The sequence below is a fragment of the Aotus nancymaae genome, unplaced genomic scaffold (genome assembly GCF_030222135.1).
Source record: "Aotus nancymaae isolate 86718 unplaced genomic scaffold, 86718_ANA_hifiasm-v0.15.2.pri h1tg000028l, whole genome shotgun sequence".
In the NCBI taxonomy this organism is placed as follows: domain Eukaryota; kingdom Metazoa; phylum Chordata; class Mammalia; order Primates; family Aotidae; genus Aotus; species Aotus nancymaae.
Genome location: NW_026988441.1, coordinates 20970061 through 21258418, shown reverse-complemented (window position 1 = coordinate 21258418; position 288358 = coordinate 20970061). Strand labels below are relative to the sequence as shown.

Here is a 288358-nt window from a genome sequence, read left to right as displayed (position 1 = left end):
AAGTTGCACAGGAAAAGCCCCACGTCCTAATGTGTACACGCCCATGTGTTTAAGGTTTAAGAAGCTTTGTTCTGTTCTTTTGGAGAAAAAATCAGGATGAATGAGCTTCCTACTCTGGGCCACAGCTCCCCAAAGCCTGGCTTAGGCTGGCTACTGAGGTGCAGCATCGAGGAGGCCATTTATGACTTTGATTACTGCTCATCGCAAGTGTTCACATCCAGACTTCTTTTTGCACTTAGGCAGTAGACAAAACAATCATGCACATCTTTGGAGGAGGGCACTGAGGCTCTGGAAACAAGTGCTTGTTTGCACTTCCCAGTGCTTTGCTTGGCTGAAGTTTGAGATAAAGGAGCGGGAAATCCCACCCACAGACTGTCAGGGTTGTCATTTCAATGCCATTCTCAGGTACAGAACTGAGCTAGTACATCCACCTTTGGAAGAAATTGCCCCCTGATTTTAAGGAGAAGTCTGCACATTGCAGGGGCTGATGGAGGGGAGCAGTGCTGGGAAAGACTGGAAAGGCTCAGCTTCTAGCTTCTTGCCAGGAATTTCCATTGGAACATGCCTCGTGCAGACTCTGGAAAGATAAACTGGTTCTTAAAATATATTCAGGTCTGGATGGCTAGGCTCGCCAACCCTTCCCTCCACGTGGCAGCTCCTTCTTGACTAGCATGCTCTCTGTGGTTCTTAGATCATTAACAGAGAAAACCAGCTGCCACTGGGGATGGTAGGAGGTGGATAAAGAATTGCAGTATTCCATTGTCATAGAGCTTTAATGGGATTCTGGAAATGACAGCTCAGGCTAACTCTCTCATTGTATAGGTCAGCAGGCTGCAGCCTAGAGAAGAGGAAGGGGCTCTTACCCATATAGACCTCTTCAAAACTCTCCTACCCCCAAATTGTTCATGCTCTGATGGCTGTGAGGGATTGAAGCCTGGTTTCCAACCCAGTGCCCTGTGGTTTGGACTGGGGCATGCACTTACCTCAGTGGGACTTCCACAGTCTTTCTCCTGAGACTGTAAATCTGGATTCAACAACTGATTGACTGGTGGCAGCCCGGGAGCTTTGAGATCATATAGAGGGTGGTGCAACCCTCTTCCATCCCATGGATGTTAAAGGAGGCAAAACCCATTGACAAAGAGAATGGATGGAAGCCAACAAACAAACAAACCAAAAACCAACCCAGTCGGTTGTAGAGAGGCCGTGAGTGAGGGTCCTCCTAGTACCTTCTGCTTCTAAGGATCTCATTCCACCCAGTGATTTCGCCTGTGGGTCATCCTCAGGCTGCAGTGGGCACAGGTTGTACAGCACCACCTGGGGACCTTTGGGTTCCGGCAGCCTCATCTGGCAGCCCCTCCGATTCTGTTTCATATTCCTCTAACACAGATGCAGAATGTTCATCCTTTCTTCAATTTCCACAATTAGAACATTCTGTGTACTGACCTCCCTAAAATGGGTTTGGAGAGTTAATAGGAATGATGAATGTCCTCATGTCATCACCCTTTGTTTAAAAAAAAAAAAACCAGAAACAAGCAAAAATAAAAACTGGGGAAAAATGATTGGGGTTAAAAAGCAGGAATTTGCAAATTAGAAAACCCATTCCATGCTCAATAACCATGAGTAAGGAAATAAATGCTCTATGACACAGCATTCGATTTTAATACCCTTGTCCCTAAAAGAGATGAGGCCGCCTCCCTAAGTACACCGTCCCCACCGTCTTCTTGCCGAGCTGTGTCTCTCCTGCCACCTCCAAGGGTCTGAGGGAGAGGGTGGTGGTTGAGGTAACTTCCATGGCTGTCCCCTCTCTCAACTCCTCTGCTCCTCAATCTTACCCTCCACACTGAGTTTTATGCAAGAACTTTGAATCCAATGGCAGTGGTCATTGGAGGGGGATCTATTAGGCAAGGGAGGCTCAAGCTGTTCTGACCTGAAGTTCAGGCATCAGGCAGACTTGACACCTGGCAGTATCAAGTAGGTTGGAATTTTACTCATTTAAGTGTATAGTTTTCTGAGCTTTTGTACTTGTATAGTCATGCAATTGCCACACAATGAAGACATATAAAACTTCCATCATTCCCAAAATTCCCTTGGGTAGTTCTGCAGTTAAGACGACCCTCACCCCTAGCCCTGGAGAACCACCGATCTATTTTCTGTTGCTATAGAATTGTACATAAATGAAATCTGACAGTATGTAATGTTTTCTGTTGTGTTTCTTTCACTTACCTTAATGCTTTTGCAGGTTCATTCATGTCGTAACATGTATTGGTGCTTTTTCCTTTTTTATTTATTGCTATATATTATTCCATAAGATAGTTATACCACAATTTATCCACTCAAGAGTTGATAGACAGCCAGGTTGTTTTCGGGGTCTGGCTATTATAAAGAAAGCTGGAAAAGAAATGTGTGTACAGGTCTTTGCACAAGCATACGTTTTCATTTCTCTCAGGTAAATAAATATCTAGGAGTAGAATTGCTGACCACAAGGAACATGCATGTGCAATCTTACAAGAAACTTGCCAAACTGTCTTCCAAGTGATTATGCCATTTTGCTTTCTTTTCTTCAACATGTGAGGGTAGCAGTTTTCCCACATCTTCATCAACACTTAGTATTGTCAGTCTTTGTAATGTTAGCTGTTTTAGTGAATGTATCGTGGTATTTCCTTATGCTTTATTTAATGAGAACTATATATAGTTTATTGCACCTGCTGGTTTGCAATATACTACAAAGATGCATAACATATAATAGGTTCTGACAATTGTCTAAGTTTCTTCTTACAAAAACTAATGATTTTATCTGATCTTTTCAATTTTGACACAAAATAATTGTACATATTATGGGGTACAATGTGATGTTTCAATACAAGTATACCTCATGCCATGATCAAATCATGGAAATTAGCATATCTATCACTTCAAACATTCATCATTTATTTGTAGTGAGAACACTCAAAATCCTCTCTTCTAACTATTTTGAAATATTCTATATATCATGGTTAACTGCAGTCACGGTCCTGTGCAATAGAACACTTATTCTTCTTATCTAATCGTGACTTTCACCTATTGGCTAATCTCTCCCCATTCTCCTTCCCCACATCCTCCTCAGTCCCTGGTAACCGCTGTCCTAGTCTCTACTTCTCTGAGGTCATCTTTTTAAGTTCCACGTATGGGTGAGATCACGTCCTATTTGTCTTTTGGTGTCTAGTTTATTTCACTTAACATACATCTTCCAGGTTCATCCATGTTGTCCTAAATGACAGGATGTCATTCTTTTTTATGGCTGAATAGTATTCCATTTGTAAATACACCACATTTTCTTTAATCCTTTGTTCACTGATAGACATTTACTTTGCTCTTAATTAATTAATTACTTTTTATTTCAATGGGTTTTTGGGAACATGTGGTGTTTGGCTACATGAACACATTCTTCAGTGGGGATTTCTGAGATTTTGGTGCACTCATCACCTGAGCATTGTACACCATATTCAACGTGTAGTCTTTTATTCCTCATCTCCCTTCCTCCCTTTCATGATATCTCTCTTACATCTTTGCATCCTGATAGCTTAGTTCCCACTTATGTTTGGTTTTCCATTTCTGAATTACTTCACTTAGAATAAGCATCTTCAATTCCATCCAGGTTGCTATGAATGCCATTATTTTGTTCGTTTTTATGGCTCAGTACTATTCCATATACCAGTGTTATTCCATATTCCATATACCGGTAGTATTCCATATACCAGCATTCCATATTCCATATACCATGGAATACTACTCAGCCATAAATATCACATTTTCTTTAGCTACTAATTGATAGATGGGCATTTGGGCAGGTTCCATATTTTTGCAATTGCAAATTGATTGATGAGCTCTTAATTTGATTGCATATTTTGGCTCTTATGAATAGTGCTGCAATAAACACGGGAGTACAGGTACCTCCTCAACATACTGATTTTATTTCCTTTGGATATATACCCAGTACCGGGATTTCTAAATCATATGGTAGTTTTGTTTTTAATTTTTCTAAGAAAACTCCCATTGTGGTTTTGATTTGCATTTCCCTAAAGGTTAGTTATGTTGAGCATTTTTTCATATACCTGTTGGCCATTCTCATGTCTTCTTTTGAGAAGTATGTATTAAGGTCTTTGCCCATTTTAAATGAGATTATTTGATTTTGTTTGCTTTTTGCTCTTTAGTTGTTTGAGTTCCTTACATATCTGAATATTAACCTCTTGTCAGATGCACCGTTTGAAAATATTTTCTCTCACTCTGTGTAGGCTGTCTCACTGCTCTGTTGATTGTTTCTTTTTTGTAGAAAATTTTTTGTTGGATGTAATCTCATCTGTTTATTTTTCCTTTTGTTGTCTGTGCTTTTGGAGTCATATTCAAAATATCCTTACCCAGTCTGATGTCACAAAGTCTTTCCTACCTGTGTTCTTCTAGTAGCTTCATCGTTTTGGGACTTACATTTAAGTTATTAATCCATTTTGAGTCGATTTTCTATTCGATGAAAGATAAGGGTCCAATTTACTTCTTCTGCATGTGAATATCCAATTTTCCTAGTGCCATTTATTGAAGGAATTGTCCTTTATCCATTGTATGTTCTAGACATCTTTATGGAAAATCAGTTGACCATAAATGCGTTTTTTTTTTTTTTTCCCTAGGGTCTTTATTCCGTTCCATTGGTCTATGTGTCTGTTTTTATGCTGGGACTGTCTTGTTTTGATTACTATAGGTTTATAGTACATTTTAAAGTCAGATATTGTAATGCTTCCAGATTTTTTTTTTGCTCCATTGTTTTAGCTATTTTTAATCTTTCATCTTTTATTTGTATTTTATTATGTTTTTTCAAGTTTTTATTCACATATTTTTAAATTTTACATTTATTTATTTAAATTATTATTTTATTAAATTTTTATTTGTTATTTTATATTTATTTTTATCTTTTGTGGTTCTATATACATTTCAGGATTTTTTTTTTCTGTTTACATAAAAAATGTCCTTGGAATTTTGCTAGGAATTGCATTGAATTTGTAGATCACTTCCGGAAATATGGATATTTTAACGATATTAATTTTTCTAATTCATAAATACGAGATAGCTTTCCATTTATTTGTTTGTGTCTTTTTGAATTTTTTCTCATCAACGTTTTATGGATTTCAGTGTACAGGTCTTTCATCTCAGTTTCAAGACACAAAATCAGCATACAAAAGTCAGTAACATTTCTAAATGCTACTAGTGAACTATTTGGAAAAAATCAAGAAAACAATATTATTTACAATAGCTACCAAGAAAGTAAGATACTTAGAAATAAATTTAATCAAAAAAGTGAAAGATCTCAACACTGGAAGCTGCAAAACATTTATTACAAAAAAAATCATTTAAAAAAGCTGAAGAAGACACAAATAAATGGAAAGATATTATATGTTTATAGATTGAAGACTTAATAGTGTTAAAATGCCCATGCTATCAAAAGGTGATCTATAGATTCAGTGCAATCTCTATCAAAATATTAACAATATTCTTCACAGAAATAGAAAAGTCACCTTAAAATTTATACAGAACCACAAAGACCCCCCAATAGTCAAAGCAATCTTGAGTAAAAATAAATAAAGCTGGGGGCATCACACTATTTGACTTCAAAATATACTACAAAGCTATAGTAACCAAAACAGCAAGATACTGGCATAACAACAGACACATAGACCAGGGGAACAGAATAAAGAGCTAAGGACAAAATCCACATGGTTATGGTCAATTGATTTTCCACAAAGGTGCCAAAAACATGCATTGGGAAAATAACAGCCTCTGCATTGTGATTTTAGCTTGCACTTCCTGAAGGGTTAACAATATTGAACCTCTTTCCATATGCTTATTTGCCTTTCTTATCTTGGTTGAAGTATATGTTGAAATTTTGTCTATCTTTTGGTGAGTTTTTTTTATTAATAGGTTGTGTGAGTTCTTTATTCTTGCCTTTTGATTTTCTCAATGATCTTTTAATTAGAAAAAGCTTTAAATTTTGGTGAAGCCTGTTTTATTTTGTTTTCTTTCTTTTATGGTTTATGCCTTTTGTGTGCTAAGAAGTCTAGCTCAAGGTCACACAAAGTTCCTCCTATTTTTTTTTCTAGAAGCTTTATGGTTTTAGCTCTTATATTTAGGTCTATGATTCATTTTGAATTGCTTTTTGTGTATGTTATGAGGAAAAGGTGAAGGTGCTTTTTTCCCCAATCTCTATCTAGTTATTCCAGCATCATTTATTGAAAAGACTCTCATTTCCCCCATTGAATTACCCTGGCACCTTTGCCCTGGTATCTAACCTTTACTTGAAAGTTGGTTGAAGCAATCACAAGAGACTGCTTTATTCAAGGTAGAAGGACAGTTGAAGAGGAGAAACGGGACTTTCCTTCTGAAGTAGAGGCAGTGTCTAAGACTTGGGCCTCCGTTCATAAACTGTCAGGAAATGTTTTTGCTAAGAATGCGGCTTTTCTTAGCTTGACATCAACCTTTTATATAGTACAAATGCTTTTGCCTTTCACCCTCCTTCTGGGGAGCCCTCGATGTCATAGTTAGAAGTTGAAATAACTCACAGGAAACCAGGGAGGAGAACTTAGAATCTTCATGTATCAAAGCTAGAAGGAATCAATAACCTAATGAAGCACACACTCCTCATTTGCAAAAACCAGGAAAGAGGCCCAGAGAGGTTAAGCAACTTTCCCAGCATCACACAGCAATGCAATGGCAGAGATAAGAGCAGGTCCCGGGTATCCCAATCACTCCCTGGTGTCTGATGCTGATCTTTCCCACCATAGCCTCTCTTCTAGTGATTTCTCCAAAGATGAGTGGTTCACCATATATTAGAACTTCACAAAATCATCTGCAGGAGGAGTGGCCTCAAGTGGAGTTTGACGTAGCCCTGGCTGTGGAAGGCAAGGAGGCAGGAGGTTTTAGTTAGTGGCACCAACTCCTTGCCGTAGTGATCATTTGAAACGGCTCAGTTGCCTTCTAATTGCTCCCAAACTGTTACATACGCCAGGCTTTAGGGTCTTCTCATCATCCAGGCTTCCCCAGCCTTGGATCCCTTCTCATTCATACATGGCTTCTCCAGGGCCGCCATCCCTTGCAGACAGAGTGTGCAGCAGGCATGCGTGCATCATAGCAGCAGCAGGCATGTGTTCCATCCCCATCACGTGTCTTCAGAGTCTGCAGAGCAAGTGCAAGGCCAGGCTGGAGGAGCCACCCAGGATGGTGGCCACCCACTAAGGGGGTGCATTGTCTGAGATCTCAGCATTGGAAATATCAGCCCTGACAGTGACATCACAGATCTTTATGTTCAGTTCCTTTCTTTGCAGATGGGAAAACTGAGTCCTAGAGAAGATAGGACGTGTTCCCAATGTCACACGGCAGAGTTGCATAGCACGCACTTTGACAGACAGAAATTCAACTCCGTACACCACTGATTCTTTGCTTTTGTTTGATGAGACTTAAAATGAAAATTATATTTTGTATTTGCACTCCTTATTATATACTTCACAATTGCATTGGCATTTATGCATCCAAATTACTGGATGGTGTTATCTACATAAATCCATGTATACTGTGCTTTATGAATGTTTTATAGTACATGCAGCCAAAATAACCCTTGAAATGTGATTTTCGTCTTACCCAGTGTCTTAGAACCTCGTTCCCGCTGAAAGATGTGGCTTTAATGTGGAGCTATTTAATTGGGTGGGGAAGGGGGGATCCTGACTCCTAGTTAAGCATTCTTTCCCCGACACTAAGCTGCCTTGATCTTCCAGTGAAATGTCCAATTTTTATCGGAGTTTGCCCCTCCCCAAGACGAAATAGAGGAGTGCAGGATGGTGGTTTGGCCAGGAAGTTAGCAGATGAGGGAAAATGCGAGTAGCAAATGTCCATGAAATGGAGTTTCTCAGGAACTCAACAATAAGGATTTCATTTGCAAAGTGCCCCCCACCCCCACTCTTTCCAGCCAGCTGCAGCAGGGCTTCCTGGGGCTGAGAGCAGCCGGAGCCCTGTCTCTTTAATGTGGGGTCCTGCTCTGGGCTCTTCCTCTCTCTGGGAAGTGACTGTGCACAGGGAGAGTGTAATTGTCAGGCTGTGACACTCCTGTCTGCAAGTGTCTCTCTAAGTGGAGAGCATTTCAGCTTTATCTGGTGATGTCTGCTACCTGAGAAAGGCCCTGGGCCATCTCAAAGGGCTTGTAGCAGCTAATTGTGCCTGTTAGGACCAGCAATTAGCCAGGGATCTCTGGACTTCCAAGCTCCAACACCCACCAGCTCTCCGTTCCTTTCTCCCCCTTTCACTTAACTAGCCCAGCCTAATAGAGGCGGTGAAGGACAGACAGGTGAGGGGCAGACACGGCAAGGAAGGTGGAGGCTTGCGCGGCTTCATCCTACACCCCTCTGAGTCCTGCACTCCACCCCCGCCCAAGAGAACCTGCGAAAAGAAACAGGCACCAGCTCTGGTATCATGCTGTAAATACATCCTTTTTATTACAGGACCGGGGCTGGAGGCTTATTAATCGGTATTGGGAGTCATGCTGCCCCTGTTTGTACAGTTTAAGCGGGAGTTGGAAGATGACAATAAAAAGCTAATTAGGCTCAGGTCATAAAGGAGATCACACATGCATGGTGTCTGCTGGTTACTATGGGCACACGACGCTTTCGGTGGAAACATGAGGCAGAACATCTGAAAATTAAGACAATAAATCAGTTTCATTGAATAAAAGTCGTGCATTTACCCATTAATTAAGGATAATGGTATCCTATAAGCTTTTTGTGTACCACAGGTAATTTGTTGTACTTTACTGTAATAATATACGTTGAAGATTAGAAATTCAGTATACCTTACGAGGAATGGATGCACACGGCTCTTCCTCTATTCTCAGAAAGAGCTAAAGGTTCATGCATTAGCACAATCCCATATTCAGGCTCACCCGATCTGCCTTTGTCCAGTGACTCAGGCTAATTATTAGGCATGTTCTTCCCCTGGTGGCGTGCCGTGAGAGCGGAGTCACCCTCCGTCCCACTGTGTCTGTTAATGTACCATTTGGGTTTTATTTTTCAACAGCTTGTCTTTCATTTGCTTTCTTCACAAAACTGTACCCTTATATTTTTGGGGGGATTTCCCCTCAGGTTTACAGTCTTGAGGGGCTGTCAATCAAGGTGCCCAAGGCAATATGTAATCAGAGTTCAGCCAATCATGCTCTGCGTCCCAGGACTCAGACCCAAGCCGAGTAATGCAAGGGCAGAGAAAAACAGGGTCCCGTGAGCTCCATCTGGACAGGATGATCAACTAGATTCTGCCTAGGAGATCTTTAAGACTCCCCACAGTCACTCTTCAGGGTAGGCAGAACCCGTGAAAGTGAAGATGGTACCTGACATGGAAAAAGCAACTTCACAGTTGTGACTACATGTGCTGACTCTGAGATGGGTAGAAAATACAGGGTTATGTAGGAGGAGCTCATGTAATCACATGAGTTGTTAAAAGTGGGGAACTTTGACCAGACATGGTGGCTCACACCTATAATCCCAGCACTCTGGGAAGCTGAGGCAGGACAACGGCTTGAGGCCAGGAGATCAAGACCAGCCTGGGCAACCTAGTGAGAAACTGTCCCTCTAAAAAAAATATATATATATTAGCTGGGTAGCTGGGTGTGGTAGCACATGCCTGTAATCTCAATTACTTGGAAGGCTAAGGTGGGAGGATGGTTTGGGCCCAGGAGGTCAAGGTTGTAATTGCACCACTGCACTCCAGCCTGGGCAACAGACTGAGACCCTGTCTCTGAAAGAAAAAAAGGAAAGAAAGAAAGAAAGAGAGAGAGAGAGAAAGAGATAAAGAAAGAAAGAGGAAGGGAGGGAGGGAGGGGAAAGAAAGAAAAAATAAAGAAAAAAGAAAGAGAAAAAAAGAGAGAAAGAGCGAGATAGAGAAAGAGAAAGGAGGGAGTGAAGGACCATTTTTGAAGGTGGAGGAAGGTGACCACAGCCACGGGATGTGGGCAGCCACCAGGAGCTGGAAAAGGCAATGAGATTAATTATCCACTGGAGCCTACAGGGAGGAGTGCAGGGCTGCTGACACCATGATTGTAGCCCAATGACACCTGTGGCAGACTTCTGATCTACAAAACTGTAAGATAATGGATTTCTATTGTTTGAGCCATTGACTTTGGAGAATGTGTTACCGCAGCAAGAGAAAGTTCATACTGCTGAGTCCTCAGACTTAGCCAGAGTGCACGTCTGCTACTTGTAACCAGCGCTACCTGTCGAAACTGGAGAAAGCAACGTTGCCTTTTGTTGCTTCAAGTAAATATGAACGGGCCACTGGTATAATTCACAGCTCAGGTGAGGCTGGCTGACCTGGCAATGAAACAGAGCTGGAAATGAAAGGTGCTGCTGATTCTGTCCTCCCATGTTGCCAGCGCCACACCACACCCCAGAACATCCATGGACACACTGATGTCAGAAAAACCTCCTGTTCTCCCCTTCCCTCTCTCCTTCCTTTATCTTCCTCTCCCTTCCTCTCCCTCTTCCCTCTTCTTTTTTGCCCTCTTCATTTTTAAAACATGAATGCCTGGATTTCCCAACCCTTGCCACCCTAAAACTCCATTCACTGGCTCTGGGAAGGCACACAGATTCATGATTTTTATAAAATAAGCTCACATGAGATTCAGGTGCCTGGGAAGGGCCAATGGCCTAATTTAAAGCCAACGTTTCCTGACAACATAATGAGGACTTCGAGGATGTAAGTGTCCTGTCCGAGGTCACACGGCTGGCCAGGTGCAGAGAACTCCAGGTTCAGTGCTTTTTCCATGACCAGGAGCTGCTGCCAACTAGAAGGCATTCGAGAATTCAGTGGGCCCTCTGACATCTCTCAGTTTAGAGACCATTCTCTTAATTAGAGCACTTCATCCATTTACATTTTAATGTAGTTATGTTATATTGGGGCTTAAATCTACCATCCTCCTAGGTGCATTTGATTAGTCTTCTTACCCACTCAGTGCATCTTTTAGTTTTGGGGGATTGGTTATTTCATTAGCTCTTCCAGTGTTTCTTCTGTACTTCAGAAGATACACACTTACTTACTATTCTTTCTGCTTACCTCAGTGCCATGGTTGTCCACTGTGGCAATTTCAGTCGATGTTTGACGATGTCTACAGACAATTTTGGATGTCACCATGGCAGTGGGTGGAGGGGAGGGTGTTGCTAGTGGTGATGAGTAGAGGCCAGAAATGTGGTTAAACTCTTTACAGTACACAGGAAAGTCCCTCCCAATAAGGAGTGTATGGCCCCAAATCTCAACAGCACTGAGCCTGTGAAACTCTGTCCTAGAGATGACAACTTTTATTTTTGACTCATGAAAATTTAATGTCAATTTGGTAACTTTACAAGTTTCCCAGAAAGTGCAATAGAATACTGCACCTCCTTTGCCCAATTTCAACTCATGTGCTATCAGTATTGGGTGTTCTCCATACATCTGAAACCCTACAAGATATCATTGTTAATTTTGATATAGTCAGTTCTTCATTTAGACTTTCCCAGAGCCCTGCATTTCTCCTGGATCTCTGACCTTCCATCTGGAATCCTTTTCCTTCTGCCTAAAGAACTGCCTTTGCTATCTCCTAGAGTGTGGATCTGTCTGCCAGTAGGAGGTTCTTTCAGTTTTTGTTTCTCTGAAAATGTCTTCATTGCACTTGTTTTTTGTTTGTTTATTGATGCCTACGTGTAGAAAACACCGCTGCCTTCACAATGAACGTGTTCTGCACAACCGCAATACTGTTATCACACTTAAAAGAATTAAAATGGATTAAATAACATCTAAAATAGAGTTAATATTCAAATTTCCACAGTTTTCCCCAATACATTATTATAGCTAGATCCTCTTATAAGGATTCACCTGATTGTTAGGTCTTTTGTCTTTTTCAAAAGTCTAGAATATACAATTTACTTATTTTTTAAATTATTGTTATTCTATTTGCATATTTTTGGAAGAACCGAGCTAGTTGTTCAGTAAAACGTCTCACATGCTGTATTTTTCTGGTGATTTCTCCATGATTTGATTTAGGTGTAGTATTTCTGGCAAGAATGCCACATAGGGAATGTGTGTACTTCTTGTTGTCACATGTCGGGAGGCACATAATGTCAGGTTGTTCTACTAGTGAGGGTCACTTGGTTAAGGTGGTTACTGCCAGGTCTCTTCCGTGCAAATACTTTCCTTTGGTGGTTAGTATGCTAATAAGCAAATATATTTTGTGATCAGTAAAATGCCTTACACTTTGAGACCGTGACATATCACCATCTCCGACAATCTTTCACGCAGAGTTTTTAGCACCTACCTATTCGTGATTCTTGCCTGAATCAATTATCGGACTGGGGATTGCAAAGTGGTGGTTTTCTCATTTTATAAGCCCTTCTATATTGATTAGTGGTTAATGCTCTTCGGAAGAGTTTTGAGGTTCTCTGCACCTGGCCAGCTGTGTGACCTCGGACAGGACACGGACATCCTCAAAATCTCCACTATGTTATCAGGAAATGTTGGCTTTAAATCAGGCCCTTGGCCCTTCCCAGGCACCTGAATCTCGTGTGCATCAGAATTCTCAGGTGAGCTATCTTGCTTTTTGGAAGAACAATATATCTCAAGCTTATTTTGTATTTCCCGTGTTCCAGATCTGCAATCTGTCACTCTTCAAAGGAGCCTTGGAGTTCTTTAACGGGAAATGGTATTTAGAAGACAAGATCTGAGCTGTAGGTGTGCTCCTCATCAACCACCTGTTATTGTCTCTAGCCCATGTTAAGGAATCAGGAAATACAACTTTTTCCCTTAAAATTCTGAATTCATATTGATAACCTCCAATTCAATGGGAAATTGACTCATATTTGCATTTTCCTTTTACCACACTGAGAAGCCTACTTTGCAGCAACATGTTTACACATTTTGTGTAAAATCCTGAATTTATACTGATAATCTACAATTCAATAGGAAACTGATTCGTATTTGCATTTCTCTTTTACCACACTGAGAAAACTACTTTGTGGCAACATGTTTATACATTTTCCCTATTCGATAATGCACAGAGGACTTTCAGAACTGCACACGAAGACAACTACCATTAACAAACCTCCCAAGCAAAGGTTAAGATTCCTTTGCAGAATTAAAAATATATATATTTTTAACTTCAGAATATAGGCTTCCTGTAGAAATCTGTGATTAGAGTACTGTGTTCAAAAGTAACTTGAGTTAATTTTTTATCTCTGTGGTTATCGATTTGAAGTACCATTTTATTAATTAGCATCTGTGTGTGTATCTTCACATTTGCTTTTTATACTTTTGATATAATTTTATTTTTGCATACATAAAACATTTACAGGTTTAAAATTCAAAACTATATAAAAGGATAATTATTTTGTAAAATATCCCTCCCTTTGGTGAATGCTTCCCAGTGATTTGATTTAGTTGATATGTTTGGGACTGAAAACATATATAAAAAATAAACTCAGAGGAGTCTCACACATAAATTTCACCCAATCCTACTCCTACCCATCACCAGAGGAAAATTTTTCTATTATTTTCTGGTGTATTTTTTCTGTGTTTCTTTGTGCCAAATAAGTAAGGATGTATACATTTAAGTATACAGAATATATATGTATACATGTGCATGTGTGTGTGTATACATATATTTCCCAATTTTTTTTGTTATAAAAGTGTGGTATACTTTACATAGCTTCCTTTTTGGCATGATAAAATATTCAGGAAATTACTTCATTATTCCATTATGCTTTATACAGATATTTCTCATTCTTTGTTTGAATATTATTTTGTTGTATGGATACAACAAAGTGTATTCAAACACTTTTCTATGAATGAACACTTGGGTTGATATTGCTTTGTATTACTTCAGGGTAAATTCTTTAATGGGCTTGCATTGCCTTTTTTTTTTTTTTTCCTTTAAGGTTTTGTGGGTTTATTTTGTTTTCCTATTTTCATCTGAATATTAAAATCCTTGTCCAGATGCAGGAAAAAGTTGTTGGCATGCTCAGTGTGATTACTACAAATTTATATAAGTTGGCCAGATGATAGCTTTCAGATATTTTCTTTTGCTTTTTTGTCCAAGAACAAGGAACGCATTTCCACTTCTTTGGATCTAATTTCAGGTCTTTCAATGTGTTTTTAGGTTTTCCTCATCTAGGTTTTGCACATTTCTTATTACATTCATTCATAAAAATCTATCATTTTGTTGTTATTTTAAGCAGGGTTTTCTCTTTTCTTACATCTACTAAATAATTACTATTTGCATATTTAAGGTTATTGGCTTTTATACTAATTTTACATCATTCTACCTTATTGAATTCTCTATATTTGTATGTATCTGTGTTTGTGTATTGGTTTAACTTCAATTTATGAGCATTTCCATGAACATTGTCATATCATATACAGAGAACAAGATTTACTTCTTTTCCGATCCTCATGCCTCTTCTAATTCTGAAAGTATTAGCCAATCAAAGCAGACAAGAGAAAAATGTACATACACATTTTATCATTAGGAAAGTATTTATAAATTCTGATTCTATCGAATATTTTCCTGATGACAACAGCAAACAAAGTATTCATTTAAATATTTCATTAAAGCATTTATAAACATTTAAAACTTTCCAAACATTTTTAATACAATGAAGTTTCTTTACACAGACTCACTGGTTGTTGTTAACAGTTTGCTACATTTGCTAGGGCGTATTTTCTAAAGAAAAGGACATTTTGTGACATAACCACAGCACAACTAAAAAGTCAGAAAATTTAACATTGACATAATACATTATTGAATCTGTAGTCTAAATTCCAGCTTTACCAAATGTTTCCATAATGTCCTCTGTAGGAGTTTCTACTCAGTTCCGTATTCAACTCAGGACAATTACCTAAAATTTAGTTGTGTTATCTCTTTTATTTTCTTTAATTTGGAACATTTACTTGTTCCTTAATTGTGTTTTATGTCATTTACACTTTTGAAGTGTAAAAGTACAATTATTTTGTAAAAATATCTCTCCCTTTGGTGAATGCTTCCCAGTGATTGGATCTAGGTGATAAGTTTTGGACTGAACAACTAAAGAAGTTATTCTAGTTCATTTTGGTGCATTGCTTTAAGAAGCATGTGGTGTCAGTTTGTTGCATTATTGGGTAACTTTGTTCACCAGCCTTCTCCATTGTAAAATTACTATTTTTCCTTTTATAATTACTAAACACTTTTCTGGGATAAATTTTGGCTGAATTATTTTGTACTATGTAAATATCCTATTCCCATAAAATCTTTTACCCATGGTTTCAACTTCCATTGATTTTATCAATTATCCTTACCTAATCAATTGAGTGTTTTTTAAATCGTGCTTTTCTAATTCTATCATTTGTTCAGTGTTTAATAGCTGGCATTCTCCACTGTAGAAGAATGTTACTCTGCATTTTAAATTTATTTTTAATGTATTGAGTTATAATCCATCTCCTTAACTACTGTCTATGCTAAATTTTTCCTATATGCAGACCTTGGACGCCCCGGCAAGCTACATTTTCTTGTTGTAGTTTTGACAAATCCTCATCCTTCTTTGAATACTTTCATCCTTTTTATTATTTTCATGTTGTGTAATTTTTCCATTCTTTTGCTTTCATTTACTATGACTATTTTGTATATTTAAAATGTATCTGTTGTATCATTTGATCTTGCCTTTATTAATCCTTTCTGATAATCTCTGCCTTTTAATTGAGTTGTTTAGTTCTTTATACTTAATGTGATTATTCAAGCTAATTTAGATTAATGGTAAAATTTAGATCTTCCATTATACTATTTGTTGTTGGTTTTTGTGTTTTTTTTTTTGGATTTTTTTCATTTTGATCTTTTCTACTTTTGGTTTTTGATCTTCTTTTCCTGCTATCTTTTGGCTTAGTTGAATATATTTTATGGTTTTATTCTAATTTATTGGTTAGTTTTTAGCAAAACTTTGTTGGTTTATTTTTATTGGGTGTTAAAGGCTTTAATATATGCAGCTTTAATTTTTCACAGTCTACTTAAAGTTAGGCCCATTTATCCCCCTCTGTCCCCAATCTGTTACGTTATAGTTATATATACACATGCATATTACAGTTAAATAATTTTAAAATCTCCAAATATAATGTCATATATTTTGCTTCAAATAGCCTTATAGGTTGTTTTGAAAAAATAAATAGTAAAAAGTCTTTCATATTTTCTACATATTTACCAGTTATGGGACTCTTCATTCATTCCTAGATATCTAGGTTCATCTAGTATTATTTATCTTTGACCTGGAGAATTTCCTTGAGCATCTTTTATGCTATCATCTATTAGCAATAAATTATCTTAGTTTTAATATATCTGAAAATGTCTTTATTTCACCTTCATGCTTGAAGAATATTTTCACTGTATAAAGAATTCCATATTGAAAGCTTTTCTTTCAACATAGTCATGTGTTGCTTAATAACAGGGATATGTCTGAGTAATGTGTTGGTAGGTGACTTTATCATTGTGTGAATATCATAGTGTGTATTTAAACAAACCCAGATGGCATAGCCTGCTATACACCTAGGCTGTATGGTATAGCCTATTGCTCCTAGGCTATAAGCCTGTACAGCATGCTGCTTTGCTGAGTACTGTAAGCAATTGTCTTTCATTGACCAAGACATCATTATGCATTGCATGACTACATTTTAAAGATATCATTCCACTGTCTTCTGACTTCCAGCACTTCTGACCAGAAGTCATCAGTTATTTACATAGTTGTTTTCTTTAATATAATGACTGTTTTTCTCTGATTTTAATATTTTCTCTTTTTAAAGCTTTTTATAATTGACACATAATATTTGTGTGTATTTATAAGGTACACGTGGTATTTTGATACATCAAGTCAGAGTATTTAGGATATCCAACTCCTCAAACATTTATCCTTGATTTGCACTGGGAACATTTCAAATCTTTTTTAGATATTTTGAAATACACAATACATATAGTTGTTAACTGTAGTGACCCTACCCTGCTATCAAATGTTAGAACTCATTCCTTCTATGTAACTGTATGGTTGCGTTCATAAACCTACCTCTCTTCATCACACCCCTCAAACACACACACAACCTTTCCAGCCTCTGATCATTCTACTTCCTATCACCATTGCAACAACTAATTTTTCCTTTGTGTTAGATTTTTATTAGTGTGAACAGATATGCCTAAATGGAATAATTTTTTCTCTCTTTCTCTCTTCTTCTTTCCTTCCTGCCTGCCTGCCTTTTATCTGTCCTCTCTCACTCCCTTTTTCCCCTCCTCCCTTTCTCCCTCCCTCCCTCCCTCCGTTCCTCCCTCCCTCCCTCCCTCTTTTGCCCAAGCTGGAGTGAAGTGGTGTGGTGTGATTGCAGCTCACTGCAACCTCCACCTCCTGGTCTCAAGTGATCCCCCACCTCAGCCTCTTGAATAGCTGAGACCACAGGCATGCACACCACTATGTCAGCCTAATTTTTGTATTTTTCATAGAGATAGGGTTTCACCATGTTACCCAGACTGGTCTTGAACTCCTGAGATCAATCAATCTGCCCCTGCCTTAGCCTCCCAAAATGCTGGGATTACAGGAGTAGCCCCCATGCCCAGATGAAATTTTCTTTGCATGACTTTTCTTGGCATTTGCTGAGCTTCTAGAATCTATAAATCTGTGTCTTTCACCAAATTTGGATAAATTTGAGATGTCATTCGTTTCTTCAAGTATATTTTTCTGTTCCACTTTCCCTTTCTTTTCATTCTGGGATTCCAATGACATGTATGGTAGAAATGTTGGTATCGTCTCATTGTCCTTGTCCTTTAAACAATTACTATTGCTCTATCTTCAAGTTCAGCAACTCATTTATATGTCATCGCTAACATACTGTTAATCACAGCTTGTGACTTTTTAAAAAAATTTATCCAGACTATGGGTCCATCTACGAGAAAACTGGTGGAAAGGAACTGCTTTACCATTACTGAAAGCAGAACTCTACTGAAAAAAAAAAATGATACTAATGCCTTGCTTCTAATTTTCACTTTCATTTTCTAAGGATATTTTAAGGGGTATAGACATCTTCTTTGGCAGTTATTTTCTCTTAGCGCACATACACACAAAACAAATATTTGTTTTCTGGCTTACTTTTTTTTTCTTAATTCAGAAGGTATTTGTCAGTTTTATTGCTGCTACTCTGAAGGTAACCTTGTTTTACTTGGCTCTTAAAGGATTTCGTTTGTTGGTTTACTGTTTGGTTTTATTTTTATATGCATAAATATGAGTCCATTTTTTATTTATCTTCTTTAGCATTTCTTAGGCTTTTTAGATCTGTACTTGATGGCTTTTGTCAATTCTAGAGAATTTTCAGTCTCACCTACTTAAATGCCTCTGCTGCATTTTCTCCTCTTGTTTTGTAACTATAATTAAATGTATATTAGGCTTCTGACTGTAATATCTATGTCTCCTACCCACTGCATTTCTTTCTTTTCTATTTTTTCTATCACTTCCTATTATTTTTTCTCCATCCTGTACATTTCTTTTGATATGGCCTCTTTTTACTAACTTTCTCTTCAGCTACATGCTATCTGCTGTAAAACTCATCTACTGATTTTTTAATTTCAGCTACATTTATTGTTCCAGAATGTCATCTTAAATCTGTCATTCTGGAAATTTCTGTTTTCCGTAAAAAATTTAAATATTGTCTTTTTTGTTTGTTTGTTTGAACACAGAAAGGATAATTATTCAGCACAATTATTTTAAAGGCTGTGTCTTACATTGTCCCTGTGAGCCCCTGTGAGTCTGTTTCTAATGTCTTTTTTCTGCTAGTTTCCTTTGATTTTGTTTTGCCAAGCAATAAAACATGATCTCTTATCTCTTTTCTATGTAAGGCATCATATGGAGCAATATTTGTGATCCTATTTGACTCTCTCATCAGCTGTATTATTATACCCCTTCTGAAAATGAGAAACCTGATGCTTAAAGATGTTGAGTAACTTCTCAAAGCCACATGGATATAAGGAGGTCCCTGGAATTCAGAACCTGCTCTATTTGCATGTAAAGCTAAAGGCTGAGCTTTTAACCCTTGGCTACCTGGAAGAAGTTGGGCTGATGAGATCCCATTTTTCCCAATTAGCAGAGTCAAAACGAAACCAAACCATTGCTATGGATGGATATGGCAATCAATGCCAGTGCTACCTCCTTTTTCAAATTCTCTTTGCAGACTGATTTTGCAGCAGTCACTGGCTGTGAGCTGCTTTTGGTGATCTGGGGCTGGACAGCTGGCTCCGTGAGTGATGAACTTGAAGTAAGGAAAAGAACAATTTTATGATCATTTTAAGGAGGCTTCTCTGAGATTTGGGGTTGGGTAGTGATAAGTCACCTAACACTTTCTGCTAAGGCCAAAAACAGCCAGTAACAGCAGCACAACTGACCCCAGGGCTTGCTTTCTTGTCACACACTCCAAACCTCTCTGTATAGGCTATTATCAAAACAACAGCAGCAACCACAGCAAAAAAAACCAGATAACATTTATTGACCACATGTCTGCTTATCACTGTTCTAGAACTTTATATTTATTGATGCATAGACATCCCTGTAACAATGCTATGAAGTACATTGTATTAATATTCAGATTTTGCAGATGAAGAAATCAACGCACAGAGAGCTTATGTAACTTGCCTAAAGTCATGAAATGGCACAGCTATTTAGAGTGAGACACAGAGCTCACATTCAGGGCCCATCCCAGAGCCCACACTCTTAACTAGCGGTCAATTACGTTGTTAATCCATTCCCTTTTGTGTTGATGGTCCCATGGTGAGGGAGAAACTGTGTAACTCTCCTAGAAATAAAATACAGGATGTGAATGGGAGTCTGAAATAAGTCAAGTCCTGGATCAATGGAGAGCCAAGAGCCAGGAGCTCAGGAAGGGCCAGTGGTGAGTAGAAAGCTCCAGATTGCCTAGCGTGTTGGTGCAATGGCTCACGCCTATAGTCCCAGTACTTTGAGACCACCCCAGGAAACATAGTGAGACCCTCTTCGCCACAAAAAAATCAAAAATTGGCTGGGCCTGTGATCCCAGCTACTTAGGAGGCTGAGGTGAGAAGATCCTTTGAGCTCAGGGCCTTGAGACCAGCTTGGGAAACACAGAAAGACCCTGTCTCTACAAAAAATTAGAAATCAGCTGGGCATAGTGGTGTGCACCTATAGTTTTAGCTACTCGAGAGACTGAGCTGGGAGGATCACCTGAGCCTGTCAGGGACGACTGAGCCTGGGAGGTAGAGGCTGCTGTGAGCTGTGATTGCATCAACTCACTCCAGCCTGAGTGACAGAGCAAGACCCTGTCTCAAAAAACAAAACAAAAACAATTGTTAAAACTATATGGTCCTAGGTGGTGGGGTATGGAGGTGAATGTCGCACCACAGAAGATTGCAGGAAGACATGGAAATGACTATCAGCCATGGTCAAGCCTGGAAAGCTGTAGATCTGACTCTCTTATTTTCTTGCTTTTTTGTTTTTCTTTTTTCAAGACGAAGTCTCATTCTGATGTCCAGGCTGGAGTGCAATGGCATGATCAAGGCTCACTGCAACCTGAACCCCCCTGGAGTCTTAATTTCTACTTAGCTACTCCGAATAAAAATATGTGTGTCTTTTGAAAGCTGCCTTTTATGACAGATTCTAAACCAATTTTTTTTAATAAAAAATTAAGGCTTTCACTCAAAATCACTCAGAATGCAACAATTCTTCCATATGTAGATAGATGTGTCAGAACTGACTCAAGTGTTTTATTGGTGAAGAATCTCAGAATCTGGGCAATTTTCACCTTTATAAAGAATGCTACTTTATTATTTATTTACGGCTTTTCTCCGAATTTCCCACTTGCTTTCCTTCTTTGTCTGCTTGGTGGGGGGCCTACCCACTGCTACTGGCTCCTTTCAGCTGATAATTGTCCATCAGTTTTTACTTACATTGGGTGGTGGTTCTGGAATCAAGAGGCCCACCTTCGTTCCTAGGTAATAGCAAAAATGTCCTGTGGGTAGACTGTGGAGTTTCATGCCCTGAGCTGGGCATCCCCACCTAGACGTTAAGGCTGAGCCAATAGTCTAGTGGGTATGGAGCCTGAAAATAGTGCCTTTGCTCAGAGCCAACAGATGGCTGGATCTCTCAGGAAATGCCTCTCTACTTGGGGCTACCTGCCTCCTTGGCTGTGTGGGGCTGGCTCTGCTTTCTTGATGGGACCTGGGAAATTCCAGCTTTCCCAGGCTCAAAACTCCCTGCCCCTGCTAGCTCTAGAAGACAGAAATTCACATAAAAGCTAGATTTAGTCTCAGCCAAAGCTCTCCAGCCTCTCAGTCTGCTGACACTCCTGACGTCAGGTGAGGCCATGTGGGGTCATCGTCATCTAGGCTTGTTCAAGGCCCCTTACCAGGCTCCATATAAAGCAGACCCTTGTGTGGATGTGGCCTGGGCACACATGTTGCGAGTAGTGAGTGGGGAGGAGCACTGGGCTGGGGATGGGAAAGTTCAAGCTTGGCTTGCCTCTGCATTAACTCCGCAACTCCACAGGTGCTGAACTACTAGAGCCAAGGACTTCCTCATATCTGGCCACATGAGAGAGCAGCAAGGTGCAGGAAAGCAGGCACAGACATGAGAGTCCTACAGACCGGGGCCCTCGACCAAGCGTGACCTCAACTCGCTGGTGGTTTCGGCCAAATCACTTCAGTGTCTTCATATATAAAACAGAGCTGAGGATACCTGACCTGCTCCTCAGGTGCCCGACCAGGAGACCCTAAGACAACATTTCTCTAAGTTCCAAGCAAGATCTCGACACAGACATGGACTGTCATGCATCACTGGGACATGATGACCACATCCAGGGAGCAAGGGTGTGGACTGAGTGTCAGTTGTAGATCTCATTCACACTTCATGACCACAGTGTGTGGCAGGTTTGACGATGTCTGGCAGGTTTCAGATGGGAACCCTGAGAGCATAGTAAGCTATGAATGCCATCAGAACTGGAAGGATTATTTTCAAGTTCCATTTCTAGCACACCTGTAGGGTCTCAATGCGTGTTTGTTGATTGCAAGAAGGAACTTCCTCACTCCACTCATCCTATATTCTTCTGGGTCAACTATTCAGCCTTGGAGGGCAAAGAGCGGGGCAACTCCTTGGCCTTTGTTCTGTAGGCACTTTTCATGGGGAGAGTGCCCCCCTTCTGACCTCCTGAGATTCCAGTCACTGGCATGAAAATCCATCCTTGGCTGCCTCACTCCCTGACAGGTGGGGAGTGATGCCTTTTACCATTTATGAAAAAAAAATGTAAATGGTGACAAAAGCTATTTTTATAATGTTTTTATCTATTCCATGGCTGACATCAATAACACATAACAGTTTCATTGACATTGTATCATATCCAATGGGCTCAGTGACCTGATTCAATGTCAGTAGGAAAGCCTCGTACATCATCACTGTGGCTGAATTGCAACAGATCCATTACCAATGCTTCAACCCCAGAAGCGTCCCGGAACTGATGCCAAGTCCATTTCAAGTCCTCCTTCCCGATCTTCCTTTTTCTGTAACGGTCTTAGCTCTCTTACCATGAATTCAGTCGCCCTTTGGCTCACCCCCTTAAATTGTTCCATCCCTGAACTTACCGAGTTTTGAGGGTCAGGATGGGTCTGTTCATTGGTACTCAATGTGTCACTTAGTAGGAGCTCAGTTTATGAATAAATGAGGGGAAATGGCGAGAAGCAGGAAAGAATGGAATGTGGGTCTACACCTCAGCTACAGTGTGAGTGCTTGTGCACGGTGGCAGCACTAGGACTAGGCTAAGAACACCCATAGTAACTTAGTCAGGGTTCTCGGAGGTGTACAAGTTATTCTCATCTCAGCAGCTGGTGCTGGTGGTACTAAATCTAGGCAGGAAAGAGAAAGGCTTTAGAACGTATTTGTAAAATGAAAACCTACTGTGGGAGGGAACTCCCTGCCCCAGATTCAGCTCCAGGACCTGGAAGCCGGCCAGCACCTGAGGAAGAAGAGGCTGCCCAGCCAGGCGCCTGTGCTGGACTCCCAGGGAGAAGCCTCCCAGCCAGATTCACCCTGGGTTCTCTTCATCTTCTCAGCTGCACAAATGGGAACGAACATCGACTCTGCGATCTTATTACATGGGTTTAAGAGAGCTCTCACTAATATTGCAATATATGTGTCATTTGTCTCACTAGTAAGGCTGTTTGGTAGTCAAAACTGTAGAAAATTGAATATACACTTACTGTATAAAAATGATATGCTTGGTTAGTGATAGTTTAAAAGAAATAAGTACATCTATCATAGAAGAGCAGGCTGTCAGCTCTTTATATGTAAGAAAAATATTGAACAAAAATGTGATAAATGTTGGGCACTATTTTACAAAAGTTGTCCAACAAAGTTAGTTTACAGTAAGTTCTCGCAAGCAAAGAGGAAGGTAAACGGAAAAGCGAAGGACAATGGATCAAAGTAAACAAGAGAAAGGGGGTGGGGAACAAGGAGAGAGACCGAGGGAAGGAAGAGCTCCAGAGTGATGAGAGAAAAGGCCCCGGGCGCCGGTCTCGTCTGGCATCGCAGTAGCCCTTGCCTGCTCCTGCATCCCGCTACTTGGGATAAGTTTCCTCCCCAATGGGAGCTCAGATGGAGAGGGATCAGTCCACTACATGAGTCCACGTCATGGAAAATGGCTGGTGAACACTGGTCCGTTGCATCCTCAAACCACTGGAAAAGGCAGACAGAATGGATCTTGCTATGGCCCAGAAGGGAGAGTCGGGTAGACTAAGACGAGAAACTTGACCCCGTGATCAAGTACTTGGGGAGTGGCTCCATAAATGAGGAAGTTCCAGGTGGGAAGGGAATTCTAAAATCATGTGAGGAGCTCCCGGTGGGGTGTAGGGGTGCTAAGGGGGCTGGACATGTGACCTCTAAGCTGGGCCCTGGGATGGAGGTGGGTCCCTCTCCGGGGAGAGAGCAGTGAGGAGGTCAACAAGTCCATTGGGGTCAGCTCCAAGGAGCCCGGGGACAGGGAGTGTGGTAGAAGAGGACGAAAAGGACAGAGGAGGCTGGAGGCTCATTCCTAGAGGACATGGGACTTGACTGAGCCTTGAGCCTGAGTGGGTAGAGAGTTTTCCAGTTGGAAGAGAGTTTGAGGAAGAGGGTGTCCATCTCCATTTGACTGGGGCAGAGAGAGGGTGCATTTGAGGGCAGGGGCCACAGAGATAAGACCAGCAAAAGCTAGCTGGGAGCGTCTATTTTGGCATGAGAGTAGGGCTTGAAATCAAATTCAAACGGCCTCCTCTGAGATCCAGTAGACAGAGGGCAGTCGCAGAAGGTGTCCAAGCCAGGCAGAGTGAGGGTGGGAGTGTGACAGAGCAGGGGAACTCAGGACAGGCCGGGAGGGTGCCTTTCCCTGCCCAGGGCTTAGATCGCCAGAGATCAAAGTGTCTGCACCAGCATGCTCTCCTCTCCCACATGCGCCCTGCTACCCCGCTGCACTGTCTGGGCTCCCCATACGGGCAGAGCTTCAAAGTGGGGCACAGGGGCTGAGGGGAGAGTGATAAGTGCTCAGGAGAGGAAGGTGCAAGGATGAGCCTGTGGGAGCTCAGGAAGGTGAATATCTGCTCTGTCCAGACTCTGTTCAAGCTTAGGCGAAATTAGGAAGTGAGCTGAGAGTTCTGTGCCTCGCTTTACCTCTTCCCTATTTTCCTAGTCTTTCCTTCCTTCCTTCCTTCCTTCTTTTTCTCTTCCTTCCTTTCTTCCTTCCTTTCATCTTTTTCAATTTGAACCAACACTGGCTTAGTACTCACTACTTGATAAGAATTGTTAGAAATAACTTGTGGATACCCATAGCTTAGCTCCCACTTATAAGTGAGAAGATGCCATCTTTGCTTTTCTGTTCCTGAGTTACTTCACTTAGGATAATGGCCCCCAGCTCCATTAAAGTTGCTGCAAAAGACATTATTTCATTCTTTTTTCATGGCTGAGTAGTATTCCATGGTGTATCTATATCACGTTTTCTTTGTTCACTAACCAGCTGGTGGACATTTAGATCGATTCCATACTTTTAATTGTGAATTGCACTTCAGTAAACATAGGGGTGCAGGAGTCTTTTCGATGTAATGAATTCTTTTCCTTTGGGTATCCAGTAGTGGGATTGCTGGATGGAATGACAGACCTACTCAGAGTTCTTTGAGAAATGTCCATACTGTGTTCCCTAGTGGTTGTGCTAATTTACATCCCCACCAGCAGTGGATTAGCTTTCGGATGTGTTTTTTAAAGAAGGGAGGACAGCCTCATTACTGATGTATGGTAAGTCCTAGCGTGGGTAGAGCCCTGGCCCAGGCCTGGAGGAGGAAAGGGAGGAAAGAAGAGGGGTGTCTCGGTTTCAAATGAGTACCTACTCAGGCAGCCCAGATGCTCTAAAAGCCTGAGGGTTCTCATCAGAGCTAGGAAATCTGATAAAGTCCTTAAGTTGACTTCCATCTTTTCAGTTGGGGAGACAGAGACATGTGACAGGTTGGTCATTGGCAGGGCCAATTTGGCTCAGCAGTATCAGGGCATTCCTACTGACATGTAGGAACTTCTGATCCACACTCAGCTCATTCCTCAATGAGGCTTCTCCTCCACAGGAAGGCTCCCTGCATCCCTCCTGGCCAAGCCCTCTCTGCCCTCATCTCCAGTGCTGAGGGGAGGAGGGAGGAGGAGAGGAAAAGGGGTAGTTGCCAAAACCCTGGAGCACACCCAAACCAAATGGAGGAGATTCTGTCCTCCCTTCGCACAAGGGATGGAAGAAGCTGAAAGAAGGGCCCAGGGTCGGGTAGGCAGTTGCTTAGGCAGAGTCTCCATGCAGAGTGCTCACATCACTCTTGGGACAGCCCGGACAGCAAACCTGACCTCAGTGCACCAGCGACCTTCTCCTGGGCCCTGCAACCAGCACATCCTTGCTGGAACTCTGGCTTGCTTGCACAATAGTAGTGCCTCCTGAGACGTCCTCTCAGCCCACTACCCCGTCCATCACTGCCCGCACCTCCTCCACACAGGGAAATTGATGTGTGGGGTGGGACTTATGAAATGGGATCCTTGGCCTTTTCCTGGGAGAAGGTCCTGCCCACCACTGGTCCTGCTACACATGTCCCTTCTCTGGTCTGTCTTGGGCCACACAGATCCCAGACCACTGCCCTGAGGTCCCTTCTCTTCTGTGTGGCTGACTTTCCATCTGGGATCATTCTTACCTCCATCCTCCCACCCCACAGGTGTTCCAGAACTGTCCTCTTCCTCCTCCTCTCTTATCCTTTCTTATTTGTCTGAGTTCTTCATATATTCCAGTTAATAACCCTCTGTCAGTTTGATGTCTATTTGCCACATAGTCTACTATTTTAATTTTGCCTATAATTTTTCTGTGGTTCAGGGTTTTACAATTGTGTTTCACTTATTCATTCAACAAATATTTGTTGAATGCCTATTGATGTCAAATTAGCAGCTTTTTCTTTGTCTTTTATTCTTTTTGTTTGGAAAGATCTTTCTTATCTTCTTCTCTGATTTTATAGTAGTTTTTTGTGTTTAGATTCTGTAATGCCTACATTTATTTTTTTTCAAATGGTATGAGATAGGAATTTCAATATATATTTTTAAATGTATACTCTATTTCATAGGCCCTCCTGTCTCTAGTCTTTACTAAGTTCTCATATGGACACAGATCTATTTCTGAATTCACTTTTCTGTTCTACTACTCCGTCTATTCTAGTGCTGATACAACTTGCTTTTTATCAAAATGGGATTAAGACATATTTTGGACAAACCCTCCTTCTCTTTTATCTTTAAATTTTTTACAGTTTCTTGGCTCTTCTTGCACAGAAAGTCTTCTATTTAAATATCAGAATCAGATTGTCAATTTCCATGAAGGATTTTGTTTGTCTTTTGATAAATTCTAGGTTGAATTCATGAATTTATTTTGGGAAAATGGGTAGATTTTCCAAGCTGAGGCCCCCCTTTCATGAGCACAGCTTCTGTCTTTGTAACTCCAGTTTTTGACCTACCTCCTCAGGGTCTTCTTGGGCAGGACCGCTTTCCTCAGATGTCTATATTTCTAAATCTTTGTCTTCCTATTAGCTATACTGTCTCATCTCCCGCTATTGTTATTCCCAGGCAATGAGGAGAATGCAAGCACCCAGAGAAATTTAATGGCCCATTTAGAAATCCAAGACCAGAACTCAGGTCCCTTGACATTCACCCACCTCACGGCCAGGCCCCAGCCACTGAACTATCACATCCCTGTGGCCACTACCTCCTCCAGTGCCTCATCTCCATCTCTCACACCTCCCTGCTACCCAGCCCTACAAAATACAGCACTGTAATCTACTTTATATGCAGATGGCTGCCCATGAGGTCAGGACATTTATTTGAATGCTTACTTAGCGCTCACTGACACACAAGTCCAATGTTATATGCTGGATAAACCAAAATGAATAAGACAAGACCCCTGGCCTAAGGGTGTTCACAGGGAATCGGACGTGTGCACTTAAGTTACAGGTGTCACTAGTGTGAGAGGACGTCATAGTCTGCACTTTTATAAAGCCATCTCATAAATGTGTATCTTATAAACCACAGAAATTTAATTCTCACAGTTCTGAAATCTGGGAAATATAAGATACTGGAAGATTTGGTGTCTGGTGAGGGCCCACATTCTGATTCATATGTAGCACCTTCTTGCTGCGTCCTACATGGTGGAAGGGGCAAGGCAGATCTCTGGGCACAAATCTTATTCATGAGAACTCTGCCCTCATAGTCTGATTACTTCACAAAGGCCCTACCTCCAAATACCATTACATTATCAACTAGGTTTCTACATATTGATTTGGGACATTCTGATTATAGCAGAGGATGTGTCTGGGTATGTCTGATGAGCTGGTGAGTGAACAGCTATGCAGTGATTTGCAATGTGGGTTTTTCTGGGGGTGGGGCTGTTTACAAGTATATGCTGAATCAGGATATACTCCCAGCTACAGGCTGGGCTTTACCCACTGTTTCTTGTGGCCTTATAGTTTAGCCCTATGGAGAGAGGCAGAGCCAAAGGGAAGGCTCTTCTGCAGCCTTGGAGACACATAGGACCCAGGAAACCCTGCTTGACCATCAGTGCCAAGCACAAACCAGAGTAGGTGAACTCAGAAGATCTTTGGGCAGTGAAGAGCCCAGGGAACACAGCCACCGTGTGACCTAGCAGCCATGCCCAGGCTGAGACTGGTACACCACCAACACCTATTTTCTCCTGGAGGCTCTGAGCAACTGCAGCAGAAGGGAGACATCACTCCAGGGGACGTCAATGTCTTTAGAGGCAAACAGACTCAGATTTGAGTCCCAGATCCAACAATGAAAGCTTGCAGTCTTCATGACAGTACTCACTGCTAGAGTAGACAAACTGAAGGCAACTCTCCTTGATTCCTGTGAGATGGGGATTCAAACAGTAACTCAGTGGACATCTGACTCCGAAACCCTCATGCCTGCCTGGTGTGAGGTTTTCAGTGACCTTAATGACAGATTACTTGCTTTTCTGAAAAACAGGTCACTTTTCTTGTGACCTGGTTCCCACAGAGAGTACTGCCCGGGGGTGGCTGTGTTGTTCTACTTGGAATAACTGGTTTAAACCAAACTTCAGGCAAACGTGACTTTTGCCATATCTCTCTACCACTGGTACTTTGCATTTACTGACATTTAATTTATGGTTAGAGGAAACTAGTGGATGAGATAAAATAAAGGCAAAGGTAAAGGGTAAAATAGATATATGACCTCAACCACAAAGTTGGAGGACAGGGACAGGCAGGACCTGGTTGGCCAGAAAGGGTCCCAGAGAAGAGGCTGAGATAGTAGAGGGGGAAGGAGAGAGGTGTCCAGGACTGGAAAGCAGCAGGGAATGTGGAGTCAGCCTTGGAGCATAATGGGGTGCAACCTGGGAGTGAGAACTGGGAGCTGAGGCCGATGCAGAAGAGCAGAGGGAGGTGTGAGGGGTAGTGGGTGGCTGATGGGGCACAGGATGGACCCTGAGATGAAGGGGATGGAGGTTAGTGTTGAAACCCATAGGAAAGCTCCAGCAGGGTTACAGGAAGGAAGACTAAGGGTGATTGTGGGTTAATGAGGGACATCAAAAGAGATCAGTAGGTCGAGCAAAGTGGGTCCAGGCCTGCGTCAGCAGACAGACCTTTCTGGAGAAAAACTAGTCCGGCTGGAAGCTCCCAGTTGTGGTCTGGAGACCCATCTAGTCAAACTTTGATCAAGGCAGAGACCTCACAGACTCAGACAGAGAGAATGAGAGCTCCTGCAAGGAGTAAAAGCCAGCCATGACTTTTCATTCAATTTACATGTACCTGCACAGTAGGGCATTCATGAAAAATGATTGGGAGCAAACTGACAAAGATGAAAGGACAGAGTTCTTTCTGCAAAGTGCAATCGCCGTGCAGGATTCCTTTCTACACTCAGGCTCTGAGAGGCTGGAAGTCCAAGATCAAAGTACTTGCAGGGATGGTTTCTTCTTAGGCCTTTCACCTTGGTTTTCAGATGGCTACATTCTTCCTGTGTCCTCACATGGTCGTCTTTCTGTCTGTGTTATCTATGTCCTATTCTTTCTTTTATAGGGACACTGATACTATTAGATTAAGGTCCACTCAGATGGCTCCATTTTAACTTAATTGCCCCTTTAAAAACCCTATCTCCAAATACGATCATATTTTTGAGGTACTAAGGATTAAGGATTCAACATAGAAATTTGGGGGTACACAATTCATCACATAACAAGGACCAGGTGGGATTTATTCCAGGTTTGCAAATTTGGCATGCTATGTAGAAATCAGTTCACATAATCCACCATACTAACAGGCTAAAGAAGAAAAAATGTATGATTGTATCAATTGTTGCACAAAAAGCATTTGACAAGCTTGCACAGACATTAATAATAAAAATTTTCCAAAAACTAGGGCTAGAGAAAAACTTTCTTTTCTTGAGACAGAGTCTCACTGTCGCTCAGGCTGGAGTGCAGGTGCAGTGGCATAATTGTGGCCCACTGCAGCCTCAACTTCCTGTATTCAAGTGATCCTCCCACTTAAATAGCTGAGACTAAAGGCACACACCACTGCAACTGGCTGATTTTTTTGGTTTTTCTTTTGTAGAGACAGGGGTTTTGGTATGTCCCCCAGACTGGTCTCCAACTCCTTGCTTCAAGTGATCCTCCGACCTCAGCTTTCCAAAGTGCTGGGATTACAGGAGTGAGCCGCTACACCTGGCCAAAAACTTCCTAAAGAACACACACACACACACACCCCACACCCTACAGTTAATATCAAGGCAAGAGTACCCACTTACATGATGCCTATTCAACATTGTACTAGAAGTTCTAGCAGTGTGGTGATTCCTCAAGGACCTAGAAATAGAAATTCCATTTGACCCAGCAATCCCATTACTGGGTATATAGCCAAAGGATTATACATCTTTCTATTATAAAGACACATGCACATGTATGTTCATTGCAGCACTGTTTATAATAGCAAAGACCTGGAATCAATCCAAATGTCCATCGATGATAGACTGGACAGGGAAAATGTGGCACATGTACACCATGGAATACTATGCAGCCATAAAAACGATGAGTTCGTGTCCTTTGTAGGGACATGGATGGATCTGGAAAACATCATTCTCAGCAAACTGATGCAAGAACAGAAAATCAAACACCGCATGTTCTCACTCATAGGTGGGTGTTGAACAATGAGAATACATGGACACAGGGAGGGGAACATCACACACCAGGGTCTATTGGAGGGAACTAAGGGAGGGATAGTGGGGTGTAGGGCATTGGGGAGGGATAACATGGGGAGAAACGCCTGATATAGGTGATGGGGTGGAGGCAGGAAACCACATTGCCATGTATGTACCTATGCAACAATCCTGCATGTTCTTCACATGTACCCCAGAACCTAAAGTGCAATAAAATATAAAATAGATAAATAAATAAATAAAAATTAAAAAATAAAAATAACATGATTTTCTATATAGGAAATCTCAAAAACAGCCCTCCATTAAAAAAGAAACAAAAATTATGCTCCCGGTGCTAACATGTCTGTCATGTTCAGAAGATTAACTAATACACAAAAATAAATTATATTTCCATATACCAGCCATGAACGATTAGAAACCAAAATATTAAATAAAATCATTTACAATTGTTAAATAATACTTAGGTTTAAATCTAACAAATTATTTTTAGAATTGTTTATTGAAAATTATAAAATGTGATTAAATAAATTTAAAAAGACCTAATTAAATGGAGGGATATGCCATGTTTATGGATTGGAAAATTAAACTAGTAAAGATGGCAATTCTCTTTAAACTGGTCTCTAAATTTAATATAATTTTGATCAAAATCCTGGCAAGGTTTATTGCAGACAAAGGCAATCTTATTCTAAAATTTATATGGAAAGAAAAGGGATCTGGACAAATGATCTAAAACAACTTTGAAAAAAGTATAAAATAGGAAGAACTAGTCTAACCAATGTTAAGCCTTACTATATAGCTACAGTAATCAAAATAGTCTGGTTTTGGCATGGGGATAGATGCATGGAGCAATGGAACAGAATATGTAACGCAGAAATAGTTTAAAATATGGCCAAATGATTTTCAACCAGGTGTAAAAGCAATTTAGTGAACTAAAAATAGCATTTTCAACAAATGATGATGGATATCCATAGGTAAGAAAATAAGCCTTAATCTAAATCTCACACCTTATACAAATTCAGAACAAAATGGATCACAGACTTAAGTGCAAAGCTAAATCTATTTTAGAATAGGAGGAAATCTTTAGGACCTAGGAAAAGGCAAAAGTTTTTAGACTTCACACACACGCATACACACACACACTTTATGAAAGGAAAAATTGATATATTAAACCTAATCTAAGTTAAAAGAACTTTTGCTACTAAAAAAATTATAAAGATGAACAAACTGAGAGAAATCAATTAGCAAATCACATATCCAAAAAAGGTCTCATATTGAGAATGTATAAGGAAGTCTTAAAAGTCAATAGTTAAGAAAGTGAACAATCCAATTTGAACATGGGCAAAAAAACATGAACAGACATTTCACTGAAGCGGACATACAGATGGCAAAAAGAAAAGAACATGAAAGGATATTCAACATAATTAGCTATGGAAGTAATTCAAGTTAAAACCGTAATGAAGAAAACACACATAACATGCACAAGAGAAGGCTGTGTAAAGGCAGAGGCAGAGATTGGAGTGATGTATCTCTAAGACAAGAAATGCCAAGGACAGCCATCTGGCAACCACCAGAGGCCAGGCAAGAGGCATGAAGGATTCCCTCACCCTGAGCTTTCAGAGATAACATGGCGCTGCTGACATAAATTTGAGACTTCTAGCCTTCTGAACTACTGTGGACAATACATCTCTGTTGTGTTACAAAATTACAGAAACACAGTGATATCTCACTACTCACCTATCAGAATGGCTAAATAAAGAATCCTGATTTCAACATAGGATGGTCAGGATGCAGACAGCCCGGACCATTCATCTATTGCTGGTAGGAATGTAAAATGATACAATCACTCTGGTAAACAGTGGAGCGTGTCTATGAAACTAAGCATGCACTTACCATACAGCCCAGCAATTATACTCTTGGACATCCCGGAGAAATGAAAAATCTATGTTTACATAAAAACTTTTATGTGAATGTTTATAGCAGCTTTATTTATTATAGGCAAAAACTAAAAACAACCTACACACCCTTCACAGGTGAATGGTTAAACAAACTGGTTTAACCATACAAATCGGTTTACATCCATACCACACAACAGTGCACAATAAAAGTGAATGAACTATTGATACATATATCAAAATGGATGGTGCATAGAAGAATTGAGTGAAAAAAATTATCTCAAAAAAGATACATTATATATATGTGTTTATATATGCATATTCATACAGACATACATGTACACATATATACTATATTTATATATCAAATATATATATTTGAAATAACAAAAGTACAGAGCTCAAGGATAGATTACTAGGGTTAGTGATAAGACAGGAGTGGATGTAGCTATAAAGTTCTAGCACAAGAAAACCTGTGGTAATGAAATAATTCTTCATCTACATTATGGTGGTTACAGGATTCCACATATCTGATAAAATTGCACAGTACTACACACACACACAAGTAAATAAATGAGCACATGCAAAACTGGTAAAACCCAAATAATCTCAGTGGATTCCATCAATGTTCATTGACTGATTTGTTACTGTGTTGTATTTATGCAAGATGTTACCATTGAGGGAAACTGGGTGAAGGGCACATGGCACTTTTCCCGTAAGTTTTTCTTCAACTTCCTGTGAATCTATAATTAATTCAAAATAAAAAGTTTTTTTAAAAATTCAAGAGGAGACTTAGGGAAGAACTTTGTTCTTCTCTAACAAATACTGGAGAGTCACCAGTATTTGTTTAAACCGAAGATTTGGGTAAAATCACTCCAAGGGTCTGAAGACAGTTTCCACCTCAGCATTTGAACATCTGGTGGGGGAGGCCCTGTGGGGTGGAGAGAAATGTTAGGGAAATTCCACACGAGGGAGAGTCCTGGCTGTGAGAGAAGAAAGTATCTCAATTAGGAAAGAGTGCGGGCTGAGTGGATGCAAGCAAGGAGTTCAGTAAGTTGGAGTGAAGTGTCTGTGGTGTTTAATGATCTTGACAAACTGTGTCAGGGTTGTGAAATGATGGAAGCCTCGCTGGCACAATTGAGAAAAAAAATGGGAGTGGTGAGCACAGGTGTGGAAAAAAAAATTGAGTATCTCTAGAAACTGGTCCTTTGCCAAGCCTTGGGGTTGAGGGAGGGGGACAGCTGGACTGTTTATTAGCTTGTTTACTCTATTACTAGAATAAAACTAGCAATATTCTAGGTTTGAGGACCTAAGTGATCCTGGGAAAGAAGCTTCCTAAAGAAAATATTTAGGCATCTCAAGCTTTAATGATCTATTACTCAGCACTGGAATTGGAGTCATGTGATATGTGTGTGATTCAATACCTAGTTCTGCCACTATCTTGCTGTGTGATCTTGAGCAAGTTACTTGCCTTGTCTGGGCCTAAAGAGTATGTGTGTTGTTCCTTGTTTTTCCATCCTTTCAGCACCCCTTTCCCCTAACAGCGCAGTTCCACCTCCAGACGAGAGAGAAGACTCCCATCCTTGCTTTGGTGCCCCTGTAGCTGTACGCCTCCCAGGACAAGAGAGTGTGTCTGGATAAAGCCAATACCTTCTGCTCTAGACCACACCAGCTAGGTGGGCCCTCCACCCAAATTGTCCTAAGCCCACTTCTAGTACTTCATTGACCTCTTTCTTGGATCTTACCTCCCAAGTGCAGACCACACACTGGGCTACAGTTGTAATCAAGGGTCTGCTGTTTGCAAGTGTGGACAGAGCTGGAACTTGTGATGTCTACACATAAGGATTGGAGGCTCTTTAGGAGGCAGGAGAAAGCAGAGGGGAAAGGGAGTAGTTAGTAAGCTGCAGTGGGAGAGTTGGGTGCATTCTCCATGTATAGCTAAAATTCCAAGGTGTTTAGAAATTCTGAACTCAAGCCTGACCTTTCAGGTTGTTATGAAGCTTGGAGTCAAGGTGGGAGGATATCACATTTAAAAAAATAGTTTAGATTTGTAACATTTGGAAATGTTTGTGCTCTCATGCTGGGCTCTGTAAGTGTTCAGATGGGGCCTGTGGCAGTCCCTTGGAGGAATGTCCCCTCCCTGATTATGAGCAGTTTGGGGAGACAGGGACTTCATTGCATGGCCTTCCCTCTACGGAAGCAGCAGAAGACCCTTGGGCCTGCCTCCTTCAGAGTTTTCTTCCTTTGTCAGTGATGATTGGCATTTCTGTTAGTGGTCAGGTATGTGACTTCGGCTCAGACAATCATATTCTTTCTTCCTGGACTTGAGACTTGGGTGGAATGACTTTGAATAAAATAAATTTCAGGTGACGTTCATTCTAGCAGGAGTGGATGCCTGGGGTTGGGCGTGCTGGTTCTGACTCAGGTCTTGCAGCTGCGCCCCGCCTCCTACTCCAGACTCTCTTTCTCATAGCCTCTGGAACTTCCTCAATATCCTTCTCATTCGTGCTTCATCCAGCTGATAGGTTTCTCTAGGTTATCATCAGCTAATTCTGTGGCTGTGTTTTTAGGCTTCAGATTTCTGTTTTGTCCGTAACTTCACAGGATCTTCTCAGCTCTGATGCCCAGTGGCTCATATTGCAGAAGTTTCAGAAGCTACTCAGCTTTTCCCAAATGGCAAGTTCATACTTGTAAATGGAAGGTTTCTCAGCTACTGATAACCCCCAAACAACATGAGCTGGGTAGAGCTGGGGGGCAGGAGAATGAGTGGGTAGGGCATTAAAGTTGTGGGGGTTGAGGGGCAGTAGCAAGAAGCTGATATGTCCATGGCCTTGAAGTGGACTGCTATTGCAGAATTTCTGGGTTTGGGCTTTGTATCAAAGGTAACTGCATGACCAACATTGTTTAATGGATTCAAGGTGACCCTAAGTTATTCTACCTGCAGGCCAGAAGAATCCAACTCCAGCTATGTGCTTTTCATTGAATGATCCAATTTAGCCCCATCGGATTAGCTCACATTGATGCCAGTTGAAAGCCCTAACGGTCACTGGATTCTTCAAGGTGGCATGAGTTAGTATCTGCCCCAGGGAGCTCATAGGATACACACTGGTTTGACAGGCTTTCCCAACGCATCTCTCCCTTCTTCTTGCTTTTACTCCTCCTGATCAAGAGAAAATTTGCACCAACCTCTGGAGTCTAAGAGATGCAACATATACATTTTAAGAATAAAAAAGAAGATACCTGATTTTTTAGCATCCATATAGCCAAAAGCGCTAGACCTTTCTACCCATCCCCGGCCCCATTCCAACCACAAATATGGAAAGAGGGTGATTCAGTATAATTCCGTTTGGCCAGGGCCGGAGTGGTGTCTGGAACACTCCTTTGGATTGATGGTAGACAAAACCTCTGTGCTATCCAGACTCCAGGCTGCGTGACTGGATTGCAAAGTGGTGGTAGTGTCCTCCTTAAGGCAGGGAGGCTCTGGCAGTGAGTGCGGATGGGGAAGTTTGTAGGCTTGATGAGTTTGTTCTTTAATACACAGCTCATTCTGTTCCTAGCCCCCTCTGCAGATGACAGGAGGTGCTAGACAGTGGAAAGTAAGATGTGTAGTGCTATAGGCAGAAATTTGATATGGTGTAATTACTGTACATTAAAATAGATGGAATTTGGATTTGAAAGCAGAGCAGACCATATCTTACGTGATGATGAGAAGGGACACATCACCCCACGCTGCGTCGCATGTGCCTGAAAGAGCGTTCCAGCCTCTGAAAATGGCACATGGACCAAAACGTTCAAATAAACACCTCATTGCTGAGTGTGGGAAGGGGAGGAGGCTCTCACCGAGGCAGATGAGAGTAGACGTGAATCAGAAACTACAATCGCATGAACCATCTTTTGGTTCAAACTTTTACTTGGATATGAGGCATTTCAATTCTCTTTTCAGAACCAATCTGGAGCCATGTTAATTCTTTTCTGCAGGGAGGATAGATCAAAGTAATTGAATCTCCCAAGACTTTACTGAACCACTGGTGCCAGGCTAGGTCAAGGAGAGATAGGAGGAAGATACCATGTGTTCTAGGAGTTTGAAAGTTTATTTGGCAATCTAAGGACCAGTGAAAATAATTTTTCAAACACAGTCCACAATTGAATATTATTTCACGTAATGCAAGTAGGGATGTCAAAAACGAGAGGATGTATTGGGAAGGTTCAACTTGAGTGGATTCAAGTTGACAAAGGGGAAGAACATGTGCTATCTGATTGGAGTTGGGGGAACAGCTTGAGAAACAGTGCAGAGGCGAATGCCGAGATGCTAGATGCATGCAGACATGGGAGGAAAAGAGAGAGAACACTTTGGTGGCATAAGACAAAGATAATTGAAATGCCATGTGGGGACCTGACTAGAGAGTCTAGTGGTTCCTTTTCTCCCATATCAACCCTCAGAGCCTCTGATCATGAAATGCCAGGTTAAATACTGGGTCAAGCTTCAGAGGGTGGGAAAGGACCGTGGGAAGTGGCGCATGATGACATTTTATTAGGAAGAGTGCCATCCTAGTAGTACTGATGCTCAGGTTTTGACTGGGTTTTGGATTTTCTTTTTGTTCATCTATTGACCTTACTGCAGCCAATGAAAAGAGAGCATAAAGTAGCCTTAATTCCTCTGCAAAGCATTATTGAATTTTCAGGAAAGAAGATGCCACACTGGGTGTCCTGGCCACCAGAAGACTGGCTTTCTCTGGGTCTAACACTGAATTTCCTGACCTCTCTCCCACATGGCAGAGCTCACAGATGCCACCACTGAGATGCACCTGTTAGGGCGATTTTCTAAAACTGCTCTTAAAAGGCATTTTAAATATACAAACGTCACACCTGGAGGTAAGGCCATTTTGAATGCAAAGTGATCATCACATCTCTTGCAATCTATTTTTATACTTCTTTCCTGGAGCCAGAAGAATATGGGCCAACTAGTTAAGAGGGAACTGAAAATAAAGCTTGGACTGCAGATGCCATCACCAGCACTCACGAGCTGAGATAATATAATGGACCATGTGTTTGCACTTGCGCTTTACCTCCCAGGGGAGCTGTCCCTTTTCCTCACCCCCTCTCCTTGAGACCTCTGCCTAGATTGACACCTGGGAAATGAAGGGTGGAGAGTCAGCAGCCCTGCAGAAGTCCTCTTGGTGAGCTTGCTGTTCAAATTGACATCTGGCTAGGAGATCATGATTAACTCCACCCTCCACCCCCATCTCACACACAAACACACAGGTATGCACACACAATTCTGCCCAAGTACCAATGAGGACAAATGGGGAGAAGAGGAAGTCCCATCATCACCCAAAACAGGGGCTAACAGGCCAGCAGGTGAAAGCAATTGACCCTAGTAGTAATGTCTTTGGAAATACAAAGAGGAATGGGAAAACACAGTTATAATGACATTCTTTTACTTGCTTTTATTTGCCTTTAACAGATCTGGTAGAAAAACACGAGAAAACCTGAAAAATATGAGTTTTACCTTATGCAGAATATATCTTTGTTTCTAATACACATATAGGACCTTATATTAGTCGACAAAAACTCAGTAAACTTAAAAAATTTTTAAACATGTTTTACACATAATGTGTTTACTTATTAAGTGTAGCTAAAGTAATAATGATGACTATTTTTAAAGCAATAACAATTATTAAGAAAGTAAGCAATACTCTGTGAAATACCTTTTTGTCAAATAAAATTTCAAAATTGTAATTGCATATTTCTACTTATAGAAAATAAACAATGCAAAAGCTCCATATCAAATCTCAGAAACAGTTTCTCTTTTAGAAAACTTTTAAATATTATATACATTCATTATTTAATAAAATGTTCAATGACTTAAACATTAACTCAAGGACTTAGAAATATTACAATAAAAACTTCACAGAAAATACAGAACCAAATCGATAGAATCAGGATTTAGATAAATTAGAAAAAGTAAGTAAAATAAATTGTATAAATACTTATTCTGTGCATATACATACATACACAAACACACACAATATTTTAAAATTTTTTGTTTTTGGAAATTCTAGGGATTGCAAAAAAGAGGAAAAACACATGACCGGTGTAAATATTGGAGAAAAGAAAACAAAATTATCATGATTTGCAGTTAACCACATTGTCTTTTTCTAAATGTTAAGACAACTGAAGAATTAGTCAAAGTAATATGATACGTGATTAAAATAAATATCGATTCTTTTTGAAATTCAATTAAAATGATTTAAAAATATATGAAGAAATCAGTATGTAAATTAGCCAAGAAAAATTTATATCCAGTAATGCAGAAAGTCTTGTCTATATACATTATAAAGCTACAATAACAAAATCAGTATGGTTTGGCCTTTTTTTGACAAGCAATAGGACCAGAAAAAAAATTCAGAGGCATCCCTAGGTTTATGTCAAATGGTATTTAAATCTGTAAAGGTTATATGGCTCAATCAATGTGTTGATACAATGACCAACCACTTGCAAAAAGAAATTTGATGACTAATTTATGTGAATAAAATATTTAAATGTAAATTGTAAAATAAAAAAGTTAGAAGCAAATGTGGGTGTGTATGTCATTGACAGATAAAAGAATAGAGGTGGAGGTTGAGAAAAGTTTAATTCTAAAATGTATAACATTTTCCCCAGTTTGCTCTTTCTACTTTAATTAAAGTAAATTTTAATCCTAATTGTAAATTAGCTCATTTATGGTATGTTTGTTGTCTTGCTTGGAAAATCCTGTGAGTGTGTGTGTATGTCTGTGTGTGTCTGTGTGTATGTGTGTGCTTGCATGTACATATTAAAAACACCCCCTGAAAATCAGAGTAACATAACATTTAAGAGTATGGATTCTGACAATGTGGCAGACTTAATTTCCAACTCTGCTTGACCTTAGGCAATTTAATTAATCTTTTTATGCTCAATTTCCTTATCTGTAAAATGGAAATAACATTTCCTAACTTACTGGGATGTCCTGATAATTAAATTACTTGGAATACGTAAAGCACTTACAACAGTAGATGGCAAATTTAAGAATTATATTTGTGCTATAGTTATTAAAATACTACTAATGAACGTGAGAAGGTGTGTAGAATTGAAATCATACATGTGACAATACACAGTAACATGACTAAAATTATTTTACCTTTATTTTGTTCAAAGAAATGCAATTTAAACATTAATGAATATTTATTTTTAACCATAAAAATGACAAAACCAAAAAAATTCACCTGTCAGCAAGTTTTCAGAGAAATAAGCACTCTGTTAATTGGTTTAAAACTTATTTTATTTTTTTTATTCTTAATTAAAACTTAATTTCAAACTTAGCAGTGCAACTTGGCAATACCTAATAAAATGTTAAAAACGCATATACTTTTAATCCAACAATTCTCTACCAGCAATATATCCTATGGAAACTCTATATGGACGAATGTTTAGCTGCAAAAATGATCTTTCTAGTGTTTAGAAAATTGGCACAATTTCTTTTTTTAATGTCTGATAGAATTCACAGTTAAAACCATCTAAGCCCAGTGCTTTATTTTCTAAAAGGTTATTAATTATTTATTCAATTACTTTAACAAATATGGGCCTATTCAGATTATCAATTTCTCTCCTTGTGTGAGTTTCGGCAGACAGTCTTTCAAGAAATTGGACCATTTCATCTAAGTTATCAAACTTGTGGGCATAGAGTTAATTCTAATATTTGTTTATTATCAGGGATTGATAGTGATGACTCCTCTTTCATTTCTACTAATTCTATTGGTAATTTGTGTCTCCTCTCTCTCTCTCTCTCTCTCTCTCTCTCATCTGTCTTTTGGTTGCCCTAGCTACAGTTTTATTACTTTTAAAAATATGATCAAAATGTAACTTTTGAGTCTGATTCTCTCTATTGGTTTTTATTTTCAATGTTATTTATTTCTACAATAATTTTTATTATTTGTTTTTTTTCCTGCTTAATTTGGCTTTGATTTTGTCTTCTTTTTCTAGTTTCCTATGGTGGAAATTTAGATAACTCTAAATCCTTCTTCTATTCTAATAGACACATTTGATGCTCTAAATTTCCCTGTAATACTTCTGCTGTATTCCACAAATGTTGGTAAGTTGTAGTTTCATTTTGTTCAAAATATGTCTTAATTCCTCTTAGTGTTTCTTTTATTCATGCTATTTAGAAATGTTCTGTTTATTCTCTATATATTTTGAGATTTTTCAGTTTCTTTCTGTTGATTTCTAGTTTAACTTTGTTATGATCTGAGACCAGACACCATATTATTTCTGTACTTTTAACTCTGTTAAGATGAATTTTATGACTGAGAATGTATTATATCTCAGTCATTGTCCCAAAGGAACTTGAGGAGAATGTGTACTCTGCTGTTGTTGGATGAACTATTCTATAAATATCAGTTACAGCCAGTTGATCGATGGTTCTGTTCAGTTTGACTATATTCTAACTGATGTTTCTGCCTTATGAAACTAAATTACTGATAGAGGGGTGGTGAAGTCTCCAACTATAATAGCAAATTTATCTATCAGCTTTTGCCTCATGTATTTTGGCCCTCTGTTATTAGACACATACACATGAAGATTGGAGAATTAACATTCTCATTATAAAATGCCTCTTTTTATCCTTGATAATTTTCCTTGTTGTGAAGTCTGTGTTGTCTGAAATTAATTTCGTGTTTTATTAACATTCTCTGTCTTTTAACTGGTATATTTAAACCATTCAGATTTAAAGTGATTATTGATACAGTTGGAGTAATAGCTACTATATTCTAACTATTTTCTATTTGTTGCCCTTGTTCTCTGTTTCTTTTCTTTCCTTACACGCTTTTTCTGGTTTGAATTGAGTAAGTTACATGATTCCATTTTCTCTTCTCTCTTAGAATATCAAGTATACTTCTTTTCATAGTTTTAAGTGACTGCACTAGAATTCACAACATATACTTACAATTAATCTAGGTCTACTTTCAAATAACATGATACCCTTCAAGTTTAGTACAGTACTGCATAACACAGTATTCTCATCCCTACCGCTTGTCCCTTACAACAATACTGTCATTCATTTTCCTTATATACAAGCTATAGGCACTCAATATATTGTTGGTATTATTATCTTGAACAAGTAGTCATCTCTTTTATCAAGTAAGAATAAGGGAAATACAATATTTTACCTTCACTTATACCTTTTCTAAAGCTCTTCCATTTCGTATGTAGACCCATGTTCCTGACCAATGCTCTTTTCTCTAACTTGATGTTGTTTACAAGAGTAAATATTGGGAAACAGAATAAATATTCATCAGTAGGATAAAACCATGGTAAATTCATATAATGGAAAATGATTAAGCTGTTGAAAATAATTGCAAGCTTCCACACTTCACCTGTTCTCCACCTTCCCACTGGTAAATGAATCAGAGGTGAGGAAAGTTCACCAGGAAAAAAATTTCAGGCATCCTATGAGCATATTTCATAGAGAATTAACCATCTCTGCTTCCTCTTGTGCTTCTGAGAGCGTTTTCCACTGTTGGTGAGGTGAGAGAGACTGTGAGGAAGGAGAACAGAGTGCCCAACAGCACACAGCAAGACACAGAATGTAGACCCCTGGGATTGAGTTGTGGGGGTGCTCAGAGCAGGGGCCCCCATTAAGGTGTGCAAAGTGCAGCTCTCACACCATGGGGTCAGGTGGCTGGGGAAGGGCTATTCCTCTGCCTTGGTAATTACATGAGTTATTACGAGAGGAGTTGGAATATGACTGATTTCCCCCACCGAGCATTAACTTTGCCTTCTCCTCATTCAGAAAACTAGGCTTCGTTGTTCTCCTGGCTTCAAGAAAGGGAGAAGACTTTCCCAGAGGAAAAGGCGCGGGGGGAAAGTATCTTTTTTTCTTCATAATTTCAACACAACCTAGACCCTTGGAAGAACTCCAGAATTCTAGGTATAGGCAACATTTCAAAGAGAACTTCAGGACTCGAAGTTTTCTCCAGAGTACAGGGAGAGAAGCAGAGAGACCAGTATTCTCTGCAGGGGTTCCTGCAGCCTGTACCCTAAGCTGGACCTTAATAGGAGCAAAGCAACCCAGAAAAGTTTCTAGGACCCTAAAGCAGTAGTACCTGGCACAGATTCCTTAACAAACGCCAGGAAAGGCAAGAAAGTCAATGAAGGCAGGCAAGGCTTTGAGCAAGCTGGTAAAATTTCTAGACAATGGTAAAGCCCAGGAGAAGCATACATCTCAATCCCCATGTGCTTGAGGGAAGTGTGAATCTTAGGGATGGACCCGCATAAGCAGGGAAATGGACCAGTGACTCAGACTAGACAAGGGGATAGGCACATTGGTGAATGTCAGATGGTAATGAGGATCAGACAGCGGCCTTCACTCTGTGAACCCGGGCTCTATATAGTCCTAGAAACAACCTGTGTTAAGTAAGTGAGAGAAATCCCTAGTTTTACTTAACTTAAATTTCTATAATTCTTATAAAATGACTGCTCAAAATGCATGTTGAGTTATAGAAAATAAAGTTACATTTATTAAATTCTCATGGTTCTAAACTAAGATTCCAATCTGATCATTTTAATGATAATTTTAGCCCCAGACTTTCCTGGGGTGATGATGTGAGGAGAAGAAAGAATAAAGACAACTATTACCAAGTTGCTGGGTCTGAAAATCCCATCCCACTAAGGATTAAGACAGACCATTTCTTACCCAAACTGAGGAAGCCGGCAGTCCTGATTGTAAATAAGGAATTAATGAGTCCATCAAAGACAATGTCGAGACTGCATAAAAAATGAACAGTTCACACCTTATTTTTTCAAAGTTAACTTTTTTTCGGCTTGAAAACCTGATAAATGATTTCAATTAACAGTTACAGAAAAAGAAAATTATATTGCAAATTCATGCAAAATCTTTCTTCAAAATCACTTGCTTAATTACACAAATCAATTCTTCAGACTTAAAATCTAGTTCTAAAATAGAAAGTAGGAATGTTTCTGAAGCAGTCGCACGGGTAAGGTGAAAATCGCAGGGTGGTCTGCTCTGGCCTTTATTTTATAAGGATGAAACAACATACATATCACAGAAATCTAGTCTTTTATGACCCAAAGTTGCTCCATCAAGAACTCAGCATAGTGTAGTACATTAGAGGTCTAAGGAAGTGCTTCACACCTGGTTCATTCTCTTCTTAGGGCAAAATTAACAGTAGCCCCTTTAACTCTGAGACAGTCCCAGAATATGTTCATTCTGGAGCAATTGAGAGTTGCCAAGCAACTCAAACAGGCATGTGGATGCTCCGTTATGATCCAAAGAAATCTTTGTCATCATCATCATCGCTATCATCATCACTGCCATGATTATCATTGCCATCATCATCATCGCTATCATCACCTAAGAACCTTGCAATCATCTGGATGAAGGCCTAGATGCTAAACTGACTCAGCCTGTAGCTGTGCTTTAATTTTGGCAGTTGTTTCCCTGCTCTGGGCCTCTGTTTGTGCATGTGTGGCTGAGTGGATGGTCTTGATAAACATAGAGGATCCTTCTGAACGTTCTCTATTGTCTCACCTTTCCCCCTACTTTCTTAGTCCATGAATCTTTAAGGTCTTTGAGGGCAAAGATCTTGTCTTGTTGACCACAGCATCCCTCAGAGAGCTTGTCTGTGCTTGTCTTAGAATATGTGCTTAATACTAATTGGCCAGTGTAAATTAGAGTTGAGTATTTTTTGTTTTGTGGGGATCGGGAGTCTGTGGAAGGGATAGCGAAAGACGGAAGAAACATTGAAATGCATTGCCCATTTAGAGATGTTTTTCTCACCCTCCCTTGATCACCAGGCAGGTAATGAGCCTGGAATCTTGGTCCCTAAACCCCAGAGAACATATGAGTGTTATTTGGCCTGTTTGCTTGTATTTGACGGCTTATAGCCCTGTTTAAAATAAAAATAGAGATTGCTTTTATGTTTTAGTCCTGAATCATGGCTGTGTCTTGGAATTGGTATGGCCCCGTCTGTTTGATTCTGAGTGGTGGTGCTGCCCCACCAGATCCACATCATTAATATCATTAATAACTAAAGTATGATCCTAGAATAAGGAGTCCTTGAATAATTTTTACTAGTCCTTGTTATCGATAACATTTTAGACTCTGACTACACAAACACAGATACAACAAATAATACTCCAACAAAAAAGGCATCAATAAGTGTAGAAGACCGGGGAAAATAATTTCCTGGAACATGTCTAACTGGAGGAAACTAGGGTATTTGAGCACAAATCTTGGTCTTGAACTTCTGGGCATCCCAGGAAATGAAGACAACAGAAAGATGCAGGGTCTCAGAACAACATCATAGCACTGCATGAAAAAATGTACATTTCTTCGTCCATCAATTCATCTGTAATGTACTGAGTAATACAATGAGCAAGAATTTTCTGTATCAGCCATTGCTTCATAATAAATGATCCATCTTAAGCCCATTAATGGCTGAAAATAACAACCTAAAATTTATTATTTCTCCTGAGCCTGTAAGTCAGTTGGATGATTTTATTGATCTGGGCCAAGACCAGCTAATTTTAGCCGAGGTAACTCATGCTCCTGTGGTCAACTGGTGAATCAGCTAGGTTAGCTGTCCAGGGTGGCCCCAGCTGACACAGCTTTTCCTGTTCCACGTAGTTGGTCTCTTATCCTCTAGCAGGCTGGCCTGGGTTTGTTCACATGGTTACAGGGTTCTAAAAGACACTGGAGAGTTACACAAAGCCTTTTAAAGTTAGACTCAGAATTGGCACAAGGTTTGTTCTTTAGCATTCTTTTGGCCAAAGTGAGTCACAAGGGTAGCCTAGAGGGGAGAGGAAATAGACTATTTCTTTTTAAATTCTTTTTAAAATTGTTTGTATTTTATCTTGAATTCAGGGGGTGCATGCACAGGGTTGCTACATGGGTGTATTGCATGGTATCAAAGTTTGAGGTACAATTGATCCTGTCACCCAGGTATTTAGAAAAGTAACCAGTAGGTAGAATTTCAGGCCTTAACCTCCTCTCTCCCTTCCCTCTCTAGTAGTCCCCAGTGTCTATTCCTGCCAGCTTTATATCCATGTGTACTCAATGTTTAGCTCTCACTTATAAGTGAGAATATGCAGTATTTGGTTTTCTGTTTCTGAATTAATTTTCTTACAATAATGGTCTCCAGCTGCATCCATGTTACTGCAAAAGACATAATTTCATTCTTTTTATCATTGCATAGTATTCCACGATGCGTATGTTCCACATTAGCAATAGGCTATTTTTGCATGGGAGGAGTTTCAAAGTTAAATTGAAAGGGTCATGGATACAGGGAGGGAAAATATTTGAGCCATTTTTGCAATAAACCTACTACTGTTAACCAAAATTAGTCACATCCCCTCCACAAACAAAATACATTAAACCCTTCTAAACCCCTCATACACCCACAAATGTCTCATCCAATATGATGTCATACCCCAAATTTAACACGTTTTGATCTATATCTACTCAAATTCCAGATGCTCTTGATTTTGAGAATTATGAACTATAAAGCCAAGCCATAAATCTCCATGCACCCTACATACAAAGTTGAAGTGGAGAGTTTTTGAGAAACTCCCTCTGGGATGAGACTTTTAGTATCGATGGGTATCAAGTTAGGTCAAATAAAAACAGGATGTTGAAGTAGGATCTTACAGGGAACTGCCAAACACGTCAAATTCTGAAAATCCTTTGACCATTTGTTCCCTTTGGTACTCGAAATGTAAGCTATTGTTTTTCAATGCTATTGGGTGTGTTGAGGACTGGGGGATAGAACTAGAATAACTTAAAACATCATAAAATTTGCTGTTATACTAAGAATCAGCCTCTTTTCTTTTACAAACACTTCGTTGGTTGTTGAAAGCCCTTAATTAATTTCTAAAGTTCTATAAAAGCTGACTCTGATAATATATTTTGCCAGTTATTTTTCTTTGGTTTTATGTAGGGGCTAAAAATTTATAGAAGTTCTTACTGCATCATTTTTACTGACACAACCCATTTCTATCAGTTTGTGCTTCATACATTTTGTAGCTCTGTCATTTATTTATGTGCATGTTTAGGATTCCTATTAATTTTTGGTAGAGAGACACTTTTGCCATTACTTTATATATCTTCCTGTCACTGGAAATATTGGTTGCTCAAAATCTACTCTATATGATATTAATGTAAACAGTCCTTTAATTTTCTCTTCATTCTTAAAGGATATTTTCCTGGATATAGAATTCTTGGTTGAAAAGTATTTTATTTCAACACTTGAAAACTATTGTGCCGCTTTCTCTGGCCTCCCTGGTTTCTGATGAGAAATCTGTTGTTATTTGAATTTTTCTCTATACATAATGTATTGTTTCCCTCTATCTGATTTTGAGATTTTAACTCTGTTTAGTTTTTAGATGGTTAATTAAAATGTTTTGGCATGAATGTTTTTGTTTGTTTTTGTTTGTTTGGGTTTGCTTCACTTCTGGAATCTGTAGGTTAATACTTATTGTCAAATCTGTAAAATTTTCAGCTATGATTTCTCCTGGTACTTCTTAAGCACTTACTTCTTTCTCTTCTCCTTCTGGTACTCTAATATTAGACACAAATATTGAATCTGTTGTTATAGTTTTCATAATTCAAGTTGCCATTTTTCTACTTCCTGTAATCAATTATTAACTATTTTTTCTTCTTTTGTTATAAGTTTACTCACTTTTTTTCTAGTGTTCACATTTCATCCAGCCTCAGAGTCAATGCTACACATTTCAGGGTTTTGTTACACCAACACTCACTTTTATATACCAATTTCTATATCTGTTACCTCTTCAGGCATAACCATTCTACAAGTAAAGACTTAAAATCACAACCATTTATAACTTTTCATGAGTCTAAAGGTCAGCTGGGTCATTTTGTTTACTGGTTCTGCTAACGTTATCTATGGCTAGCTACTAGACAAACCAGAGAGTGTCTGGTACCAGAGTAGCTTCTACTGAAAGAAGCTGGCTGACTGGGCTCTGTTCTGTGTGTTCTCTTATCCTCCATCAGTATAGTTTTCATTTGTTTCATTCGTGGTGGCAGAGTTCCAAAAATTACTAAAATCACACAGTCCTTGTGAGGTCTCACCTTGGCACTCATATACTGTCCCATCTTCTGCATTTCATTGGATAAAGAGAATCACAAAGCCAACTCACATTCATGGGTAGAAAAATAGACTCAACTCTTCATGGGAAAGCCTACAAAATCACTTTTCAAATAGAGCAGAGGAATACAGTGAGAAAAAATGTTTAAGTCCACTTTGCAATGAACCTACATTATCAATAACAGTTTAGTGAAAACAACAACAAAAAACCACTTAGAGACCTTCCCCATGTGACTAGGTCTTAGACAAGGCCAGGAGCTCAATGTTGAAATCAGGTTCTGGAAAGAAAAGTCCATGGGTTTTAAAGGTGAGAGATGGGTGTTGCAGAGGTTTCTTTGAAGAGCACAAACCCTAACTCCAACATTTGAAGATGCCCCTGATTTGGGTTACCTACTTGCAGATTTATTTAAATCCAAGATTTAAAGCATCCAGTATTGCTAATGTTGCTGTTTGCAGTCCTGACTCTCTCCCTATGAAATAATCAAAGAATCTCAGAGAGCAAGAGGAAAAGAAGCAACATAAATAGGGGGAAAAATAAGAGATAAGCAATAAACAAGTGGGCTAAGGCGAAGGATGGAAGCCCAAGGGTGGAGAAACAGTAGTTGAAGACCTAATCTGTTAGTATCCTGACGAAATGTGTGACTGCTGTGGCCTCGTTAAGACCTTCAATCTTCAGGACCGTATAAATCCGGACTGCATTTGGAGTGGTTCTGGTAATGCTTTCTGAAAACAGTGCGTGTTGCCTTCTACTGAGATCCTGGAGCTGTCAGTTCCTTAGGAGGTTCCAGAGGAATTGGGAATTTCAGTAGGTTTCTGTGGCTAATAATAGAGCTGGAAAACATATGGACTCCCTACAGATTAGGAGCCCAACGTGATGCAGAGAGGACATCACTGACTTTTGAGAGCAGCAGAGAAACCTTTTATTGGAGGTCACACAGCAAGATCATGAATGTTGCTCAGTGGGTCTCCACTCATGGGAAGCATGTGATCATGGACAATGCAATGTTTTCTGGTTCCAGAGAATCTAGAATCTTAAAGGTCCTCTTACTCATCATAGGAATTCATTCCAGAACGTTCTGGACCTCTCTCAGGGACAGGTGAGAAGTGTCTATTCATTGAGACCATCTAATGTATTTTGAGGTGGTTATTAGAACTGCCTTATTTAGTCTGCTGTGACCTCTGATAGCTCACTGGGGACTATCCAGAGACTCCATGAAGCTGCATCTGGCAGCAGGAATGCTTTTGTTCTAATGAGTTCCTCAGTTTCTGCTCTATGGCTTGAGTTATGCTGCTTCACGTAATGGCCCAGATGTGGCGGGATTGACTGTTCCTTCTGTAGAGACTCCAGGATGATAAAAACACATAGAAATGGTCACTGACACATTCACAGTGGAATTGGATGTCAGAAAGCACTCAGGGCCTTGGAGTAGGGAAGTCATCCCAGGCAGTGGGCTTACTGAACCATTGTCCTAGACATGGAGCACGTTCTTTTTTTTTTTTTACTTTAATTTGCCTTTTTTATTTTAAAAAAATGTGAGATTGGGTCATTGCCTCTGTACTTCTTTCTCAAGAACTGACACATTCAGTGCGAATGAAGCTAATGATGAGAGACAATATTTTAATGTTAATTAGATATTCCATGTGTCTTAGTTCATCAGAGAGCTATTGCTCTTTTATGTATCAGATGAAAGTAGAGTTCTTGCTTGGAGGAAAACAGAGTACACAGTCAAAAAGGAGAGCATTTTCAGTGTTGTAATTATTCAAATGATTGTTGCTTTTTAGAAAAGCAAAAGATTTTGAGAGGGCAGGGGGATACTTAGCAGGAACACAACTGCATGGCAGGAAGCCACTGCAAAGCCTCTAAAACCCTCTTTTCTCTCTTTCAGCAAACATTGATAAAAGCTGTAATCTCCAGTCAGAAAACAACCTCTAAGAGAGTTTCTCAGTGGCCTCATTAGACAAACAAGAGGTGGTAGGACCAAGTCTCCTTCTGAATAGACCTGCCCAGGAGGAAAGGGGCCAAAAGGTACACAGAAAGCCCCTGGTGTCCAATGGCTCCTGGAATATGCCAACACTCAGATTGCAAGAAAGGCACTGGGCACACAAATGATGTGTATATACTTCTTTAAGGTGATTTTTAAAATAATGATTGGAAAAAGAATGAAGACAATTGCAATATTTCTGTGAACTCAATTGTTCTATGTATAAAATAAGCATGCTGGACTAGCTCAGTGATTCTAAATGAAGGCTACAGAGTTTGTCTTTTCTGTGACCTCTACGGAGAAGAGTAGAGTTACAACGCTACGATGGAGATGCTTTTAAAATTACATATGGCCAAATGCGCTCCTGTCATTGATGGGAATATGTTGTTTCTTTCTGGTAGGTAGAGACAGGAAAAGGTAGAGAGTGAGCTATATAATTGTCCTGCCAATTCTTTAATTCCTTAATTTGGAAATTAGTTGATCCCATTTGATAGGTGAATCAATGAATAGTTAAATTACTGACATACATGTATAAAATATTCATTTATTTTCTTTTTCTTCCTTTTACATTTGAAGTTTTGGAACAATTTTAGATTTACAGAAAATTTGGAAAGAGAATTCCTATATAACCTTCACCAACTTACCCTTAATATTTGTATCTTATATAAGTATATGTTTGTCAAAACATTTGTCCACTACTGTTAAATAATTCCAAACTTTATTTGGATTGTACATTTTCCCAAAACATTTGTCCACTACTGTTAAATAATTCCAAACTTTATTTGGATTGCACATTTTTCCATTCATATCCCTTTTCTTTCCCAGGACACAATCTAGGATACTATGTTGCGCTTAGGAAATACTTATTATATTGTGTAAATTTTAATGCTATGTATTGGTTTGATGGACTTATGAGTCAAAGAATGATTTATGATCTCCACTTTATACAACCTCATGGCTGGAAGACAAAACCACATATGCAGAAACATCTATGCATGCTTGTCCTTAGATCTTCAAAACAATGCGCTAGATTTGAGGATGCACAGTCAGTGGGAAGGTCTTCCCTAGAAAGCCCACCTTGTTGATCACCAGTCTATACTGGTGATGTTCATTATATACCGGCAAAGCACCACATGCTGACTGCATGGAAATGTGGCAGGGATTGGTTGTTAGGATGGTCTGAGTAGGGCCAGTCAGTCCATTGGATGAGTCAGTCAAACAAATTGTTACCGATAAACAGACTCAAAAAAGTTTGCTTCTCATCATGTATTAAATTTTTCTTTACTTTTCTTCTGGTTCTTTGGCATTATGCAAACTCAACTTGAGGTGTGTAGATAATCATTCGTCATCAAAATAATAATTCAAATAAAATTGGCTTAACCTTTTTCAAATGGGTAATATCTGCTTTGATGAAGGTATGGGAAACCGGGCACAGCACTGAACTGCTGGAGGGAGAACAAACTGATGCATTCTTCAAGGTTGCCATGGACTTTTTATAGTTCAGGACATCAAAATACGCATATCTGTTACCCAAGTTAGCCAAAAGATATTCACAACAGTGTTGTTTATAACAACAAATTAAAAGCAACAAAAAGATTTGACCAAGATTCTTTAAGCAAAATTATAGAACTATGGAAGCAAAATCAATATGTAGCTTTAAAAAAAAAAAAACATTGTAGAATAATATTTAATGACACATTCTATTACAAAGAGAGAAGATTAATGTGTAGTATAATTTATTTTTTCTTTTTTTGAGACAGGGTCTCACTCTTTTGCCCAGGCTGGAGGGCAGTGGCATGATTTCAGCTCACTGCAACCTCTTCCCCGCAAGCTCAAGTGGTCCTCCTGCCTTGACCTCCCGAGTAGCTGGGACTCAGGTGTATACCACTGCACCTGACACACGGTATTTTTTGTAGCGACAGGGTTTTGTATTTTTTGTAGAGAGAGGGTTTCACTGTGTTGCCCAGGCTGGTCTCAAACTCCTGAGCTCAAGCAATTGTGCTGAGATTACAGGTGTGAACCACTGCACCCTACTGTACTTTTGTTTTGCATATATATTTCATACAAGATACAAATATATACATTTTGCAATATACAAATATATACATATATATTTGTATATTGAAAGTTATTTTTACTAAATGTATTAACAGTGATTACCTCTGGGAGGTGGGGGATTTTGAACAGCTTTACTGAAATATAATTTGCATACCTTACAGTTCCTCCTGTTTGCCTATTCTAGACATTTCCCATAAATGAAATTATCCAATGTGTGGTTTTTTTGTGACTGGCTTCTTTCATTTAGCATAATGTTTCCAGGGTCCACCCATGTTATGCATTCTTTTTGTGTTGCTAAATTATAAAGTTTTATTATATGGATATACCACATTTTATTTATTTATCATTTGATGGCCATTTGGATTGTTTCCACTTTAAGGCTATTATAAATAATTCTGTTATAAACATTTATGGACAAGTTTTTGTGTAGACATGTATTTCCAATTCTTTGGTATATACTGAGGAGGATATTTCAGGGTCATATGGTAATTACTTTGCTTAACTTTTTGAGAAACCACTGGACTGTTTTCCAGAATAGCTGCGACATATTACATTCCCATCAGAAATATGAGAGTGTCAATTTCTTTACATTTTCACCCACAGTTGCCCTTATCTGTCTTTCTGAATATAGCTACCATAAGATGTAAAATGATATTTCATTGTGGTTTTCATTTGTATTTTCTTAATGGCTAATGATGTTGAACATCTTTTGCTTATTGATAATTTGGATGTCTTTTTTAGAGAACTATCAGATCCCATTCCAATTTTTAAATGAGTTATTCATATGTTGATGATTTAGTTGTATGAGTTCTTTACATAAATTCTATATATTCTGTATACAAATCCCTTGTGACGTGTATGATGTGTGTGATTTTTGAATATTTTCTCTCATTCTGTGAGTTGTCGTTTCACATCCTGGATGGTGTCATTTACAACACGGAAATTTTTGGCTTTAATAAAGTATATTATAATGAAGTATAATTTTTCTGTTTTTCTTTTGTCCCTTATGCTTTTGGTGTCATATCTAAGATACCATAGCCTCATACAGATCACAAAGATTGATTCCTATGTTTTCTGCCAATAATTTTAGAGTTTTAGCTTTTTTTTTAGATGGAGTCTCGCTCTGTCACCCAGGCTGGATGCAGTGGTGCGATCTTGGCTCACTGCAACCTCTGCCTCCCAGGTTCAAGTGATTCTCCTAACTCAGCCTCCCGAGTAGCTGGGAATACGGTCATGTGCCACCACGCCCAGTTAATTTTTTGTATTTTTAGTAGAGATGGGGTTTCACCATGTTGGTGAAGCTGGTCTTAAACTCCTAACTTCAGGAGATCCACTCACCTCAGCCTCCCAAAGTGCTGGGATTACAGATGTGAGCCACTACACCCCGCCTAGCTTTAGCTCTTATGCTTTAATTTATTTTCCATGTTGAGTGAATGTGTGTAATGTGAGGTTGAAGCCCAATTTTATCCTTCTGTATGTGGAAATCCAGTTGTCCAGCACCATTTGTCGTAAAGAGTATTTGTTCTCCATTGAATGATCTTGGCACCCTTCTGAAAAATCAAGAGACTTCAAATGCCAGGATTTGTTTTCTGGATTATCAGTTCTACTCCTGATGCCGTCCCACGCTGTCTTGATCACTGTAGCTTTGTAGTAAGCTATGAAATTGGGAAGTTTGAGTCATCCAACTCTCTTCTTCTTTCCCAAGATTGTTTTTTTCTATTCTGAGTTGCCTGAATATTTGTATAAATTTTGTGATCATTTCTAATCATAACTTTCTGCATTCTCTACGAAATGGCAGCGGAATTTTGTTAGAGATTGCACTGAATCTGAAGACCAATTTAGGAAATACTGCCAATATTCAGTCGTCCTATTCATGACCATGGATGTCTTTCTGTTAATTTAGATCTTCTTTCATTCTTTTCAGCAACGTTTTGTGGTGTTTCACTGTTACGAGTCTTGTACTTTTTTGTTAAATTTATGTTATTTTATTCTTTCTGGTGCTATTATAAATAATTGTTTACTTAATTTCATTGTTGGATTGTTTATTGCTAGTATATAAAAATGCAACTTTTAAAATATTGATATTACACACTGCAACATTGTTGAACTCATTCATTACTTCTAACGGGACATGTGTGTGTGTGCATGTGTGTGTGTGTGTGTGTGTGTGTACTCCTAAGAATTTCTATATATGAGATAACTTCATCTGCACATAGTGGTGGTTGTACTTGTTCCTTTGCAATCTCGCTAGAATCTCCAGTGCAATGTTGTATAGAAGTGGTATGAGCATACATCCTTGTCTTGGTCTTTTTATTTTCTAGTCTAATTTTTGGCCTTAGAGTAAGAAAGCATTCTGCCTTTTACTATTAATACTAATTAATAATATTGTTGATTTTTAATTTTTTCTTTTCTTTTGCTTACATGCATTTGTTATTTTTTTAATTTTAATTTTTAATTAAAAAATTTTTTTTGATTTTTTATTTTGAGACACAGCGTTTTTCACTCTGTTGTCCAGGCTGGAGTGCAGTGATGTGGTCATAGCTCACTGCAACCTGGGCTCAAACCGTCCTTCAGTTTCAGTTTCCCAAGTGGCTGAGACTATAGGCACTCTACCCAATGCCCATTAGCCAATTTCTTTTTTCTTTGGTAGAGACAGGATCTTACTGCATTGCCCAGGCTGTTCTCAAACTCCTGGCCTCCAGCAATTCTCCTGTTTCAGCCTCCCAAATGGTGGGATTACAGGCATGAGCCACCTCACCCAGCCTTAAATTTTTAATAACTTACAAATCATATTTGTAATATAAAAGTTAGTAAGAAAAAAGAAGAAATGTCCCAGACCATCATCTCTTTTTGTTTGTTTGTTTGAGATGGAGTCTCGCTCTGTCGCCCAGGCTGGAGTGCAATGGTGCGCTCTCTGCTCACCGCAACCTCCACCTCCCAGATTCGAGCAATTCTCCTGCCTCAGCCTCCCAAGTAGCTGGGATTACAGATGTGCACCACCATGCCTGGCTAATTTATATGTATATATATATATTTTTTTAAGTAGAGACTGGGTTTCACCATGTTGGTCAGGCTGGTCTCGAACTCCTGACCTCATGATCTGCCCACCTCAACCTCCCCAGCTCATCTTAATGGGGGAGGAAGGCAGATATGAGAGAGGGTTCTGAACCATCCACTGCTGCCATCAGGGGGTCTTCTATCTACTGCACCTCAGCTTCAGAAGTCTCTGCACTTCAGCTTCCTCACTGGTCCAAGGCTGACAGCCAACTAAGGAAGTAGATAGAGAGAGGACCAGGAGCGCCTCATGAATTTCATAACCAAGCCACACTTTCTAAGCCAGAGAAAAGGGGAAAGCTGACTCCCGTATAAGGAAATATATGTTATAAAGTGAGTGGTCACTGATAGAATATACACTACCAAGAGTAATCCCTAATTAAACTAGGGGTGCCAGGTGGTTGTAACACGTCACTTTGGGTTTATCAGTTATGAAGAATGTACCACTCTGGTAACGGCTGTGGATAAAGGAGAGGCCGAGGAATGTATGGGAACTCTCCGCACCTTCTCTTCAATTTTGCTGTGAACTTGAAACTGCTTTTAAAAATAAATCCAATACATAAGTAAATAAGTAAATAAATTTTAGCAAAAGAGATGACGATAAGCAAGGAAATTGGGTGCTGTCTTACATTGCATTCCTTTATAAGTACACCCTAAAACAAGGCTTTAAGTATAAGTTGCTCATTTGGGAGTTGACCCCAGGAAGCATCAGTAGGGGAATGGGAACGAGCTGATGTGGAGAGTTTTGATGTAGAAGGTATGATGGGGGGTCTACTGGGGACCCTTGGGAGACTGTGTAAAACACGCCTGAGGATCAAGGAAGCTGGGGTATTTGTTTTCAATTGCCACCAGTCTTTCATTGAAGGCAGGCAGGCCATGGCTTGCCTGACACAGTAGGCCTGTTCCATGCAGGAGCTCGCCATTCTCTTGTAACCACAGAAAGCCCACCTGCAGAGTCGCAGAGACCTGCAATAGAAGCCCTACTCGTGTTCGGGAACCGTGAGGGCTGAGGGGAAATGCTCTCCACTAAAGGGGTAATCTATTTTTGTCCAGAAATTCTCTCCAAGTCCTTTTAACCAGTTAGCTTTTTAGTGAATTTAAAATATAACGTGATTTCAACATTTCAGATTAGCACACTTTGTGACAAATTACAGCACTCCTGAAAGAGAAACTTCCCATCCAATGCTAGTTTCTTTCCCACCCGCTGTATTTTGCATGGGGCAGGAATAAAATTCCATGGGGGCTCCACACAATTTTGTGGAATTGATCAAGGAAATACAGTGTGTCCAGATGACACCTGTGTAGTTGGCAAATGTGAATCTGGGGCTAGGTTTAGGAGTACCGGGAAAGGTTTTAGAGGAACCAAGCCCAAGCACTGTGCCCAGAAGCTGGGGCGAAGATGGGGACAACTGGGAGGCAGGCCTTTTTAGCCTCTTTTGAAAGGAGACTGCCTGTGGCCTGTTCTGTGGGAGCCTCTTGCAGAGTCACACTTGATGATCATCAGGAGTGATAAAGATCAGGACGCTTTATCAACAAATACTCAACCCAAACCCACATAAAAGAAAACAGAATCTATTGGTTTATTTGATTGGAAAGTTCAAGGGATCCCTTTGGGCAGATTCATAAACAAAGCCTCTCTTCCTTTCTCAATTCCGCTGCTTCTGTGCTGGCTTCACTCTCAGGCAGGGTTTCCTTCAGTGGTTCTGGCGGTGGGATTGCAGAGGCCAAGATTCTGCATCCATTCCTGGAGGGAAGAGATGAGGTCAGCCCCAACCAACCCATGTGGCATTAAGACAGGCAAGGAGGCCTCTGCAAAGGAAATTGGAGTGCAGCTCCCTGATGCAGGAGTAATCCTGGAGAAGCGAAAATGGCTGGCATCATTGTCGCCATCAAAGTGAGTGTTCTCTCTGCCTGTAGACATGCTCTTCTGCCTTTAAGACACATTTAAGTTATTCTTTATTTACTAACTATACACCCTCCTAACACCACACACACATACACATGCTTAAACCAACTGATATGATTTGGCTGTGTCCGCACCCAAATCTCACCTTGAATTGTAATAATCCCCATGTGTCAAGGGTGGAGCCAGGTAGAGATAATTGAATCACGGGGGCAGTTTTTCCCATACTGTTCTTGTGGTAGTGAATAAGTCTCAGAGACCTGATGGTTTTATAAAATGGAATTTCCCTGCACAAGCTTTCTTGCCTGCAGCCATGTAAGATGTGTCTTGTTTCCCCTTCGCCTTCCACCATGATTGTGAGGTCTCCCCAGCCATGTGGCATTGTGAGTCCACTAAACCTCTTTCCTTTATAAATTACCCAGTCTTGGGTATGTCTTCATTAGCGGTATGAGAGCAGACTAACACACCAATGTTGGGGCTCAGAAAGCAATATCCAAAGTATGGCATTTTGACATGAGAAATTGAAGGCTCCAATGTACACCACATGTTCGGTAAATTTGCGTGCCTTTTCTCCTATCGATCAATCATGCCAGTGATTTTTCAGCAAAGGGGCCAAGAGCCTGTGGCCCTGACACCTATAATGCACCAGGTTCTAGCCAGAGAATCATCAGTCAGATAATCTCATGGCCAAGTGTGTACCGAAATGCAAACAATGTGTAGAGATCAGAAAGCTGGTCCAACGACTGATCACAGACCTTCTCTCCCAGTCACGCACTAGTGATCCAGCTGGTACCAGACTGCCTTACCTCCAGCAAGAAGGGCTACATTCCAACTCAACTTCCTCCCACGGGCAAAAGGTCCCCAAGGTCTTTCATGGCTAGGCAGCTGGCTTATTCTACCAACTACCCTAAACAATATAAAATAAATTATTGTAAAAGAGTATTTATGAGTGTTAATAAATATTTAATTCTAGTAATCTATTAATACAACTACCAACAACTGCAAAGAAAATAAAAACATTAAGAATGTAGACTATTTAAATGCAAGAAGTTTGTTTAGTGGACAAATATACAAGGAACTCTGCAACCAATAATTATAGAAAACATGTTATTTTTAACACATGAAAAACTAACAAAATGACCAAATTCCAGTCTATGAAAGTTGTCTTAAAAGATGCTAAACTATTAATATCTTAAACACAACATTCTTTGACTATGAGGCAATTAGTTTAAAAATTAATAACAAAAATATTTTTAAATAAAACAATTCTTCCACAATCTTGGAAGAAAAATGCATGTTTCTAAATAATATATGATTCAAAAATAATAATAGATATTTCAAAATATTTAAAATTAAAAAAATGAAAATACTACATATAAAGGCCGTTCTTAGATCAAAATACATATTTTTAAATACTTGTGTTAGAGAAAGAAGCCTAAAAATTTATGAGCTAAGTGCTATACTTAGAAAGATAAAAAGTAAACAGTATTAGCCAGATGTAGTTGTGTGCACCTGTAGTTCCAGCTTCTTGGAAGGCCGAGGTGGAAGAGTCTCCTGAGCTCCTGAGTTCAAGGCTGCAATGAGCTATGATCACACCACTGCATTCCAGCATGGGCAACAGAGTGAGTCCTCATCTCATAAAAAGAGAAAAGAGAGAACAACAGAGTACATCAAAGAATATAGAAAGAAGAAACTAACAAAGGTAAGAGAGAGGACTAATGAAACAGAAAACAAAGACACAATGAAGAAATCAAATCTTATCTTTTTCTTGAAAAGACGATAAAAATAAACAATCTTCTGGCAAGACTGAGCAAAGCAAAAACAGATCAGGCACAAATAATTTTAGGACTGAAAAAAGAGACATAACTGCAGATTTTGCAGAGATGTAAACAATAGAGAATACTTGGAAACTTTATGGCTTTAAATTGGAAAACTTAGACAAAAGGGAACATTTTATAGAAAAAAATGAAATCTGAAAACTGACTCAAGATTGGGGAAACTCTTCACTATATATATGTGTATATATATCTGTGTGTGTGTGTGTATGTGTGTGTGTATAGTGTATATATATATACACACACACACACAAAGAACTCTTACAACAATATTATTATATATCATATTAATAATACCCTGGATTATAACAATCTATAATTATATTATCATTAATCTTATTAAGTAAGACAGCCTACTTTTAAAAGATGAGCAAAAGATTTGAACAGACACTTCACATAGGGAGACGTATTTGCCAATAATTACAAAAGAAGTTCTCAAAAGTAGTAATCCTCAATGAAATACAAATTAATATAACAATGAAATAACATTTCATACCCAGTGGAGTGGCTAAAATTAAAATTCCAACATCAGATGTTGGTGAGGATATGTCATAACTGAACTCTCACACATTGCTGGTGCAATGTAAAATGATAAAACATAATAAAATTATTTGGCAGTTTCTTATAAAGTTCATCATGTACGCATCTTAACACTAAGCAAATCCACTCTGAGATATTTACCCAAAGAGTTAATATCAGTGTTCGTAACAGAAGTACATGTAATAGCCCAGAGCTGGAAACAACCTAAATATATGTCAAGGGGAAAGTGGCAAACCCAGTGGTATATATTCATACAATGTGGCAGTACTTAAGAATAAAAAGCATAAGTTGCAAATACATCATTAATATGGATAAATCTCAAACAGACTACTTTTAGTATAAAAAGTCAGGTACAAATTATTGCATATTATATGATCCCATTTACTTGATGTTCTAGAAAAAAGCAAAGCTAATCCCTGATAAACTATTTCTTAGCAGTAGTGGTCTGGGGACAGCATGAGGAGGCAATGACTGGAAGGGTACATGGAGAATCTTTCTAGTGATGGAACTATTCAAAATTTTTGTGGAAATGTGGGTTATGTGGGTGTATGCACTTGTCAAAACCCATTAAATTATAAACTTAACAATAATGCATTTTATAATATATGAATTATATCATAATGAAAATTAAAACCGGCCCAATAAAGATAAGGAAAATGAATCAGAGCCTAAATAGCCACAAACACCCACACACACACATGTGCATATACTCAACTAGCAAACAAGCAGGCCTAAATTTTTCTACAAAGTTCTACCAAACATTCCAGAGATGGATTGCCTCAATCAGTCTTGTGGATTCCCCAGGATTGGGGGGAATTTTCTCTACACTGAAATCAGGAGCTTATCTGCCCCCCAGCATGTGGGGTGGCTGTAGGGTAGGAAGACCTCAGAGAAAGGCGAAGAGTAGAACAAAATGAGGCTGGAGGAGAGCCGGGGCCATCCCCGCAGGTCCTAGAGGCACGGGCAGCAGACATCGTTGTTGACTACTGCAGAGTTCTTCCGATGTCCCTACTTTTTTGCTAATAAAACCCTGTTTTTGCTCAGATAGAAGGAGACCTTGAGAATGAGTGTGAGCTGGGCCCTGCCTCCATCCCAGGAGATGAATCTTCATGAGTCTAAACTATGGAAGTGCCATTCTCTTTGCCATGACTTGTATTAAAGAAAGGCAACTGACAAAATACACGCCAAAGGGAAGTGAATGATGTCCCATAGTGGAGGGGTGGTAGTGACTGGGGGGACTTCAGAAATGTTTCCCAGACTTCAAAAAGGGACCCAGAGAAGGGAGTTCTGTCTTCTGGCTTTGAGTTCTGCCATGTGCCAGTATGGAGGTCTTCAAGCCAGGATGACCAGTGTAGGGAGAAAACCCATACTGAGGATGCCAGGAGAGCTAGAAGGAAGCTACTCCCTGAGTACGCTACTGAACCACCAAATTAATCAGATACGTACATTTCTTTGGGACATTTACATAAGAGCATAAATGTTCCTGTTAAGTCATTCTTAATGTAAGTTGATCCTGTTCCCCATCACTTGCTGCCCAAAGCACTCTAAATACTTTCCCGTAATAAGTATTTCAGTATTTATGGTAACAGCAAAAAGAAGGTACTGGTAAATTTTAAAGAAGGGATGCTTGAGTTACAGTTCAAAATGATCACTCTGCCTGCATAGGAATGGACTGGGTGAGAAGAAAATGGGGTGGGGGATAAGGAGCCAACGGAAATACTGCACAGAAGAGATGAAACATAATGACATCTAAGATACTGGTGGTAGAGGTGATGATGGAGAGAAGTGAATCAATTCACATATATTTAGAAAGAAAAATCGAATATGTTGCCTCCTCCAGAAAGTCTTCCCTGATTTTTTTCCCAACTGGATCCCTGCTGCATTAAACTCTCCATCTTTTAAATCCCCCAATGAACATTGTGTGGATTTCTCTTTAGTTACTGGTTCTAACTCGGGTCATTCAAATATGTTCCTCCCAGAAGACTAGGAGCCCTCTGAGGACTGAGACACCATTCTCGCTCATCTCACTCTCCCTGAGGGTCGCCGGCAGCCACTCAGCCAGGTGCGGTCAGCTGAGCTCCCTGGCTTGCCTGGAGGAATGCAGTCCTCACGGCTGCCTCTCTTTGACTGGCAGGCAAGTTGTACCTTCAGTTCTTACCCACTCTCCTGTCCATCTGTACCTAACTCATAGGAAGCTGACATGGTGCTGTGTGGAACCAACCCGTGGAGGGAAGGGCAGCGAGGGGCACCCTAGCTCTCCATACATGCTGCCAATGGGGAGACCCACCCTGCCTCTACCACCTTGAGAAAATTACTGTTCCCCTGTGAGTCTGTTTATCCCTCTGTAATGCAGGCAGAGATCGGGGAGTAGTTATTCCTCAGGACTGACCCTCTGGTTGAAGTGCGGCCTTCCTTCCACGAGAGGTTCTCAATCATGTCCTTTCTTTCTTGAGACTGAGTTCTACTGCAGGAAGCTGGAGAGAGTGACATGAGGAACCCACTGACAGATGACAAAAGCAAGCCTTTGCAAAGCACATTTTTTTTCTTTCTCTACAGATTCACATTGTGTGTGTTCAGTGAGAAACAGAACACGGGGCTGCTGGCTTTGGAGGGTTGTTTATTTCAGGAATGCAGGTAGATGGTGGGAAGGGTGATGGAGCCATTCGCAGACAATAGCCATTATTTGTGCCCAGACTGCAAAGTGGCTGCAAGGTCGTCCTTGGCCTCCCCTTGGGTCCCATGACACCTGGGGAGCCCGGCTGGATGGACCCCTTTGCAGGTTGCCCGACTCTAAGACATACCAGAAGGACATAAATAATCAGCCACCGACTCTTTCGCTCGACTATAAAAAGCGTGCATATGCTCTGTGCAGGTTTTCCTAAGGTAAGGGACAGAGCTGGGCAAAACCGGGCTTCTGGAGCTGCCCATATGGGGAGGCGGTCTTTCACCGACGATTCTGCAGACAGAAATTGCCCATCTGCACTGTTTGCAGGTGTTTTGAATGATTATATTATTAGCTCTGTCTGTTCAACTTTGCTTTTTTATGGTGGCTTTAGTATTGCAGTTAAAAAAAAAAAAGGAAGAAGAAAGAAAAAAGAAATATAAAGGCAGCCATCTGGTTCCCGATTTGTGATCGTGTTCTCTGTCAGGAAAGAGGGGAGAGGCAGCCACTGCTCTCTTGCGGGTGGAGCAAGCGCCGGGCAGCCCCCAGTTCTGCCCTTTTCCAGGAGAGTGGGATTTGGGGTAAGCAAGATCTTTCATTTTACCAGAGGAAGCTGGTTTATTTCCTAATTTCTCCTCCCCCGCCTTCACCTTCATGCTTTGCAGCTGCCACGGAGCTCACCTGGGTACTGGAATCAGTGATTGATGTGTCCCCCAGAGCTGCAGCCTGGCCTGGAGAACTGGCTGTGTGTGTCCCAGTGGCCCTGGACAGCCAGGCTGTGGCCGTCCATCCCACCCATGACTCTGGGCCTTAATTTGATCTGTGCTGTGACCTGTGAAACTTCGCAGGGCATCCCGACTGCAGGTAGCAAGACAAAGATTTATTTGATTATCTGTGCATGGGTAATTCATCAGGGAAATGCTCTCTGTGTCAGATGGCGCAGAAGCGGGGTTATTTAGGGTTGTGCGGCACATCCAGGGCTGGGAGGGTGCCAGGAGCCACCAGCCCAGCAAGGTCACGACGCCTCCCCGCTGCAGGAGATGCCAGGCGGTTCCGGAGTCATACTTGAGCCCGAGGATGCTGTCTGCCTTTTCATTGGCTTGGGCAAAGAGAAGAGAACTGTGTAGGATTTCTTTCCCCCATAAAAGGGCAGAAACAATGCTCCGACGTAATCTGAGGAGCCAACAGAGGGTGCTGACACCCAACCTTCTCTTCTCTTCAGGTACCCTACCCCAGGGACAGACAAACCGTGACAGTAAAAAGTATTCTATAGGTAAAATCTATTTTACCCTATATACATATACAAAAACTACACTGTTAAATACTTTGCTCTTGTGACCTGTCTCCTGCAACACGCAATCATGGTGACACGTGGATTCATTTGTCAGTTCAGTGAAAGAAGCGGCATCAGCCATGGGCCTCTTAGAGATCCAGAAACCAGAAGGAGGAGGCTGAAGGAAGGCTCCAGAGAAGAAAAGAGTCCCTAAAAATACTCTCCCCTGATTGTAGAACTGTTTCCATTTGGCATTTCTGATCGCAACAAGCAGAACCCCACCCGAGCGTGCAGCAGGAAGGGAGGCTTCCTGGGTGTTCTATTAGGGTGGAAACTGAATTCGGATCTTTGCCTTCTTCTCTCCCCACTGCATCTCACTACAAGGAGTGAACCAGGCAATTTGTACTTTTTTTGTGTGGGGTACCACTGCAGAGCTGACAGCAGAAGCTGGGAATGGGAATAAACCCTTTTCCTTTACTTTATAAAAGCCCAAGTCACTGAAATTGTGTCCACAGGATTCTGGAAGGAAGATTAAGTCTGTGGAGAGCAGCAAGGGAGAGGAAGATTGTCCTTTAGCCTAGAAGGAGGACCAAAGCCAGGGCCTGCGGTAGTCAACACTCCCCCCTAGCTCCTTGGCAGTGCCTGGAGTTGGTAGGACATTGGAAGTGATGGATCCATGGTGGGCAGGGCATGAATAAAGCCAAGTCTTGTGGTTCCCAGCCAAGGCAGTTGGCTACATGAGCATCAGAATTTATAGACATCAAAAGCTATATAAATGCAGGTAACCACTGCAGGGAGAAGAAAGGGGGCCCTTCCTGGGACATTTTGTTTTGCATAACACCGCATGGTCTTTGCCTGACCCTGAGGGAGTGGGTAAAGCCAGGAGCTCCTCAAATGCCAGAAATGGTGCCTTCTAATTGAATGAAGTGATTGCAAATCGAGGGTTGAATGTCTTTGATTGAGTAACAGTAAAAAATGAGATACTTTGGCACCATTGAGATTGGAGCTGCAAATTCACATCTGTAGAGGCGTTTGTGGGGTGTCAAAGGAAAGTTTAGAGAAACACAATGTCAGGAGCCACAATAGCCTGGAGTGAGAAAGGAGGTCGGAGAAGCCCTGAGGGCCTCAGCGGTGCAAGTCTGGGTTTTGACTCACCATATAGGAGTGCTGTTATTATATAAGCCAAAAAAGCCAAGTGCTGATCACGTCAGACTGTTCAAATTGGTAGCTGAGACTGCACCTTTGGGATTCAAACTGCCTGAGTTTGAAGTTTATCACCTTTATTTATTAGCTGTAAAATACTTCCCTTTCCTTCCTTCTTTCCTTCCTTCTTTCCTTCCTTCCTTCCTTCCTTCCTGTTTGTCCTTTCTCCCTTTCTTCTTCCCTTCCCTTCCTCATTCCTTCCACTTTTTGCCTCAGTTTCCTCATCTGCAAAATCAAATTTATAATATTTGCACCTGCTGCAATAGCCCGTTAGAGGATTAATACACGCGCACAAGACTACCTACCATGCAATTAGTGTTCAATAAACATCAGCCAGAGCTATTCTGATTATCGTCACCCTCAGTACATCTGCTTCCTTCCTTTCTTTGTACTGAGAGGTAGTATAGCTTAGAGTTAAGAGAACAACATTTGTAGCCATACAGCCAGGATTCAAAACAAAATGCGCTAATTATTTAATATTATTAATCTCTTCATCATCATATCTGGTCACTGCCTTTACTTCTTCCTTCTGAGTAAATCTTGTCTTGGGCTTGCTGTGGTCTCAGCTTATCATTGGTACAGAAAAAGGACAGAAGCCAGAGCCTGGGGTGGTCAGCACTCCGCCCTAGCTCCCCGGCAGTGCCTGGAGTTGGTAGGACATTGGACCGAGTGGAACCATGGTGCACATGGCATGGATGCAGCCAAGTCTTGACCCTCAGCCCCACCATATCAGGAATCTTATTTCTTTACTCCACAAGGAGCCTCTTAGCAGGGCCCACACTCCCCCAGGGACAAGAAGGGACTAGAGAATTTTCCTCCAGGTCCACTCACCCAGAGCCTGAGCAGAGAAAGCAGCGGCTTCTCCCAAGCATGGACTCTTCCAGGAGAGACGTCCTTGGGGGATGCTTCACCTGCTCCCAGTTGACCAAGAGGCTGGAGAGCCTCTTTTTAGTGTGCATGTTCCTTCAATACTTTCCTTTATTCTCAAATTTTTCCCAATGACCACGCTCTCCTGTATTTCCCAAGCTCCCCTGCCCTCTGCGAGGTCTCTCCAGACCCTCCCAAAGGGTGGACTTGGAGATCTGAACGGGTCCTCATTAGCACATGGTTTTGCTCCTTGATGGGGGCAGGATTCTTGTTACTTGCAGTTGGGATTATGTGCAGCATGCTTGGGCCACCCCACCCATGGGTCACTCTGGGCTGTCTGGTCAGTCACGAGCCTGCCCTCAACTCTTCTTCACTCCTGTGGTCATCAAGGAACACACCTGGCTCAACCTCCCCTTCCTCATATGTACTCCCTTTCTCTCTCCCCATAATCTCTGGGTACCTGTCCATATTCCCTTGAAGTCCCTGATTCCAGTTATAATCAGCACTGAAAACTGCTTTATAATCTATTCCACTTCAGAATTCTCCCACTGAACAATCCTATACACTCAGCAATTTTCATGTTTTTGACTTCATATTCCTAGGGCAGAAAATCAGATTGATCCAACTCATCTACTGAGATGCCCCTTCCTGGGCCTTGCAGCTGCCTCCAGCAAAGGGGTGGAGTTCCGTGGATCAAAAGAGACTGCCTCACAGTGCCAGGTTAGCGGGGAAGCCAGGCAGGGAGACATCTCCCACACGTCCGCACAGGCCTATATCTGGTCCTGGGGCCAGCATGTGCCTCAACATTTATCTTTTTCCCATAAGTGGGGTGGGGGAAGCCATTGTGGTAATCCATTTAGAAAACAATGGTACCACGTCTGTAATCCCAGCACTTTGGGAAGCCGAGGTGGGCAGATCACTTGAGGTCAGGAGTTCGAGACCAGCCTGGCCAACATGGAGAAACCCCGTCTCTACTAAAGATACAAAAGTTAGCCAGGTGCGGTCTCACACCTGTAATCCCAGCACTTTGGGAGGTTGAGGCAGGCAGATCACTTGAGTTCGGGAGTTCGAGTCCAGTGCCAACATGGAGAAACCCCATCTCTACTAAAAAATACAAAATCAGCTGGGCACGGTGGTACATGCCTGTAATCCCAGTTACTCGGGAGGCCGAGGCAGGAGAATTGCTTGAACTTGGGTGGTGGAGGTTGCAGTGAGCCGAGATTGTGCCATTGCACTCTAGCCTAGGCAACAAGACTGAAACTCTGTCTCAAAAAAATTTAAAAAAAAGTATGAAAATTAGCCTGCCATGGTGTGGTGGGCTCCTGTTATTCTAGCTACTAGGGAGGCTAAGGCAAGAGAACCCTGTGAATCTGAGAGGTGGAGGTTGTAGTGAGCTGAGATCGTGCCACTACACTCCAGCCTGGGTGACAGAGTAAGAGTCCATCTAAAAAAAAAAAAAATGGTGCTTTGCACGTTGGGGTGGATTTTTCTTTTCTTTTTTTTTTTCCGAGATGGGATTTTGCTCTGTTGCCCAGGCTGTGAAGTGCAGTGGCATAGTCATAGCTCACTGCAGCCTCAGGCTTCTGGGCTCAAGTGATCCTTCCGCCTCAACCTCCCAAGTAGCTGGGACAACAGGCACATACTGTATTTTTTGTAGAGATCTCAGTATGCTACCCAGGCTGGACTCAAACTCCCGGCCTCAAGCAATCCTCCTGCCTCAGCTTCCCCAAGTGCTGGAATTACCGGCATGAATCACCACACCTGCCCAGAATGGATCCTTTTCTTGTTTTTAGCTACTGATTTGAAGAAATTTGTTTACAGAAACTAACATGAATTTCCCTGGCTAATATAAGCAGTCTACAAAACAGACAGAGTTCCTGCCTTCAGGGAATTTACTGCCTAGATGGGAAGATGGACATTAACTAAAAGTCATTTCTTGTTCAAAATCCAATGAGGATTAGGCAGCTGTCTTAGAAGGTTTCATCCAAGTGGTGACTCAGGGACTCAGAATCTTTCTACATTATGCCCTTAACATCTTGTATTCTTCCAGGTCCACCCAAGGAAGAGGAAGAAAGAGAGAGTAAGTCAAGAAAAAGTATGAGCTAGAGAATATCACAAGAGTAAGTTTTAGGGGCAAAATCTAGAAGAGGCGTACATCACTTTTGGACATCACATTTCATTGGACAGAATCAGTCTCACGGACCCAACCTTTCTGCAAAGAAGCCTGGGATATGTAGTCATCCTAGAAAGCAAAATAGTTCAAGGGATGAAGCCAGGCAAAAGTGCAGTTTCAGCTGAAGTCTAACCCCAGCCTAATCTGAGGCTCCAGAGAGTGAATAGCATCAGAGTTGTCCTATTCTGAGGACAGGGGCTAGTCTTCTGTAATCCTCATCAGCAGTTATTGGCCTTGGAGTATCCTAGAAAGAGGGTATAATTTCCGATGTATTTCAGAAAAAGCCTCCCATCAGCTAAGGCAAGTGTTTTCAGCCAATGCCTGGAGACATTTTTCATTGTCACAACTGGGTGTGGGGACTACTGGCATCTAGTGGATAGAGGTTAGGGATGCCACTGACCATACTGCAATTCATAGACTAGACCCCACATCAAAAAAAAAAAAAAAAAAAAAATCTGGACCCAGAATGTCAATAGTTCCAAGGCTGAGAAATCCTGAGCTAAGGGCAGGGGTCAGGAGAAGAGGTCCGCTGTGAGCTTCTGGGAGTCATGCTCTGTGAGTCTGGGAGATGGGTGCACAGGCCAGGGATCTGGGTCGGGTGCCCACAGTGCCTGGCACAGGGCCACAGAAGAGGAAGCAGGAGCGTGGAGCCTCTCGTCAATCTTGGGCATGCTGTTCAACTCTAGTTCCAGAACAGCACCTTGCAAGTGGTCAGCACTCCAGACAGATCTGGGTGAATATGCATCCTTACAACTCCTGGGCTCCAGGCTGGCACAAACCCTCGATCTAGAGAATTGATACGGTGGTTCCAAAGAAGGATGCCCAGAAAACAGCTCTGAATAGGACGGCCTGCTGGGAGTGGTTTCTCTGGCACCAGGATCTCAGATTTTTCTATGCGATTTCTTCTCTAATCCTGATAATTTTAATGGCAAATGCTATGTAATTGGGGCTTCTTTAGATCTCAGTTCTGCTAGTGAATTACAATGATCGCATGAGCAGACCAAGTCTTCTCATTTTTAGGACATTGGGTGCTTCAATTCTGCAAGAACATTGTTTCTTCAACCGCATTCTGAAGTGTTCTGGGTTCTCTGTGTCGTATGTGCTAACAAGGACACCTCTGGGGAATAAGAGGCAGAGGTGAGGGGTGAGATGTCCCAGCCCCTGTACAGGTTCCAACCAGAGCAACCCCACATTTAGCTCAAAAATTCTATTGGCTTTAAAATGGAAGCCCCATTCTCATGGGGGTCACTAGGACAGAAAGAGAAAGATACACCCAAAGAGCCGTTTTCTCTCTGGATGTGAGACCAGAGCTAAAGCCCCCCTGGGTTGCCTACACTCTCACCCTCATTGCCTTGTCTGGGCCTTTGGAAGTCATATATATAAGGGTTCCATATGCGATTTTGTTCCATAGATAAATTCTGCTGCTAAAACTTGAAAACCTGTGCACTGGATGACATGGAAGTCACCATGGGGGATAGAGATATTGTGCCTGCCCTAGGGACTCAACGCATGTGTTCACCACAGCCATAATTCAAGGCTCGAAGAGTGAGGATCAATAAGAGTGCAAGGAAATTTGCTATTCCAATTAACAGAATTATTTGCATAGATCCATTTAATTTATCAGTATAAACTCAGCTGTGATAGATGGAAAATTGGGAATTATCCAGTGTGATGCCATGCAACCCTGCCATAAAATCATTTCTCCTCTGATGATCCTTTTGTTTCTTACTATTGGGAGCTGTAAGTGGTGAGAGAGATTTAATCTACTGTTCTCTAACTATTTGCTTGCCCTTGCATGCCTTTCACTTATGACCCAGTAAAGACAAGGTCTGATTTCTGTATATAAGCTCCTTAAACTTGCTGGGGCATGGGGGTGGCTCAGGTCTATAACCCCAGCACTTTGGGAGGTAGAGTCAGGAGGATGACTTGAAGCTAGGAGTTTGAGGCTAGCCTGAGCAACATAGCAAGACCCCATCTGTCAAAACAAAACAATAATAAATTAGCCAGGCGTGGTGGCGCACACCTGTAGTCTTAGCTTCTCAGGAAGCTGAGGCAGGAGGATCACCTGAACCCAGGAGTTTGAGGCTTCAGAAAGCTATGATTGTGCCACTGCACTCCAGCCTGGGCAATAGAGCAAGAACCTGTCTCAAAACAAAAAAAAAAGTTATTTAAACTCACTATAAGTTAAGCCTCAGAAATTCTATTGCTTTAAAATGGAAGCCCCATTCTCATGGAGGTCACTAGGATAGACAGAGAAGGATACACCCAAGGAGCCATTTTCTCTCTGGATGCCAGACCAGAGCTAAAGCCCCCCTGGGTTGCCTGCACTCTGACCCTCATTGCCTTGTCTGGGCCTTGGGAAGCCATCTTTTTTGGGAGTTCTGAGCAGAATCCTAAGAGATGCTCATTTTAGCTGAAGCAGGGTTTAAGAAGGCTGCCACTTAGGATGGAGGTTAGGGTTGGCTTTGCCATCCCAGATCAAAACAACAGAAAAGAAGAAATGGATGAAAGCACTCTATGGTTTATGTTAAAATTGTTGAACTGAAGCCATGAGACAGACATTGTCTAGTGAGCAGACGCTGTGGGCCTGCCTTAAAATTATACAACCTAATGTCCTAAAATAAGCCCAGATTCAGATTCCGCCCTCCTTGGTCTGTCTCTCTCTCTTCTTCTCCTCCCTCTATTCATTTCACCTCACTTTATTTTTACAAGTATCTTAGGAGACAGGTTTATTTTCCCTCCACTTTCAGTGTGAAGAAACCTCGTGAGACTTAGAGAGACTGAGTAACACATTCAAGGTTACACAGCTAATCGGTTCTGAGACTCCATCAAGATTCTTTCCAAATAGATATTCCAAGAGCCGTTTTTGTGTTAATTAGTTCGTTCCTCTTTTGTGGAGCATGAAAACCCTTTAGACTTGCCATCTTTTGGGTCTTTGTTCAAGAAGGCCATGAACTTGGATAACTCCATCTTATCCCCATGAAACCCATCTTTCTAGACCAGGGGTCCCCAACCCCTGGGCCATGGACTGCTGCTGGTCCACGGCCTGTTAGGATACAGGCTGCACACAGGAGGTGAGCAGCGGGCAAGCAAATGAAGCTTCATCTGTATTTACAGCCACTCCCCATCACTGACATCACCACCTCTGAGCTCTGCCTCCTCTCAGATCAGCAGTGACATTAGATTCTCAAAGGAGCAGAAACCCTATTGTGAACAGCACATGCGAGAAATCTATGTTGCCCGCTTCTTATGAGAATCTAATGCCTGATGATCTGTCACTATCTCCCATCACCCCCGGATGGGGATATCTAGTTGCAGGAAAACAAGCTCAGGGCTCCCACTGATTCTGCATGACGGTGAGTTGTAGAATTATTTCATCATGTCATAATAACAAAAATAAAGTGCACAATAAAAGTGATGTGCTTGAATCATTCCCAAACCATCCCCTCCCGCCTCTGTGGAAAAATTGTCCTCCAGGAAATGAGTTCCTGATGCCAGAAAGGGTGCTGCTCTAGACCATTTCCAGGGGCCCTTCCTCAACAGGACATGGCTTTCTGCTGTTACCACCTCAGTTTTTATCCACCTACTGTGAGAACCTCTGTTTATTGCCTCGTGACATACTGGTCTCTAAGTTTCCTGGAGGCCAGTGTTGTATTTTTGTATTGAACACAGGGCCCCGCGTGCATGCTGTAGATCTGGGTAACAACGTTGAAATTGAGCTATTTAGGTTGAACCATTTGAATTTGCCAATAATCCACCATTTTGTAACCTACAAAAACTGCAATTTCATCTGGTTCAACATAAATAAATTGCATTTTTCTGCATTGGGGTTTATGACATTAGGGAATGATTCTGAACTTTATACACTGAGATGTGCTAATTTGAATATGTTCAAGATAGTCTAATCATAACATCCTATTTTAGGGATACAATGATTTAAGGAATCATAGATTTTACTTTCAGGTTTTCAGTTTGTTTTAGTTTTAGGTTTTTAAAAAAAAAGTAGGGAAGGAATCTTGCTCTGTCACCCAGGCTGGAGTGCAGTGGCACCATCATAGCTCACTGCAGCCTCAACCTCTTGGGCTCAAGCGATCCTCCTGCCTTAGCCTCCTGAGTAGCTGGGACTACAGTCATGCTCCACCACACCTAGCTAATTTTTAAAATTGTTTTGTAGAGATGGGGGTCTCGTTATGTTTTCCAGGCTGGTCTTGAACTCCAGAGCTCAAGCAACCCTCCCTCCTCTACCTCCCAAAGTGCTGGGATTACAGGCATGAGTCACCATGTTCAGTCTACTTTTTGTGTTTTATGTTGAACACCTTAAAATGTTAAAGACACACATAAAAGTAGAGAGACAGGTATAATGAAGACCTAGACTCACTCCTCACCCACTTCAATGATTATCAAATTCGTGATCCCTTCACTTCACCTCTATCCCACCCATTTCCCCTCTCCCTCATCCCAGTTATTGCAAAGCAACTCCAATATATCAAGGTATCAAGCCACTGGAAAGTAGTTTAACATGTGTTTCTAAAGGAAAAGAAATCTCTTAAAAAATAACCAAAATATATTTTAAAATAAGTTAACATCTTAGTATCATCTAAGATGTACACACACACACACACACACACACACACACACTCAAATAAAATATAATTGGACAAGCTATGCTTTGTTTCAGGGAGGGAGTAAGGCCCACACGTTGTGTTTGGCGGATATGCTTCTTACGTTTCTTGTAATCTTGTTTTCCTTCTTGCTAGTACATCACTCAAATTAGTTTTCTAAAGTGTCCCATTGACTTTGGAGGAAACTGAGGCCCTGGGAGGCTAATGATTGCGCTCAATGTCCCAAAGACAGTCAGCAACTCTGGCCAGGGATGGAGTCCAGATGTTTGGCAGTGTTCAGCCTTCCTGCGCCAGCCCCAAGGCCCCTGCCCAGGCCCACTCAGGAGGGTCCGACCCCGGGTGCCCCGGACCCATCCTGGGGTCATCGGAATGCCCTCTGCAGATCACCACTTCCTGTTTGCCTTTCCACGAGGCAGTGAACACTGCTGTGAAAAAGGTTCAAAGGGTTTCCTGACATACAAAGCCCCTAAAAGGCAATATTTTGATGATTTAAGTATAAATGATCAGAAACATGTGGATTTCATTTCCTTTAGAATACACTTGGGTATGAAAAGTAACAGGAAACGTGCTTGGCAAAATACAACCTGGGTTTCCTCAAAGCCCTGAAGTGGTTTAAGATGTTCAGTGGATTTGAAGGGGAGGTAGTCCCTCTCTCCGTGCCCTCCCACCAGGCTTGCACTCGCCCACACGTTAAATCTGGGCAGGATCTGCTACTGCTGTGGCCTTGACCTTGTTGAGAAAGTGGGGGAGAAGAGAAACAGGAGAAAGAGGAGGGAGAGTCTGGTGAGAAGTTACGCAGTTTTCCTAACTGGTTCTGCCTTCCCAAGAGCCAGGCCTGGGCTCTTTCCTTGGAAACAGCCCTCAGCACGTCCCTACTGGGTCCCACCTGTCCTCAGGTAGCCAGCCGTGATTTTGTTTCCTCTGTCCTTTTCCCTGAGAAAAACCACTTGGAGTTACAGAGAGACATGGCACACACGACAGAGAGGCTGCTTTTCATCTTTACCTGTATTAAGATGAGGTTCAGTTCACGATAGAGGTTGGCAGCTTCAGAGCTTCCAGAAGTCCTGGAGCATGAGGCAAAGATCCTAGCAGGGCAAGAGGAGATGGAGAAGGAGATCCTGAGGGCAGGGAATGCTTTGGATGGAGAAAAGAGAAGGGTGGAAAGGGGAGAAGACATGGAGTCAGAAAGGAAGCTAAGAGAGGGACAGGGGGCTAAAGAGGGAGAAAAGAAGATAGGGAGGGAGAGAGGGAAGGAAAAGGGAGGGAAAGAGGGAGGGAGGAAGGGGAAAAGGAAGGAGGGAGAGAGGAAGAGAGGGAGGGAGGGAAGAAGAGAAAAAGGAGGGAAGGAGGCAGGAGGGAAGGAGGAAAGGAAGAAGAGAGGAAGGGGAGAAGAAGAGAGGAAGAAAAGAGGGAGGGAGGAGGGAAGGCAAGAGGAAGGGAGAAACGAAAGGGAGGAGAGGGAAGGAGAGAGGGAAGGAGAAAAGATGGAAGGAAGAAAAAAGGGGAGAGAGAGAAGAAGGGAGGAAAGGACAGAAAGAGAGGGGGAAGGAAGAAAAGATTGGAGGGGAGGAGGAAGAGAGGAAGACAAGAAGGGACAAGAGAAGGGAAAGAGGGAGGGAGAAAAGAATGGAAGAAGGAGAGATGGAAAAAGGGAGGAAGAAAAGAATGCAGAAAGGAAGGAAGAAAGGAGGGAGAGGAGGGAAGGAGAAGAGCAGAAGAGAGGGAGGAGGGATAGCAGGAAGGAGAGAGGAGGAAAGAGAGAAAAGATAGGGGAGAGAGAGAGGAAAGAGAAGTGTGTGATGATCATTGGGAAGGGTAGACAAAGGGCAGACGCAGAGATAGTCGGTGGATTCTTGGTTATGATGTCTGGCTCTCAAATAGTGTGTGTGTTTGCAAAAATTTCCAGAAATGCCCCTTTAACTGGGCATGCTACAAAAACAGTGAGAAGCGTTCCGGGAGTGGGTGGGTTTCACCAACTGCAGTAGTCTTTCTCACTCTGCTTTTTTGTTTTAATTATCAGTCAGCAGAAACGTCTCCAGAGGCCTTGCTGCTTGCCCTGACTAATGGACCCCAGTCCTTTCTGTGCCCTGGGGGGTCCCCTGGTCATGAACGCTGGGCAGGATCCCTACACCGTCACTCATGGGACCAGTGTTCAGAAGTGGGCCTGCCAGGCATTATCAGGCAGGGCTTGGCCACCTCCCAGAATCCAGGCCCTGCTGTGAGACAGGCTAAGGACAGGGCAGAGGACCAGACCAGAAAAGCAGGGCTTACCCTCCTGGGGACACAGCCGGGACAGAAACACTTTTCCTGGTGGAGCCGTGTGGGCAGAGGGGCAACATGAGACCCTCAGTAACATACCTGTGTTGGTCAAGTGACTTGATTTTGGGTTCCTCTAAAACAGAGTACAAGATAAGGCTTGGGGGACAAGGAGTTTATGTGGTGGCATGACCACAGGAAGCACAGAGAGGGTGGAGAGAAGTGACACAGAGAAGGAAGAAAAGCCAAAAAGGTCTTGTTAGTGAAGAAGTGACTGCAGGAGGCAACTGAGGCCCAGCAGCACGAGGGTTTCCCTGGAAGATGCTGTGAAGAGTGCGCCTCAGATGGTCTCAGAGAAAGGTGAGCAGCTGAATGTGCATCCACCACCTCCTATCCCCTGCTGGTCATGTGGCTCCTGGAGCTGTCACCTCCCTCTCTCTCTGGTCCTCTCTGCAGCATGCTCCCTAGACCAAGGTAGTAAGTTATGAGCTTAAATGGGAACTATCTTTAAGCTGCTTCCAGAGTATGCTTAGCAGATCTTGGATCACTTGGATAGGGATCTTGGAAGGGTCCCTATACCAGTCCCACCCTTGAGGCAAACATCAATACTTTGCCCAGGTGAACAGGCTGAAAGTCGGTGGGTGAAGGGTGCCAAGTTGCAAAGGCCCATAACTGCACCTGTTCTGGCAAGAGATGAGCAGGGAACCCTGCATCAAGCATCGTCCAGCATGCACCAAGCACTTATGGACCCAGCACCCATTCAAGTGACCGTGACTCCCTGAACTCCAGCCTCTTCTGCCTAAGGCCAGACAGAAAGAACTGGGAAAGTACCTTTGTTCTGGGCTTTGTATGGCCTGGATCAGGTTCACAGCTAATTAGAAGTAAATGTGAAGCACAATTATGTATCAACCTTCAGTCACCAAATTCATGAAAGGAATAATGGGTATATGTTTCCTTTCTGTAGAATTTTAATGAACAAGTGGCATTGCCATCCATTATTTATCTTTTTTCAATTGCAGTAAATAGTTGCAGTGACGAATATCCAACTTCTGTATTTACAGAAAACTCGCATATGTGTAGATCATGGTACAGGCCCATATTTACTGTATAAAGTACTGACTTGTTTTTCTTTAATAGAGAAATTTGGTAATTATTATTCTATTTCTTAAGATGTGAAAGTCAATGCATAATAAATTGATAGGCCATTTCTTTTGTGCTCCTGTAAGAAATAGCCAGCCAACTTCTCCTTGGAAATTATGGCTCTTTATACTTGAGGAAACTTAACAGCTAGCAGGATGAGAGACCTGGAGCAAACACTCTAGGCACACAGCCGATGACTAATAAATATGTTTACAGAATTTATTGGTTGACAGAGTCACTGAGAATTGGCTTTGTTTTTAAATACCCCAGGCAGGGTTGAAGCCACACCTTGAAGTATACACTGCAGTTATGGGCCCTTAGCATTGGATGACCACACAGTCATCACTTGATTACATCTTCAAGTTGGTTATGATTTTGAGTAGGATTGTGAAAAAAAAGAAGATTCCAGGACTGAAGGTAAATACCCGCACAGCATCATAAGGCAATCCTCCAAGCTGACTGAGCAACCATGTCTCTCTTACCTGGGCTTCTTGGTCTGGGAGAAATATCCTGTATTAGTTCATTATCACACTGCTCATAAAGACATACTAGAGATTGGGTAATTTATAAAGGAGAGAGGTTTAACTGACTCCCAGTTCCAAAAGGCTGGGGAGGCCTCAGGAAACTTACAATTATGGCAAAGGGGAGGTGAACAAATCCTTCTTCACATGGCAGCGGGAAGAAGTGCTGAGCAAAAGCAGGAAAAGCTGCTTATAAAACCATCAGTTCTTGTGAGTACACACTCACTATCACGAGAACAGCAAGATGGGGGTAACCACCCCCATGATTCAATTACCTCCCACTGAGTCCCTTCCACAAAATGTGGGGATTATGGGAACTACAATTCAAGATGAGATTTGGGTGGGGACACAGCCAAACCGTATCATGTACCTCTAATGCCACTTCATTCATTAGTCTGTTCTGATGAAATCTACTACAAAAGGTGGGTGTGCTGATTGCTGAGGAGGCAAAGCATTACACACAGCCCTGTTCTCCAGAGACTCAGGGCTTGAAGGTCAAACACAGCCACAGAGGGAAGTTCACAGTGGAACGTGTTCAGGATGATGGCAGAGTCTGAACCAATCATATGTAGCAGGTGAGAAAAGGAGGAAGGGGCTGTAATGACCTTGAAGCCCACAAGCTGGGTTCTCTTCTCCAATGTGATGGATACTAAGTGTGGCTCAGTGTAAGAGAAACAGGTGGATGTCAAAGTAACTTGTGCTAAAATGATTCCATCTCTTTCATTTCTAAGCCCTTGTTTACAGATGCTTTCTCCTGAGTCCAGTAACACATGACTACTATATTCTGTGAGTTCTTGCTTTTAACCCCACCTCTCCTGAGTTCCTTACATGTAAAAAAAAAAAATTTAAAAATCGAACTACTTAGAGAACTGAACCAAATGTACCTTCCGTACCTTGGAAAGAAAATTGGGCCTTCTGAACTGCTTGTCATTCCCACTACCTCATCCCATATTCTCATTTTCTTCTTACATTCTAGCAAAAAATTCCAATATAAACACACATTAAAAAAAAAAAAAACAAGAGATAAGAGAGAGTGCTTGAAGGTGGATCAGCTACACCAAGTGTGTGGGCCTCCAGTTTCTCAGAGTCTGGTTTGAACTACTTACAGAACACAGGTCCTTGGGGATCAGGCTTGGGTCTGCCTGTGGCTATAGAGCTTCCCAGGATATGAGCCCAAGACCAACAACAGCCTTTTATATGAACCCATGGGCTCCACCATGAACCTCGTCCTAAAAATTAGCCTCTTGATTTTTTCCTTATTATTATTTTTTACGGAGCAGCTGCTTTCAATGACTTCTCAAGTTTTGCTTCCTGATAGCTACTATTCCAAAGCACTCTAAAAACCAGTTTTACACTTAATAAAGTTTAACTATTCAATATTTTTCATTTTAAAACTAAATAACAGATATTTAAAAGAATATTTCTTTTTTAATGACACTCGCGCCACTATTTTAGAAAGCCGGATGACATCCACCATGCATTCCTATCTCCCTAACTGCCAAATACTCTATTAGTCAAGTTTGTTCATGTTTATAAGATTTTTTGGGGGATGTTTTACTGCTATCAGAAAATCTAACATCTGCTTCTCCAGGGATTCTCCATGTGTTCTGTAGTTTACAACAATTGAAACCACTGTTTTCAAAATACATTTGGAGTAAACTCAATGTACTAAGACTTGATTTCACAGGGAGCTCCATTCAGGCATTCTGGGGTTTTCTCTCATGTGATTTTTACGAATCATGAGACATTTGCTCTGGATTCAGGTGGGTGACATGGAATAACAGTGGAGTTCAATGGAATGCATGTGTAAAATGAAGTTAAAGACATTCGAGTGTGGGGAGCGTATCTGGGTGTCTTTGTTTCTGCCTGGAGCATGGCAGAGGAAAGGACATCCCTTTGACTTTGCTCTTTTAAGAACCATAGTGACAGGGTCACGTCCAGAACATCCCCTTGTGTCCTTCCCTGGCCATCAACAACAACACCGTCCATACACCTTTCTGTGACGTTGGGAATGTTCTACATCTGCACTTCCCAATATAGCATTGCCACCAGTGCCCGGCAGCAATGGAGTGTTGAAATATGACCAGTGAGACTGAGAAGCTGAGGTTTTTATTTTATTTAATATTTTACATTTGAATTTGAATTCTAATATCCATGTACAACTAGTGGCTGTCTGTCTTAATTCATTCTCATGCTGCTAATAATTACCTGAGCCTGGGTAATTTATAAAGGAAAGAGGTTTAACTGACTCACAGTTCAGCATGGCTGGGGAAGCCTCAGGAAACTTACAATCATGCTGGAAGAGGAGCAAACATGTCCTTCTTCACATGGTGGCAGCAAGGAGAATAAGGAGTGCCCAGGGAAGGGGGAAGCCCCTTATAAAACCTTCAGATCTTGTGAGAACTAACTCACTGTCACAGGAGTAGGATGGGAGAAACCACCACCACTATTTATTATCTCCATCTGGTCCCTCCCCTGACACTTGGGGTTTATAATAACTACAATTCAAGATGAGATTTGGGTGGGGACACAGCCAAACCACATTACTCTTATTTTGGACAGTGGAAGTCTAGATGCGTCAGCCACTCTGAGCTCAGTCATTCTTTGCTGTGTCTCCACTGAACACTCTCTGATTTCTCCAGACCACCAATGTCTCTCATCTACACACTCCTTTAACAGAACAAATTACACCACTGGCCCCAAACTATTGACTGCTGTGCCCAGTGCCAGTCCATAGTGTGTTTCAGGAATCACAGCTGCTCAAGTTCAATGGCTACTATGTGTTTTAGGACACACTTGAGGTTTACAGAGAGTACTTAATCAGAACTTTCTTGCCTGCAAGTTTTGTGTCAATTTAGACACGCTCCAGCGAGGTAGGAAGATATCGACTAAACTGTTGGAGAACATAGCTTGGATCTGCAGCCAAAGTCAGCATTCTGATACGTTCCCCTCAAGCTGACAACCTGCGAGTGCTTATCCAGCCTACTGCATGGAGAACTGTGACCTATTTTTCAAGAGAGGCTGGTTATAGAGATCACATAAGGGTAGTGTCTTTAACATATTAATCCTACCTGATAGAAAAATACTGACCAATGAGAGTCCAACTCTTCCTGTTCCTTATCAGACAGGCCTCGCTTCTTTCTGAAGGGGAGAGGAGGATGAAGATCCCCTGAATTTCTTGTGAGTACAGGATTCTTTTTTGTCTCCATCCCATTGCTAAACTGCCTTCTCCTTTATTTTTTTCATCTCTTCTCCAACATCCAGTGAATAATGTCTCCTCTTTTGCCTGTGACCACCAGAAATATAAAAATATTTATTGCCTTGAAAGTTACATCCAATCTGATCCTGAGTTACTGTTATACCTTAAAAGAATTCTTGTAAAATATGTTGAGGAAATTCTTCCATGTTTCATTAGTAAAAACAAAAAATATAATTTATACGCACACACACAAATACACACAGAGATATAATTTTAACCAAAAAAGCCTATTGATTTGGTGTCAAATTCTGGTGCATAAAAGCACCTTTCTAAAAAAGATGCAACAAAGATGAACAAACTTATAAAAATGACTCTAGTGCAAAAATAAACCCCAAAGATTCAGGGTGTGAGAAAGGCCCAAGTGAACTACTGATACTATTCAATAAGTGAGACTTTGTGTAAGAGATGAATTAAAATAACAGACTAAAGGACAAAAACCACTCTGTCCTAACTTCCCTAAAATAATAGAAGAATATTTTAAAACAAAATTAATAGAGAATAAGTACATATGGACAGTGCAAAACAAGAAAATGTGGATCAGCAGACCAGAACATGTGAGGAATTCCTAGAAGACAGAAACCAGATGGGATTAGAGTGACAAGAGTAGATGAATCTATAGCCAAAAATCATATGCAGCATGCAGGATGAATCCCCACATGGCCTTGGCTCACCCAGCTCTTCCCCCTTTCTCACTTGTAGTTCTCAAAAATAACTATAGAATGTGCCGGGAATGTAACATCCTGAGATAACGAGGAACTGGCTAGAACAGAGCCCGGGCTGTTCCTGCTCGTCCTAGAACACGATGTCCTTCAGTGCATTAGCCCAGAAACTCAACTCTGCCTGGATATAAAACCCAGGCAGAGTGGTCTTTTGGGGTCCATCAGTTCCAGGGCAATGTAATGTGAGACACTGAGATAAGACTACATTTACAGGGCTTGCTCCTGGGGCACTGGCTCACCTTGATATCTGTAGGTAATAAAGTTGCTTTGCTTAATTTGCTATGTTAGCCTTCTGCTTCCCTAGATTTATACAAGTGATAGAATAACCAGTGACTAGTGAATGTGCTAGAAAAACCAGGGCTCACATGGTGAACCCTGCTTCACACCACCACAGTTACTTTCAAGCTAAAAACGAATGCTGGGCATGGTGGGGAACACCTGTAGTCCTAGCTACTCAGGAGGCTGAGGCAAGAGAGTCACTTGAACCCAGGAGGCAGAGGTTGCAGTGAGCTGCGATTGTGCCACTGCACTCCAACAGAGCAAGACTTCATCTCAAAAAAAAAAAAAAAAAAAAAAGCAATAAATACCATTAATGTCAAAACATGTGGGATATAACCAAAATAAGACTCAGAAAAACAGTTATGACTGCATTTTTTAGAACCTGAAACAAAAGTTAAACAAAGGCCAGGTATAAACAAGGAAGTATTCAAAAAAAAACAAAAAACAAAAAACAGCAAAGTAAGCTCTAAGAAAGTAATTTAAAAAAAGAAAAATAGAGGAAAGGAATTAAATAGAACAGCAATATGAAAAGCACACCTTATCAGTGAATCCAAAAGCCAAATCTTTCTATGACAACACTGAGGACAACAGTAAGAAAGTGGACGGGGCCAGGACTGTTCCACCAAAGGCCCCTGGAGTGATTTCCTTTATGTAACACATGTCACCATTTTCACTATGAATGGGTGCCTCATGATGTGTGCCATTTATGCGAAACTAATTCTGTGTCTTTACAGTGTTGCTCTCCTCCATTGAACTACCTTAGCACCTTTGCCAAAAAGTCAACTTCACATATGTATGTGTGGCTCTATTTTTTTGGCTATTGCCTGTCTTGAAACTCTGTTATCAAATGCATATGCATTTAAAATTATTTCTTCTTGGTGAATTCACTCTTTTATTATTTTGCAGTGTCTTTCTTTGTCATTGACAGTATTCTTTGTTTCAAATTCTACTATATCTGATATTAAGGTACTCACACCAGTTTTCTTACGATGAATGTGGGCATGGAAAATCCTTTTCCCATTCTTTTATTTTTAATCATCTATGCCTTTCTATTTGAAGTAGTTCTCTTGTAGACAGCATGTATTTGTTTTTAGTAGTAGTGCTTTTTATATAAGCTGACAATTTATTCTGCCTTTTAATTGGGGTATTTAAGTCCATTTTATTTATTGCAATTATAGATAAGGTTGGATTTAATAGTACCATTTTGTTAGCTCTGTTCTTTTTGTTACATCTGGTTTTTTTCCTCATTATGCCTACTTTTGAATTCAGTAACTTTATGATTTCATTTTATCTTCACTATTTGCATATTAGTTACACATTTTCTTAAAGTTTTTAGTAGTTACTCTATGGTTTCAATATACATCTTGAATTTCTCACCTTCAAAAAATTTTATACCATCTCATGTATAATGTAAGACACTTACAATAATATTTTCATAATTGCTTCTTTCCTTCTTTGTGCTATTATTATGGTGCATTTTCCTTTTTACATAAATTCCATAATACATTGTTACTATTTTTGCTTTAGATAGATAATTATATTTTAGAGTGATGAAAATAAGAAAAAAATATGCCATTTTTATATTTACTTCATGTTTACCATTTCTAGAGATCTTCATTTATATGTAGATCCAAGTTTCTATCTGATACTACATTTCTTTTGCCTGAAGAACAGTAACATATTTTGTACTGGCTCCTGTTGGTTAACTGTGCATTCTCTCAGGTTTGTTTTTTAATTTCCTGTCTAGAAAGTGTTTATCTCACTTTTAATTTTGAAAGATATTTTAGCTGGATATAGAATTTTGAGTTAATAGTATTGTTTCGAATGCTTTAAAAATGTCTTTCCATTGTCTTCTAGCTTCCCTAGTTACTGAAAAGAACGCTGCTATAGTTTTCTTCTCTTTCTTTCTCTTGGAAAAGAGTCTTTTCTTTCTTTGCTGCCTTCAAGATTTCTCTCTCTCTCTCTTTTTTTTTTGCAGTTTTACAGTGATGTATGTAGGAGGGCATTTTTGTCCTTATCTTTTGTAATTTATACTGATTCTCTGAAATTCCTGGGGCTTTGATTTGGTGTTCATCACTAATTTTTTAAAAAGTGATCATTATCTCAATAAATACTTTTTTAGTGCACCTTCTGTCTCCAATGGCATTCCAATGACATTCCATTTGTATGTTTATTTAACAGTCTGATATTGTCCCACAGCCTTTGGATGCTTTGTTCTGGTTTACTTTTCACTCTTTTCTCTTTCTTTTTGTGTTTCAATTTGTCTAATTTTATTGAACTATCTTCAAATTCACTGATTCTTCTTTCAGTTGTGTTGAGTCTACTGATGTCCATTAAAAGACTTTGTTTCTGGTATCACGTATTTAAAAAAAAATCTAGTACATCCATTTGACTTTTTTCTTATGGCTTCCCCCTGACTGTGGAAATTTCTCCATCTAATTACGGATATATTCATTTTCTCCCACTGGATCTTTTACACATTAATCACTGTTATTGGTAAATTGTTATTTGATGGTTTCTACACCTGGTTTTTTATGGGTCTGACCATGAGTAGTATTTTTGTTTTCTATCGTGTTTTGTTGGGACTGTGTGTGTGTGTGTGTGTGTGTGTTGATCTTTTACATATCTTGTAATTTTTGACTGAATGCTAGCATCATGTGTAGACCAGAACTGCTGAGATATATAGCATTTATTCCTCAATATTTACATTTTTCTTTTTTTGTTTGGCTGCTCGTATGGTTTGAGTCAATCTAGTCAGAAATTGGTTTTATTGTTGCCATGGTTACTCTCCATGCACAGTCTTTAACTTCCATTAGTAATGGGTTGTTATTATTTTGTGCTTGGGTGCAGGCTGATGAGCCTAAATATATTTCTCAGAATTACTGCTACACCCTCAGATTTTAAATGATCTTTGCTCATCCGCACCGCAGGAGGAGTCGCTCACCATGCTTTTGCCTGTTCTCCAGTGGCAGAGTGCTGTTGCTTCTTTTGGTGCTTGTTAGATAAGTAGTAATTGTCAACGAGGCCTCTCTCTTGTCCTTTTCCAGCCATAATCTTATAAAGGACTTTCGTGACTTGGCACAAAATGGCAAATAAAGACGTAAAACTACACCCAACTTTATTAGTCATTAGAGAAATGCAATTTAAAACCACAATGAGATACCACTATATGCATGACTAAAATTTAAAAGCCTGAAAATACCAAAAGTTGACCAGTATGCGGAGTTACTGGAAACCTCGCACACTGATGTTGACAATACAAAATTGTACATTCACTTTGAAAAAACAGTTTGGGACTTCCTTATAAAGCTAAATACATAATGACCACATAATGGAAAAATCTCTTTTAGATATTTTCCTAAGAAAAATGAAAATATACTTTCACACAAAGACTTGTTTCATGCATGTTCATAGTAGCGTTATTCCTAACAGCCCCAAACTGGAAACGACTCAAATGTCTATCCACTGGAAAACGGGTGAACAAACTGTAGTATAGTCATACAGGAGGATATTACTCATCAATAAAAAAGAAATTACTACTCCGCATAATATGGATGAATCTCAGAAGTATTATGTGGATGAAATAAGTCAGACAAATAAAACTTCTTCATATTATATAATTCTGTTGATATAAAATTCCAGAAGAAATAAAAACGAATGAAAGCAGTTGTTTTTGTGATCATGGTAGGAAAAGAGGACTGACTATAAAGGAGCCTGAAGAAACTTTTTGGAGTCATGGAAATATTCTACATCTTGATGGTGATGGTAGTTACAAACCATGTGCATTTGTCAAAATTTATCAAACTGACATACTTGGAATTGGTGAATTTCATTGTATATAAATTACATCCAATGATTAAAAGTAAAAGGTGAATAATTGTTCCAATTAAGTAAGAGAAGCACAGGCGTAGGCTAGGGGAAGGTCTATGTCCTTGAACCCTTCTTCAGCTGAAGCACTTCTCAGGAACCACTAAACTTCTATACATCTCAGTCTGAAAACCAGTGGCTTAGTTTTCCCAACTTGTGTGTGCTTGAAAATTAGAGCCAGAGGTGATGTGAATTTCCCAGATCATATAGTTTAATAATCTCAGCTCTAGAATTTTAACCAGAATTATATAAGGAACCAACAGATTTTTAAGGAGATAATCAATTATCTTTTATTCATTGCTTTCATCTTCTAAATAATTTTTGACTACCAACTATATATATGACATAAAGCTGCTATTGGAGTGATATACAAAGAGTTCACAAACCTGGCACTCTGCATACCTTCTTTTGAGAAATGAAATTCACATAGGATTTATTTCTCTTTCTCAGGAGTGATCCAGGCTGACTGCAAAAGTACATCTTTTACTGCAATTATAACAGAAAAAACACATAGAATTTCAGTTATGAATTTGACCAGCTTCCCGCTGGTCAAATCTCCTCTGTGCACAACGCATTCAGATCGTCACTGATGAAGCTCTCTGGGTGATGTGCTTTCCTAGGAGCTGCTGTGAAAACAAAGGGTCCAGGGAGGTTCTGGGATGCAGCCAATCCTTTGGGACTGGTAGGTGGGTAAGTCCAATGGAATTTGAGACTAGGGAAGCCCATTCACTGCTTCTTCCAGGAGGGACCATCTCTTTTCTGGAGCTTCAAGTTTACCCAGGAAGAATATCACAGGTTTCAGAAAATTGATTTTAAAAAATGGCTATTTTGGGATCCACTTGCCTTTTCCTCTTTCCAAAGAGGAATCATTCTTGGAGGCTCTGACATCAGCACCACTCCCACTGCTCCAGCACGGCCATTAATCACCCATCAAATTCCTGCCTTATTTCCTTTTGGCCTTGAAAATTATATGTCTTTCCTTTTGGCCTTGGAGATTATATGTCTCAAACTCTCTTAGTTGCTCCTTTTTTTCCCTCCATTTTTTTTTTGCCCTTTTTTTTTCTTTTATGCTTTTATTTTTTCTTTCTGAGGGATGAGGACTGGGGAGGAGAAAGCCATTGTCAATTAATAGAGAGACATTTTCACCAGGTGTTTCTCAATTATCACATTGGCAGCAAGCCCCTTCTCTGTAAATTGTATTGAGGAAAAAAAAAAAAAGAAAAATACCTCTCTGTGCAGACATCCTCCCTGGGATTGTAACCAGCTCTGTGTCTTCTTTCCTCAGAAGGACAGTCCTCCTCTGGGAACAGCCCTGCTTAGAGCTATAAGCAAAGCCAAGGTTGCTGTCTCCTGAAATATCATGATTTGAATGTGTTAAAGTGTATGATTATTATTAGATCTTAAACACTCTAGATTTGCTCCCTCATTCCACACAAGTTTCAGAAATAAACCCGCGACCAGTCTCCAGGAGAGATTGATGCTTATTCTGTGTCAGAGGCCTGGTCCCCAGACGTCCCCATAAATTTGTCTGCTGGAAGACCATAAACATAATTCTGAGCATGGAAGTTATTTAGATTTGAATTAATTGCTTTTTCAGTTGTTTTCAAATATGCAAATCGAAATAGCCAAAAAGGAAAAAAAAAAACAAAACACATCTCTATATAAAACGAAAAAAAAAAAAGCAGCCCATTCTCCTGGGGTGATTCTAGAATGTCCTTTGCCAAGGTGATCTGCTTTTTGTCAACAAAATGGCAAAGGTGCATTTTTTTTTTTTTTTTAAATGACCCATGTCTGTGCGGGTATTTCCTCGTTCTCTGACATTTTCTTAGTGGAGTGATCAAGTATTTCCTGTTGGTCAGAGCCTCTTTGACTTCAGCAAGCTACCACAAAAAAAAGGAGATTATTAAATCAACTGTGGAGAGTAAAAGTGCCTTGGCCAGTCCTTAGAATGTGCAGGAAAATGATTTTGTAGAGAAGGCTAAGGAGAATGCAGGAAGACGCGTTTATCGTCATTAAAAGTCACCTAATGACACAAGCTAGGCAGTTGGCGTTCTTCTCATCAGTGAGGTCAGAAGCGTCCCTGCTTACAGCTGTTATGACCCAGCACGCTGGCTTCGATGGAGACCTTGAGGGACCTCTTGGGGGGAAGCATGGTGGTTTATCTGGGGACACAACTTGTAAACATCTCTCATCTAGGAATATCCATGAAACCTCCTGAGCTTGGAGAGATGCCCAGCTTGTGCCAACTCCTGTATAACAAGCTCCAGATGCTTTCTCTACTCCGTGCCAGGTGGGATTCCCCGAGGTTTGCCCTTAACCCATCTCCTCAAAGTCCAAAGTCAGAGATGGGGCAGTTCTGGGGTCAGACACTTGCACGCAGCTGGATTGCCTTTACCTTTAGTGTTCTCAAGAACCACTAAATATCCATGCATTTCAGTCTGAAAACCAGTAGCTTAGTTTTCCCCACTTGTGTGCACTTGAAAATGAGAACCAGAGGGGATGTGAGTTTCCCATGTCCCATGCCCTGCTCCAGTGAGTGTTCATCTTTTAGTTATGTCCATTCATAATCTGCCCAGACAGGGTCAAGTTCAGCCAGGAGACGGGACTCCCTCTCTCTCCATGACATCAGTGGTCAGTAGTCACTGGTCAGATAGTCACATGAAGACTCAGTTTTTGAGCAGATTTGAGTACAAGTCCTGAGCTAGGAAATACAGAAGTCAGAGGAAAATGTAATCTTAAGCTCCTCTCTTTGCTTTAGGCCAGTTCCCCAGAAGCACAGCTTAAGATGGCATTCTAGGGCTAATGACTTATTAGGGAGGTGCTCTCAGGAGAAGCCAGTGAGAGGTGCAGTTTGGGGCAAAAGAAGAATCAGGCCAAGGACTGGTCATAGCTGAAGCCTAGCCTCAACTTGAGTGCACTGGAAATTCCAGGAGGGTGCACAGTCCCAGGTTACTCTGGGTTGTGGGGGGAGAGTGAGCTTCACGCATTTATTTCTGACTGTCATGGGCTACGGATGGCCTGAAGGAAGGAGAGCACAATCTTTCTGTGTCTCTGCTCAAGGCAGCTCCTGAGGGCAGGTCTCCTGTGGGTGGAGTGCCTCTGGGAGCACCTATGCTTTTAGCACTGAACTGTGGGTGCTCAGGCTCATTAGTGGGCATCTGGGCAAAACATTAAGACTGTGCAGATGCAGCTGTAGTGGAAAACAATATGGATGCATGGTCACAATAGACTTCCTAATACACTCCCAGGTCTCAGCCTTCGGCCATGCAAGGAGGGAAGAGGTGTTGCCCACAGAGCAAGTGCTTCCCCAGCCACGGGACATAGGGTCAGGGCTATAGCCAGGCTCACCCCAGTGACAAGGATGTCTGTCCCGCATCCCTGCCACATGAAGCAGTAAAACAGCAGCTCTTTTGGCACAGAGGGAAAAAGCCAGGATCAAGGTCCCACCTTTCAGCACCACTTACCTGCTGGAGTCTTTGGGCATCATGCCAAGCCCTCCCTGAGGGCTGGCTGTGACTTTCTCATAGGGTGTTTACTCTCTAGCTTTTCAGCTTCCTGGCCCCTGAAAGTGTCTATGAGTGTAACCTCAGAATATATGCATGGAGACTCAAGATTGACAGAGGGGCCGGGTGTGGTGGCTCATGCCTGTAATCCCAGCACTTTGGGAGGCCAAAGTGGGTGGATTACTTGAGGTCAAGAGTTTGAGAATAGCCTGTCCAACATGGTGAAATCCAGGTTGCTCACCTGTAATCCCAGTTACTTGGGAGGCTGAGGCAGGAGAATCGCTTGAACCTGGGAAGCAGATGTTGCAGTGAGCCAAGATTGCGTCACTGTACTTCAGCCTGGGTGATGGAACGATGCTCTGTCAAAAAAAAAAAAAAAAAAAAAAAACAGAAAAGATTGAAAGTGGGACACACACTGACCCTTGCAAGGGCAGATCATCAGAGAAATGAAGAGGAGTGCCAGGCATCAGGACCTTAGGGTCACAGGCAGAGGTGGGCCTCCCTGAGAGGAGAAGGCATAGCCAAGAGGTAGGACTTGGTTCCAGATTAGATGATCAAAATCCAGAATACAGGCCCACGTCCTCAAGTTGTCCTTGTTACTCTGACCCTTTGACACGTGGTTCTTGTGCTGGGCCAGGGCCACTGGGTTTGTCTTCCACAGAGTCACTCACTGTGTGACCTCAAGTCCCTGCCAACTGCTTTTCCTCACCCAGACCTCAGGATCTCTTACCCGGACCAATGCTCTTGCCCCGTCTGCCCTCAGCAGCCCACTTCTTCCCACCTGATCTATCCTAACCTCCACAGCAATCTGCTTTCAGCTCAGATCACATTCCTTCCTTAAACATTTTTTAGATGCCCCCAAAGCCTGGGGTGGGTCCTCTGGCCATCACCAGAGGAATCCAGCCCATGGGTGGTCCATGTGAAAGGGCAGTCCTGATGTATCAGGAGGCCGCTTCTCAGAAAACTTCGGGTTCTGAGTTAACACAGCAAAGTAAAAACTGTCAGCCCAGCCAACGCTCTGCTCAGGACGTGTCTAAGGACACCAGAAGCTCTGGAAGGAAGAAGGCTCAGGGTCCCCTCATGGAGGAAGTACATCCTTGGCCCACGTCCTCTGCACCAGAGCTGTCAAGCGGGGAAGGCAGGCAGCTGGAGAAGCTGGGGAAGATGCTGGAGACCCACCCTGGGAAGGCCCTCCATCCCTCCACCCAAACTGCACGCACTAGAATTGACTTGTGCTCTACTGGGGCACCTGAGCCCAGCCTGCACCTACACATACTCAGTCAAAGACAGTGAAGCAAGAGGAACACACGTTTGAGCTCTGACACACACCTAAGAAGATACTTCCTCCAAGCACATATCCATTATGGTGAGTGCAACAGTGATATCATCCAAAGAACAGAATACTGAAAGGCACTGCAAATGTGTGTTCTCAGTTACGGATTCATCTGGAAGCTTTCAAAACTTCCAAGACCTCATTCCAGGCTTAGCCAACAACCATTGCTACCTTAGTGATTGAGTGAACATTATTTCTGGGATAAATTATATTTCCGGGAACATTATATTCCAGGTCCCTCTCTTGTCAAATGAGGGATCTTAAGGTACACGCCCTGCCCAAGGTCATGCTGCCAGTTGGGCTGAAGGGCAGAGAGAACCTCTCTGTGAGGTATGGTTTCTTCCTGGAAGCTCTCTGGGGAGCCCTGAAACTCAGGTGGCCCAGGGACAATGCCGTTGGATCTGGGGTACTGGCAAGTACTGACATTGATGATTGATAGATGATGAAGCTGAAGATCAGGGATTTTTCAGAGATCTGCCCAAGTTCAGGAAGCTAAACTTCAATGTATCCATTCAATCTATTCTAAGAAAGAAAAATTTTTTTGGAAACTGATTATTATAAAGTCTGCTTGCAAGAATAAACATCAGAAGCTGTAACGACAATTACAAAATTAACCAAACCTACAGTAATAACAGAACAAACAAAAAAGAAAAGAACGACAAGCTTGCTGTTTCAATCAGTAAATTACAAAATAAAGCTGCAGTAATTAAACACGGTGAAGTGCATTTCACAGGTTAACACAGTGCTTTTGATTGTAGGTTGGAGTCACCCTAGAGTTTAAGAAAAATACAAATTCACAGGCCGCTCTCAAAGAGATGCTGATCTCATTGGTCTAGATGAAGTGTGGCCTGGGCTTCACAGTTTGTAAGTGCTCTTTAGATTATTATAACCAGCAGCCCACAGTTAAGAACCACTGGATTAATGGAAGGAAATCAACTGGAGAGATTGTTAAAAATGCAGGTTCCTGTATCTGGGTCCACTGATTCAGGCTCTGAGAAGGGGTGTATGAGAAACAAGGTACCCCAACACATATCAACGTTTTGGAAGCTTTGGAAAAGAGAGTTCTTACACAGTTCCACATACAGGTGGGCATTCAGTAGATTCTAAAGGTGACATCTCAAAACACCGAAGGAGAGTTGTAGCAAGGGCGTTGGTGTAATCCACTGGCCGTTTGAAGACCAAGTTGGATCTTGAGTTCACTTCTTCCAACTAAAACCATAAAGAAATAGGATTCCTCAAGGACCTAGAAATAGAAATTCCATTTGACCCAGCAATCCCATTACTGGGCATATATCCAAAGGATTATAAATCGTTCTACTATAAGGACACATGCACACGAATGTTCATTGCAGCACAGTTTACAATAGCAAAGACCTGGAACCAACCCAAATGCCCATCGATGATAGACTGGACAGGAAAAATGTGGCACATACACACCATGGAATATTATGCAGCCATAAAAAACGATGAGTTCGCGTCCTTTGTAGGGACATGGATGAACCTGGAAACCATCATTCTCAGCAAACTGACACAAGAACACAAAATCAAACATCACATGTTCTCACTCATAGATGGGTATTGAACAATGGGAACACATGGACACAGGGAGGGGAGCACTATACACTGGGGTCTGTTGGGGGGGAATGGGGGGACAGCGGGGGGGTGGGGAGTTGGGGAGGGATAGCATGGGGAGAAATGCCAGATATAGGTGAAGGGGAGGAAGGCAGCAAATTACACTGACACGTGTGCACCTATGCAACAACCTTGCATGTTTTTCACATGTACCCCAAAACATAAAATGCAATAAAAAAAAAAAAGAAAAGAAACAGGATTAACTAACTACCTTCTAATATTGTGCTGGAGAAAGGCTTTCTAAGGAAGACAGAAACTTTATATAAAGAAAAAATGTAATAGATTTGACTGCCTAAAAATGAAACTAAGTCATGAACTGCAAAATATATAAACTAGAAGCAGCAAAGTGCAAAAAAGGAAAGTTGCCACACATATTACAGATAAAAGCTTAGTAATCTTAATTTGCCAAAAAATAAAATTTTAAATGAACTTTCATAAGCCAAAAGAAAAATCAGCATTCAGTAAAAAATTAAGCAGTAAACACAAAGAGGTAAATTACAAAACAAAATGTGCAGTCAATACATACTAAAAAAGATGTTCTACCTCATAAGTAATCAAAAGTGCTAAATAAAAATCAAAATGACTCATTTTTTTTTTCACCCATCATATTGGAAAGGATTAAAAGTTTGACAAAAATCAAAAATAGCAGGGATGTGGGAAAATTGACATTCTCATGCACTGTTGTTGGAAATGTAAATTGGTATTCCTTTCTGGAAGGCAGTTTGTCAACTGAAATTAACTTTTTTTAAAATAAGAAGCATGCCTTTAGCCTAGTAATCATATGCTAGGGAATTTATCCTAAGGAGATAATTGCTAAGTGATGCAAAGATATAGATACAATAGCATTCATTAATGATTTTAATAGTGAAATTTTAGGAGCAACATAAATATCTGTAAATAAATGATTGGTTAAATAATATATTATATATATATATATATATATATATATATATATATATATACACACACAACAAAAGCCCCCACATTTGAAATAGTGCATTTCTATAGATTTCTAGTTACTGAAATGATGTGGCTCTTTTACACCTCCTCTTTTGTACACATTATTTCTTCTCCCTGGATTGCCCATTCCCCCATGCTGTCATATGTGGTTCCCTCCTGGGAGTGCCCGACCAGCTCAAATTGCCCCCCTTCTGTGAAGTTGTCTGTCCCTTCTGAGCCACATAAGTAGTCACCCCTCTTACTACCCAAAACATTCCTTTACCATTCCCATGGCAGCACTTGTTCACTCATTCATTCAATACTGAATGAACGAGTTTTTACTGAGCACCTACTATGTATCAGGCTCTCTACAGGGCTCTTACCACCCTCTCAAGTAGTTGACTTTTTTGTGGCCATCTTTCCCAATGGATTGCAAACCTCTGCAGAGTAATAAAGTGCGTGATTTATTCTGTTATCCCAGATTTCAACTTGGTACTTGGCATATGAGCAATACTAGCTTATTGAATAAAAGGAAGAATGAATGAAAGGGTGAGTGGATGAATGGATGGGTGAATGGAGAGGTGGATGAATTGAAGGAAGCATGGGTAGATAAATGAATAAGTGGGTGGTTTAATGAATAGAAAAAAATTATGGATGGATGAATGGGTGGGTGGATGGATGAGTGAACAGAAGAACACATGGGTGGATGTTTGAATGGATGGATGGATGAAGGAACAGAAGGAAAGATGAACAGATGAATGGATGAATAGATGGTTGAATTGATTGGTAGGTGAATGGATGAATGAGTGAATACAAGGAAGGATGGATAGATGAAAAGATGGGTGAGTATATGAATAGATGGATGGGTGAATGGATGTATGGATGAATGAATGGAAGAAAAGATCGCTATAGGAATTGGTGGATAGGTGGATGGATGAGTGAATGGATGGGTGGATAGATGGAGATAGATAGATAAGTGAGTAAGTGAGTGAGTGATTGAGTGGTAGGGAAGACAGACAGATGAATGTGAAAGGATTGGGTGGTTGAGGAGATGGAGTAGATGCATAGGTTAGTAAAAGGATAATCAGATAAGTAGGTGAGCAAATGGAAAGGATGCCGTGTTCCTCAGTCCACCTTATTGCCATCCTGCCTCAGGAAGGACATTCAGAGAATGCTTACCATTAAACACTCTTTCCACAGCTAAGTATGGGATCTACAAAGTGTTAAAAATTATCAAATAAAAATTATCCACAGCTATGTATGGGATCTACAAAGTGTTTGAGAAAATTGGCTCTACCATAACAAAATAAAAAATTCCCCTGTAAAACAAAAAGCAACAAGTTTGTTCCACAGACATTGGACATGTTGAGAAACCAACAGAGGAGAGAGAAGCAACTTAGAGATTATTGACAGTAGGAACCCACTTCCATGCCCAGGCCTGAGTGAGAAAGGAAGAGTTCAGTTACCAGATCCAGGAGCAGCCCATATGTTGGCATCTGAGACTATCCCGATAGTCTCCACCAGTGGGAGGCAGTTGCAGAGAAAGTGCAGTCAGTACCCAAGTGAGAGGACGACACCCTTGCTTCTCTTTTCCTCCTCCCCTAACTCACCCACCTGTGCCGCCCACTGGCCAAACCCAACAGGGAACCAGCTGGCAGGGGAACCTGGAATCATGGGGTCCAGGTATCAGCAGAGCAGGGAGTGACACATGCATCTGAGGACAAACAGGCCAACAACTGCACACCCGACAAAATTGAAATCAATAAATATTTAAATGTGTCCACAATGTCACATTATTTGTCAGCCAAGCAACTGCAAATGAACTCTTACATATGTTATGAATAAATTATGTTGGGTGTGTGTACATTTTAATACAGCCGATGTGGAGGGGAGGAGCACCTGGGGACAACGAGGCCTTCAAGTGACCCTCCGGACACTCTTCTTATGGTGCGAGTCTCAAGGCTCAGCTTCCTGTTCTCTAATAGAGTAACTTTGGGCAAATCACTCAGTTTCCCGCTCTTTAAAGTCCACGTCAATTTTTCAAGATCCCTGTGAAATGAAAGTAAAATAATGTTTGTAGAAGTACCCAGGACCCCATCTGACCTGATGGAAGCCATCATTATCATTACTTCTAAGAGGCACTCAGCCAGCCAGAGGAGGCAGGCACAGGTGCCCTTCAGCAGAGCACTTTGTCGTGACGACGTAACAAAAACCTGAAGAAGTGCATCTTCCTAAAATTAAAAATCTCACGTCCATCAACTCATGGCGAAGACACCATGGTGGACGTGGGCAATGATTTAATGACCAGGACACTCATCCCAGCCTATTTATATTAGTGCACATATTATATTCCTAAATATTGAGCAGGAAGGGGTAAATTAAATGAGAGGGTATCAACACAATGGAACATGGAGAACATACGTGTTCATGTATGTAAATGTCTACAAATTTGTTTTCAGCTATAGTCTCTGAAACTAAATTATGGGTATTGTTTTCCTTGCTTTCTTTGCTTAAAAAAATTATCAGTGATAGCTGTGCCAGTTCAGCTGACCCAGTGCCACAGTTCGAAAAAGAGCGACATTGACAGAGCAGGAACTAAGGACAAACTACTTGACTGAGGTCCTTCTCAGTGACGTCACTCTGCTTGCTGATGAGCTGGCCACTCATGGTGGCCCTCAGGCAGCTAGCACTCACAGGCTGGAAAAGTGAGTCTTCTAAGGCATGCCTCCAGGGTCCTCTGTGCTCTGCCACTGCATGGCCACCATCTATAGTCACAGGTACAAATCCCTAAAAAACCTCCCTTCTTGGTCTGCAAGGACTTAAGCCCTGGCTTCGGGACCATTCACATGGAGTTATATGTAGCCATAGCTAACACACCTGCTTGTAAAAACTTTGCATTTTCTCTTTGCTTTTATTTTTCCCCCAAAAATTTGAGACAGCTTCAGTGCATTCCTGGGAATCAGCACCTGCTAAAACACACTGAAGCAGAAGGTAGAGATGAAACCCAGGGAGCGTCAATCAAGTGGCTTTCTGCAGGCAGCATGTGTGGCTTTGGAGTAGCCTCTGGGAGCCCATTCACCTCTCGGGTCTCAAGCATCTTCTCTGTGAAGGGCAGGATGGCCATGATGACCCTGGAAACCCTGCCATGCTCTAAGGCAAAATATCTCCTCTGACTCAACTTTTAGTTTTAATCTGACGTAGTGAAGCAACGATTTAAAGCTCTAAAGCCAACAAGAGCAAATTTTTTTCTGATAAGGGTCAGAATGCAAATCTCTTAGGCTCCATAGCCCCAATGGTCTGTCTTGCAAGTGCTCAGCTTTGAAGTTGAGCACAAAACCCAGTCGTGGACAATAAGTGCACAAATTAGAGTATTCGTGTTCTGAGAAAATGTTATTGACGAGACCAGGTTGTAGGCTGGATTTTGTCTGTGGGTCCTCTTGTGCAGACCCTTGTTCTAAAGTAGACTGTTTCCAAAGACTTAACTAGTGACTGATGGAGTTAATAAAAAATGTAGATGATGGTAACGATGATGAAGATAAAAATAATATAAGCCTCTTCCTTTTATGTAAGAGCATGTGTGTGTTCTAAAAATTAAAATAGCACCAAAGATGGTTAGCAAAACAACGTCTCCTCCACCCCCAAATACGTCCATTGCTTAGCCCCAGAATCCACCTCACCTGACATGGCAAAGGAGATTTTGCATATGTGATCAAGGTCATCAACATTGTCGTGGAGAGATGCTGATCCTGATGATCTTGGTGGACCCAGTGAAACCACAGTACTCCTTAAAAGCAGAGAACCTTTCTGGCTGGGTCAGAGAGAGATCTGAGCATAGACAAAGGGTTCAAAAAGAACTGTCTTCTGTTGCTGGATTTGGACATTGAGAAAGGATACCAAGAGAGCCAAGGAATTCAGGCAGCCAGGAGGAGCAAGAAAAGGCAAGGAAACAGATTCTCCCCTAGAGCCTCCAGAGAGGAATACAGTCCTGCTAAGACCTCAAGCTCAGCCCCAGGAGACCCAGAGAACTGTAAGGTAATAAATATGTGTCACTTAAACCACTACATTTGTGATAATCTTCATAGCATCAGTAGAAAACTAATACCCTAACTCCCTGAGAAAAATTTGGAAATTACAAAATCTAATCTCACCCGTAATGTCACTACCCAGAGATACCCACTATTAACATATATTAGAAATATTATTTTAGATTTCTTTGCATATATGTGTAGGTATGTGTAACTAGAAATAGTATATACATTATATATAATATACATTATGTGCTACTATTATATATTATAGATACTACAAATATACACATATTACATATAATATGTATATATACTCCACGTGTTTATATACTATGTAATATAAAATTGCCATATACATTACATATAATGTGTGTGTGTATATATATAATATACATTCTGTATACATTCATGTATATTTATACAGGGAGAGAGATCTAAATGTAAACTATTGTATCAGTTTACATTGGTTGTAATTTAGATTCATTTTATTTAACATTTTTAAAGAATTTTCTGGTGCCAACAAGCTTTCTTCAAAAATATGTTTTATAGTACAGATGAGTTATAATTTCGTCACTTCCCTCCTTTTAATTGTTTCTGATCTTTTCATTAGTATAAAAATGGCCAAGGAGAAAATTCATGCACATATCAAACTGTTAGGATGTTATAAGGTTACTATTCTCCTTTTGCCATAAAAGTATTTTTTTCCTGGTTTTGTTTGCCTTTAATTTATTCGGGGTCCCTTTTGATGTATGGAAGTTTTTTTATTTTTATTTTTTGAGACGGAGTTTCGCTCTTGTTACCCAGGCTGGAGTGCAATGGTGAGATCTCGGCTCACCGCAACCTCCGCCTCCTGGGTTCAAGCAATTCTCCTGCCTCAGCCTCCTGAGTAGCTGGGATTACAGGCATGCGCCACCATGCCCAACTAATTTTCTGTATTTTTAGTAGAGACGGGGTTTCACCATGTTGACCAGTGGAAGTTTTGCATTTTATTTTATTCCAGGAGATGAATGCTTCTCCACTATTTTTTTCTTCCATGGCTGGAAAGGTGATTCTCAGTCTCAGATTTGTGTTTTCTTCTAGTGCTCATAAGGGTTCTTGTTTTCAGTTCTATCCTTGGGCTAGGTGGTAGTTGTTTAATTTCCCAAGTTGCTAAGCTGTGTTTCCATCCTCATTTATTGAATGATTCTTCATCTTTGGCCACAAATATTTATTGCTATTATGATACTCCACAGCTTCTAAAATGAAAAATTTTCCATGTTAGCATCTCTGAGATCTGGGTCAATTTTCAGTCCCCAGCACCTAAAGGTCTTCGTTGGCTTGGCATGCAGGCCACTTCTTCCTGGGAAGTTTAGGATTTGCTTATGCTATCATCTGGGGACACTATGGATGTGAGACCACTTCGGGCTTCCAGCCTGAAGTTCCTTTGGACTTCACACTGCAACACTGTGTGAGCATTGGCTCTGATTCCAATTCTCAGGGGAGACATATTTTCTTCCCTCCACCCAGTGTAAAGATTAAGATGCAAAAGCATTTCTTTGTGATCTGTTTCTGCGTGGTGCTTGCCTTTCTTAAGGACCCTTAGACCGAGGATATAGCCCTTGTCATAGTGGTTCTATTAAATTCCATCTTGGGAGTTTTTCCTCTGTTATTGGTGCATGGGATAATACTGCGTCATACAATCAATAATGTATCTTATATTCAACAAAATATATTACATATAAAATAAAATATATCCTAAGTTCAGTTTCTAGATTGTCTAGTATATTTTTCCTATTTCTTGTTAATTTCACTAGTATGACAGTGTATTTCTTCCTAATTATTCATTCTTTCTAAAGTGTTCCAGGTTTTTTTTTTTTTCTTTTTTTTCTTTTTGAGATGGAATCTTGCTCTGTCACCCAGTGGCGTGATCTCGGATCACTACAACCTCTGCTTCTTGGGTTCAAACAACTCTTCTGCCTCAGCCTCCCAAGTAGCCAGGATTACAGGCATGTGACACCACGCCCGGCTAATTTTTTTTATATTTTTAGTAGAGATGGAATTTCACCATATTAGTCAGGCTGGTCTCGAACTCTAGACCTTTTGATCCACCTGCCTCAGCCTCCCAAAGTGCTGGGATTACAGGTGTGAGCCACCATGCCCAGCTTCAGGTTATTTTTTTCATTCCAGATTAATATTAGAATTAATGTTTCAAGTTCTCACACATCACTCTTATCAGTAAATGAATAATTTTTTTTAACTCTGCTGAGATTTTTATAGGATTGTCATTAAACCTATGAATAAATGTGGGACAAATTGATAAGTTTGCAATATTAAAAGTTAATATATTTTCTAATCAAAACCATTTGATCATCTTAAAGACCTTTTTATATTTTTCTATCATTAAAATTTTACAATTACAATTTTTTAATATTTCTGGTTAATGACATCCTTTCCCAGTTATTATACATTCTAATGTTACTGAGAATGGAATTATGTTTTTGTTAATTTTCTATTTGATTATTTTTGACATGCAAGACAGTTAATGGTTGTTGCATTTTGATTTTGTAACTAACCACCTTTCTAAACTTGCTTAATCATTTTCAAATTATATTTTCATAATTTTAAGATATCATCAACTTTTATATTGATCAACATTTTAAATACTTTAGGAAAACCAGAGAAACAGTGCTACATTAAATACACACACTGATTGTATGATGAATTCTGATGTTTTAAAACTTCAGCGTCTTAGAATGAAGACATATAGATTTTATAAGCAGAACAATCATCTTATTGACATATAATGTTAATACTATTCTGTCCTCACAGTTTCTCCTCCTAGTTCTCTTATTTCTACTGGCTAACATTGATAATATTATTTTTGACTTTAATGAGAAGACCTCTAGTGTAGTGGTTTTTAATTACCAAATTTTTCTTTAGTGTGGGAAAGGTCAGAAGGCCTTTTGAAATCTGATGAAAGATGTTTATTCCATCCTCCAGATAAAAGCAAATGTGCACTCACTACCTGACTTCCTGAACCTTCAAAATTCTCTCAGCCCTCTTTATACAGGCTTCCACCAATCGCCAAAGTTCATGAAAGCTGATTCAGGACTCCTCTATGGTGTTACTTCTTAGATGAATGTTAAAAGTTAATGTAGATTACATTTGCTTAGTTAGGACATCCTCTTTATTCATCCTCTTTATTTCTGTCTTTTTTTCCCTACATAAAGCTAGTAATTAGTGTTGGATTCTATTAAATACCATTCAGATATCACAGTAGATGGTATCATTTCTCCCGTTTCTTCAGCCCTTTCTGTACCCATGATTTGCTGTGAGACCTCACAGTTTCTTCTGTGAGAGAAAGTGGATTTTTCTGCCCTGCTGTTATTGGGAACAGATATGGAACTTGCTTAAGTGGCCTGAATTGCAAGTTGAAGCCAAGCTGAGATGACTCCAGCTTAGATCAGCTGAACTCCAGTTGACCCACAGACATGGGCAGTATACATTTTGTTGTTTAAAACCTCTGTATTAGTCAGGGTTCTCCAGAAAAGCAGAACTGATAGGAGATAGATAGATAGAGAGATGATAGATAGATAGATAGACAGACAGACAGATAGATAGATAGATAGACCAACAAGAATAGGGAATTGGCTTACGCTATCATGACTGGCCACAGAGCAAAAGGAAATAATCTGTACAACTTTCTATTACAGGTTATCTGCAAGTTAGAGAATGAGGGAAGCTGGTAGCACAGCTCAGTTCAAGTCTGAAGGCCTGAGAACCTGGAGGCTGATGGTGCATATCTTAGAGTCTAAAGGCAGAAGAACCTGGAGGTCTGATGTCCAAAAGCAGGAGACGTGTCTAAGCTCCAGAAGAGAGAGGGGGCAAATTTTCTGTTTCCCTTTGCTTGATCAGGTCTTCAGTAGATTGATGGAGCCTGCCCTAACTGAGTGAGGGTGAATCTTCCTTACTCAGTCCACTGATTCAAATGCCAGTCTATTCCAGAAACACCTTCACAGACATTCCCAGAAGCAATGGTTTACCAGCTATTTGAGTATCCCTAAACCCAGTCAAGTGGGCACATAAAATTAGCTGAGTATTATGCAGACTCAGCTGCACTGAGTCTGGGGACTGGTTTTTGTAAACCAAATTTTGTAGCTAACCGATACAGGTATCTATTTAATCGGTGTATTATCATTCCCTTGCCACATAATGGATTGTCATTATCTCAGTGACTCAGAACAGCACATGTTTTCCATGAGTCAGGTGTCCAGCAGGGCTTAGCTAGACCCTTTGCTCAGGGTCTCATAAGGCTGCAGTCAAGGTAGGAGCTGGGCTGTGTTTCTATCTGGACATTTGAGTTAAGAAATAATCCACTTCTCAGCCGAATAAGGTTGCTGGCAGAACTCATTCCCTTATGGCTGTATTGCCAAGGTCCTCTTTTTGTTGTTGTTTGTTTGTTTATTTGTTTGTTTTGTAAGCTGTAGACCAAGAACCAGCCTCAGCTCCTAGAAATTACCCTCGGGTCCTTGCCATATAGCCTCCTCTGTAGAGCCACATGTCACAACAAGGCAGTTTATGTTTTTCAAAGCCAGAGAGAGAAAGAGAGAGCTCACCTCTGTTGAAGACTGTTCCCTAGTCAGGACCTCCTGATTATGTCAAGATAATCTCTTGATTTATTAAAACTCAACTGATTAGGAGCTGTAATTACCTCTGCAAAACCCTTTCATCTTTGCCACAAGATTCTGTCGATTAGAAGCAAGTTACACTTCCCAACCATAGTCAAAAAAAAAAAAAAACCCAGGGATTATATAATTACATCAGGGGTCATCTTAGAATTCTGCCTACCACAATCTTGTATTTAATATGCTTAATTATATTAATATGTTAATGTAATATTTGCATGTGAAATCACTTTGCATTCCCAGAACAAATTATGTTTGGTTATAATTTATAATCCTTTAAAGTCCTGCTAGTTTTCTTTCATGGGTAATTTAATTTGTACTTTTGTTCTCCTATTCAAATAAGAGATTGATCTGGAGTTTCTTTGCCATTCTGGTGAATTTGATAGCAAAAAGTGAAACTAAGATCGTAAAACACATTTGGAAGTCTACTGTATCTATCGGTGTTCAGTCAGGAAAACAGAACCACCTCAAATATTGTTAAGAATAAGAATGACTTGTAGCTGTCTTCTTGTCTTGGGTTTCACAGGGGCGTATGTTAGGGAGGCATCTTTGGTGTTGAAACTTTGGGATGTAATCTAGTGGGGGGTGCTTACGTGTACTGATCACCTAGTAGGCTCTTGCTCAATCATGTGGCTCCCCTATATTTCCTCATAGTTGTAGCCATGCTGTCTTCAATCCTCTGAAAGTGTGGGCTCCTCTCCCACTTCAGTGCTGGCTGCAGATTGTAGCATGGCACTCCTGGGCTGCCCACTGCAGCTTTGGGGTGATCTCAGGGTTTACGGTTCTTCCCCACCTTGGAGGCAGGAAAGGGAGGGATCTTAATAGTCATTGTGACCAAGGGTCTTTGCTTGTCTCCTGAGGACTTCACCCCAGAGAGATGCAGGTAAGCAACTGTTCAGTGCAATCAGCATTCAAGAAATGCAAATCAAAACCATAATGAGATACCATCTCATGCCAGTCAGAATGGCTATTACTAAAGAGCCAAAAAACAACAAACAAAAAAAAAAACAAATGCTGGTGAGGTTGAGGAGAAAATGAAATGCTTGTGCACTGTCAGTGGAAGGGCAAATTAGTTCAACCATTGTGAAAAGCAGTATGATGATTCCTCAAAGAGCTAAAAACAGAACTGCCATTCAACCTAGCAATCCTATCAGTGGGTATATACCCAAAGGAATATAAATCATTTTACCACAAAGACACATGCATGTGAATATTCATTGCAGCGCTATTCACAATAGCAAAGACAAAGAATCAACCTAAATGCCCATCAATGGTAGATTGGATAAAGAAAATATGGTACATGTACATTATGGAATACTATGCGGCCATAAAAAGAATGAGATCAAGTCCTTTGCAGAAAAATGGATAGAACTGGAGGCCATCATCCTTAGCAAACTAACACAGGAACAGGAAACCAAATGCCGCATTTTCTCACTTATAAGTGGGAGCTAAATGATGAGAACACACGGGCAGATAGAAGGGAACAACACCCACTGGGTCCTACTCGAGGGTGGAGAGTGGGAGGAGGGAGAGGATCGGGAAAAATAACTACTGGGTACCAGGCTTAATAGTTGGGGGAGGAAATAATCTGTACAATAAACCCCCGTGACACAAGTTTACGTATATAACAAACCTGCACATGTACCCCTAATCCTAAAATAAAAGTGAAAAAAAAAAAAAAAAAGAATAAGGGCGTTCATGGACAGGAAAAGATCCAGTAATGTAAAGGGTGAGGAGAAGTGGAAAAAGTTGGAGCATCAAGGAAGTCTTTGCCGACCTCTTGAGCCCGGCTGCCTGGCTGGATAAGCCTGAACTTGTGGGGAAATCTGAAAAGCACACACACCCAGTCACTGAAGTGGGACCCTGCAGGGGGAGCCCATTGGAGTGGACCCACAGTGGAAACTGTTTCCTCTGTAGGAACCACTGCTTCTGCAGACCTATAGCCAAGCACTTGGGGGCAGTCCTGGGGGTGCCATGGGAAAATGACTGGCCACAGAGCAAGAGCAAGGTGAGGCCATGCTGGAGCCCACCAGGCAGTTCAGCATCTGTCTGTCCATGTCTGCCCACCCCAACCTCTGATAATGCCCTCTGCCTCCTTCCCACCCTGGGAAGCTCACATGGATTCCTCCCTGGTCATTCTGGGAAACACCATTTGGGGCCTTAGGCCAGAGCTGTCATGCCAAGTTGACAAGGCACAAGTCGGGCTTTCCCAAGACAAGCTAGGTGTTTGCCTAACATGGCAAGACTGGAGAGAGTATACGAAGGAGGGAAGGAACTCTGATTAAACATCTGCTGTCCCACATTTCTCCCACTCATCCGTTTGCTCATTTGAATGAATTATTAAGGTCATGCTACACGCCATGTACTGTTCTTGGTAATGCTGATAGACAAATCAGTGTGATCCGGTGCATTCCCTTGCAGAGCTTACCATTCAGTGTAGAGGGCAGACAGGTGGCCAGGTCACTACGTTCCAGGGTGATACGTGATAAAGGAGAAGGCTGCAGATATTTCCCTGGAATGCACTTGGAGCCTGCCAGGGTTGGGGCAGGGGATGTTGGGCAGAGGAGGCCAGGCACAGCACTCTATACCAGGCACATGAGATGCCAGGGAAGGGAGTGAGCGTGAGGACTGAGAGCGAAGAGTAACCCAGGCAAAAGAAGGGCGTGTGTGAAGGCCCAAGGCTCAGGGTGCAGGGGAGTGTTACTTACTCAGGGATTGTCAGATTCAGCATGGATACCACTTAGGCCGCTGCTGGTGTGTCATGTTAATGCCTTCATCCATGGACAACTGAAGCCAGGAGAGATTTCAGCAGGACAGCCTCATAGTCAGGTTTATGCTTCAAGGAGACCACAGGGACAATTATATAGGAAATGCATTGGTGTATATAAGACTGGAAGCACAAAGACCAGCTGACAACCCCAGGCAGAAGTGACAGAGGCTCAAATTAGGAGTAGTCGTGAAGAAGGAGAGAAATTAAAGGGTTGAACACATGTTAAGAAGGTAAAATGACAGCACTTAATGGCCCATTTGATTGGGGACATGAGAGAAAGGAACACAATTGCATGATCCAGGTCTAGATTGTAAGGGATGGAGCGACGGGTGGTTCTATGTATGAAGAGCAAGGAGGAACTTTGTATGAGGAGCAAGGAATTTTTGAGGGTATAGAGAAGATGATGACTATAGTTTTGGGTGTGTTGATGAGACTTCCAGTTGGACGTATCCAAATTTGGAATTGGGGAGAGATCTAAACTTGGAAATTGTCATAACCTAGATGAAGGGATTTGAAGCAGACCCTGTCATTGCCCCACCAATACTCCCTGGCCCACCCAGAAGTTGCTCACATGTGGTTGCCATTCAGACCTGTGGTTTTCTGTGTCTCTCTGCCTGAGACATTCTCTGGTTTGGGCACTGCCTGGCACCTGCACAGAAGAGACAGAATGTTCTGGGAGGTAACCCCTCAGAAACAATTCTCAGTCATTGAGAGAGGGACACTGTTAGATAAATACCCATTTCCTGGCCCCTTGGGGAGCTCATCTGTGTGTATTCCATGCCATTGTTCCTCAAAGCCGAGCCCAACCTTTTCCCCTGCAGAGATTGTTAAAACTCAGATTCCCAGGCCTAATCCAGAGACTCTGAGTTATTAGAACTAGTCAGGAGGGAAATAAGATTGGCATTTCTATGCACATCAAAACCACTGTGAAATAACATCTCACCCTAGTGAGAATGACTATTAATAAAAAGACAAAAAATAACAGATGCTGGTGAGAATGTAGAGAAAAGAGAACACTTATACACTGTTGGTGGGAATGCAAATTAGTACAGCCACTATGGAAAACAGTATGAAGATCTCTCAAAAAACTAAAAATAGATCTACTATTCGATCCAGCAATCCCGCTACTGGGTATTTATCCAGAGGCAAAGAAATCTGTGTATCAGAGAGATACCTGCACTCACATGTTTATCCAAGCACTATTCACAAGAGCAAAGACATCAAATCAACCTAAGAGTCCATCAATGGATCAATGGACAAAGAACATGTGGTATATATACACAATAGAATACCTTTCAGCCAAAGAAATAAAAACAAAAGAATGAAATCTTGTTATTTGCAGCAACATGGATGGAACTGGAGGTCATTACATTAAGTGAAATAAACCAGGTACGGAAAGATAAATACCACATGCTCTCACTCATATGTACAGGCTAAAAAAATTTATCTTGTGGAGATAGAGAATAAAATGATAGATACCAGAGGCTAGAAGGGTGTGAGCGTGGGAGGAGAAAATGAAGAGATGTTGGTGAATGGATACTAACATATAGTTGGATAGAAGGAAAAAGTGCTAATTATCAATACTAGTCTAGGGTGCTAGCCTAGTATTTTCAAGTCCTCTAGACATTTCAAGTCCTCTCCTCTGGCTATGTTGAAATATAGAACATATTTAAATATTGTGTATTTCAATATACAATATATATTTAAATATATTGTATATTTCATCATAGCCAGAGGAGAGGACTTATGTTCCCAATACAAAGATATTCAAAGTGATGGATACCCCAAAAACCATGACTTGATCATTACACATTACATGCATGTAACAAATACATGTATCCCATAAACATGTAAAATATTATGTATCAAGAAAAGAATTCTTTTAAAGATTTGCATTTCTAACAAGCTTTGTGTTGCTGTACCTCTCAACACGAACCCAAGGGGTCGTTTCCAGTTTGCAGGAAGGTAACCCCTGTTTAACACTCACTTTATTGACTTTCTGTCTTCCCTGTCTCCCCTCTCTCTCATCAGCTTATTGGGATCATACTCCAAATGAGCTACAGGAACCCAAATCCTTGTCTGAGGTCTGCTTTGGGCAAATCCTAATTATGATAGCCACTGAGGCCCGTGTATAATAAGGGGATACTTGGGAAAACTCTCTCAGAATTGCCATCCCAACTGGGACACATGGAATACACGAGGGACACTCAGGGTAACACAGCAGCTTGGGAGTTGTGCCTGATTCCTGCCCCCTTAGAAATATTTCTATCACAGAGACGCTGCAGCTAAAGGAGGGAGGCGGGATGGTAGGGAGGGGGAATAGTTTTCAAATGATGGAAATAAAAACAACAGTGGACCAGAATGTTTACAAAAAAATAACATTTCTTCATCTCTGTTTTAAATATGGAAAATGAGTCTCAAGAATTTAAAAAACAAAAAAATCTGGTTTCACTTAACCCATTGATACAGTTTGGCTGTGTCCCCACTCAAATCTCATATTGAATTGTAGCTCCCATAATTCCCACATGTTGTGGGAGGGACTTGGTAGGAGATAATTGAATCATGGGGCAGTTTCCCCCATACTGTTTTCATGGTAGTCAATAAGTCTCATGAGATCTCACTGTTTTATAAGGGGTTTTCCCTTTCAGTTGGTTCTTACTCCGCTCTTCCCTGCCACCATGTAAGTAAGATGTGCCTTCCACCTTCTGCCATGATTGTGAAACCTCCATAGCCAAGTGGAACTGTGAACCCACTAAACCTCTTTTTCTTTATAAACTACCCAGTCTCAGGTATGTCTTTATCAACAGTGTGAAAATGGACTAACACACCCACTCACCACAGAACTGGAAACCGGCTTCAGTTTGTCTCTCTTTGGAGTAACCTGTCCATTCCATAATATTTCTCAATAGTGTTTGTACTCAAAGATATTCATCTTTCCATGGCTACCATGCTAGATTAAATTCTTCCATAGGGTTTCTTTCCACCGTTTCATTGCAGCCCTTTCTCAAGATCACTTTTCTGAGTGCAAAGATCCCAGGAAGGGGTAATTGCAATCAAAGTGTGTGGGTGGGTCTGCCATCAGATGTCTCTCTCTGACCTGAGGCAGGAAGCTGAGGGCACTGGGCACCTGGTATAAGGCAGAGGAAGGGCTCAGAAAGTGGACAAGACAGACAGTCATGAAAGACACAGTGCCACTGGAGTTCTACATGGGAACTGCAATAATGACACCCACGTCTTGGTTCCTTCTTTTGTTGTTTGATGTCTTGGTGAAGTTGGGTCAATGCAATGCCAGCAGCCTTCTCCAGAGGTCAGGGGACCTGCCAGGATGGGAATAGAGAGTGAGCATTAGGTTCAGGCAAAGCCATACAGTGGGCCGGGCTGTGACCTGCACGTCTGTCTGTGGCTCTGGCGACGGCAGTGGTTCATGTGCAAATGGGAATGTTGCAATCCTCACATCTTGCAGAAGACGCTGAGTCCATCCTCTACTTGTTCCCCACACTGACTCAGGCTAGAAGGAGCTTGTCACCAAGACATGGGAAGATCATGCAAGTGAGGAAACAGAAAGACCACGAAGCTACAAGCAAAAGGAGCCAAAATTAAACTACAGCAGAAAATGAACTGCTAAACTCTAAGAAAGGCTAGATCCCAGTGTGTGCTCATTATCTCTGGAAGAATTTATCTCTTCCCTAGTTGAGAATGCCCTGCCTCCCTGACTCTCTCCTACAATTAACTTTACTGAAGAGGCAATGGAGTGAGGGAAGAAGTGATGGGGAGGACAGAGAGGCAAGACTGTAAACTGAATAAATGTGCGATGCTGCCAATACAAGATGGAAAGGGTGGCTCTATGATGGCAAGGTGACTTAGCAAGCCCAGAAGGCACCAGGCCAGCTTCATCCAGCAACAATCAAACTGGTATCCGCCACACACACAAAAAAAAAGTTGGAAAGAAAATCAGGACTTTATCCAAACAAATCTATCAAGTATCAAGTTTGGCAAGAATAAAAATGCACCTAGTATATCACTGACTTTTGTATATCTGAACTCCAAACCTAACCAGCTGGAATATCCTATTTTAAGTAGCATCCCATTCAACCTTCCAAAAGCAAGGCACGTAGTCTTCGCAGGATGGAAGTCAGTGCCTTAAACAGTATCTTCTTCTCTGGATGCAAATGAGTGAAGTACTGATCTACTCCATGGAGGAAAAAAACTCTGAATTAAGCCCCAAAAGCCAGACTCATGAAAAATCAGTGTGATGCTTTCACCAACCAAAGGGTTATTGGCAAGTTAGTGGTCTATGTCCTGTGACAACATCAGTTCTGCTTTACAGAAAATGTGTCAGTCCTACAGTCCTAGAGCTAGGAAATACTGGGTGGATATAGACTGTCAGAGCGCACGTGAGCTTGGGGAGTGGACTTGGTTTCTGTCCAGATTTTGGAGCTCATAATGAATGATGGTTGCCAATATGGCCTCAGACAGACCTGAGTCAGATGCTATGCTGGGGCTCGGAGGCTGTCAGTAACTTGCTCAGTCCCCTCCTCTCCCACCACAGGCCTGTGACTCTGCCCTAGCTTGCAGGACTTGGTTACAGGCAGATGATAACAGCTGCAGACCTCTTGGCTCAGTGTCTCCTCCCTCTTAGGTGCTCCGTAGCTAAGTAGATACAGGTGCTATTTTCCTCTAAATTTTCCTTACCATGTAATCATTAGCACAGGTCTCTCCAAAGAGCAATTTATGTTAAAGAATAATTTTGAGGCATTCAATTTGATTCTAATAGTCATAGCTAGGCTGTGTCTAGTTTGTGATTTTCAAACAAAACAAAACAGAAACACATCATTTAAAATGAGTTAAGCTGAAATGAACCAATGAGTTAAGCTAAGTTGGATAAATTCTGCATGTCATAGAAATGACGGGAGGGAACCAAGCTGAGATAGGTTAGGGATGAGGTTAGAGACTAGAAAAGAAAGGGGAGTGAAGGAGGGGGTTCTGGTTTGGGAGAGAAGAAGGCTGTTTTCAATGTAGCCAAAAGACAATAAGGAAATAAGACCATCTCCCTACTGTGCCCCAGGCCATCTTCCTGTGCCCGTCAGCCCTGCTTGGGCTGGGTGGGCAGGATGAGGGTCCTCTACTCATCCATGGAGCCACTGAGGTCTCTCCAGGGGAGCTCTTCTACCCCACCCAGCTTCTCCTAAAACTACCACTTGAGACAAAAGGAAAACATGATTTTCATCCAGATGAATATGGTGTGTGTGTGTTTTCTTAACTGTTGCTGAATGCCACATCAGAAATCAGAAGCCCTAAAAATTAATTTTAACCAAACATACTTTATTCTTTCTCACTGCGTTCATCTTTTCTGTCTGATTCTGCTCTCACTTCCTGAACAAGAGGAGAAATCTTAGATCCTTCAGTTTTCAAAAGTAAAAAACCATGGTCAGAAGCATGCCCTTCTCCTTTGGTTCTTAGCATTCTGGAATGCACCTGTGTTAAAATATGAAGAAATAAAACAAATATAAATTATGCATTTTCCAACTTAATTTAAAATGCATTATGCTCTGCTTTGTTCTCCGGAATTAGTCTTATTAAGGGGACAGATCTGTATAGATTAATTTTGAGTCAGTTTGTTCACTTCTTTGTAATTCAGTGGCAAGGATTTTTGTCCCCAGGCATCAAATTAAAAAAATTTTTTTTTTACTGTAAGTAACATACAAAATATAGACCTCTTTGTGTTATTTCTTTGTTTACCTGGCATGTAACATATTCTCACATTATGTTCCCATCGAATCTTAAATCTTCTCCCTTTAAAGAACAAAACTTTCCCCACAATTTTTAAAGCAAGTTAACCTTTGTCACAATATTGGAGTTCAACACAATAATAGCATTATTCTCTGGCTGGTATTCATTTTTATTAGAGATCTTCATGGCCTCCCTCCAACCCAAACTCAAGGCGACCAGCCCCCAAGCCCCTGCCTCCCCAATAATTTTGGCAACATGTGAACTGATATTTTATGGCTATTTAAAATAGGTACCAAATCATCATTCTTAAGTATTTAGTACAGTAATTCTTTGTTCTGCTTCGACATTTTAAATCTTTATATTTTCCCCCCTACACGGAGCAAGAAAATCGTCTGCATTCTTAATTAGTCTTCTTTAAACAAAATATCCTTTCATATGCACTAATAAAGACTAAGGAGCCTTCCCCTCTTGTTTAAATAACTGCTTGCTGTAGTATAAAATTGTAAGAGACACGATGCAGATCAAGTTGCGGGCTTGAAGTGGGGAAGAGGAACAAGCCGTGCCATAATAAGCAGATTTTAATGATTTACTATAAATCAGCATTTTTGCCCTGTCAGTGAGATTGAAGAGGCAGACAGCTCCTCACATGTCTGCCGAGCAAATGCCTTCCTGATGAATCATGTGCACTGAATCACTGATCACAACATTCAAACGGCACATCCAAATAATGAGGGAAACATATACACAGGCTCCCGATGGCTGCTCCAAGGCAGCAGGAATATATGTTTTTCCGTTGTGTGGTCGTTAAACCCCTCGCATTGATCCTCCGAGGACTGCAAGGAGGGTAATAGAAGTGTATATTACCCGGTTAACCGCTGATGCCCGAAACACAGACTGATCTCCATAAATGCTCTCCCCAACCCCTTAGACTTTTGATGAGAATCTAATCTGGTCTTGAGGAGAAGGGAGGAAAGCAAAAGAAAAAAATAAAATAAAAGACAGGCTGTAATAATGAACCTGAACATAAAGAACCTGGCTGTAAAACCCGATAGAAATCGGAGCTAACTTCTGAGGGCTGCTCTTCTAATGCCCCCACCAGCCCCCCAGTCTCTGCCCCTGCGGTTTGCTTCCTCTGCCAGTGCCTAATATTCCCCAGTGGTAGTGCTTCCGGTGGGCGGGGTCCTCCTGGGGAGAGGAGTGTCACTCTTCTTGATGGAAGGACGCCTTTGGAAAATGAATATGGGGGACCCCCAACACGACAGTGGTCCGGAGAGCCAGACCCTGGAGCAGCCTCTGAGGCCATGGAGATGGACTTGAACTTGGAGATGTTCAGGAAGCCTTTCCAGCAAACCAGAGGCTTTCCCCGATGGCAGCCTTCAGGGCCTGACTCCTTTCCACCACCACAGCCCAACCTCGGCAGCTTTGTCTAGTGCTGCTTGCTTCTTGCTGTCTTTGTAACACTCATCTTCATGGACTGTGGCTTCCTCAGTTGCAAGATCATTGTTTTAACTTTTTTGGAAACCCTTAAAATATCTTGCACATAGTACAGGCTTTGTCATCATCCACCTACCTCTATGAGTAACGAATGAATGAATGACAGCCACAGCGGCCAGGTATTGGCCAGCCACACTCAGCTGGCCCTCTAGGACACCTCACTCTCAGAGAAAACGAGGACGTCCTTGAGCCTGGGACGATCAGTTTCTCTTTGCCAGATCCTAACTTCATTCCCTCTGGCATCCGAAGCCCTGCTTTGGGGCTGGCTGGGAATCTACTAACCCTGGTCCCACCCATGGACTTACCTGGCTGTTCGACTGCTGTGGGGCAGATCTCCAAGGGAAGTCTCAACTCAAGCTGGAGAGGAAAAGAGGGCAGCTTCCAACGCCAGAGCATTTCCAACTGCATTCCTGTACGCACCCTACATTCCTGGAACACAGATGGGGCCCTGCAGCCCCTGCTGGAATGCCCACTTCTCCCCTATTTAAATCTATGAATTGTTAAAAACAGAGCTCCCCTTTCTCCCTGAAGCCCTGTGTCATCTTGTGCAATCAAAGTAATCTCTCCCGTCTCTAAGCCCCCATGATGCTTCATATTTCCTTTGTTCACTCATTCATTCAATTGATCAATTAATGCTTAGCAGAATATACCCTGCGTCACACCAAGAGATGCCTGGTCTCTTCTGGTAATGGTGAAAAGAAGATTGCCACCCTGTGGGGTGGCAGAGGTTGCATTGTTCATTCTTCATTATGCATTGAGCATTCGCTGTCTGCTAGGCACTGTTCTGGGCATGGCGGTACCCTAGTTGGGTGTGCACAGGTCCTTTCCAGGAGATAACCAATCTGTGCTACGTTTGTCCTCAATCAGAATCCTGCACTTAGAAGGGCCTCTCCCTGGTTTAATGCGCTAATGTCACCATTGTGAAATTCATAACAATTTTTGAACAAGAGGGCCTGCATTTTCATTTTGTGAAATACTGTAACAGTCCTGGTTTCTATTTTGAAGAACTTGAATTCGGGGTGGGGGGTGGGAGCAAGATGAAAATAAACAAGTGAATGAATGAACAAGACATTTCAGATGCCTCTGTGTGATGGAACAGAGAGTTCAAGGAGGGCTACTTCACACGGGGAAATCAAGGCAGGCTGGCGTGAGGGGGAGTTCCAACCATAACCAGCATGAGATCAACCAGTTAATCCCATGAACAAAATGAGCTATTCAACCCCGTGGGGCACCTTGGTGACTGCTCAACCTTTTATTCTGTTCCAGATGCTTGGACTGGTGAGTGCCTTCCTTGTCTCACCCTAGAGGGAAATTGTCAGGAGGTACAGGCCCCTGTGGACTCCTCTGCTAGCCAGACAGTCCAGACCATTACCACCATCAGGAACAAGGAGAAACACCCCGATGTGTTCACTCTGGAACCCTCCAGAACCCTCTGGAACAGAAACCTCACTTTCCTCCTCCTCCCCTGACAGCCTCAGCCTCTAAGCTTCCTGGGTCTTCTCTGTTCCTCTGTCCACCTGACTTTTCCCAGTAATCTTCCATAGGAGATGTGTGGTCCTACAGACAGCCTGAGGCTCATGCCCAGGAGGAGCTCCATCTCTGGGCCTAAGGTTTGGGGAAACAGCCCAGACCATCCAGTGCTTGTGAATTTCCTCTTCTCCTTGGGTCTCCAGCCCCAGGCTCCACTGTGCTATCTCAGAGCGCTCAGATGGGCTTGCATCACAGCCTTTCGTGGCAGCCTTCCTGCGCCAGGTAAGTTAGGTGTGAATTCTTTAACACAGGACTCTTGCTTCCTTTAGGTCTCTGGAGAGGATGGGAGTGTGGGGACTGGCTCCAGGGCTGTGCCCTCCCACAATGACCGCTCCCTGTCCTGTTCAGGGACCTCTCCTCCTGCCATCTGAGCCTCAGTTCAGCTGTCCCATGGAGAAGAGAGAGACCCAAACAACCCATCATCTCACCCGGTGAGGAGGACTTGAGGTGACAAATTAGTGTGGCACCAAGCACAGAGGCTGGCACAGGAGACCCTTGTCACCTCCTCCAGGCTGTCTTCCATCAATAACAGTCTCCATCGTGGTGCTTGGTACTCCCACGGCAGTCATTGTCTCTCTGCTGTGGCAAACTCCTGATGAAATTCAACAGTTGGGACAAATGGGCTAGAAAGAAGGCTCACTGAGGGCAGGGACCTTAGGTGCCACAATGCTTACCTGGATGTGATACCCAGCAGGTGTGCAGGGAAAGGTCTGAGGAAGGGAAGGAAGGGGATGGCGTGGCACGCACAGCGGCAGCACACAGGCTGTGTGTGGGCAGCGCCCAGGAAGGAAGTGCGTCAATACAAGGGTTGACACCAAGTGCTGTGCAGTTGAAAGCCACAATGTAATTATCCACCCAGGAAAAGAGGGTCCCCTCCCACAGGACTGCCATCCACGAGAGGAGATGGAAAATAAACTCGTTCGAGGTCAATTTAAAGGTTAAATGGAGGTCAACGGGGCGGAGGGAACTGAGACCCTCCCTGTCGATGGCAGCGTCTTGTCCACTCACTTAGGACTTTAACCTTTGGCTCTGACATTCATCTGAAAAACAAAAATCATGAAGCAGATAATTGGGTATTAGCAGACATACCATTTTAGCCATCTTAGAAAATAAAAAATAAGAGTGATCGTGGATCCAGTGGCAGTTACTTTAGAAAGATAGTAACGTGTAATTCCCAGTTTCTCAGACTGTAACTTCTGCACTTACCACTAATTTCTCCACTGCTCCAATTGCAGTGTATACATTTAGTTTAGAATTTATCATCACCGTTTGTGTATATTACGGCAGCAGCATAATCCATCCTCATGAAGTTAATGCTCAGCATTAGGAAAATGGACTCCGTATGGAGCCTGCCAGGCTCTGGCCTCAACACAGACCGAGTTGCAGGTTCCTGGGCCCCCACTCCTTCCACCCCAGAGTATATGTGGCATTATGTTTTGTGCACTCCCTCCAAACAGCACAGTCTGATTTCTGCAAGTTGCTAGTGTCCATTGTCTGTGGATGTAAAAATCAATGACCTACATAAGATTTTGATTTTGCACTGGGAATTGAGAGAGAGAGAGAGAGAGAGAAACAGAGAGAGAGAGAGAGAGAGAGAGAGAGATGAGATGAGATGCAAATGGAAAATAATGAAACAGTCATGTTAAGAAATATATTAGCATGTTGGACTCAAAAAATATATTTCCAAGAGGATATCAGGGTTTTTTTCCCAACAGGAACATATTTAATTTCATGGTCATTTGATTAAAACAGTTAATTGTATTAATGTGTTATTGAGCTGAAAGTGCTGGTCATTCCAGGGTGGACGCTCACTCAGGCGCAGAGAACAAAACCTCGTAATTCCAGGGCTCTTTGGGAGCTGGTGGAACTAGGACCTGCTATTGAAACCTCTCAGTGGATGTTCAATCCTTGTTTTTATTTTCTTAAAAGAGAGAGAGAGAAAAAAAGCCTCAAACTGCTGATTTCTGCAGAAAAATCTGCAAATGAACTGTTCTATTAGCACAAACATACCAAAGTCTTTAGAACCCCTCTCTTCAAAAGCATAATTAGGTATTTATTTCAGACATACTAACATCTTTGCAGTAGCTAATAAGATGCAGCCCATTTGAATATTAATATAATAAATGATTAAATTAAACAGCAAGATTCAGACTCAGAAATAGCCTTTATAGGTCCCAGGGGGTCACTAAAACTGTTTCCATTTCTTCCTACAGTTAACATAGTGCAAGGGACAGGAATGCATAGAGCAATATTTGTCTTATGAAACGCGGAGTTTTATATGGTGCTATTCAGTTTTATTACTCCACAGTTTGAATCTGGGGCCCAGAGTGAAGTCACCATGCTGTGGTCTGACAGCCCCTCTTCCTGTCTCACGGTTTGCTGGCATTCCAGAGATGCTCCACTGTTTGCACTGTTTGGCAAAGCGTCTTCTCTGATAGTCTCCATACCAATAGGTACTCACGCAGCTGGGCAGAAGGTAAACCCATAACACGATGAAAGGAAACGAAGACAAAACCCCAAAACCAACTGACTCTGCATACCGAACTGCCCAGCTATGTGGGTGTGTTTCTAGACTCCAGGGAGCGCAGCGTGTGTGGTGAGGGGAGTGGGGGCTGGCTGAAAGGCCACACCCAAAGCTGGGGTGTGGGCTGAAGCCAGATGCACCAGGATGTGGACGGGCTCTTCATCTCTCAACTGGGAAGGACCCCCACCCACCCACTCCACCCGCACAGAAAAGAATAGGCAAAGTCCGCAGTTATAATTGGCCATTATTCCAATAAAGGTGTTTCCCTTTTTAAATTAGTTCATGAAAACTGCACAGTCTCCAAATCCCATGAACCTGAGATGTGTTAATAAACATCTGGCCATGTTTTTTGCTTAATTAGCATTCTCCAGTTTGGACGGAAGTCTGTTTATGTAAAACAAAACACACACACACACACACACCCCACACACAGATTCTGTTTTGTAAGCCACAGCCCCTCAGAAATCCAAAACCAGCCTCCCCTAATGGTCGGAGAGAGATTTGGGTCTTTCCATACTCCTATTTGTCAACTGAGCAGCAGAAGAGGAAAGATACTTGGATCTGCATGTCTAATTCTATTATGCAAGTCTCAGATTCAATATCTAATAACTTGATATAGTCATGCTGTTTGAAAATATTCACATTTTTGAAATAGAAGATATTGAAGCTTGCAGGTCAGCTTGCATTAAATAGAAAACAACACAAACCAGCCTCCAGCATGCCCAGAGTCCACATTATTATTATCCACAGCCAAAAATCTCCCAGCCCTATCTCTCTAAGGAGCAGCGTCGGCAGGGAGGTAATGGATAAACCGTAACCCAGCTTGCGAGACTCTACTGTCTAAATTAGATAAAAGAAAAGTAGGAAGAAAACTCAAAGATAAGTGGTACAAAGTAAATCAAAACAAATCATCTTACCAAACTTTATTCACATCTGATACCATTTTTAGAAATTAAGGTCAGTTTTGTGGAACTAATAGGAAGCTATACCTATATATCTCGGACACCATGACAAAGCCGGGGTGGAAGATTTATACACCGTGGTTGCAGATGCAGAAGAAAGATACGAGAGATCAAATGGAAGTGCATGATAACAAATGAAAAATGGTCCCCGCAGCCCATAAATTAATTGAGAAAAGAAGGTTGTCATTATTTGAACATGCTTTAAAATAAGGTATGGAATCCAGATGGCCGAGGATAGATAAGCTCACAAAGTTTGAGTAATTGATGACTTAAAAATAAAACAAGATCTTGAAGAAATGAATCACATCAGACAAGTTAGAGGAGGAATATTATAAGAGAAAAGAAGAGATTAAAAAAAGCACAGAAAGCAAAAATGAACCCCACATCTCTGGAACCATTAAAGCCCAATGGAAGCATAAAAGAAAAAGTGACTTCATGGGGATTCAAAAACGGGGCAGAGGGCAAGAAGCGGGGCAGGTCGGAGGCAGAGCTCTAAGAAGGTGGCTACGTTTCAGATGCTACTTCCTTAACTTATTCAGCTTCGTTTGGGCTTTTCTGTTGCAAACATAGGCCTTTTGCTTTTTATTTTTCTTTAAATGATATCTACATAGGGCTTCCCTGAGGTGGGCCACCAACGTGGCAAATAATACTTTTCTGCTGCTGCCTCTGAAGCTAATCCCCCACTAGAAAATTCAAAAACAATTTGTCTCTGGGGTACCTGTGTTGGGGGGTCGGGGTGGCTGGCAGCTTGGGAATTTTCTTGGGGAGGTGAGGTTTGCCAAATGAGCAAACTCAATTGATTTTCTACAGCCAGAGTAGACCAGAACCTTCCCCGAGGAGAGGATATCACCACCTAGTTAAGCCCATCTCTCTTCCTGCCCACTGCCAATGGGAAGAAGGCTCTTGACTTCAGTACCTTCTCCTGGAAATGGTACTTCTGTATGCAGATGCAAAATGAGTTCTAAAGGAACAGTAAGTTCTCCCTCCCTTCTTCCTTCCCTTTTATCTTTCTTTCTTCTTTCCTTTTTCCCTCCTTCCCTTCCTTCTTTGCCCCCTTCTTCCTTTCTTCATCTCTTCCTCCCTCTCCCTCTTTCCTTTTTTCCTTCTTCCCTTTCTTCCTTCTTTGCTCCCTCCCTCCCTTCTCTCCCTCCTTCCTTCCTCCCTCCTACCTTCCCCCTTCTTCTCTTCCTCCCTCCCTCCTTCCTTCCTCCCTCTCTTCTGGACTTCTTCCTTCCTTCCCCACTCCTTCCTCACTCCCGCCCTCCTTCCTCCCTCCCTTCTTCCCTTCCTTCCTGCCTTCCACCTGCCTTCTCTCTTCCTTTCCTGGCTTCTTTCTTCTGTTTCCTTCTTTTCCTTCTATTTTTTTTTTTAACCAGAAGCTCTTTTTCCTCCTTTTCTGACACTTCTTTCTCCATCTTTCTAATCACTACTTGTGCCACCATCTGTAATTTCCCCCATATCCCTGAAATACAGGAAATGGAAGCAGTGGTGCAGCGTATTCCATATTTATGACTTCTCAGTACATTAGAGCATCCGCTGGCTCTGGAGAGCCCCCGTCTGAGTGCAGCTCGGTGGAAATGCTCTCTGTGCAGCCAAAAGAGGCCGGCTGGGGCAGGGGAAGCCTGGGAAGTATGCTAATCATGCCTCTCAAAGGCTTCCCATTAGGGCTCTACTTGGTCCTGTTTTGAAAATGCTTTTCCCTCTGCTTCTCTCCTTTACGCACACATATATATTTGCCCTCAAAGTCAGATATTTGCAGTTCACGCTAAGAGAGTATTATGAATATTCCAAATGCAAAGATAGCTCTGGGACAGGACGTCAGGCACAGAGGATGGCATGGGTGTACACAGCCCCTTTATTTACCCGGTGAGGAGGCAGGCTGCGTTATCACAATGCTCTCCTCCACACCATACCCCAGTCCTTCACATTAAACTCCTTGGCAACTGATTACTGATGACAAAAAATATATGTACAGCTGTAGAATTCCACTGCTGCCGCGACTGTGCAACCTCAGACTACCTTTCCATGCTAAGGAACATGCAAGTGTGTGATGCATGTGTGCACAGGCATTTGTGTGAATGTGAGTGCATGTGTGCTGGAGCAAAACATGTGCTATTGTGGCAATACAAAGGCAAAGTTTAAAAAGTCTCTCATCACCGTTCCCTCTCGCCTTATTAAGGTGCATTAATCTCCAAAGTGAGACACACACAGGATAAACCAAAATATGACCCTAAGCGCTGAAGGCAAGCCAACGGACTTGGAAATAATCTGAAGACAGAAATATATAGGCAGCAAACATTTCAAGAGAAGGAGACTTGCCAGGAGGATTGATTTGAATACTCTGCCTGGAGATTTATTTTGCCTTATTGTCACAAGAGGCAATGCCCTGCCCCCAGCCACCCCCTCCCGACAGGCAGTGGAGGAGATGGCATAAAAACCTCTTTGACCGTGTGGCGATGGCTATGTCTTAGTAGAGGCTAAAAATGGATGAGAAGTATCGAAGAAATGAACTTCTGCGGTTTTCAAAAAACGGTTCAGAATAGATGAGCCAACTCCTTTACATGTTCAAAAGAAAGAGGGAACAATTTTGTGAAATGCTAAGGCAGTGCAAAGTGAATGTTAAATAGTTTTTATCCACCAAAAAAAAAAAATAGACTTATTCAAATGCATGTCTTGCTTGTCTTTAACTAAAGTGAAATTTCTTAAATCCAGCTGTAGTCTTATGGGTGGTGGGAGGTGGTGGTCGGGGGGGGGACAGCGGAAGCACAGAACGCCTTTCCTGAGCTGAACATGGTGTCATTTTAGAAGCAGAGGCACACACGCTATTGATTTTTTTTTTAATACAAATTTGGCAGATTTCACATGATCCATTACATTTCTCAGGACGGTTAAGATGCAGCTTGCATGATTTATTCAGAATAAGGTCCATTTTTAGCTATATTTAAGTCTCCTATTTGTTATTTAACATGTGTTTAATGTTTTCTGCCCCTGCTGTGCACAGCTGCAAGCTGCTATTTTTTGGCAATTTTTGTGACTGGGAAGTGATTTGTGTCTTTGCAATCTCACCTTTCTATTCTGTGGCCTGCTGTTTTGATTCGTTCCTAAACTTTGAAAAATAAGTTGCTCTGTGTCGCGACCTCTGATTCACTTTGCTGGGCAAACAGGAAAGCTTAAAGGGTACAACCAACCATGACAGACCTCTTACAGGGCTTTTAGAACCACATCACTGGGAACTGAAATTTCAGGAAATTTTTCATTTTAAAAAATGCCAAGTTTTCCCATCCCAGCCCCTCAGAACGGATTGAAGCTAGGGATTTGGAAAAACGTCCATCCTCCAGTGAGAATGTCTGTCGTGATTTCATTTGATGCTGACGTGACTCTGCGGGGCTTAGCCAGGTAGGAACCAATGTGGTCCCTATCACCTATGGAGGGGAAAAGGCAGCGCCCCACACTCCACCCTCCACAACTGTTCCAGAAAACACACTCCAGGATTCTGGAAGCACGTGCCTCAGCAAAACGCTTACTGTAACTGCCTCTCTGAATCCATTCTTCCGTGAAGGAGGGTGTGCCACTCAGGGCTGTCTGTCCGGTGCCAGGTCAAAGATGCCCCATGCACCCTTCTCTTCCCCTGCACACCTGCCCAGCCCCAACACAGGAAATAGGCGACAGACACACATTTGGAAGATCAGAGCATCAGGCTTGGACAAAGAGTAGTCCTACGGGCCTGGTTTGGACCTCTCCTATGTAAGTAAATGGTCTGCGCTTACCCGATTCCGTCAAACAGGACAATGGCACTGAGTGGCCTGGTGATTTATTTTTCCAAAGCCCAAACGATCCTGCTTAATATTGCTTGATATGTGCTAACCTTCCCTTTACACAGCCGACAATTGAAAGCCATGTTGCAGTGGTTTAATCCTGGCCTCTTACTTATCTAAAACACACTCTCTGACTGTGCTGTGAAAATTGAATCTTTTCCCCACAATCTTACTGACATGAAAAATATATAATACAGTAAATGATTAATGCAGTTATAAACTATACCTGAGATAAGATTTAAGTATTCATATTTCTATCATGTTAATACAACACGATAAACCCATGAAGCAAACTTGACCGGGGCATTTGTTATTCTGTCCAGTGTTCAATTATTCTTTGTCCAAATACAATTTAGGGGCTTGCTGTAATGCAGTCACTTGGTGAACACATTATGTGCTTCTGGGAGATAATAAGCTACCTCGATGGTCAGCCGAGGAGACGCGCTCCACAGACAGCCCTACCAAACACCCAGAAATATGAACACAGACCTCATGGGCCTGGGCCGGGGGGCAGGCCTCCCGAAAACCTCATTTGCCAAGCTCGTTTCATTCACCCTTCCTCCCTTTTATAAGAGTCTCCCGTTAAAGGAAAACTTATTTGCTGTAATCAAAAGGAAGCTTGACAATAAGTGAAACTGCTTAAAAGCTGCCTTCGCCTAATGCTGAATATTGTTTTTTTATCTGTGACTGTAGAGAAGCCATTTCTTTGCTGGCTCTAAATGGCCTCCATTCCTTCGTTGTGCAAAGTGCTCACATGCGCCAATGTGCCATTTACCACCCACCTCATTATTTTTATACTTCCGATGATGTCGATTTTGATTTCCAAATGCCAGCCATTTATAGCTCATTCTAAAACACATACACACAAAAATTAAGTGATTCACAATCTCTGCCATTAGCTGGGCTTTGAGGGCCTCTAAGTTAAGGACAAGCAGGATAGCACTGTGACCACGTACCTGCGTGAGGCGTCCCAGGTCTGTTCCTCGTTAGCTAAGAGACCCCAAAGAAGTTTCTTTGCCTCTGTAAGTTTTGGTTTCCTGCCTAGGAAGGTAGAATGGTGTTTTCTACCCCTTAGGTTTGAAAGGCAATCACTAACAGTATGTGGCATGCACTACATTCTCAATAAATGTTAACAGTCACTGTATGGTCATTATTTCCTGGCTTCTCACTGCAACAAATGAGCTGTCTGTGGACAACAGGCTCATTCTCAACACTGTCTGTTCAAAGCTGGACAGGAGGGACTCATGGTGCCACATCTTGCCTCATGGGCTCTAGAAATTGCTGCTGCTTTGAGAGATGCTTTCTGCCCTTGGTATTCTGACTTCAGTGCCTGGGAGGAGATGCACCTCTAAGGTCCCTGGGGACAGGCAAGTCAGGCTATATTTCTTAGGAGGCTCGCTCAGCACCCAGCACAGGTGGAGCTCAGTGTGGACGTGAACTCTAAGATACAGGGGTGTTGGAAATGCAAATAGGTGTGACATAGTGTGTACACAATCTTCCCGGGAGTGTCTGCACACAAGTCCTATGATCCCCTTTTACTTATTTGACTTCATTTTATGTTTTGGATTTTTCTCTTTTTAGAGACAGGGTCTTGCTCTGTCGCCCAGGTTGGAGTACACCGGTGCAATCATAGCTCACTGCAGCTTTGACCTCCAGAACTCAAGCAATCCTCCCACCAAAGCTTCCCGAGTAGCTGGGACTACAGGTATACAACACCACACCCAGCTAATATTTCAAATTTTTATAGAGACGTGGTCTCACTATGTTGCCCAGGCTGATCTCGAACTCCTGGCTCAAGTGATCCTCCAATCTCAGCCTCCCAACTTTCTGGAATTACAGTTGTGAGCCATCACGCTAAGCCTAAATCACTTTTAGTTACAACCCATCTGTAACAAAGCCAAGTCCCCAAGTACTGACAGAGAGCTTACCTGAGCGGGCACTCAGTGTTCTTCAAAATCAATACCAGGAGTATAGGAGAACTCATTGTTTTCTGAATCTCTCTCCAAAGTCCAGCCCTCTGGGGTGGGAACTGGGGAATCCATCCCTCACATTTGCCACACAGTGGACAAGCTGTGAGGAGGAAGGGACCTCTGTGTTTGTTTGGGGCCAGGATGAGAGGATCCATTGGACTGGTTCCTGGTGGCCAGAGAGAAACAAGAAATCAGCCACAGTCTCCTGGTCTAGGGACAGGAAGATATGTTGGGAGAGAAGACAAGAAGGTTGTTTGCTAGATTGAATAAGCCCTCTCAGTGCTGGACTGCAATTACCTTAGGGTGGAGATTGGGAGGTGGAGGCTGTCTTCATGCCTACTCTGTAGAAACTGACGTATTAATGCTTGCATTATAAAGCTTCATGAAGTCAGGTATTTCCACGACTGCCTTTCTAAAACAAAACAGCTTTATGCATGGAGCCCTGGCCCCAAACTACTCTTTGTCCAAGCCTGACGCTCTGTTCTTCCAAATGTGTGTCTGTCGCTGAGTTCCTGTGTTGGGGCTGGGCAGGTGTTCAGGGGAAGAGAAGGGCACATGGGGCATCTTTGACCTGGCACCGGACAGACAGCCCTGAGTGGCACACCCTCCTTCAGGGAAGAATGGATTCAGAGAGGCAGTTACAGTAAGCGTTTTGCTGAGGCACGTGCTTCCAGAATCCTGGAGTGTGTTTTCTGAAACAGTTGTGGAGGGTGGAGTGTGGGGTGCTGCCTTTTCCCCTCCATAGGTGATAGGGACCACATTGGTTCCTACCTGGCTAAGCCCCGCAGAGTCACGACAGCATCAAATGAAATCACAACAGACATTCTCACTGGAGGACGGACGTTTTTCCAAATCACTGAGGGGCTGGGATGGAAAAACTTGGCATTTTTTAAAACAAAAAATTTCCTGCAATTTCAGTTCCCAGTGATGGATGCTCTCAGTGAATACTAGCTTTTGTCAGAGTGAATTTCTTTCTTTCAGTTGCAGGATCAGAAATGTGTACTTTGGAAATATTGGGAATGACATACCTTGCATCACCCTTGCATGTTCAGTATTAAGGAGGGATCTACAGGGAAGGGTCAGAGCCCAGCCCTCCTCCAGCTGCTCACTCACCACACCTCCAGGCCGGCAACCTGCACATTGCCCTCAGTCTGGGGTTCTCTTTTCTTTGCCCAGACCTGGGAAGAAACAGGGCTGTGTTTTCATTCTATGAGGGGTGGCCTTGGTGTGGGTTGCTGGCTTGGGCAAGAGAGCCCTCCATCCCCCCAAATATCCCCTTTCTGCTCTTAGGTTTTGAAACATCTTTAACAAGGAAAGATATGTTTTGCTTTGTTGGTGAGATACTTTTAAAGTGATGTTAGTTTTGAAAGCGGTTCCTTCACCAAAATTGAAAGGAGATTTTCTCCTAAGAGTGTTTTTAGGAGGAGAAAGAGGAAGGCTATAAAGCCCAGGAAGCTGCCATATTCCCAGCAGCAGTAAATATTTGCTTAATAAATGAGTAAATGATTCTGGGCATCTGGCAAGAATGGGTACCACAGGTCCTGAGAAGGACCTTCCCAGAGGGCATTTGTTTCTTTTCCTACCTCCAGCAACGGGCAGAGTGAAGGCATGGAAGAGGCATTTCATAAATGTTTGCTGAATGGAACTGAAGAAAAGGAGAGTCTAGCATGGAAAAGTCCACTTTGCTGACTTCAAAAATTGATGCAAGTCTCTTGATGTCAGCCCCCCAAATACTTCCCCATCCTTGGACACACTGGCTCTGTCTTCATGCAGTGGTCATGATATTGTCCCTGCCCCTTTCTTGTTCTGACTTTTCCGACATGGTCTGCCTTGCTGTCAAGATTCTTCTCATGTTCATTGATTCCTTTAACTCTCATTGCATCCTCTCCTCAGTCCCTCAGTTGATGACTTTTAAACCTGAATATCCATATTTCCCACGGTTATCTCATGGACACAGGCTGGGACCACTCCCTAAAGCCATCTAGAAAGACGACCTTTTATCCCTTCTCCATCTTTACAGCAAACCATCAACCCGATGTTAAGGAAAGGTACAACCGTCAGAACATGTTAGCAAATAACATAAGTGTAAAATTGTCTTGTGACCCAACCATGCTGGCTTGTCCGTGACTGTCCCAGTTTAGCACTGAAAGTCCCTTGTCCCTGGAAAACCCTTAGTTCTAGGCAAACCTGGAGGGTTGACCAGCCTGCACAGCAATACCATGTCCAGCAGTTTATTCCAAAGAAATAGCCATAGATGTGTGTCAAGACTTAACCACAAGGCTTTTGCCAGAGCATTATTTAAAACATGAAAACACTGCAAATGAGCTAAAATCCAACAACAAAGCAGCAGCTAAGAGCTATTACGTCATTGCCATACAGTAGGCCACTCTGCTGCCATGACAAAGGACATGCTGGAGGAAGGTGGGGAGACCTGGAGAAGATGGAGAGGGTGGTATAATATTGAAACATAAATGATGCAGACTCAGGTGAATGCATGTATGCTACATACACTTAGCGCTTTGGGCTCTGGAGCCAATCCAGCTAATTAAATCCTGGCTTTGCCATTTACTAGCTATATAATAGAGAGTAAATTATTTAATTCTTCCGTGCCTCAGTTTCTTCATCTGTGAATATGGTTAACAACAGCACCTGGCCGGGTGCAGTGCCTCACGCCTGTAATCCCAGCACTTTGTAAGGCCGAAGCGGGCGGATCACCTGAGGTCAGGAGTTCGAGACCAGCCTGACCAACATGGAGAAATCCTATCTCTACTAAAAATACACAATTAGCCAAGCATGGTGGCACATGCCTATAATTCCAGCTACTCAGGAGGCTGAGGCAAGAGAATCGCTTGAACCCAGGAGGTAGAGATTGTGGTGAGCAGAGATCACACTATTTCACTCCAGCCTAGGCAACAAGAGCAAAGTGAAACTCCGTTTCAAAAAAAGAAAAAAAAAACAGCACCTACCTTACCAGGCAATAGTGAGGATTTCATAGGTTCCTATAGACAAAGCACTGGGAACAAAGACCAGCTGATAGAGTTCGGATATTTGTTGCTGCCTGTATTAGTCTATTCTCACACTGCTATAAAGAAATACCTGGGACTGGGTAATTTATAAGGAAAAGAGGTTAATGTGGCTCATGATCCCACAGGCTGTACAGGAAGCATGATGCTGGCATCTACTCAGCTTCTTGGGAGGCCTCAGGAAATGTATAGTTATGGTGGAAGGCAAGAGGAGAGTGAGCACTTCACATGACCAGGGCAGGAGGAAGAGAGAAAAAGAGGAAGCGCCACACACTTTTAGACAACCAGATCTCACAAGAACTCACTGACACAATGACAACACGAAGGGGGATGGTGCTGCACCATTCAAGAGAAACCGCTGCCATGCAGGTGGTGGACCACCTGAGGTCAAGAGTTCGAGACCATCTTGGCCAACATGGTGAAACCCCATCTCTACTAAAAATACAAAATTAGCTGGGTGTGATGACGCATGCCTGTAATCTCAGCTACTCAGGAGGCTGAGGCAGGAGAATAGCTTGAACCCGGGAGGTGGAGGTTGCAGTGAGCCAAAATTGTGCCATTGCACTCTAGCCTGGGCAAAAAGAGCGAGACTACATCTCAAGAAAAAAAAAAAAAAAAAGGAAAAACCCCCGCCATGATCCAATCACCTCCCAGTAGGCCCCACCTTCAGCATTGCAGCATTGAGGATTACAATTAAACATGAGATTTGGGTGACGACACAGATCCAAACCATATCACTGCCCAAATCTCCTGTTGAAATATAACCCCGGTGCTGGAGGTGGGGTCTGGTGGGAAGTATTTGGATTATGGGGGTGGATCTCTCATAAATGGCTTGAGCTATCCTCTTGATGGTGAGTGAGCTCTTGCTCTGAGTTCACAGAAGAACTGGTGGTCTAAAAGTGTATGACACGTCTCTCACACACCCTCTTTCTCTCGTTCCTGCTCTTGCATGTGAGACACCTGCTCCCCCTTCACCTTCCACCATGAGTAAGCGCTTCCTGGGTCCTCAACCAAAACTGAGCAGATGCTGGTTTCATGCTTGCATAGCCTACAGAACCATGAGCCAATTAAACCTCTTTCCTTTACAAATTACCCAGACGCAGGTATTTATTTAGAGCAATGCAAGAACAGCCTAACACACCAGCACAGAGTAGGCACTCAACAAACAGTTGCTGCTGCTGCTGGTAGTGGTGGTAATGGAGGAGGAAACGGGTATTGAGCCTGTGTCACGTGTCAGGCTTGAGGCTAAGCCCCTGTTGTGACTTTCTTCATTTAATTCTCATGGAGTCCCCATAATCCAGTTTCAAGAGTTGCCAAAGCTCCTGCACTGGAAAATTGTGAGCCATGATTCAAGCACCGGCCCTTGAAGTCATTACTGAGCGCACCTGGCTGTGCATTGGTGAGTAACATGTGACACTGTTGTCATCATCCATGCACAAGCTAACTTAGCCCTGGACAGGAGCATAACTGTTTGTCAGAATCTCATCTCTGCTGAGAGTCATTAACTTTAAGGCAGCACAGAAGACAGCCGCCTTACGCTCAGATCTGTGGTTGTCAATTACAATGCCATGATTCACAATGGACCCAAAACGTTCTTGTGGACAAAGAAGACTGAACGTCACATGCTGGACAAAGGTGGTGGAAACTGCCAGACTCCCAGTAATAGGCCAAGGAATTCCACAGTTAGGAGAGCTCCAGGTGTCAAACTCATGAAGGACTTTCTCTCAGGTATTAAACATCTATCTGCCTAAAGCCTCCAACTGACTTTCAAGAGAAGACCCTTATCTTCAAAGAAGACATGACTGAATTAAGGGGAAAAAAGGTTATTCAGAAGTTTAATCAAATAGGAAACGCAGACCAATACCTAATAGTCTTTGATGTGCTTCAAAGATAGGCTGTCAATCATAAAAGTGTTTGAAGATATTGCAATCAAGATTACAAATGTGGGATTTGGAGAGACAGGAGCTCCAGGAAGTGGGGCATCACTGCTTATGGCCAAGAGTAATTGGACATAAAGAAAGCATAGATTCAACTTTTGATAACTTTAATTGTGATTTAGAAAAACCAATCAGAATGAAATTGAATGGATAAATGAACATCTTATTTCGGACTGAAAACATTTTTCTGTTCAATTCATTAATGTCACCCCATTCCCAAATAAAGAAGCTATGATGTTCTTATGACTAATGGTGTTGTAATGTTTAGGAAAGAAGGAAAGAAGGAGGGGTGTGTGTGTGTGTGTGTGTGTGTGTGTGTGTGTGTCTGTGTGTGTGTGTTATATATAATACTATGTTGTGTTATATATTTCTTAATTATATATTATTCTATGCATTATGTATCTCTCTCAAAAGATTCATAATAATAATGATAATTATATTTGGGCAGTGAGGTCATAGATGTTTTCAAATTTTTCCTTGTATCCTTCAGCTGAATTTTCTACCTCATCCTCAATGACAATGCCCAATTTCAGTAATAAGAAAACTCACACCGAAGAACACAGAAATATCTGACACCAAACCTATGCAGTCCAAAGCTGTCTGCTTTCTACTTTCTGTGCTAAGCCCAACTTGCACCTTCAAAACACCATTCCTGTTACATGCATGCAGTCATGTTTCATCAAAATTGCATTTGGAATCACATCCCTGGACAGTGGGTTGTCAGAGATTAAGATGGGTGCCTCTAAATTCTGGGGGACGGGCTACCTATTGAGCCGTAGGTAGTGCCTGCATTTTGTTACCCATGGTGACAGCTGCCAATGTGTGAGTGAATGTGAAATGTCAAGTTCTCTGGCACCATTCCTGGAAGAATCTGTAATTTACTGGCTTCGTCATGTCACTGTCTGAAGTATTGCCTGGGAGACAGGCTATGACCCACCCTGGATCTTGGCCCAGCTTTCCTTAGGGTTCTCTGAAGGCCACTGTCCCATGAGGGTCCTTTGGTGGGAGCCCTTCCCACTCATTTTCCTTCTGGTTCAAATTTATCCTGGGGAAGTGAATGGGGTCTCTGGCAACTTCTTATTTTTTTTTTCCTGCCTGTATTTCTGGGTGAAGTCCCATGGAGGCACCAAGTGTGGAGCGGGGGATGCTGCTCGCCCCGTCTTATTTTAAACCATGATAAGGTGGCAGGAGCCTTCAGCGATCAGGAAGGAAGAGACAACCGGGGAGTGGCAGGAGTGAGCAGAGCTGACTCCAAAACGGCTTTGGTATTTGCTGGAGGCCTCACAGAGAGGATGCCTGCCAGTTCCGTTTTTATTTTTTATTTTTTAATACCAATTCAGTCAACACAAGCTAGGCAGTGTGTGGATCACTTTTTTTTTAATTGCTGCAAATGAAATGCATAATTAAATGCCATAAATTAAAAACTGACACTGGATGATCTCACTACGTCTGATCCAACAAAACAACCCACCCCAAAATGTGGAGAAAGCAGAAGCCTTCCTTCATCCGTGTGCATTCTAGCCTCTGTTGAGGACACGCACACCTGCAAATCTATAGATCAGGAAAGGTCCTCAGTCCTCCCACTCCTGAAAATAGTGATACACTGAACTCCCGAGTGCTCTGTGGCCGGCAGCGTGCATGTAGGAAAATTGCATGCTACTGATATTCTCCTCTTAAGCAAAGATTCACTCTGGTCAGACAAAAGTGACTAGTCCACTTGATCAAACAATGAGACAATGAAATGACAGAAGAATGGAAGATAGAGGTGGGCATGGAGTAAGGTGTGAATTCAAGTCTAGGCAGACACCCGAGTCTGAATCCATGGGATTAATGCCGATTAGTGCAGTTCCAGTTTGAATAATTGGCTAAGCCAAAAGTGGCCAGACTCATCTCATTGTTAAATAGAATGAAGGACATTGATGCTGAAGCAAGATCAGCCCTGATCTCTCTCTTAAATGCCAAACTGAAAGTTTCATCAGTTGCATCCCTTTCTTTGCATGCTCAGGCAACACCTTAGTCAACGTGGTCATGACAAATATCATTGCTTCCTGGCTTGGTTGATGGAAGAAAGAAACCACGGTGTCTCCCTGAGCCCTCTGGTATCTACCCACCCTACACTACAAGCTCACGCCATTCATGGCACTCGATGGGCCTGCTATTGTCTGCTCTTTTTGCCATCTTGCCTCTGGTGTTTCTCCTTTCCTGTGTGCCCTCCACCATGACACCCCCAGAGATGGCTGTCTAAACGTGGGTTGGCACATTCCACCTTCTTCCTTGGAAATGCTTACTAACTCTCCCCTGGCTATAGGATAAATCCCAAACATGTCAACGTGCCCTTCAGGACTTTCTCGATCCTTTGACCTAGTAATGGTCAAGCCTGGATGCGACAGCACCCTCCAAAGACCTGACCCCAGTCAGGAGAGAGAACTTGCCTTTGAATGGGCCATTCTCCTGGGCCTCCCAAAGTGCTGGGATTACAGGCGTGAGCCACCGTGCCCAGCCAGGTACTAATATATTCTTAATAAATCATTCCTGATGATTAAGATGATAAGAAAGGTGATCTTTTTCTAGAGATTAACATCCACAGTTAGCCAACTCAGGAAGTAGCACACATTTACTTCCCCAGTTCGATCTTATGAGACCATCGTGGTACATGCTGTCTGCCTTTGACCAAAACGTTGCTATGCTATGCAAAACGTTAATAAATCTAGAACATAATTATATGTGCTAGACTTGAATACAAATGGCAGTGAAGTAGGCTTGTTCACACCAGCATGGCCACAAGTGCAAGTGATGCCTTGTGCTACAACCTTAGGATGGCTATGATATCACCAGGAGATAGGAATTTTTCAGCCCCATTATCATCTTATGAGACTACTGTAGTACACGTAGTACACGCTGTCCGGCATTGACTGAAACGTTGCTATGTAGGACATCAGCAACTCAGACAGGAAAAAGTTATAATTCCTGAGAGCAGTACCAAGTAACTGAGGCCATCTTCCAAAATCAAAACAAAGTACCTGGGTATTTTCCTCCCCTCTCTTCCCTGCTTACCTGGCCCAGACAGGCTGCTGCAAACCCTCGGTCTTCAGAGAAACTTAAAGCTTCAGTCTGGTCCTGTCAATCACGGGCCTTTCGAAAAGATTCAAATTCATTAGAAGGGGGAAGAAAAGCCTTTAAGAAAATGTTGTCAGAAAGAATCAATCAGTTTAAACATTTAAAAGTAAAATGTGCGACAGTTAGTCTCTGTGGGAAGGTTTTCATATCGCAGGGCGTTTCCTCCTGGAGCCCCACGTTCTGAGGTTTCCTTCTGAGGCTCGGCTGCTCTTGGGGTGAAGGCAGGGGAGGAGGCAGCAGCAGCCTGTGAGCTGGGGGTGCTGAGGCTGAGTGAGAAGCGGCAGGGTCATTCTCTAGCACTGCACATCTCACATTGATATAAAGAGACGACATGCTTTCAGGTTCTTTATCAGTCATGGTAGAGCATAATGACCACCCGATCTTGTTTTCTGGCTGGCATCGGAGTATCCTATTCATTCCTCTTTTTGTGTCGTTATTAGAGACAAGGTCTCCCTCTGTTGCCCAGGCTGGAGTACAGTGGCACTATCAGATCATAGCTCACTGCAGCCTCGAACTCCCCTACTCAAGGGATCCTTCCACCTCAGCGTCCCGATTAGCTGGGACTACAAATGTGTGAGACCATGCCCATCTAATTTTTTACAGAAAGGAGGGTCTCACTATGTTGCCCAGGCTGGTGTCGAACTCCTGGCCTCAAGTGATCCTCCGGCCTCAGCCTCTCAACGTGCTGGGATTAAAGGTGCGAGTCACCGTGTCCAGTCTCTACTAATTCTTGAAAAGAGGGAAGAAAGAGAGAAAGGAGGAAGGAAAGAAGAAAGGAAGGGAGGGAGGGAAGAAAGAAGGAAGGGAACAATGCAAATAAGAAAGGAGATAGAAGAGAGGGAGGGAGGCAGTGAGGAAGGGAGGAGGAGAGGAGGGAGGGAGGGAGGGAGGAGAGAGGGGAGCGACCTTCATCCATTTGCACTTGATGGCGTTACAGGCTCCCCACTTTGTGCCACCTGCTCTTCACAGCGGCTCTCCGAGCTGGTTACCTTTGGCTTCATTTTTGTGGTGCAGAGGTGTTAAATAACTTGCTTAGGCACATGCGGTAGACTGAAGGCATACTCAGAATCCACTCTTTTAACACATTTTTTTAAATGCAAAAAGGGAGAGATAAAGACAAGTAAAAGTGAAAATACTTTCGCCAACCACGAGGTATCATCCCGGATATAACGGGGCACAACAGACCACCTTTGGAATGGAGTTCGGAGGTGGGCGTGGGGATGAAGTGGCTGAGAGAGGGATGTTTGGAGACAGGAGCGGGGCTGAGGATTCTACCTGACATCCTTGTCAGTGGGTCAACAACCAAAGAGTCTCTGGGATGGCTCTTCTTGAGTGAAAATTAGTTAATAAATCCAATTGCCTACAGTTTTAAGTAAAGTGACAATTTCTTGAAACATCAGAGTAAAACCCAACCAATAGAGTTAAAAAAAAAAATCTTTAAGTGCTTTCTTCTATTGGTCTCTCAGGAACTCAAATCTTCACTCGTTGGCAAACCAAATAGTTGTCTGCATGGGAAACTTTCAAAAGCTTTAGCAAATACCCTGTTCCGGTTTCTCTCTGCCAGTGAATTTCCTTAAACACCTCCCCTGCCAACCAGCAATTCCACCACTGGATATGATGATGGCCTAGGACTTTTACTTTTGTTCCCATGTAAACATCTCAGTAACAAACAACCTACATGTTGTCGGTCACCGGCGTGTCTGTCAGTGCAGGAAAGTAGCCTGCACAGGAGAGTATAAGACATAAAAATGAAAGGGAAACATAAGCCAATGGCACCAAAGCCTCAAAGACAGTGGAAAGAGCCAAAAACACATCTTAACATTCCCCCCTCTCTCCTTCTTATATAATAAAGTACTTTCTTCATGACTCAACACAGAGCAATCTAATATGGCGCCCAGGTAAGTCATCGTCAGGGACAGACGCGAAGGAAAATAAAATTGCCCACAGAGACATAGAGACGGCCTGGACATGCCCTCCTCTCCAGCAGGCTGCTGCCCTTAAGAACTGCACCCTTCCCTTGGCACAGCTGGTGAGTCCAGGGAACTCCAGGCTTCTGCGGTTACTGTAGCCCCTGCTGATCTCATGCAGCTGTGTCGTAGGGTCTGCTTGTTTTTGGAAGTGAACGGGGGAGAAAAGGGATAGTCAGATATCTGTGACTGATATTTAAATTTAAAATTAAAGCTATTTTATTTATTCATTCATTCGATATCTTTAAAAAATTACCATAATAGCTAGTAATCCTATTGGCTGTCTTGTGCATGCATGCACACGTGTTCTGGCGCACACGCACACACAGGTTACAATTTTAGGGTACCCAGTTCTTTTCTAAGCATCCCGGAGGCTCTGAATTGAAAAGAAACTTAAAGCTATATAAATATTCTTCAAGCCCTATATAAAGAAAAGGGTCCCCGCCAACTAGTCACTTACTCTTCGCTTGCTCACTTCTAATAATAGGGAACTCACTACTTCCACATGCAGCCATGCTTCCTGTTTAGACAGCTGACTGTTAGATTTTGACTTAATATAAAGATGAACTTTCTGTTTCTCCACTGACTGAATACTTTTGGCATTCCAGGCACTGAGCTAAGCCTTCCACACATTTCATCTCTGTCACTTATATCAACAGCCCTATGAGACAGGGATGGTTTTACAGAGAAGGAAACTGAGGCTCAAAGAGTCGACTTGCTGAAGATCTCATTGTTAGTGGTTGGGTTGGGATTTGGTCCTAGGTGTGCTGACTTCCAAATTCTCAGGCTTGAATAGTGAGCTTAAGCTTCCATCCTCTCGACTGTTCTGCCTCATACAGCAAGGCTAATTCCCCTTCCCATGGAAAGCCCAGTAGGAGGGTAAGACAACTCTCCCATCTTCTCTTTCTGCTCACCTCCACCCCTACCCTTCTCTGGAACCTCATCTTTCACAGGGAAAATATCCCATTCCCAAAACCAGCAACATCGTCCTAAGCATGTTAAGTGACCTTTGTGAATGTCACTGCGGAGTAAACAAATGCCATTTGTATATTCTCCATGGTGGTCACTTCCTGCCTGTGCTGTCCTCAGGAGCAAATGACAGAGGTGCAGTCCTCAAACAATCACGGCCCCCTTAGCGTCTTGCAGCCTCTTCTCTTTGGACCAGGAGCATGGCCTCTGGGATATACATTTCATCTAGCAAATACTTCCTTGGTGATCTCTTTTGTCAACTGGACTCTGAGGTCCTTAAGGAAAGCTTTATTCACCTTTGTTCTGGCAACAACTTGCAGAGCTCAGGTATGCAACTGGAGCTCAACAACTCTGCAGGAGGAAGAGATGAAAGGAGAAAGGAAGAGAGGGAGGGAGAAAGGGAAGAGACAGAGAGGGAGACTGAGGAAAGAAGGAGAGAGAAAGAAAGAAATGGGAGGGAGGAAGCAAGGAAGGAAAGAAGAAATCAGTTAGGGATAAAAATTAACGTATATGAAAGGAAAGCCGTTCATATAAATAAAGTCACTTCCTCTTATAGAAAAAATACAAAAGGATTTAGGATATAATTATTGGCTGGTTATAGAGATAACCTAGTGATATCCTACCATTTGAAAAACTACCTTTTAGTTCTTACTGGACAAGTAGTAAGTTGGAAGTATCCAAATCACAGTCATTCGTTTGTTCTTAAAAATCTAAATTAAGGTGGGACATGGTGGCTCGTGCCTGTAATCCCAGCACGTTGGGAGGATGAGGCAGGAGGACTGCTTGACCTCGGGTGAATCACCTGAGGTCAGAAGTTCGAGACCAGCCTGGCCAACATGATGAAACTCCATCTCTACTAAAAATGCAAAGGATTAGCCAGGCATGGTGGTGGGCACCTGTAATCCCAGCTACTCAGGAGACTGAGGCAGAATTGCTTGAACCCAGGAGGGAGAGGTTTCTATGAACTGAGATCATGCCACTGCACTTCAGCCTGGGCAACAAGAGCCAAACTCCCTCTCAAAAAAAAAAAAAATCTAAATTAGATAAGCTAGAAATTTTTCAAAAAACTGAAAATAAGAGTTTGAATTTCCAACTGCTTTTGAGCAGTTGGCAGTTTTGGCCAGTCATTTCTTCCTGGCAAAAGTTGACTGGAGTTAAGTAGCACATGCTGGTATAGAAGGAGCTCCTGACCTTGGGTTCATAATGGGCCCTGCCCAGCCCCCTGCACTTTGTATAATTCCTGTCTGTCCCAGGAGCTGTCTGCATTGGTGGCCTCTGCCTTTAGTCTGTGTGTGTTATTTTCACACTGAGTGAAAGTGAAACAAGTTCATTCATTCTCATCCATGGATTCTTGCCAAACTCCAGCTCTGAAATCCCTTAATTCTAAGTCTTGTTCTTAGTGGGGGCAGAAACCACCAGCACCGGCCAGCCACACAGAAGTCAGTCCCTACAACCTTGCTCGATGGCAGTGCTGTGCCCTCCACTTACCAGCTCCATTTTTGAATGCTAGTATTTTAGGCTAGAGGTCTTATTTTCGAATAAATTGTAGCCCATCAAACTGAGCTTATTTTGAGAATTTGTGAGACTGTCTCAAGACTGGCCCCCTAACGTGGGGCTAAACAGCAAGGACAGAAAAACCATCAGGGTTCCACCATCTCCCAGTCCCCCCAAAGCCCTGTACCACTTGCATGTGACAAAACTATCTCGTATTCTCAAATGTCCATCCTACACATCCCCAGCCCCCGCCTCACCTGTCAGGCTCTGTGGATTAGTTTTCAAGGAGCCCAGAATTGCATATAGCATCTAGAAGTGAATAGACTATGTCTTCATGGCATGGCCTTACTGGTGAAACCCCAAGGTCAAGAGGCAGGAGAACCCGCAGCACCTCTGCAGGCAAGGATGGCTTCCTGAGGCTCAGTTTTGGAGACAGGAAGGCACTCTATGGGGCCTGTGAGTGGGTACCCTATACATCAGATGACTCAGTCCACTGTGTTCCTCTTGATGCCGCTGAACTGCTTGCAAGACGATTTCTTTGAGCTTCCTTCCCTCCTTCGTCGAGCAGAGGGGGTAAGTCAGGGAACGCTTTTATGTGGCTGCTGCGTTTCCAAATGTTCCTCTATGATTGACAGCTCTGCATTCAGCTTCCCATTATGGCACCTGCAGATAATGAGATATCTTGAAACCGGAATTTCCAGCGCCTGAGCCTGCCAGGAATATTATCATCAGTGTTCTAGCAAGCCATTCCCGCTGTACACATGACCTCTACAAATTTGAAATGTCAAAACACAGCCAGGAGCTGAAACCAAGGCCACTCCAGTCCAAGTGGCTATTGGCTCTTGAATATACAGGAAGGAGTCCTTTATCTTGGGAGAATTATGGATTACCAGAAAATAGTGATCTTTTCATTAACCTATATGTATTTAGAATGTAGATAATGTCTGTCTTTTATCATTCTCATAGCCTATGTGTGGGGACACCTGAGAAATGAAGCCCTGGGCATTCCCCAGAGAGTCTACAACTCTTTGGGGGCTAATTCAAGCCATCAAATCTCTTCATCCTCTGTGGCAATCTGGGGCTTTAATTTTGCAAACATTATAGCCACCTAGATCTTGTTATGTTATCAAAGAGGATAAAGGCAGAGGAAACTCGGTCCTACCGTTGGAATTGGAATTTTAATCTTCCATTTGTTTATTTTCTTCTCTCTCTTTCACTTGGGCTACAAGCTTAGAGTCCTCAGCACAAGGGGGTTTGGAGCTCACTGTCTACTCAACTGAGCAGGTCTGTGCCATTCACTATGTTGTGTGCTCAATATGAATTAGATATTTTAAGAGTTTGCTGCAAACAGAGAGTGGCACTTGGCGAAGGATTTTGTTGTCACACTCAACATGGAGAAGCAGAGGGTCAGGTGACTGATGGGGGATGGCAGGAGGAAAAGGTATTTGGAGAGCCTGCTCTCGGAGCTGGGCTACAAGGGATGGGTGCATTTTTCTTATGGGCATAAACTGATGCGAGTGAAGGTCATGGACAGACAGGTTTTACATACAGATGGCTGCGCATGAACAAAGGCCTATAGGTGTAAAAGTATATGGCCCATCTTGAGGGCAGCAAGAGGTTTGAAGCGCCTGTATCACAGAGGGGCTACACACAATGGGACACCTGGCTAGAGAGGTCAACTAGGGCTTCCTATGAAAGGGCCTGACAGCCAGCAGGGATGGGCCTTTTCCCCAAAGTCTGAAGACTTGGAACCTGTAGAAATGACTCTTACAACCATTCTCTCTTTCTTCCTTTCCATGTTGTTGATGAACCAATCTTCCCTCCCTCTCCCCAATTCTCCATCCATGGCAGAGCTGACCCTACAGCTAGGTCCTAAGGGCACACACAGAAGCCACATGCGGACACCTTCAAGAGCTTTTCAACTTTCCATCACGGTGACTGGTTCAGGATGAGCTATGACCCAAATTGGGCCACTGAGAATCCGTCCTGAGAATTTAGCTGGTGTCTTCATGAGCGAGGTCTGCTATTTCCATGGAGATTTGTAGGCAGGCAAAATAGAAAGTTGGTACTGCTGGTGGTCATCATGCACTGCCTGGAGAAAGATTAACTGTGGCTGTGCCAGTGTGGAGGAACACAGAGCAGAGATGGGGAAGATGGAGTTCTCCTGGTGTCATTCAGCACCTGACATCAGCCATCTCTGAAGCCAACTCCCATCCCCGGATTTTACACTGGGAAATGAAACATTTTTATTTATTTATTACTTTAAACAAGTTTCAGTTGAACTTCTGTCTTTTGAAACCACAATTATCATCATATGTATAACAGCATGCATTGGCATAGTGAGTAGTCTGTTCTCACCATAAGGGCTTTGAGGGTAACCCATTGGTATCTGATTGGATATTGACACGAGGTACTGCACAAACAGGTGAAGGCTACACCTGCACATTTTTCTAGACACTTCACTACTTTTCTGCTTACTTGGTCTCTCTCTAAGACCTCAGGCTCTGCTGACAGGTGCAAAGACATCCACTCCATCCCCTCAGTGCAGATCTTCCACAAGAGACGCCCACTAGGACCCCAAAACTCACAGCTACCCAAGCAGAAAACTCAGGCCAGCTCTTCCAAGTGAAGCTACATCACTCTGGAGATCTCCATGGAAAATTTCAGAATCCCACAGAAGACCCAGCCTAGCCCAAGTCAGCATGCGCAGACTCAGGAAGGAGAACGTGCTCTGGGTAGAAGACCAAATAGTCCAGAGGTGACGCCCTGCAGGGGAGCTCCAACTAAGGTGGGTGGGGCCTCTTCCTCCTTCCTCTTGGAGGCTTTGGCTACACGGGGGAGTGAACAACAGGCCTCCTACTCCTCTGGGAAGCAGATATGGCTGAGGCCTGCCCTCCTCCAATGGGGCCTGAACAGCAGGCCTTTTCTCAGCACACGAAGACAAATTCAGCCAGTAAGATTCTCTCCTGTTAAGACAAGGAGATGCAGTTGATCAGGGAGGACCAACTACATTCGTAAAAGGCATCCTGAATACCATGAGTCAATAACCAGAGAAGACTGGAAAATCGTATTCCAGAGCCTCAGAACCCCTGCCACACATGCACACACATACACGTGTGCAGACATACATACATACACAGAAACATAGACATACAGACATACACCTATAGACACATACATATGCATACACATGCACACATGCAAACACACATATAGGCATGCACACACACATACACACATGCACATACAGACACACATACACATAGACACAAACATAGACATACAAACAGACACATATAGACACACACATACATGCACATACACACATGCATACCTGCAGACACATACGCAATGCTCACCTAGACACACACACATATATACATAGACACATCTACACACAAAGACATATACATGCACATAGACATACACACATAGATACATAGACATACACACACATACACAAATAGACACACATACATTCATAGACACACATACACATATAGACACATACAGACACCAGACACTACAAATATACACATAGATACTATATACACGTAGATCTATAAACATACACACATAGACACACACAATACAAAGACACACATACACACACATACAAACATACATGCATACACAAAGGCACAGAGACACACACAGACACAGACACACATAACGCATAGACACACACATATGCCACACACAGAAATACAGACACAGGCACATAAAACACATGTACACACAGATACACACTAACACCAATATCTCTCTCTCTCACACACACACACACACACACACACACTACTTTCTAAAGACGCAAAAAATTCTTATCAGGGAAAATGCACACGACTGGTCCGCCAGGCCAGCTGGCCCTGACAATGGAGGCGTGTGTCTCCACTGAGTAACTGATGTTACCCCAGGATCCCCAGAAAGTTTTTTTTTTCCCTTTTCCTCCCAACAGCATCTGAGGACAAAGAGAGACTTGCAGTAGCAGAACAGGCCTTCCCGGGTAAAATTAGAATGATCTCTGGAAAGGTGCATGCATGTGCTCCAACACACAGCAAATAATTTATTGTCAGCTGCAGTTCCCCTGCTGGAAGATCGAGTGGCTCTCCGGCAGTCCATGCCAGACTGGAAAGCAGCGTCCCTGGTCCCCGGAGCCTGTCCGGCCAGGCGCAGGCGGCAGTAGCCAGGGGCTGGCAGCACGGGCTGTGTGGCCGGGGCAGGGCTGGGAGAGAAAATGGCCGCCCTGTCGCCAGGTCCTTCTGTGTGTGGCCCTGTCAGGAAGGAGCCGGAGCTCCGGCCAGGGCTGGCTGGCTCCCGCTAAGTACTAACGCCGCCGTGGCGGTGGGGGACAAGAGATGAGAGACAGAACAGGGCAGCTGCAAATGGAAATCACCCTAGGGAAGGTTACAACTAGATAAAGTTTTCGACAATAAGATTCCAGAGACTGCTGACGGGAGCAAAGCTCCGTATTTTAGTCTCAGTACAAATTTGCTTCAATCTTATACAACTCCCATGCAGCATTGCCCACAGCTGCATGCTGTAAACAACAAACAAATCTATTTCCATCAGCCCTGCTGATGCCAGGAGAAAAGTGCCTGAGCAGAAGACATGCACAGATGCAAACCCTCACCTGAGCCTGGCGCTGCCCTCCATTTGGCCTCTCTAACTTAATATCGTTGTTACAAAGCTATTGGTCTCCTGGTAGCTAGCTGGCTCGACGCAGTGCCTCTTCTTCCAGCTAATCTGACAACTCCGATCCAAGAAGCATCAAGGGCCCAATTAAGAAGACACATCTTATCAAGGAGCTTATTTTGCATAACAGAATACAAATGACGAATAAAAATTTAATGTTTAATAACTTAGTACAAAGAGGGCTGTTGATATAGAATGCCTGGAATTTTTATGGAGGCTGTCAGACTTGTGATAAAACTGTTATATAGGAACGCTTGGCAAAAAACAGCGTAGAATTTTTCAGTAATGGTGTGTGCATGATATTGCATTAATTCTTGATAGGGAACTAACTGTAAGCCAGTTTGAGTTTCAGTGTAAGATGGTGTGTGTGCGTGTGCGTGCACCCACATGTGTGTATTGTGCTCTATCCAGAACGCTGTGAGGGTGTGGCTGGACATGCACACAGGCCTTTATGGAGGAGGATCAAAGTGAATTTTAATGAGGACTTTGCAGAGAAGTTGCTCAGTCCTGCATAACGCATCTGGGTGTGTCTTATCTTGAACAGAAATGGCAGGAAATGAGTGGGGTCACTTTCTGTACTAAGCAGCCTGATGCCAAGAGTTGGGCAGGATTCTTAAGGCTCTGCTTGGGAACATTGGCAATGCTCCACGACCTCTGTACAAGGGTGAGTGTGTGACAAAGAGCAACAGTTTGTGGGAGGGTGCCTTGCTCGTCTCTGGCCTCCAAAATTTCATCCCTGGAAACAGCTAGTAGAGATATGCACAAAAATTCATGCCTGGGTTGGAGACATCAGTTGTCGACTCTGCAGAGCTTTCCTATTGCTTTAGCCATAAGGGCGTCTTTCAACGATGCACTCATTCAAGTAATTACTGAGACCCTAAACTTGGCTCGGCTGTGGAAGGAATGCTACAGTTCTTAACGGGCTGCTCTAGAAAGCGGGTGTGCGGCCACAGGCTTGGCTCTTGTCTCTGCCATGCGCTGCCCTGCAAGATACTTGAACAAGTTACCCAACCTCTCCAAACCTCCATTTCTTCAGTGTAAATTGAACTATGAATGATACCTACCTCTCTGACTTAAAGTGATCATCTAACTGCAGCATTTAGCACGGAGTCGGTGGCACAGACAACTCTGGATGGGCGTCAGCCTTCTATCACGTTATCAGTGCATTTCGGACCAACTGCACCTCCCAAGCTTTGGCCCAGAGGAGCATTGGTGTCCACACTCTGAACGGCTTTAGGCTGATTGGAAAAATTCTTGACATGATGGCTGTGTCTCCACAAAATTCCAAATGCCCATCAAGAGAATTGAGCCTTCATCTCTAGTAATGCTTTATTTTTAAAGAGGCCATTAACTAGGGCTAAACTCATGCTGAATGAGAGCGGAACCCTTTCAGATAGATGTACATATCACATCTATATGAATGCAAGATGAATTTCATACTCATCCTGTCCTATTGCATTAGTGTTATTACATTGAATACTAAATGAATTTCTAATGATCGGACACTCGAAGGAAAATGTGACCCCTTCACTGTAGTCATCAAACTCTATAGGCAGATTGGAAATTGTCCGGTGGGGGCTTATCCTAGTGGCAGAAAGAACACAAGACCCAAAACACAACCCTAAACATTATTGTGTGGGCTATTGGAAAACATAATTTACTTGATGAGGCTAATATTCAAATGCAAACTTATATTAGAATTAACACTACAGGAGGGGCTTTTACATGGAGGATTTGTTACAGAAATAAAATCTATCGGTAACACTTTCATAGTTCCATCATTATGAACTCATTTGGTATTCACTGTAATAGCACCGATCATAATGAATTTGTTTGATATTCATGTGGTTCTCCCACACATTAACAGAGTTTCTGTTATAATTCACCATCCAATAGGCATTAGTTAATGCAGACTTTGGACCAATAAAGTTGGTCTATCCCACCCGAGAGTTGCCTGGAGCTGTCTAAGAGTTCAGGGGCATTTTGATATTGAATGATCCTTCTGCTTCCTCCCGGTTCCCATGCCATGCCTCAAGCTGGAGAGAGTTTTCTGAATCCCAAACTGGACATAAACAAGAATGGTCCCCATTTAGTTTTTGGAACCCAGAGGAGAAGTTGGAGCTACACCCTTTATGCCACCAGTTCAACCCTCACAGATGAGGACTTTAGAATTACCCTCCTTTCTCCCGATCCCACTGGGGCTCAATGGGGACCCAGTTAAACAATGCTCCCAGCAAAATGCATCTCATGCCAGAGTCTATACTCCTGTCCACTCTCCAAAATAACCTTCTACAAAAAAATTTCAGGGCTCTGCTTTGGTGTTTGGACAAATGTTTACCCTGCCTTAGATCCCTCAGCCAGGGAGTGGAGCCAGGTTCTCGGCAGCTCCGACTCGTTGGCAAACAAATAGCCCAATCCCAGAGAAAATAAAATCTGACTGATACTGGCCCAGTTACTTCATCACTTGTCAGGGCACTGGGTGAGAGCTCTCTATTAAACTCTCCGGTAATTAAACTTGTAAAATGTCCCTGTGATACTTCTTAGTAATGGTTTTACCTGAGTGCACTGGCCAGGAGGGACTTGCCTTGCCACTGGGAGGGATGGTTCCATCTCTAACCACCACTCTTTTTGTTTCAATTACCCAAATATTTATTAAAAGAAATGACAATTGCTTTTGCACCAACCTAATAATACTCAACCAGTACTTCCAGGAAACTTGTGAGCCAGCATCATTTTTTAAGAGCAGGTGCTACCCACGATTATCTTGAAAAGAATGTCTGATCAGTTTCTTAGTACTTGGAGAATTCTGACCTCTGGGCTAAAGCCATGATGTGCAAATCCACACTTTTTAAACCTTCAGTGCCTTTTGCAAAGATAAACTCTCTCTCTCTTTTTTTTGGAAATGGTGTCTCTGTCACCCAGGCTGGAGTGCAGTGGCGGGATCTCGGCTCACTGCAACCTCCATCTCCCAGATTCAAGCAATTCTTCTGCCTCAGCCACCTGAAGCACTGGGACTACAGACCCACACCGCCACACCCAGCTAATTTTTTGTATTTTAGTAGAGATGAGGTTTTACCATGTTGCCCAGGTTGGTCTTAAACTCCTGAGCTCAGGCAATCCTCCCGCCTTGGCCTCCCAAAGTGCTGGGATTACAGGTGTGAGCCACCACGCCTGGCCCAAGACACACTCTTTAACCCCAGGCCTGGGGTAAGAGGACAGAGAAGCAGGTCTTCTAGTGCCTTTGTACGGGATGCTGGTATGGAGAACAAGCGTGTACACAATCCAAAGAGGTGAGGCCTCCTGTCCTCCCAAAAAGAAGTGAATCCTCGGGAGGATTTCTCCCCTGACTATCTGGGAGTCTTTGGACAAGTTACTTGCCCACTGGCAATCAAATGAATGGAATGGCACGGTGCATCTCAAAATAAACTTTTCCATCTATAAAATGAAGATAATACGATGGTTGCAAAGATTAAGGAACTTTGGGAACGTGGAACTAGCACTCATCCCAGCTCCTAACATAAAGTCTAGGCTCAAACTGCACTAGAATTCAAGATTACTGCATCAAGCAGCACGTTAGCATCTTAGCTGGAAACAGATGTTCCTGCTCCAGGCTGCCCCCGTAAGTCAGGTTTGCTGGGCCTCTTTCATTGTCTCTGCAACGTGGAGTTTCTTTTGCTTCAGAGTCATTCTCACGGGCTGTAATTCTCCAGCATCTGTAGCTAGAAAGGAGCAATGCCGAATCCAGAGAGGTGGACGGAAGCCATCTCTCCCTGCAGCGTTACAGGGTGGACGTTCCTTGGATTGCCTGGGCAAAACGCAATGATTTCCTTCTGCCTCAGTCTTTTGTTGTTGCCACTGTTTTTCTCTCCAGTGTAGCAATGATTTCCCATTTTAAAATATTAAGCCACTAAGCTGTAAGAGAAACAAACGCCTTTGGGCATTTTTAACATTAACTCAGCAGAGGAAGAAATGTCACATGGTCCTATACCGCACTGTTCTCAAAGGGAATGCATGCCCGGCCCCAGACATGGTTTCCTCCTTTGCAGGACACAAACAAAGCAGTTAACACTGCCTTGGAGGTTAAGGCCAATCAACCACTCCAGGTAAGCTGCCCTTGTAGTCCTCGGGATGAATTAGGGTGGGCACCAGAGGCCCTGGGCTGGTCTGCCCTAGTTTTGTGGGTTCCTGTCAGGTCCTCAGAATTATTTAGCATAGTTTTGGGTGAGATCAATGCACACAGAGTGCAGTATAAATACCATCTCCAATGTGCCAAGAAGCAGTTCACGGGGTATGCCCTCCACACCAGCCCACAAGTCGCGCTGGTGAGCCCCGCGGAACCTCACCTTGAATTAGTGAACTGCAACTTGACTCCCATCCTTCAAATGCACACATTTTTTTTTTCCTTTGAAGAGACACCTACTTGAGAGAATTCCTCTCCGGAATTTAAGAAATAATGAATGTGGACCTCACCAGCCCCTGGCCTTTTCGTAGTTCATAATGAAAACGAATGTTCATTTTTCCTTTAAAACTGTCTCGAGCTAAATGATACTGACGCTTTCAATTTTTAACATCATAATCAATAAAGGCTGCTTATGCACACTTTGCAAAACCATCAGTTTAGAAGTTTGAAAAAAAATCTGCATATGGCTGCAGCTTGCTGGCTGGAACGCTCTCGCACTAAATCTTCTGAGTTAAAGTTTTACTGGTGTGTTATGAGTAAAAATGCCTTGTCAGCCATCTGCCAGTTTTTCTCCTAACATCCATATTTCCAACCCTTGCTAAACATTGGGAGCATGCGGCCACAAGAGGCCACCTCTACAATTAAACAGCCAAGCGCAGCAGCAGAAGCAAGGGCATGTCATGAGAGAACTGTCTAGTATTAATTTTAAAAGTCCGTAAAGACTAGCTCCGACCCATCCAGGATGATAGACGGGCGGTGAAATGTATTTGAAACTGTTAACCCCAGGAGAGTAACGAGAGAGGAGAATAGTAGAAACGGAGAGAGGAAAAAAAGGAAAGAAAGAGGGACAGAAACAACCACAAACAATGCGCCAGTGTCAAAAGCTTCAATAAGTGCTAATCATGGCTGATTAATCAGTCTCTAATTCCACTGATCCAAAAAGGTTACCGAGTCAATTGTGTAAAATTAGCTCCTTCTCGTGTGTCCCTCTGCATTTCGAGCCTCTGTCTGTTCATTTGCATCTTTTGCCAATGTTTACTAAGAATTCAGTTCATTAGCTCTTGAGCATAAAGTCAGAAACTGGAGGGGACTCTGCATTTTCTCGCTGAGAGTAGTACTTAAAACAAATAGCATCACTTCCTCAAACATTTATAGATTAAACTAAATGGCATTAATTACCGTAAATCTCCTATTTGTGAGGAGAAAGAGGAGAGAAAGAAAAAAAAGATCCTCTTTCTCCATAGACACGGTTTCATGGCAGGATTGTTCCATTCTCATCTAATGTCTCATATAGTTGGGGGCAAAATGTTTAATCACAGAATTAACAGGAAGTGAATGGCAAGGAAGCTAACAAGGCGTGCTGCAAGGAGGCTAGCTAACTTTTTATAGAGCCGCGTTTTGCAAAGCTCAGAAGCAGAAGGTTGCTTTTGAAAGCCCTTATTAAAAAGAGATCCCTGCCACATATGTAGAAGCTGTCTTGGGAAATACCTGTTTTACGCATGTTTGAAAATCTTGAAACTTGCCAGAGAGAGGTGGAGGAGCCAGTGTGGGGCCCGGCTTAGGGAGTCTACCCAGGGCCTCACCGAGGAAGCCTGGGATTGACAGGAGAGATCAGGAAGCTCCTGCCTGTTTTCCAAAAGTGCACCTTGTATGTTTCAGAAGAGGGAATGTACAAGTCAAACAAGCAAAGTTATTTGCAGAGCAGCGGAGTGATCCTGTAAGAAGCCACACACCTTTCTGGGAAATGTGCAGAATTCCTGGTCCTTGGAACGGATAGGATGCCACCTGTTCAGACTTCATTTATGTTAAGGGTGTTGCACCTGCTCGTCTTTGGGAGAAGTGGGAATGGAGCAGGGGTAACACCCCAGAGAGTCGTGTTGGCCTGGGAGGGACTAGAGCCCTCAGGAGCTCCCTGCTGTGTGCACAGCCAAGTAGATTTTAAACAATGTGCTGATGCTGATCAAACTCAGGGGGGCTGCTTGCAGGAGGCTGGCCACAGGCATCCACTCTGAATCCCTGGGTGCTCTTCCCTCCTCTAACTTAAGTATATTCACATGGTCTGGTCCCTGGGCCTCTGCTTCTATTGTCCTATATATTTTCTGCCTGAAATGCCCCTCACTCTACCCCCTGCAGACCTCTTCTTTCCCCAAATCTTGGCAAGGCATCAAGGATGGAGGGATAGGCATTCCAAGTGGTAACCCTTAGACATTGACCCTGTCCTCCCAGAGCTCACATGGAGCGAAGGAACTCTAGGCACATAAGGAAGTAATAACAATCAGATTACATGATGACAGCATCACCTCCTCCAGGAAGCCTCCCCTGATTTCCTCAGTCTGCATTACTGTTCCTCTATCCTGTGTGTCCCTTAGCAAGGGACTTGCTATTTTCTAATGATGGCGTCTGTTTCTATCTTCCCTTCTGAGTATGAGCCTCTTTAAAAATTGTTTTGCTTTGTTTTGTTTTGTTTTTGAGACAAGATCTCTCTCTGTCACTCAGGCAGGCTGGAGTGCCATGGCACAATCACGGCTAACTGCAACCTCATCCTCCTGGGCTCAAGTGATCCTCCCAGTGCAGCTTCCTGAGTAGCTGGGACTACAGGCATGAACCACCATGCCTGGCCAATAGCTTAAATTTTTTGTAGAGATAGGGTGTCACTATGTTGCCCAGGCTGGTCTTGAACACCTAGGCTCAAGTGATCCTCCCCCCTCAGCCTCCCAAAGTGTAATATCATACCTGAGATTACAGGTATGAGCCACTATACCCAGTGGTGAGCTTCTTAAGAATAGAACACATGCACACGAATGTTCATTGCAGCACAGTTTACAATAGCAAAGACCTGGAACCAACCCAAATGCCCATCGATGATAGACTGGACAGGGAAAATGTGGCACATATACACCATGGAATATTATGCAGCCATCAAAAATGATGAGTTCACATGCTTTGTAGGGACATGGATGAACCTGGAAACCATCATTCTCAGCAAACTGACACAAGAACACAAAATCAAACACCGCATGTTCTCACTCATAGGCGGGTGTTGAACAATGAGACCACATGGACACAGGGAGGGGAGCATCACACACTGGGGTCTGTTGGGGGGAAATAGGGGAGGGACAGCGGGGGGTGGGGAGTTGGGGAGAGATAGCATGGGGAGAAATGCCAGATATAGGTGAAGGGGAGGAAGGCAGCAAATCACGCTGCCACGTATGCACCTATGCAACAATCTTGCATGTTCTTCACATGTACCCCAAAACCTAAAATGCAATAAAAAAAAGAAAGAATAGGACAATATATCTTCACCTTCTCATCCCCAGATCAAGCTCAGTGCTGGGAAAAAATAGGTGCTCAATACACACTTGTTGAATGAATGTGCCTCAGCACCCAGTCCCTCATTTTGCAATGTGCTGTGCAGACACAGGTCCTTTCCTTCCAGCCATAAAATGTCATGACTCAGGAATGGGCCTCTGTCTCCTCTGGTTCCAGGTATTAGCAGGTTTGCAGAGGGTGTGGAGTGTGTATCAGTAAGATATGTAGATATTAATCCAGCTCAAGATGAAACTACTGAAGTGAAACCCACAGCAAGGTCCAGATTTGGTGGATAATGTGATGGAAAATTATGTATTACCTCTACCTTCCTTTATGTCTGCTGTATCAGCCTATTGCTAAACATAAGCATCTTGAGAGCGGGACGATCTTACTTTCTTCCTGCCTCTAAAATCCAGGACAAGCCCGACTTGTAGTAAATACCCAGAAAATATTTGCCAGGGAATCAGTGGGTGGGCGGGCTTGGGGCCTAAAGCACAAAGCCCCTTTCTTACATTATAGCAATGCAAGGATTTAGAGTGTCTGACTCCTGATGCCTCTGTGCCCATGCAAGCATACCTGTATGTCTGAAGGTGAAAGTCATTTATGTCAAAGTTATTCTCAGAAATCCCTTAGGATGGTATTTTGTTCGAGATCCACAGTGGCCTCTCAGTTGGGTGAGTGAGCCATTTTTCCCTCTGATGCAGGGTACGTCATTGACTCTTGGGAGGAATACTGGAAGTGCTAGCTTGCCTTTACGATCCACATTGTATTTTTAAAAATATGTCTTTTATTTGGTAAAATTTAATGCAATGTAGTGAGACACTTCCATCACGGGACTGAGAACAACTGAGGCTGTATCTCCAAGTTCACATTGCCCGTCACCCTCACCCTGGGTGAGGTGAATGTAAAATCCAAATTCCCCGCACTGCTAAAGCTAGGATCCCTTATGCTGTCAGTAAATTCCCTCCCACTGTCCAGCACTCACTCAGAGAAACCACAGAGGCTCAGGTCAGCATTAAGGACCCACGTGTGTGGCTTCTGAGCCCAGCCTGCTGTTTCTGGAGCATCCTTAGGCTCACACAGGGTGGGTGCCTAAGCAGAGGCAGGGTGGGCTACACTCGGGAAGGAAGGGCGGGAGGCTCCTTACAGTGAGCTCCTCGGCTCACCTTTGCTTCCTGATTCATCATGTTTTTTTATTAGCTCTCTTTTCTCCAATAAACCTTTGCAGAAGAGGAGCTCTTGGAAGCAGCTGGAGCAAGTCCCTTCAGCAGGTGGAGTTTGGCAGGCAGGTTCCCAGATCCAGGCGCCAAATTGCTCAAGCTCCCACTTCAGTGAGGGGAAAAGAGAGATGGAACATAAAGCAGGCTCTGCTTTCCCACCTCCTAGTTAACTCACCCAAGAAGAAATGCAGCAATGGAACATGGGAGAGCCTTCTGCTCCTCAACAATGCATTGGGACCCAGACACCCCATTTCTACCAAGGAGATTACTGTATTTATTTATTTAGGCAAAAATTCTTTGTGAGCTCTCTGTTCTTTTCTTCTTTCTTTCTTTCTTTCTTCTTTTTTTTGAGATGGAGTCTCGCTCTGTTGCCCAGGCTGGTGGAGTGCAGTGGCGTGATCTCAGCTCATTGCAAACTCCACCTCATGGATTCAAGTGATTCTCCCACCTCAGCCTCTCTAGTAGCTGCGATTACAGGCACGCACCACCATGACCAACTAATTTTTTAATTATTAGTAGAGACGGGGTTTCACCATGTTGGGCCAGGCTGGTCTCGAACTCCTGATCTCAGGTGGTCCACCCGTCTCGGCCTCCCAAAGTGCTGGGATTATAGGCGTGAGCCACGTCGCCCAGCCCTCTCTCTTCCTTTCTTTGCTGTCTTTTTTATGTTTTGTCTGTTCAATGAGGGAGTGCAGAGAAGGCTTTGCTTGGAGTAGACACCCCCACACAATCTTCTTTCTCTCCTGAACTTTCTCCTGCTTTCTGCACTCACTCTGTCCTCCTTCTTGTTGCCTTCAACCCGTAATCCAATTCAAAAGAAAATGGGAAAATCAAGGGCTTTCTTTTTCATTATTTAATGCCATCTTTTTAGATTTTTTTCATTCTGACCTGAAATTTGAGAAGACATTCATACAGCACCAGTCATATTTGGTTTTAAATTCTCATAAGAATTCAGATTTACGTCGGGGCAAAGCTATGAGGAGATGGTCAGGGAGCAGCGCCCAGTGCTCCCAACCCCGGCTTTTCTTCTCCAAGACACAGTTTAGGCTCCATTCCCTTATTTCTCTCCATTCATGTTTTAGCTTTTACATGATGACCGTGGGAAGTGGCTCCAATCAGTGGCTACCAGCAAGGCAGGATGCCTCTGCCCAAAGCCACAGCTGATCCAGAAGGACACTTGATTCGACAATGATTGGCAGTGGTGGGATTTTAAGAATTTCTAGAGTAGAGGTGAAAAGAGCTGTCTACACTATAAAGTGGGCAAGCTGGTCTCATTCTGGGCGGGAAAACATTTTTCAATTTGCATGCCCATTGTGATGGATTGGTAGTAATGGCCTGGAATGCTGAATTCAGGAGGGTTCTGTGGCTATGCCTAGGCTGAGCAGAATAGTGGCCTCCGTGGGCCAGTGACTTCAGCTACTGAGCTAATAGGAAGGAAAGTCACCCGCCACATTTTCCTTCTGGAACTAGGATCTCTAAGCTTATTTTCTTTTTATTAGTAGTAGTAGTATTAATATAGTTTAAGTTCTGGGGTACATGTGCAGAATGTGCAGGTTTGTTACACAGGTACACACAGACCATGGTGGTTTGCTGCATCCATCCCCCCATCATCTATATTAGACATTTCTCCTAATGTTATCCCTCCCCAATCCCCTCACCCCTGCTATCCCTCCCCTAGCCCTCCCACCCACCGACAGGTGTGTGATGTTCCCCTCCCTGTGTCCATGTGTTCTCATTGTGCAACACCCACTTAAGGGTAAGAATATGTGGTTTTTGGTTTTCTGTTCTTGTGTTAGTTTGCTGAGAAAGATGCTTTCTAGCTTCATCCATGTCCCTGCAAAGGACATGCACTCATCCTTTTTTATGGCTGCATAATATTCCATGGTGTATATGTGCCACATTTTCTTTATCCAGTCTATCATTGATGGGCATCTGTGTTGGTTCCAAGTCTTTGCTATTGTAAACAGTGTCACAATAAACATACACGTACATGTGTCTTTATAGTAGAATGATTCATATTCCTTTAGGTATATACCCAGTAATGGGATTGCTGACTCAAATGGAATTTCTATTTCTAGATCCTTGAGGAATTGCCACACTGTCTTCCACAATGGTTGAACTAATTTACACTCCCACCAACAGTGTAAAAGGGTTCCTATTTCTCCACATCCTCTCCAGCATTTGCTGTCTCCAGATTTTTTAATGATTGCCATTCTGAGCTTATTTTCAAGTCTAGGCAAGGCATTTCAAACTCAAGAAATACTCAATAAATCCATACCAGATACATTCATCAACTTATTTAACTTTCTCTGAGCCATCATTTTGTCAAATTGAATACAAAAAATTTTTTTTTTCCCGTGGAACTTCACTGCCTCCCTCCCTTACCCCCTTGCACTATTGCTGTAAAGCGTGCTGAGATATTAGAGTCAAGCACTCAGTTGACTGAGTTTCTCTGATGGAGATTAGCAAAATAGAATATATGTATCCTTCAAGAGGAAACACAATTCCATGAATGACGATAGTTGCATTTCCTTTGACATTTTTGTAGTTGCATCACCCATTTGCACCACAACCTGTACAAACATTTTTAAAAAGACAAAAGGAAGAAGGTAAACGATCATGAGATGCATTTCCTGTAATATTGAATAATCACATTGAAACACTGACATGCATTGCGCTGCATTTACAAACCTCTGTTCCCTTTGAAAATTACACCCTAGCATTTAATTCACCAAAATAACTCATTTTCTACAGCACAACAATGTAGTAAAATAACTCATCTCGAATATGTGGATATGAATAGATGTAACACATCTGCATTGAACAAAATGAATTAATCTAAAAGCTGAGAAACTGCTGTTTTTTTTCGAGAGTTACCGATTATTTTACCATTCCCTTCAGTTTACTTGTTTGTTTTTGTTAAATTACTTTAGGAATTAGGAAATGAGGAAAGCAGAAACACTGGTTAGGTTTTTCTCTACTTGGAATAGAGAAACGGGACATAAATAATCATTTGCATTATACCTTATTTCTTTAAAAATTATATTTACAATTGTGCAGAGACCAAGGAGAGGCCTCCGTTCACTGTGGGTTTCTGTTTAATCCTTGGAAGATAACTGTATTTCCATTACAACGCTCTCCCAACAGAAGCCTAGATATTAAAATTATTTTTTGAAGCTGACTATGAAGTGCTAAAAACAAATCAGAGTTCAAGTGCATTTCAGGGCTCCCCCTGGGAGGAGATTTTCACTTGCATGTGTGGGGCCTGTCTCCCGGAAGAGGAGATGCAGATGTGCTCACCGAATCTGAATTCTCACACACGGGGCTGTGGGCTCCACAGGGCAGCATTCCCAAGGCTCACTTGTTATTTCTGGCCCTGGCTGTCTGGGTAGGCACAGGCATCACGAGGAGAAGAGCCCATCTGTGCTGATGGTTTGGGATGAAGAGTGGTGACCCAGACACACGGCTAGACTGCACTCTTCATGTGAGGTGCAGGTTCCATAATCTGGGCTCTGACCGTTCCTGGGTCCTGGAGGGCCTCTCTGATGCATTTAACTTTGAGGGCAATAGGCAGGAGCTACTGGACTCTATTCCTACTAACTCTACAGCAAATGCAGTCAGCAGGTCTCCCCTGCATGAGCTGGGACAGAAATAGAGACCACCTTTGTACAGAGGGATATAAAAATGCAGAGACCACAAATCTTTGAATTCAGAGCCTTCAGGTCAGAGTTCGCAGATGGATCCCATGTTCCTGTTCTTGCAGGAACCACACTGGGATGTAACACCCACCTCTTCCAGTTTCAGGGTCTGCAAAGTGGAGATGCCTTTGTGCAGCCACCTAACTATAGAATCTTTATCTTCATGGTTTCTTGCCTCAGATATATACGGTACTGTAGCTTCCCTAGCAGGAACTTTTATCAGTGATCTGGTCTCTCTGGAGTCTTTCTAAAGCCTTCAACTTAGTTTTCATAGGGGAAAAAAATCTAATTTTTTCACCTCTTATTTGATCAGTGTGCACAATTTATTAAATTGCATAATGACAATTACAAGGAAAGCAGGTTTGGGAATAAACTCGTCTGATTCCTGGGAAACATTCGGCTCAGCCAGTGGCCCCCCAGCCTGGAGCACTGAGGACACTATGGGCTGCGTCATCTGGAGCATCTTCTAGAAGGAACAGTGGCTCTGGCTGTCTCTGAGTTGGTCAAGAGGAGGCTGGCTAAGGGAGTTTCTAAGACTGACCAGATACGATATAGGAGACATTCAGGCGATGGGTAAGCAAGGTGGGGACTACGTGATGGGCCTTCCTGCTAAGGAGTTTAGAGATTCTCCTGGCAGTAATAAGGAACTGCTTATTGTTTCTGGGAGAGAAGGAAGCAGTTTCATCCAGTTTTCCATCTTGAAAGCTCACTGGGTTATGGTAGGGAGAGGTGAACATGTGATAGATTAGATTGTTGTTTCTTAACCTGTCTCCCGCCCTGTAACGGGATTTTACACCCATAGTGTTGGTGATCTGTGTGCCTTTGCCATCCCTCCCAATAGAGTAGGTGGCTCTTTGTCTTTGGACTTAGGCATGTGACTGCTTTGGCCAATGGATGTTGGGGGAATGTGAGGGAACCACAGGCTCTCTATGTGTCTGTGCGACTTGGCTCGCCCTCTGTCACTGTTTCAGTCTGCCAGGAGAGGAACATGCCCCAGGTGGTCACCGTCCCTTCAGCCTGAGCCTTGGAATGACAGGTACACAGAGCAGACCTGAATCTGACTTGCAGCCTGGAGAACAGTTGCCTCATCTGACCCACAGGCGCAGTGAGAAATGCCCGTTTGCTGTGAGCTTTGTAACAAACAACCCTCAAACCTCATTGAGGATGCAGTTGCACTTGAGCCATGTTGCAGATGGCTGATTAATACAGAACAGGACGAGAGTGAACGAGATGGGAAGCAGGAAACCTATCCCCTTCCCTCACCCAGCTGGGTGACCTCAGGATAGTCCTCGTCCCTCTCCAGGACCCATTTTCCTGTTGGCAAGGTGAGGAAGTCACAGTAGGGATCTCTACGAACCCTGCCACCTCTCAGGGGCCATAATGGAGCAGAAGAGGAGCTAGAGCATCACCGGGCCCTGGCTGGGCTACAGTGTCTATGGAGGGATGATGTTTATCACTTTCACCAGGAAATGGTCCTGGTCATCACGTTGTTCACAGTCCACGGGAGGCCAAGTCTCATTTGGCCCTACAAAAGAACATCCTGAAACAGCACATCCCAATGTCCCCAAAGTCACTGCAAGTCATTCCCTTCACCCCGTCCCGTCCCCCCAGCTCCACTCACACAAGGTGAAACGTTGCACACACATATTCTGGACTCCTTGTCTGAGCTCTCTTCCCTGGTGCTGGGGGCAGAGCATTCCTAGAGAAGGTCCTAGGGTCTGCGGGGGGCTCCGTACCGGGCAGGAGACTTGCTACCAGGAGCCAGGCCTGCAGTGAGCAGCTTTGGAGTGGGATTTCCGAGGAAGGGTGATTATCAGGGCATCGGTAATAAGGGGCAGAAGAGTAGGAGAAGAACAATGGAGAAGGCTCTCCGGTGGTGCAGTCACTAAGGTATGTCACCTTCGCTGATGCCAGGACCACTGTCAGAAAGGCAACTTCATCTAACTAATTAGCGGGGTTTGCCACTTTACAAATCTGCCGCGGCTTTCTTGGCACGAAACAGCCGCAGAGGCAAAGAGCTGTAGGAACCTATTAAAAATCACAGGGCTGAAAGAAAAGGAGGGCAAGGGGGAAATTTGAGAGAAAAGGCAGGGTGGGGGGAGCGAGGAAGGAAACTTCCCTGTATCAGGACAGCCACCGGCTCCCCATGCTCTGTCCACATTCAAGCAGGAAATGGTTAAAGTGATGGGAACGAGAACCCACCCTCCTCTTGAGCCGGGCCTCTGATCTCCGCATCTGTTTTCTCCTCTTGAAGCGCTCTCTGGTTTTAAAGCGGCTTTGAAGGAAGACTCTCCCGTGGACTGCAACCTGTCACTGCACCCTGTCATCCGTCCAGTAATTAAAATCTGACTGATTTACTGACTGGCACCGACCATCATAGCTCCGGAGTGAGCTGACGTTCATCTTTCCCAAGGCTAAAGTTACTTGGTGAAAAGAGACCGCTTGCTCCCGAGCTAAGCTGTCATTCAGCTGCAGTGGAAACCGTAAAGATAGCTACCAGAGCCCTCACCAGCCATCTTTGGTTTATTTTATTCTAATATTTATCACCACCCAGCAAATGAACATAATACAGACAAGTTAGGGAGAGGTGTGCGGGCTGATTTGTGGGTCTGGTGTGGCAGGCCATCTAAACACTGGATGGGCCACACTGAAGAACAGGGTGTCGGCCCGGGCGTGGTGGCTCACGCTTGTAATTCCAGCACTTTGGGAGGCCAAGGCAGGTGAATCGCAGGTCAGGAGTTTGAGAACAGCCTGGCCAACACAGTGAAACCCTATCTCTACTAAAAATACAAAAATTAGCTGGGCGTGGTGGTGGGCGTCTGTAATCCCAGCTACTCAGGAGGCTGAGGCAGGAGAATCGCTTGAACCCAGGAGGCGGAGGTTGCAGTGAGCCGAGATCATGCCACTGCACTCCAGCCTGGGCGACAGAGCTAGACTCCATCTCCAAAAAAAAAAAAGAACAAGGTGTCTTCCCAAAGGTCTGGCCCGCCTGCAAGCAGTTTTGGGTTAGGGAAGAATCTTGAGCTCTGAAAAGCGAGGCTGGCTGACTGCATGGGAAAGGGTAAGGGAATCAGGGTCCCTTCCAGGGGTGCTGAGTTTCTTGAGCCACCCAGCAGCCTGTGGGGTGACCTGTCTTCTCCATCCTGTCCTTTCATAGTCTTGACCTTACTATCACAGTCCCGGGACGTGGCCCATCCTGGCCCTTCTTGTCAGGTTACACTGGAGCTCCTGTGGGAGGTAGCCTCTCCTAGCGGCTCCAGAGCTGCTAGACCTGGGCTCTGCCCCCGTGAACGGCCTGCCAGCTGGCTCCTTTTCTCCTTATTCATTCATTTTGTGAGCATCTGCAGGGGGCAGGTTGCATGCTAAGCACAGGGGAGGATTTGTATAGAACAGAACAGGCCCTGAACCAGGTTTTTTGGGACTCACAGGTCAACGGAAAGATGAGGCCTTTGACAAATAAAGGCACAAAGAAGTGCAGATTAATAGTTGGGGCAAGGGCTCTGATGGGGCAGAGTGAGGGGAAGAGAGAGTCCACGGAGCGGACAGCATGCAAACTGAGGGAGGAGTGTGGAGCGGCTCTCTAGGCAGGGCCCGGACTACAGAGAGGCAATGGGGTGCCCGGAGAGCAAATTGCAAGGAGGCTTTGCACTCAGGGCCCAGCATATGCTGAGAATGGGTGGCCCCTTCCATTTTCCTTCTGGGCAGTTCACCTGCCTCAGCCTATCCTGGCACCAATTGGATATGCATCTCTCTCTCTCTCTCTTTACTGCTCTTTTTTTTTCTCTCTCTCCTCTCTCTCTTCTCTCTCTTTCTATCCTCTATCGCTCTTTCTTTCTCTCTCTTTTATTTTTTTAGACACAGGGTCTTGTTCTGTTGCCCAGGCTGGAGTGTACCAATGCAATCATAGCTCACTGCAGCCTCGAACTCCCGGCAAGTGATCCTCCTACCTCAGCATCCCAGGTAGCTGGGACTATAAGTATGCACACCACCACACCCAGCTAATTAAAAAATATGTATATTTTGCCTGTAATCCCAGCACTTTGGGTGGCCGAGGCGGGTGGATCATGAGGTCAAGAGATCGAGACCATACTGGTCAACATGGTGAAACCCCGTCTCTACTAAAAATACAAAAAAATTAGCTGGGCATGGTGGTGCATGTCTGTAGTCCCAGCTACTTGGGAGGCTGAGGCAGGAGAATTGCTTGAACCCGGGAGGCGGAGGTTGCGGTGAGCTGAGATCGCACCATTGCACTCCAGCCTGGGTAACAAGAGCGAAACTCCGTCTCAAAAAAAAAAAAATGTATATTTTGTAGAGAGAGGGAGTCTCCCTTTGTTGCCCAGGCTGGTCTCGAACTTCTGGCTTCAAGTGGTTGCCTCTTCTCAGCCTCCCAAGGTACCAGGATTACACCCTTGAGCACTGGGCATGGCCCACTTCTCATTTATGCTGAAGCAAAGAGGGCTTCACTACTCTCTCCAGGCCACTGCATCTCCCAGCTGACAGCCATCAGCTCCCTTGTCTTATGAATCACAGAAAACCATGCTGTGATGCACTAACACAACTCACCGGTCTGTGGGTATTAATTGTGCATGATGATGTTTACAGAACAAACCAAAATACGTATAACCTTATATACACGTATCTTTTTTAAAACAAATATCATCACAACATTACATGTCATATAGATGTATGTATGCATACTTGTGTATACTTTTTTAAGCAAATACAATGCTGTCTTGTGAAGAAAATTAAGTGAGGGGATGTAGGGAGAAACAGAAGGAGAATGTACCAGAGAAAAGGAGTTTCCAGGGTCTTTGTTCCCCTGGTCCTCTCTGCATGGGGAGGACCTCTGTCCTGTTTCCAGGACAAGCAGTCTTTGGAGGATGGAACTGGGGTTGGGAATACCTTCAGGGCGTAGAGTGGGATCAGATACATACAGATGAGATAAACTCATATGAGATGTTAGAGAGCATCTGGAAGGACTAGGAAAGGTCACAGAACAACTCCATATGGAGCAGAGAATGAGAAGGAGCGGGTTTCCCAGCCCTTCCCAGGGCTCTCCACGCCACCCTCCAAGACTAAGCGTTCATTTCTATTGTATTTCTCTCCTGTCGCCCTTAAGTCAGAGCAGTGATTCTAGGTCCTCGTGAAACCCAGAACCTTATGCCTCCTAAGCTAGATATCAATAGGAAGGACACCTAAAAAACTGAGACCACAGGACTTTGCCATTACTGAATATGCAGGCTTCATAGCCCTGTCTACCTCCTCACATGTTGGTGCAAATTGGGTGTTCCACCCGGGTCTGAGTGTGTCACTGGCCACCCACCTGCACACCTGTGCATGCTCAGCGGAGCTCAGTGGAGTTCACCCCACCGGAACAGTTGTGTCTGCCAGACAAAAGCTACGGCTCTTGGGAAGAGAGGGAAGACAGTGACACAGATCCGGTTGCTAGCAGGAAGCCCAGTTTGTTCTCCCGATTCAGTCCCGAGCATCCCAAAGGACTTCACCTCCTGGGCAGCCAAGGACCCCCTTTCACCTGGTTAGAAAACCTCGAGGGAAGAAGAGCGGGTGAGAAGAGTGGAAGGTGGTGTTTTTATTTTGAGTAAATCAATTGGCTAATCAGGGTGGGATTTTCCATCTGGGAGTTGAAAGGGCAGAAGGAGAACAGTTAATTTTTCAAACCTTCACTTTAAAATACAAGCCCCCTGTTTGTGAGCTGCATTTGATGCAGAGTCCAGGCGGGACATCAAGAAGTGGTGTCAGGGCCAGAGCTAGCATATTTTAAAGGAACAGCAAGTAAATTAAGACAATTAGGCATTTTTAACACCCAGGGATCGTGTGTGTGTGTTTGTGTGTACCTTTTTCTTCCAAAAGATCCTGCTTGCAAGACAGAATTTCTTAATATTTTCCTTTTTTTTTTTTTTTTTGCTTTCACACCCTGGATTTTTCCTTTTGTTTCTCTTGGGGAATGCATAGTTTGGTCCTGACTAGGGTGGGTACCAGGCTGTCCCTGGTAGGAAGCCTGGCTCATACTACATGGCTCTAAAATGGAGTGAAAGGGGGCGGGGGAGGATTTCTTAAAGGTATGAATTCCACCAAATCCTGGAGACCCCAGGTAGAGGTCAGTGAGGTTAAGTGAGATAAAAAAGTGAAAGCATTTCTGGAAATTCTTAGGCAGAAAGGTGCTAGATAAATTCAAGCTACATTTATGACTATTTTTATGGTTTGGCTTGTAACATTGTGGGTGGTCCCTGGACACGGGGCTCATTCATTCGGCTCACAGGAATCGTGAGGTTGAGATCTACAAACAGATCTGGCTCTGGAGTGGTAGATGGGACGGGGAGATGGCTCCAGCAGACACCTCACTAAGGGGGCAGGAGGTCACCGTGAAACAGGAAGATCAGCTGTCCGGCGATGGAAGGCACATTTCTCAAATGTTTCTTCCCGTTACTCATCAAGACTCAGGCTTACACTCACCCTCCCATTCCCATTCTTATGTGGTGAAAGATCTGGTGATAACAAATGGAGAATAACAAAACCAGCCAGTTTCGAGTCACACACATAAATTGTGTATTATTTACTCTATGAGAGATGAAGATAAGCATATATGCATTTGGTTTTATTTTATAAAACAATGCCTCATAAACTAAACACTAGCCCAGCAAGTTTATTGCATTTACCTTGATAATATGTTGCAAGCCATTTAAATAGAACAAATTCACTGACAGACCATCACCCATGAAGTATTGCTGTACAAGAACAACAGTTTGGGGATAAAGTATAAATTGGTTTTAGCATTAGGAGCAAAGATGATTCATATTGAAATCATGATGCAAACAGGTCTTCAACTTAAATAACAAATTTTAATTTAGAGGTCGATAATACTTTAAGTGAAAAATGCGTTCCTGTCTACATCGTAGGGTTGAGCAACAAACTTCAGCAAACTGATAAGGATGCAAAGTTTAATGCAGTTTATAAATTGTAAAAGCAAGATTGGCAGCTTTGACATATCATGATCTACTTAAGAGACCGGTCATAGAATGGCCTTCCAGAGAGTTGCAGAAAGACCTATGCTCTGTATGGGGCCACGTACACCGGAAACTCCGCCCTGCTGCCATCTGGACTTGGTAAAGAATCCTCCACAGACTCTAGTATATTGCTAATTGTTATTTATGGATTCTTCATTACATTAACCCGAGAACCCTCCTGATGGATTACTAGTTAGTAGCCCTTGGTAGCATGTGAATCTGAAAGTGGATGTAATTCACCTATAATTCACCAGCCCAGGACAGGATTCGTCCCCTACGTTTGGATAGTGGTGGCCTTAGGGCAAGAGTGACAACTGCTGAAAAGAAAGTATAAACTAAGGCTTAGGGAAGTTTGGAGGAAAGAGGATACTTCTGGCTGTGTGAAAGGCGGAGGGCAGGGGACAACAGGAATAATAGCTTAGGGGAAGGGCCTTCCAGGAGAACAGACCTCCAGGAGCAAAGTCCTAGAGGTGAGAAATGCACAAGGGGAGAATGAGTGACCCTGACTGGCTGGAGAGGGGTGTGTACAAGAGGGAGTCATGGGCTGGAGGGCTAATCATCATCTAATGGATGAAGATCTATCTATGGAAATCCAGCCAGGCACAAGGCTCATGCCTAAAATCTCAGCACTTTGGGAGCCCGAGGTGGGAAGATGGCTTGAGACCAGGAGTTCAAGTTCAGCCTGGGCAACACAGCCAGATGTTATCTCTACAATAAATATTTAAATAAATAAATAAATACAATTGGCTAGGCATGGTTGTGCACACCTGTGGTTTCAGCTACTGAAGAGGCTGAGGCAGGAGAATCACTTAAGCCAGGGAGGTCCAGCCTGCAGTGAATCATGATTGTATTACTGCACTTCAGCCTGGGTGACAGAGTGAGACCTTGTCTCAAAAGAAAAGGAAAGCATAAAATGGAAATCCAGTGAAGTGGCATATTTGCAACATAAACTCTTCAGAGTCTGACACTAAGAACAATGTTCATGCAGGAAGCTTTGGTTAGTTACTCCCGTACCCCAGGGATAATCTGGGCACATCTGCAAGTGGACATCCACGGTCCAGAGATATGGTGAAGATTTAGTTTCCCACAGTGATAGGATTTCCTGTCCAGAAAACCTGCAGCAAGATCCCAGTATAAAAATCGATGAAAACTCTAGCTTAGGAAACCCTCTTTAAGGAAGATAAGGACTTTAAAATCTCATTAAAAGGATTACCCCTGAGGAAAATCCCACCCGCTAACTCAGGTCTCAGGGGAACTTCTTGGAAAGAGTTTTGTAGAAACAATTACTTTGGGGACTTCAACTACTCCCAGTCACACAGCAGATTAGGAGTGGACACAGAGTTGGTAAAAAGAACATCAAATAAATGAGTGGAAGCTAGAGCTCTTCTGTAAAGTCTTGTTCAATATAATGAAATTGTTCCTGTATCAAACCAGGAACCTTGGAATAAAGAACTCTGAGTTTCAAACTGGTCTCTACCAAGTACTGGTTGCATACATTTGGGAAAGATAGCAACACCATCTGTTCTTCGTTCTTTTTCCTACAAAATGGGAGGGATGGCAACCACCCTATAGGGTTCCAGAGAAAAGCAAAGGGACTAAGGGGTGGGGAAGTTTCTAGTACACGCAAAGCCTAATGCAAATGATGAGTGTGTTTGTGCCTAGTCAGGACACCTCTCAACAGAGAGAAAGAAGAATGCCCCTGGGCCTTTTAAGCACACACTGGATCCTTGTCCTGCGCTTAGAGAGCAAAGCAGGGCAGAGGTAAGGCCTGAAACCACAGTCTCCATTATGGACTCGCCCCCAAGGACATGCTGTTGCTTCCCCAAAATACACAAAGACTCTGCTGACTTATGATGCCTTGATTTATTTTTATTTTATTTTGAGACAAGGTTTCACTCTGTTGCCCAGGCTGGACTGTAGTTGTGTGATCATGGCTCATGGTAGCCTCTACTTCTTGGGCTCAAGAGATCCTTCTACCTCAGCCACATGAAAAGCTGAGATCACAGGTATGCACCAACATGCCTGGGTAATTTTCAATTTTTTAAAAAATTTTTGTAGAGACAGAGTCTGGCTATGTTGCTGGTCTTGAACTCCTGGCCTCAAGCAATCCATCCACCTCGGCCTCCCAAAGTACTGCAAGGACAGGCACTGGCCCAGTTTTTTATTATTTTTGAAGAGAAAGACCATGATCGTCTTCAACCTTATTAAAAAGTGGGCAAGGGACATGAACAGACACTTTTTCAGTGTTTTCAATCTTATTGAAAAGTAGGCAAAGGACATGAATAGACACTTTTCAAAAGAAGACATACATGTGGCCAGCAATCATATGAAGAAAAAGCTCAACATCACTAATCATTAGAGAAACGCAAATCAAAACCATAATGAGATACCATCTCACACCAGTCAGATTGGCTATTACTAAAAAGCCAAAAACTAACAGATGTTGGCAAGGCTGTGGAGAAACAGGAACACTTATACACTGTTGGTGGGGTGTAAATTAGCTACAGCACTGTGGTGATTCCTCAAAGACCTAAAAACAGAACTATCATTTGACCCAGCAATCCCGTTCTATAAACCCAATAGAATATAAATCATCTGTTATAAAGACACATGCACACAAGTGTACATTGCAACACTTTTCACAATAGCAAAGACATAGAATCAACCTAAGTGCCTGTCAATGGAAGACTGGATAAAGAAAATATGGTACTTATACATCATGGAATACTATGTAGGCTTAAAGAAGGTCATGTCCTTTGCAGGAATATGGATGGAGCTGGAGGCCATTATCCTTAGCTAAGTAACACAGGAACAGAAAACCAAATGCTGCATGTTCTCCTTTATAAGAGGGAGCTGAGTGATGAGAACGTATGGATACGTAGAGGGGAATAACACACACTGAAGGCTCACAGAGAGTGGAGGGTGGAGGAGGGAGAGGATCAGGAAAAATAACTAGTGGGTACTAGGCTTAATAATCTGGGTGATGGGGTCGGGCTTGGTGGCTCACACCTGTAATCCCAGCACTGTGGGAGGCCGAGGCAGGCAGATTGCTTGAGGTCAGGAGTTCATGACCAGCCTGGCCAAAATGGTGAGACCCCATCTCTACTAAAAATATAAAACTTAGCTGGACGCAGTGGCGAATGCCTGTAATCCCAGCTACTCGGGAGGCTAAGGCAGGGGTATCACTTGAACCCAGGAAGCGGAGGTTGCAGTAAGCCGAGATGGTGACGCTGTACTCCAGCCTGGGTGACAGAGCGAGACTCTGACTCAAATAAATAAATAAATAAATAAATAAATAATCTGGGTGATGGAATAAAATGTACAACAAACCCCCACGACACGAGTTTACCAATGTAACAAACCTGCACTGGTACCCTTGAACCGAAAATAAAAGTTAAATAGAAAATAAATGAAAAAATACAATCTGATAGAAAATTGAAAAAATAAAATAGCAGTGTTTTCAACAACACTCTCCCATGTTAGCACACTGAGCATTGTTTCCAAATTGATGATGTTATTTAATCAAACACCACACTGGCGTTCTTAAAAGCACTGAGAACAAAGCACTAAAGAGTTCTCTGCCACAGTTTGGCTTTTCTTTCAATGTCTAATCAAACCTCACATATTTCCTACTGTCTCTCCAGAGGAGTTCTAGGCACTTTTCTTTATATTCTCATCACATAACTCACCCCAAGAGACAGGAAGAGAGGAAAGCAGGGAGAAAGGAGGATGGAAGGAGTGAAGCAAGAGAGGGAGGGAGGAAAGAGGATAAAGAAACACAGAGGGGAGAAGGTTAGAATGAAGGTGCCAGCATCACCAGGCTGAATGTCCCTGCGTCCCTGATCTGTTCAGCGGGACACAGGCAGCCAGGGAGGCAGCCCAGGAGCCTCCAAAGGCTGCAGAGACCTCTGGGAGTGATGCCCTTCTCAGCCCTCCTTCCCTGTCTCCTGCACACCTGAGGGTCGGGCCCTTGCATCTAATTGGACAGCTGGGTTGGTGAAAGTGGCCTGTTCTGCCAGCCGCCTCGTCGGCCACAGTGACAGCTGTATCACTTCCCTGATGTGAGTGGGTGCTGAGAAGCGTTGACACATGATCAACTTCCCTCTAATATCCTTCAACCAACCTGACAGTTGTCCGGCAGGGGCTAGTCAGCTCGCCTGCCAGCCCTCACCGAGGCATTGTGGGACAGCTTCCAAAGGAAAACAGTCAGGAGAGACTTCAAATGAGGCTTTTGTTTTCTCCTAGCGTGGTGACTAGGGGAAGTGATTCAAATCCTGAGGGCGATGGCTATGATAGGGGCCGCTACATAGGACCTGGAGGAAAGAAGGTAACAGCCAACAAGAGAATTGGAGGGAGCCACTCCATCTTGCTCTGAGACTAGCTGGGTGGTCTCGTCGAAGCAGGATGTGCTTCAGAGGAAGACTTCTATCAGGGATTTGCAGTTCCATAGCAACACACACTTTTTTTTTTCCTATTCTCACATATCTTTCCATCATATAGTTTAAGGTGGAAGAAACACTCTCTCAAACCAGGCAAAGTTTGGAAGCCTCAAAGTTGTAAGCAGAAACGTCTCTGTCTTTCCCGATGACAGCCACAGTCTGATGGCTCTATCCTGCTGAGCATCCTGTCATCACCCCTGCCAAGTCTCTTAGCCAGGGGGCCCCCTCTCTTGTGCTCACCCCCCAGCAGGAAGGACAAGGCTAAGTGGGGATCCAGGAAGCATGGGTTCACTTAAGGCTCTGTCGTTATGCTAAGTGAGGCCAGAGACATCTTGCGGCATTGATGAAGAATCTGGCATCCAGCGACTTTGTCATTCTTTCCTCTGGTTCTGACATTCTCCAGATGTCCATGAGCAAGAGATGAGGACAGCAGCAAACTCCAGCTTAGCATAAGATGGAGAGGCTGTTGGGGTTTCTAAGGGACTAGAGAGCTTTTGGCTGCAACTCAGAGGAGGGTAAGAAAGGAGGGCTGTTAATACCAGGATGTTGGAGTGGCTCGGAACACATTCTCCAGAATGCAGCTGGGCTTCAAGAGCAACAGGGATCAGACATTCCAACACCACCAGTGGCCTCTGTCTCTCATTCCTTAACTCTGAATGTTTGCTTCTCAGCCCTACTCCCTGTGGTGGCCATTTAATTTTTCTTTGTGGTTAAAACAAAACAAATTACCAGCACCCCCTAAGTTTCAATACCTACAGTGCAACTTAAAAAGAAAATGACCCCTTCCACTCAGTTTCACGTTCAAGTTTCTCAAGGAAGCACATGATTGGCTCAGCTTCATCATGAGTCCTTTGCTGAGCCAATAAACTGTGGCCAGGGAATGTGTCATGTGGGACAAACATGGCTGCTCCCTGGGAAGCAGGCAGATGGTGGGTGGTGAGAGAGGTGTTCCCAGAAGAACAAAGTACTGTGCTGAGAGAGCCATGGCAGACCCCTGCTAGATGGATCCTGTGCCCAAGGAGACTCTATAAAAAAAGTAACTGAAGGAAATTCATTACCCACACGGTAATAAATTGGTAATGTCAGATCAAATATGGAATTTGATCCATGTAAGATTTGGTTTAAGGTTGTGGTTGTTTGTGGTTTAGAATGTCCTCATTTTGCTCAGCCTGTGAGACATAATTCAGAAACATTGCCCTCCAAAGAAGCCAGTGACATCACTAAAAATTCAGCTTGCGCCCCTGAAGAAATAGCAGAAATGACTCTGGGGATCATTAAACAAACCTGTCTCCAAACCAGCTGGGGCAAACTCAAAAGGCAGGAGGCCAAGTTCATTCTCCCTGTGGTCCTTGCGTGTTTTCCATTCTGTATTGTGTTCTCCAAGTGAGCCCATGGAGTAAGCTGACTTCCAGCCCCATGAGCTCCTGCAAATTGAGTAGAAGCCAGCCCTGTGGTCAATGGCTGCGGTGGGGGGAGGGGGCCTCTGGAGGCTTCCATGACATGTTAAAAAGGCTGGCTTAGGTAGCAAACATGACCCTGGAGACGATTTGCAGATTTGGGATCTCACCCGGGCTGCTCTAGTGCAGAGAGGAACCCATGAAGAGGCCGGCAGAGGAGGTGAGCAGAGCTAATGTTAAATGCAAGCAAGCTGTGATTAAGGTGCAGAGAAGACGCCAGGGCACCAGGCTGTGAGAACTGCCACCCGCACCTGTGAAAGAATGGTCGGGAACCCACCCTGGGATGCATTCCTGGCTTTTCCCAGTTATTCACGTTCTAAAGAAGTCACCCTTGACAACTGTTTGTGACCACTTCAAAATTACAAACTTCCCACCAAAGTCTGATTTATGAACAATCTGTTAGATATTTGATTCAGAACACCTTTTCTGAATTAATTAATCTATCTGAAGGGGGTTAAAAAAAGGTGTTTTCTTATTAAATGTCAAGTTTCTGTCGTGTCCATTTTCTACACAGAAGAAAGAGTCTTTTGACTAAAGTCAGAATTTCTCTAAGTTGGGGTTACCCACCAGCACCTAAGGCAGGGCATGCCAGCTCTTCTGATGATCTACTTGGGCTTGGCATGTGCCTAATTACCAGATGCAGGTCCTTTCATTTCTCTCTGAGCTCTGGCATGACTGAGGAACATTAAAACACTGCTCAGAGTGTGCCTTCATCCTTTCTGTGATGGGGCAGCCACCAACCAGCCTGCCAGCACAGGGCTTTCGGATGGCACGTGGCAGCTTGCATTTGTCCCCATGACACACTGTTGGGCACTGCCAGGGGATCAGGCTGGTAGCTGTGCAGGCGGCTGCTTGCTCCGATCATTAATTTCCTCTCCAGCCAGCCCCTTCTCCCAGCTGTACTACCAAGAATTCTGCCCTAGCTTGGTCTGCCTGCATCTCTCCCTACCATTCCAACTGCCTTCTCCAGCCTCCTCCTGCCCTGGCCTATTCTCCCCACAATTCCCTGGACACCAGCCTCCAGCCCTGGCATGTCTCCTGTCAGTCACTCTCCGAGGCCCAGGCTTCTCTTCTTTCCTGACCCTAGACCGGCAGACATTTCCTGGTGACAGCTATGTGATTCCTCTCCACCTCTCCACCGTGATATCCCGAGAACACTGGGCTCCAAAGGGGCCTCTAGGCAGACGGTAGGAACCAAGAATCAAGCCCAGGCCCCCTGTCATTCAGTCGGACTCTGCCAGCCACTGGTAGCCCTGGTTTGAAGTTGGAGGTTACAGTGCCTCCTATTCCTCTCTCCTCTTCTCCCTTTCTCCCCTACACCCACACCACACAGCACACACAGGTCTCCTCGTTCATCAGCTTGAATTGGCACTGTGCATGGCACATGCCTATCTTTGTTATACATGATAACACGTTTTCCAAGATAGATGATCCACTCTTAGTCGCCTCAATACCCACGTGCTACAAAGTCCCAGGTTCAGATTCAATACACATTTCCTGGGCACCGAGTAAGTTCCTTGATTTAGAGGCAGTGGCCACAGTAAAGTGCTTCAGAACAAAGCCACCAGCCACGAGGCCCGATTCAAATCCCAGCTTTACCACCATCAGCCACGAGGCCCAATTCAAATCCCAGTCTTACCACCACCAGCCACGAGGCCCGATTCAAATCCCAGCTTTACCACCACCAGCCATGAGGCCTGATTCAAATCCCAGGTTTACCACCACCAGCCACGAGGCCCGATTCAAATCCCAGCTTTACCACCACAGCCACGAGGCCCGATTCAAATCCCAGCTTTACCACTTCCTGGCGGGATGACCTAGGGTAACTTCATCTCTTAGTGTGGAGCTTGGTCTGTAAAACAGCAATAATACCTCCTAGGCTTTCCTGGGAATGTCTTGGGGAGTGAGCTGCAGATAGATTTAAAGAATGATGGGGCTGGGCACAGTGGCTCATGCCTATAATCCCAGCATTTTGGGAGGCCAAGGCAGGCAGATGACTTGAGATCAGGAGTTCAAGACCAGCCTGGTGAAGCCCCGTCTTTACAAAAAAAAAAAAAAAAATTAGCCAGGCATGGTGAAACAGACCTGTAGTCCCAGCTATTCAGGAGACTGAGGTGTGATAGAATGCACAATATCTTGATGTCAATTATTTATTTATTTATTTATTTATTTATTTATTTATTTATCTATCTATTCATTTTTCTTAGGAGATAGGGCCTTGCTCTGTTGCCCAGGCTGGAGTGCAATGGCACCATCATTGCTTACTGCAGCCTCCACCTCCTGGGCTCAAGTGATCCTCCTACCTCACCCTCCCGAATAGCTGGGACTACAGGTGCACACCACCACACCTAGCTAATTTTTGTACTTTTAGTAGATATGGGGTCTCACTATGTGGCCCATGCTGGACCTCATGACCTCAAGCTAACCTTCCACCTTCGCCTCCCAAAAATGTTTACCAAAAAGTTGCCAACAGTAACCATCCAGAAGTGAAGGCATGACCCTGGACCATGGTGACAAACCCGCTTTCTACCAAGTTGCCAGGGATATTGTGCCCCCCTGAGTATGGAAATTCAAATAATACTGGGATCACTGTACCACAAACTATAGATTCCCCAAGGCTCTTTATTATGCTTACAATATTACCAGGGAGTGGGTCCCCTGGACCTTCACTTTGCATGGTTTGCTGTCAAAAATACAGCAGAGACCAGGCACAGTGACTCATGCCTGTAATGCAGCATGTTGGGAGGCTAAGGTGGGAGAAACATTTGAGGCCAGGAGATCGAGACCAGCCTGGGCAACATAGCAAGAATCCGTTTTGTAGTCCCAGTACTGGGGAGGTTGAGGTGGGAGGATTGTTTGAGCGCAGGGGCTTGAGGCTACAGTGAGCTATGATTGCACCACTGCCCTTCAGCTTGGGTAACAGAGCAACACAACGTCTCTAAAAAAAGAAAAAAGAAAAGAAAGGAAATACAGCAGAGAGCTGTTCAGCAAATCAGAAAAAAATATGTCTTCAGATTTTTATTTTAGGAATAGACAGACCCAGTCATTCACACCTAATTGTTGATTCTAGCCCTTCTAATCTTTAGCCCATGGGAGCAAGCCAGGTACAATTGGCATGAAGATACAAGAATGGCCAGAGTCTCTCACTGCATGTAATGTTGCCCCATGCAATGGGAGCCACACTGAAGCTCCCTGGGCTCCTTGGGTCTTCTCCCAGCTCCATCACTAGTTGGCTGGGAGAATTTGGGAAATTTTCTCTGCCTCTCTGAACTTCAGTCTCCCTATCTATAAAATGAAGACTAGATTAGAACAGGGGTTGGTACACTATAGCCTGCTTTGTGTGTGTGTGTGTGTGTGTGTGTGTGTGTGTGTGTGTGTGTGTGTGTGTGATGGAGTTTTGCTTTGTCACCCAGGCTGGAGTGCAAATGGCACAATCTCGACTAACTGCAACCTCCACCTCTCGGGTTTAAGAGATTATTCTCCTGCCTTAGCCTCCTGAGTAGCTGGGATTACAGGTGCCCGCCACCATGCCCAGCTAATTTTTGTATTTTTAGTAGAAGCAGGGTTTCACCATCTTGGTGAGGCTGGTCTCGAACTCCTGACCTCAGGTGATCCACCCACCTCGGCCTCCCAAAGTGCTGGGATTACACGCTCAGCCACCACATCCAGCCAGCATGCATTTGTAAATAAAGTTTTATTGGAACCCAGCCTCTCTCATTTATTTACAGATGGTCTATGGGGGCTGTCATGCTGCAAGAGCAAAGTGAGGTGGAGTGACTCAGAAAATGGAAAATATTTGCTGGCTAGCCCTTTATAGAAAAAGCTTGCCACCTCCTGGACTAGCACAGAGCTCTGTAAAGGCCCTTCTAGCTGAGTCATTTTGTGATCCTCTGGACCAGTGCCTCCCTTAAGCGCTCCCTAAAATCTGATGGTGCCCTGAGGAGCTGGCTATGGAGACGGAGCAGGACTGAAAAAAAGGTGCTCTCAGCCTCACAGCACCAGCACTGTCGCTCCCCGGCCATCCTTACGTACACTGTGCCTCTGCATTGCCTGAGTTCCCAGAATTCAGCTCCCCAAGCTCTCCCGCCCTGTTCTCCCCTGGGGCTTGCCTCCTGTAACAGGCAGGAAATGCAGACAGCCAGGGGACATGTGCATCTCTTTAAGGCCTTGAGACCTGGGGAAATCCCCGGCTTCTCAGCCACCCAAGGACACCCATCCTCCAAGTCCAAGGGCCGAGTCATTCTCACTTTCAGATCTATCACTGTCCGGATTCCAGCAAACACACCCTTCCGCAGTCAAACCTCTACCTCCTTCATTCTCCTCTCTTATTTGTTAAACAAATCCTGATATGCCTTTTTAGGCTGCTCTTGAATTTTATGGCAACATATAATAAACATCTGACTGCTTTTATTTCTATTTAACTTTTATCTTGAATGTCTCTGCTGTTTCAAACCAAATATTTATAGCATCACACAGCCGCTGCAATTTCATTCCTCACCAATACTGTCACTCCCTCCTGCTTGCACTCACCAGCCCTGTGGAGAGGCCGGGAATCTTGGGGCAAACGGTCTCTTTTGCCCCCACAGCAGGGCTTCCAGCCTGGATCTCTGAGTCACTGGACTCCCGGGAGAGCAGACAGCTTTCCTGGCAGCCCAGCCCTCAGCTCAGAGTCAGGACATCTCTGGTGACTCAAGGGCTTTCTGTGCTTGATGTCTTCACACATCGGTACTAGGCTGAGCCTGGCTGTGAGAAAGACCCCTGCTTGCTCCACTAAGGAACAAACCTGGGGAATTCGAAGCCCTCTGTCTTCTTAGAGGCCTCTCTTTTTCTCAGTACCCTCAGGTTTGGCCCAAGACCTAGGAATGTGGCTCTTGATCCTCCTGTGCTTATCTCTGTTTTTCTGACTACAAAAATTGCTCCTGACAGCCCTAAGAACCTGCTCCTCACCAAGGCTCACTGGTCCCACGTGGTCTAAATGGCCCACTGCAGATGCTTTTCTGAGTCCAGGGTTCTGAAGAAAGTAGTCATATCTAGTGGGGAATGACGCTCTGGATTTGGAGCCTAAAGACCTTACTTTCCGTCTCTGAGCTTCAGTTTTCTCATCTATGAAATGGGAATCGTAACACCTGCTTGACGTGACTCAGAGGGGTGCCCTGAGGATACCGGAAAATAACGAATGAGGGTGTGCTTTGTACACAATGAGCCCTTCGACAGGAGCCAGAGAGTACCTCTTCCTGGTGTGCCTGGGCCTCCAGAGCTGGAGACGCCTCCTTGGATCTCCTGGGCTGCCCTTTCTCCTTCCGTCTGTCTCAATCTGCACAAGTCCTGCCAGGCTCTGCACATTGCTCTGTGTTGATGGATCCCCCATATTAGCCTCACCTGGCCCTCTCCTTTCTCCTTGGAAGACTCATGACTCCAGCTGAGCTTATAGGTAAAGTCTTTCGCAGCAGAAATTGCTTTGTTCTTCCTTCCCCATGGGCCTTGCACCTGGCCAAGCCTGCATATTTCAGCTCTCTGGTCATCCAGAGGGAAGTCTCACATGAGTCTTGGTGAGAATCTTCTACTTGGCTGTGCACGTTTTCTGATACTTTAAATCCAGTCCAAGATACATACATCAGTCACACATCCTGAACCTCAGATTCTGAGGTGAGATGACCTCCCCTACGTGTCCCACCCATGGGGTAGCTCTTTCCAACCACACTAGAAAGTCATTGTTATGTAGACTAGATGTTACTGTCCTCCCCAAGTTCATACGCTAAAACCCTAACTCATACTGTGATGGTGTACTAGTCCATTTTCATGCCACTGATAAGGACGTACCCCAGGTGGGTAATTTATAAAGAAAAAGAGGTATAATGAACTCACAGTTCCACATGTCTGGGGAGGCCTCACAATCATGTTGGAAGGTGAAAGGCACATCTCATATGGCGGCAGGCAAGAGAGAATGAGAGCCAAATGAAAGGGGGTTTCCCCTTATAAAACCATCAGATCTGGTGAGACTTATCCACTACCATGAAAACAGTAGAGGGGAAACTACCCCCATGATTCAATTATCTCCCACTGGGTCCCTCCCACAACACATGGGAATTATGGGAGCTACAATTCAAGGTGAGATTTGGATGGGGACACAGCCAAACCATATCTGATAGTATTAGAAAATGGGGAATTTGGGAGATGATTAGGTCTCGAGCATGGAGCCCTCATTAATGGGATAAGTGTCCTTAGAAAAGAGACCCCCAGAGCTTTTTTGCTGTCTTCCCACCAAGTAAGGATGTAATGAGACATGGACAGTATATGACCTGGAAAGTGGCCCTTGCCAGGACCTGACCATGCTGCCACCCTGGTCTTGGACTTCCAGCCTCCAGAACTCTAAGAAAAAAGTCTATGGTACTGCGTGATTGTGTCCCCAGTGAACTAAGACAGCCCACACCCTGGCTTGTCCCAGAACAACTCTGAAGGCCACTCCATCTCTAGAGGTCCCTACAGCATTGGCTTAGACCATCTTGAGACTATAATGCAGCCCAACTTCTCCCTCAGCTCAGACTGCCTCCTTCCTTTCCCTACAGGGTTGATCACAAGAGCATTGCCTCCTAAACATTCTGCACAATAATCTCCACCTCAGAGCCTGCTTCCTGGGGGTCCCAACCCATGTGATGGTGGCCAACAGTCCTTCTTTGGGTTGGACTGTCCTTTATTCTGAGAGTTCATCATAGCTACCTTTAGGGTATAAAATGGTCTTTCTGCTATGAAATGATGGCACATCAGGTGAGTGTTTGCGTTACTTTTCCCTGTTTTTTACTTAGTACCAGGAACCACTGACCACCTGGAGGTGGTCCCCTGGTTTCTTTTGATGGTATGCAGGGATGTCAGATTTAAAAATCCAAAGACCATCACAGCTTCTCGGTCTATTCTCTGTCTCAAGAGCAACCAGATGAAGTCCACACACATGGTGCCCTGCTGCCAGCTCAGATAAACTGTGGGTCACATCCAATTTCAAAATCTAGCGGCCAGTGCATCACGTGCCCTCTCAAGAAGGCATTTCCAATGGGTGTCTGCTGTTTCTTTTTCACCTCTCCTAAATTTACTTTCTTTTGGAGAGAATGCTGCAGTTTTGGAGGGGCACCCCTTACTTGCTTTCAGTCCCTGTGTTTGTGAGGAATTTGCCTTCCTCTTGTCCCTACAGCAGAGTAGGGATGTGGGCATGCAACCTATCACAGCATTTCATCTCCTAAGGCACAGTGGTCGAGTTCAGAGATACGTATGTCATCGGGGCAGGCCAAAGACAGAGCAGCCCAGGACTTTGCTGGCACTATTGAAAATAAGACACCCATGTCAGTCTGTTGTGTGCTGCTATAACAGTATATGAGAGACTGAGTAATTTATAAAGAACAGAGATTTACTTCTCACAATTCTGGGAAGTCCAAGAAAGGCACCAGCATCTGCAGAGGGTCCTCTTACTGCATCCTCATATGGCAGAAGAGCAGAAGAGTAAACCTACTCTGCAAGCCCTTTTGATAAAGGCTTTAATCTATTTGTGAGGGACGATGGCCTAATCACCTCATAAAGACCCCATTTCTTAACACTATCACGTTGGAAACATCAGAATGTTGGAGGAGACATATTCAAGTCATAGCAACCCTCTGTCCAGTGTGAGTGCTAACTGTGAGGACAGGGTAAGCCTAGAGCTGGCCGTGAAACCAAGCAGAGATCAGAACCAAGAGACTAAGAGAGTGGAGACTGATCTCGGTTAATTTTGCCTCAGCATCTACCTCTAGCCATACCTGAAGCTGTGCATGCTGCTGTACTTTCCACTGACGTCAGCTGATACATTTCATTTTCTTCCCTTGAGTCAATTGGCATTAAGTTTTTCTCACTTGCATATGAAAGGGTCCTAATGGTTACGGAATTACAGAATGTACAAGCTAAAAGGAGCTTGGACTTGCTCCAATATTAAGTATGAAATGAGATAACTGTACCCACTGAAACTTATAGCAAAGCTTACAACCCTAAGTCACAATTGAGAGCCATCCTTTCTGAACAAGGAGGTCCATTCACTACTGTTCATGCCTTCCTGACTCACTGGGTCACAGTTCCTACCACCATTGGTTTGCATTTCTAAGTCCAGCCCTTGATAATTGTTAGCCTATAAAACAGGGTCAGCAAAACACAGCCCACAGGCCAAATCGGGCCTGCCACCTGTTTTGAGATGGCCTAGGAGCTAAGAATGGTTTTTACATTTTACAATGGTTGAGGGGAAAAAAAGAAGTTCAATATTTTATAGCATGTAAAAATTACATTAAATTCACATGTCAGTGCCCATAAATAAAGTTTTATTGGAACACGGCCATGCTCATTTGTTTATGTATTTATAGCTCCAAACAGCAGAGCTGAGCAGTTGTGATGGAGCCTGCATGGCCCACAAAATCTAAAATATTTACTATTTGATCCTTTACAGGAAACGTTTGCTGACTAGTGCTGAAGGTCTCTGGAGATGTGACCTTCACAGTTTGGTATCTGGCTTTGAGACCTTATATTACCAACAATGAAAAGCATGTCTCTTGAAATAATTTACATAGTTACCCAAGATTTAGACAGCAGGCATCTCAGGATGTAGAGGATTTTTTTCAATTTGTTTCCAGGATCTAGTTTTGAGCCAAACATATAGTATTCCTGCAATAAGGCTTTGCTACGTAAAAACAAAAATCAAATGTTAAATTGGGCCACTGACCATTTTAAGCCCAAAGCAAAAATAAACACAGAAAATGTAAATTTGCCATCATTAATATTATTATTGAGACCAAGTCTCACTCTGTCACCCAGGCTGGAGTGCAGTGGTGTAATTTTGGCTCATAGCAACCTCTGCATCCTGGGTTCAAATGATTCTCTTGCCTCAGCCTCCCGAGTACCTGGGACTACAGGCACATGCCACCATACCCAGCCATATATATAATGGAGAGAGAGAGAGAGAGAGAGAGAGAGAGAGAGAGAGAGAGAGAGAGAGAGAGAGAGAGATGGGGTTTCCCTATGTTGGCCAGGCTGGTGTCGAACTCTTGACCTCACGTGATCCGCCTGCCTCAGCCTCCCAAAGTGCTGGGATTACAAGTGTGAGCCACTGCGCCCAGCCGATTCTTCAAAGGAGACCTAGCCAGGTCTTTTTAGGGCAGAATTGTGTAGGCAGCCAGGAATGTGAGTTGTGCTGCCGAGTGACATTTCTCTTCATGCTTACCCTCCCTGGCAGAGTCGCCACTTGATTCGGGATCTGACACCATGGGTAGATATTTGAATTCCAGTCCTAGCCTAGAAGTCACATAATGTCTTTGAGCTTCAGTTCCCAAGTCTGCAAGATGGAGCGATAAGAGTTTACCTTCCGGGAGTTATGAGGATTAAATAAGTTAACGGTTAAGTAAAAGTACTCTGAAATGTTAGCTTTAATTTTCATCCTTCCCTCCTTGTGTAAGAAAGTAATACAAATAGCCTTTATTGCTCTTATTTTTTCTTGTCAAAGCTGTGGGAATGTGAAACAACCCCGCTGAAATAGAGCCACTCATAAGTAGGGTAGATTATTAACCGTTATGAGTTAGATGATTATATTCCATCAGGTTCCAAGCCAACAGCACCCATTTTCCAGTTTGGAACTGTGAAATATTTGTGCACAGCTCTTAAACTTTCCAAGACTTAGCCAACCCTTAGGTGTCAGACAGACTTTCATCCCACCTACTCCCCCAAACTACTCTCATCAGGGTTCCCAATGACTGCCATGTTGCCAAATCTAATGATTACATCTCTGTCTGGATCTGATTCAGTCTCTCGACAGTATTTGAAGGAGTTGATGACACCCTCCTTCTTAAAGCTCATTCTCACGTGGCTTAAAGGACAGACCCAGCCTCCTATACCACTGGTCACTCCTAAACTTCCTTTGCTGCTTCTTCCTTTTTCTCCTACCAACCTTTTATTTTTTTATTGTAATTTAATTTTTTTTAAGAGACAAGGTCTCACTCTGTCACCCAGGCTGAAGTGCAGCGGTGTGATCATGGCTCACTGCAGCCTCAAACTCCTGGGCTCAAGCAATCCTCTCGCCTCAGCCTCCTGAGTAGCTGGGACTACAGGTGCATACCACCATGCTTGGCTGTTTGGTTTTTTTTTTTTTAATTTTTATTTTAGTAGAGATGGGGTCTTGCAATATTACCAGGTTGGTCTCAAGCTCCTGGCCTCAAGTGATTCTCCTGCCTCAGTCTCCCAAAGTCCTGGGATTATAGTGTGGACCACTGTACCTAGCCTCTTCCCAATCTCTTAATGCTACAGTACCACAGAGCACTCTCGTCTTTTCTCCTTCTATATGCATACTCTAAGTCACCTCATATCACCCCATAGTTTTCATGTACTGGTTGCTTCCAAATCTCCCGTCCAGTTTCAAGCTCTCTTCTAAATACCAGGTCCTGACGACCAACTACCTCTTCGGACGTATCTTAGGCATCTGAGACTTGCCATACATAAAACCTAACTCTTGTTTTCGTTCCTCAAAAGCTGATCTTTCCTCAGTCTTCCCCATCTTAGCAAATGACCCTGGATGTGGGCTTAGGGGAAAAGAAGACCAAAGGATGACCAAAGCTTTTAGCCTGAGCAACTTGGTGAATGCCTACAAGTGATGCTCTTTTCCTAGGCCCTCTCATTACCCCTCATTAGATAAAGGTGCAAATGTGGACATGCATACACACAGGAACAGACTGTATATAGATCTGTTATTATCCTTCCATCTCCGCCACAAGGAAGCGAACTCCCCGAGAGCAGCACATTTCTGTCAGGTGCTGAGAAACCACAAGGAACAAAATAGTAAGTGTTCCTCAAATATGCCTTGAATGACTCACTGACCTCGTAGAGCAAAAATGCTTCCTAGGTCTACAGAACGAGAATGGACCCCAAGAGAAGTGGGAATGAAACTCGGAACTCAAGCAAGAGTGCATTTTTAAGACCAGAGTGCATTTTTAAGACACATCTCTGGGCTGAGGCGATGCATTTACACACATGCCCTGTTTTTACTGCGTTCTGAACCAGATAGCTAGATGGATAGATGATAGATAGATAATTAAATTGGTTCCAATGACAGAGAGCTAAATGGATGTTTGTTTTTATCATGCCAAATGATCATGCTTATTTTCTGAAATTTTCACTTCACAACTGCTTGTTTCGGTGTCAGGTAGATACATTTAAGTTATCAAAACTTGCCTGGGAGGAGTGAGAAAACAGTCTTTGTGCTTCCTGTCTCTGCTATCAGCAAATATGAGCCCACCAGGTGGCAAGTCCCTGGCATGTTCTGGGACAGCATGGGGACCTGTATAGGATGCACTTGTGGGGTCTAAAATCAGGTGGGCATCCGGACTGAAAAGAAAGAAGTCACGCTGTCTTTATTCAACAGATGGTAAGACCACTTATATAGTAAATCTGATGAAATCAACAAAAAGCTAATAGAACTAATAGGTAAGCTTTACAAGTTTGCAGAATACAAGAGTGATATAAAAAAGAGAATTGTATTTCTATATATTAGCAATGAACAGTCAAAATTATAATTTTAAACGTATCTTCCACAATAGTATCAAGAATATAAAATACTTAGGGGTAAATCTGACAAAAGATGTGAAAGACTTGCACACTGACAGCAACAAAATATCGTGAGATACATTAAAGAACCCCTAAATAAATGGAAATATACAGACCTTGTTCATGGGTTGAAAGACTCGATATTATTAAGATGTAAATTCTCCCAAATTGATTTAATGATATGTCAATCAATCAAAATCACAGCAACCTATGTGTAGAAATTGACAAGCTGATTCTGAAATTCTTATGGAAATACAAAAGACCTTGAATAGCCAAAACAACTTCAAAAAAGAAATGAAAGCTGGAAAGTGGATCTTACCTGATTTTAATAATTATTATAAAGCTGCAGTAATCCAAACAACATGATAGTGTCTTAAAGATAAACCAATAGATGAACAGAACAGAATAGAGAGTTCAGAAATAAAGCTATGCACATATAGACAACTTTTACAAAGAAGCAAAACCAAAGTTGGAACAATTGTGCATTCATATACCAAAAAAATACATTTGAATCCATACCTCATATCACATGCCAAATCAATGTAAAATGCAAAACTATAACATTTCCAAAACGCATAGGAGAAAATATTTGTCATCTTAGATTAAGCAAAAATGTCTTACATACAACAGCGAAGCACAATCCAGAGAAGAGCAAACTGATGACTTATACCTCTTAGAAATTTGTGCTCTTCAAAACACCCACTGTTAAAGAGAATGCCACAGGCTAAGCCAAGCCACAGGCTGATAGAAAATTTCTGCAGGACATATATCTTATAAAAGACTTGCTTTCTGGATGTATAAACAACTTTCAAAACTCTACAATATAAAAACAAGCCACTAAAAATAGGCAAAATGTTTCAACAGACATTTCACCAGAGAGAACACATAGATGGCGAATAGGCACACGAAAAGATGCTCAACATCATTAGTCATTAGAGACATGCACAGCAAAGCCAGGAGATACCACCGTCCACCTATCAGAATGACTAAAATAAACAAAGACTGAACATACCCAAACTGTGGAGGAACCAGAACTCTCACACACTCCTGGTAGAAATGTAAAATATTCACCCACTTTGCAAAACAGCTTGGCAGTTTCTTAAGAAATTAAGCATACCTCTGTCATATGATCCGACTGTTCCACCTGTAGGTACTATCAGCCAAGAGGAAAGGAAATATATGTTCATGCAAAGGTGTATTCATGAACAGGCATGGCAGCTTTATCTATAACAGACCCAAATTGGAAGCAATCCAAATGTCCACAAATTATAGTAAACCCGAACAATGGAATGCTATTCAGAAATAAAGAAGAATGGACTATTGAAATATGCAACAACATGAATGACTCTTAAAATAATTATGCTAAATGAAAGAAGCTATACCAAAGGAAGGACATACTGTATATTCTGATTATATAAAAGTTTAGAAAATGCACAATGATCTAGTGACAAGATCATCAATTGCCTGGCGATGAGGAATTGGGGAGGAGGGGGAGGGAGGGATTATGAAGGGGCATGAGGCAACTTCTGGAGGTAATGATATGTTTATTTATCAATTGTGGTGGTGATGGCTTCATGGATATATTAAGCATTAAGCATACCTCTGTCATATAATCCAGCTGTTCCACCTGTAGGTATTATCAGCCAAGAGGAAAGGAAATATATGTCCATGCAAAGTCATATACATGAACAAGCACGTTCATATACCTCTTAGAAATTTATACCTATAAATCATAGCATGCCCTCCCTAAGGAGGGGTCCCCATCCAATGAGGAGTGGCAATGGTCAGACCCCTTGCCTTAAGGCAGGATGGCTCTGTGGTGTCATTCAGGTACCAGAACTCCCTGTGGAATCAGCTGAGGTCAGACTCCAGCTAGGTCCACAGCTTGACCTAGTTTCTTTCCCTGCCCTTCCCAGCTTTTCCCAGCTTGCTGAACAGCCTCACATTCTCCCTGAGAGTGTCCACTTGATCAATCAAGGCACCAGCGTTCTAGACACTCTGCTTCTGGGGAACCCTAATAGAGACTTTTGAGATCTCAACACTCTGAGATGTTTTTTCCTCTCTCTTTCTTTTTTTTTGTCAAATGGGGTCTCACTCTGTCTCAGGCTGGAGTGCAGTTGCCCAGTCATGGCTCACTGTAGCATCAAACTCCTGGACTCAAGTAATTCGCCCACCTCAGACTCCCAAAGCACTGAGATTATAGGCATGAGCGAGCCACCGTGCTGGGCCAACTCAGAGATTTTTAATGGCAGGTGTGACATCTTTGCCATAAGTCATCCCACCTCTACCCCACAGGGCGGGTCCCATGGTCTCCCTTCCCGGACCTGCCTTGGAACACTGAGGAGCCAAGGGCCTGGGACCTGACTCACTCCTGGATGTTTTGTTCACACTCTTCAAAAAACACATTCTCAATAGCTTTAATTTAATCAAAACATTCTTGACTGAGATCATTAAAGCCTCTGAGAGAGGCATTTAATTCTAAATTCACCATATCCACAGCGTAGCAGTTGAGTAACTGAAAAATCAACTTTATGTCATAATAGTTTGTTAGAATGTTTGTTTACTCTTCATCTGAGACACGCTAATTAAAACAAGAGGCCTTCACAAGCAATCCAGTTAGCAAATAGGATTTGTTAATAGATAAGGAACAGTTGTTAATTACAGGGAATCCCCTCCCTGCCCACATGGATTGGGGTGTTCACTGGGGTCCATGGAATACAGCCTTTTGTTCACCTCTTCCCTCATCGAAGACCCTTAGGAACATCTCTGAGAAACGCTTACCTTGGTTGGGTCTTGCCTGTCACCAGGTCTTTCTGAATTCATGTTGAAGGGGAGTGGTTCGGGACCCTTGTGGATTTCTGTTTCCCCAGGGTGGAGCTATTCCCGCTTTCCCACCACCTTGCCTGCTAGCATGTGATCCTGACTCCTGCTGCACTGGGTCCTCATGCAGGACACGGAGCTGTTGCAGAAAGTCCCCTGCTAACACCTGGCCCTCTGACCGATGCAGGAGACCTGGCCAGCCCTCCCTTCTTCCCACAGACACCCACCCACACAATGTTCAAGAAGCCAGTTAGTGGGCGGGGGGAGTGCTTCTTACTATGAGTTCCAGAACATCACCAAACATAGACGCCAAGGGGTCCAGGATGCATTTGTTAAAGTGTAAAATATCAGACCCCCTACCCTGGAAGGGACCCCTTCCAACATGGTTTCCACTCAGTCTGGCCTTTTTCTGCATTTCTGCGTAATTGCACATTCAGAGACAATCTTCATCTACTCCCTTCCTCACAAGTCTAAGGCCAATCACCCAATATCCTGCTTTAGTCCTGCCCAGCAACCTCTCCCTCTGGCGTGTTCCCCTCCCTTCAGAGCTCTGGGTATTCATGTGCATCTTGTCCCCAGCCAGGTCCTACAATCCCTGCTCTCCCCACCCCGTAGCTCAGGAACAGGGCTTCTAACCTTCCCATAGACTCCAAGATGTCAGAATGAAAAGACATCTTAGAAAACTCATGTTAAAGTAAAGAAACTGAGGCAGAGAGGCAGTGATGGAATCGTTGTCATATTTCTGGTTGGAAGGCGCAACCCAAGGTCACATTGCTATTTTTAATGTCTAATCCACATTACAATGTACATAAGTCATGAGCTGATTCCAACGTGTTACTCATTTTTGTCATCCCTGTGTTGAGTTAGTTCTCTTATGCAGAGTTCCAGCCTTCAGAAGCTAAAAGACTACTGCAGGGAGCTGTCATGACAATGACACCACGGTAGCATTTAATGCAAACTTGAATTATGGAAATATAAAATACTGAAATAAAAATATTAATAAAGCCTCGCTTTTAGCGGAATTTGGAAATATGTGAACAGCAAAAATTTCATCGCTATGAACACGTTAGTCCTGAATTAGGTGCAGTTTGCAGTGAGGACTTGAAGAAGCTCTCCTCGTTATAAAGGTTGAGGTGGACAAGGACTCCAAAGGCTCTTTAGGCTTTGAAGAGCACAGATGGCATCATTTGTGCCTGCCATCTCCCGCAGGCCTGGCACAAAGAAGAGGTTCCTGTAAATGGGGTAAATGAATGGATGTCCCCACTCTGAAGGCCTGCAGCCTCCAGTCCCAGAGCTCGCCTTGGGCAGAGCCCTTCAGAAGAAAACTCCTGTAACTGTAGGGACCTCTTCTGGAGGGGCTGGGGCCTCAAGAGTGGCTGGCTTCCTAGCAGCAAACGCAGGCATCATGCTGGAGTGTTTGAAGGTCTACGTATCAAAAGGGAGGAAATGATCGATCACATGTAGCCAGCCTATTGAGAGGAGGGGTAGGAAAGCCAGGATGGGAATCAGAAAGAAGCATCCTCCTGGCCAAGAACGTTTCCTGCCTTCTTACCTCTGTTAGAGGTACTTTGTCCTCCAACCTCAGCCTTTTCTGTGCAGGAAATCCTGGACTTTTTAGCTGCTGTAAGTCTGTGTTTGCTACTGGTCTCAGGAAGCTGCCCTGGACTGATGTCTGAAGCTAACTGCTGCTTCATTCTCACTAGTACTTACTGAGCGCTGAATACAGCTCAGGCTCTGCCTAAGCACTTAATTCTCCCGATAACCACATGAGGGAAGTGTCATTATTTCTTTTTTTCAAGTGAGGAAACTGAGGTTCTGAGAGGCTAGGGGTTGGAACTCACAGCTGTTCTCTAAGCAATGGAGATGAGTTTGAAACCATTTGATTACAAACCATTGACACCGTCTTCCCCTCCCAGCCTCTGCCCAGGTTGCCAGCCTCACATTGTTGTGGTTCTCCTAGTTTCCTCAAAAGTCAGGCAGCTCAGGCTGGGCGTGCTCCTAGGAAACTCCAAGATCAGCTTCTACATGACCGGTGGCCACAGCTGCTACCACCACCATGCCTGACAGCACCGAGGCTGAGCCCTGGTGGTGGATGTGTGGCTCCTGACCATCCTCCTGGCACCAACCACACTCCTGAATGCCCCAGGGGTTCAGAGTCTGCCAGGAATCTCCCAGGCCATGCCTGTGCCAGTTTCTGCACCTTTGCTCACTCTGCCTCCTCTGCCTGGAACCTCTCACTCCTTCTCTAACTCAGTCCAACCCCTTTGCCATGGTTAGATCCAATCCCCACATCTCCAACTCTTGGGAGTCTTGCTGGCTTCTTCCTTTCTCATCTTCCCTGTTGGGGTTTGGTGACTCACATAAATGAAGTAAATATGCATGACATAAATAAGGAAAGCAGACCTGTAATAATTCTACAGGGACTATGAAAGCCGAAGGTATAGGAGGTCCAGATTTTACAAAAACGATCTCATGTTGATGTAAACTAGTTTTAACTTATGAAACACTGTCTATGCCAAATAAAATCCATATTCAGATTAAATCTGGGCCATGAACTACAGTTTTTAACCTGTTTCCAAGAGCATGTGTGGTGTGTATCATCAGAGCCAGTGTTCGAATCTAAATGGCCCAGCGTGAGTTCTTCAACTCCCTAACACAATTGACTTGATCACCCCACAAGGAAACTCCCACCTTCCTTCCAAAGATGAGGAAATTATGTTGATCACATTTTCCTTGATCCTCTCACTATCGGGAACCTCACAGGTCTGTGAAGGTTTTACCTCACAGGAAGGTAAAACTGAGCAGGTCACACAGTTTTACCTTCCATTTTCTCTTTCGTTCTTCTATTTTTACGTTACATGCTTTCATTTTATTTCTGTGGCAAACTATTTCAGAGAAATTTCATGAAAGATGTAGGGAAGAATTAAACACATGAATTAAGTAGGTTTCAGGGGGACTTCTCCAAACTCCAGGAGGTCAGGAAACATTTCTTTTCCTGTCCTAACCCTGACTCTTTTGCAGGTACAGCTGGGCATGCGTATTGCTCTGGGTTCATTGTTTGCGAGTTGCGGAAAGCAACTCGGGCTGGCATCGTCACAGGGGGATTTTTTAGAAGAAGATGGAGTAAGTCAGAAAATATAAAGCAAAAACAAAAGAAGAAAAAGAACCAGTCAGGGATGAATCTGGAAGCAGAGCCACAGTGGGCTGCACTGGGCTCTGACTCCAGTTGCAGTCTGGGATTGATGGATTCGAACTCTGCTGCCCACTGATCGGGACTCAAATTCAGAGAAGTCGGTATTGCTTGGATAACATTTCCTCTCTTTATCAGCCTCGCCAAGACCCTTACAAAAAAGGGAGCCTGAACTCCCCAGAGGAAAATCTGGGCGAAATGTAGGGAAAGAATGGATGTACTAAATGGATCTCGTTGAAGTGTATTGAACTGAGCCAGGCCTGGTAGCACAGCAGAATCTAGTGTGGGAACATTCATTCATTTCCCTCTTTCTTGCGGATCCAATGGGACCCATCATGGCAGGATGAATCATGACCCCAAAAAGGAGCCTTTACTTAGTAAGTTGGATAAAGGAGAAAGCGGCGCTTCCCAGAGCTTCCTTCTCAGGTCTGAAATGGAGCAGGCCTACCTGAGCCTCAGAGTGACCACCACCCTCTGCAAGGCAACCACAAATGCTGCTTTCTGTCCTGCCCTGGACTATACAGCCCTGGGCATGCTCCGTATCCTGCCACAGGGCTCAGCCCACACAGCAGTGTTCCAGCATCCTCTTCTCATCCCCTGGGTTGCCAATGTTTGGGGACTCCACAGGCATCGAGGTGTAGGGGCTAAGAACTCACATTGAGAGCTGTCAAGCCCAAGACCCGAGCTCTGGCTTCTCCAGTTGTCAGATTTTAAACCGGTCTGATTGCCCCTTTAAAAGCTTCCAATTTCTCATCTGTGAAATGTGGATAATAATGCCGATCTCAGAAAGGCTGTCAGGAGGATATGAAGATGTTGAGTGAGATTGTTTTATTCCACAAGAGCCTACTGAGCAACTACTCCATGCCACCCTCTTCCCAGCCTCGGGGACTGCAGCAGGAAAAGAACAGACAACACGCTGCCCTCCTGGAGATAGATGACAATCACACAAGTAAATGTACATGTTACTTCAAATAATAGTAAGTACAGTGAGGAAAAGTCAATGGGGCATTGTAGAGAATGGGACCCACGTTCAGCAAGGAGGGACTCACTGCCCAGCTGCAGAGAAGGTGGTCGGCTGCAGAGAAGAGCTGCCTTGACAAGGGTCTCACCCTTCCTGGGGCAGCCTCCATCTTAGCACTAAGTAAGGTGCCTGTAAACACCTGGCCATTTTGGCTCACGGTGGGACACACTGATGAGTGATTCTCACTCCCAAGCCACCCACGTCAATTGCATTTCTTTCTCTGTACAATGTTTCTACTCTCTTCCCTACACGGGGGTTGATCCCTCTGAAACATCTTGCATCCCGAACTCCATCTCTGGTGTCTGCTTCCTTCTGAAGAACTCAACGTGGGACCTAGGAAGAGGACAGATGAGCTACCTGTGAGGACCGCTGTGATTCGGGTGAGTGGTCAGGGAAAAACTCTGCAGAGGCGGCGTGTGAGCAGAGTGCAGAGGCGGCGTGTGAGCAGAGCCCAGAGGCAAGGGCATGAGCAGCAAGACACTACGGGGCAGACTGGTCCACAGAGGAGTCGCGCAGTACTGCAAAGGCCCTGGGGAAGGAGACAGGCAAGGCCCGTGTGGTCCAGGGGGAGTAGTAGGAGTTGAGGTCAGAGAAGGAAAAGGCGGAGATCGCGGGATTCCGTGAGGTCATAAAAACGGCTGCTGGCTTTTACTAGAAGTGAAATGGGAAGTCATGTGGGTTTTGAGCTAGCAAATGATGTCTTGTGTTTCAGACGGTGAACTCTGGCTGCTGCATGGACAACGGCATGAGGAAGGGACTAGGGGAAGCAGAGTAGCAGCGTAGAAGGGTATTTTGGTGGTCTGGGGTAAGAGATGGCCACAGTTCCCTGTTACATGGCAATCGCAGCAGCTGTGATTGTAATACAGTACTATCGTGGTAATATTCACAGTAGTTACCACTGTAGTCGTGGTTGCTATGTCACGAGCGGGAAGTTTTCTTTCGCCCACGGCACTGGGTTTGCCATGCAGGATTTGCAAGCAGCTCCTCTGCGCACAGTCCATCTGCATAAGGCCTCCCACGGTGGGTGCAGTGAGTGTGTGAGGCCAGGCCTTTGCAGATCACAGCCTCGCACTCAGTTTGTCTCATTCTGGCTATGCGACAAAATGCACCCAAATAGGCAATTTGCAGATTCTGGCCTAGCTTTGCTGCTGTTCATTTCATTTTTCGAAAGTTTTTACATCCCTTTCAGCTGCCATACGGTTTTCCTGAGTGGAGGCCTGGGGAGAGTGTGTTTTCTTCCACATAGTGGCTGTAAATCCCACCCTGGATGTGGCCTGATGGGGCTGGACCTCTGTCTCTCTCTGCACCTCCTCTTCGGACCATTCCCTTTCCCTTGGATTTCTCTTTGGTCACAGGAGCTATGACAGGTCGCTGGCATTCTGCAAGCCCACTCGGGAGAGGGATCCGGAGGCCCCGGCTTCAGAGAAAATTCCATAACCAACTAGACTGAGTGATGTGTTTAGGAGGCTGAGGCTGATACTAACTATAATTCACATTCCCTGGGCACTCTGCTCTATAATAAAGCCTAGATGTCAGACAGTCCGGCCAAGAGCTAACATACCTGTTTGAACTAGTCTTGTGCCAATGGAAACACATCAGAGAAGAAAAACATTTAGCAAACCGTCTGATGCAAATGGGTTCTTTTCAGCCAAATGAAGAAGGATCACCCAGGCAGGGGCATATGAGTATGTTAAATGCTAATGCATAATAAAGCGTCACACCTCTCTCCTTTGGCGTTCACAAAGTAACGGACGTCAATAAATACAGTGACAAGCTTTTAGACCCCGCCTGGGCCACCCAGCGCCAGAAGGAAACTGGGTGGGACCCGTCTCCATCATGCTGCCACATGGGGTACCCACCCCAGGATGTTTACGCAGCCGGTGCCAGAATATAAAAATGTTTAGCCCTTTCCGCGTGGAATTAAGAGGTATGAATTTGTAAGTGACTCTGTTTAATCAAAACCTCCGTTGAAACACCATTTAGCCCAGACCCTATCAGCAAATTTCAAAATACAGATTTCACTGGTAAAATAGCCCCATGTTGCCGTTTCCTCGTCAAATATGTATTTAGCCCCCCGAGAATCCTTTTTACTAAGCCAGCAGCTCCAGCATGCACAATGGTTTAATCGTATATTGTTCTCTGAGTACTAACCCTTTACAAATCATATGACATAAAAAGAAAAATAAGTAACATTGTAAAGACAGTAATGAGAACTGTTGAGCTAAAGTGCCTCTTAAAGAAATCCTAATAAATTCCAGAATTTCTAGTCTTCTGGCAAGCTTTCCATTTAGAACAAAATCAATGATCAATGGCTGCAACGAGCCAGCATTAGGCTTGCATGCCTCCGGAGCAGGGAAAACTCATAGACGAAAGATGACATTTAAGGAAAAAAAGCTGACATTGAGTCCATCACTGTCATCGCTTCTGCCATAAAGCAGCTTCAAATATTAAAACATTTTTCATCTGTGCTGCATTATTGGCACCAGAAATTGTTTTCTCTCTGTCTGGTGCGCACTTGAACTGCAGCAGCGCTCCCCGGAGACTCCGGATTGTTACTAAGGCCTCATAACATATTGGCAGTTGACGTGGTGGTGTTCATGTACACTTGCCACTCACACAGAGCCTCCCCTCCCCCCGGCCTGCACACCAAGCCAGATGCATGCGGGGACTTGGGCTCTGTGGCTCAAACGTGGGGGGCAGCGGGTAGGCACATGCATGCCCCGTGATTTTTTTTTTTGCAGTCTGCCTTTCCCAGGCCATGACCCCATCTTTGCCCCTGTCTGACATCCAAGCTGCCCCTGCTCAGACAGACCTGGCCTCTCCTGAACAGCTCCGATCACATAAGGACTCCACAGCTTACGTGGGCTCAGAGCACTTTGGCGGTAGAGAGGAAAGTCTTTACCACTGGGCAGGTACAAGCTGCTTTTCCTTTTGTGCTCCTCCCCCTGGCACTCTGCTTTATGGGCACTGTGACCCCTGGGCTCTGTTTTATGATTCCGGGAAATATGGATGTCTCAGCTTCTGTGCCTGTCCTCACAGCACTCACTGCTTGTGATGATGATGGTGACACGCCTGCCTGCAGAGATGCACACGGTTTCCTTGGAGGATGCCCACAGCCTGGAGTGAATCACTCGAGACGAGTGTGTGCTGGGTGACTGGTGTCCCATGAGGGCACCAGATGGATCACAGTGAATATAAAAGACGCTCCTTGGGGCCCTCCCAGTCTTTGCTGCATGGAACCCTGAGAAGGGCAAGGCAACCTGGGCTAGAAGGAAGATGCTGCCAGGGTGTGCACTTGTAGAATAAGAGATGCGCCACCAGGTGATTCAGGGTTCCTGGAATTGCACGGCTTGCTCAGAGAACTGGGGCCGGGGACCTCAAGAGCTATCATGCTTGTGTAGCCCTAGACATTCTCAACCACTCCCATCCTCACCCTAAAACGTAGTCGGATGTCCTTTTCTGTCTCCGTGGGGACCCTGCCCTGGGGAAGAAGATGTAGGGGGCTGGTGTGGCCGAGCTGTTTCTGCCTGCGTGCATCTTACATTTTACTTCTTGCAGGCACTCTTCCCAGGGATAGAACTTCAGCATCACTCCCTAAGCTCTCGACTCTCCCAGAATCCCCAGCAACCAATCAAGGACAGCTCCAGGAGCTCAAGGTCAGTGAGGCACAAATGGCAGGTGGATGACAGGATTCCTGAGTGTCCCAACTCACACAGCATCCATGTGGCCACTGGGTCTCAGCACCTGCATGCCTTGTCCAGCATGGGGATAACAGAACAGAGCAGCAGGCCCGGTGCTTACTCCAGCCCCAGGACTGGGCCTGAAAAGTGGCAGGTAGGACTCCTCCAGGAGGCACAGCACCTAGAACCACGGTGCTTTCAGGGCATTGCATACAAAATGTTTTAATCAATTAAAATGGGAAGAGGCCAGGCCCAGTGACTGACGCCTGTAATCTCAGCATTCTGAGAGGCCAAGGCAGGAGGATTGCCTGAGACCAGGAGTTTGAGATCAGCCTGAGCAATGTAGGGAGACCTCATCTCTATCAATCATCAATCAATTAATCCATCAATCAAGTGGGAAGAAAAAATAAACTTTGAGAGTCAAAGATCTGGTTTGTCATTGCATCTAGGAGGTTGTAAAATGGATGTTTGAGTACTTTTTTATTTTGGAGGAGGAAGAGGCCCATAAAGACAAAAGTGCTTAGGGCTTTATCAGAGGAGGCACATGGCCAGGTGGTTGGGTTAGGGGGTCTCTGGAGCCTGGATGTGGCCACAGAGCTGCTGGACAGGTGCCCTCATGAAACACCCCAAGCTTACTTTAAGTCCGGCCACTGTGGCTTCTGAGTGGTCCCTCCTCTGGTCACTCATTTTGCTCAGTGTGGGGGTGGGGGATTGGGGGAAGGAGGAGGTGCTATTCTGCAGACCCCTCCAAGTACTGTGCACACATCTCCTGGATGCTGGCAGACCCGGCCCTGAATTCCGGGGAGCCGCTGTCCAGTAAAGAGATATAAGCAGTCCATAAAAGACTGCAGTTTAGAGGAAAGGGAGTGGATGCAGCAAAGGGACTGGGGTGAACCTGCTGGAGGCTGCAGTGATGGGGTGATCTGCAGGGAGGGGCCAGAGCATCTTGTGAACCCAGGCATCCCCAACTCCCATGCCCATCCTCCCTCCCAACACAGAGGTCCTGGTGCTTTTGTTCACTTGAGCCTTTGCTCTGGACTCTCCCCCTTGGTCAGATGGCCCCTCGCAGGCCCCCTCCCTCTCAAAGAGCCCTTCCTCTAAGCCCATCTCAATGCCCCCCTCAAAGAGTGCCCCATCATCTCTAGCAGGATCAGTGGGGTTGATTCTACCAGCAATACACTGGCAACCATTTTCTAATCTGTTAAATAGAATGCACAGTCCCCAGTCCCAAGTCGCTGGTATACAGTGGGTGCTTAATACACAGCAGCAACCTTGAGGAACCTTCAAGATATTAACAGATGTAGACCCTCACACTGAGCTATTTTCTAACAACTTTTTAAAATATATTTTTTATGTATTATTCTTAGAGACCGGGTCTCACTCTCTTGCCCAGACTGGAGTACAGTGGTACAATCGTGGCTCACTTCAGCATCGACTTCCTGAGCTCAAGCCATCCTTCTGCCTCACCCTCCTTAGCAGCTAGGACTACGGGTGTGTGCCACCACACCCAGCTAATTTTGTTTGTTTTCGTAGTGGTGGAGGGGTCTCTTTTATGTTGCCCAGGTGGGTCTTGAACTCCTGGCCTCAAGCAATTTTCCCTCCCAGATCTCCCAAAGTGCTAGAATTACAGGCATAAGCCACTATGCCTGGCTGGAGCTACGTTTTAAATCACTTTGCAGGGTCCCTCCCTGTCCTGCCTGCTCTTAGAAGAGTGAGCAACGGGCTTCTCCCCACCCCCAGGGCCACCTTAAATTTTATTTGTTGCAGGCAAACTTTTCCCAGGGACTAAAATTTCAGCATCACTCCCTAAAATCCCAACTCTCCCCTAGGAGTAACCCAGGAGTTCAGCATTCACTGTTATCCCAGGAAAGTGTGCAGCTTTGCATCTCAAGGCACGCCCCAACTCTGAGGTCTCCTACGCACCCCCACACCCAAACAGAGCAGAGCCACAGCCAGCAGGGTGGGAGGTACACGGAGGAGGAGCTCCTTCTCTGTCTCCTTCAACCAATACGCAGGGTTCAGCCAGGCCTACGGACAAGGCAGAGGAACCCCCAGGCAGCAAGGCTGGCTTCAGGCATGGTGGGGTGGGAGGGGCACAGCCAGGTGCGAGGGGAGGCCGGCATCTGGCGCCCACTGCCTGCCCACCCGCCCGCCCAAGTAGGTCTGGGCTTCCCTGCCTTTAATAGCCATCCCCACCGCAGAGGATCGGAAGCTAGAAACACGCCGGTTTTGGCAGTTCAGGCAAGTTGAGGGTGGATTATCAGGGCATTTAGAAGAAGAGGAAGGGAAGAAAAAGCGCTGGAGATGGGGAGACCACACAGGGAGACAGCGCACAGAGCCGCCGCAGCCATCTGCCGCTACTTCACGTGCCGCCCCGGAAACTGACAGACACTGCTTCAGCAAGGCCCAGCCCGTCAGATGAGTCAATCAATCAAAAAAATTCTTATGAAACTTAATCATAGAGGGTCATGTTAGGGAGTGGGGAACAGATTAAATTACCACGGTATTAGATACGGGAAATGATTTCTGTCAAAACCATCTTTACTGCAATTATAATATGTTAATTATGTATTTCATTAAGTAAGTGGATTAGAGTCTGCACAGATGAAATCATGTGGAGGCTTTGAATCATTCGCCGAGCACGGTGGGAGGACTTCTGTGAATGGATCTCGTTTAATTTGGAAAACTTTTGCATGCAAAATGTGATTTTTTTTCCCCTTCTTTTGTGACCCTGGCCCTCAGCCTCAGTGGAGAAAACGCCTGGGTTGCTGAGAGGAGAATCTACTGACTGCCTCCTCCATGCTCTGAAGTCAGTCGGTGAGGTCCGTGTGCTGGGAGCCAGTCCTGGGGTCTTTCTGTGTTGCTTCTTCCAGCTTGCAGTGGGCAAAGTGATGCTGATGGCCTGCCAGGGGCATGGGCACCTCTGAGTGCCTGCTCATCTTCCAGCCCCATTAGGAAAAGTCTTCGTGAGGTTCACAACCAATGTGCAACCAGTGCATCGAGAAGATAACCAGGGCGCCATATCCTGGTGCACCCACGTGTCTTCTGGCCACATCACATGGCATGCATCTGCCCTTGTCATTTGGCCTTGGGGATACCCTGCCCACGGGGAATAGAGCTTTGAGAAGCTCTAGTGGACTCCCTTGCAAGGGAGATGGCTGCTCCGCTATGGCAGGATGGCCCACAGCTCACAGGGCAGACACAATCGGATGTTTTGCAGCACACATTTCAGGCCAGCTCTTCAATCCTCTCTTCCATTGGGCCCTGCTGTTTGGTAAGCCACAGGGTAAAAGGGCTATTTAGCCATCTGGTTCCCAGGTACCCTTCTTTTGTAGTTCTGAAGCAAGGAATGGGGGGTGGGCACACCTGTACCACCAAAGTCCCCTTGGGCCCCCATGGTGTGGTCTGTCCCTCTGTAGATGGACCCCAGTATCTTGTCTCTATTCAATCTCAGAATCTAAGCTGGACATAAGGAGCCTGCCCATGTCAGCTTCAGTTCAAGGCAACAGAGGCCATCAAGGAGAAAAGCTTCCATACCTCTGCGACTCTTCTATTTTTCCTGGCTTCTGAAGACCTTCTGGGATGTAAGAGGCAGTTGAGTCATAAAGGAAATAAGAGGTAACAGTCATTCTTCAGAAAGAGGAGGTATCCAGTGCACATAAATTTCCTGGGTCTCTGAGTATTCCATTATCAGTAATAACCACAGGGAAGTTTTGACGAAGAGGAGAAAGAAGAGGAGGCAGGCGGATGGGGCCTGTTTGGAGTGCACGGTGGTGTAAGTGACGGGAAAAGGTTGGCTGATTTGATGAAAACCCCATCAGCCTCTCTAGGGAGATATTACTTTCCTCATTATTTCACTGATTGGCCTTATTTCATCTGAAGAATGCTGTACATTCTTTACAGGCCTGGCAAGCTTCTTTAACAATATCCAGAAAAAAAAAAATCTCTCACCTCTTTAACAGAAACAACAAGAAAATTAACATGAGTCATCTTCTCCAGGGATCAGTAGAGAGACCTGGCCCAAGCCCCTTTCTTCTGACCCAGCCACCCACTCCTTAACCCCCCAAATTATCAAAGAAATTGCTTAAACGTTGTACACATAGGATGATTGGGGGAGGAGCTTCTTCTCCTATATGACAGCAGCTGAGGATGTTTCATAAATTCCATAAAAAGAACAAAGGCTCAAGCCTGGATCCCAGCATCCCCCTTTTGCACAGAAACAAAACCCTGATGTGACTGGCTGGTTCAGGAAGAACTGTTTTCAGGGAGAATTTGTCTCCATGCAGGAGAATCAGTTTCGTTCCTGATGAAACACGGGGTTTCTCTTCCTAGCACAACAACAGGGAGGGAAGAACAAAAACACACTTGCGAAATTCAAGCTGAGACTGGCGTTATCAATGGCCTGGAGCTTGCAATAACTATTAATTAAGTGCATTTTTTCATTATTCTTCAGCAAAGAGGTAAGATTTAATGATGGAAGTTAACAATGGATGATAATTTAAAGTGGTGACAATAGTTTAATTATTCACACACACACAAAAGTTAACTCCATAACTTATTTCTTTGTGAGAACAAGTTCATTTAAAATATTTTGAACTGTGCATACAATTATCACTTAAACTCTTTCCTTCATGGCTTTGTAGAGACAAAGAGTCAATTCTCCCTGTAAATTTCTTGCTAGACAGTTCTACAGATGAAGAATTCTGCCTAATAAAAAAAAAAAGAGAGAGAGAAAAAGAAAAAATATCGCACTATTGGGTCTTGACTAGAATGTCCTAGGTCTCAGGAATGGGATGGATGGTTCCATATTACTGTGCCTTTCCATTCCAATAGGCAGGAACCAAACTTATGCAATAATACGTGTGTGTGTGTGTGTGTGCGCGCGCGCGCGCACGCACACGTATTTATGTAGAAGGTGCTTCTGTTTTTTGTCATCCAGTCCCAGAAAGCTCATTTTTCCTTTTCACTGACTCTTCAGAGTTGGAGATGCTGTATGTGGAAGGGGTGAGGTGGGAGGAATGCTGCTTGAAGAGTGATTAGAAAAAAAAGGAAGAAGAATAAATAAACATTGCAAGTGGAAGACATCCTCTTGAGTTCAGAGTCTTTTCATGGCTCTGGGACAATATAATTCTAATATGACTGAGTATCCAAGCAGCTGGACCTCACCAAGAATGTTCAGGAGTGCCAGAGCTCCAGGCTCTGGGAAGAGCCAGTGTCATTGCAGGGAGCTAGAGTTGCTGATGAGGGATGAAGTAGAACCTTCATAATTATCCTGTCATGGAGAAATGCAGAATTTAATCACGTCCAGTGCCCAGCCCATTCCTGGTCCTCACTTCCTCTTTGCTTCCTTGCTGTGAACCACCTTTACTGTTGACAGCAGCTCCAGGGAATGTACGTAACCCAACGGAGAGGCATCCGAGGCACCATCACCAGACCCATGCCTTGAATGGAAGCAACTCAGAGTCCCAGTGGACCCAAAGTTGTGAAGCCATGATTAGACCCACACAGTGCCAGTATTCAGATGGACATTTTACAATATCATCAAATATATAAATACATTTGTCAAGCCACCAAATACTTGAATATTGTTGAACATTTGAATAATCCAATATAGCAACTCCATTTAGGCTGTCTTTGAGATGATTCATTTCTCAGTGTAATTATCTCACTGCATGGTTTCATAGATCAGGAACTCTGGTTAGAATCATACTCATCCTGCCATTGGAGCTCAGCTGTTTACTATGGTTAGGTGTTGCATAGATAAAGTTGATGACACCATGTGACATAAGATACTAATGTATAAAGACCAGTTTTCTACCATGATCGCTGTTCATAAAAAAGATGTTTAGGAAAAAATGTAACATGGCACTCAGAATTCCTACTCAAAAATGTACATTCTAGACTACAGGTCTTCTAAAATCTGGCAAACCATTCTACAAAAGAGAAAGACTATGTGTAAAATTAATTCCCTCCACTTCCTTTTACTTATAGAGAAAGGAGTGGAAGGACATTCGTTTAAGCTGAAAATGAAATGCCGTTGCGGTTTTGGGAGAATAAGAAACTCTATGATCATCAGACTGTGATGTCTGATTGGCGCTTGATAAATATCACCCATAGTTTGTTGAATAGACATATTCTCACTATTTAAGCTACTCCACACACCAGGTAGTTGCTATCACTTGACTTCTTGTTTTATTTTGTAATTATCATAAATTAAACTTGTTGTTGTTGTTGTTGTTAATTTGTTTATTGTCTTCCAGAGCAAGGGCTGTGTCCTTCTTGTATGCTATGGTAGCATGGACCTAAAACAGTGCCTGGCTCAGAGTGAGTATCTAACAAATATTTGTTGAGTAAATGACTAAATATGTGCCTAATGTGGTTGTTGACTGTTAGGTAATTTCCTCTCCCTCAGTCTAGTAAGTGTGTTGACACAACTCATTTGATAAAGAGATTACAAAAACACCACCTTTGATGGATGGAGTTATGGCCCCAGTTCTCAGCCTTAGCCCTGTGTTCAGCACTTTGCCATCTGAGTCTGTGGTTCTTCCCATTAAAGGGCGGAGCAAATTTCTTCACTCTTGTGTTTGAAACAAGAGCGTGAGAGGAAAGTGACGGTATCCCAGTTCTGAACCTCAGCCTTAAGAGATCTTGTATGTTTCTGCTCATTTCTTGTACTTCTGCCATCACTATGAAAAGAACATGCCCAGGCTTGCCTGCAGGTTTCAGGAAGAGAGAACCAAGCCCTGCCAGCAGAGCCACCTGGCTGAGCCCTGCCTAGGTGCACTGAGCCCCAGCCAGCCCACAGCCACAGGAATGACAGGAATGTTTATTGTTGTGTACCACTGACATGGTGTATTCACTTGCAATGCAACAATAACAAGTCTACACATAATCTTCCTCTGACTCAGCTTTATGGCTTCCAGTCCCCCAGATGGATGACCCTGTACCCAAGACACTGAATTGGCCCATATGACCAAGGTAGATATTATACCCATGTCCAAGCCAGGACCTCTGCCCTTCATTCCTCAGTGAACAGCACGGAATAAAAAGGATAATCACCTAGGCATTGCAGAAAAAAAAAATAGGTTCTTGTCACATGACCGGGAAAAGTCAACCATGAAGACACTTGGATGGGTGGGAGGTAATGGAATGTATTGAGTAAAAAGGAAAAAGACTCAGCAAAGTGAGAGGGGTTCCTGTTAAGAGGCCCCAGTCTCACAGATTGAATCTCAGGTCACCAACCTGTAAGGTTTGAATGAAGCAAGTGAGGTTCGAATGAGGCAACTGAGGCCAGTTATTGGAATAAAGAAATTTAATCGGCTCCTGGGTGAGGTTCTGCAGTCCGACAGGAGGGGCTGGAGAAGTCGCACGGACTCCTCTCAGACATGGGTTTTTATAGGGAGTGAAGGAGCTCGATTGGTTGTGGGAGAGCAGGACTACTATTGGGTAAGGTCACAAGCCCCCGTTTGCATACAGGACTTGGATGCTATTGGTTATAATTACTCAGCTGCTTTTGGCCAGAAAGACTCGGCTGCTATTGGCTAGAAAGACTCTGCTGCTATTGGCTAGAAAGACTCAGCTGCTATTGGCTAGAATCACAAGACCCGGCTTGCATACTGGGTTCTTTAAGGGAAGGCCAGGCTGTGCGAGAAGGGGAGAAGGGAACATGCCTGAGCATGTCTGAGCTTTCAGACAAAAGGGGGTGGGGTGTGCGTCTGAGCTCCTGGTGAGGCAACCGGCCTTACACACCCAAGAACAGGAGAGGCCAGGCTCCCTGCCACCACAAATGGCTCAAACTTCCCAAGTCTCCACCCCATCCTCCCAGTGCGCAGGTGGGCATTGTTCAGAGAGAATCAATAGTCAGGAAAGTGTGGGCTTCGTGGGACCGGCAGTCTGGTTTTTTAGCCTTCAGCCTGTTTTAGGCTTGAAGGCGGGGTTTTGTGGGAGAGCTGGGGAACTCTTGCTGCTTCCTGTCTCTATCCTAAGGGCCAGGAGTCTTACTCGGCACTTGCCGTGTGTTGTCTCATTTTGTCCTCATGGCCATGGTGTCCCCACTTCACAGGTAAAGATGCCAGGCTTGCTCAGGGGACACCCCTTGCCTCTGTTCTCCCACCTGGGAAGAGAAGTCCTAAAAGCGTCTTTTAACTGTGGTTCATGGATATCATTCCAAAGAGAAGGACCAGCTCTGTCTGGAATCAGAGCAAATGGATGGAAAAACAGGATTAGTGGACCAATCTTCCGCACTTTCTCCATCAACTCCGTCCTCGTGGTAGCCTGAACACTGAATCTGGCCTCATCTAGACATGGTCCCATGCTCTCCCTGGGACTATGTTACTTGGACAAGGAATATTTGTCCTGGAATCCTTTGTACCCTGCCCTCTGACTTGCCTTAGATAACCCCTTACAACAGGGAGCAGAACGTTACATAAGGGATGCTGGAACTCTGCCTTCAAGATGACAGCATTTTTGAAACAAAGGCATAGCCATAAATCTAATTTGTTTCTTTGCCAGGCTTTCCAAATACAGCTTCGTTGTAGGAAAGTGACCATCCCATCGGCAAATGTAATAATCATGACTTGAGTTTGAGGACGCATCTTTCTGCGGCCTGTGCGCTAGTTCACGCATTCATGTGATACATTTCTATTGAAGGACCACTGTGAGCCAGGCAGGCTTCTAGGGCCTTGGGGCCCAGATCATTCTCTTAACTTAGTGCCCCTTTATTTTGGAAGCATTTTAGATTATACATCCTTCACCATTACTCACCGTAGGATTTTAGATGGCTTTCAGACACACGCCCAAGTCCTGGCCGCCTTCTGACCCTGATACTTGACATCTATCCTGCCTTCCAGACCTTGACCTGTTTCCACTTGAAGTTTCCCTGCCCTGAATGCTCCCCTCCATTTCCCTCTATCTTGTTTTCCAAGACACTGATCTAATGGCCTCAGAGACCAAGGGGCCTTCCCCAACTCCCTGGAGCAGAACCCATCATAAGTCCCTTAGTGACACCATTGTGAATAATGAATACTTTGTGACATTTGATGCACAATAAGAACACACCCTGAATAATGATCTAATGATCACACTGCTTTGCTTTTGTTGTTGTTGTTGTTAACCAGTCTGCCTCAATTATTAGAATGTGTCCCTCTTTCTTGAGGTCAGGGACCATGTTGTGAAAACCTGAGCTCCTGGCACATATTATAGAAGAAACACAATGAAAACAGATGAGCCAATGTTAATTTGCCTATTCTGCTTATTGTTAATTGTGTATGCTCTAGAATGTATGCTCCAAGAAGACAGAACTCGTCTGTTGTATTCAATGATGTATTGTGAGTACCTGAAATAGTGTCAGGCACGTTAACAGGCATTCAATAAATACTGTTAACTGAAAGAATAGCTAGGATCAGAGAGAGAAAATTTTTAGAACTTGGGTAACAATAATAACTCAGGTCTCCAAATACCTTGTCTTTTCCCTAAAGGTGGTGGGTCTTCCCGATTCTGAGGCCCACAGTTATCTGTTCTCCATATAAACAAAACAAGATATTTCCAGTGGGATAAGACTTCCCAATGGCACCAGTTCTGGTTGGTTGAGAGCAAGAGCAGATATCAGACAACCACCCAGGGCATCTATTTCAAGTGAAGAAGCTTTGACTTCCAGATCGTTATCCACCTACAGAAGCACAAAGATCTTTATGGGAGCACCATCTTTTCTGGTGATCACACCTCTGGAAATGATGTTATAAGGCCAGGAAATTGATTTCCTGCATTGCAAAATCATTCCTGGGGTCATCAGTATCAAAGCCAAGTGGTTCATGGATTTTTTTTTTTCTTAAGATAAAGTGCAATATGTTTTGTGAGTTAAGCTTAACAAGATGTGATGAAATGAAAGTTTATCCTTTGAATTAAGTGTCATGGCTTAACCCAGGCAGATGATCCTGGTCCCTTCCTTAATCATGATCTGCAGAATCGACTTCCTCCTAAGCAAAAAGCTAGGGCACAGAGAAGGTAGGTGGGTGCATGGGGACAGGGCTGGGGGGTCACTTCTGCTGCCCGATGTGACCAGACCCAGAAATCCCTCAGGCAGCAGCAATGGGACTGAAGGGAAATAGGCACTTTCCTGCCTGAGAGCAGGGTGGTAAATTGGTACGACCGTTCCAGAGAGCAATGAGGCCCTAGGTATACAATTGAAAATATGTTGACATTCTAACCCAGCAATTTTTTTGTGGAAAGTTAACTTAAAGAAACTCCTTTGAAGGTGCACAGGAAGACCAGCCCATGAAATGTGTTATAGTGGTGCTTGTAACGTAAGAAAAGGAGGGCAAGCTATTTACTCTCACTAGAACAGTAGGTAAAACAAGTCTTGCTATATTCAAAGAGTAAAAGACTAAGTAGCAGCTAAAATGATGAACTAGAGTAGGAATCAGCAAACTGTGGCCAGCAAGCCAAATCTGTCTGTCTCCTGTGTTTGTAAATAAAGTTTTATTAGAAGATATACATTCAGTTATTCACATATTGTCTGTGGCCACTTTTTGCTCTAAAAGGTCAGAGCTTAGTAGTTATAATAGAGACTATAGGAGCCACAGGAACCTAAATGCCCTGAAGTAGTTATAATCTAGCCCGTTACAGAGTAACTGTGCTGGTTCTTTTTTAAAAGAGAGCTGCATAGATCACCAATACATTTTTTAAAAGTATTGAAAGAAAAGGATAAATTGTAACATACAATGTCATGCCGCTGTTTATGTGAATTAAACACAAACATATATGACTATATACCTAAGTACAGGAAAGCGGCACAGATGGGCTGGAAGGTGTCAACCTAATTCATGATCCTAATCACCTATGGGACGGCCAGAGGAGAACAGACTGGGACTGAACAGAATCAAAGTCTATGCAAAGATAATGACTTATTCCTTCTGTTGCATAGACTTGGAATAAATATTACAGCATTATGCTGCCAAGGGAGGTAGGCAGAGTCCACAGGACGCAGGTTTTGGTGTTTGAGGCATAGGCTGCTCCTAAGATCTCTCTTCCCAGCCCTGCCTCACCACATAGTCACCCTCCTGGTGCAGTGAACAACCTTGTCAACTGCAAGTGGCAGACAGCTCTGACCTGAGGGCTAAAGTTAAGGCAGAATAACATATTTTAGACGAATAAATAATTGGGATTGAAGACAGAAGTATAGGCATACATATAATTTGGAATGCCCTAATTGTATTTTCCTACTGCTAACATCACCACTTAAAGATGTAGGATTTATCTAAGTCTGTGCCCTCCAAAACCATAGCTTCCAGCCACATGTGGCTATTGAACACTCAACGTGGCTAGGACGAAAGAAAATGTGCTATCAATGTAAAACACATGCGGATCTCAAAGACAATACAGAAAAAACGAATATGTATCCCATTAACAATCCATCCTCCCGATGGCAGCTTGAAATGATTATGCTTGGTATATGAGTGGATTCGTCTACCATTGCAGCTGTAACAAATTACTTCAAAGTAGGTGGCTTGAAACAACTCCAATTTGTTACCTCACAGTTTTGTAGGTTAGACGTTCAATGCGGGCTTTACCAGGATAAAACTGAGATGTCATCAGAACTGAATTCTTTTCTGGAAGCCCTAGAATGGTGGTCCCCAACCTCTTTGGCACTAGGGACTGGTTTTGTGGAAGACAATGTTTCCACGAGCCAGAGTGGGGGATGGTTTCAGGATAATTCAAGCACACTATATTTACTGTAAACTTTATTTCTATTATTGCTACATTGTGATAATATAATGAAATGATTATAGAACTCACCATAATATAGAATCAGTGGAAGCCCTGAACTTGTTTTCCTGCAACTAGATGGCCCCATTTGGGGGTGATGGGAGACAGTGACAGATCATCAGGCATTAGATTCTCATAAGGAGTGCACAGCCTAGATCCATCACATGCTCAGTTCACAGTAGGGGTGGTGCTCCTATGAGAATCTAATGCCACTGCCTATCTGACAGGAGGTGGAGCTCAGGTGGTAAAGCGAGCAATGAGGAGCGGCTATAAATACAGATGACGCTTCACTCCTCCATGGCACCACTCTCACTTTCTCTTATGCCTCCCTTTTCTACTTTTTTTTTATTTTTTTGAGACGAAGTCTTGCTTTGTCTCCCAAGCTGGAGTGCAGTGGCGTGATCTCGGCTCACCGCAACCTCCACCTCATGCATTCAAGCAATTCTCTTGCCTCAGTCTTCCGAGTAGCTGGGATTACAGGCACCCACCACCATGCCCAGATAATTTTTGTATTTCTAGTGGAGATGGGGTTTCAACATTTTGGCCAAGCTGGTCTTGAATTCCTGACCTCAAGTGATCCACCTGCCTCAGCTTCCCAAAGTGCTGGGATTACAGGCATGAGCCACCATGCCCAACCATTCCTCATCTACTTTTAAGGACCTTCGTGATTACAGATTATCTAGATCACATCCCTATCTTAAAATCAGCTGGCTAGCAAACTTAATTCCATCTGCAACCTTAATGCTTTTTTGCCATGAAACAAAACACATTTGTAGGTTTTGAACACCTTCAAGGAGGTCATTATGTTGGCTATCACAATTAAGCTAATTAAAATATTTCGTTAAAATTAATGTTACCTGTTTCCTTCCACCTTTTTAATGTGGCTACAAGAAACTTTAAAGTTGTCCATGAAGCTCACATTCTATTTCTGTCGGGCATCATTGCTTCAAGATATGAATGTGCTTCACTAACTGTAAGGTATCACGATGGTGAGGAACGTTAATTGAAAGAAAATGACTTTTTTGAAGTCACTCTTATTTTTTTTCCAGATAGGCTCTCACTCTGTAACCCAGGCTGGAGTGCAGCAATGCAATCATGGCTCACTGCAGCTTCAGTCTCCTGGGTTCAAGTGATCCTCCTACCTCAGCCTCCCAAGTAACCGAGACTATAGCTGCATGCCACAATGCCCAGCTAATATTTTATTTTTTGTAGAGATGGGGCCTCACTATGTTGCCCAGGCAGGTCTCAAACTCCTGGCCTCAAGAAATCCTTCTGTCTCAGCCTCCCAAAGTGCCAGAATTACAGGTGTGAGCCACGACACCCAGCAAGTCGCTCTTGAAGATAGCAGAAACACACCTCAGTCCACAGGAATATATAATATGTAATAGCTCATATTTAGCAAGGGCTTACAGTGGGCCAGGCCTGTGTTTAAATATCCATTGGTTTCATCTTTATATTAGCCCTGAGACAGGTACTGTTGTTCTTTATATATTGCAAGTAAAGTTGCTGAGGCATAGATAGGTCAAGTAATTGGCCAAAATCACATAGCCAACAAGTAGAAGCAGAGGCTGTGGACTCTGGAGGCCTCCCTCTAGGTGGTGTGCACGTGTTAAACATCAGTTTGCACTGTAAGATGCATGAAGGGTGCTGTTTTTAGACACAACTGGCAAAAACAACAATGCTCTGGGGTCCACCTGCCCCTCTGCCAAGAAACTGCAAATGACACCTCTTCTTTGTGCAGCTCATCAGAGTGACAACCCAGGTATCTAACTCCCAGCCATAAAGCGAGTTCCCCCTGGATACTCCGTCTTGCACCATCCCTCCAAATGCTCTGTGACTATTTGAGTCTGGCTCACTTTTTAAGCTCCACATGTGACTAATTCCCACCAGACAGACAGCAGCTGCAGGGAAAAGCCTCAGCTTCTAAGGTCTTGAAGGAAAAGGACAGTTTGGCCACATACACTTTCACACACACACACACGCACAGGCACACATACACACACACAGACACACATACATACACATATGTATACACACACATTCACACACAATCTAAACGTCTCTATACTTATCTCTACTTAAAATATTTGTATACGTCCAAATGAATATATATATGCTTTAAATATCTTTTTCTGTATGCTGATATATGTATGTCTGTGTGCACATGTAAATTTGTCACGCATTTTCTTGTCTTTCTCACTTACTTTACCCAACTCTTTCTCTCTCAAGTATCTCTACAGCTCAAAATTTCCTTAAAGTTAAATTTTATTTAATGTTCATTTATATATCTTTGTGTGTGTGTGTGTGTGTGTGTGTGTGCTTCACATGGAATAATTCCTGATCACCACACATATATGAATGCCTCCCTATGAGTATTAACAAATAATAAAAGTACATCCATGCCACCAAGAAGACATGTTAAAAATTACTTTGGTGAGCCTAGATTCTGGATGCCTGATAGTGGTATGGTTTCCTGCAGTGTATTTAACCAAACCCCACTTCAGGATTAAGGAGCACATATAACTAGAATCATATTTTCCTAGCAGACAACTCTGACCTGAGGACTAAAGTTAAGGCAGAACAACATAGTTTAGAAAAATAAATAATTGAGATTTTAAACAGAAGTATATGCATATATATAATTTGGAATGCCTTAATTGCGTTTTCCTATGCTAACGTCACCAATTTGAGAGATATGAGTCCCACAGTTTCTCCTCTTTCTAATTCACCCTCCACCGGACCTCCCTTAAGCACACGCAACATTTCCTCCATAAGAGATGTTCTCTGAGCCGCATTGGCAGTTCCTAGTATCTGGAAACCCCTCTGGGTCACCCTTCCCCTCAGCACCTTTGGGCCACCTCCTGGGTCCTGATGTACAAGATCCAACCAGGCAGAGATGCAGCTGCATTTTTGGAACCAGCCTATTCTGTTTCTTTGCCATGTTGTGGCAAGCCCCTTCTGTAAAGGGCCAGATAGTAAATATATTCAGCTCTGCAGGTCACACGCTCTCTGCTACAACTCAGCGCTGCCATTGTAGGGCATGAATCATGGGCCATATGTAAATGAAGGGGCATGGCTGTGTTCCAATGACACTATTTCAAAAACAGGCGATGGGCCTGGACGTGGCCCACTGGCCATACTCCTGAACCCAGCCATCCACCAACGTGGGGCATTCTCTCCTGATATCTGTAGGTCACTTTCCCGTACGTCTAGCTGAGGTACCCGGTGAGTATTTTAGAGCCCAGAGAAAGGTAACTCATCAGTGACTGTGCTCATACATAATTAGGTAGTGAAGCCAATGTGGTGATTGGAAGCTTCATTATTTGCTCACCTGATTTTTTTCTCCAAGGATCTGTGAGTTCCTTGTGTGTCCTATCAATCACTGTCTCCCCAGCACCCCAGCACAGTGCCTGGCACATAGTAGGTACTCAGTAATGATGAAGAAACTAAAAAAAAAAAAAAAAAAAAAAGCTAATTATAATCGAATTATAATCAGATAGAATTTAAAGTATAATATTCATTCAATACTTTTTTAGAAAGTGATAACATCATTCTTGAATGGATAAAGGAAATGTGGCTGTTATCTGGCTGTCAGATAAAACGATAATTTATGTTGGTCTTGCAAATGGATGAGGAGGAAGTTAGCTCCTGGCCCACCCAAATTTGTTTCAAACACTTGAATGGATGAATGAGTAAATGGATGACGGCTTTTTTTCAAACTTTCTTGGGTTTTCCTGAGGCATGGGAAGTTGGAGTCTTACTTCTCTTTCCATTTCCACCTCTCAGCACACATCATCTTTTGATCCTGAAATTTCTTTACCACTAAGATCAGATAAAGCCTCAGAATCCTTGTCAACTCAGCTCTCTATGCAGGTACTCACAATTGGTCAAAGTTAACAAGTGCTATGAAATGTCTTTGTTATCCTTAAACCAAATGTTTTCTTGAGCATCTACTATGTGCTCAGCATACATTAGGTTGGGCAAGATTAACTCAAACTAGGGAGATAACAAGGAACCGTGGCATAGCAGGGGGTGTCAATATAAGTGCAACGGACACTCAGAGAGATCCCAAGACCTGGAATGCTTGGGAAGTAATGTAATAATACCAGTTCTCTGAGGACTCACTTTGTCTCAGGTCCTATGCTAAAGCTGTTATGTGCCCCACTGAATCATACAGCAGCCAATAAGGTAGGCCCCTCCCATTATCTGGAGGAGGAAACTGATGTTCTTAACATTCCTAGGAGCTACAATTGGCACCCAAGCCTGGGGACATGAAGCCATGAAGCCTGGGGACATGAAGCCATGAAGCCAGGGGAGATGAACTCAGGTGGGTTCTTACAGATGCAGAGAGGAGGTAAACTAGTGGGCCTTGTAGGAAAGATAAGTTTTGTTGGAAAGGAATGTAATCTTTGGCCTATTTCATCAGCCTGAAATATGGGTGTATGTGTTTAAATGGGTAGATGGGTGGGAAGGTAGATGAACGGATGGATGGGACCAGGTAAGCTAAATCATAGTTTGAGGTTCGGTTGGTAGCTCTAAGGCTGGAAAGATACGATGAAACCTAATTATGAAAGGTCTTCAATGTCAATTTTTAGAACTCAGATTTATTCTGTAGCAGAAAATAGGGAGGCATGACAGTTGCAGTGGGGAGTAAAATTATTGGTAAGATGCTTTAAAAGGTGACTATGGTGGCGAGGTGCCATGGCTCATGCCTGTAATCCCAGCACTTTGGGAGGCCAAGGTGGGGGGATCACTTGAAGATAGGATTTCGAGACCAGTCTGGCCAACACGGTGAAACCCCATTCCTACTAAAAACACAAAAATTAGTCAGGTGTGGTGGCGCACGCCTACAATCCCAGATTCTCGGGAGGCCGAGGCATGAGAATGATGAACCCAGGAGGCAGAGGTTGCAGTGAGCTGAGATCGAGTCACTGCACTCCAGCCTAGGCGACAGAGTGAAACTTTCTCAAAACAAACAAAGAAAACAAGAATGATGACTATGGCCCCAGTGAGGAGGAACATGGATTAAAAGGACAGGCTGAGGGAACACAGCCCAGAGGGGTGACTGAGCACCAATAATCCTATCAAGAAGAGCTGCACGTATATACTGGGGCTTACCCCGCACCAGGCACCCTCTAAGTGCTTCACAGGCGTTCGCTCACTCAATTTGCGCAAGATCCTAAGAAGTAAGTGCATGTTTATCATCCCCATGCTGCAGTGAGCAAGCTGATGTGCAGAGAAGCTAAGTAACGCCCCCAAGTTGGTGCTTCCAGTGGGCAGGTGGTCGAGCTAGAAGTCTCATGTGGGCAGGCTGGCTCCAGAGTCCAGACCCTTGACCCTGAAACCTTCCTGGTGGTCAGCCAGTGGTCTAGAAGGGGACAGGTATTGGACGAGCAGGAAGGAGAGCATGAGACGTTTTATAGTTCCTCAGACCGTTGACCCAGAACATCGCACTATTGCCCATGGAAGCTGACTGCGCCGCTGTTCCTGCACTGCGCCTTCCAGGGACGCACTGTTGACCTGGACCCCTCAGAGAAGCTCAAGAAGAGCCCCTGAAATGATGAAAAGCTCAGGTATGCAGGATTGTATACTTATTTATTAATAACTAAAAAAAAGGAAACACTAGCATTTCTTTATAAACGTGAAATGCTAGACACTTTTCTAAATATTTCCCTGGTGGCCACCTACAGTCTAGCACAGTGCTTGGCACAGAGGAGACACTCCGTACACATTCGTTGAATACATGAATGAATGAGTGAATGAATGAAGGAGTGAATGAAGGAGCACTGTGTTAGGAGCCAGGGCCTCGGGGCCCAGTCTGAGCTTCTCCATCCCCTTGTTCAATGGAGTTTACACAAGTCGTGCCACCCTCTCTGGACCTCAGTTTTGGCAGAATGATGGGCAAGTGAACCAGGGAATTCAAAAATTTGAAGGGCGCTGTGTGCATGAAGGCTACTGTTCTGGCAGCTCTCCCTGGGGTGAGGTGCAGCTCCCACCAAGCTCTCCTCCTCTTCCCCCTCTGCGGCTGCTATGGTGGTTTTTCCTCTTTGCAACAGGACACCAAATGGTTAATGCACCACCCATCGTCTTTGATTTATGAAGTGGCCGATTGGACCAGGAAACACAGCAGAGACAGCCTTCTCACTTGCAGGGGAGACCCCAGAGAGCAGTAATTCTGTGCACAAAGGCGAGCGGCAGCCCCGAGCCTCAGTAGTGGTAGAAAGCCCACCCTGCCGAGCCTGTCCTGGGGATGATGCCAGGGCCAGCGTTTGTTCCTGCTCTGTGCTGAGACAGAGGCAGCTTTGTCACCTGGCCCCTGTCGTCCACCCAGCCCCGGAACCTCCACTGCCCACCCTTTGCCCTGAGAACTGAAGTGCAGCCCTGCCCCGGTCACCGCTTAGCAGTTCCTTTCAGCGTCTGCCAATCTATCAAGATTCAGCTACCGCTGTGAACCCATCAACTCCATGGAAAGGAAAAAAGGAACCCTCACCACAGCAATTATTTATCCTGGCCTGAACTTCAGGTGACCTTTCCCAGGTCCACAGAAGTTGCAGATGGGAGCACCTTGGTGTGTAGGATTTTTTTCCCCACTGTGTCCTTTTAGAAAACATTTTTTTTCATGACATGATCCTCTTTTGCAAAATTTTCTGTTGCAAAAAGATCTTTGGGTGGTCTATAAGATCACGATGGGGTGGAACATTGGCCTACCTAGAGTGCAGACTGGATGTAAAAGAAGTCATCCAAAAATAAAATAAATAAAAAACAAAAACTGTGACCTCGTGGGGATGGCTTCAGAGAAGACCCGAGTGCAGCTCACCCACAGGCCAGCTCAGCCCTCGGACATAAACAAGCCCTGTTCTGCACCAGAGGCTCTGCCTTGACCCGAGGAGATCCAATATTGTAAACTCTGTGGGTGGGTGTTTGTGTGTGTCCCCGAATCAGAGAAAAATCCAGCCCATAATGAGGACTATGCAGGGTGTAACTCCCTGTGTAAATTTAAAGTGACCTAAGGGACATAATTACATAAATCTCATCATGAGACAATATACTTTTTATTTGTTTGAATTTTATTTGTATTGGTAAAACTGACCTGAAACTGACACAAGTTTATTAGAAAAAGGACTCTGTAAAAGCAAGTGGGCTGGTCTTCTTATTTAAGATGGATGTGCCACCTTCTAGTATGATTAGAGAAATGGATAACTCACTAACATCTGTGCAAACTACAATAAAAAGGGATTTAGTGTTACCCCAAGGAAGGCAAGAGAGGCTGTCTGTCCATTAAACGCTTTATTACAGCGCCAGCAGCTTTTTTCTAATTCAGTTATTCCTGCACAGCGTTCAGCACTCTGACTGCCTGTCAACCCACCAGACAGTGCTCGGGGCTGGGAGGTTTTGTGCAAGGTAGGTGACAATCAAATGAGCCACTGAGAAGAGAGGGGTGCCTGACCCTCGTGAAGGATTAACTACAGAAAGTGAGTGTGATCATGTCACACCATTACTTAGAATTTTCACAGTCAATTTCTGAAAATATGAGATAAGTTCTTAAAGAGGCAGTTGTCTCAGGAGCTCAGCAGACCTGGTGTGGTTTTTGTTCCATGTGGTAGGACAGGGAGCCGGGAGAGAGAGTGGGGACTTCGAGGGAGAGGGAACAGGTGGCATCTGCACTGTGCCTATCTTGTGAAGGGCATTCTAGAGCCAGGCCTTGGAGCAGCTGGCTCCTAGGAAGGCTGCGGCCAAGAAGGGACAGGATATAGAGAAGGCTTCTGGGACCAGGATGCTGTTTATCCCTCCTCCACTGGATGCTGGACTCCAGCCTCTCCCGGGGTCATCCAGGCTGATCAGCATGACCCTTTGGGGATCATATCAAGCTTTGGGGTCACAGGAAGCCTGTCTAGGGCAGTCGAGATGCCGGTGCCAGGATGAAATGCCCTTCTTCCATTATCCCTTTTCACCCCTGCAACTTCTACAACCAATATCATCATAAGCTTCTCCAGAAGACTATGTGCCCCTATGGCATGCAAAAAGATCCAGTCCCACAGGACCTCACAAGCCACGTGCTTAAAAAAATGTATTGTATGCTTAACACAAATATACTTGAAATATGTATTTCAAAGCCTGGCAAAGGTAGATGACAGTTCAAGGAAGCATGGCACATTTTGGGGTTAGAGTTGAGTTCCTCATGAATAGAGGGATAACACAAAGAGGGGCAGGCTCCACCCACAGCATAAACAATCTTTGGAAGTGGAGCTGAGACCAGAGCCCCACGCCCCTGATCCCTGGACCAACAGAAGTTATGCTCTGGTGGCTTCACGCAGTAGGGCTTTTTGAGAAGATGGACTGGAAATGTGATTTCTTCCTTTGCATCTATATATTTAAATGAGAAAAGTAAACCACAAACCTCTAAGCTTGGTTCTGCTAAAGTAATTTAACATCTGCTGCCACCTGAATGTAATTGAAACAATTCATTATCAAATTTACTGATCTGCTTAATGATTTTGTATTTCTCTTTCAAAATCACCTTCCTCCTAAGCTAGCCTAGGTAAATTACCCTTTCCTTCAAACCTGAGAGATTGAAGGGAGCTGGCAGAACATCCAGTTCAAGCCCCCTCACTTTAAAGATGGTGTAACTGTGGTTTGTGAGTTGTTGGTGACTGTGCAGACCTTTACTGAGGTCACAGAGCAAGTCCAGCAAGACTTGAACCCAGACTGCCAGAATCTCACCCTTGTCTCATTCCAAGATTGTGTGCTGAGGGTTTTCAGCTGCATCTCTAAAGGGAAGGCCAAAGAGGGTGCAACAGGAAGGGATGACAAAAAGCGGGTGGAAAGGAAGAAGGAAGGAGAAGAAAAAAGGGAAAATAGGAAGCTCACTTTCCAGAGCTGCACATTTTTTCTGTTTGCTCAGTGGCAGTCTGTTAAAGAAATACTTCATTGTCACTGAGCACAGAGTCATTAAAGGCACCTTGGAAATTTGGACCCTTTTACTAGAATCAGGGCTTAAATAGCAACTTAATTTATGACACTTCTCGAGGCTGATGGCATTTTTGCTCTAAGGTAAGGTCATCTCAGTATATACCCCTCCCATCGCTTCCCTTTAGAACACGCAGAGGCGTTTCCTCTTTACTTTCAAGTTACTGATTATTCAACTGCTCAAATGTAAGTCACATATGTATGTAGGCACGTTTGAGTCCACGGTGTGTTTCTAAAAGAGAGCTCTTTTATATCTGCCTGTAAAAGAGGAGAGCGCAGAGAGGGGGGAAACCCACAAATAAGCATGTGAATAATTAGATCACAGATAGATGCCACCTTTTCTCAGCGTTAAAACTGTGAGGGGAGAAAGTATTCGTGCATAATTGACATAATTGATCTAGTATTTTTTTTTTCCTTTTTGCTGCAGTAATTTTTATGCATGCCATTGTTGCTGTTATTATCCAAGATGTGATCTTGTGTGGTTGATAATACAGACTAGATATGAATACCCGTACGCACCAGCCAATCACAAATCTATAGTGTCTATTTCTGCATCACCAGGTGCTATCTCATGGGAAATATCCTCTTTTTTGGCAGGCACACAGAGCACTGCATTATCTGTCATTTTCATTAGATTCAGCTACAGCTGGGCCAAAAAGACTTAGTTCTAGCATATGTGCTCAAAATGGCCAAGCTGCAATTGTCCAAATTCACCCTTTCAGGATTGCATTACCGAACAACTGGAGCTAAAGCTAGAAATTGGAGAGAGCAAAGTGCCTGAATTCCACTTGGAAAATGGCAAACACCATAAGCTCTGAAGATTGAAGCTTATTATCATGACTAACTCAAAGGGTCAGAGGAGGCACTAGCTTCCACCAGCAAGCTCAACGTTGCTTTTGGCACATCTTAGGCAAGGATGGAAGCCGCGTAGAGCCTAGATTTTGACACCACTTAAGAAAGAAAAGCCGAGGTCTTTCACTGCCCTCTGTGCCTTTCGGTCTACCCTGGCCTTGTGGAATGCGGTAGATTCTGCTCCCAGGTCTTACCCTGGGCCAGCCAGTTTTGAGCCCCATGGGACGTTGTTGTGACCTGCTGCATACCTGGGTAGTCTGGGGTGTATAAAAAGCATCTCATCCTGAGGGATAAAAGCATCCAACTGTCATAAGCTTAAGTCGCCATGAACGCCTCCACTATTTTATACATTCAGTCCTTTATGTGAACATGTGAAGAGGACATATTGAAAAATTAGACCCCAAAAGAAATAAATACAAAAATCCCCACATCAGGGTGCTGGAAATGGGAGAACCACAGGGCTGGGGGAGATAGTCACCACCCCGTGGACTTCATGTTATTTGAAGCAGACGTTGACAAAGAATAAAAATATATATATATAAAAGGAGACACTGGTTGTTCAAGCAGAGAAAAAGCAAAAGTCCAGTGGGAATGTAAAATAGTGCAGCCACTGTGGAAACTGTATGGGGGTTACTCAAAATATTAAACATAGAATAACCATATGACTCAGCAACTCCACTATCGGGTCTATACCCTGAAGAATTGAAAAGATACTTGTTCACCCATGTTCATAGCAACATTATTCACAATAACCAAAGTGGAAGCAACTCAAGTGTTCATTGGTAGATGAATAAATAGGCAAAATGTCATCGAGACAAAATAGAACAGCACTCCCAGGGGCTGAGAAGAAGGGGGAATTGACAATTACTGTTTAACGGGTACAGGGTTCCAGCTGGGGAAGATAAAAGGATTCTGGAGATGGATGGCAATGATGGTTATACAACAGTATGAATACACTTAATACCACTGAGTTGTACACTTAAAAAATGGTTAAAATGGCAAATGTCTCATTACATGTGTTTTACCACAGTGAAAAAAAATAGCAAGTTTGTGTCTGTTCCTGGAGACACAGCCTCCCTGAGTCTGTACCTCAGCAATATCAAGCAATGCTATGATCTTCCAGAATGCCATTAAGGGTGAGCCCTTGGTCATGTGTCCTTTGAGTGATATGCAAATTTCCAAAGACAGAAGGAATATCTGGGATTTGGTTATGAGGATATATGCTGCCCCAGAATTGTCTCAGGTTTTCATGCCAGGTTGGAGACTTCACACACGATAGTGGCAGGGGATTTCTGTAGGGAGGAGTCTGTGGATGAACCCATTTTATGGATTCTGGCATCTTATCCATGGACAGCAGTCAGCTGTTTTTCATCTGCACTGCTAATAAGACCTAACTGAATGGCTAACAAGCAAGATGAAATGTAGCATGAATGTTTTGAAAGCCATGGAGCCTCACTTTGGGGTCAGGAGTAGCAAAACTAGCAAGAAGGTCACTGTTGCTGAGTGGGGACAAATGTGATGAGTGTTGGGAGTTTAAACAACAAGGATGTATTTTCTCACTTGCAGGAGGCTGCAAGTCGGAGATCAGGGTGACAGCATGATTGGGTTCAGGTGAGTGCTCTCTTCCTGGCTTGCAGACAGGCACCTCCTTGGTGAGTCCTCACATAGGGGTTGGTTGGGGAAACAGAGCTCTGGTGTCTCTTCCTTTCCTTATAAGGGCACTAATCTTATCATCAGGGCTCCACCCTCATGACCTTATCTAAACCTCATCACCTCCAAAAGGTCCCATCCCCAAATTCCATCATGTTGAGGTGTAGGGCCTCAAGATATGAATTGGGGGTTTGTAAGAACCTACATTCAGCCCTTAACAAATGTGACTCTTCACCAAACCATTCTTCCTACAGCTAAAGAGAGCATCCCACACCTACATGCTCTTGGGTCCTGTGGTCCATCTGTTCTCATTAGCTGTAATTCTTTGGGTTTCATATTTCCTTCATACACCTCCAAGTCCAGCTAGACTCAAGCATCCGTTTATGAATAGAAAATTAAAAGTAACCTGCAAAACACCTGATTTGAAAAGATGTTTCCCCACAGGGCCTCTGTTGTCCATTAATTGTAGTGCTTTGAAACAAAGTAAATATTTTTTTGTTATTAAAAGAAATTTCTTCTTGCATTTTCTTTTCATTATTACCCCATTAATGGAAACGAGGTAAAGCAATCTGAAAACATTTGAGTGAGAGAATATACAAACAAACTTTCAAACTGTCTTTCAGCAAGTGAGGCTAAAGTTATTGAATATGCAAATTGCCTTATTAAAGGAAGAATGATGTCTTTTTCAGCAATCAGTTTAATTACAGTGGAACCCTTCAGTGGAGAAATCAACTTGTTTCTCAGAGTAGAAATTCTTTAGAAAGGGAATTTAGGTACAACAGATCAAAATTAGAAAATGTACACTTGGTAGGAAAAATGGTCTATGAGGTGGTTAGGAAGGAGGAAGGGAGATGCCAGTGCCCCGCTTGGCAGCCTTGCCTGGGTCTCTGAGCCCTAGGGTATTTGTTTGCCATTGTCCTGATCTAAAGCTTGAAGACAGTGTTACCAAAATGCCAAGGGTTTGGTCTAGATCCAGTCACTCCCTGCACAGAAAGCCAATCACTGAGACAACGAGTATTGCCAGGGAAGAAGACTTTATTCAGATAGTGCAGCCCAGGAGATGGGAGATGAGTCCCTAATCCATCTTCCCAACTGATTCAAGTTAGGGGTTTATATAGCAGGGAAGAAATGTAACTATGTGTACGAAAACTGAAATGAGGGAGTGGTTTGGAATCTCACCGTCTGGATGTGGTGATACTATCCAGAAGCCTGAGAATTAGTTTCTTGAGAAAAGGACTCAGATCAGACAAAGATAAGTTTCAAGCTATAAGACAGGGAGGGTGAATTTCTATGTTTATTCAAAAAAGGGGAAAAAAAGCCCATAAACCTCAGTTCTATGAGACAATTAGGTCTGTTTCAAAAGAAAAAATAGAATGGCCTATAAAAGGTAGTTATGCCCAATAACTAAGGGGTAGGAGTGGATTTGGCAGGGTGGGGCCCATGTGCACCAGGACCAGAATTAATGTAATGTCAGTATTGAGAAGGCCTTCCACCAGAGCCCTGTCCATTCTGCCCCAAGGCTTTCCCTTTCCCCACAGAGGTCACCCAACATTCCCTGCCCAGTGTCCCATTTCTCCAAAATCTCCCCATTCAGAGATCAGAGAGATGGGCAACCATGCAAGTCTCTCCTCAGTGAAGACCCTTCTGCTCATTCCAGATCTTATAGGTCTATTTCAATGGAGGGTCCCATGGTGGCAGGGGGATGCTGGTGCTTCGTGAGACACAGAAACAGCTATGACAACTAAGGAAGATCTCTGGAGAGGCCTGGTCCGAGGTACACTTCACCTATGTTACACCCTCAGCTACCTCCATATCACAGTACCCCTGAAAGGGTAGCCAACCTGGATTTAGGGCAGAGGTTTGAAGTCACACTTCCTGGGTTGATCCTCTGCTACTGGGAGCATCGACTTAGTGACCACCAGCAAGTTGTTCATTCTCTCTATGCCTCAATGTGTGCATCTGTAAAATGGGGGAGATAACACTGTCTGCTTGATAGGATGGATTTGAAATGTACAGAGAAAATCAGGCAATAATTTGCTGTAATATTTGTCCCATTGCAAACACAATTTCTTCAATAGTCGTGGTGGCAGTAGCAGTAAAAATCTCCCGTGTACACTCCAATGCATTGTTACCTTAACTTTCACACAAGTCTGAAATGCAAATCATGAAATTCACACATACTCAAGAAATGCACAGGCAAGTGTTCCTTCAGTGAACTTCAAATCCTTCAGCAGTGAACACATACCAACAGTGAACAAGACTGGAAAAACAATCCCTGTCCTTTAACATTCTAGTGGAAAGACAAACGATACATAAAAAGCGTCATGAACATACAGTTCATATTTTATTTCAGAAGTATTTGCAGGGAACAGAAGAATAGAACAAAGTACAGTGGTCAGAAGACCTGAAGCAAGCTAAGCAGCTGGCAGCTGCCATGTAAATAGGATGAACAAGATCAGGCTCATTGACCGGAGGTTGAGCAAGGATTTTAAGATGGAGGGAGCCATGGAAATCTAGGGGAAGAGTATCTTAGGGAGGGAGTCAAAGGCCCTGGGGCAGAAGTGGGCCTGACGTGTTCCAGGCACAGCAGCAGGTCAGTGGGAATACAAGGAGGGAGAAGCAGGAGTTGGAGAAAAAGCCCAAGATAGGGACAGAAAGTGATGGGGCTAGTTTACATAGGATCTCACAGCCACCATAAGGGCCCTGGCTTATGCTTAGATGAAATGGCGGTCCTTTGTAGGTCTCTTGAGCTGAGAAGTAGTATTAATTATCTGACTCTTATTTGAAAAGGAAGAACCAATGACTGTGTTGTGGGTCACTTGGGATGGGGCGCACATAGCCTGGAGGTGAGGGACCAAGCTGGTAGCAGCAGCTGTGGATGCGAGAATATTCTACATGTAGAAATATTCTAAAAGCAATCCAACAGGCTTACCTTGCAGATTAGATGTGGGGTCTGAGAGCTACAGAGGAGACAAGATGACTTCCAGATTGCGTTTAATTAATGCAAAGTAGTTTGTAAACAAGGATTCCCTGACTACCTTGTTTGCTGTGAAAAACAATAAATCTACATTTACTCTCAATTGCTAAGCTCTTACCTGTAGTGTTTAACTCAGTACAACAGACTATACTGCACATTTCAAAATGAGGTCACGTTAAGAATATGTCATTTTTGAGAGGCCGAGGCGGGTGGATCACGAGGTCAAAAGATCGAGACCATCCTGGTCAACGTGGTGAAACCCCGTCTCTACTAAAAATACAAAAAATTAGCTGGGCGTGGTGGCGCGTGCCTGTAATCCCAGCTACTCAGGAGGCTGAGGCAGGAGAATGGCCTGAACCCAGGAGGCGGAGGTTGCGGTGAGCCGAGATCGTACCATTGCACTCCAGCCTGGGTAACAAGAGCGAAACTCCGTCTCAAAAAAAAAAAAGAATATGTCATCTATGCCTCAGGTGAGGAATGTGCTCAGATGAGGACATTCTGGGCATCAAGTGCTAAATGGAAAGCACTCAGAAATATTTCACTTCTGTCTGTTTCTTGAACAAATATCTTCCCATCCCAGGACATTTGCACATGCTATGGTTTGCGCCTAAAATTAAGAGCTTTGAACATCTGGCTATTTCTCCTCATCAGCTCAATTATTCCTTCCAACCTGGCCACTCTCCCCACTGGATCCTGTTATATTAGTCAAGGTTCTCCAGAGAAACAGAACCAACAGGATACATAGATGTAAAGAGATTTATCATACTGAATTGACTCCCTGTAACCCCAGCATTTTGGGAGGCTGAGGCGGGTGGATCATTAAAGTTCAAGAGTTCGAGACCAGCCTGGCCAACGTGGCGAAACCCCTTCTCTACTAAAAATACAAAAATTAGCTGGGCGTGGTGGTGTTCCTGTAATCCCAGCTACTCAGGAGGCTGAGGCAGGAGAATCACTTGAACCCAGTAGGTGGAGGCTGCAGTGAGTTGTGATCAGGCCATGGCACTCCAGCCTGGGAGACAGAGCAAGACTCTGTCTCAAAAGTAAACAACAACAACAAAAAAGAATTGGCTTATATGTCTATGGAGGCTTGGAAGTCCCCAAATGTGCAGTCAGCAAAGTGGGAGATCCAGGAGAGCCCATGGGGTAGCTTCAGTTTGAACCCAAAGGCCTGAGGACCAGGGGAGAGCTAACAGTGTAAGTTCCAGTCTCAAAGCCAGCAGGCTGAAGACCCAAGAAGAGCAGATGTTTCAGCTCAAGTCCAAAGACAGGAAAAGATCAGTGTCCCTCCTCCATCAGTCCAGCAGAAGGAGCTACCTGTTCCTCCTGGGAGGTCAACCTTTTTGTTCCATTCAGGTCTTCAGTTGACTGGATGACCACCCCACCCCACATTGTGGAGGGCCACCTGCTTTGCCTAGCCTAGTAATTTAAATGCTAATCTCATCCAGAAACACCCTCACAGAAAGACCCAGAAAAACATTTGACCAAAAGTCTGGGCATCCATCATTTGAGGTCCCAAGTCACATCAAATGAACCATCACACCTGGTTGTTTGGATACATATCAGCCCTTTGTGTTGATATCTTGTGATTTTATCTTAGTTATTTATCTGCCTATCTATTTACGTGTTTGTCTTCTCTGTATCACATCCACCAGCTGTTTCTTGAATTAATGAAAGAGTGAATAAATGAAAATGTTCAGGGGGTGATTTGAGATCTAGGAAAGAGAGGCATGGAATTTGCTGAGGCAAGGTGACATTGGTCTGGAGGGGAGCGGGTACTTGATGAGAACCAGAAGGAGCCGGGGGCTGAACAGGAGTGGGACTAGGAGAGGGATTGGGAAGAAAGTAGACTGGATGAGATCAAACCTTATGGGAATAAACAAAAATCCGTCTCTGACAGCCAAATCCCCCCTGCATGCATTCTGGCTTTTATTTTTAATCTGGAACAAAACATCCCCTGGCCTGACCCCTCTGCTAGGGTCCCACACAGCAAATCAAAGCCCAAACAGGGCGGATCCCAGGCTGGGCTTCCCTGAGAAAGTGAGGAGGGGAAATGAGCCTTGCGGTCTCGCCCCAGCCCTGGAAGGCCATTTGTCTGTAGGATAAAGGGGCCAGGCGATAGCCCAGTTCATCGTGACTGGCAAGGCTGCCCCAAGAGGCCCAGAGCTGGATTGACACAGGTCAGTTTCCTGCACAGGCAGGCAGTCCTCGGCCAGGAATTCTTACATTACACTTTCCTGCTGGCACATACGGCTTTGTGTTTTGTTGATCAATTTTAATGAAAAAATAAAATAAAATTAAATAAAGAAGAAGCTGTCTTCAAGTGTTAAATGTTATGTGCATAATCTTGCTAAAACTGTGAAGAGAAATACCCGTATATAGGACTTAAGCTAAAATCATCTCTCCCAAGTTGTCATGTTTTTAATTTGTTTGTGTTTTTTACACATTTTAGATAGAACAATTGGTTTCAGAGGCACTGCTCCGATGAACCTTCCTCTAGGGACTCTGCGTGGAGAGTTCTGGTGGGGTTGAGGCGTGTGGTCAGGGTTAGATTGGGTCTCAGAGGCCAGCACGAGGGTGACATGAAGGACAAGGTTTCTCCTTGGTGGGGTCTTCAGGAAAGGGGGCACAGCCTGGGGAGGAGAAGGAGGCTCTGGCTTGGGTCCTTGGTGGGTGCAAAGGGGCAGGAGTGCCTAAGGCACAGGGCCTCAGATGGGATAGTTGTGTGTCTGCTCTCTGTGGTTCTGGGTGGAGGTGGCCAGTGGGGCCCCGGCCAGGAGCAGCGGAGGCGTGGTGAGCATTCTTCCCCCATCCTCCTGTCCCTGAGCACTGCAGGCCTGGCTGTTATCAGCCTCTATTGAGCCCCTCATCTGTGCCCAACACTTGGGGAGGTTGTGGTCTGGGAACCAAGAAGATGGAGATACAGCCCCGCCCCTAGGAGCCTATGATCATCACTCCTCTATAAAATGAGAGGAGGCTCACTCAGAGGCAAGAAAGAGAACCCCTTGAGGGGCTGCAACTTGGGTCTGTGGGGAGAGCTCTATGTGGGCTGAAGGAGGAGGAGGCCCCTGGGGTTGGGGGCATCTCAAGTCAGTCTTCACAGTCATAAGAAGTGAAGGGTCTGTAGGCAGGTGGTGCAGACGGAGGCAAGGCCAGGTGATGAGAGTAATCCAGCCCAGGGGACCGCCAGGAGAGAGGCCCAGCTGGCCCCACCAGCAGAAGCCTTCCAGATCCATCCAGACCAAAGGAGGTGGGAGGCCATGTTGGGGAGGAGGGGTGGGCACATATTTCAGAGTTGACAATCAAGTTTCTAACTTTCAAAGATGACTTTAGAACATATAGTTGGAAAAGAACTCAGATGAGTCTGTGAGAAATGATCCAAAAGAAAAACGGAGAAAGATATGAAGAGGTACTTTACAGAAGTGAATATCCAAACAACCCATGAACCTATGAAAAGCGGCTCAATCTCATTAATCATCAGAGAAATGCAAATTAAAACCACAATCAGCCCAGGCATGCTGTTTCATGCTTGTAATCTCAGCACTTTGGGAGGCTGACGGGGGAGGATCTCTTGAAGACAGAAATTTGAGAATGGGCAACATTGCAAGACTCCAGCTCTACAAAATAAAAATAAATTATCCAGGCATGGTGATGCACACCTATAGTCCCAGCTCCTAGAGAGGCTGAGGTGGGAGGATTGCTTGAGCCTAGGAGGTTGAAGCTGCCATGAGCTGTGATTGCACCACTGCACTTTAGCCTGAGTGACAGAGAGAGACCCTGTCTCTTAAAAAAAAAAAAACAAGAATTGAAGAAAAAAATGTACACACACACAGTGAGATACACCCACACAAACTGGCAAAAGTGGAAAGAAAGAAAGTACCAAAAGCTGACAAGAACCTGGAGCAAACAGGGCTCTCATGCCTTGCTGGCAGAATGGAAACCGGTAGAACCACTTGGGAAAACTGGCAGTATCTGCCACGTGTACCCTCCACCCTGACCATGCCACTTGTGAGTAAGTGCCTGGCAGAAGTATGTGCATATGGGGCCCTTGGGTTGCTGTGAGCAACAAAAGAGAATATTCCTGCCCTATCCCAGCACACTTTTCCCAGTAGCATGGTGTAGAATTGCTATAACCTGGGACCTATCCACGCATCCCTCAGTAAGAGGACTCATCAGTGAACCACGGGGCCTTCACATGGTGGGTTACTGCAGGCATGCTGTACTTCAAATTCAACACTACTGAAAATGACTTGGATTTGGGAGGTGTGAGATGTGCTAAGCTCTCCTGTGCTCCAAGGAGCTGGAGGAGAGGCATGATAAGAGGATGGCCAGCAGGCCGGTGTCAGCACAGCTGCCCTCCCTCAAGGGGCCCCATAGGAATCTCCATCCCTTGCCTTCTCAGCCATGGGGCTGCAGTCTCTGTTCCATCTTCACATGGCCTTCTCCTCTGCATGTCTTTGGGTCTCCTCTCCAGCTGCCTCTCTCTTACAAGGATATTTGTGTTTGCATTTAGGGTCCACTTGGAAAACCAGGATGAGCTCCTACTTTCAGCATCCCTCACTTAAATCCCAGCGTTTGCTGTATAAGGTAACAGTCACAGGTTCTGTGGGCTGGGAAGCAAATAGATCTTTGGGGGTTGCTTTTTCTACCCATTTGTCTGCTGACCACAGCTATAATACAATAACTTGAGATCTCAGGGCAGGAATATTCTCTTTTGATGCTCACAGTAACCCAAGGGCCAGGTGCTATCATTGCCCCATTTTACAGCACAGCACAGAGAGGGAAGGCAGGGACAGAGCTGTGACATCAACCTGATGTTCACAATGAGAATAAGACAAATGTTTAGGGGCTCCTGTAGTCCACCTTCTGGCCTCCCCTCACGCACTTTTGTAATCTGACACCACAGACTGGGCATTGGTGGCCAGAAGTGTAGGCAATGGAGGCTAACAGGCCTGCGTTTAGAGCTGCCCCAATTTCCTCACAATGTCAGCCTCACAGCAGGGACAGCCTGAGCATGAAAGGAAATAACATATGAAGACACTTAGCTCAGGGCTTAGCAAATACTAAGCTTCCCATTGATGATAGATATGATCATTCTTTTTGTTTAATTGAACAAATGTTTCCCAATCTCTCCTGCATGCTAAGCACTGAGTGGTAGTCACAGTTTGCAGAGAGAACTGTCAGCATCTCCTGGCTACTGGGACTAGCTGGAATGATAATAGTATTCAGGGCAAATGTCAGTTATTCCTCATCCACACCCCTTCTTCATGCCTGCTTGCCACAAGGACACATCCAGAACAGTCCGTATTAAATGCTGGCATAAAGAAGATGCTATCTGCCTGGCGCGGTGGCTCATGCCTATAAGGGAGGCCAAGGTGGGAAGATCACCAGAGGTCAGGAGTTCAAGACCAGCCTGGCCAACATGTTGAAACCCAATCTCTACTAAAAATACAAAATTAGCCTGGTGTGGTGGCACATGCCTGCAATCCCAGCTACTAAAGAGGCTGAGACAGGAGAATTGCTTGCAACCAGGAGGCAGAAGTTGCAGTGAGCCTAGATTATGCCATTGCACTCCAGCCTGGGCAGTAAGAGCAAAACTCTGTCTCTAAAAAAAAGAAAAAAAGAAAAAAAAGATGCCATCACCCCTGCCTCTCTCTCTGCAGGAATTCACAGGGCAACAGGTGCAGAAGGAAACTGTGCTTCAGATGAGAGGTGTCATCAGAAGGCTGTCATCTGGACCTTGGAGGAAGGAGAGGTGAGTGATGCCTCCTGTAGGAGATAATGCCTGAGCTGAGTCCTGGAAGATGCAAACACCAGGTGCTTGAGTTTCAGGTGCCAATACCTGAAAGTTGGCTAAAGAAATGTGCACCTGTGCCTCTGGGGAAGATGGTGGTGGAAATCAGGAAACATAGAGGTTGATGACAGAGCAGGAGACCCAGACTGGAGAAGACACTGATGATGATGATGATGATGATGATGAGTGTGATGGTTGAATGGTCAGGGTCCTAGTGGGAAACACAGGGCACACCCAAGGGTGACTGGACTGAGTCCTGACAGGACTACTCATAACAATGGGGAAAGGGACTAACGGAAAACAGCAAGGGATGATGAAAGACTCCAGGACTATCAGCAGCAGCAACCTCTATCACCCTGTGACCTGAAGGGTCAGGGAAGGTGTAGTAACCAGAACCCAGAGAGAGTTGTCCATTGGAAGAGGTCATCTGATAACGTTTGCCAGGAGAATACAGCCACTGTCAATGGCTATAATTGACAGTGGCCCAGAAGAGAGAAAGCCAGGGAACAAATACTCTGACTGTCTTCTGTTTTCCTTCTCTTGCAGCACTCCCAATTAGCCATTCCCAACTAGAAATCAAAGAGTAAGAGAGCCTGTGGATAAAGTCCACATTGGTCAGCTGCCTGAGGTACAAAGCAGGGTGGAAGAAGATAGAAAGTCGATCTGGAGGGACAAAAAGAGAATCTATCCTCGTGATGAAGACAATGATGGTGGCGGTAACAGTGATAACTGTGGTGGTGGTGATAAGAATGATGATGGTGGCAGTGATGGCGGTGGTGAAGATGGTGGTAATGATGGTGATCATGATGGTGATGGTGGTGATGGTGATGATAATGGTGGTGGTGATGATGATGTGATGGTGGTGGTAATGATGATGATGGTAGGTGGTGCTGGTGGTGATGGTGCTGGTGGCAGTAATGATGATGACGGTGGTGGTGATGATGATGGCGGTGGTGATGGTGGTGGTGGTGGTCGTGATAATGGTGGTGGTGGTGATGATGATGATGGTGGTGATGATGATGGCGGTGGTGATGGTGGTGGTGGTGGTCATGATAATGGTGGTGGTGGTGATGATGATGGTGGTGGTGGTGGTGATGATGATGGTGGTGGTAATGATGGTGGTGATGATGGTGGTGGTGATGGTGGTGGTGGTGATGGTGGTGATGATGATGGTGGTGGTGGTGATGATGGTGGTGATGATGTTGTTGTTGGTGGTGATGATGGTGGTGGTGGTGATGATGATGGTGGTGGTGATGATGGTGGTGATGATGGTGGTGGTGATGGTGGTGGTGGTGATGATGATGGTGGTGGTGATGATGGTGGTGATGATGGTGGTGGTGGTGGTGGTGGTGGTGATGATGGTGGTGATGATGATGGTGGTGGTGGTGATGATGGTGGTGATGATGTTGGTGGTGGTGATGATGATGGTGGTGGTGATGGTGGTGGTGGTGATGATGGTGGTGATGATGATGGTGGTGGTGGTGATGATGATGGTGGTGGTGGTGGTGATAATGGTGGTGATGATGTTGGTGGTGGTGATGGTGGTGGTGGTGATGATGATGGTGGTGATGATGATGGTGGTGGTGGTGATGATGATGGTGGTGGTGGTGATGATGGTGGTGGTGGTGGTGATGATGATGGCAGTGCTGGTGGTGGTAGTAAAGATGATGGTGATGTTGACCACCATTTATTGAGTTCCTACAGGACCACTCACTATTCTAAGGGCTTTCAACCTTCACGCTAGCCCAATAAAATAGGGAGGTAGAGATTCTCATAGATTTGGGAGATCTAGACAGAGCCCAACTGCCAGATCTGGCCTCTGCTCCCTTGGACCTCCCTGAAACACAGGAATTGGTAAAGCACCTGGCCCTGGCACTTTGTATTGTAATTATGTTTGAGTTTCTTTGTCTTCGTTATCCCTCTGTGAGCTCCTCTAGGTAAGTTTACTATCTGATTATTACAGTAGAGTAGGACTTAGCAGTGTCTAGTGGAGTATCTGCTACTCACGAATTGCTAAGCCAGTGATGATTAGGGAGTGAATGAATGAATGAATGAAGTGTCTGTGACTTCCAGTCCTAGACAGCAAGGTCCAGGCCGTACACCTGCTTTCTACAGAGCCTGGCCCACCATAGATACTTAACTGGACATAATCCAACACGGTGGCACTGTGACATTTCTGTTTTCTCTGCTGCACGTTTCCTCACATCTAAACATGGACTGAAAGACATCCAAGCTTTTCAAAGCTGTGTGGTTTCCTGAAATTTCCACAAGCCCAAACTCTGAGCTAAAAGGGAGGATGTTTGTCCTGTGTCTCAGTGCTGCACGTGGAAACTCACAGCCCAACATAACTCAGAATTGCTAATCACCTTGGGATTGCTGTGTTAATAAGTGAAAATACAGAGAAACACAAACCTGTCTTCCTGTTAATGTTAATTTTGGTCCCAAAAAATGTTACTAAAACATATTGATGGGCACGTCACAGATGTTCCTTCTCTTGTACATGCGAGATGCTGGAAGTGAGAGCTGGACGCTTTGACAGGATTTCTGTCGCTTTTATGATAACCGTGATCAGGCCATTTTCCTACCACTGGGGCCCGCCCCCTTATCTGGCCGTTTTTCTGTGCAGAAGGTTCATGCTGGGGCAGCCGTGTAATTCTATATCTACTACCACAACCTGCACAATAGACTGATAAAGGTAAGTAGTTTGAAAAAATAAGATGAGCGATGTCACCTTCTTGTCAACTCACCTGCTAATTTCGCTGTATGCAGAATGCCTGTAACAACCTGCTTGGTAGAGGACTAAGTTGAATCTCAGGTTGTTCATTCCCAGAGCTCATTAGGGGGAGAGATGATGTGATGGCAGGGCAGGTGGCTCTCCAGTTTGATGCCTAGGTTTTTAACTTATTTGGGTAGCAGAGATTTAGAGCCACTTAACAGTTTTTGAAGAATCAAGCAGAACAGCGCCACCTTCTCTCATCTTACAGTGGCCGTGTTTAAGAATGAGAAGGTGTCTCATGATTTAGTGTGATTACAAAAAAGGAAACCCACCCAGAATCTTGTGGCTTCATGGCCTTTTCCTTACCATGCAGGAAGTAGATTGGCAGGCACCTCAACCAAGGGGCAGGGTAGGTCCTGGTAATATTTTAGGCCTGGTATAATTACCAGGGGTCATATTATTTGTTTTGGGAAGCTGCACTGTCTGGGCAGAGAGAAGGGTTTTCTCCATGTCTAAGGGGATTCCTTTAGAATCCCCCTGCAGTGGCCGGGCTCTGTGGCTGGGTCAGGGGAAAGAGAGAGCTCCTGGAGTGGCTTGGAGAAAGAGGACAGAAAGCCAGTGGGGCAATAAGGAGCTAAACTTATACCAGCTACCCGGAAGAGGCACTATGCTAAGCAGAAAGCAAGGGCATCCCCCTTCAGATCCACACCAGCAGAATCTGTGTTTCATTGGTCTGCCCACAGGCTAACAGGAGAAATGCAACAAGGAAGAAAAACGCAATGAAGAAGCGAAGGTGTGCTCCCAGGCCAGGGGACTTGGGAAGTGGCCTTCTCCTTTATTTTGTTGTTGGCTTTTTTTTTTTTTTTTTTTGGCAATATTTTCAGCCAATTTCATCAAGTGAAAAATGGCCACCTCATTGTGGATGCTCTGTTCTGGCTAATTAGCTCTGATGAGGAATCGTGGGCCAGGCCAAGGATACAGCTACATGCAGGACTCTCAAAGAGAAGCTAGAAGAAGCTGGAGCCCTGGCCAGATCCCCCAGAGCCCCTGCTCCTGCTGGCATCTCCACTGCAGGTGAATGCCATGTCTGTCATCCCCATTGCAAACCATTATTGTTCCCATATGGATTGAGGCGTCCTGAGAGCGGCAGGCTCTACATCAAGATAAAGTAATTTTTACCATTCCTCCAATGTGGAATATGAACTTGGAATGTGAGGTCCATTAGTCTCTCCCCAGATTAAGAGCAAGAACCCAGATAGAACCACCTTTCTGGAGGCACTGAGAGCAGGTTCAAGATGGGGAAAAATCTTCCCCAATAATCACTTTTGTACCAATGCTGCGTATCCAGCCAAAATGAAGAGTGCATGGAATTGTCGGCCAGATACAATCTCAAAGAGCTCCTGTTCCAGGAAGAACTGAATCCCTCAGCCAATAATCCTTAACTCGTCTTAGCTGCACCCAACTGAAGTCTGCCTTGGGGATGGTGGAAGGCACTGCTTCACTCCACACTTTTGGAAATGTGCATGCAACATTTCAAGGTCACACAAAAATGCATGGCCCATGATGAAAAATCCAAATCCTAGGCAGGTCCGAGGACTGACCCTAAACCCCCATCCCAACCCAAGAACCTCATTCCAAGTGCTTCTAAGGAAAGCAGAGAGTCAAGCAGGAGTCCTCAAAGGAAAGGAGAAGCTAGCTGGCTTTGCTTGCAATGTCAGATATGCCTCAACTTTCCCTTTAGAAGGGCTTTCCTTTGCAGATAAAACCATACAGCTTTAATTCACATGTCAGGGCTGCCATGTGTCTGATGTGTTAAAAGAAGATCAGTTTCTTTCTTGGACAAAAAACTACATATATAAGACTCTAATTCGCAGAGGACAAGTAAGGTGAGACTCATGAGTGCTAAAAAGGTTAATGTTCTGTGTTAACTTAACAAGGCCACAGTACACAGGTATCTGGTCACACATATCTGGATGTTCCTGTGAAGGTATTTTTTAAGATGAGATTAGCATTTAAATCCTTAGACTTAGAGTCAAACAGGTAACTCTCCATAACATGGTGGGCCTCATCTAATCAGTTGAAGGCCTTAAGAAATAGAGTGATTTTGCCTAAGGAAGAGGGAATTCTGCTAGTAGATTGCCTTTGGATCTAAACTACAACATCAGCCCTTCCCTGAGTCCCCAGCCTGCCAGCCTACCCTACGGATATAGAGCTTGACAATCTCTATAATCATGTGAACCAATTCCATCAGATCTCTCTCTCTCTCTCTCTATGTACATCCTATTGGAGAATCCTCATACAGGCAGGTAGGAACTAGAAAGGATGTGCTGTCTGCAGAGGCCAATGGGCAGAAAGAAATCAGCCTCTGCCAATGTAGGTGCTGTCATAACGACACTGATTCAACACACGCCTTTTCACTGCAAAACCTGAAGACAGTGTGCCTCGACATGGGGCTCAGCCCTGCTCATTTTCTCTGTGAAAAACAGGTTGCAAGAAAAATGACGTTCTGAGGCTTGCCTTGCTCTGAATGAAGACTACTCTGAGAATGAGAAAGCGAAACACTAGCCAGACATGGCAACACAAACAGTGCTTGAATTGCCGCTGAAACCAGCCTTCCAGAGAATCACCTGACTACAACTGGAAGGCCACAGACAGACAGCAAGCACGTTGGAAACGAGGCGTGTTTGGGGTTTTTCCTTCCTTCATCCTATTGTTTTAAAGGCATCTTGGTCCATGGGTTGCAATATGGCTCAACCTTTAAGGAGGAAGAGCTGAGGGGTCAGCCACCCTCTGCTGCAGGGAGCTGATGTTTCCAACTCTCACATTTCGATGAGCAAGACATTTTGCTTCTTCATCCCCCGAAAGGAAGAGGTGAGCAGGCGCTGGAGTGTTCTGACTGAAGTGTCTTTGGTGTTCCCTTTCTAATAAAGGGCCATATATTAGTGCCGAACAGTCATTTTTTTGAGCACTAAAGTAATACCGGTACTCTCATTCCTCAAGAAATTGCTGAGCAAAATCTTCCAACAATGTGTCTCCCCGGCATTCTGTAACCCTATTGATAATGATAAAGTCTCATAAATCTAGGTAAATCTTTAATTACGCCTTCAGAACGTGACGATATTATGACCGAGATATAGTCGTAAAGGGCACATTCAAAATTAGCTCCGTATACATTTTATGAATATGTAAAAGGGTAGAGGTGTTAAGAGTTCAAAAGAAAAGACCAAAAAAGGGTGTATTTTTCTTCTTTGTTGCAATCATCTTTTAAGATGGGATCTTATTTTCTTTTTTAAGATAGTTGTAGGAAAAATCTCTCTTTCTTAACTTCTACAATTTTTATTAAAAATTATCCAAAGCACCGACTGCTAAGAGCCCTAGTGCATGTTACAAAAACGAAAAGATGAAATAGAGGGAGTAGTTTCTTCTGTGTTGAAACACCTTTTGGCCTAAAAATTGTTCTTCCTCGTATTAAATGTGTGTAAAATATTAATGGAGAGAGGCGTTTCTTTGCACTGTTTTACTGAGGCCCTAACAAAAACTATAACTTGTTTCATTCTCTACAATCAGGGTGATTTCAGCCTCATCTGTCTCCCACCCCTGCATTTGGTGAGTAGCCCTGTGCAATTTATTTTTATCTTCAGCCAATGCATATATTTTTACTTGTGTGAATAATACAGGGAAAGATTAAGTTCTTTTATTTTGCTAATTAAACTGCATTTTTCAAAATCTGGCGAGGTAGTAAGTGACAGGATTAACAGGGGCACTTTGCAGAGTTTTGCTGTTTCCCTGATTAGATTAGAGGTATTTGATATTGAAGTCAGAGCTGACGAAGTGGTTTCCTCGATGTGAATGAATGCATGACCCTAGTTTATCACCGCCGCTTCATAAAGAAGTCTTCCTTACTGTCGAGAAAGCCTAACCAGGAGTGAAAATGACATTAGCAAAAAGCTAAGCAAAAGGTCAGTAGAGCAGAATGAGAAGGGAGAAGGAAAAAAATGCATTCCTCTGTCTCTCTCTCTCTCTTTTTTTTTTTCCCAAGGGGTTAAGGAAGATTGCTCAGTTACAACCTCTGTGCTGAGCAGAGCAGGCTGAACCTCAGAACTGTACCCTCCTGAGACAGGGACACCTTTCTCAGCCTCTAGAGTTTGAAGGTGAAATTTTCATGTTAAAAAAACAAACAAGTAAACAAACAAAAAAACTCAAGGGGAATAGAAATGCAGAGTGAGGAAAGCTCCAGCTCTCCCTTCCCTTCCCCCAAAGCCCCCCAGGCAGACTTATTCCCATAAGCATCTTCAGGCTCCTTTGGGCTATCCTGGGCCTCCTCCAGAGCTGGGCTTAAAGCTCATCTTCAGGGCAGCCAGAGGCCAACTGAAGGCAACAGGCAAAGGCCACTTCTCCCTGTCTTCCTCACACCTTCCCTAACCTCTAATCCCAGCTTCCTAGCTCCTTACGGGAGGGAAATAAAATGAAGGAGCGATGTCAAATGAACCAGAGGGGAAAATCAGAATGAGGGTGTGCTTTGCCAAATGCTCTACGGTGAACAGGGAAGAGGAAAGACACTGTGGCAGGGGTGAGGAGGAGCGTGCAGAGGGAGGTGGGCAGAGGCTGGACCATGCCCACGACTGGGCATCTTTCAATAGGAAGTCCAGGCAAGGCCATTGTGCATCCATTTGTTATATTATTATCCCCTTCCTCTCTTAATCCCTAATACTATCTTCCCCATAGACACATTATTTTCTTTTTAATCAAGGCATAATTTGCATACAGCAAAAGACACATAAGAGTACAGATGGATGAGTTTTGGCACATGGATAGACATGTGTAATTCACATTCCTATTAGAATGTAGGCTATTTCCATCACCCCAGGAAGTTCCATCATCCTCCTTCCCAGTCAGTGCCTGCCTTCCCACCCATCCAAGCAATCACCATTCTGGTTTCTATTTCTAACCATAAATTAGTTTTTCCTGTTCTAGAACTTTATAGAAATGGAATTCTATGGAATGAACTCTTTTGTATCTGGCTTGTCTCACCCACCATAATGTTTCTGTGGCTCTCTGTTGTGCATATCCATAGGTCACTCATTTTTACTGCTGATTTGTATTCTGTTGTGTGATTCTACCACAATCTTTTTATCCATTCTACTTTTAACAAATGTTGGGGTTTCTTCTGGTTTTTACTAATTATGAATCAAGTCACAGTGACCGTTCTTGTACAAGTGTTTCACAGGCATATATTTTGATTCCTCTTTAGTAAGTGTGTAGGAGTGGAATTGCTGGGCTCCAGGGTAGAACATGATTTGGCTGTGTCCACACCCAAATCTCATCATGAGTTGTAGTTCCCATAATCCCCATGGGAAGGACCTGGTGGGAGGTGACTAAATTATGGGGGTGGTTGCCCTCATGCTGTTCTCATGATAGTGAGTGAGTTCTCACAAGATTTGATGGTTTTATAAGAGGCTTTTCTCTCTTTTGCTCAGCACTTCTTGCTGCCACAATGTGAAGAAGGATGTTTTTGCTTCCCCTTCCACCGTAAGTGTAAGTTTCCTGGGGCATCCCCAGCCATGCTGAACTGTGAGTCAAACCTCTTTTCTTAATAAACTACTCAGCAGTGTGAGACAGGACTAGTCAACTATCATCAAACTGTTTTTCAATGTGGTTTCACCATTTTGCATTTTGCCAACAATATAAGAGAGCTCTGCAATCTGTTTATTCCGTATCTTCACCAACATTTAGCATTGATAGTCTTACTTTGCAAAAAAATGTTTTATGAATAAGTGTTGAGAATTAGCAAATGCTTTTTCTGCATTTACTAAGATCATCATATGTTTTTTTCCCTCATATTCTGGTAATTCTGGAGAATTAATAATAATTTTTTAATGTTACAACAACCTTACATTCCATGGATAATCCATCTAGTCATGATGTATTATCCACCTTTATGTATATTTTGTTAAGAATGTTTGCATTTAAGTTCATGAGCAATACTTACTTGTAATTTTCTTTTCTTTTAATGTCCTCATTTGGCCACTGTATTAGCATTGAGCTAGGTTCATCAAAAAAAGCTGTGATGCGTTCCTTTCTTCTTTATTTTCTGAAACAGTTCATGAAAATTGGTATTTTTTTGAAATTTGATAGAATTCAAAGTGATCTAATATTTTAGTGCTTTTGGTAGGAATAGTTTGATAAATTAACAGTTATATAGCTAATTAGTTTTTATTCTGTGTGTTAATTTTTATAATTTTTATCTTTTGATGTATTTTTCAACTTTTAAGTTGTTAAATTTTAGATATAAAGCTGTTCATAGCATTCCCTTATTATACTTGTAATGTCTGATTTATCTCTAGTGATCATCTTTTTTATTACTGATTCTGGAAATGTGTGTTTCCTCTCTTATGTTTTTAATTAACATAGCGATTTATCAATTTTCTTAATCTTTTAAATAAAACTTTGTTTTATTTATTATCTTTAAGGTTCGTTTAATTTCTATTCACTGATGCCCTTCTACTTACGTGGGTTTTATTTACTTAGATTTTTCTTACATTTTTAAGTTTAGTGCTTTTTTTCCTAATATAAACATTAAGGCAATACATTTTTCTCTAAGTATTGCTTTGGATGCATCCCATAAAATTTAATAGATTGCATTTTAATTGTCAATTATTTTTAAATATTTCCATTCCCATGGTAATTTTTTCCCTTTGATAAATAGTTTATTTAGAGGTTTGTTATTTATTCCCAGATATGTGAGGATTTTCCAGATTTATTCATCATTTTTTTCTAATTTTAATTTCATATTGTCAGAGAAAAAACTCTGTTTAAAATTTTTTTTAATATATAGAGACATGTATCATAGTACCGCTTGCGAATGTTCCAGATGCACTAAAAAAAATGTGTACTATAAAGTTGTTGGGTGTCACATTCTGTAAATGTCAACTAGGCCAAGTTGGTTAATATTGTTCTTAAAATCTTCTGATTTTATCTACTTACTCATCAATTACTGAGGGAGCAGCACTGAAATCTCTAGTTATAATTGTGGATTTATCTATTTCTCTTTTTAGTTCCTTAAGTTTTTCTTTTGTGTTTGGAAACTTAGTTATTATGTCAACATATTGTTAGTATTGCCATTCTTTTTGAATGACCCATTTATCATCAAAAAATGACCTTCTTAATACAGGTAATAGCCTTCTCTCTAAATCTCTGCGCCTAATATTGATAGAACCATGCTAGATTTCTTGTGCTTACTGTAAGCATAGAACACATTTTTCCATTCTTTGACTTTTAACCTGTCTCTATATTTCAAGTGTTTTTCTTATAGTAGCATATAGATACATTTTACTCCATTACTAAGTCTCACTATCTATGCCTTTTAATTGGATTAAAGTTTGGGAAATCTTAAGTGGCTGGAACTTAAAAGACAGGTTATTAAAGAGGAACTTCACAGGGAAGAAACCCAAGCAGTCTACGTAGATGTTCCCCAGAGTTTTTGGCAGAATTCTAAGATAGGGATGCAAATGGTATCACTTTACAAGACCTTGGAGGGGGAAAAGAAAGCTACAAGAGAGAATGTGAACTGAATGACAGTTCCAGAGGACATACAGCACTGGGAGTCATAGAAGATTTATTCAGCCAGGACAGAGAAATCCCTCTAAATATTCCAGGGATTCAGTGGCCATACAGACCACATCTTCAGAGCAGTGTATTTCAATCTCAGAAAAGAAACAACGTCTCTCCCACCTTAACAAAGCCTAAAAACAAATCCTAACATGATTAAACTGATTTCCCAGTAATTATCTATAAATAAAACTCAACACTCTTTGGATCAAGATGCAAAATATATTCTCAACTATGTAGCATTCATAATAGTTAGCAGACAGTTAAAAAAAATCACTAGATATGCAAAGGAAAAATATTTGACCTTTATCCAGAAAAAAAATAAAGGAAACTTTTTCTGAGAAATGGACTCTGAAATGACACAGTTATTGAACTTAGGACAAGGACTTTATAGAAGGCATTATAACTATGTTCAAGGATTTAAAATAAATGTTGGATATAATGAGTGAATGAGGGGGAAATCTCAGCCGAGTAATAAAAGCTATTTTGAAAAATCAAATACAAATTCTAGAATAGAAAAAAAATGTCATCTGAAATGAAGATTTCACTGGATGCAATTAATAGCATATTGAACAATGTGGGAGAAAAGTCAGCAAATTTGAAGACAGATCAGTAGAATCTATCCCACCTGAAGCAGTAAGAAAGAAAAGACCAATAAATTAGTAGAGACTCAGAGACCTAATTAATTCAATCAAATGGTTTAATGTATGGGATGTCAGAAAGTGAGGAAAATTGGAAGAGAAAAAATTACTTGGAAAAAAATGACTAAAAAATTGCCGAACTTTATAAACAATATCAACATGATTGACACTGAAACTGAACAAATCGCTAACAGGAGAAACATAAAGATATATGTAGACACTTTACAGCCAAATTGTTGAAAATATTTTTAACACAAAAAAATCATAAAAGCAGCCATAGATAAAAATCATTTTACATACAAGAAAACAGCAATATGAGTATTGCCAATTTCTAATCTGAAACAGTGCAAGTTATAACACAATGGAATGCCATATTTTAAATACTGAAGTAAAAATAAGTCAACCTAGAATCCTATGTCCAGTAAAAATATCCTTGAAAAATGTGGCCAAAGTGAAGACATTTTCATCAGGTCTCCCCTTTGCCCCCAGACTAATTGGCTGAATGGAAATAACACCAGATGTACACTTAATCCACATGACAAAAGGAAGTCAGAAAAAAAAGTCAATTTAAAAGATATTTTTAATCCCAGCACTTTCGGAGGCTGAGGAGAGAGGCTCACTTGTGGCCAGCATTTTGAGAGCAGCCTGGGCAACATAGTGAGATCCCATTGCTATAGAAAGTTTAAAAAAAAATTAGCCAGCCATAGTGGCACGTGCCTGTAGTCCTAGCTCTTCAGGAGGCTGAGGTGGGAGGATTGCTTGAGCCCAGAATTCACTGGTAAGAATTAAGTATAATTTTTTTAGAAAGAATAGTCATGGTTTCTGGTTCAATGAGGAGTTTGCTAGTTGCTACTCTATCTTAACATGTAAAAAGCTGAACAAACTGGAAAATGAACAGCTCTTCTTAGATCCCAGAGGGAAGTGAGTTCACAGGACAAATCACTGACCCCAAAATTAGAGACAGATAGGCAAATACAGAGAATCACAACTTACTGGAACAGAAATTCATGAGCAGAACTTCTGAAGGAGTCAGTGTCAAAGTAGGGAAATCTGAACTGTAATTGATGGCTTATTGGAGTCTCAGTGTGGACAAGCCTGAGAGTTAAAAACTCTAGGGAGACAAGTCATTGGGTGTCCCTCAGAATTAAGTGAGTTTTACCTCCTGGAGCTGGACCAGGTTCCCACACTGAGTACGGAGAAAAATCCTCTGATGCTTCTGGCAAGAGGAGGTGGAAAAACTTCTTAAAGTCCATCAGAGCATTCTGTTCTTCTTAACAAGGTCTACCCTCAGGAGAAACTATTCAACCAGAGCTTAACCTGCTAGGGTTTTATCAGAACGTATCTCACCTTGAAGAAAGGAAATACACAACTCCATACCCTGGCAGCCATCCTGTCCCACCTAAGTGGCAGTGGGGTGGGGAGATTGAGAAGCACTTGAGAAGTTTACAGTCCAGAAGCACAAGCTCACTAGAAGACTGAAACCTAATCACAAGTCTAGAGAATGCACCCCTTCCCCCTGCACCTTACCCCCACTTTACTAAAGGCCTATTTACAGCATTTCCTTTTATCCAGTACATAATGATCAGCTATCAAGAGAAAAGTACAAGACATACTATAAAGCAAAACACTGCAGATTGAAGGGACACAGTCTTCTTTCAAAAGAAGACTCAGATATGATAGAGACGTTGGAATTGTCAGATCAGGAATTGAAAACAAGTATGATTAATATGCTAAGGGCTCTAAACAGACAAGCAATGTAAGCAGAGAGATGGAAATTCTAAGAAAAAAAAAACAAAAAGAAATGCTAGAGATTAAAAAAAAACACACTATAACAGAAATGAATCATGCCTTTGATAGGCTTGTTAGTAAATTGGACATGGCTGAAGAAAGAGTCACTGAGCTTGAAGAGTGTCTCAATAGAAGCCTCCAAAATTGAAAAGCAGAGAGAGAAAGAAAAAATGGGGGAGGGAGTGGGGGGAAAGAAGAGAATAATATCTGAGAACCATAAGACAACTATGAAAGGTATAACATACATATATGGGAATACCAGAAGGAGAAAAGAAGAAGGTACAGAAGAAATATTTGAAGCAATAATGCCCCAAAATTTCCTCTCAAATTAATATCACACACCAAACCACGGATCTAGGAAGCTCAGAGAATACCAGTCAGGACAAATGTTAAAGACATTACACATAGACATATAATTCACAATACACAAAATCAAACATAAAGAAAAATTCCCCAAAGAAGCCAGAGGGAAAAACACCCTACCAATAGAAAAGCAAAAATAAGAATTATGTCTGACTTCTCCTCATAAACCATGCCAGCAAGAAGAGAGTAAAGTGAAATATTTAAACTGTTAAGAGAAAAAAAAATCACCTTAAAATTCTGTGCCCTGCAAAATTGCCTTTCAAAAGCGAAGGAGAAATAGACTTTTTATACAAACCAAAATGTAGGGACTTTTTAATTTTTTTGCCAATAGACCTGCCTTGCAAGAAATGTTAAAAGAAGTACTTTAGAGAGCAGGAAAATTCTATACATCAGAAACTTGGATCTACATAGAGAAAGGAAGAACACAGAAGGAGAAATAAGTGAAGGTAAAGTAAAACCTTTTATTTTTCTCACTCTTAATTCAACAAATGCATTTATTCAAAATAGTAATAGCAGCAATCTATTTGATTATGTACATGTTTGTGTATATATACATACACAATCAATATAGTCATGTGTATACACACACATATAATCAATATAGTTACTGTCTCTTAACAATGAGGATACTTTTTGAGAACTGAGTCATTAGGTGATTTTGTCATTGTGTGAACGTCATAGAGCATACTTATACAAATCTAGATAGTATAGCCTACTACACACCTAGGCTATTTGTTATAACTTATTGCTTCTAAGCTACAATTCTGTACAGCAATACAGTATTATAATATTTGTTGACCAAAACATTATATAAAGCATGATATTGTAGGTGTATGTTTGTGTGTGTATAGATACATGTATATATTTATATGAAATAAATGAAAACAGTGACATAAGGGGTGGGAAGGAGGAATTAGGAGCATTTTGTTATTATAAAGTATTCACACTCCATGAAGCAGTATAGCAGTATAGTTGTACTATAGTTGTTATAGTTTTTTAAAAGTGGAATTGGATTACTTGTAAAGACATATTGCAAATTCTATGGCAAAAACTAAAAAAAAAAAAGAAAGAAAGAAATATAACTGACATGCGAAGAAAAGAGAGAAAATGGAATCATATAAGTTGTTCAGTTAAAACCACAAATGTCATAAAAAAGACTAGGAGACAACAGGAACAAAGGACAAGGGCAATGAATGGAAAACAGCAATGAATTTGGTAGACATTAATTAAACTACATCAATAATCACTCTGAATGCCAATGGTTAAAATGTGCTAATTAAAACAGACACATTGCCAGAGTGGATCAAAAAATGAGATCCAAGTATAGGTTTGCTAGGAGAAGCCCACTTTAAATACAAAGACACCTAGATTAAAAGTAAATGGATGGAGAGAGACATACCATGCTAATACTAACCAAAAGAAAGTGGGAGTACCTGTATAAATTTCAGAGAGAGCAAATAAAGCTATCAGGAATCAAGAATGGCAATGCATAATGATAAAGGAGTCAATTCTCCAAGAAGACATAAGAATCCTTAGTAAGGTTGTACCTAACAGGACATCAGAATATGTAAGAAAACTATAAAACTCTGTTGAACTAAATCAAAGAAAGGACTAAATAAACGAAAAGGCATTTGTATTCATGGATAGAAAGATTTAATACTGTCAAGAGGTCAGCTCTTCCCTACTTGATCTATAGACTCAACACAATCCTAATCAAAATCCCAGAAGGTTATTTTGTAGATATTGACCAACTGATTCTCTGATTTACATGGAGAGATAAAAGACCCACAATTGCCAAGTATTGAAAGAGAAGAACAAAGTTGTGGCACTGACTTGTAGTCTTATTATAAAGCTACAATAACCAAGATGATGTGGCATTGTCAAAAAATAGATTAGACAAGGCAATGGAACAGAATAAAAACCCAGAAACAGATATATAAGAATATAGTCATATGGTCTTTGATAAATATCAAATACCACAAAACAGTAAAAAGATAGTCTTTTCACAAATGATGCCAGGACAACTGAACATCCACATAACCAAAAAAAAGAAAAGAAAAGAAAAGAAAAATCTAGACACAGATCTTACATTCTTCCCCCAAATGAGTTTGAAATCATGAAACCCTTAGAAGATGACACAGGAGAAAATGAAAATGACTTAGGGTTTGATGGTAACTCTTTAGATATAATGTCAAAGGCACTATCCATGAAAGAACTAATTGATAAGCTGGATTTCACTAAAATTAAAATTTTCTGTTTTGCAAAAGACACCGTCAAGAGAATTAAATGACAAGTCACAGGCTGGAAGAAAATATTTGCAAAAGACATATCTGATAGAGGACTGCTATCCAAAACATACAAAGAACTCTTAAAACTCAATGATAAGGAAACAATGACCCAGCTAAAAATATGGGCCAAAGACCTTGGCAGACATCTCACTAAAGAAGATACACAGATGGCAAATAGTGTGTAAAAAGGTACTCCGTTTCATGTCATTAGGGAAATGCAAATTGGAGGAGCAATGAGATACCTCTAGTATATACCTATTTGAATGGCCAAAAATGTGTAACACTGACACCACCAAATGCTGGTAAGAACATGAAGCACAGAAACTCTCATTCATTGCTCATGGGAATGCAAAATGGAACAGCCATTGTTGGAAGATAGTTTGGGAGTTTCTTACAAAACTAAACACACTCTTACCATGACATCTTGCAATCTCACTCCTTGGTATTTACCTAAAGGACTGAAAAACTTATGTCTGAAAAAAATAGGCTGTACATGGATATATACAGCAACTTTATTAATAATTACCAAAACTTAAAAGCAACAAATGTGTTTTCGAGTAGGTGAATGGATAAATAAACTAAAAGTCATCTTGACTTTGGAATATCATTCAAGGCTAAAAAGAAATGAGCTACCAAGCCATAAAAAGATACGTACAAAACTTAAATGCATATTCTTGAGTAAAAGAAGCCGATCTGGTAAGGCTATCTATTGTGTGATTTCACCTCTATGACATTCTGGAAAAGGCAAAATGATGGAGACAGTAAAAAGATCAGTAGTGTCCAGTGGTTAGGAGGGAGGGGGTGAACAGACAAAGCACAGAGGATTTTTAAGGCAGTGAAACAATTCTGCACAATATTATGATGTTGGATACTCATTAGGCATTTCCCTAAACCCATAGAATGCGCAATACCAGGAGCGAACCCTCATGTAAACTATTGACTCTGGGCAATGACGATGTGTTAATGTAGGTTTATCAGTTGTAACAAATGCATGCACCATTACAGTGTGAGCTGTTGGTAATGGGAGGCTGTGCATGAGTGTGAGAAGGGGGTACGTCGGAAATCTCTGTGCCTTCTGCTCAATTGTCTGTGAATCCAAAACTACTCTGAAAAGTGAAGTTTATTTTGAAAAAAGAATAGTAATGAAGTGGGCTTTCAAATACCACACATTAAACTGTACTTTAAAGCAAGTATTATTAAAGCAGTGTGGTGTCAGGGAGAAAAAACGTAGACAAATCAATTAAAAAGAAGAAAATCTCAGGAGGATCCTAACGTTGTGACAGTGTTGTGATAGGTGCCTATTAAATATTTATGTAATAAATGAATACAGCTTAGTACAATGTTAACAGTATCGTTTCAAGAGAGTGGGTAACAGAAAATGACTCTACAGGTAGATCTGGAGCAATCATAATCATTTAATTTCTAATAACGGTTAAATTATTCTCTCACCCTGTACTATCACCCAAACACACACATACATACACAGATGGATTAGAAAGTTATAAAATGAGTTAAAAATATCAATCACTCCATGTTGATTAAATGTTCATGTTAAATCTAAAACAAAGGGAGGCCTCAAAAAGAGAAAAAGCTCAAAAGATTTGTCTACATAAAAATAAATATATAATGAATATCAAATTGCTAAAAAATAATAATTCACTATGTTTGACAAGTGAATTTTTCTTGGTAAGTCATAGAAATTAATATGGAAATATCAATGATTTGGAGAAAAAACTGACTAAAGGAATAAATAAGCCATACTCCAAAGAAGCAGTGTACGTGGCCATGGCATCACAGCTTATGTCTAATCCCCTTTGACTAGATCACAGGAGTGTGTGATTAAACAGAGCAGGAACTAATGTGAGCTTCACAAGTGGCTGCCACTATATTCATCCAGCTGCTGGGTGGAAGAGCAGTCCTGGAGCAGGGTCTGCTCCTCCTCCAGTCCAGCCCGGCCAGCCTAGCTTCCTACTTCCTTCCTCAGAAGACCAGGGACCATGATTTAAGAAATAAAAGTTGGAAATGTCTTAAACTACAATATTAAATGTTAGAAAGCACTGAGATCCAATTTTTAAAGGAAGTATCTATTACCATGATTTTCCAAATATAAAAACCCATAAAAATCATGGCAGGGTGCAGTGTCTCATGCCTGTAATCCCAGCATTTTGGGAGGCTGCGGTGGGTGGATCACCAGTAGTTAGGAGTTCGAGACCAGCCTGACCAACAATGGTGAAACCCTGTCTTTACTAAAAATACAAAAATTGGCTGGGCATGGTGGCGGGTGCCTGTAATCCCAGCTACTCAGGAGGCTGAGGAAGGAGAATCACTTGAACCCGGGAGGCAGAAGTTGCAGTGAGCTCAGATTGTGCCATTGCACTCCAGCCTGGGCAACAGAGCAAGACTCCATCCAAAAAAAAAAAAAAAAAGTCATCCTCTTTGAGAAAAATTAGAGAAAAAGATAAGCTTATGTAGAACAATTTACCAAACTAATTCATAAAACAGTAACAATTTAGAAATCACCAATGACAATGCCATAGCATATAAAATATAGTCTCCCAGGAAATACATATAGATATATAGCTATAGATATATGTATATGCATATTCACATATATAATACATGTATGTGTGTATATGTATATTTAAATGTGATATTCCAATATCTATTTACTGTTTTGTAACTTTTTCGATTTATATATTATAAACATTTTCTATTTTAAAAATATTCTCCTCTGCATTTTAAATGCCAAATAAAACTCCATTGTTTGTGCAGACTATAATTTTTTATTACCCCAATCGCTATTGGATAGTTAGATCACTTCCAATTTTTTTTTTCCCTAAGACAAAGTCTCACTCTGTCATCCAGGCTGGAGTGCAGTGGCGCAATCTCAGCTCACTGCAACCTCTGTCTCCCGGGTTCAAGCAATTCTCCTGCCTCAGCCTCTTAAGTAGCTAGGATTACAGGTGTGCGCTATCACGCCTGGCTAATTTTTGTATTTTTAGTAGAGACTTGGTTTCCCCATGTTGGCCAGGCTGGTCTCGAACTCCTGACCTTGTGCTCTGCCTGCCTCAGCCTCCCAAAGTGCTGGGATTACAGGCGTGAGCCACCACGCCTGACCCAATTTTTTGTATTTGATACAACACTGAACTGCCTGTGGTTTAGCTCAACATTCAGGAACACAAACGAAATTTTCCTAGGATAAACTCTTTTTAAAAGCCTTAATATATGTTGCCAAATTATCTTCTGAAACGTTCTACAATAGATTCTCACCTGAAGTGGGAGGGATATTTCTAAAGTCATGCATATGATACAAAATGCTTCTCATCAAAATTGCCCTGGTGCATCTTTTAAGAAAATACGGTGTTGGAGATTAACATTCAATAATTCATTTGTTCATACAATAACTCAAACACTGTTTACTGAGTAATAACTCTGGGTAAGGCACAGTGCCAGGAGATGAAGATGGGATAGACACCAAACTAGACCAATATATTCACTGTAAAGCGCTATTCTGGTGGAGAGAGATAATGAAAATTAAGCATAACGATTCTAAAGCATTAGAAGATGATACGTTTATTGGGCAAAAAAAAGCAGACTAGGCAGGCCTAAAAAAGAAATATGTTGGGAGGAGGGTGCCATAGAAGTTTAGATGGTGAATGGCAGCCCCATTGAAAAGACGTGACCTGAAGGAAGTGAGAAATGAGCTATGCAACTAGCTGGTGGAAGGGCATTCCCAGAAGAGGGTACAGGCTGTACGAGTGCCCTGAGGAGGAGGCACAATTGGCATGTTGAAGGAACGAGGAGGTTGGTATGTCCAAAGACCAGTGTGTGACAGGAAGAGTGAAGGATAGGAGGAGACCAGAGAGGTGAGCTAGGCAGGGCACTGGGTGGACACGAACTTTTTCCTAAAGAGGAATGGAAATTGTGGAGCATGTTTAGCAGAGGCATGACATGAGTGACTCTTGTTTTAATGGATCTCTCTGGCTGCTCTTTGGAAAACAGATTGGAGGGTACAAGGTGGGAATGGGTAGCAAGGAGAGCCATGTCTGCAGTTCTTATGCTAGGAGCTGTTAGGCTTTAGAGGACATCTGGTATGAGAATGGGTCCCTAAACATGAGACTGAGACCCAGCCCTTGGGATGCTCACACCACACAGACCCAGTGAAGAAACAGCTCCAGGAAGAAAGCAGTTGGACCTGCTTTCTGGTGCTCACTCCTGAGCACACACACATGGAGGGAAAAGGCAGGTGGTAAGGCAGGCTCCAGGTACATCTTCCTTCCTTCTGCCTGCCTTCTTTCTTTCTACCTTCCTTCTTTCTTTTCTTCCCTTTCTTCTTCCCTCCCTCCCTTCCTTTCTTCCTTCTTTCCCCTCTTCTCTCCTTCCTTCCTTCCTCCCTCCTGTATTAGTCCATTTCCACACTGCTCCAAAGAACTTCCCAAGACTGGGTAATTTACAAAGGAAAGAGGGTTAGTTGACTCACAGTTTTGTATGACTTGGGAAGCCTCAGGAAACTTACAATCAGGGCAGAAGGTGAAGGGGAAGCAAAGGCCTTTTTCACATGGCTGAAAGAGAGAGAAGTGCAAGCAGGGGAAATGCCAGATGCTTATAAAACCATCAGGCCTCCTGAGAACTCACTATCACAAGAACAGCATGGGGGAAACTGCCCCCGTGATCCAATCACCTCCTTCCCTCCAGACGTGAGGATTACAATTTGAGATGAGATTTGGGTGAGGACAGAGAGCTCAACCATGTCACCTCCCTTTCTTCCTTCCTTCCTCAATTCCTTCCTTCTTTCCTCTCTTCTTCTCCCGCTCCCTCTCTCCCTTTCATTCTTCTTTTCTCCCTTCCTCCCTCTCTCTCTTCTTTTTCCTTCCCTTCTTCCCTTCCTCCTTCCCTCCCTTCCTTTCTCTCCTTTCTTTCCTTCTCTTCCATCCTCGGTCCCTCCCTCCCTCTTTCCTTCTTTCTTTCCCCTTTTTGGGGGATGGGTTTGATGGACAAATGCACAGTTAAAATTATGTAAATTAAATGTTTTGAATATACAACTCTACTTAGCAAATTTTATTACTGCTTGTATCTCTTTACATTTACCCCAATCATGAGTAGAACGTTGTTGTTATCTTTGGATGTTTTAATCTTTGGATGTGTGTAGACAAAATGTTTAAATCTTTGGATGTGTGTTTTAATCTTTGGATGTGTGTAGACAGAATGCGTTGGTAGGTAGGTGAGTGAAGTGGATGGATGGATGAGTGGATGGATGTGTGAATGGAAGGATGGATGAGTAGACAGATGAATGGATGAGTGGATGAATGAATTAATAATTGGGTGCATGAGTGGCTGGATGAATGAACGAGTGGGTGAATGGATGGGTAGGTAGATGGATGGATGGGTGGACACATGGGTGGGTGGATGAATGGATGAATGAGAGAATGGGTGGATGGGTGTATAGATGGATGGGTGGAGGGATAGATGGACAGACTGATTTCTCACATTGAACAAGTACCAACATAGGCAAAACCAAAGCAGGAGACACCAAAAGCGTGTTTTATTTGGGGAGAAAGAAAGGTTCTTGCAAACATAAGACCAGAACCCCAAAATCCTTCGGACTGCATCACCATTCTGGGAGCAGCAACGTGTCCTTCAACCATCTTATATTACTTTGTCCAGCAAGGACATGAGGACATGATAAATACTTAAACTGCAGCAAGAAAATTTCAAGTTATTCTTTAAAAAAAAATTTTATGGAAGGGCCATTTGATAATGTAGACATCAGTCCAGAAGTAGAAAGAAATCTATTTTTCAGCATTTAGTTCATACAAAATCTTCCATTTTCAATAAACATTAATTTAACACAGACAAAATGTCTATAGAGTAAGAGAATCTCATCTCTCTTTGCAGAAGATTTTTAAACAAAAAGCCACTTTTATATATTTTTTGAATTCCAGGGGCCTGAAGGCAGGTGAGTTGTTGAGATAACCCCTGAAATCTGCTCCAACTTTCTAGCGTTTTTGAAGAAACAATATTGAGGAATGTCCTAGATTTCCTTTTCCAATTTTTTTTTATCTTTGTAACATTAACTAACAGAAATTTTCTTACAAAATGGCAGAAATTTTTCTTTAAGACTAGGCAGGAAGAGCGGAAATAAAAGTTAAATCTAAAACCGGCAAACATAAACTTAACCTGGAGCAGATGAGAGACCATTATTGCTGGTGTCTGTCGTCAGCTATAGAATCATTAACATGAAATACCTTTTGATGAATGCATTTAAAAAAGTGATTATATATTAAAGTATAAAAGTCTCTTCCTCCATCATTTAAATTACTTTACAATGCTGATTAAAATAACAGAACATTATAGCTTGCTTAGCTAAACGTTATATTTCCAAATCCACTTCCAATTGTTTCCCTTCAATTTGAACAATTTTTGAGCAATTTTATTGCTATTCATACCTGCTTGATTTTTTTATTAGAAATTAAAGTACACAGGTTTTTTATCAATGTTGCAAAGTACTGCAAAGTTTAACTCTTTTGATGCCATTCAAAACCTCAAGTCACAGGGAGAAGCAACTCTTTTTCTCTCCCAATTCTAGGGGCTCGAAGAAGATATTTAGAAATACCAAAGCAGAAGAGCCTCAGAGATCATCTGAACTATTTCTGAGTTTACATAAGGGGAAACTGAGACTCACATGGGAGAACTGACATGTCTAATATCACAATGAAACTTTGTAATAAAACCACAAATTGAGTCAAAAGTCTCCTGATTCACCACAGGAGCTCCTTTTGACTCTAAGAAACTGTCTTTCACAAAGTTCCCAAGAAAGAATAGATTGTCAAACAGATAGAGGAATTTCTGAGGAAATTGTACTTGTGGTTTTAAATACGTGGCACCTGTTCATGCTACCATTTAGTGCAGTGGTGGAGAAAAGAATCCCTTTGAATGATACCTGACTAATGTGTGTATAAAGCAAGCAGGCCTAGTGTGGAATATGGGACAAGCTATCTTGAGGCCAAGCCATGGAATAGTCCTGTGTGTGACCCAGGACAAGCTCCTTGTTCTAAAACCTTTAACATGAATGCAAAGAATGACTGCCCTTGCTGGTCATAGAAACCTCCATCCTGCTCACGGTAAACCCTCAGCACCAAGCAGAGAGCCTCACACAGAGAATATGCTCAAGAACTCTTCAGTACATGAAAGAATGAATGCCCCTCTATCATGTGGAGTTTTGGGATTTCAAGGAACAAAAACAGATGCAGTTAACATGAGGAGGATATGGGTCAGTTTAGGAAGTCAAAGCAAAGACTCAATTGACAAGGGGTCCTGGAAAGGATGGGGGCTGAGCAGCTCCAGGCCTCTAGACTGCAGGAAGTAATGAGGTCTCTTCAGGCAGCCTGCTGGGATAAACCCTCTCCAACCAATTGCCATCTTTGTCTTCATCTTAACATTCAGGCTCCCAGGAAAGAGAGTCCAATTGGCCGAGCTTGTATCACACGCCTGTCTCTTGGCAAGAAGGGCTAGGAACCCTGCATTGTAGTTCATGAAGACTGCATACATGGAAAAGGGAAGTCAGGGTGCTAGTATTAGAAGAAACAATGGATTGTGAGCAGACAAAAACATCACATATCCACTGTACACTTCAGCTTCTCCTTCTTCCGTAGAGGAAGGGTAGCAATACCTAACTTGCAGGGTCATTATGGGAATTGGAAATAGGATTAGAAGAGTCACAGAGTAATTTCCTGGGACACAGCATGGTAGCTATGGCAGCTGGTTTTATGAAGGGGCAGTGAAGACACCGTTGACAACACATCGTCTTCCAATGTGGCTTTCCCAATGCGGATTCCTGAACTGTGGCCACACGGTTCCTCTTTCAGAGGTGTTTGACAACACGCACCTCCACGTGCAGATCTCACTTACTGATGCTACCTTCCCACCATTTCTTGAGTTGTGGAATTCATTCATAAATTGAGTTGTGGAAGGCCCAAGCTGTGCCAGGATTTTAGGATGGCTGGAGTTAGAATCAGGTGGAGCTGAGGCTGGGCAACCAAAATGGAATGGGAGCTGGACCTGAAGGTTGCAGCACAGTCCAGATCCTGATGTCCAAAGCGTATGATGAGCAGAAGGCCATGACTGAGGATCTCAAGAATGACCCCAGTTTGCCAGACGTCAGGTCCAAGGTCGCTGACAGATTCCCTGACAGATTTCAAACGGTCTCAGGAGCCCAAAGACAGAGACCTTATGACTCCATGTAGAAAGCCTGGGACTGAGCTGTCCATGGGTGCCCAGACAGGTGCAGGAAAAAAAAAAAGAAAATTAACCCATATTCTAAACTGAGTAATGAGTTTAGAGACCCAGATTGCGAAAGTAAAGGGAACAATGAAAAGAAGATAATTCCTTGGGACTCAGTGCAGTAACTAATGATTATTGGACACTTGCCATTTGCTGGGTCCCCTGTTAGGGAGACAGGACAGAGCAGGGAGTAGGGGCACAGACCCAGGATTCAGATCATCTGGGTTTGAACTCTGGCTCTTCCACTAAGGGGTTGTAGGACTTCAGGCCAGTCTCATAACTCATCCTAAGTGAGGATACTAGCTTGTGCCTGTTGGAGCACTAAATCAGATGATTAATGCAATGTGCTAAGTCCAGACCCGGGCACTGAGGAGGTGTTCAGTAAGCATTTGTGATCTTATTATTGTCATGTTGGTTGTTAAGCCCTTGGCCATGCCTTATTTCATTTAGTTCTGAGGGTCTGGGGCAGTGCTAGGAAGGTGACATGAGAGATGGGCATGGTGGGAGCTAAGCCCTGACGTTAATGGGGCTAATTCAATGGCAGAAGGAGTGGGAGTGGTGTTTGTCAGCAGTTGGGATGAGCAGTGATGCCCCTTAGGTGCAGTGAGGGTAATCCTGACTTGAGAGACGAAGTCTTCTAGGGACCCCAACCCCTTCTCCCCATTCTGTGGCAGGGTCTCAGCCAAGGTGCATGGAGTGGTTTGGAGGAGAGTTCAGGTCTAGGAACAGAGGGAGAGAAGGGCAGGTCAGGAATGTGGGCCATGTGGAAGTACGAACAAAAGAGGGGGACTTGATTTTGAAGAAGGCAACAGGACAGGAAGCTTTTTAAGGACACTTCATTTAAGAGCTAGTACTCAGTAGATGGGAGGGTGAAGGAAAGGAGACCAGAGTGGAGGAGAGAGGGAAACTGCTGGGAAGATGTACCTGGATGGATGTTCTCATCTCCTCATCACTCAGCGATCAGGGCTGGTGACAAGGGCCAGTGGCAGAGGCAGTTTGTTTGAGGAGCTCAGGATGCCTCTCCCCAAAGCAGGAGGCATATCTAGAAAAATGAAGCCTCTGATCTCCTTTCTGCTGTGCATCAGGCCTCAGGCTGCTTCTGGGAGCCTAGCAATGCCTGGAACACATTTCATGAGCATCTAGGGGGTAACTCTTCAAGAAGAAACAGAGGAGGCTTTGCTGGTGTACACGATATCATGAGAATGGATCGAACCAGTGAGAAGGAAGCTCTGATCAAGAGCTGAAAAACCTGCACAATTCTCAACTCAGGGACCCACACGTACCGCCATTTTCTTCTATGAGAAACCTCAACAGGTTACAGATACGTAATTTGGAAGAAAACAACCTTAAGAAACGTGCCATTCTAGTCAGGGCTAAATTCACATGTGAAAATATTATTCAACTAATTAAAATGGAATTAAATGAATACAGTTTTAACTGTGTCTACTGTTTAGCATAAAAAGTTGTTAAATATATCATACTCTCTGTTCCAAACTGGCGGCAGATTTTAGCAATGTTTAATTGTAAGAAATAGCCATGTACTACTTAATTGCATAACTAGGTGGAACATAAAAATCACAATTACATGAATTATATTAAGTAAAATATGTTAAAATAGTTTGTTTTTCAATGGCGGAATTTTATGGACACTGTAATGAAAGTGAAGTACGTTTTTAATTACCTAATTATTGCTATTTTCAAAGTCCATTTACACCATAATTGTTCCTGTTTTCATAGTCCAAAGAGTCATGACAGAGAGACTCAGTGGGATCTAAAATAAGGATTCATTCTTCAGACAACTCCTGCTTATGGTTTCCCCTATCTTTACAAAATTGATCTCAGATGCATTCAACATGCACTCAACAGGTAATTGTGTGTATGAAATTGATGGGAATGGTAGCGGGTTGCAGAGGTGAGGGAGGGGTAGATTTCCAGCCCTCAGGCAACTTCCAGTCTAATGACAGAGGTAAGATGGACTATAGCCAACACAGAATGGAAGCACGGTCAGGAGTTAGCGGGAGACACCAACTTCCCTCGAGCTGATGGATGCATGACTGTGGGCGGCTGGACCCTGGGAAGGAGGCAGGACTGGACTAGCCTGAGCTGGGTCAGGGGCAGTGGTGAGGAAGGGCATCCCAGGCTCCAGCAAGGACACAGAGGAAGGAAGAGCAGGTGGCACGAAGTGTTGTGAGGCAGACCAGCCCGGCAGTGGCAGACAGCTGTAGGCAAATGGGGAAAAGAGATTCAGTGGCAAAGCCAGCCCTGGCCAGCCAGACCCTGGGAGCCGGGAGGGCGATTCCAGCAGTGAGGAGGGGAGTGTGGGGCTACACTCAGTGCACTTGGGGTTCAGCATGAGCCCGTCAGCCTCGGGGTGACAAAGCAGGAGCTGCAGGACCCTGAGCACTAGAAGACACAAGGCCAGAGACAGAAACATAACAATCAAGAGAAAGGTGATTTAAGTGAAAAACAATAAATTTGCTTGTGGACTGAGGCATTTTGAGGTTATAGAAAGATATCCAAGTAGATGCTTGGAGGCATGCTTGCTCAGTAGATCGAGCCTTTTCAGCCTATAAAAAAAAATCCTGAGAATACTTTCAAGTTTTTCTTTCTGCATTTTTTTATAAGATACGAAATTTTGAGATAAAACCATGAAATCTTACAGTGGTCCCTTACCACAGGTATTGAGTTAGTGTAATTTGTTAAAAAGCAAAAGGTGGCCTGCCACGGTGGCTCACATCTGTAACCCTAGCACTTTGGGAAGCCGAGGCAGGCAGATCACTTGAGGTCAGAAGTTCGAGACCAGTCTGGCCAACATGGAGAAACCCCATCTCTACTGAAAAGATACAAAAATCAGCCAGGAGTGGTGGCAGGCACCTGTAATCCCAGCTATTTGGGAAACTGAGGCTGGAGAATCACTTGAACTCGGGAGGCAGAGGTTGCAGTGAGCCAAGATCGCGCCACTGCATTCCAGCCGAAGTGACAGAGTGAAACCGTGTCTCAAAAACAAATAAACAAATAAAAATAAAAGCAAAAGACTCTCATTATGTATCATCAGGGAATTCAATTGAAAACAACAATGGGATACCACTACACCCCTGTTAAAACCGACAAAATCAAGAACACTGACAACAGCCAGGGCTTCCAAGGGTGTAGACGGGAACTCTGATTCAGTACTGATGGAAATGCAAAATGGAACAGCCACTTTGGAAGACAGTTGGGTGGCTTCTTACAAAACTAAACATACTCTTAGCCTACCATCCTGCAGTCTCACTCCTTGATGTTTACCCAAAGAAGTTGAAAATGTATGCCTCACAAAAGGCACGGGGATGCTGATAGCAGCTTTATTCGGAAGTGTCAATACTTGAAAGCACCCAAGACCTCCTTCAGTCTGCGAATGGACATATACACTGTGGTACACCCAGACAGTGGAATATTATTCAGCACTGTAAAGATATAAGCTATCAAGCCATGAAAAGACATGGGAGAACCTCCAAAGCGTATTACAAAGTGAAAGAAGCTAGTGTGGAAGGGCTACATACTGTACGATTTCAACTATATGACATTCTGAGAAGGCAAAACTATGGAAATAGTAAAAAGATCAGTGATGTCCAGGGGTAAGGAGGGAGGGATGAATAGGAAGAGCAGAGAAGGTTTTCAGGGCAATGAAACTACTCTATAGGATACTATAATGGTGGATCCATGTCTTTGTAAGTTTGTGTAAACCCAGGCAACGCACAACATCAAGAGTGAACCCTGACCTAAGTTATGTACTTTGGGTGGTGATGATGGGTCAATGCAGGTTCCTCAGTTGTAACAAAGGTCTCACCCTGGTGGGAGATGTTGGTAATGGGGTGACTGTGCATGTATGTGTAAGCAACAGGGTGTAGATGGGAAGTCTCTGTATCTACTGTAAACCAAAACCTGAAATAAAGTCTGTTTAAAAGAAAAAAAATGCAATGGAGGAGAGGAGCAGACTACATTAAAGGAAGAGGTGTGCTGGCACTTAGCGCAGGTTGGGTAATGAGTCTCACTCCAGACCCTCTTTCTTCTGAGCCTCGAGCTTCCCCGTGAGTTTAGACAATTATCTTCCTTTGAGCATTTGAGGAAAGTTTTCAAATTGCAGACAATCTGGAGGTATTTTATTTTTTTATTTTATTTTTATTTCTCACTCCTTACTTCTTTTTCCTGTACTTGGAATCGTTAACTTCTGCTGAGTGTGGCTGCCAGGTCATCCCTGCTAGAAAGAACGAGAGAGTCTTGGCAGTGGTCAGAGAGCATCCGTCGGGATCAGCCCTTCTAATTCTCACACCAAATGAGGTTGAAGAAACCCGGGGAAGTTTTGGAGCTTCCGGTGGGTTGTTCCAAATCTTTGAAAGCTCTCTGTGCACTCTCCGTCACTCATGTAATCATTTAAAATATGTTTTCCTGTGGGGGAACTGGGTCCCAGCCACAGGGCAGCCAGAGGCTGCATGAGTCACTGTGGTTAAGACAGATCATTGAATTCTCAGCTGGTGTGACCTCATAGCTGGGAGGCCAGAGGGCCTGAGCCAGCCTAGAAGAGCCAGCTTTGCTGATGGTATGGCGCAGGAAGTGACTCTGCCCCATATCTGAGTCCCTTCCATGGGAAGTGAGCTGAGTGGAAACTACAGAGTGGATTGAGAAAGCAAGAACAGAGTCTTTGATTCTTGGATGTTATTTGGCTCAGGGAAAGGCTGCATTCACACCTGGATGAGGCATTTCACCTGAGTTGACCAAGCCTTATCACTCTCACATCCCGGGAATAATTGTGAGGGTCCTGAAGACCTGTTTTTATTTCCTAAACAATCAGGCATCCTCATCCACAGACCACTCCCTCTTTGCCAAGAATGTAACAAAGCAGGAGGGGATTAAAATAAAATTTTTTATAAAGTTTGCAGGTACCAAACATCGGTACAAAAATTAAGAAATTCGGTTGGTTGGCTACGCATCTCCAATGTAGGTGTTCAAAGCATTTTCCAAACATTAGTCATTTGCATGCCGCATTCAGAATTGTGGCACCATGTTATGCCAGTACTACCCTGTTCTCATATTTTTCTTTAATGTAAGTCAAGCTCTTTACTTAAAGAAATTTACTCAAAAAGGTAAATTGCTGTCACTCACTGGGAAGTCAGAATTATCTGTCACAAATTGTAAACTATACAAATGAATTTAATGAAAACATACTCATTAAATTAGAAGCATCTGTCCATAGAGCCCATAAAATAATCTTAAATAACATCAATGGTATAAGTGTATACAAGAAATACCAGAAATAGAGTAAAGATGTGAGCTTTAAAAATTAAATCTCTGAACATAGCTCGTCCCATTTGTGATGTTTTAACCATAAAGTAAAATGACTTTTTATATTAATAGGATTTTTTTTTTGAGACAGAATCTCACTCTGTCACCCAGGCTGAAGTGCAGTGACAAGATCTCAGATCACTGCATCCTCCTCCTCCCGGGTTCAAGCGATTCTACTGCCTCAGCCTCCTGAGTAGCTGGGATTACAGGCGTGTGCCACCACATTCAGCTAATTTTTGTATTTTTAGTAGAGACGGGGTTTCACCCTGTTGGTCAGGCTGGTCTCAAACTCCTGATCTCATGATCCGCTCACCTCAGTCTCCCCAAGTGATGGGATTACAGATGTGAGCCACTGCACCCAGTCTTGATAGTAATATTTATAGAAAAAGGTTCTAATAGCCTTCTCTCTTTTCCATATATATCCTAAAATTAAAGATGCCACTGTTTTGAATACATCAATCCTGTGTGGGCAAAATATTCATGATGGGCTCAGCTCAGTGGATAATCTTGAAAGCAGTTTGGAATAATCATGGTTTATATATTTACCATCTCCATATCTGAGAGAGTGGTACCTGCAGTTGGTAACTGAAATTTAACTCAAATTCCAAATTTGGAATGCCAGCCTTATCTAAACATCCTTGTTCGTGCAAACAATTATGTAATTAGAGTGAATTAATATTTTTGTGCTGAAGGAATTATATTTGAAGTATATAATGTGACACACACAAGGTGCTGTCAACTTAACTTAAGGGTCCACAAATTCATTGCCTTAAGATTGTCTCACAGAAATGACTATATACACATGCATATAAATTCCTCTTACAAAAGACATCAAAAGTTGTCATAGGCCGGATGCAATTACTCACGCCTGTAATTCTAGCACTTTGGGAGGCCGAGGCAGGTAGATCACCTGAGACCATCCTGACCAACATGGCGAAACCCCATCTCTACTAAAAATACAAAAATTAGCCAGGTGTGGCGGGGCATGCCTGTAGTCCCAGCTACTCGGGAAGTTGAGGGTTGAGACATGAGAATCACCTGAAGCCAGGAGGTAGAGGTTGCAGTGAGCTGAGGTCTTGCCACTGCACTCCAGCCTGAGCGACACAGTGAGACTCAGTCTCAAAAAAGAAAAGAAAAGAAAAAAGTTATAATTTTTTCTATATGTAGGATCTATAGTAGAGTTTTCCAATTTGCTTAAAAAAATTCTAATAATTTTGGAGGAAAATCACCAAATTCTCAAAGAAAAGCCTTACAATGCAATTTACTAACAACTGACATTCTTTATGATAGTATATGTCTGGTCACCAAATCATTCTTAAATATTTAAAATGATCTGGTCTGCCAGAATACTTAAGAAATTCATTTTAGGCCTTTTGCAGGGGCTCCCAGTCCCCACTGTGTCCCAAGTGGAGTGCACAAGTAGGACCTGTAGCAGCAAGGCTCCCAGCGTTGTGAAGACAGCACTTACCTGCAAGAGGAGGGACCTAATGGTCATGCTAAGGGGACAGAAACACAGCAATGTAGTGCAGAGGAACGAGAGTCATCTGAGGTCATCAGAAGGGCTTTCCCAGGAGACAGCATCTTCCTCTGTCACCCAGGCTGGAGTGCAGTGGCGCTATCTCAGCTCACTGCAACCTCCGCCTCCTGGGCTCAAGCAATTTTCCTGCCTCAGCCTCCTGAGTAGCTGGGACTACAGACATGTGCCACCATGCCCAGCTAATCTTTGTATTTTTAGTAAAGACGGGGTTTCACCATGTTGGCCAGGCTGGTCTTGAACTCCTGACCTCAGGTGATCCTCCTGCCTTGTCCTCCCAAACTGCTGGGATTACAGTCATAAGCCACCGCACCAGGCCCAGGAGGCAGCTTTTGAATGGAGACCTGAAGGACCGGGATGCATCCAGCCTGTGAAAATCTCCATGTGCATGGCTGGGGTTAAGGGACAGAGAGAGCTGAAGGTAGAATGTTCTGGGCAGAGGAACAACAAGGACAAATGCCCAAGGTGGAACTCGTGTGCAACCTTAAAGGAACAGAAAGAAATCCAGTGGGGCTGGAGCAGGGCGACTGGGTGAACGAGGGGAAAATGGAGCAGATGAGGTCAAGGAGATGGGGAGGGCTGGAGGACAGAAGGCGAGAGAACTCTCTTCCAAAGAACAAACATTTATTTCAAGGGCAAAGCAAATATTATGGATGAATTTTAAGAAAGGGAAGGTCATAATCTAATTTACCTTTTTCTAAAAAAAATTAGACTTTATTTTATAGCAGTTTTAGGTTTGCAGCAAAATTGAGCAGAAGGTATGGAGATTTCCCGTGTGCCCCCTGCATCCCACAAGCACAGCCTCCCCCATTATCAACAGCCCCCACCAGACTGGTACTTTTGTTACAACTGATGAACCACACTAACACATCACCATCACCCAGAGTCTATAGTTTGCATGAGGGTTCACTCTTGGTGTTGTGCATTCTATGAGTTTAGATAGGATGTATAATGACATGTATCCACCATTACAGAATCCCACAAAGCAGTGTTGCTGCCCTAAAACTCCTCTGTGCTCTGCCTGTCATCCTTTCCTCCCCTCCACCCCTGGAAACCACTGGTCTTCTCACTCTCTTTATGATTTTGCCTTTTCCAGAATGTCACACAGGTGGAAAGATACAGTACGTAAAGCATGCAAAACGCAAAACAGTAAACTCCTTGAAGATAACATAGAAGAAAATCTAGATGACCTAGGGTTTGGTGAGAACGTTTTAGATCCAACACTAAAGGCACAACCCATGAAGGAAAGAAATGATAAGCTGGACTTATTTAAAATTAAAAATTTCTAACTGTAACTTTGTTTTTTTTTTGTTGTTTTTTTTTAATTATTATTTATTTATTTATTTATTTTTATTGCATTTTAGGTTTTGGGGTACATGTGAAGAACATGCAAGATTGTTGCATAGGTGCATACGTGGCAGTGTGATTTGCTGCCTTTAGCTGCTCTAATGGAATGGTTAATAAAATTAAACAAAATAGCTCAAATTACATAATTCTTTAAAAGTGCTTTTATAAAATAGGAATGTAAACACAACTAAACATAACTGAAAACATTTCGAATTGAGTCTAAGAAAGTTCACTATCGAGTCTTACTTATTTACATAAGATGTTTTCGATTCTGTTCTTTAGATTTGAGTGTTCATTTTAGCGGAATTCTTTCTCTCAGTGTATTTTTCTTAATGTTGGGATGATAGAAAGTGTATATTTTGGTCATGCTTATCTACTACTGATTTTTAAATCAAAATGTATATAACGTATTTTGAAACTTTAAATAGTGGTTGTTATGGGCTGTATCATGTCTCTCTCATTCCAAGTTCATATGTCGGTATTCTAACACCCAGTACCTCAGAATAGAACTGCAGTTGGAAATAAATTCTTTAATGAAAAAATGAAGGTGAAGTTAGGGCACATAGAGCCCATCCCATATGAAGATAAGGACGCAGGCATACAGAAGGGAGACGATGTGAAAACACTGAAGGAAGACAACCAGCTACAAGACAATGAGAGAGGCCTTAGGAAAAACTAACCCTGTTGGTGACACTGTGATCACACACTTCTAGTCCCAAAAGTTGTGAGAAAATAAATAACTATTGTTTATATCAAAAAAATTAAAAATTTCTGCTCTGTGAAAGACACTGGCAAGAGAATGAAAAGACAAGCCACAGACTGGGAAAAAACATTTGCAAAGGATATTACCTGATAAAGGCCTGCTCTCCAACGTGTACAAAGAACACTTCAAAATCAACAATAGCAGAATGAACAATCCAATTTAAAAATGGACCGAAGACCTTAGCAGATACCTCACCAAAGTAGACGGAGATGGCAAATACCTATATGAAAAGGTGTCACACATCTTATGTCATTAGGAAAATACAACTTAGAGCAACACTGAGATGCCACCACTCATCAGAGTGGCCGAAATTGAGATCATGGACAACGCGAAACGCCAGCAAGGCTGTGGAGTAACAGGAACTCTCATTCTTTGTGGGTAGATATGCAAAATGGAACAGGCACTTTGGAAGACAATTTGGGGGCCTTCTTATAAAACTAAATATACTCTTACCATGCCATCCTGCAATCTCACCCTAGGTATACCCAAAGGAGTGGAAAACTTATGTCTACATAAAAACTCACACATGGATACATATCATAGGTTTATTAATAATTGTCAAAACTGGAAAGCAACCAAGTCATCCTTCCATTGAACTACTGTTCAATGGAAAAATAAACTGGCTCATCCAGACCATGGAATATTGTTCAGAGCTGAAAAGAAATGAGCCATCAGCCATAAAAAGGCCTGGAGAAAACTTAAATGTATATTGCTAATTGGGGTGGGGGAAGCCAGTGTGAAAGGGCTACGTGCTATATGATTCTAACTTACCCTTTTATAATTTGCTTTACATTATGAAAATAATGTAATATAATAATAATTATACATATTATATATAAAGCATATAATAATAATGCTTTACATTATGAAAATAATAAAGTGTCATGGCCCATTGAGAATTTCATTCTCCATGGTCTGAGGTAGTGGGATTGTAATCCGGCAACATTGCTAATTTTTCTATTAATTTTATGGTCTTTGCCACACTGCAAATGTCAGGAAGTTCTTACTTGCAGAAGGAGATTCTGCAGATGCATGTTTGTACCAGTGCATTAATAAGGCTGCATCACAGAGTAAGATGTGCTATCTTCAGACTCTAAAGGCTTAAGGAAAGTTCTTCAAAGCTGACAGTAAGGGCTTTATGCTTTCACTATACTTATAAAATCAGTGTTTCTGGATTGGACCTCAGAAATTCATTAGTTCTCTGCTCTCAGACAAGACACTTCTCCAAGTGGAGCTTGTTTTTCACTGCCTGTGGAGAGACAGGTGAACAAAATGATTCCGTATCTTAACCTATGACCTCTGTATCAGAGAATGAATCAGTAGCTACTGTGAATAAATAAACCCCTAAATCCAAAGGGCTCAACATAGCACAAGTTTATTTTTCTTATCAAATCCAATCAGTGGTAATGACGGTGGTGAGAAGTTTGCTTCAAGCACTGTTCAGGGACTTAGCTTCTCTCTCTGGTATGATTTTACCCTCTTCTACAGCAGTCCTACCAGTAGAACATTCTATGGTGATGGAAATGTTCTATACTTCCTTGTCCAATACAGTAGCCACTAAAGACGTATGACTATGGAGCACTTGAAATGTGGCTTGTGCAATGTTAGAACTGAATTTTTTATTTTATTTAATTTTTTAAAGAAAAAAACATTGAAGAACTTTTACTATCTCATTTCAGGACTTATTTTATGGCATTTAAATTAGGGAAAGTAATTAAGACAGTTCTATTAGCATACGAATACTCTACTGGCTCAATGAAACAGAATAGAGTCCAGAGTGAATATATATATATGTGTGTGTGTGTGTGTGTGTGTGTGTGTATACATGTGTGCATATATATGTGTGTGCATATATATAATGTACATTTAAAATATATACTGAATACATTTGGAAAGTGTATACGTATGTAAGTAAATATATATACATGGAATTTGATTACATTCTAAATATATATATTCAATTGATCTTGGGAAAGATTAGTTGATCAAATAGATTATTTGATCGATTTGATCAATAGTCTTCAATTGAGCTTTTGGAAAAAAATCAGTTGAAGACTATTTCTCCCAATATCCATTTACCTTGCCAATGGCTCAACACAGCAGAAGTTACCCTGCCATGGATGGTGGAGAAAATTTTTCAACAAACAGTGGTAGAACAACTGGATATCTGTATGTAATAAACATGGAGAAACAGATTTAAAAGAAATCATAACCATTCCACTGGTATATGTTATTTTTGTCAAACTGATTACTGAAGTGAGAAGCATCGGCTGCAACTTCAGGAGGAAGGAACTGGAGCCTGGAAACATTAAATAAAAACACAATAATCACATAGCAAGGAAACGCCAAAGGCAAGATTGAAGCCCAGTTATCTGTCATCCAACAGTTGCCCCATGATGGCACGGAAGACTTGCAGGAGAAAGATAAAGAGATGAATAAGTGAAGGACGACAGGTTGTAAGTCAGACAGGAAGCTGAGGTATCTCCCTGCCTCTTGTCTCTATATGTATTTTGGGTCTCATCTAACTTCAATTTCACATTTTATTTTTATTTCATTGTGTTTGTAAAGGGAAGAAATCATAAGTACATGGGACTGCGATATTTCTTTGTCTCCCGTTTTTATTTCATTTAAATTAATTCAAATTTAAATAGCCACACATGATTAGTGGCTATTAGTAGCTAGAGCCTTGGCACCCTCTCTATTGAGCCTGCAGGTCAGGAAGGATGATCACAGGCTAGATTTTCAAAGGGCCAGTCCGAGAAGTGGTGCACTTCACTTCCTTTTCCTTTCCACTGGCTAACACCCAGTCACATGGCCACACCTCACCACAAAGGGGGCTGGGAAATGTAGTCTAGCTGTGTGCCCAGAAAGATGAAGGAACAGATTTTGGTGAGCACAGAGCTACATTTATGGTTCCAGGACTGAAATTTCAATGAAGGCTGAGATGTGCACCACTTCCTTTTGAGGCAACAACAGAAAGCAACAGGCAAATCCACCAAGAGCAGTTACATAAGAACAGCATAGATGCTAAACTAGTTAAAATGCCTAATTGCAAATGTTTATTATCACCAGCAGTAACAAGACTAAGATTAGAGATGTGTACGCTCAACTATGTATATTCACCCAACATCTGTCACATGCCTACTTGGTATCATGTACTATGCCAGGCACAGGGGATGCCAGGATGGACAAGACATTATCTGCAAAAGATAATTTTGATTTAACATAGCAGGTATAGCATTAGAGGGTAAGATGCAATGAAAACTCAAGAAAAGGATGCTGAATTATTTTGGTGGTGGATAGAAAGCCAATTTAGGCCAGGGTTTCCAACAGATATGTTCATGTGTATGAGTGCAATTATATACATAACTTTGAAAAACACTTTTCTGAGATACAGGAGTGTCAAGGAATGGGTAGTGGAGTGTCTTCAAATCAAAATCAACAAAAGCAGATATTATAACTTCAACACGGATGTGGAGTTCTCCTTATGTCAAACTGGTGGCTGACCTAAATCCACTCCTTGCCTCCCGTGTGTCCAGGGTTGTCAGATACACTCCACATTCCCTCTACAACATCACCATGACATCATCCTAAGCTTAGCTGGGCACGTTGCATAGAAATCACTGTCTCTCCTCCAATCTCCCTTGGAGCTCCTTCTTCACCTGCACTCTCCCATAATGCTTTCTCTTCTTCCACGTTTGGTGGTGAGTTATTTACATATCTACTCCTTAACACTAAATGCTGACCTGTTGCTGGGCTTCAGTGTCCATGACTTTATTATCTTAGCATTAATATGGTATCCGGCCCACTAACTATGGTGGACTTCCTAGTGGCTTGGTGACCCAGGACCCCTTCACCTTACTTTCAGTAATGGCATCCTAATGTCCTTCTGAAAGGTGAAATGTGTACCTCACCCTCTGTCTTGAGTCTTGTAAGACTGCAAGCCAGGATGTCTAGAATGGGACTTCTGCAATCAGCCTCCCTTCTCCCCCAGGAGTTTGAATCTGGAATACAGCAACATAAGATCAGAAAGTGGTTGGAGCTTATGCTCCCCTGACAGTGCATGTGGTTGAGTTTGCCTGGACCCCAGCTACACCTTGGTTGCAGTCTAAAATAGACTGGGTCTTTACCCTTCCCATCCATTCTTTGAGCCTCATAGAGATTTCCCATGAATTTTCTTCATCTATAGCTAGACTGTAAGAATTCCAATTTATAGAATGTACATCTGTAAGTGCATATGGAACATGTTACTAATGAACGTCACAGAAGACTAAATGTAAAATCCCTCTTTATGGGCCAGTAGAATCTGTTTTACATAGAAGCAAAATGAAACACATCCAGTATATATTGGAGTCCACAATGGGAATGGGTTCAGTCAAACGCATATGACCAGATGTTATTTTCAATATGCTTGAAGATATTTTCACTTGACTCTTGAGATGAAAAGAGATGAGTAGGACTGAGACTTGGTACACACTTCATAACCTTCCTAGACTTGGAAAAACTTTCAAAGTCTTTGGAGTAAAGTCAAGGTTCCCAGCCATCTTCCTGTTCCCTGGTGCTAATCAGAATTAATTCCTCCTTTCTTTAGGACCTCCTGTCCCTCTTCAGCTGCCATGCTTTCAGGAGTATTTTACCCTTAAATATCTCCCCTTCTGGACTAGAGTTTCAGGTCCTTTTCTGTATCTTCTACGAGCCTTAACACAGGGACTTCCTTCATAGGAGGTACTCAGAAAATATTGGCTGAATTGAATGGAGTTAATTTGAATTATTAAATCCAGGTAAGTGGGCTTGGTAAGTCCATTAGCTTTGCCCTGGGAATCTCGTCTCCTGTCCTTCTCCATTTCCATTTGACCATATAAACATGACAGAGAGTGATTCAGTAGTCTTCCTTATTCACTTCAGAGGCTTAGAAATGAGATGTGAAAATGACAGCAAGGAGACATGTCAATAATACCCATGTGGGGTCAGGGAGTCTCCCGCTGCCTGTCCAACCTTCACAAGAAGAAGCCATCAAGGCCACTTGAGTAGATCTCACACAAGTCACCTGACTCAAGATGACCATGCTGCTCAGGAGGTCAGTGGCTGGGATTTCTGTTGAGAGGGTATTACAGATTCAATGTCCCTGTCACATTGATGGAAGCCCTGTTTCTCTTGGACATCCGAGCCTGTAGATTTTTCCTCTGCTCATCTTGTGGAGCAGAATTTGTTTTGGTGTACACTTAAAATATTAAGGTCAGCTAATAAAACAATAAGAATCAAAGGTTTATCAAGCCGTAAAATATTAAGTCTTTAAGACTTACCTGACCCTGTAGAGCCCTCTGTATTTGTGAAGCCACATATGTATACCTTCTCCCAGGTAAGCCCATGAATGATGGAATCTAATTTTAGTTCTTATTTAATGTGTATGCGCATGTGTGTTTGTGTGTGTGTGTGTGTGAGAGAGAGAGAGAGGGGGAGAGAGAGAGAGAGAGAGCGATAATTAAATACACAATGTACATCTGAAAAGTCACCAAAGACAAGAAAGAAAAAGTAGGTATATATTTAGCTAACTGTTCTGTGGATTTTTTTTTCCTTTTGAAAAACTCCAATGCAAGTGTTCAAGCCAAGTAGAAGCCTTTCACTCCAGTTATTTATTTATTTTGTTCTCTCCTTTGGAAAGTGATGCACATGTATTATGAAAAGCAAATATTATATTCTTTATTGTCAAACAAAGTTTATAAGGTTCGTGTGTCAATGATGGGGCCAAGGACCTCACACAGAAAGTTTCCTGTCCTGGAAGAATTTCTCAGGGAAAATAAAATATGGGAAGTGGGGGGAACGCTGACTGCCAGCAAATAGAATCCGCCCACTCCTAATGGCACCCGTGGGGTTGGATGAGCTCAGGCCTTGACTGTCCTAGCTGGAGTGGGGGTGGGGGTGATGGGGTTCTTCCCTATAGACTAGCATGGGTCACTCAGTGAGGGGAAGGACCACAATGGAAGTTTAAGAGTGTTTATTCAGAGGAGGCTACTTGTGTCCAACTCCATCCAGCTCTAACATCCAGATGCATGCGGCAACCAGGCCTTTGGACACAGGAAGCAGAAGCAAGGTGATGAAAAATGAAAGGCATTCTTTGGCCTCGGAACAGACAGGCATGGAATCCGGTAGGAGTACAGTTACTATTTACAGGAAACTGGCACAGAGATATAACTTTTGCTAGACAGGTTGGTGCCATTGTGTTCTGGCACCATGAAAAGCATTAAATAAGGGTTAGCATTTGTCTAAACCATGCTGTATGCACTCTACTTTCTGATATGTATTGCTTTCTCCAACTGGGAGTTTCACTCAAGTCCCTCCCTGGGGAGTAGAGAGCGGGAGTTATAGTCAACCATGGTTAATTTGTGCTTTGTGCTTTGTTTATCCAAACCATATGTCTAGATGGTTGTAATTCTGTGTCATTGGCTGTGTAATGCTCTCTGTGCTATGATATCTGTAAATAGCAACAGCTCAATGCATAATCACGTTGGTATTCTGAAGGGGGAAAAGGGAAGTTTCAAGTGACGTTTGCTGTGAAGACAACCACTCCAATGATGTCTCCATCTCTGTCTCCCAGAACATAATCTCTTATGTATTAGTCATGCAGGTCTCTGCGGATGGGATGGGCCCTTATAGAAGCCAGACGTGGTGGGTCAATGCTACCTCCAATTCTAACTCTCTGGTCTTAGGGCTGGAGAATACTCCAGACATTAAATCATATCATTGCTATTCAGCATGCCCAGTGAGTAGTTTATGTACTGAAGATAAATCCTTTTATCTTGATGCTAGAAAAAATTAAAAACAACAAAAGAAGGGGAATCCACTAAAATTTTTTTTCATAATATTTTCATTTAAAAACTTTATTTGATTCACCAGCTTCCTATCAAGAAAAGATATTGTGCTCAAGGACCGGAAGTGATAAAGTCTAATGTAAATTTCTTAAATGGCAAATTACCAGCCAAGATGAACACACAAAGGCTTTAGTTCCTATGTACAGCCTAAAAGCCCCAGGGACCCTGCTTCACTGCAGCACCCAGGAGCAGCTTCTGAACACTGCAGCGGGCTGGCTGGAGACCTCTGCAGAAGAGGATGCCAGACCTGTGAATTATGGCAATTCCACTACACCCTAACTTCAGCAACCTCCTAAAATGGAAAAGGAGGCGTTAAAAATTTTTTTCATTCATCCAAATGCTGCCATTCATTTAGAAGTGAGGCCATCTTACTTCCGATACCCATAGAGCATGACCATTTGAGCATCCTAAATTGCATTATAGGGAGCCTGGCCCCAGAGTCAGCCTCAGACAGTGGAGATATGACAATCTCTTTGAAGTCCTGGGGAATGAAAGGACTGGTCTGCAAACAAGGCTAGGGGGATGAGCTGAATATGTATCCGCCAGCCTTGCCAGAGACATGGCTGTTCTCTAGCTGGCCCTCATTGCCACAGACATGTCCGCCTGCCACGCTAACAGTCTTGGTGTATTTCATTCACCAACCCTTTTGCCACAGCAACATGTTTAAACCATCTTATGGCCTCAGACCCCAATCTTGGCACACAACCTTGGCTTGTACTTTATGGAAAAATGGGAAGCCATCATATAGGAGCAGGAGCATCTTTTTCTTGCATGACAGAATCCATCGGCCCATCTGCACCTGCTTGTCCTCCCCCAGCTTCCTCCAGTTACATGGGTGAAGTTCTCCTCCTTCCTAAGGGGACTTTCCCCTCCTGCCTTCTCAGGCCTTCCATCCACAGATATCTGTGTCACAATTTCCACTAGTCTCCCATTCTTAAAATTCATTTCTTTGCTCTCACTCATCTTCCTCCTGCTGTTGTCTTATCTCCTTACCCTTCCCAATCTGGTTTAAAAGCGGTGTGTCCATATGCTGTCCCCAATTCCTCACCTCCTTTCAATCTTCAACTTACTCTTTCAACTCCTTCAATTCCACTTCTTTCCATACCATGTGATGGGCTTCGGCTGTGTCTCCACCCAAATCTCCTCTTGAATTGTAGCTCCCACAATTCCCAGGTGTTGTGGGAGGGACCCAGTGGGAGATAATTGAATCAGGCAGGCGGTTTCCCTCATCCTGTTCTCAGGGTAGTGAGTAAGTCTCACAAGATCTGATTGTTTCATAAGGGGTTTCCTCTTTTGCTTGGTTCTCATTCTCTTTTTCCTGCCACCATGTAAGGTGTGCCTTTTACCTTCCACCATGTTTGTGAAGTCTCCCCAGCCACGTGGAACTGTGAATCCATTAAACCTCTTTTTGTTTATAAATTACCCAATCTTGGGTATGTCTTTATCAGCAGCATGAAAGTGGACTAATAGACCATTCCATCAGAACTTCCCTGCTAACAGCTCTAAATCCTATATTTCATTCTCACCCTCTGTCTGAACATCAACCACTAGTCAACATCTCCACTCAAACACCCTGTGGGTAAGGGGTCCATATGTCTTCTTTTGCTCTGGGAAGTCTCTATTTACATGTGGTGTCCTGGCATAAGTAGTCACAGCATCCCTTTCAGACTCAAAAGCATCTTAGACAATACATTTTAAGGTCACATATATTAGCAGATATAGGCATCTGTGATTTGTCTGCCTATTTACTTCCTTATTTCTATTTCACTTTTTGCTTTTAAAGAACTATCCCTTGCAGATACCTTTTCTTTTTATTCTTTTTCTTTCCTTTCTTTTTTTTTTCAGATAAAATTTCTCTTTGTCACCCAGGCTGGAGTGCAGTGATGCCATCTCAGCTCACTGCACCCTTGGCTTTCCAGGTTCAAGTGATTCTCCTGCCTCAGCATCTCAAGTAGCTGGGACTACAGGCATTTCCCACCACGTCTGGATAACTTTTTGTATTTTTAGTAGATATAGGGTTTCACTATGTTGCCCAGGCTGGTCTTGAACTCCTGACTGCAAGCAACCTGCCCATCTCGGCCTCCCAAAGTTCTGGGATTATAGGCGTGAGCCACTGCGCCCAGCCCAGATACCTTTTCAGGGTGGTTTGGTCATATGACAGATCTACCCAGAATCAGATTGGTATAAAGAGAGATACCGAGTCAAAAGTAGGTCAAGATCATTCACACCCAACATATTTTGCGACACAATTTGAGGAGGGGGAAAAAAAAAGAAACCCTGTTTTCTCACTGGGATTGCTATGCTGGTAGAATAGAATAGAAGCCTGAGGAGACTGGGCCAATTCTGCCACCAAATTTAGAGAGAGCCTGCTAGAGGATGAAGGCAGCACAGAGAAAGCACAGCTTACAGGAACAGAAAGGGGGGAAAAGGGAGGATGGGAGGGAAGAAGAGAGAGATTCCCAATGCCATTGTTAAACACCCAAGCTGGAAGCCTGTTCCACCCATGGGCTTTCTATTGTGTACCCCAAAACTCTTCATTTTCACTCAGTAGAGTTAGAGGTAGGTTTCTCTCACTTAATGACAAGACAGCCAGGATCTACACAGCCATGCCTAAATTCATCTCCAGGCAGTCCTATCCCTGCTGTCCCCAAATCTATTCCTACTCCACCCTTCAAATCTCAGCAACCATCCAGTTTCTTTTGCCAGAAACCTTGGAATCACCTTGGACATCTTCGCTTCTCCAGTGCCATCATCAAATCTTATTGATTTTTGTTTTTTTTTTTAATCACCAACAGATGTGTAAACTCTGGTTCCTTCCCTCCATCAGCACAGTCCCCCAGCAAGTCTATAAAACCATCATCTCACCTGGGCAACTCAACAGCCTCCCATGGGTCTTCCCATAGCCACTCTCACTCCCAGCATTCTCCATGGAACATCTAGAGTCACCTTCTTAAACTTCAGATCTGCTCATGGTGCACAAGACCATGCTTCAGTGGGGAGCTGGAAGGAGAGTAGAGGAAGCATTGCCAAGTAAGTAAGTAGGCATTATTGAAGCTCTTGAAATTCTTGAATTCACCAATAAAAGTCTATTTGAAGCTGGGTGTGGTGGCTCATGCCTGTAACCACCTTGGGAGGCCAAGGTGGTCAGATTGCTTGAGCTCAGGAGTTCCAGACCAGCCTGGGCAACATGGTGAAACCCTATCTCTACAAAAATTACAAAATTTAGCCAGGCAGTGTGGTGAGTGCCTGCAGTCCCAGCTACTCCAGAGGCCAAGGAGGGAGGATCACATGAGCCCCGGAGGCGGAGTTTGCTGTGAGTTGAAATCATGCCACTGCACTCCAGCTTGGGTGAGCAAGTGAGACTATCTCAAAAAAAAAAAAAAAAAAAAAAAAAAAAAAAATATATATATATATATATATATATATATATATATATAAGTGACAATATCAGCATGGTTCCCAAGAACATATGTCTTATTTTTCAATCATTATTTGCTTTATTTTGTTTCAATCAGAAGCTTAGGGTCAAACTTTTTTCCTTGAGCTGGGATATTTGAACACTAAAGTTTACTAGCACCTTCCCATGGGCAGATCGCAGAGTGGTGTTCAGATTCTAAATTAAAATCTCTACCGATGCTGCCAGGATGCTAAGCAGAACCTGCACAGAAGCACTGTACATGGGTCAGTGACCGCAGGGTCATTTGTAGCCCCTGGTATTTGAAGTTTCCTCCAGAACCTTCCTGGAAGTGAGTGTTCTCAAAAGAGAGGCATGCACTACGTTGCCACTCTAATCTTAGATCCTAACCTCTCTCCATCTCCTCCTTCCTCAAAACAGACCTGTGGGTTGCAAATTTGACTGAGTCCAGTAATATTAGTCCCACCTGACTGCGCTGCTGTCCTGACCCAGTGGTTTTAGAAACGAGTTTTACAGAAGGAGATACGAGAAGGGTGAAATCAGAGGGGTACGTGCATGTTCCTGAAAGAGAAGACTACACATTGTAAGGGGGCCATTGCCTCAATTCATGTATAAGTCTATTACAATTCCAATCCAAATTTTAATAACATTTTCTTTGAAACTTGACAAAATGATTCTAAATGTTGTCTGGAAGAATAAATGAATAGAATAATCCAAGTTTGATGAAACAGAAAGATGAGAAACATTTGCACAGACATTAAGAGAGATTCTAAAACTACGACAATTAAAATAGAGTGTTATTGGACCAAGGATGGGCAGGTAGAAAGAACATTAAGAATCTATTCCATAATAGGAGAGCTTTTTCAAGTCTCTGGGGGAAATGATGCAGGGACAACTGTGAAACACTAAAGATAAATTGATTCATCACTGCTTCACACCACATCCTAAAATAAATTTCAAGTGGATTATAAATTTAAAAATACATATACAAATGAACTAGAAGGAAACATAGGTGCATGTTTATCTGATCTTGTAATGGGAAAATCTTTTAAGTAGTGTATTACCATAAAGTAAAATATTGATGAAATTGATCACATGTAAATTCAAATATTCTGCCATGGCTATGTCTAAGAGCAAACAGGAAACTGGAAAAAGAAATGTGCAATGTATGTAACAAACGGTTTATATTCTTAAGTCTCTGAAATGTCAATGTGGACAACAGACAATGATTAGAAAATTCACAAAGGAAGTAATAACAGCAAAAATATGAAAAGTGTTTAAATTTGCAAGCTGTCAAAGATGCGCAAACTGAAACAGTAGTGAAACACAACTTTTCAGCTATTACACTGACATTTTCTAAAAAAGAAAAGATTACGTAGAGTCTGGGGAAATGGGCACCCACAGATTGCTAGGATGAACCTAAAGCGATACAATCCTTCTAGAGGGTAACTTGGCAAAATTCTTAAAAATATGCATAGTTCATTTACACAGCAATTCCTCTTCTAGGAATTTATCCTCAGAAAATAATCATAAATAACTGAAGAAATTTATTTAAAAATGTTCCCTGGAAGGTTGTTTATAAAAGCAAAAAATTAAAAACAAAATAAACGTCTGAAAATATAGAGCTGCTTAAATAAATTATGGTGCATTATAATCCAAGGTCATAAAAAAAATCATGCTGAGAATTATTTAGTGACTTTGGAAAAGGTTCACAATATATAGTTAAATGGGGAAAAAAGCTGCAAACCCATCTGTACAATGTGGTCCCATTTTTTTTTTGTTTTTAAAAAATGTATGTATGTAAATATATGCACGGAAAAAGACTTTAAGAGGATAACCAAAAAGTTATCAGTGATTATCTCTGGGTGGCAAAAGTATTGGTGATTTTCATTATTCCTCAAATGTTCTGGAATAAAAATGTATTACTTTTTATAACAAGATTCTTAAAAACATTAACTTTTGTTTAAATTCTACAAAGAAGTCAGGTCTCGAAAAACGGTCTTCAGGAAGCTTTTTTGGGAAAATTCTTACAGCCAAAAACTGGAGAATTGCTAAGGAAAGTGGTCAGACGTAAATGCAGCTGAGCTAGGAGAGGATCACCCACCTCTCAGGGCCACTGACTGTCCTGGAAGTCAGCAGCCCCATCACTTCTTCCCATCACTGTTTCTTTCTTTCTTTCTTTCTTTCTTTCTTTCTTTCTTTCTTTCTTTCTTTCTTTTTGAGACAGAATCTCACTCTATCTCCATGCGCCAGGCTGGAGTGCAGTGGCGTGATCTCAGCTCACTGCAGCCTCCATGGTTCAAGCAATTCTCCTGCCTCAGCCTCCTGAGTAGCTGGGACTACAGGCACACGCCACCACGCCCAGCTAATTTTTATATTTTTAGTAGAGACGGGGTTTCACCATGTTGGCCAGGATGGTCTCAATCTCTTGACCTCGTGATCCGCCTGCCTCGGCTTCCCAAAGTGCTGGGATTACAGGCTTGAGCCACTGAGCCTGGCCCCATCACTGTTTCTTTTATGAATCATGGAATGGAAAAGTGATATGGACTAAAAATGATAATGAGGATGATCACAATAATAATGCATATGATTAATATATTATCATTAATACATTAACAGAAAACTGACATCTGTTAAGCACTTGGTATTTCCCAGACCCTGAGCTAAGGGCTGTACAGATATTATCTCATTTAAAGCTCACAACAATCCATTGGCAAAGAGACTATTGCCTGGGAGTCATAGAGAAAGTAAACTGAGACCCAGATGGTGGGATGGTGATGTGATTCTCCCACACTTTCAGAAGGCCAAGGGGAATTATGAACATATCTGAGTCTAATATCAGAGCCCCTGGCCAATCTACATCGATTAGATGCTTACAGGAGCATTTTTCCAGAACCACATGCCCTGATCCTGACTTCACCACCCAGGCCTCAATTTCCTTTGTGATTCAGGCTCCTATTATGTAGCCTGACTCCACTGTGAAAGATTTGTAGCAATTGCATGATGTATGAGGTGCCATTTGTAAAAATATTATTTAGTGTAAAACATGATGTTTTTTCTCCTGATTTACAAGTTGGATTTATAAATCTGCACTTCTCACTATCTGAGTTATATATCTTGCCTCTGATTTATAAAACTTGCCTGTAAATCTTCCCAGCAAAGTTTTGATTCAGAAATCATTATTTTAAGAATTAGATTTAGTTAAAACATTCAGCTGCTTTATAGGGGAGGAAATGGATTTACATAGCTCCAACAGGAGCTCACAGACCCTATAGCAGCTTCATAAGTTGTGCCCAGGAATTCCTAAGGAAAATATTTTGATTTAAGGGCATTCACTTCACACTTTAGCTACAACTGACTGATTTATATTGCCAAAGCCATACAATCATGATCCATTTTACAAAATCCCACTTTTCTTTAATTCTGGACCTTATATGCCCTGATTGGGTCTCTGTAATGCTCCCTCAGTCACAGGATCCTCCGCCCTAGAGCTGGTCTTGGGGAAAAGGTTTACGAGTCAGAGACGATCAGAATAAAGGGAAATGCCATCTCATTCTTGGCATCTCTCCCTTATTCCAAGAGAGCCAAAGCAGGTTGCCTCCTGCCACTGAGCTAGAGCCAGCTAGAACTTGGGGAGCGTCTGTAAGATGCCACAGCATTCTCCAAGGATGTTGTGGGTTCTCTCCATCCCTATTGCTCAAATGAAGAGGGGATCGCTCTCACGTAGAAGAAATCACCAGTCCAGAGAATTGAGGACGTGTTTGATGAGTAATTGCCGGTTGAAAAAAAATCAATGAATAAATGAACACTTTTTAAAGAGCAGAGGCCAACAAGCAGTGATCTGACAGGTAGTATAAATGAATGAAATGGGAGGGTGTGGAGAGCCTGGGGAGAGGCTGGTCCAGTCTGAACAGGGTGGCCGTAGCTCAGCTCCACCTGGCTGTGGTCAGGTAGGATTACTTGCCCAGTATTCCCACGTGTGGCTTTCCAAGGCAATCCTGAAATTCAAATGTTGATTTTAAATGCCTTATTTTAAAAATCAACGTTGTGTAGGTTTAGTTTAAAACAGCAAAATACACACATTTTAAATGTACAGGTCAATGGCATTTGGCCAAAGTACACACTCGTGCAACCACTACCCTGATCAAGATAGAGAATGTTTCCATCTTTCCAGAAAGCTTACTCTTGCCTCTTGAAGTAAATATCCTCCATCCCACCCACTGTTCCAGTTACTGCTGGTCTCGTTTCTGTCTCTACACATACGATTTTTTTTCTGTTCTAATATAATTGGAACTTAATATAAATTGAATCATACAGAATGCATTTGTTTCCTGTCCTGTTTCTTTCGATTAGCATGCCTGTGAGATTCATCCATGCATTATCCAGTGTTTGCTCCTTTTTATGGCTGAGTAGTATTCCGTGGTCTAAATGTATTATAGTTGTTGATTCATTTCCAGTTGGTGGTCATTTGAGTTCTTTCCAGACTTAAAAACTATTATGAATAAAGCTGCTAGGAACATTCCTGGACCAGTCTCTTTATGGACATATGTTTTCATTTCTCTTGGGTAAAAACAGAGGAATGGAGTTGCTGAGTCATTTGGTGAGTGTATGCTTAACTTTCCATAAAGCTGCCAGACAGTTTTCAAAAGTGATTTTGCCATTTTACACTCCCTCCCCTCACCAGTAATATATGAAAGTTCCAGTTGCTCAACATCCTTACCAATGCTTGGTCTGTTTAATTTTAGTCTTTTAGTCGTTTTTGTCATAATTTTAGTCATTTAGATATAAAATGGTGTCCCATTTTAATCTGCATTTTCCTAATAGCTAACGGCATTGAGCATCATTTCATTTGCTCACTGGCCAATTGTGTATCTTCTTTTGTGAAATGCCTATTCAGAACTTCTCTTATTTATTAGCTGTTTGCCTTCTATCATTGAGTTGTAAGAGAACTTTGTATACTCTGGATACAAGTCTTTGCCAGATACGAGCATTGCAAATACTCTCTTCCAGTCAGTGGTTTGTTATTTCTTTTTCTTGTCAATGTCTTCGGCAGGGAAAACAATTTTAATTTGATGACGTGCAATTGGTCATTATTCTTCTTTAGTTAGTGCTTTCGGTGTCCCTAGAAATATTTGTCTACCCCTAAATTGCAAAGTTTTTCTCCTATGCTATCTCCTAGAAGTTTTATAGTGGAAGGCATTATTCTCAAATCTATGACTCATTTCAAACTAATTCTTGAAAACAACGTGAGTGAAGGATTGAGTTCATTTTTTTCTACACAGATACCTAGTTTTTGTAGCACCACAGAAATCAGGAAGCGTGAGTCCTCTGATTTTGTTCTTTTTAAATCTTGTTTCAGCTATGTTAGGTCTTTTGCATTTTTAGATCGGGTTAGGGTAACTTTGTTAATTCCTACCAAAAAAAAAAAAAAAGCCTACTGAGATTTTGTTTGGAATGTCATTAAATCTATATATCAATTTAGAACAAAGAACATCTTAACACCATCTAGTCTTCCCATCCACTAACAGGACATAACTTTCAGTTAATTGAGATCTTTCTTAATTTCTTTCAGAAATGTTTTATAGCTTTCCATGTAGAAATCTTGCACAGTTTTCAACAAATTTACTCCCAATTCATTTTTAAATTTTATTTTCTAAATTATTTGTTGTTCATAATAATTAACTTCATATATTCATCTTGTATTCTGTGACCTTGCTAAATTCATTTTTAGATCTAGTAGTTTTTTATAAAATCCTTAGGATTTTCTTTACAGATAATCACAACACTTGTTAATACATTTTTATTTCCTCCTTTTTATTTCCTCTGTCATTTTAAAAATTCATTTGTTTATTTATTTTGCCTTATGGCATTGGCTAGGACATCTAGTACGGTATCTAAGGGAAGTAATGAGACTGATCATCTTTGTCTATTCGCAGTCTTGGGGGAAAGCATTCAGGCTTTAACCATTAACAATGCTGGTTGCTGTATGATTTTCATAGATGCCCATGATCAGGTTGAGAAAGTTTCCTTCTATTTGCAATTTGCTGAGTTTTTTTCATCATGAATGAGTTTCGGATTTCATCAAACTCTTTTGCTGCATCTACTGAGATTATAATACGATTTTTCTACTTTATTCTATAACATGTGAAATTGCTTCGATTAATTTTTCTATGTTGAAACGTCTTTGCAATACTAAGATGCAGTTTTCATGTAATGCTGGATTCATCTGGCTTATATTTTGTTGAGAATTTTGGTTTGTGTGTTCACAAGAGATATTGACCTGTCATTTCCTTTCCTTCTAATGGCATTGGCAACTTTTGATATCAGGATTATGCTGGACTAATAACATATATTAGGAAGCAGTCTCTCCTACATTTTTGGAAAACGTCTGTGTAATATTGATGTCACTGCTTTTGTAAATCTGTGATAGCATTTATTGGTGAACTCATGACAACATGAACTCATCACAACACTTCTCGTATGGGAAGATTTTTTTAAATAATAAATTCAATTATTTTATGTTTTTCCAGCTTTACTGTGGGATATGTTACGAATAAAAATTACATATATTTAAGGTATACAATGTGATATTTTGAGACACGTATTTATCGTGAAATGATTGCCACAATCAAACTAATTAACATATCCTTCATTTCGCACAGTTAAATTTTTTCGTGTGTGGTGAAAACACCTAAGATTAATTCTTTTAGCAAATTTCAAGTATATGATACAGATTAATTTACTATTGTCACCATGCTGTACCTTAGCTCTCCATGACTTATTTATCCCCGGCTCCTGACAGTCACTATTTTACTCTCTGTTTCTCTGAACTCAACTGTTTTAGTTTCCACATACAAGTGAGATGTATGTGGAACCTAAATACTGTCCCTTTTTTGCCTGTCTGTCTCTACCTGGCTTATATCATTTAACAGAATGTCCTCCAGGTTCATCCATCTTGTCACAAATGACAGAATTTCCTCATGTGTGTGTGTACGTGTATCACGTTTTCTTTCTTTCTTTCTTCTTCTTTTTTTTATTTTTTATTTGAGACAGAAGCTTGCTCTGTTGCCCAGGCTAGAGTGCAGTGGCACGATCTCCACTCACTGCAACCACCGCCTCCTGGTTTTGAACGATTCTCACGCCTCAGCCTCCAAAGTATCTGTGATTACAGGCATGAACCACCACACCTGGCTAATTTTTTTGTATATTTAGTAGAAACGGGGTTTCAACATGTTGGCCAGGCTGGTCTCAAGTGATCCACCCACCTCAGCCTCCCAAACTGTTAGGATTCCAGGCATGAGCTACCTCGCCTGGCCACATATTTGTTATTCATTCATGTGTCAACGTACATACACTTAGGCTGATTTCATATCTTGGCTATTGTGGATAATGCTACATAGGGGCGCAAATATCTCTTCAAGATACTGATTTCATTTCCTTTGGATCTATACCCAGAAGTGTGATAGCTGGGTCATGGGACAGATCTATTTCAGTTTCTAGTTATTTTTAGCTTTTTGAGGAATCTCTGCACTGTTTCCCATAATGGTTGTACCATTTACATTCACACCAACAGTGTACAAAAGCTCCCTTTTCTCCACATCCTTATCGACATTTGTCATCTTTTGTTTTTTGACAATAGCCATTATAACAAAGTGTCAGGTGATATCTCATTGTGGTTTTAGTTTGCATTTCCCTGATGACTAGAGACGCTGAGCATCTTTTCAAACACCTGTTGGCCTTTTGTATGTCTTCTTCGGAGACATGTCCATTTAGGTCCTTAGCTCATTTTTGATCAGGTATTTGGTATTTATTGTTAAGTTGTTTGAGTTCTTCTAAAATGTTGGATGTTAATCTTTTATCAGACACATAGCTGGCAAATATTTCCTCCTATTCCCTTAGGGGTGTCCTTCCATTGTTTATTTTTTTCCTTTGCTGTGATGAAATCACAGGATTCAAACTGCAAAGTGTCTACCCTGAAGTTCTTGTTGGGGGCTTTAATTTAGACTCTGTTGAGACAAATCAAGGATAGTTCTTATACCTTAGGCACAATTTTCTGGTGTCTTGAAGGATGCCTGAGATGTTAACCATGTGCTCAAGAGAAGTCTTCACTCTAATAAGGTTGAAAATCAAGCATCCAGCCCCACCACACTGCCTGTCCTCCATCACTGTCAAAGCTTTAGTCTCTCTGCTATGCTTTCAATCTCACAATAGCTTAACTCTGGTAAGCACTAGGTAATCTTCTTCATGCACGTGCAGTCTGGTTCTCAGCCATGGACTTGCAGGAAACCCCCTACACACCTCCCTCTCTCCGATGCTCCATTGTGCAGATTCCAGCCACTTGATGTGACTCAAACTCTGACCTCATTCTCCTCAGCTCAGCCAGCTCACCATCCTCTGCTCAGATATCAGCTTGCTCTGCTGTGATTGTGCTACTATTACAACCCGGGCAGAGGACTGAATGAGCAGAAATCTCCTCACATGAGCTTCCCATCTCTCAATCATTGTTTTGTGCTACCTAATTGCTATTGCCCCAAATCAGTCACCACAGATTTTGTCTAGTTTTATAGTTGTTTATGACAGGAGAACCCGGTCTGGTACCAGTTATTTCATCATGGTTAGAAGGGGAAGACTTTCCATTTTTCAGCAGTAAAACTTTAAAAACTAAAGACCATACAAAGCCAAACAAAACGCATCTGACCATGTACAGCCCACGGGCCACCTCTTTATAACTTCCGGTCTACGTGCTTGCTTTTCAAAGCAACGTCTTCAGAGGACCAGGTGAGGCCTCATCTGGGAGCTTGGAGGAAATGCAGAAGCTCAAGTTCCACCCCGCATATATATATCCAGAATGTGAAATTTAATAAGATATTCAGGTGATCTTATGCTCATTAATATTTTCAAAGCTTCATTCAAAAGTTTCTGTGTTCTCTATCCAAGTTTTCCCAAACTAGGAATTACCAGAAGTACTTGCTAAAACCCACATTCCCACGTGCTTTTCTGACCCACTGAGTCAGAATCACTAAGATGGCAACTCTCATCATCAGGGAAGGTTGGGGAAGACTGAGTTATTCCATAAACCTGTGAGGTTCACTGGTCCCACATACCTCACCCTGATCAGGCAATCTGCCCTATCATACCATCTTCACTTAATGCCCAATAGACAATTATCCAAAGGATGTAACCTACATAGATAATTGAATGGGTAATTTCACTTCCCCTATGGATTTTTAGGCCATATTTTTGAAACGCATGCTTCTCTATTTATCCAGTCTTTCCTCTCACATATGGCAACCCTGGTCTTCAAATCTTCACTTAAAATTTGTCCCTTACAGAAGAAAGCTTTAGTATTAGTCATGGTTCGTCAAAGGGACAGAACCAGTAGGATGCATGGATAGATAAATGAGAGGTTATTTATTAAGGGAATTGACTCACATGATTATGAAGGCTGAGAAGTCCCACGACAGGCCATCTGCAGGCTGGAGACCCAGGGATGCCGGCAGCACGGCTCAGTCCAAGTCCAAAAGCCTCAAAACCAGAGAAGCCAGTGGTGTAACTTGAAGTTTGAGGCCAAAGTCCTGAGAACCTGGGGCAGGGGCTGCTGGTGTACATTCTCGAGTACAAAGGCCCCAGAACCTGGAGCTCTGATGTCCAAAGGCAGCAGAAGATGGGTGTCTCAATTCTAGGAGAGAGAAGTTGGAGCTCTGATGTCCAAAGGCAGCAGAAGATGGGTGTCTCAGTTCTAGGAGAGAGAACCTGGAGCTCTGATGTCCAAAGGCAGCAGAAGATGGGTGCCTCAGTTCTAGGAGAGAGAACCTGGAGCTCTGATGTCCAAAGGCAGCAGAAGATGGGTGTCTCAATTCTAGGAGAGAGAACCTGGAGCTCTGATGTCCAAAGGCAGCAGAAGATGGGTGCTGCAGTTCTAGGAGAGAGAACCTGGAGCTCTGATGTCCAAAGGCAGCAGAAGATGGGTGCCTCAGTTCTAGGAGAGAGAACCTGGAGCTCTGATGTCCAAAGGCAGCAGAAGATGGGTGCCTCAGTTCTAGGAGAGAGAACCTGGAGCTCTGATGTCCAAAGGCAGCAGAAGATGGGTGCCTCAATTCTAGGAGAGAGAACCTGGAGCTCTGATGTCCAAAGGCAGCAGAAGATGGGTGCCTCAGTTCTAGGAGAGAGAACTTGGAGTTCTGATGTCCAAAGGCAGCAGAAGATGGGTGTCTCAGTTCTAGGAGAGAGAACCTGGACCTCTGATATCCAAAGGCAGCAGAAGATGGGTACCTCAGTTCTAGGAGAGAGAACCTGGAGCTCTAATGTCCAAAGGCAGCAGAAAGTGGGTGTCTCAGTTCTAGGAGAGAGAACCTGGAGCTCTGATGTCCAAACGCAGCAGAAGGTGGGTTCCTCAATTCTAGGAGAGAGAACCTGGAGTTCTGATGTCCAAAGGCAGCAGAAGATGGGTGTCTCAGTTCTAGGAGAGAGAACCTGGAGCTCTGATGTCCAAAGGCAGCAGAAAGTGGGTGTCTCAGTTCTAGGAGAGAGAACCTGGAGCTCTGATGTCCAAAGGCAGCAGAAAGTGGGTGTCTCAGTTCTAGGAGAGAGAACCTGGAGCTCTGATGTCCAAAGGCAGCAGAAAGTGGGTGTCTCAGTTCTAGGAGAGAGAACCTGGAGCTCTGATGTCCAAAGGCAGCAGAAGGTGGGTGCCTCAATTCTAGGAGAGAGAACCTGGAGTTCTGATGTCCAAAGGCAGCAGAAGATGGGTGTCTCAGTTCTAGGAGAGAGAACCTGGAGCTCTGATGTCCAAAGGCAGCAGAAGATGGGTGCCTCCGTTCTAGGAGAGAGAACCTGGAGCTCTGATGTCCAAAGGCAGCAGAAGATGGGTGTCTCAGTTCTAGGAGAGAGAACCTGGACCTCTGATGTCCAAAGGCAGCAGAAGATGGGTACCTCAGTTCTAGGAGAGAGAACCTGGAGCTCTGATGTCCAAAGGCAGCAGAAAGTGGGTGTCTCAGTTCTAGGAGAGAGAACCTGGAGCTCTGATGTCCAAAGGCAGCAGAAGGTGGGTTCCTCAATTCTAGGAGAGAGAACCTGGAGTTCTGATGTCCAAAGGCAGCAGAAGATGGGTGTCTCAGTTCTAGGAGAGAGAACCTGGAGCTCTGATGTCCAAAGGCAGCAGAAGATGGGTGTCTCAGTTCTAGGAGAGAGAACCTGGAGCTCTGATGTCCAAAGGCAGCAGAAGATGGGTGTCTCAGTTCTAGGAGAGAGAACCTGGAGCTCTGATGTCCAAAGGCAGCAGAAGATGGGTGTCTCAGTTCTAGGAGAGAGAACCTGGAGCTCTGATGTCCAAAGGCAGCAGAAGACGGGTGTCTCAGTTCTAGGAGAGAGAACCTGGAGCTCTGATGTCCAAAGGCAGCAGAAGATGGGTGCCTCAGTTCTAGGAGAGAGAACCTGGAGCTCTGATGTCCAAAGGCAGCAGAAGATGGGTGCCTCAGTTCCAGGAGAAAGAACCTGGAGCTCTGATGTCCAAAGGCAGCAGAAGGTGTGTGCCTCCATTCTAGGAGAGAGAAAGCACAAATTCACCTTTCCTCCACCTTTTTGTTCTATTTGGGACTCCAGAAGATTGGACAGTGCCTGCTTATATTGAGGGCAGACCTTCCCAACTCAGTCCACCAACTCGTCCTCCAATCTCCTCCAGAAATACACTCACAGATGCACCCAGAAATAATGCTCTACCAGCTATCTAGATATCCTTTAATCCAGTCAAGCTGACGCCCAAAATTAAACATCACACCTTCCTAAACCAACCTGTCTGAAGCGTTCAATGAAAGGAAAAATGCACATGTATCTGTAACTACTGACTATTTATATGGATTAAGAGAAGTACAGTACTTTATACCTGTCATTGATGGATTTTCCTCCACTGCACTTAGAAAAACCACAACCCCCATTTCCTTAGTCTGACCTTGACACAACTCCATGCTTGGTCCCTAGTAATTTCTAATCCGTGCTGGTAACTCAACCTACAATTATACTGTTACATACTTACAGACATAACTTAAAACAAGTCTGTGGGACTTTTGCCATAGTCATTCCTAACTATCATCTATCTACTCACCCCTGCCTAGACCGGGTCCCACTGTATTACACCAACCCATGCGTGGTATCTTATATCATATAATGCCCTGAACTTTCCCGGGTCAGAGGGAGGTGAGCTCCTCAGGCTGGTATTACAGTGGTGACCGCCCTGCCGCCTGCGTATGGGATGAGTCCTCTCAAATAGCAGAAGCAGAGGGGGTGGGGGCAGATGCATGTCCCACTGACACATGATACCATCCTCAGGGGCTCCGTGGCTCCCTGCCAAGGTCAGGCTTGTTCAGATGATATGGGGGTGCAGCAGAGTGGTGTCCATCGAGCTCTGGGAATGGGAGCTGGGTCCCCTCTCTGTAACCTTAGGAAGCTTATTTAACCTTGCTGACTCTTTTCCTCATCTGCATTTGGAAACTTGATGTGACAATATCAAATCATGGTTTCCCATGTGGAATGCTCTTGTAGGAGGGCGGTTTGCACTTTCATTGCCCTACCCTGAGGGTGGCCATCAGCAAGCCCTTTTTAAACTAGACTTGAGCTTTAGATATTAAGAAGCTAAACCATGTGCATAACTTTTGGCCTGGGATGTCTCTTCATTTTTAGGTCTGTATTCCAAGGAAATGAGCAGGGATATACTTAAATATTTGCATTCAGGGATGTTATTTGAAACTTTATATATAACGATGACAGCATATGATATGATTTAGGATCTCCGTTCCCACCCAAATCTCATGTCAAATTGTAATCCCCAATGTTGGAGGTGGGCCCTGCGGGGAGGCGACTGGATCAAGGGGGAGGATTTCCCCTGGTGCTGCTCTCTTGATAGTCAGTGAGTGCCCGTGAGATCTGGTTGTTTAAATGTGTGTGGCACCTCCCCGCTCTCTCTCTTCCTCCCGCTCTGGCCATGTAAGACATGCCGGCTTCCCCTTTGCCTTCCACCGTGACTGAAAATTTTCTGAGGCCTCCTCAGCCATGCTTCCTGTACAGCCTGAGGAACTGTGAGCCAATTAAATCTCTTTCATTAAACAAGAAGCTACTTTTATAAGAAAATATTATAAATTGCCCACTCTCAGGTATTTCTTTACAGCCGCATGAGAACGGACTAATACGGTATAAAATTAGCCTACACCTAAGTATGAAGATTGCCCAAACTGTGATTTATTCACATGATGAGATATTTATACAGTCATTTAAAATCTTTTTTTAATTTCCTTTTTTTTTTTAAATTGAGACATGGCCTGGCTCTGTCCCCCAGGCTGGAGTGCAGTAGCATGATCTCAGCTTCATGCTGCCTCAACATCCCAGGTTCAAGTGATCCTCCCACCTCAGCCTCCTGAGTAGCTCAGACTATAGGCACATGCCACCACACTTGCCTAATTTTTGTATTTTTTGTAGAGACAAGTTTTCACCATGTTGCCGAGGCTGGTCTTGAACTCCTGGACTCAAGACATCTGCCCATCTCAGCCTCCCAAAGTGTTGGGATTATAGGCATGAGCCACGGCTCCTGGCCTAAAATCTTATAAAAAAAATTTAATATCATTGGAAAATGCTTACAATATAAAACAGTCAAATAAATACCCTATATAATTTGTTACATATGTACGAAGTATAAAGGGAAATATTCATGGTGTCATCTCTGGATGACAATGTTAATTGTGGGTGATTTATTATTTTTTCTTTATAATGTTCTATATTTTTCAATTGTTGCAAGTCTTTATGCAAGAAACAAAAATCTTACTTACAAAAAATGTTGGGATTAAAGTCTGAGGGTCTGTATTTGAGTCCAGGCCCCAACACTGGCTGTGTAACCTTAAGTAGGAGAAAGTCGAAAAATGGGAAAAGCTTGTCTCACCTTTCTTGTCAGATAGATGAGGAACTGAAATAAGACAATGTGCAGAAGAGTCACGTGGAAGGAAAATGGCAAAAAAGATAGAGGGGCTGTTGCTCATCTGAATCTGACTAGGAAACAAGAAGCTACTCTTAAATATTGATGCTTACGAGATTTCATGTCACCCCTATCTCCTCCAACCCATCTTCAAAATAGACAAAATTCAATACAACAACATAACGTCTCACGCAGAAGGTTCTTCTGCCTGGTAATAGAAGTGCCTCTGTGGAGTTAAGACACAAGCTTCATCTGACAACGGCGCTATCCGATGGGAGCTCTGCACATGTGAGAATCATTGCTCCTGTGCCATAAGACCTGAAAGAGTCCCCCAACCAGCCACCAGACTTGTAGAGGGTTACCTGGGGTCTCCATACAAAGTTGGATGCTTCAAGATATTTGCAGTCTCAAGAGTACACCCTGCTGATGACAGAGTGGTAGGGTCTGTTGCTACCCATCCTGGGGTGTCCAAGGAGATACTCAGCCTTCACTGCAGGTAGTGTGACACCCCGTGCAGCCACTTTGGAATCCATTTGTAATATTTATTTAACTACAAAATATAAATGTTCTAAGTCCCAACAAACCTACTCCTCTGCAGCAACTATAGGGACAGACTTGCTGATGGGCATGAAATGGCTGGCCATTCCTTTTAAGTACTGCATGCTATTCCACAGATCAGCCGTGCTAAAACAATATTCAGACCCTAGGCACTTCCCTTATCCTTCAGCATCTCGAGTTTAGCTGCAATGAAGTGAATCGACATGTAACAATATGGAAAGCCTCCAAGAGTTTGTGTTTTGTTTTCTTTTAATTAAAAAAAAAGTATGTTGCTAATCAGAGTATACACTATCAAATTATTTATATAAAATAACTCAAAACATTACAATTCCAATTTCTGTGGGTGTATAAGACATAGAAAAATGTCTGGAAAGATTCATAACAAATCGATCATATTGATTAGACCTAAGGGTATGGGAGAATGTGGAAGATACAATCTACCTTACTTATATTTAAAACTATCTTTAAAAAGAAGGTGTTCATGTATCACTTGCTCAATTCACATAAATTTGACAGTAAAATTAAAATAGTTGTCACAAAACAATTATGAATAAATAGTTGACAAATGAACAAATAAATATGCCATAGTCATTCAAAGCCAGGTTTCTCATTGTTGGAGAAAGGAGTATAAAATTGGAGAATAAGCCCTATGGTGTTGGATTGACACGGAAGGTATAGGTAATAACTTGTGGTTTAAAAAGGGGCAGAGAAAGGGAGGAAGGGAGAGAGTGTTAGGGAAGTGGGGGAAGAGAGGGAAAGAGATAAAGAAATTGTTCATGTGTATATGCACAGAGGACCTGGAAACAATGGAACTCCACTAGCAATGAGCATACTTAGCATGGAGGCATTGGTTTCTAGTCATTCTCCTCTAAAAGAAAAAAGGGCCACTTACAAAATGGTCATTGCAGGTGTGCAACCGAGAAAGTACAAGATGAGCCTGAAAATTCTAGTGCCAAAAAGTAAGGAAATGCTCAAAGAATAACAGGGACATATCAAAAGGACGAAGAATCCAGTTTGCAGAGATTCCTACCGGCCAAATATGAGACAAATTCAGCACAAAAATAAATAATGATAGAAAATCATCATGACCTATTGAATGAAATGACAATCCACCACTTACATGGATACAAACAAATAAATGAAAAAGAAGGAAAAGCTCTTCCTCGCAGGAGAAAGACAATTAGTAAATGCAGAAGAAATACTAGAATCAGAAAAATTTCCTCTTGGCAACTATCATCATCATCCTTGAATCAACCAGGAATCGTCAACGGATATTAAAACTACTGAGGGGATGTTTGAAGAGTAACGGGATATTTACGTACTCTTGAAATATCTCCCCATAAGATGCTTATTTATTGCAAAGGAAAAGGACATTTTCCTAAGAACGGAGAAAGCTGGCAACACCACTGTCACCAAGAGATCCAGATTAGCAACTCCCATCATGAGACAAAGCTACATCTTGTGCCCCCGATAGGAAGAACCGAGAAGACCCAGGCCCCATTTTGGTAGCATTTCTGCCAGAAATGCATAACCCAATCCTAATCCTCACAAAATATCAGGATTTAACAAACCCAGTTGAGGACGATCCATATAGTAGCCAGCCTCCAGCCCTCAGAAACGTCAGTGTCACAGAACACAAAGGAAGATAAAGGCATAAAGGGAGGCCAAGGCGGGATGAACACCGAAGACAACTGCGATCTGCGATTTTCTTCCACCGTTAAGGATAGTATTAGGATAATCAGCCACATCAGAACCAAATCTGTAGCTGACATGATATCCTATCCACAGTAGTTTCCTGAGTTTTGTGTGTTTTCTAACTCCTATGTTTACGGAAGAGGACATCCTCGTTTATGGGAATTGCACATGACGTATTCATGGGTGGAAGAACATCAGGTCTGCAATTAACTCTCCAATGGTTCAGAAAAATTAAAATATGTGTGTATCTACACATAATTACAGAGAGCGGGTGTGTGGGTATGTGTGTGTGTGTTTGTGTGTGTGTGTGTGTATTAGTCTGTTGTCATGCTGCTGATAAAGATACACCTGAGATTCGGTAATTTATAAAGAAAAAGACATTTAATGGACTCACAGTTCCACGTGGCTGGGGAGGCCTCACAGTCGTAGCGGAAGGTGAAAGGCATGTCTAACAAGGCAGCAGGAAGAGAAAATGAGAGCCAAGCGAAAGCAGAAACCCCTTATAAAACCATCAGATTTCGTGAGACTTATTCACTACCACGAGAACAGTATGGGGGAACCCCCCTCACGACTCACTTATCTCCCACCAGGTCCCTCCCACAACACATGGGAATTATGGGAGCTATAATTCAAGATGAGATTGAGTGGGGACACAGCCAGACCTTATCAGCGTGTATACATACAAAGAGAGAGGAAGAGAGACCAGAGTAAAAGCTGGCAAAATGCTAACAATTAGGGAATCTGATGAAGAGAATATAGGAATTCTTACAACTTTTCTGTAAGCCTGAAATTACAAACTTAAAAAGAAATGGCAAAATTAAAGGCAAAATAAAAAGGCAGAGAAAACAACGTGCAGCAAGCAACCACGGACTCCAACCAAGATGTCAGAGTCTGCAACCTGGCCAATACTGCAGAGAAGCTTTGTATACGAATACTCAAAACTCTGGGTCCATGCCCAGGTGCACTGGTCCCCATTTGTCATTCCAGCACTTTGAGAGACCAAGGCAGGAGGATCGCTTGGGCCCAGGAGTTCCAGACTAGCCCAGGCAATAGAGCAAGACCTCATTTCTACAAAAAAAAAAAAAATGTTTAAAAGACTAGCCAGCCATGGTGGCTTGTGCCTGTGGTCCCAGCTACTTGGGAGGCTGAGGAGGGAGGATCTCTTGAGCCTGAATGGTCGAGGCTGCAGTGAGCCATGATTGCACCACTGCACTCCACCCTGGGGAATCCAGCCTGGAGAGACACACACACACAAAAACAGAAAACAAAAAAGAAAAGAAAAAAACAATCTGGGTTCAGGTTCAAATGTTGGCCAAGAGAAAGGAGGTCAGCAAGAACTTTCAAAACCTTCATTTCTAAAATGGGAATATTTAATCCTAAATCGCAGGACACTGGGGTGATGGAGCAGGTTTTGAGTGGTTTTGAGTGGAGAGCGGCTAGCACTAAGCCAAGCCCCTAGAACCTGCACAAAAGATGAGCCTGTGGCTAGTTCCTCCCTGCTCACTTGTGGCCCCCAAACCCATCACTGAAATACTCAGGGAGGCGAGGTCCTCAAATACCAGAGACACTAACGTAAGCACAGAGTGGGCAAGTAGCCTCTGCCAGGGGGACAACTCAGTGTCCCGATGGGTTGTAGAAACTTTCTATTGAATAAACTTCCAGGGATCCAGTGATCTGTCAATGCTGCACCCGCAGACTGAGGATGTAGGAAAAGCTAGGTGTCAGCTTATTCAGAGGGGCAGGATATCTCTCCCAATGCCTGAAACGCATGGCCCTCTTCAGCGCGGTTGGATCTAGCTTTGGAAACTTGGAGGACTGATATGAAGACAGTCCCAGGCTACTGCAGTCCTTGGCACTAGAGGGCAGGCCAGCAGGTTCCCCGTCTGCACGGGTCAACTGAACAGGGACCTTGGCACCAACTGCAGAGCGGCTGCTGTCAACTTACACACACACACACACACACAAAAGCACGTGTGTGCACATACACACGCACACTCTCCAAAGAAAACCTTGATACATAAAAAATATAGAATTCATATAATCAAAGTGGAATGGACTTCCTCTTTCCCTTTGGGCAGGAAAAGGTTCAATGTTGACAAAATCCTTGAAATGCCTCCGCTGAGACCTGCTGTCACAGCTTCGGGTTTGAGCATCCACAGTTCGGGGTGGAGGGAGAGCCCAGAGATAGGGCCAGGTAGGCCTCTGCTCTTCCCTCTGGCAGGTTCTCCATCTCCCAAGCCCCAGCTTCCTCCTAGGTGGCATAAAGACAGCACTGTCCATCTCCTCCTGCCATCATGGAGAAAACGAATAGCACGCAGCGTCCTGGAAGACACTCCATGGTCAATAAATAGCAGCAATGATTGTGACTATCATCCACATTTGCTTCCTGGGGATACAGAAACATGTCCTCTCTGGAGTCTCGATTCAACTGGACTCAGAGAGGGACATGAGCTGTTCTGAGCTATTTCTGGTGCAAGAGTTCCCAGGCTGCGTGCACCAGGCACACAGCACACGCTCAGAACACACCTGTTGAGTGAACACGTGGACAGGCACACCCAAATCTTTCTGACATTTTAAAAGCACTAAAGGAAATTCTAAGTACTCTTTAAAATATATCTTTAAACACATCTATGAGAGTGACGTTCCGCCCCTCTATACCTGCAAGCAGACACTGCGTTACCCTTGAGTCTAAATCATCTTTTCCCTTTTGCATTACAAAAATTTTCCCTGACAGCCAACAGAACACATTCTTCTTCTAATTGTTGGTTTACCGCTCACAAACGCCGGTGGATCTCCCCATCTCTAATCCTTACCCGCTCATTCATTAGCTATCAAGTGTGGCTTTTTGGAACAATTATATTCTGTCCTGCTGTCAGCTCTATCCACACAGGTAGAGGATACATCCCAACTCCTCACACAGGATGTAAATTATTGCTGGCACACCAGTACCTGAAGAATGATTACACCCAGTGCACAGTTAAATAATGGATGCTTAGCACGGTGCATTGTAATAAGCAAAAGATATGAAATATCTACAATTCTAAGTGGAATATGCTAAGTATTTTTTTTATAATAAAACCGTTTTTGGAGAAGACAGGCTATTGAATCACGGTCTCCAGAAAAGACACCCATGTGTCAGTTCATTTGCAGAAGCCGGCTGGCGCTGTCATCTCATCTGTGAAGTGGGGACAAGAATCATATTCTTTATCAAGTAGACGTACTGCTTAGCACTGAACCTGGCACATAGTAGGTGCTCAATAAATGGCAGCAGCTGTTGTGATCTGCGGAGTGGCTGCCCTGGGTAGGCTGGCAGTAGGCCAAGGCAGTGTCTCCTCATGGGAAGAGCAGCTGGAGTGCTCACCACCTCGGTGTACCTGTGGTCAGTTTTAGTGTCTGAGCACAGGGGACGGCAGGCACCCTACCCTGGCCTGCCTCACTCACATTTCCACTGGGAAGCTGAAGGTAGAACCTGCTTTGCCACCAAACACAGTAGAAGGTTCTGGAGGGCTGAGAGGAAATGGAGTTAGGGTGGCTCTTGAAGACTTGTCTCTGCCTTGGAAGCCTTCCAGAAACGAAGCCCTGGAACTCAGTGCAGTGCTCAGGCCTGGGCAGTAGGAGCCTCTTCCTGAGCCCCAGGCTCTATGGGGCCCTCCTGTGATCCTTGTCCCAGGTCACGGAGTGTGCAGACACAGGGGACATGCCTGCCTGGAGCCTGCATTCCTCCCATTTCAGAGCATGCTTTAGCCACTTAGTAAGTCTGTTTCATAGAAAAGGAAGCTGAGACCCAGACGATACAGCTTTCTCTGCAAAGCAGAACAGGTGGTCTTGCTAATTCCAAAGCAGTTGTTCTTTATTCCAAAGCTGTTCTGGCCTCACTTTGCCTCCTGCTCCCCTGTGACATGGGTGCCCGGGATCTTTGCACCTGTGCAATGGGCACCTCTCTGACCACCTTCAAACTTGACCGGCAAATGAAGCTGAGACCCAGAATATAAAGGATTCCCTGGGAAGCAGAAGAGGTGGTCTTTCTAATTCTGAAGCTGTTCCAGCCCCACCCTTTCCCCGCACCTACCAACCCTGCCGTGATATGGGTTCCTGGGACCTTTGCACCTGTCCAGTGGGCACTTCTTTGACCACCTAGACCAGTCCATCTGGTGTTCTCAAGCCAAGTCCCCCAGAAGATGCAACAGGCTATGCTGAGTGGGAATGAACCCTTCCTGCTCTCATTCCTGCCTGGGGAGGTGGGGCAGGACCTAGCACACAGCCAGGGCTGAGAGAAGCAGAACTGTCTAGAACACTCACCCCAGCATCCCGCCCACTGCAGTGCTGACCCTGGAGCAGACCCCCTCTGTTCACAGGACTTCTCAGCAGAGCTCCCCTCTGCAGTCCCCACAGCAGGCCTGGAGCTCCGGTGGCTTCCCAGGGCTGGAAGTGCATGGTTTTCCTCTATTTCCCTAACCACCCCAGGGCACTGAGGCACAGGGCATAGTGCTGGGGTGCTGCATAAACCTGCAGATGTTTCTGACCCTCTTAAGTCTCAGTGTCTAAATTCATTTCCTGAAACCATGATGTTAAACCTGGTGGATTAAAACAACAGATATTTATTTTGTCACAGCTCTGGAAGCTGGAAGCCAGACATCAAAGTGTCTACAGGGTCATGCTCCCCCAGGTTTCGGGGAGAATCCGTCTCTTGACTTCTCTGGCTTTTGCTGGCCTTCCTGAGGTTGGGTTGCACCCCTCCAATCTCCACTGCTGTCTTTGTGCCACCATCTTGCCCTATGCCAGCAGCCCTGTGTGTCTCATGTAAGGACACATGTCTTTGAAGTAAGGGCCCACCTGGATAACTCAGGATGATCTCAGCATCTCAAGACACCTGATTCACTTACATCAGGTAATACGGTCTGGCTCTACATCCTCACCCAAATCTCATCTTGAATTATAATCCCCACATGTCAAGGGTGGGACCAGGTGGGGGTAACTGGATCCTGGGGTCAGTTTCCCCATGCTGTTCTCGTGATAGTGAGTGAGTTCTCAGAAGATCTGATGGTTTTATAAGCATTCTCACGATAGTGAGTGAGTTCTCAGAAGATCTGATGGTTTTATAAGCGTTCTCACCATAGTGAGTGAGTTCTCAGAAGATCTGATGGTTTTATTTCCCCTGCTTGCAACTTTCTCTCCTACTGCCACCTGAAGAAGGTACTTGCTTCCCCTTCGCCTTCTGTCATGATTGTAAGTTTCCTAAGTCCTCTCCAGCTGGGATTGTGCTGGGATTACAGGCATGAGTCATTGCATCCAGCCATAAAATTATCATATATGTAAAAAAGCAATAGTCCGTGCATGCATGAGTACGCTTTCCTGTGAGTTTCCTGCAGAACTGTGCATCAATTAAACCTCTTTCCTTTATAAATTACCCAGGCTTGAGTATTTCTTCATAGTAGTACGAGAATGGACTAATACATTGGCAAAGACCCCTTTTCCAAATAAAATAAATATTTACACGTTCCAGGGATCAGGATGTGGACATATCTTTTTGGGAACCACCATTCAGCCCTCTACAGTGTCCTCAACTATAAGGCACAAATAATAAGAGTATTGGCCTCATAGAATTATGGTGAGGATTTAACAAGGCAGTGTATATTAGACAAGTGCTGAAAATATTCACTATAGATATTTTAATTTTCTCTGCACATACATTTAGGTAAAAACATAATATACAGATCTTGATAAGAGAGTCCTAGTGAGTGTCAAACATTCACTTGTTTAGTTTAATCAAAACCATCTCTAAATGTTATTTGCATATTCAGGGTGAGGTATCCTATGCAAACCCCAGGACATGGTGTTCCCAGGGACAGGGGTAGTCGGGGTCAGCAGAGGTGGCTTTAAATATCACTAACGCGTCACTTTCACTCTACTAGCAAAATAAGCAGGTCAAGTACAAAAGCTAAGGTTTCTAAGACACATGTGGAGTTTTTCAGAGACAAATGCAGTAAATGGATCAAGAGAAGAAAAAGAAAGAACAGGATTGATTTTTTTTTAAGATTAAAAAAGGAAAACAGTAATAGATGTCTTAGGCAGAGAAATGGTTGAATGCTCCAAGTCGCACCTAAACGGTGTGGTCCTCCACAGGGGTTAACAGGAAAGCCGAAGGGCCTGAGAAAAGCAAGTCTCCAACAATATGTGCAAAATAATTATTAATTTTTTTTTAATCTTTGTAGAGACAAAGTCTTGCTATGTTGCCCAGGCTGGTCTCGAACTCCTGCCTCAAGCAATCCTCCCTCTTCAGCCTCTCAAAGTGCTGGGATTAGAGGCATGAGTCATTGCACCCAGCCACAAAATTATCATATATGTAAAAAAGCAAGAGTCCCTACAAGCATGAGTACCCTTTCCTGGGCACATATAATCATGGAATGATGACACACTTTTACCTCGCAACCCACGTGGAAAGAGCCAACCACCCCCCTCACCGCCCACCAGTTTGCCGCTGTACCTTCAGCAAAGGGACAGGAATGAAGAGGGAGTTTTTCTACTTCCGTAAGGTGTGGCAACTTTTCAGCAAACATGGCAGCAGGATCTGCCAGTGCAATCTCAAAATTCAGGAAATTTCACATCCAGCTGTCAAAGGCTGTCAAAGGACAGATGGGTGTGACTAAGGCAGGGGAGCCCTGCTCTTGTCTGAACACTACTCCCCTCCCCACCTCCATTTACAGAACAACCTCCCATGCTCTCTAATTCTGCTGCAAGGGTTTGGGGACCTTGCCAGGCAGGTCCTGGGCACCTGGCGGATTTTGAATGGGAGACTGAGTGACCCGCTGACCAGCCAGGCTTCTAAGACCCACTGGCAAATATCCTCTGGTCTTAGCATCCCCTGGTCCATCCACTTGCATGAGGACAAAATGAAGAGCTTCAAGGCCATGCCCACTTAGGGATGCTGGGCACAGCGTTCTGTGCCCACGGGTGCACGCGCTCTGGTCCCCAGCATGACCAGGCCTGCAGAGGAGGCAGGAGTGAGTCACCACAGAGCTATGCTGCACAGGTGCAGTGAAACTGTGATATGCTGGGAACTGAGCCCAGGCTGGGCCGTGGGCCCTGGAGGAGAGGGGGCCGGTCAGCACCAATCCCCAGGGCTGAAATATAAAACACGCTATGGCTCACCCCCTCTGAGAGTGCATGGCTTTCATATTTCTGAGGCTTTGTTTTGCCACAATGGATGCATTTCCGAGTTCCTGTCTTTGTAAACAGATACCATTCAAGGGAGCGGGTGATTTTCAAGCCATCCGCCTCTTGGCTTTCCCACACTTTGGAGGAGCAGAGTTCAAGTTCTCATTCTTGCCCTAAGCTGTTGTGTGATCCACATGGGCCGAGGCACCAGTCTGGGCTCCAATCTGCTCTGTAAAACTGCAGCCAATGGGGCTGGTGTGTGTCCCAGTACAACAGAAAGCGGCATGCTCTGAAGTCACCCGTGAAGGCTCTCAGTCATTTCCCAAGGTACCCTGATGCCGATGGACCAGGCCACACTTAGATTCAAATCTGCAGGGAAGGACTTCGGAGTCTAAAAGCTATTATCTGGCCAACACCTGGAGAAGGTGCTGGTGGGGCAGGTGCCTCAGCAGGAGTAGGGAAGGAAGTCACTTCAATGAATGAGAATGAAATTTGCCCAATGTACTCCTAACTAGAGGAGAGTCTGGGTTTCCTTTCCGGAGACTCTGATAAGACAAAGAATCTGCTTTTGGGTCTATGCTTTCCTGGCTCTCTGGTGACTGGAGGAGGGAAATGAAGGAGATGAAGGCATGAGTCATTACCCCCAGTCGCGAAATGATCATATATGTAAAAAAGCAATAGTCCATGCATGCATGAGTACACTCTCCTGTGCACATATAAGCATGGAATGATGACATACTTCTATCTTGCAACCCATGTGCAAAGGGCCAACCCCCCCACTCCCTGCCCACCAGTTCACCGCTATCCCTTCAGCAAAGGGACAGGAATGAAGAGGGAGTTTTTCTACTTCTGTAAGGTGTGGCTATTTCTCAGCAAAGATGGCAGCAGGATCTGCCAGCGCAATCTCAAAATTCAGGAAATTTCACATCTAGCTGGCACTGCTGATCATCAGTGGGGAACTGTGGTCCACTGTTGATCATCAATGGGGAACGCCACCCAAATGTTGCACAGCTTTTTGAACTCCCCCGGACCCTTCTTGCAGTAGGCAATGGTGAATCCAAATAGCACACATCTGGGGTCAGTGAGGACAGGCTCTGCTTGCTACTCTCTGTAGGGGGACACAGTAAGCTGCTCTGAAACCCCAGCTGCTGGCTAGAAGGGGAGGCAGCCTGGATGCTATAGAAACTCCAGCCTGGCTTAATAACTCACCTTGTTGCAGGAATGTGTCACCCTCAGAACAACATCCCGAGGGCCTGGGGGATTTGCATCTGCCTCAGAATCATACCCGGCCTTATTTTCAAATCACTCTCCTCACCACCAAGAGTTGTGCCCTTTCTTTTATGCATGGCAGAGACGCCAGGCTAATACGATCCAAGCTCCCTTCCCACTCAAAGCCAGATCACAGACACCTGTCACTGCAGCTGCTCCCCAAGTGGCTGTGTGTGGTTTTGGCTGGTGTCACAGTCACTCAAGCACCCCTGGGGTTTCTGGAGAGTCAGCTCGCCCTAAGACAGGCACAGCAGCAGCAGGTGTCCGTACGAGGGAATTCTGTATCCTTCTCTGCAGGGAATGGGGAATCCCTTGTCCTTAGAAATCTGGGGGCATCTCATGCCCTCTACATCTAAAAGAACCAGGTAAGCTACCCTTACTAAGTGCCAATCTTGTCCAAGTGTGGCTCAGGGTCTAGTGTTGCGGTGATGAGTGAGGCTGTCTCTCCTCTGTTTGCAGTCTTGGGAAGAAGTTCAATGTACACCCATGTAACAGAAGGTGAGACTGCCCAGGGCAGGAGGGGACGGTCCAGTCATTGGGAGGAGAGGGGTGCAGGATGCAGGGACTGCAGAGGGAGAGTGCAGCAATGGAGCCAAAACTGGGTGCACGGCCATTCTCCACCAACAGGAGCCTGCCATCTTGGTCCCAATGTTCAGCCCCCCGAGGCCCAGTTTCTGCCCTTCTGTGAAATGAGGTTAGAAAGTGGCTTTCCCCTCATAGGACTGCTGCAGGATGGACAGACAGGGAACACAGAGGAACCCACTCGGCCTGGCTCCTGCACACCCACCACGGTGGCCTTGCTTTCAGTCTTCCCTGCCTGGCGAAGAATCCCTTTACATCTCATTCCAATCCAACACGCCCTCCATGCACAGGACTGCCACCCACCCACATCAGCTCTCTCTCTGCGGGGGCCCTTTCCCAGGTGCAGGAGAGAGAGAGAAAGATTCAGGCCCCAGGTGCTCCCAGGCTAGGGCGAGACTCACCTGTAAGCAGATTGCAACATGAAGTGGTGACAGATGTTTGCCCAGGGGGCCTCGGAGTGACTGCCTGTGCCTGGGGGTATTCTCGAGGGCATATGAGGCAGAGGCGCTCTGATGCTGTAACACACACAGCAAACAAGTACGGAGCATGTTCATTCTTTTTTATTATATATGCCTTCATTTTCCATTCATTCATTATTTCTTGGTTATCCACTATGTGCCAAGCTCAGAGAAGTTTCCCAATATGGGAATAGCCTTCCACTCAGAGGAAATGACCGCTCCTGACAGAGGGGCCTTCTCTGCACAGGGTCACTGCCCTGTCCACCGGTCCTCGCTGCGCCACTGTGGGCCTGAGGCTGCAGCTCTCACTGGGGTTTGCCCCACTGGACAGTCTCCCTGGCCAATTCCTCTGTGTTCCCTGTCTTGATCTCCATCCCACAGCCTTGTCCTACTCACAGCACCAAGGATGGCACTGGACACACAGCAAGTGACTGAAAGCAAGTCCGCCATCGTGGGTATGCAACAGTCAGGCCCTGAGTAGTGAGTTCCTCTGTGTTCCCTGTCCCTCTCTATCCCACAGCCTTGTCCTACTCACAGCACCAAGGATGGGACTGGACACGCTGCAAGTGACTGAAAGCAAGTCCGCCATGGTGGGTATGCAACAGTCAGGCCCTGAGTAGTGAGTTCCTCTGTGTTCCCTGTCGCTCTCTATCCCACGGCAGTGCTATTGGTCAGTCCTGTCGACGGCTGTGGCCTCTGGTGTGGCGAGTGCTCCGGGGAGGGGGTGTTTCCTCCCTGGCTTCAGGGAGCACTTTGTAGAGAGCCAGAGACGTCTGCACCGAGGCCGTTAGGGAGAATGGACATTGCAAGCCCAGGGATGGATGTAAGCCAAGGCACAGAGGGCTGCGGGACTCAGGGTGGCGAGGGAACAGGACAGTGCCATGGGGAACCGCGTGCGCAGAAGCTAAGCCCAGACACCCGCCCCAGAGAGCTGGCCTGAGAAAGCCACCCAGAGCGTCTGAGCGACTCTCACTCCCTTTGGTGCTTTAGCCTGAGTCTTTTGAAGGCAGAGCTGAGACAAAGCACTGTGTGTGAGTAGTTTATTCTGGAATGACCCCGGAAGCAGGGGTGAGGGGTGGAGGAGCAAAAGCCGCAGTTGCCCAGTCAACATAAGGATGGGCCATCGAATTCACACTGCTGTGGGCAATGGGGCTCCACCCCAGAACTCCTCTGGAGGACCCTGTGAAATGGCTCCCAGGTATCCACTCTGGGGAAGGAAGGCTCCTCGGTTGTTGGTCAGGCTGGCCCCAGGACCCGCTAGATCCCTGCAGTTCAAGATTGCTTAGGAGCATGGACTGGGCGGGCTGCACAGGGTGGCTGTGCTGCAGTCTCAGACCCTCCTGGGGACGACGCAAGGGGCTTGTCCCTGGGCCTGACCTACCGCCTGCTCTGCTTGCTTCTACATGGAGTGGTCAGTGTTTATGCAGAGTGGTCCCTACGAAAAGGTTCCAGTCCAAGCTGGGGCAGAGAGTTCTAAGTGGAGCACGAAAGGCGATCTGACTGGGGATTTAGAGAAAAGCAAAAGCCATCAGTCCCAGCTGTCTGACGTGGGTCTTTGCCGAGGGCTGGATTTTCTCAAACTTGGAGCCAAGCATTCCAGGGCAAGTAACTGATTTGGGAAGTGCAAGGGAGACAGGGAAGGGTCTGAGGGAAGGACGGCACCCGGTTAGGGACGTGTGACTGGGGCAATTGATAAGTGGGTAACTGCAGCTTAATCTCATGTTAGTCTCCCCGGAAACACGCATCCCAGGCTTATTCCCCACATAACAGGCAAGAAGCTGGGGTTCAGACCCATCTGTGGTGTCTAACAGCACAATTGCCAGCCCCTGCCCTAAGTCCCTGTCCGTCATTGGTTACTAGCTGCTACCAAGGGTATTAGCTCCCTGGCCCTCGGGGCCCGCCATGAGGGTGGAGTGGCTTTCTCAAGTTTTGGACAAAGCTCTCAGACACAGGAATGCAGATTCCAGCTGTTCCATCCAGT

At 43.1% G+C, this 288358-nt stretch overlaps 1 long non-coding RNA gene across 1 annotated transcript; it reads right to left on the bottom strand.

The window, feature by feature from the left end:
* Positions 1-78039: 78039 nt before the first annotated feature.
* LOC105714493 (uncharacterized) lies at positions 78040-270448 on the bottom strand. The gene is made up of 17 exons (XR_010344303.1): positions 270136-270448; positions 260154-260288; positions 200867-200981; positions 133701-134106; positions 128951-129028; positions 110441-112705; positions 108233-108386; positions 106366-106485; positions 106144-106228; positions 105748-106038; positions 102850-102977; positions 89948-90121; positions 87787-87904; positions 85270-85392; positions 84886-85142; positions 84445-84528; positions 78040-79204 (listed from the first exon to the last, which is right to left on the bottom strand). It is a non-coding gene; the product is annotated as an uncharacterized LOC105714493 (long non-coding RNA).
* Between the last annotated feature and the right edge of the window lie 17910 nt (positions 270449-288358).